The sequence below is a fragment of the Gorilla gorilla genome, chromosome 18, assembly GCF_029281585.2.
Source record: "Gorilla gorilla gorilla isolate KB3781 chromosome 18, NHGRI_mGorGor1-v2.1_pri, whole genome shotgun sequence".
Taxonomy (NCBI): Eukaryota; Metazoa; Chordata; class Mammalia; order Primates; family Hominidae; genus Gorilla; species Gorilla gorilla.
The window spans coordinates 104120084-104378848 of NC_073242.2; the positions used below are offsets into that span (position 1 = coordinate 104120084).

The 258765-nt window shown below is 49.0% G+C and overlaps 6 protein-coding genes, 3 long non-coding RNA genes and 1 other non-coding gene across 51 annotated transcripts; 6 read left to right on the forward strand and 4 right to left on the reverse strand.

The window, feature by feature from the left end:
- Nucleotides 1-19296: 19296 nt before the first annotated feature.
- On the reverse strand, nucleotides 19297-41920 carry LOC115932827 (uncharacterized). Of its 15 annotated transcripts, none has more exons than XR_010131381.1 (6): nucleotides 41597-41920; nucleotides 30428-31120; nucleotides 29240-29380; nucleotides 25387-25449; nucleotides 22428-23105; nucleotides 19297-19609 (listed from the first exon to the last, which is right to left on the reverse strand). XR_010131381.1 is itself a non-coding variant. In XM_055366558.2 (6 exons), exons 3-6 carry the CDS (start codon nucleotides 29363-29365, stop codon nucleotides 19308-19310), a joined length of 963 nt encoding a protein of 320 aa, XP_055222533.1. In that variant the 5' UTR covers nucleotides 29366-29380; nucleotides 30428-31120; nucleotides 41815-41918; the 3' UTR covers nucleotides 19297-19307. The 15 variants fall into 15 exon arrangements, 5 of the variants coding, with proteins under 5 accessions (XP_055222533.1, XP_055222536.1, XP_063555840.1 ...); XR_010131383.1 differs by having other exon boundaries at nucleotides 41815-41918; XR_010131384.1 differs by having other exon boundaries at nucleotides 22428-23108; nucleotides 41815-41918.
- LOC115932828 (serine/threonine-protein phosphatase 2A regulatory subunit B'' subunit beta-like) lies at nucleotides 41632-99024 on the forward strand. Of its 5 annotated transcripts, XM_055366517.2 has the most exons (14): nucleotides 41632-42489; nucleotides 65400-65585; nucleotides 79267-79370; nucleotides 79625-79727; nucleotides 80701-80775; nucleotides 81215-81301; nucleotides 81832-81988; nucleotides 84221-84269; nucleotides 84745-84834; nucleotides 85160-85335; nucleotides 86779-86897; nucleotides 86965-87071; nucleotides 89182-89304; nucleotides 98951-99024. In XM_055366517.2, the coding sequence occupies exons 1-14, from the start codon at nucleotides 41632-41634 to the stop codon at nucleotides 98952-98954; spliced, it is 2238 nt and encodes a 745-aa protein (XP_055222492.1). In that variant the 3' UTR covers nucleotides 98955-99024. The 5 variants fall into 5 exon arrangements, 4 of the variants coding, with proteins under 4 accessions (XP_055222492.1, XP_055222494.1, XP_063555835.1 ...); XM_055366519.2 differs by lacking the exon at nucleotides 89182-89304; XM_063699765.1 differs by lacking the exons at nucleotides 89182-89304; nucleotides 98951-99024 and adding an exon at nucleotides 96847-96898.
- On the forward strand, nucleotides 68367-78387 carry LOC134757449 (uncharacterized). The gene is made up of 2 exons (XR_010131392.1): nucleotides 68367-72011; nucleotides 72817-78387. It is a non-coding gene; the product is annotated as an uncharacterized lncRNA (long non-coding RNA).
- On the forward strand, nucleotides 98959-121307 carry LOC109023634 (putative pyridoxal-dependent decarboxylase domain-containing protein 2). Its single transcript, XM_063699769.1, has 11 exons — nucleotides 98959-99024; nucleotides 99538-99603; nucleotides 102986-103066; nucleotides 105389-105535; nucleotides 107614-107803; nucleotides 110007-110075; nucleotides 110909-110987; nucleotides 117351-117435; nucleotides 118343-118391; nucleotides 118544-118645; nucleotides 120617-121307. The coding sequence occupies exons 1-11, from the start codon at nucleotides 98975-98977 to the stop codon at nucleotides 120776-120778; spliced, it is 1080 nt and encodes a 359-aa protein (XP_063555839.1). The 5' UTR covers nucleotides 98959-98974; the 3' UTR covers nucleotides 120779-121307.
- A 22697-nt stretch (nucleotides 121308-144004) lies between these two features.
- LOC101129998 (serine/threonine-protein kinase SMG1-like) lies at nucleotides 144005-172759 on the forward strand. 2 transcript variants are annotated; one of them, XM_055366546.2, is made up of 12 exons: nucleotides 158822-158959; nucleotides 161390-161614; nucleotides 163897-163998; nucleotides 164718-164987; nucleotides 168470-168600; nucleotides 168755-168913; nucleotides 169623-169741; nucleotides 170213-170300; nucleotides 170390-170491; nucleotides 171111-171208; nucleotides 172115-172314; nucleotides 172704-172759. In XM_055366546.2, exons 2-11 carry the CDS (start codon nucleotides 161405-161407, stop codon nucleotides 172198-172200), a joined length of 1365 nt encoding a protein of 454 aa, XP_055222521.2. In that variant the 5' UTR covers nucleotides 158822-158959; nucleotides 161390-161404; the 3' UTR covers nucleotides 172201-172314; nucleotides 172704-172759. The 2 variants fall into 2 exon arrangements, with proteins under 2 accessions (XP_030862131.1, XP_055222521.2); XM_031006271.3 differs by lacking the exons at nucleotides 163897-163998; nucleotides 164718-164987; nucleotides 168470-168600; ... (5 more) ...; nucleotides 172115-172314; nucleotides 172704-172759 and adding exons at nucleotides 144005-144455; nucleotides 144575-144730; nucleotides 148476-148612; ... (3 more) ...; nucleotides 155971-156043; nucleotides 156966-157063 and having other exon boundaries at nucleotides 158787-158959; nucleotides 161390-161526.
- LOC129527842 (small nucleolar RNA U13) lies at nucleotides 170833-170936 on the forward strand. The gene has a single exon (XR_008672941.1). It is a non-coding gene; the product is annotated as a small nucleolar RNA U13 (small nucleolar RNA).
- A 3383-nt stretch (nucleotides 172760-176142) lies between the features above and the next one.
- On the forward strand, nucleotides 176143-214663 carry LOC129527720 (serine/arginine repetitive matrix protein 2-like). Of its 11 annotated transcripts, none has more exons than XM_055366480.2 (8): nucleotides 176143-188050; nucleotides 188204-188361; nucleotides 195341-195469; nucleotides 199111-199210; nucleotides 199323-199518; nucleotides 203599-203659; nucleotides 203769-203804; nucleotides 205155-214663. In XM_055366480.2, the coding sequence occupies exons 2-8, from the start codon at nucleotides 188242-188244 to the stop codon at nucleotides 214503-214505; spliced, it is 9993 nt and encodes a 3330-aa protein (XP_055222455.2). In that variant the 5' UTR covers nucleotides 176143-188050; nucleotides 188204-188241; the 3' UTR covers nucleotides 214506-214663. The 11 variants fall into 11 exon arrangements, with proteins under 11 accessions (XP_055222455.2, XP_055222461.2, XP_055222456.2 ...); XM_055366486.2 differs by having other exon boundaries at nucleotides 176143-188040; nucleotides 199374-199518; XM_055366481.2 differs by having other exon boundaries at nucleotides 176144-188040.
- Nucleotides 188273-194806, reverse strand: LOC129527736 (uncharacterized). Of its 2 annotated transcripts, none has more exons than XR_008672797.2 (2): nucleotides 193113-194806; nucleotides 188273-188597 (listed from the first exon to the last, which is right to left on the reverse strand). It is a non-coding gene; the product is annotated as an uncharacterized lncRNA (long non-coding RNA). The 2 variants fall into 2 exon arrangements; XR_010131393.1 differs by lacking the exon at nucleotides 193113-194806 and adding an exon at nucleotides 190364-190441.
- LOC129527728 (uncharacterized) lies at nucleotides 202584-217619 on the reverse strand. 2 transcript variants are annotated; one of them, XR_010131391.1, is made up of 5 exons: nucleotides 217482-217619; nucleotides 216980-217097; nucleotides 215606-215710; nucleotides 202764-202957; nucleotides 202584-202670 (listed from the first exon to the last, which is right to left on the reverse strand). It is a non-coding gene; the product is annotated as an uncharacterized lncRNA (long non-coding RNA). The 2 variants fall into 2 exon arrangements; XR_008672780.2 differs by having other exon boundaries at nucleotides 216980-217616.
- A 9067-nt stretch (nucleotides 217620-226686) lies between these two features.
- On the reverse strand, nucleotides 226687-244524 carry LOC129527724 (C-type lectin domain family 18 member A). 11 transcript variants are annotated; one of them, XM_055366524.2, is made up of 13 exons: nucleotides 244439-244524; nucleotides 243685-243914; nucleotides 243044-243135; nucleotides 240601-240840; nucleotides 236112-236209; nucleotides 235570-235691; nucleotides 235305-235412; nucleotides 234686-234778; nucleotides 234201-234307; nucleotides 233438-233567; nucleotides 233069-233165; nucleotides 232084-232175; nucleotides 226687-229229 (listed from the first exon to the last, which is right to left on the reverse strand). In XM_055366524.2, the coding sequence occupies exons 2-13, from the start codon at nucleotides 243806-243808 to the stop codon at nucleotides 229102-229104; spliced, it is 1431 nt and encodes a 476-aa protein (XP_055222499.1). In that variant the 5' UTR covers nucleotides 243809-243914; nucleotides 244439-244524; the 3' UTR covers nucleotides 226687-229101. The 11 variants fall into 11 exon arrangements, 10 of the variants coding, with proteins under 10 accessions (XP_055222499.1, XP_055222500.1, XP_055222501.1 ...); XM_055366525.2 differs by lacking the exons at nucleotides 233438-233567; nucleotides 244439-244524 and adding an exon at nucleotides 233271-233374 and having other exon boundaries at nucleotides 233069-233170; nucleotides 243685-244295; XM_055366526.2 differs by lacking the exon at nucleotides 244439-244524 and having other exon boundaries at nucleotides 233069-233170; nucleotides 243685-244288.
- Between the last annotated feature and the right edge of the window lie 14241 nt (nucleotides 244525-258765).

Genomic DNA, 258765 nt, shown 5'->3' on the forward strand with positions numbered 1-258765 from the left:
AATGTCTGTGTGTATATGTCTGTGTGTGGGTGCGAGTGTGTGTACAGGTGTGTGTGTGCACCTGTGTGTGTGCGGCTGTGTATCTGTGTGTGTATGAATGTTTGCCATACAGATGTGTATGTCTGTGTGTGGGTGTGAGTGTATGTGTACAGGTGTCCGTGCATGGGCCTGTGTATGTGTGTGTGTATGAATGTGTGTGTGTATATAGCTGTGTATGTTTGTGGGTGTGAATGTATGTGTACAGGTGTGTGTGTGCACCTGTGTGTGTGCGGGTGTGTATGAATGTGTATGTGTGTGGGTGTGAATCTATGTGTACAGGCGTGTGTGTGTGCACCTGTGTGTGTGTGTGCAGGTGTGTGTGTGTGGGTATGAATGTATGTCTGTGTGTGGGTGTGAATGTGTGTGTACAGATGTGTGTGTAGGTGAGTATGAATGCATATGTGTGTGTGGGTGTGAATGTATGTGTACAGGCGTCTGTGTGCGCCCGTGTGTGTGTGTGGGTGTGTATGTCTGTCTCTGTGTGCACAGGCCAGGGAAGCTCACACACAAACAGCTGTCTTCTTTGATTCATCTCCGCCCCCACCCTGGTGCGTTGTGCAGAGTTCATTGCACCCCCAAAATACTCAGTGCCCCGGCGTGAACCCTGAGTGGCCCAGCCTGGGCAGGTGCATGTCTCCAACCCGCCTTGTGGAACCCGCCACACTCCTGAAGGAAACGGTCTTCCCAGCTGAGCAGGCTTGAACCTGCTGCCCTAGATCCTGGGTCTTCCTATTGGGCTCCATTCCAGGGTACCTCCTGGGGTCTCTGCACCCTCCTCCAACACCAGCTCTGGAGTGTGTGTGAAGCTCCTAAAAACACCAACCCTCCCAGCACTTTGGGAGGCCGAGGTGGGCGGATCACCTGAGGTCAGGAGTTCGAGACCAGCCTGGCCAACACGGTGAAACCCCGTCTCTACTAAAAATACAAAATTAGCCCGGCGTGGTGGCAGGTGCTTGTAATCCCAGCTATTCCGGAGGCTGAGGCAGGAGAATGACATGGATCCAGGAGGCGGAGGTTGCAGTGAGCTGAGATCACGCCATTGCACTCCAGCCTGGGCAACAGAGTGAGACTCTGTCTCAAAAAAACAAAACAAAACAAAAACGCCAGCCCACCCAGGCAATGCCTGTTGCATACCCAGGACTCTGCATTCCAGGCACCAGAGGCAGGAAGCTTGACCAAGCTGGCCAGGGAAGAAGCAAAGCTGCTCGTGTCGACCTGTCCGTCACTGCGGGAATGCAGGTGCTCAGGTACGCCACCTTTTGTCCCCAGCTTCCTGGCCAGCCGCGGGAACCCCCTGCTGCTCCCTTTCTGGGGGAACAGTGATGGGGACCGGGTGCTTTTGCTCCCCTGAGACTGTGACTGTATTTTGAAGCTGCCGCCAGGATGCCAGCGGCTCCGTCCCAGCAAACAGGCCACATAGCCGGGCGCGGTGTCTCACGCCTGTCATCCCCGCACTTTGGGAGGCCGAGGCGGGCGGATCACGAGGTCAGGAGTTCGAGACCATCCTGGCCAACATGGTGAAACCCCCGTCTCTACTAAAAATACAAAAAATTAGCCGGGCGTGGTGGCAGGTGCCTGTAGTCCCAGCTACTCAGGAGGCTGAGGCAGGAGAATGGCGTGAACCCGGGAGGTGGAGGTTGCAGGGAGCCGAGATCGCGCCACTGCACTCCAGCCTGGGCGACAGAGCGAGACTCCATCCCAAAAAAAAAAAAAAAAAAAAAAAAAAACAGGCCACACGTGTGCACAGTGAGGCTCTCCAAGCCCATCGGTGTCCCAGGAAACGTAACAGCCCCTGAGCTCTGCTCCTCATCCAGGACCCCAGACCGACTTCTCCTCGACAGCCCTGGGACAGACACAACCGCGGCCTCCTCCTCCCCCTCCTCCCCTCTCCGCCTCTTCGGCAGAGGCCCCCACGTCTGCACGATCAGGAACAAATATCATTTCTGATTCAACATCACGTTACCTGCCAGTGCTGTGGTCTTTCCTCATCAGGTTGCACGTACCTCGTATGCTTTGTGGTTAAATTATGTATTAAGGTCAATGTCAAAACACAGCAGCCCCGTAACCTGCAGGGAACTGGCTTTTATTCGTGATCACGGTGAAACGGGGGCCGCCTGTCAGCCAGCCGGGGTGTGCGCCCAGCGTGGGAGCCCCCGTGCCGTGGCGTTCTACAAAGGCGGCCCGTCGTCTCCCAGGACGCACCCTTGATAGATTGACCCAGATAACGCGCCTCTCTTGAAAGGCATCTGCCCTGCCTCTTCCATCTGAAACCTGTCAGCTTCACCTATAGACTCACGTCAGAAATCAAACAGCAGAGGCCGCGTGTGCCTGGGACGCTCCCCGTGTCATGTCCTGACTTGTAGTTTGAGATCTTCTAAAGGAAAACGGTGTCAGAAGAAGGAAGGCTGGGAGGAGTGTGCTGTTCCGTGTTGCTTTATCTTTTTTTACCCCCTTAAAAAAAAAAAAAAGACAAATGCCGGAAACGACGGGCTGCAAACTTTTTTCTAAAAAGTTGCCGCATTCCGAAAGCCGCCGTGGGCCTCATGGTAAATGAAGCACGTCGGGGTGTTGAAGGAGGCAGCTCTGGGACTGGGTGGGGGGTGGCGGGGAGTGGCGGGCCGGGGGGAGCTGTAGGAACCTCCCGGAAACTGGAGGAATTTGTGCAGGACGTATATTGATTGTGACTCTTCGGGGTTTTTTCTTTCCTTTCTTTGGTTTCATTTCCTTCCTCCCTCCCTCCCTCCCTTCCTTCCCTGTCTCTGTCTGTGTCTCTGTCTCTCTGTATCTCTCTGTCTCTCTGTCTCTGCCTCTCTCTGTGTCTCTCTGTCTCTCTCTCCATCTCTCTCTTTGTCTGTCTCTGTCTCTCTCTGTCTCTGTCTGTCTCTGTTTCTCTGTCTCTGTTTCTCTCTGTGTCTCTCTGTCTCTCTCTGTGTCTCTCTGTCTCTGTCTCTCTGTGTGTATCTCTCTGTCTCTCTGTCTCTGTCTCTCTCTCTGTCTCTCTCTTTGTCTCTGTGTGTGTCTCTCTCTGTCTCTATCTCTGTCTCTCTGTATCTCTCTGTCTCTGTCTCTCCGTCTTTGTCTCTGTCTTTCTGTGTCTCTACGTCTCTGTCTGTCTCTGTGTCTCTGTCTCTCTCTGTATCTGTATCTCTCTGTCCCTCTGTCTCTCTCTGTCTCTCCATCTTTGTATCTCTCTGTCTCTGCCTGTCTCTCTTTCTCTGTCTCTGCCTCTCTCTGTGTCTCTTTCTCTGTCTCTTCATCTCTCTTTGTCTCTCTGTCTGTGTCTCTCTCTGTCTCTCTCTCTCTGTATCTCTTTGTCTCTCTCTCTCTTTCTCTTTGTCTCTGTCTCTCTGCCTCTCTCTTTGTCTCTTTCTCTCTCTGTCTCTGTCTCTCTCTCTCTTTCTCTCTGAGCCAGTTCATCCTCCCCTGGTGCCTAGTTTTTAGGGGATTTTGAGCGTAATAAAAACTTATTCCTGGCCGGGCACAGTGGCTCACACCTGTCATCCCAGCACTTTGGGGGGCTGAGGTGGGCAGATCCCCTGAGCTCATGAGTTCAAGACCAGCCTGACCAACATGGAGAAACCCCGTCTCTACTAAAAATACAAAATCACCCAGGCGTGCTGGCAGGTGCCTGTAATCCCAGCTACTCGGGAGGCTGAAGCAGGAGAATTGCTTGAACCCAGGAGGCGGAGGTTGCAGGGAGCCGAGATCGTACCACTGCACTCCAGCCTGGGTGACAGAGCGAGACTCTGTCTCAAAAATAAAACTCTTGGCCGGGTGCGGTGGCTCACGTCTGTCATCCCAGCACTTTGGGAGGCCGAGGCGGGCGGATCGCCTGAGGTCAGGAGTTCGAGACCAGCCTGACCGACATGGTGAAACCCCGTCTCTACTAAAAATATAAAAATTAGCCAGGCGTGGTGGCAGGTTCCTGTAATCCCAGCTACTCAGGAGGCTGAGGCAGGAGAATCGCTTGAACCTGGGAGGCGGAGGTTGCAGTGAGCCGAGATCGCGCCACTGCACTCCAGCCTGGGTGACAGAGCGAGACTCTATCTCCAAAAACAAAAAAAGAGAGAGAGAGAGACAGGGTCTTGCCCTGTCACCCAGGCTGGAGTGCGGTGGTGCAATCACAGCTCACCACCGCGTCCACCTCCCGGGCTCACACCATCCTGCAGTCTGGACGGGTCCCCGGGACACCCCTGTCTTTTCCCACCCCCTCCACCTGCAGGACCCCTCCCCTCCTCTTTGCTCACTTCTCCATTTTCCCAGTGAATTTTCCCCTTTCCTGGGGCCTCACCCACACCCGGGACCTGGGGCCACAGCTCCTGCCCATCCCGGCGCCAGGCACCCATGGCCGGCCGTGAGTTCTGGTCCTTCACTGGCAAGGAGGCACCTCCCAGGACCGGATACAAACCCGTAGGTACAAATCTCATCCGTCCTCAGCTCGGGGAGACCCAGGTGCCTCTCACAGCGCTGACAGCCACGGCCCGTGTCGTGGGCTGGGTCAAGAATAGAAGCTCCTTCCCCCACTGAGAATGACTGAGAATCAGTGGTGTTTTATCCTGAATTTGATATTCAGAGTCGAATGAACTCTTTTTTTTTTTTCTTTCCCCAGCTCAACTCTCATCTATTTATCTTAAGGCAGACGATACGCTGTGATTTTATAAGAAAGCGCTCCCAATCAAAGCGTACCTATCCAGAGGTAATTAATACAAAGATTGCTGAATTAAAGATGTGAGTCTCCGCTCTCGGGCGAGGGGCCCAGGGACCCCGTCTCCCGGGCCCAAATTATGCCAGAGACAGACCAATTAACACCCCGCGTCATCCTCTTTTATGTTAACTTCAATGACAGCTTCTCACCATTTTTAAAGTTATTTTCTTCTTCGCCATCTCTGCACATCAAAGAGCCAGGCCAGAGAGGCCCCCGCAGGTGAGATCAGTGCCAGGAGACCTGGGAGGGGACGACCGCCGCCCAGGAACCCCCACACGGATCACTGTAGGGTCCGCCTCGGGGAGCGAAGACCCTCAGGGAAAGGGCCCTTCTGAGGGGAAATCCTGGTCAGTTTTTTTATTATTATCATTATTATACTTTAAGTTTTAGGGTCCATGTGCACAACGTGCAGGTTTGTTATATACGTATACATGTGCCATGTTGGTATAGCATTAGGTATATCTCCTAATGCTATCCGTCCTCCCTCCACCCCACCCCACAACAGGCCCCGATGTGTGATGTTCCCCACACTGTGTCCATGTGTTCTCATTGTTCAATTCCCACCTATGAGTGAGAACATGCAGTGTTTGGTTTTTAGTCCTTGCTATAGTTTACTGAGAATGATGATTTCCAGTTTCATCCACATCCCTACAAAGGACATGAACTCATCCTTTTTGATGGCTGCATAGTATTCCATGGTGTATATGTGCCACATTTTCTTAATCCAGTCTATCGTTGTTGGACATTTGGGTTGGTTCCAAGTCTTTGTTATTGTGAATAGTGCCGCAATAAACATACGTGTGCATGTGTCTTTATAGCAGCATGATTTATATTCCTTTGGGTATATACTCAGTAATGGGATGGCTGGGTCAAAGGGTATTTCTAGTTCTAGATCCCTGAAGAATCACCACACTGACTTCCACAATGGTTGAACTAGTTTACACTCCCACCAACAGTGTAAAAGTGTTCCTATTTCTCCACATCCTCTCCAGCACCTGTTGTTTCCTGGGGGAGGGGGGAGGGATAGCTTTAGGAGATACACCCAATGTAAATGACGAGTTAGTGGGTGCAGCACACCAACATGGCACATGTATACATATGTAACTAACCTGCACGTTGTGCACATGTACCCTAAATCTTAAAGTATAATAATAAAAAAGAAAAAAGAAAAAAATGCCATTGACAAACCCAACTCCCATCGCGGCTGCCTCCCCACCTCAAAACGGCCGTCTCAAAGCACACAATGAAACCGCCTCTGCCGTCGCCTCTGTCCCCCTCACTAATCGCCAGTTGGGAGAGGTTTCCACGGGGTCCGTCTCCTCGTCTCTTAAAGTCCCTTCATGCAGCTCGGCTGCCAAAAGCTCCCAAGTTTCAGTGTCTTGACCGGTGAACGGGAGAAAACAGAATGGCCCAAGGTGACATCCCAGGTCGGCGGGCAGCTGGTGACATTTCGCCTCAAGCACACTGAGTAAGACTCACAGCCACACCAGGTCACAGAGAGTCTGGAAACGCAGCCCGGGCTGGGCAGTGTATGCTGCTGCTACAATGGAAGAATGGAGGGAAGCTTCCCTCCTTTCCTTCCTTCCTTCCTTCCTTCCTTCCATCCCTCCTTCCTTCCTTCCTTTCATCCTTCCCTCCTTTCCCTTCCTTCCTTCCGTCCCTCCTTCCTTCATTTTGTCCTTCCCTCCCTCCCTCCTTCCCCTTCCTTCCTTCCTTTCATCCTTCCCTCCCTCCCTCCTTCCCCTTCCTTCCTTCCTTCCCTCCTTCCTTTCGTCCTTCCCTCCCTTCCTCCTTCCCCTTCCTTCCTTCCATCCCTCCTTTCCTTCCTTCCTTCCTTCCTTCCTTCCTTCCATCCCTCCTTCCTTCATTTTGTCCTTCCCTCCCTCCCTCCTTCCCCTTCCTTCCTTCCTTCCCTCCTTCCTTCCTTTCGTCCTTCCCTCCCTTCCTCCTTCCCCTTCCTTCCTTCCATCCCTCCTTCCTTCCTTTCTTCCTTTGTTCCCTCCCTCCCTCCCTTCCCTCCTTTCTTTCTTCCTTTGTTCATTGCCTCCTTCTTCCTTCTTCATTGCCTTTGCAGCAATGAAGGAATCATCCCTTGCCATGTGCCAGCCTCCCATATAGATTCTCTCCTTCCTTCTGAGCCCCTGTTGGTGCTTGACTAATCCATGGGTCCACGCCCATGCCAACATCCCAAAGACAGGTGCCAGTGTGCAAGGGTCATAATCAAGCCACTTAAAGAGCTGTTGGGCCGGGCGCGGTGGCTTACGCCTGTCATCCCAGCACTTTGGGAGGCCAAGGCAGGTGGATCACAAGGTCAGGAGATCGAGACCATCCTGGCTAACGCGGTGAAACCCCGTCTCTACTAAAAATACAAAAAAGTATCCAGGCGTGGTGGCGGGCACCTGTAGTCCCAGCTACTGGAGAGGCTGAGGCAGGAGAATGGTGTGAACCCGGGAGGCGGAGCTTGCAGTGAGCCGAGACCACACCACTGCATCCAGCCTGGTGACAGAACGAGACTCCGTCTCAAAAAAAAAAAAAAAAAGATCTGTTGGCTGTCTGAATAAAAGATGGGAAATTAGGCCAGGCACTGTGGCTCACGGCTGTAATTCTAGTACTTTGGGAGGCCAAATCGGGCAGATCACCTGAGGTTGGGAGTTCAAGACCAGCCTGGGCAACATGATGAAACCCCGTCTCTATTAAAAATACAAAAATTAACCGGGGTGGTGGCACGTGCCTGTAATCCCAGCTACTTGGGAGGCTGAGGCAGGAGAATCACTTGAACCCGGGAGGCGGAGGTTGCAGTGAGCTGAGATTGTGGCATTTCACTCCAGCCTGGGCCGCAGAGTGAGAGAGGAAGTGTAATGCCACCACGCCTGGCTAATTTTTTTTTTCTTTTTTTTTTTTTGTATTTTTAGTAGAGACAGGATTTCACCATGTTGGCCAGGCTGGTCTCGAACTCCTGACCTCAGGTGATCCACCTGCCTCAACCTGCCAAAGTGCTGGGATGACAGACATGAGCCACCGCGCCCGACCCAAAGTGATTTTTTTTCATATGGCACATTTAAAGCAGTGGAATTCTGGTTGCCCCACCTTCTGTGGTCTTGGGGAATGTTCCATTTTTACATAATTAGTTATGCATCTCTATGAGCCCATGAAACCACAGCTCCCTCCACTTAAGGGACGTAAAAAATGGAACATTAGACTTCACCAGTATCGCACCCTCGCACAACAAGAGTTAAAGGCCCGTCTGAATCTCACACATGGAGACGCCCTCGGCTTGGAGCTTCAGTTTTACAACATCAGCCACGTTTTCTTTGTCTTGTCCATGGTTGATGGGCCCCTAGATGGATTCCACATCTTCGATATTGTGAATAGGGCTAGAAGGAAGAACAACCATTTTCCTTCACTCACCCCTGGGTCTTAAACCAAAGGATGGAGCCGGGTAGAGAGCTGAAGATTTGAGGTGTCTCTCTTTGCCTCCCACCCAATGTGGTGCACATTCTGCATTGGTTGGGTCCTTTGCGGCCAATGAAGACCCACACTGAGGACGGGGTCCCTCAGTCAGCTGAGACTTGAGCTAAGTACGTGTAATCTTGGTCTTGTGCCTCTGAGCCTCAGAGAAGGTGGTTCTCTGCTCACTCGCGAGAGGGGAACCCTGGGTCCCCCGACTCCAATGTGAATCCCCCGTACAGAGCACCCCCAGGATGACATTCCCCAGGTCCATGGAAGCGTCTAGCATTCAGGCTCACATGCCCCTTGCAGTGGGCACTGAGACGCTGGGCTCCACAGAGAGATGTGTCCTCCCCATCAGCCCTCAACTCCACCTGCCACCCCAAGAGCCCAGAGTCCACCCAGCACCCAACACCCAGAGTCCACTCACCATCCCGACACCCAGACTCCACCCAACACCCAGCCTCCACCTACCACCCAACAGCCAGGCTCCACCCAACACCCCAACACCCAGAGTCCACTCACCACTGCAACACTCCAGACTCTACCCAACACCTCAACACCCAGACTCCACCCAACACCCAGACTCCACCCACCACCCAACACCCAGAGTCCACCCAACCCCCCAACACCCAGAGTCCACTCACCACTGCAACACTCCAGACTCTACCCAACACCTCAACACCCAGCATCCACCTACCACCCAACAGCCAGGCTCCACCCAACACCCCAACGCCCAGAGTCCACTCACCACTGCAACACTCCAGACTCTACTCAACACCTCAACGCCCAGACTCTACCCAACAGCCAGGCTCCACCCAATACCCCAACAGCCAGAGTCCACCCACCACCCAACACCCAGACTCTACCCAACACCCCAACACCCAGAGTCCACCCGCCACCCCAACACCCAGACTCTACCCACCACCCCAACACCCCAGACCCCACCCACAACCCCAACAACCAGACTCCACCCACCACACCAATTCCGACACTCCACCCAACACCCCAGACTCCACCTCCAGGGTCCTGAGCCCAAGGCAGAAGCCGACCCCTTAACCCCTGGGTGAGGGTGACAGCTGTGCTGTCAATGCAGGTTGGCGAGAGTTTGCTCCTGTGTCGTGTGAGGCACTGCCTGCAAAAACAACCATCGCCTGTCTTTAAAAACAGGATTTCACACGGCCAGGCACAGTGGCTGATGCCTGTAATCCTAACACTTTGGGAGGCTGAGGCATGCAGATCACGAGGTCAGGAGTTTGAGACCAGCCTGGCCAACAAGGTGAAACCCTGTCTCTACAAAAAAATACAAAAAAAAATGAGTTGGGTGTGGTGGCAGGTGCCTGTGGTCCTGGCTACTCGGGAAGCTGAGGCGGGTGGATCACCTGAGGTTAGGAGTTCAAGACCAGCCCAGGCAACGTGGAGAAACCCCGTCTGTACAAAAAAATACAAAAAAATACAAAAAAAATGAGTTGGGTGAGGTGGCAGGTGCCTGTGGTCCCGGCTACTTGGGAGGCTGAGGCAGGAGGATCACTTGAGGCCAGGAGCCGGAGGCTGCCCTGAGCTGAGATCATTCCCCCTGTGCTCCAGCCCGGATGACAGAATGAGACCCTGTCTAGAAAAAACAAACCACAAAAAAAATAAACTTTTTGATGAAAACCCCAACAGACCTCCAGAGCCCGTGTGAGGAGGGGTGTCGGCAGGCAAAGCCGGGAATGGGAGTCTTTTGCCCAAGAGGCCGTGGCGGCCGCCTGCTGCGTCTACAGACACGGAAATGTGTCCTTGGCCTTTTCCGCACAGCTTGAGACCCGGGTCCGAGAAGCGGCTTCCTTCCTTGGAATCTTGGAAATGTGGCAGAGAATAGGGGGGATGAGGAGACAGTGCAAAGTGAAACGTGGCTGATTTTCATCTCCTGGGCTAGATGATTGCTCACTCCCGACAGCTTCTGTTTTGTGAGGGGAGCGTCAGAAACACAGTCGAGCAAAGGTTTCACGACGTCGGTTCTGAAGTAGCCGGTTACAGGGTCTGAACGGCACGGCGCTGGGAGCCGGTGGAGGGAAGGGGCTTGATCCCGGTTTGGGATGAATTTAAAGACCTGAGCGCCGGCCCACGAGGCGGCAAGGGGGTCCCGGGGTTCGCAGCCTAGGGACCCACAAGGGTGAAGGCAGTGACGTGTTTCAAAACTCAGCAAAGGGTCCGACAAAGGTCCACCGTTTCCGTAGGTGCCACTGCCATCGTGTGGCCGAAGAGAAAATATGTGATGAAAAACGCAGGGCTGGAGCGGCTGTCCTGTCTCTGGGGTGTCCGTCCTGTCTCTGGGGGTCTCCGTCCTGTCTCTGGGCTGTCCGTGCTGTCTCTGGGGTGTCCGTCCTGTCTCTGAGGTGTCCGTCCTGTCTCTGGGATCTCTGTCCTGTCTCTGGGGTCTCCGTCCTGTCTCTGGGGCGTCCGTGCTGTCTCTGGGGCCTCCGTCCTGTCTCTGGGGTCTCCGTCCTGTCTCTGGGGTGTCCGTGCTGTCTCTGGGGTGTCCGTCCTGTCTCTGGGGTGTCCGTCCTGTCTCTGGGGTGTCCGTGCTGTCTCTGGGGTCTCCGTCCTGTCTCTGGGGTCTCCGTCCTGTCTCTGGGGTGTCCGTCCTGTCTCTGGGGATCTCTGTCCTGTCTCTGGGCTGTGCGTCCTGTCTCCGGTGTGTCCGTCCTGTCTCCGGGGTGTCCGTCCTGTCTCCGGGGTGTCCGTCCTGTCTCCGGGGTGTCCGTGCTGTCTCTGGAGTCTCCGTCCTGTCTCTGGGGTCTCCGTCCTGTCTCTGGGGTGTCCGTCCTGTCTCTGGGGTGTGCGTGCTGTCTCTGGGGTGTCCGTCCTGTCTCTGCGGTGGCCATACTGTCTCTGGGGTGTCCGTGCTGTCTCTGGGGTGTCCGTCCTGTCTCTGGGGTGACCGTGCTGTCTCTGGGGTGTCCGTCCTGTCTCTGGGGTGTCCGTCCTATCTCTGGGGAGACCGTCCTGTCTCTGGGGTGTCCGTCCTGTCTCTGGGGTCTCCGTCCTGTCTCTGGGGTGTCCGTCCTGTGTCTGGAGTCTCCGTCCTGTCTCTGGGGTGTCCGTCCTGTCTCTGGGGTGTCCGTCCTGTCTCTGGGGTCTCCATGCTGTCTCTGGGGTGGCCGTCCTGTCTCTGGGGTGTGCATGCTGTCTCTGGGGTGTCCGTCCTGTCTCTGGAGTCTCCATCCTGTCTCTGGGGTGTCCGTCCTGTCTCTGGGGTCTTCGTGCTGTCTCTGGGGTGTCCGTCCTGTCTCTGAGGTGTCCGTCCTGTCTCTGGGATGTCCGTCCTGTCTCTGGGGTGTGCGTGCTGTCTCTGGGGTGTCCGTCCTGTCTCTGCGGTGGCCATACTGTCTCTGGGGTGTCCGTGCTGTCTCTGGGGTGTCCGTCCTGTCTCTGGGGTGACCGTGCTGTCTCTGGGGTGTCCGTCCTGTCTCTGGGGTGACCGTGCTGTCTCTGGGGTGTCCGTCCTGTCTCTGGGGTGTCCGTCCTATCTCTGGGGAGACCGTCCTGTCTCTGGGGTGTCCGTCCTGTCTCTGGGGTCTCCGTCCTGTCTCTGGGGTGTCCGTCCTGTGTCTGGAGTCTCCGTCCTGTCTCTGGGGTGTCCGTCCTGTCTCTGGGGTGTCCGTCCTGTCTCTGGGGTCTCCATGCTGTCTCTGGGGTGGCCGTCCTGTCTCTGGGGTGTGCATGCTGTCTCTGGGGTGTCCGTCCTGTCTCTGGAGTCTCCATCCTGTCTCTGGGGTGTCCGTCCTGTCTCTGGGGTCTTCGTGCTGTCTCTGGGGTGTCCGTCCTGTCTCTGAGGTGTCCGTCCTGTCTCTGGGATGTCCGTCCTGTCTCTGGGGTGTGCGTGCTGTCTCTGGGGTGTCCGTCCTGTCTCTGCGGTGGCCATACTGTCTCTGGGGTGTCCGTGCTGTCTCTGGGGTGTCCGTCCTGTCTCTGGGGTGACCGTGCTGTCTCTGGGGTGTCCGTCCTGTCTCTGGGGTGTCCGTCCTGTCTCTGGGATGTCCATCCTGTCTCTGGGGTGTGCGTGCTGTCTCTGGGGTGTCTGTCCTGTCTCTGGAGTCTCCGTCCTGTCTCTGGGGTGTCCGTGCTGTCTCTGGGGTGTCCATCCTGTCTCTGGTGTGTCCGTCCTGTCTCTGGGGTGTCCGTGCTGTCTCTGGGGTGTCCGTCCTGTCTCTGGGGTGTCCTTGCTGTCTCTGGGGTGTCCGTCCTGTCTCTGAGGTATCCGTCCTGTCTCTGGGATGTCCGTCCTGTCTCTGGGGTGTGCGTGCTGTCTCTGGGGTGTCCGTCCTGTCTCTGCGGTGGCCATACTGTCTCTGGGGTGTCCGTGCTGTCTCTGGGGTCTCCGTCTTGTCTCTGGGGTGTCCGTCCTGTGTCTGGAGTCTCCGTCCTGTCTCTGGGGTGTCCGTCCTGTCTCTGTAGTCTCCGTCCTGTCTCTGGGGTGTCCGTCCTGTCTCTGTAGTCTCCGTCCTGTCTCTGGGGTGACCGTCCTGTCTCTGGGGTGTCCGTCCTGTCTCTGGGGTGTCCGTCCTGTCTCTGGAGTCTTTGTCCTGTCTCTGGGGTCTCCGTGCTGTCTCTGGGGTGGCCGTCCTGTCACTGCGGTGGCCGTACTGTCACCTGTGTGCCTTTTATGTCACTGGAGTGGCCGTCCTGGTTCCAGTGCTCTGAGGCTTTGCACGGCCTCCTCATGAGCCTGTCTGGGAGGGAAGGACCCCACCCCTGCGATAGTTGTACGTTGCTTGCATGTGAGTCACGACTGTGGAAACTCCGAGATGGACCAGACAGTCTGTGTTTAGGGAACCATTGCTTTTCATGAGGGAAGTGTGCGATCATTATTTTTAAGAGATATTTCACTGAAGTACTATCAGCATGAAAATCATCTTCTAATGGTTTAAACAGACATCTAGATCATATATATTTCTATATGCACAAATACCTCTACACCTATATAAATGCGTATATACATTCAAGGTATGTGTGTGTGGACAGAGGGAGAGAGGAGAAATATTTACTGAAATATCAGCCACGAAAATCATCTTCTAATGGTTTAAATATACATCTAGATCATACATATTTCTATATGCACAAATACCTCTACACCTATATAAATGCATATATACATACAAGCTGTGTGTGTGTGGACAGAGGGCAAGAGGAGAAATATTTACTGAAATATCAGCCATCAAAATCATTTTCTGATGGTTTAAATATACATATTTATCATATATCTATATATGCACAAATACCTCTACACCTATATAAATGCATATATACATACAAGCTGTGTGTGTGTGTGTGTGTGTGTGTAGAGAGCGAGAGATAGGGAGAGAGAAAAGAGATATTCACTGAAATATTAGCAATGAAAATCATCTTCTAATTGTTTACATATACGTATATATCATATATAGCTATATAAGCACAAACACCTCCACACCTGTATAAATGCATATATACATACAAGGTGTCTGTGGAGAGATAGAGAAGGAGAGATATTCAGTGAAATGCCAGTCATGAAAATCATCCTCTAATGGTTTAAATATACATCTAGATCATATATATCTCTATATGCACAAATACCTCTACAGCTATATAAATGCATATAATACATACAAGGTGTGTGTGTGTCTGTGTGTGTGTGTGTGGAGTGAGAGAGAGATAGAAAAGAGATATTCACTGAAATATTAGCAATGGAAATCATGTTCTAATGGTTTAAATATACGTATATATCATATATAGCTATATATGCACAAACACCTCCACACCTGCATAAATGCGTATATACATACAAGGTGTCTGTGGAGAGACAGAGAGAGAAGGAGAGATATTCAGTGAAATATCAGCCATGAAAATCATCTTCTAATGGGTTAAATATACATCTAGATCATATATATCTCTATATGCACAAATACCTCTACACCTATATAAATGCATATATACATACAAGCTGTGTGTGTGTGTGTGTGTGTGTGTGTGTGTGTGTGTGTGTGTGTGTGGAGAGAGAGAGAGTGAGAAGGAGAGACAGAGGCAATTTGGTTGAGAATTATGTCCCCCCCAAAAGACATGTTGGCCAGACGCGGTGGCTCACACCTCTAATCCCAGCACTTTGGGAGACCAGGGCGAGAGGAGGCCTTGAGCCCAGGAGTTCAACACCAGCCTGGGCAAGGTAGCAAAGACGTCATCTCTACAAAACATCAGAAAATTAGCCGGGCACATGCCTGTGGTCTCCGCTGCTCGGGAGGCTGAGGCGGGAGGACGGCTTGAGCCCAAGAGTTGGAGGCTGCGGTGAGCCAAGATCGCACCACTGCACTCCAGCCTGGGTGACAGAGTGAGACCCTGTCTTAAAAATAAATAAATAGAAAAGAAGAGCATGAGGCAGAGGAGAGAGGCAGCTTGCAGCCTGGGACCTGCGTCTACACCGCCAACAGCCTCTAAGGCTCTACGACCGGACAACAGCCTCGGGTCCCGGCTGCCACCATCCCAAGGGCCCCCCTCTCTGTCCTGGGCCGTTTTTGCAGGTTGACGAGTCAGGGTGACGCTTTTCCATGGATCTAAGTTCATGTGAGAAAGCTGTAAACAAATGCTGGAGGGGTGACCTCGAGGGATGCCTGCTGCCATCCCTGCCTCACAGATGGGGAAGCTGAGGTGCAAAGATGGTGAGACACGCCCCCCCCCCCAACGAGGCCACAGAGCTGGCAGGAGGCTCAGCCAGGACACGGTGCAGATGCCAGGCTGTCCAGGAAGAAAGGAAGGAAGAAAGGCAGGGAGGGAAGGAGGGAGGGAGGGAGGAAATTGGAAGGAAGGAGGGAAGGAAAGGAGGGAGGGAGGGAGGAAAGAAGGAAGAAAGGAAGGGAAGAAGGGAAGGAGGAAGGGAGTGAGGGAGGAATGAAGAAAGGAAGGAGGGAAAGAAGGGAGGGAGGGAGGGAGAGAAGGAGGAAAGGAAGGAAGGGAAGAAGGGAGGGACGAAAGAAGGAAGGAAGGAGGGAGGGAGGAAGCGAGGAAGGAAAGAAGGAAGGAGGGAGGAAGGAAGGAATAAAGGAAGGAAACAAGGAAAGAAAGAAGGAGGGAGGAAAGAAGGAAGGAAGGAGGGAGGAAGAGAGGGACAGAGGGAGGGAGGGCGGTGGGGAGGGGGAAGGAAGGAAGGAGGGACAGAAGGAAGGAAGGGAAGGAGGAAGATTCCGTGTGAATTCACGCCGTGAACAAACACTCCCTGAGCCCATCCTCCACGGCCCGTTCTCCATCCTCCACGGCCCGTTCTGCTCCAACCCCGGGATAAACCATGACCTCAGCCAACCAGGCCTTTGGGGGGTCCTGGTGTCCCCTCCCCCAACCCCGGGATAAACCATGACCTCAGCCGACCGGCCTTTGGGGGGTCCTGGTGTCCCCTCCCCCAACCCCGGGATAAACCATGACCTCAGCCGACCAGGCCTTTGGGGGGTCCTGGTGTCCCCTCCCCCTAGAGTGGCTCAGGTGGGTTTCCCTCTGAGGTCAAGCCTGCATCCCGGGGACCCTGCCTCCGTGGGCACCTGGTGGGATGGGCCGTCACCGCCTCCCTGGAGAGCTGAGAATCCAGGGAGACACCCAACGTGAGGACGATGGTGACATCATGATGACAGTGAAGACCAGCCCTGCGGCCACCGCTCCAGCGTTGGAAGCCAGAGACCCCCGCCACCTCCATCCAAGCCTTTCAGACGAGATTGGGTTGACTTGACGCTGTGGCAAGGGGGTGTTTTCCTGGCTGATATGACAACACTTTGCACAGAGCCCCCTCCAGGAATCGCCCCACAACTCCCGAGACCCACCGGCTCGTGCCTTTGGGGGCTCAGGAGAAGAGGGGCCCCCTGCACTCCGTTCACACGTGTGCGATGAGACACACCTGCCCTCCCGCCCCCCGCGTGGCTTCTAAACACGATGCTGCAGCCTCTGAGAGGGTGCACCTGCTAGCGGCACCACCTCTGACCCCACTGGAGTTTTCTCTGCATGCAGATGTGGCTTTCATCTGCCCGGAACCCTCAGTACCGTCCCCAGCGGTCACCTAAGGCTCATCGGATGCACGCGGGAAAGACATAAGCCCCAGAGGTGTTTTCCCTGTTTTCTGGAGCTCATGATCATTTGGTGGCAAGATCTAGAACTTAGGGGGTTTGATTCTAGAATGTCTTCTATTTTTTAATCTTTTTCTTTTATTTTCTATTTATTTATTTATTTATTTATTTATTTATTTATTTATTCCTTTATTCATTTATTTTAGACAGTTTCTTTCTCTCACCCAGGCTGGAGTGCAATGGCACGATCTCGGCTCACTGCAACCTCCGCCTCCCGGGTTCAAGCGATTCTCCTGCCTCAGCCTCTCGAGTAGCTGGGATTACAGGCTCCCACCACCACACCCAGCTAATTTTTTGTATTTTTAGCAGAGAGAGGGTTGCACCATGTTGGCCAGGCTGGTCTCGAACTCTTGACCTCAGGTGATCCACCCGCCTTGTCCTCCCAAAGTGCTGGGATGACAGGCGTGAACCACCGCACCCGGCCCCTCCCAGGTATTTATGCACCCACCGTCGACAGCTCTTGGTTGAGAGAGACTCTGGAGGGTGCGGTTAATTCTGTGGTTCTCCCAACCTACCACTCAGGAGGGCTCCATCACCCAGAGAGGCCCCTAAGCATGCAAAGGAAGCTGGACTCGAGGTCTCCATGCTCTGAGCAAGAAAGAGAGCGGAGACACAGCTGCATACAGACCCCTTCCCTTTGTCCTTGTCATGGAATATCTGAGCTCCCAATCAGCCCTGCAGGCTGCTGGGCAACCCTTCAACCCTCCACCTTGCCATCCTCCTCTCCACCCTAAGCCTGCCTCCCTGTCTTGGTTCTCGGAATACACAGAGGTTTTTCCCAGCTCAGAGTCTTTGCACACGCTGATCCTTCTTCCTGCATTGCTTTTCCCTGCGCACAGCCAGCTCCTCCTTCTTGCTTCTTTTCAGCACTTTTTTTTTTTTTGGAGACGGAGTCTCGCTCTGTCGCCCAGGCTGGAGTGCAGTGGCACGATCTCGGCTCACTGCAAGCTCCGCCTCCCGGGTTCATGCCATTCTCCCGTCTCCGCCTCCCGAGTAGCTGGGACTACAGGCGCCCGCCACCAGGCCCAGCTAATTTTTTGTATTTTTAGCAGAGAGGCGGGTTGCACCTTGTTGGCCAGGCTGGTCTCGAACTCTTGACCTCAGATGATCCACCCGCCTTGGCCTCCCAAAGTGCTGGGATGACTGGTGTGAGCCACCGCACGTGGCCTGCTTGTGATGAGTTCTTTTGGAGAAATGAACTCACAGCGTGTTGAGATGGGGGAAAACACGGGTACCAACTTTGGCTGCTCCTGGAGCTGTCTTTGAAGGGGTAATGATATTTTAAAAATACTGAAGGGGCCAGGTATGGTGGCTCACGCCTGGAATCCCAGCACTTTGGGAGGCCGAGGCAGGTGGATCACCTGAGGTCAGGAGTTCGAGACCAGCCTGACTAACATAGTGAAACCCCATCTCTACTAAAAATACAAAATTAGCCAGGCGTGGTGGCGGGTGCCTGTAATTCCAGCTACTCCGGAGGCTGAGGCAGGAGGATCACTTGAACCCGGGAGGCAGAGGTTGCAGTGAGCCAAGTTCACCCACTGCACTCTAGCCTGGGCAATAAGAGCAAGACTCCATCTCAAAAAAAAAAAAAAAAAGGCAAGGCCAGATGCGCTGGCTCACGCCTGTCATCCCAGCACTTTAAGAGGCTGAGACGGATGGATCACCTGAGGTCAGAAGCTCGAGACCAGCCTGACTAAGATAGTGAAACCCGGTCTCTACTAAAAATACAAAATTACCCAGGCGTGGTGGCACATGCCTGTAATCCCAGCTACTCGGGAGGCTGAGGCAGGAGGATTGCTTCAACCCGGGAGCAGAGGTTGCAGTGAGCCGAGTTCGCCCACTGCACTCCAGCCTAGACAGTAAGAGCAAGACTCTGTCTCAAAAAAAAAAAAAAAATAGGCCAGGTGCGGTAGCTCATGCCTGTCATCCCAGCACTTTGGGAGGCTGAGGCGGGCAGATCATGAGGTCAGGAGTTCAAGACCAGCCTAACTAAGATAGTGAAACCCCGTCTCTACTAAAAATACAAAATTAGCCGGGCGTGGTGGTGCACACATGTAATCCCAGCTACTCGGGAGGCTGAGGCAGGAGGATCGCTTGAACCCGGCAGCAGAAGTTGCAGTGAGCCAAGATTGCACCATTGCACTCCAGCCTGGGCAATGAGAGCAAGACCATCTCAAAAAAAAAAAAAAAAAAGGCCAGACATGGTGGCTCACGCCTGTCATCCCAGCACTTTGGGAGGCTGAGGCGGGTGGATCATGAGGTCGGGAGTTCAAGACCAGCCTAACTAAGATAGTGAAACCCCGTCTCTACTAAAAATACAAAATTACCCAGGCGTGGTGGCAGGTGCCTGTAGTCCCAGCTACTCGGGAGACTGAGGCAGGAGGATGCCTTGAACCCGGAAGCAGAGGTTGCCGTGAGCCAAGATCACACGCCATTGCACTCCAGCCTAGGTAACAAGAGCGAGACTCTGTCTCAAAAAAAAAAAAAAAAAAAAAAAAACTCACCACAAGCAGCAGTTAGATGCTATTTTCTTTGTCTACTCGCTGCTGATCTCTGCAGTAGAGAGGAGGGAACCTCACACACCCCACCACGTACCCAGCACCTGGAACAGCATTCACAGCTCCGTGGACACTCAACAAGCGTTCACTGAAAGCCCCACTCAGCCAGGGCAGGGCCGGGAGGCTGTGACAGAAAGGAGAAAGAAGACGCGCATTTGGGGACAGCTCCCCAGGGGCCCGTCCATCAGCCAGGACCACTTCCAGGCTGTTTTTCTTCCCCGTCTCCGAGGCTGAGCAGGTGATAAATCTTTCACCGAAGCCGGGGCTTTGCAGGACGGAGCCGGCTGCCACCTACATGGTGTGGCTCTAGGGACCCCAGGAACTCCCCACACACCGTCCGCGTCCAGAAATCCCCCTGCCGCACCCCAACCCGGCCGCAGGTGCCTCAAAGTCCTTCCTTTCTTCCTCAGGGTAAGAAATTAACGGCAGCTGTGAAAACACTCATTTTATCTGGGTGGCGAAATACATTAGACAGGGGCCTGCCGTTAACACCTTCGCCCCAACGAGTTTATCCGGATTCCCGTCAGGACCTGGGAGGTCTGGACAGAGAAGGCTCCGGGGTCCCAAGAACCAGGACAGACGGGAGGCGGGAGCAGGTGGGGGCTCTGAGAGTTTGCAGAGTGAAAGTTTTCTCACACGGAGGCTGCTGGTGCAGGACCTCCAGCCAGGAATGCAGGGACGTCCCTTAGATGTTCTCCGACGGCCCCTCACGACACCCTGACGTCCTGGCCTGTGTGCTGGGTCTGCAGCATGAAAACAGTTGTTTTTATTATTATTATTATTATATTATTTTTGAGACAGAGTTTTTGCTCTGTTGCCCAGCCTGGAGTGCAATGGTGCGATCTCGGCTCACTGCAACCTCCGCCTCCCGGGTTCAAGCGATTCTCCTGCCTCAGCCTCCCGAGTAGCTGGGATTGCAGGCACCTGCCACCACCACACCCAGCTAATTTTGTATTTTTAGTACAGACAGGGTTTCTCCATGTTGGTCAGGCTGGTCTCGAGCTCCTGACCTCATGATCCACCCACCTCGGCCTCCCAAACGGCTGGGATGACAGGCGTGAGCCACCATGCCCAGCTAAGTTTGTATTTTTAGTAGAGACAGGCTTTCTCCATGTTGGTCAGGCTGGTCTCGAGCTCCTGACCTCATGATCCACCCACCTCGGCCTCCCAAAGGGCTGGGATGACAGGCGTGCACCACCATGCCCAGCTAAGTTTGTATTTTTAGTAGAGATGGGGTTTCACCGTGTTAGCCAGGATGGTCTCGAGCTCCTGACCTCAAGCGATCCGCCAGCCTCGGCCCCCCAAAGTGCTGGGATGACAGGCGTGAGCCACCGCGCCCGGCCTTGTTTTTATTATTTTTGAGATGGCATCTTGCTCTGTCGCCCAGGCTGGAGTGCGGTGGTGAGATCACAGCTCGCCACAGCCTCCAACTCCTGGGCTAAAGCGATCCTCCCACCTCAGCCTCTTCAGGAGCCGGGGCGACAGGCACCCGTGTCACTACGCCCACTAATTTGTCTTTTATCATTTTTAGAGACACGGTCTCGTTATGTTACCCAAGCTGGGGGACTCAAACTCCTGGCCTCCAGCGACCCCTGTGCCTCGGCCTCCCATAGTGCTGGGATTGCAGGTGTGAGCCACCACGCCTGGCCCAAAACAAAATTTACAGAGCAGGACAAGCGCGGTGGCTCACGCCTGTCATCCCAGCACTTTGGGAGGTGGAGGCGGGCGGATCACTTGAGGTCAGGAGCTTGAGACCAGCCTGGCCGATGTGGTGAAACCTCATGTCTACCTAAAAAAACACAAAAATTAGCCAGGTGTGGTGGCAGGCGTCTGTAGTCCCAGCTACTCAGGAGGCTGAGGCAGGAGAATCGCTTGAACCTGGGAGGTGGAGGTTGCAGTGAGCCGAGATCGTGCCACTGCAGTCCAGCCTGGCTGACAGAGTGAGACTACATCTCAAAAAGAAAAGGAAAAGGAAAAAGAAAGAAGGAAGGAAGGAAAGAAAGGGAAGGAAGGAAGGAAAGAAAGGGAAGGAAGGAAGAAAGGGAGGCAGGGGAGGGAAGGGAGGGAAGGAAAGAAGAGAAGGAAGGAAGGAAAGGAAGGAAGAGAAGGAAAGAAGGGAAGGAAGGAAGGAAGGGAGGGAAGGGAGGGAAGGAAGGGAGGAAAGGAAGGAAGAGAAGGAAGGAAGGGAGGGAAGGGAGGGAAGGAAGGGAAGGAAGGAAAGGAAGGAAGAGAAGGAAGGGAGGGAAGGAAGGGAAGGAAGGAAGGGAAGGAAGGAAGGAAAGGAAGGGAAGGAAGGAAGAGAAGGAAGGAAAGGAAGGAAGGAAGGAAAGGAAGGAAAGGAAGAGAAGGAAGGAAGGGAGGGAAGGAAGGAAAGGAAGGGAAGGAAGGAAAGGAACAAAGGAAAGGAAGGAAGAGAAGGAAGGAAGGAAGGGAGGGAAGGGAGGGAAAGGAAGGAAGGGAGGGAAGGGAGGGAGGGAAGGAAGGGAGGGAAGGGAAGGAAGGGAGGGAAGGGAGGGAGGGAAGGAAGGGAGGGAAGGGAAGGAAGGGAGGAAGGAAGGAAAGGAAGGAAGGGAGGTAGGGGAGGGAAGGGAAGGAAGGAAGGAAGGAAAGAAGAAGGGCTGTTTCCAAAGAGTTTTCCTGGCAAGAGAAATGCCTGTGCCACAATTTAAGTGGACAAAATTCTATCTAGAGAAGCACATTGTGTGAATAAATTGGGATTCCCAATTTATTAAACCTGTGAGTGTGGTCTCTCTTCTCAGGGCCGGTCATAGCGGCTTATAAAAAGAACAGAGAGGCCGGGCGCGGTGGCTCACACCCATAATCCCAGCACTTTGGGAGGCTGAGGCGGGCGGATCACCTGAGGTCAGGAGCTTGAGACCAGCCTGGCCAACACGGTGAAACCCCGTCTCTAGTAAATATACAAAAATTAGCGGGGCTTGGTGGCAGGTGCCTGTAATCTCAGCTATTGGGAGGCTGAGGCAGGAGAATCGCTTGAACCCGGGAGACGGAGGTTGCAGTGAGCTGAGATCACACCATTGCACTCCAGCCTCGGCAACAGAGAGAGACTCATCTCAAAAAATAAAAATAAAAATTCCATGGGGAAATGAGCTAGAATGTGTATCCCCAGCTGTTCTCTAAAGACTGAGGGTATTTGTGCTGTTAGGTGTCTCAAAGTTTTCTCGAATTAATTTATTTTTTTCCTTTATCATCTTCCAGAACTTTCTGCCAGCAGCCTGTGTGCATTTCTTTTGCAAGCAGAAGGCAGCCCTTTTTTTTTATGTTAAAATCAAAGAGCCGGTTTCTTTCTGGCTTTGTCAGGAGGATGCGGTACGGTGACCGGCCCCAGGGCTGCACGGACCCCGTTTTGTGGGGACACACGTGGGCAGAGTGGCTGAGATAGGAGGGGAACAGGTGCCCTCCCTCCTGTGGTGGGCACAGTGCCTCGGGCTGGGGCAGGGAGAAGGCACTGCCACACAACGCCCTGATTATTCTATTCTGTTGCAGAGCCGTGGGCAGGACCCCCTCAGGCAGGTGAGCCCCAGGTGAGCCACCCTGCCTCACCTTGCATGTAGGCCGGGGAGGTGACCCCACCCGCAGGTCACAGACACGGGTGTTCTTACGGGAAGCCAGAGCGTCCTGTGTGGCGAGGTGCCCGGGGAGGCAGTGGTGGGGGGTGGATTGGCAGAAGCAAGTTGTTTTCTGAGACGCAGCCCCTGTGATGTGGGAGCCGGGCAGCCGGGGTTTGCAGACATTTCTCGGTAATATTTGTCCAGAAGCAAGATTGAGCTCTTGGCTGGAGACCGTGAGCCCACTATAGAGAGACCACGGATTCTGGCTGCCGGGAACGTGGCAATTAGCAGGATTTATGGTGTTTGCACGGCTCCCTGGGGTGGGATCCTTTTGGAGGCGGCCCTGGGGAGCACTGTGGGGTCCAGACGGTGTCTCCGGCCCGGCTTCAGAACAAGCCACGTGGCGTCCGGGAGGACCCGTTGTCAGAGGCGAATGAAACACGGTGACTCCATCTTGACTGACGGCTGGAAAATGAGGCTGGAACTTGCTGGCTGCCTTCTCAGAAAGTTCAGCATTCCTCGCCTGGAGACGTTTACGGTTAAGGGAACGAATTACACCGGGCGCGGTGGCTCACGCCTGGAATCCCAGCGCTTTGGGAGGCCGAGGCGGGTGGATCGCTTGAGGTGAGGAGTTCGAGACCAGTCTGACCAACATGGTGAAACTCCATCTCTACTAAAAACACAAAAATTAGCCGGGCGTGGTGGCGGGTGCCTGTAATCACAGCTACTCAGGAGGCTGATGCAGGAGAATGACTTGAACCCAGGAGGTGGAGGTTGCAGTGAGCAGAGATTGCACCACTGCACTCCAGCCTGGGGACAGAGTGAGACTCCATCTCAGAAAAAAAAAAAGGAAGAAATTGATAATGTTTACTGGCACGGTGGCTCATGCCTGTAATCCCAGCACTTTCGGAGGCCGAGGCGGGTGGATCACATGAGGTTGGCAGTTCGAGGCCAGCCTGACCAACACGGAGAAACCCCGTCTCTACTAAAAAAATACAAAATTAGCCGGGTGTGGTGGTGGGCACCTGTCATCCCAGCTACTCGGGAGGCTGAGGCAGGAGAATTCCTTGAACCCGGGAGGAGGAGGTTGAGGTGAGCTGAGATCGCACCACTGCACTCCAGCCTGGGCAACAAGAGCGAAACTCCATCTCAAAAAAAAAAGTATTTACTAAACAGACCCAGACTTGGGAGTGTCCAGGTATCCTAATATCTGGACAACAAAGGCGTATTCCTAATTTTGCTCTAAACATAATACCAATTCTCGGCCGGGCGCAGTGGCTCACGCCTGTAATCCCAGCACTTTGGGAGGCCGAGGCGGGCGGATCAGGAAGTCAGGGGTTCGAGACCAGCCTGGCCAATATGGTAAAACCCATCTCTATTAAAAGTACAACGATTAGCCGGGCGTGATGGCAGGTGCCTGTAGTCCCAGCTACCCAGGATCCTGAGGCAGGAGAATGGCTTGAACTCAGGAGGTGGAGGTTGCAGTGAGCTGAGATCGCGCCATTGCACTCCAGCCTGGGTGACAGAGCGAGACTCCGTCTCAAAAAATAATAACAATAATACTGATTCTTGCAAAGTATAGTAATTAAGAAAATTAATCCTTTATCACAAACCCTTGTAGCAGAGCACGTGTACCCATATAGACAATTCTTTCTTTTTTTTTTTTTTTGAGACAGAGTCTCGCTCTGTCGCCCAGGCTGGAGTGCAGCGGCATGATCTCAGCTCACTGCAACCTCCACCTCCCGGGTTCAAGTGATTCTCCTGCCTCAGTCTCCCGAGTAGCTGGGATTACAGGTGCCCACCACCACGTCCGGCTAATTTTTTGTATTTTTAGTAGAGACGGGGTTTCACCGTGCTGGCCAGGCTGGTCTCAATCTCCTGACCTCATGATCCACCTGCCCTGGCCTCCCAAAGTGCTGGGATGACAGGCGTGAAACACCGCGCCCGGCCCCATTTTACTTTCTAAATAAACTTGCTTTTATTTTGCACTGCAAACTTGCCGTGAATTCTTTCTTGCACGAGATCCAGGAACCCTCTCTTGGGGTCTCAATCCGGAGACCCCAAGATGGCCTTGGCTGCCTGGTGGTCAGGGACTCAGGGGTCCACACGGGCTCTTCTGCGGCAAAAGGGGGATACCAAAGGGACGTCCTCCCTGTCAGCCTCCTGGACAGCTCAGCGTGGGCACCTGGGGAGCCCAGAGCCGCAGCCCCACACCCACCTCCCCGCCCACCAGCTCTCAACATGCTCAGAAGCAGGAGGACGTGAGTTTGAATTTGGCGACGTTATCACCCTCTTGTTCTCCAAGCCCATCATCAGGGCTGGGAGCCGTAGTGCACACCTGTAATCCCAGCACTTTGGGAGGCCGAGATGGGAGGATCGCTGGAGCCCAGAGTTTCAGAGCAGCGTGGGCAACATAGGGAGACCCTATCTCTACAGAAAATACAAAATGAGGCTGGCACGGTGGTGCATGCCTGTGGTCCCAGTACTTGGGAGGCTGAGGCAGGAGGATTGCTTGAGCCCAAGGATTGGAGGCTGCAGTGAGCCAAGATCATGCCACTGCACCCCAGCCTGGGCAACAGACCAAGACCTTGCCTCGAAAAAAAAGAAAAGAAAAACCACATCCTTGAAGGTGCCAGGAGGGACGTTTATTTGGACCTCACGGAACGCTCTCTCGTCTTGGGGATCTGGGGGTGAACGCGGGGGTGGGGGGATGGCTTCAGCGTTCACCTCTGTGCCAGACGCAGCCCCGGGCACACGGTGAACAGTTCCTAGTGGGTTGGTGATGAAGGCCTTTCACCAGGCCCTGTTAGTTCCTCTGCGAAGTCTCCAGGGACCCAGGGGCAGGAACAGGCTTGAAATATTTGTGGGCTTATAAAGGTTTCCACCTGCCCGTAAAACGACGTTTACGAGCCCACCTCCACCTAGCAGTCACGGCCGCCTCCCCTACTCACCCCTCCGGCGGCTCCAAATCCCTGGATTATAGAAAACGGTGTGCGTGATCTCGACTCGGAGATCTGTTAGAAATACACATATTTGGGAAGAGAGGTCAGAAAGGCAGATTTAAGAATAAAGACCTTCCCTGGGGTGGGCGGGGGTGGGGGCGGTGTAAATGAAAGGCGGGATTTGGGCGGGCAGATATATCAAGCCCAGGTGTTCAAGATCACCATGGGCAATAGAGCAAGAGTCTGTCCCTACAAAAAAATTTAAAAATTAGCTGGGAGTGGTGGCACCTGTCTGTAGCCCCAGCTCCTGAGGAAGCTGAGGCGGGAGGATCACCTGAGCCCGGGAGGTTGAGGATGCAGTGAGCTGAGATTGCACCACTGCACTCCAGCCTGGGCCACAGAGCAAGAGCCTGTCCCTACAAAAAAAATTAAATATTGGCCAGGTGTGATGCTGTATGTCTGTAGTCCCAGCTCCTCAGGAGGCTGAAGAGGGAGGAACACCTGAGCCCAGGAGGTGGAGGCTGCAGTGAGCTGAGATTGCACCACTGCACTCCAGCCTCGGCCACAGACCAAGATCCTGTCCCTACAAAAAAAAAATTAAATATTGGCCAGGTGTGATGCTGTATGTCTGTAGTCCCAGCTCCTCAGGAGGCTGAAGAGGGAGGAACACCTGAGCCCAGGAGGTGGAGGCTGCAGTGAGCTGAGACTGTACCACTGCACTCCAGCCTGGGCCACAGAGCAAGAGCCTGTCTCTCAAAACAAGGAAGAGAAAAAGGAGGACACTGAAGGATGCTGATGCCGGGGACAAGCTCAGGAGGACAAGGACAGAACTGAACACTTCCTTCCATGTATGTCTCCTAGAAACGTATGTGCCTATGTCTGCATCTTTCGGATAAACTATTTTTCATCTAAATATGTTCTCTTGCATTAAAAAATAATAATAAACACCGGGTCGGGCGCAGTGGCTCACGCCTGTCATCCCAGAACTTTGGGAGGCCGAGGCGGGCGGATCACGAGGTCAGGAGATCGAGACCATCCGGGCTAACACAGCAAAATCCCATCTCCACTAAAAATGCAAAAAATTAGCCGGGTGTGGTGGCGGGCGCCTGTCATCCCAGCTACTCGGGAAGCTGAGGCAGGAGAATGGCGTAAACCCGGGAGGCAAAGGTTGCAGTGAGCCGAGATCACACCACTGCACTCCAGCCTGGGTGACAGAGCGAGACTCCGTCTCAAAAGCAAACTAACAAACAAAAATGGCTCACACGGTGAATTTTATGTTCTGTACGTGTTATGTACCACGGTAAACAAACAGGAAAACAAGACTCAGAAACCATTCATCAGCCACCATGTGAAAACCAGGCCTCGGGCCGGGCACGGTAGCTCACGCCTGTCATCCCAGGACTTTGGGAGGCTGAGGCGGGCGGATCACAAGGTCAGGAGTTCGAGACCAGCCTGGCCAACATGGTGAAACCCTGTGTCTACTAAAAATACAAAAAATTAGCCAGGCGTGGTGGTGGGCGCCTGTCATCCCAGCTACTCAGAAGGCTGAGGCAGGAGAATCACTTGAACCAGGAGGTGGAGGTTGCAGTGATCCGAGATCACGCCACTGCACTCCAGCCTGGGCGACATAGCGAGACTCCGTCTCAGAAACAAACTAACAAACAAAAATGGCCCACACGGTGAATTTTATGTTCTGTACCTCTTACGTACCACAGTAAACGAACAGGAAAACAAGACTCGGAAAGCATTCATCAGCCACCACGTGAAAACCACCCCTTGATCCATTTTTATAATTAATTTCAGACAGTCAGGTATTTGGTTTAAGAGCTGTGGGAGTCCACACTATCTGGGGTGCTCGGATGCTTAATTGCAAAATAATTAGAGAAAATTGGTGACTGCTTTCATCAGGGTGAAAAGTCTCGCTCTGTCGCCCAGGCTGGAGTGCAGTGGTGCGATCTCGGCTCACTGCAAGCTCCGCTTCCCGGGTTCACGCCATTCTCCTGCCTCAGCCTCCGGAGTAGCTGGGACTACAGGCGCCCACCACCACGCCCAGCTAATTTTTTTTGTATTTTTAGTAGAGACGGGGTTTCACTATGTTAGCCAGGATGGTCTTGATCTCCTGACCTCGTGATCCACCCGCCTGGGCCTCCCAAAGTGCTGGGATGACAGGTGTGAGCCACCGCGCCCGGCCCCAATTTATTTATTTATTTATTTATTTATTTATTTATTTAGACACAGTCTCAGTCTGTCACCGAGGCTGGAGTGCAGTGGTGCGATCTCGGCTCACTGCAACCTCCGCCTCCCGGGTTCAAGCAATTCTCCTGCCTCAGCCTCCCAAGTAGCTGGAATTACAGGCGCCCGCCACCGTGACCAGGTGATTTTTGTATTTTTAGTAGAGACAGGGTTTCACCATGTTGGCCAGGCTGGTCTCAAACTCCTGACCTCAGGTGATCTGCCCACCTCGGCCTCTCAAAGCGCTGGGATGACAGGCGTGAGCCAACGTGCCCGGCCCAAAAGTAGCCGCTTTTAACACTATAACTAAAGCAAGCTGCTTTGGGGCAGATATCAGCAACATTCTTTTTTTTTTTTTTTTTTTTTTTGAGTCAGAGTTTCAGTCTTTGTCACCCAGGATGGAGTGAAACGGTGTGATCTCAGCTCATTGCCACCTCGGCCTTTCGGGTTCAAGTGATTCTCCTGCCTCAGCCTCCTGAGTAGCTGGGATTACAGGCGCATGCCACCATGCCCAGGTGATTTTTGTATTTTTAGTAGAGACGGGGTTTCGCCACGTTGGCCAGGCTGGTCTCGAACTCCTGACCTCAGGTGATCCGCCCGCCTCAGCCTCCCAAAGTGCTGGGATGACAGGCGTGAGCCACCGCGCCCGGCCTAAAAGTAGCTGCTTTTAACACTACAAGGAAAGCCGTGGGCAAGTGTGGTTGTGGGCAAGCAGATTCCCAGATATAAAATCCAGGACCCAGGCTCTTTTCCACAGCTCACCGTGGAGCCCATCGCAATGCCTGGGATCCACCTGGCCACCAGGTCCTTGCACCCCACAGTCACGACAGCTGCCCTGGGTCCCCGGGGCCGTGGAATTCTCCAGATCTGCCAGTCTCGCCTGAATTGGAGTAGCTCTTCCCAGAAAACCTCTGCAAACCCCAGCCGAGGCTCAACAGCCTGGCTGCCACGGGTGCCGAGAACCAGGCATGCCCACGGAGGTGAGAGCAGGTGGGAGACAGAGCTGATGCTTGAATAGGACCCACACGTTCCTCCCACCGAGAGGTCCGAAGGCAGCCACGCGCGGTGACTCACGCCTGTCATCCCAGCACTTCGGGAAGCCGAGGCGGGTGGATCACCTGAGGTCAGGAGTTCAAGCCCAGCCTGGCCAACATGGAGAAACCCCGTCTCTACTAAAAATACAAAAATTAGCTGGGTGTGGTGGCAGGTGACTGTCATCCCAGCTACTCAGGACGCTGAGGCAGGAGAATCGCTTGAACCGGGAGGCGGAGGTTGCAGTGAGCCGAGATCATGCCACCGCACTCCAGCCTGGGTGACAGAGCGAGACTCTGCCTCAAAAAAAATAAAATAAAGTAAAACAAAAATAAAATAAAATGTATTCTGATGTCTGGACACCATGGTTCATACCCATAATCCCAGCAGTTTGGGAGGCTGGGACAGGAGGATCACTTGAGGCCAGGAGTTCAAAACCAGCCTGGGCATATAGGGAGAACCTCTCTCTACAAAAAAACTTAACTGGGGATGGTGTTGTGCACCTATAGTCCAAGTGTCCCAGTCTGTTCTCAGGTTGCTAATAAAGGCATAACCAAGATGGGGTAATTTATAAAGGAAAGAGGTTTAATGGACTCACAGTTCCACATGGCTGGGGAGGCCTCACAATCATGGCGGAAGATGAAGAAGGAGCAAAGTCACATCTGGGAGGCTGAGGAGGGTGGATCACCTGAGGTGAGGAGTTTGAGATCAACGTGGCCAACATGGTGAAACCTCGTTTCTATTAAAAATACAAAAAATTAGCCAGGTGTGGTGGCGGGCGCCTGTAATCCCAGCTACTTGGGAGGCAGAGGTTGCAGTGAGCCGAGATCATGCCATTGCACTCCAGCCTGGGTGACAAGAGCGAGACTCTGTCTCAAAAAAAAAAAAAAAAAAAAATCAGATCTCATGAGACCTATTCACTACCACGAGAACAGTCTGGGGGAAACTGACCCTATGATTCAATTCTCTCCACCTGGCCCTGCCCTTGACATGTGGGGATGATAACCGTTCAAGGTAAACCTTGGGAGGAGACATAGCCAAACCATGTCACCCAGGTACTCGGGAGAAACCGCGTCACCCAGCTACTCAGGAGAAACAGCATCACCCAGCTACTCGGGAGAAATGGCATCACCCAGGTACTCCGGAGAAACAGCGTCACCCAGATACTTGGGAGAAACCACGTCACCCAGCTACTCGGGAGAAACTGCGTCACCCAGCTACTCAGGAGAAACGGTGTCACCCAGCTACTCGGGAGAAACGGCGTCACCAGCTACTCAGGAGAAGCCGCGTCACCCAACTACTTGGGAGAAACGGCGTCACCAGCTACTCGGGAGAAATGGCGTCAGTCAGCTACTCTGGAGAAACGACATCACCAGCTACTCTGGGGAAATAGTGTCACCCAGCTACTCTGGAGAAGCCGCGTCACCCAGGTACTCGGGAGAAACGGCGTCACCCAGCTACTCCAGAGAAACAGCATCCTCCAGCTACTCGGGAGAAGCCACGTTGCCCGGCTACTTGGGGAGCTGAGGAGGGAGGATCCCTTGAGCCTGAGAGTCCAAGGCTACAGGAGCGAGACCCTGTCTCAAAAAAATATATATATATATAAATAAAGCAATAAAATAGACTGTGGTGATGGTGGCACAAGTCTCTGCATGCAGAAAGCCACGGGTTGGAAGAGTTTAAACGGATACATTGTCAGCTGTGTAAATTATCTCTCTATACAGCTCTTTTCTGGAAAACCAGTGAATGTGACGCACTGTATTCATGGCTAAGGGGCCAAACTCACATGACCATTTGCAGAAATGCAGGAAAAGCATTTGAGCAAAGGCAGTGCCTTTTCACGATAAAAATTCAGTCAACCCAGAAGCGGACAGAAAGTTCCTCAAGCCGCTGAAGATCCAGAAGACGGTGCTGGCCGGTGGCCGCGATGAAGGTCGCTCTGGGCGCCGCTGGGTAAAGCGTCAGACGCACTCTGTGTCAGAATACAGTCCAGGAAGGAAGAGCTTCTCCGAGGCGTCAAAAGTCATGCATTGCCCTGGCCTGGGTCAGGAACCATCAGTCTTGTCATCCCAGAGACTCTCCCAGCACCCAGGGAATAAATGAGACATTGGAACAGGCTGCAATCCCACCCCGGTAGATGGGGCCGTTTGATTTCTCTTCCATCTACATGATGCGCATCACATAAAAAGGCAACTGTGTGGCCGGGCGAGTTGGCTCACGCCTGTCATCCCCGCACTTTGGGAGGCCGAGGCGGGAGGATCACTCGAGGTCGGGAGTTCGAGACCAGCCTGGCCAACATGGTGAAACCGCGTCTCCACTAAAAATACAAAAGTAGCCGGGCGTGGTGGCGGGTGCCTGTAATCCCAGCTACTCGGGAGGCTGAGACAGGAGGATCGCTTGAACCCGGGAGGTGGAGTCTGCAGCGAGCCGAGATCACACAGGTGTGCTCCAAGCTGGGCAACAGAAGGAGACCCTGTCTCTAAAATAAAATAAAATAAAATAAATAAAATGAAATAAAATAAAAATAATAATAAATTTAAATAAATTTAAATGCATATCTAAATGAATATATAAATTTAAATTTAAATTTAAATTTAAACAAATTTGATTATTATTATATATTTATTGTATATTATTTATTACTTAAACTTATTAAATAAATTTAAATCGTTTTTTAAATTAAATTATAATTTCCCTCATGACATTTAAATTATATATATTTAAATGAAAATGTCATGAGGGAAATTATAACTATATTTCATTTAAAATACGTTAACAAAGCAAATGTTATCACAGAGCATTTACAACAAAGCACTTTTGGTGACTTTAAAAGCAGATCACACAAACAATATCACAGTGTTTTAGATCAAACGGGGACTACAAATGTCCGTTAAGGGTTTTGTGGGTTTTTTTTTTTTTCGGTACGATGTTAAAACAGATTTTGTCAAGAGTTATTACCTCCTCGAACAAAAAGCACATTGTTGTCTCAGGGAAAAAAGAAAAACACAATTATGCTATTCAGTTTGTGGCTACAAAGATATACTGTCATATAAAGTAATAAAAACGGGGAAAACAACATAAAATAAGAGTTAGACGGATTAAACGACTTCATAGGAACTTGAGGAAAAGGAAGCAAAGTCCCTTTACTGAGAGCGCTTTTAGGGACGCATAATCAATACTAAAGTTTATATATCCTGCCTCAGGACTTGATTTAAAAATTCTTCTATTTATTAAATAAGTTGACGTTGTTTTGAGATGTAATGAAATGGCCGCAGCAGGTGCGGAGGCCGATTTTTGAGGGGGGCAGGTGGAGCACGGCTGGCCTTGTGCAGCCCTCTGCTGAGTGTGCGTGATTTCTACTGCAAATGCTCACTGTCAAGACACGAACCATTCCCGTTTATCTCAAAGAGGACTTATTTAATAACTCCAACATCGTGTCCTTTCCTATAATTCCAGCATTGTGTCCTTTCCTTGAAAGAAAGGACACAAAGAAGTGCAGAGGTGGCTGGGTGCGGTGGCTTATGCCTATAATCCCAGCACTTTGGGAGGCTGAGGTGGGTGAATCACCTGAGGTCAGGAGTTCGAGACCAGCCTGGCCAACAAGGTGAAACCCCCGTCTCTACTAAAAATACAAAAATTAGCCAGGCATGATGGTGCACGCCTGTAATCCCAGCTACTCGGGAGGCTGAGGCAAGAGAACCGCTTGAACTGAGAGGTGGAGGTTGCGGTGAGCCGAGATCACGCCACTGCATTCCAGCCTGGGAGACAGAGAGAGACGCCGTCTCAAAAAATAATAATAATAATAATTAGCCGGGCATGATGGCAGGTGCCTGTAATCCCAGCTACTCGGGAGGCTGAGGCAGGAGAACCGCTTGAACTGGGAGGCGGAGGTTGTGGTGACCTGAGATCGTACCACTGCACTCCAGCTTGGGCAACAGCGCAAGACTCCATCTCAAAAAAAAAAAAAAAAAGAAAAGAAAAAAAAGAAAAGAAAAAAAGAAAAAATAAGTTCAGAGTTTGCAGACGTGAACCCTACATTACCCAAACGTTGTCCTTTCCGGAGAGAAATCGCGTGGCTATGATTTAGGACGATTTCTACTTCCAACCTTTAGGAAAATGACAAAGAGGAAGTTAAATGTCTACGCTGGGGACCCCCCGAGCCTGTCCAGGTTGCACCGTCATGAAGCTGTTCAATTTGCACACAGCACCTGACAGCCCTGGGGTTTTACGCTGACAATGACCGTGCTGTGGTTCCCACCTTCCAGGGTTCAGGAAGGACCTGCCAGCCTTTACGCTTTGCCGCCCCAGCACGCAGGTGGCAACTGTGGCAGAGAAGGGAAAATGGGAGCTCAGGAGGTCTCATAGGGAGAGCAGCGATCCGACTGTGGGTCCCAGGGTGGGCTCTGAATCTCAGCCCCACCTCGTGTGGGGGACAAAGCCCCACTTTCTCCAAGGGGCTTCCTCAGCTGGGAAGTGGGAACCAGGGTGCCCCCCTAAACGAGGCATACTCTTCACTCCAGCATCAGGTTCCTGCCAGGGACTCCAAGTCAGGAGGCCAAGCTCCTGCGCGGCCTGGGTGGCCGCTCACCTGCGCGGACCCTCTTCTGAGTGGGGAGAAAGCTGCTTCCCCCAGTTCTTCCCTGGGCAACCCCCCTGCCAGCTGCAAGGACACACACGCACACACAGAACCACGTGCTCATACAGTCACAGGCTCACGCACTCACACGTACCCTCACACACACAGAGACACAGCCACGTGCTCACAGGATCATACATGCACTCAGCTCATACAATCACACACACTCACATGTACCCTCACACACACAGCCACCCGCTCATATGATCACACACGCGCACACAGAACCACGTGCTCAGTCACAGGCTCAGTCACATGTACCCTCACACACACACAGCCACGTGCTCATAGATCATACATGCACTCAGCTCATACAATCACACACATTCACACGTACCCTCACACACAAATAGCCACGTGCTCAGTCACACGCTCACACACTCACACGTACCCTCACACACACATACAGCCATGTGCTCATAGGATCATACATGCACTCAGCTCAATCACACACACTCACATGTACCCTCACACACACAGCCACCTGCTCATATGATCACACATGCACACACATACCCTCACACACACACAAATAGCCACATGCTCAGTCACACACTCACTCACACATACCCTCATACAGAGCCAAATGCTGAATCACACACACATACCCTCACACACACACACATACTCATACGTTCACACTCACGCACTCACACGTACCCTCACACACATACCCTCATACACACACACACAGCCACGTGCTCATACGATCACACACGCACTCACACGTACCCTCACACAGCCACGTGCTCATTCATGCACTCACACACTCATACATACCCTCACACACATGCGCACACACACAGCCACGTGCTCAATCACACACGCACTCACACGTACCCTCACACACAGCCACGTGCTCATACGATCACACACGCACTCACATGTACCCTCACACACACAGCCACGTGCTCATACATTCATGCACTCACACACTCACACGTACCCTCACACACACACACGTACACACAGCCACGTGCTCAAGCACACAGTACTCACACATACCCACACACACACACAACCACGTGCTCACACAGTACTCACACATACCCTCATACATACACACACACAGCCACGTGCTCATACATTCATGCACTCACACACTCATACGTACCCTCACACACATGCGCACACACACAGCCACGTGCTCAATCACACATGCACTCACACGTACCCTCACACACACACACACAGCCACGTGCTCATATGCTCACACATGCACTCACATGTACCCTCACAGCCACGTGCTCATACGTTCATGCACTCACACACACCCTCACACACATGCACACACACATACAGCCACGTGCTCAATCACACACGCACTCACACGTACCCTCACACACACATAGTCACACATCAAAGCATTTTCATAGATAGCTTGTTTCTAGCTTTTATCATTGGATATTCTATTTTTCCTTACAAGCCTCGATGGACTCAGAAACGTCACTTTGGAGATTCTACAAAAAGAATGTTTCCAAGTTGGTGACTCGAAACATTTAAAGTGATCCTCCCATCTCCTTGTAGCTGGGCCTACAGGCACGTGCCACCATGCCTGGCTAATCTAGTGTATTTTTTTTTTTTTTTTTTTGCAGAGACGGGATCTTGCTGTGTTGTCCAGGCTGGTCTCAAACTCCTGAACTCAAGGAACCTACCCACCTCTACTTCCCAAAGTGCTGGGATGACAGGCTGGAGTCCCAACGCCCTTGTTTCATTTATCGAGGGAACAAACATGTATTAGGAAGCTACCGTGAAGATAGTTCCATGGTGTAATGGTGAACATTCTGGACTCTGAATGTGTGTGTCTGAAAGCTACTGTGTGACAGGTGCCATTCTATTTCCCGGGGTCCCTGTAGTGAGAGAAACAGACCAAGGAGAAACCTTCCTGTCCTCGGCGGCTTACGTTCTGATTGGTGGGGGCTGGGTGGGGCTGTGATGGGTGGGTGAAACCCAGACAGCCAGCAGGCACACAATTCGCTGTCATAATGTCAACATTCTTCTCCATAAAGTCTTTCTTCTGGCCGGGCGCGGTGGCTCACGCCTGTAATCCCAGCACTTTGGGAGGTCGAGGCAGGAGGATTGCTTGAGGCCAAGAGTTTGAGACCAGCCTGGGCAACATAGTCAGACCCCATCTCTAGAAAAAAATAAAAAAATTAGGCGGGCATGGCGGTACACGCCTGCAGTCTCAGCTACTCGGGAGGCTGAGGGTGGAGGATCACTTGAGCCTAGGAGGTCAAGACAGCAGCTATGATCGTACAACCACACTCCAGCCTGGGTAACGGAGTGAGACCCTGTCTTGGAAGGAAGAGAGAAAGAGAGAGGAAGGAAGAGAGAAAGAGAGAGGAAGGAAGAGAGAAAGAGAGAGGAAGGAAGAGAGAAAGAGAGAGGAAGGAAGAGAGAAAGAGATAGAAAGAAAGAGAGAGAAAAAGAAATCTCAGCTCCAAGTATTACCAAGAAAAATAAGAGATGGCACATAGGAAAACCTGTTTCTAACGAGCTCAAGAACGGGCCAAGTTCAATCAGAGATATGCATGACATTTATTATTATCATGAACACCACCAAAATAGATGCAGTTAGGGGGTGATACAAAATGCTGGCCAGGCACGGTGACTCACATCTGTAATCCCAGCACTTTTCGGAGGCCGAGACGGGCAGATCTCCTGAGGTCAGGAGTTCGAGACCAGCCTGGCCAACACGGCAAAACCCAGTCTCTACTAAAAATATAAAAGGTAGCCGGGCGTGGTAGCAGGTGCCTGTAATCCCAGCTACTTGGGAGGCTGAGGCAGGAGAATCGCTTGAACCCGGGAGGTGGCTCCAGCCTGGGCGATAAGAGCAAAAACTACGTCTCAAAAAAAAAAATAAAGAGAGAGAGAGAGAAAAGAAAATGCCATCTGCGTGCTCTTTGCAAACATTTCCTCCCGAAAGTCTCCTAGAATGATAAAAGCAACCACACAGCCTAGCCACCTAGAATCTGGGTCCGCTTGTTCCAGGCTCAGAATCTTTTTCCTTTCAGCCAGTCTCATCTTCAGGGCTGTCAACACCGCGTGCAGGGCCGCAGGATTTATAGGTAATGATATGCTTCTAATTCTCCATTACCTCCAAAGATTTCATCTTCCCCTTTTCTAAATCCTTCTTAGGAGATACTTGTCAGGTTCATCTGGCCCAGCAGCTTCTGACAAGGGGACCCCGCTCATCCCCGTCATCTCTGTGACTTCATGTAAATAGCGGCACGTGGCGGCTGCCTTTGGCCCTCGGCCCCGAATCCATTGCAGAGTCTCACTTCCATTAATTCTTAATTTGTGACCACGCTTCCTTTTTTGTTCTGTGTTTAAATGGAGATGTGATTAGTAAGGTAATAGGAGAAAGCCGGGGTCCTCACGATGCAACGTGCATTTCTGCGCCTTATAGAATATTGGATAGGCGTCATTATTTCTTCCAGCAGCAGAGTGCATTCCGACATCTGATTGCTTGAACCGTGATATTTCCATACGCCATCCATCACCCCAGCCACAGCGGCATGCTGAATATTCAGATTAAATTGGAACTTTTTCCCTATGAATAAGGGATTTCATTCTATCCTATAAGATACACTGTCTCCGGGGAGAGGAAATTGAGTTGAAGGTTGCTGAAAATTGTATTATCCAAATACAGAGTTCTTTTCCTTATCATCAAAACCTGAAACACAGCCGTGGGGAACCGAGAGGTCAGGAGAGAATTCAATTAGAGATGAAAATGGAAAAGGGAGCATTTTTCCACTTATGTTTTATTTTGCCAAGCAGGTGGCAGCGGGCGCTGCTCGGGACAAAAGGGGCGATGTGTGAAGGGTTTTTGGTTTCTGTAAGATGGATGAGGACACAGCCTCAAGGAGTTATGAAGAGGCAGGAAAACCTCTACAGCAAATGTTCCATCCTCTCCTTTGCCGGTTTTGGAGGAGGTATCTGTGAGAGTTCCTGGCCTCTTCCTGCCACAGTTATGGTGGTTTTTTTTTTTTTTTTTGGAGGGAGTCTCGCTCTGTCACCCAGGCTGGAGTACAGCAGCGCGATCTCGGCTCACTGCAACCTCCGCCTCCACCGGGTTCAAGCGATTCTCCTGCCTCAGCTTCCCGAGTAGCTGGGATGACAGGTGCATGCCACCACATCTGGCTAATTTTTGGATTTTTAGTACAGATGGGGCTTCACCATATTGGCCAGGCTGGTCTCGAACTCCTGACCTTGTGATCCGCCCACCTCGGCCTCCCAAAGTGCTGGGATTATAGGAGTGAGCCACCACGCCCGGCCCACAGTTAGGGTCTAAACTGTGCACGCTGCCTGGAGTCCCCACCTCTCCTCACCTGAAATATGCACTCAGAAATGTGTTTCCAAAACCTGCAGAATGCAGACCCACACTACTTTCCTATTTATTTATTCATTTTGAGACAGAGTCTCGCTCTGTCGCCAGGCTGGAGTGCAGGGGCACGATCTCTGTTCACTGCAATCTCCACCTCCCGGGTTCAAGCGATTCTCCTGCCTCAGCCTCCCGAGTTGCTGGGGTTACAGGTGCCTGCCACCACGCCCAGCTAATATTTGTATTTTTAGTAGAGACGGGGTTTTACCACGTTGGCCAGGCTGGTTTCGATCTCTTGACCTCGTGATCCACCCGTGTCGGCCTCCCAAAGTGCTGGGATGACAGATGTGAGCCACTGTGCTCGGCTGGGGTTTTGTTTTTTGTTTTTTGTTTGTTTGTTTGTTTTGTTTGTTTTAAGTCATCGTGCGGAATGCAAGCGGCAGATATAAACTTGATCCCTCTTTGACCTCTCACTGCACGCACCTAGCTGGGAGCTTTGGGTTGGCGCAGGACCAGGGAGATCCTACTTGCCAGGTGCTTCCTCTGAGGCATCTCCAGGTCTGGAGCTCTAGCGTTCGATCAACCACCCAGGTCTGCGGTGCAAAGGCCGACTGAGATCCAGAGCATGTCATACAGTGGGTGAGTTTGCATTTCTGAGCAGCTGCAGGTGGGGCAGAGGCTGCAGAGGCTGTGGCCACACAGGAGACCCGGGCTCAGGTGGATGAAGGAAGGAGCTTCTCTCCCTCTACAACCGCTGTGGCTCCCTCCTTCCTCACCTCCCTGGGAAGCGCTGACCCAGCTCTTTGTTCCTGGACCTACATCCCACAGAGGAGCAGAGTCTTCCGGAATCTTCCTCGCTACTCTTCCCTCCCCATTCTCGCTTTTTATTTTATTTTTATTTATTTTTTCGAGAGGGAGTCTCGCTCTGCTGTCCAGGCTGGAGTGCAATGCTGTGATCTCGGCTCACTGCAACGTCTGTCTCCTGGGTTCAAGCGAGTCTCCTGCCTCAGTCTCCCAAGTAGCTGGAATTATAGGCACCCGCCATCATGCCCAGCTAATTTTTGTATTTTTGTAAAGACGGGGTTTCACCATGTTGGCCAGGCTGGTCTCGAACTCCTGACCTCAGGTGATCCGCCTGCCTCAGCTTCCCAAAGTGCTGGGATGACAGGTGTGAGCCACCACGTCTGGCTAATTTTTGTATTTTTGTAGAGACGGGGTTTCACCATGTTGGCCAGGCTGGTCTCGAACTCCTGACCTCAGGTGATCCGCCCGCCTCAGCTTCCCAAAGTGCTGGGATTACAGGTGTGAGCCACTACGTCTGGCTGCTTTTTAAAATTTAATGTTTTTAGGGACAGAGTCTTTCATTCCTGCCTAGGCTGGAGTGCGGTGGTGAGATGTCGGCTCACTGAAGCCTCAACCTCCCAGGCTCAAACGATCCTCCCACCTCAGCCTCCCAAGTAGCTGGGACCCACAGGCGCACGCCAGGATGCCCAGCTAATTTTTAAATATTCTCTAGAGATGGAGTCTCGCCATGTTGCCCAGGCTGGTCTTGACCTCCTGGGCTTAAACAATCCTCCTGCCTCGGCCTCCCAAAGTGTTGGGATGACAGGTGTGAGCCACCATGCCTGGCTAATTTTTGTATTTTTGTAGAGACGGGGTTTCACCATGTTGGCCAGGCTGGTCTTGAACTCCTGACCTCAGGTGATCCACCGCCTCGGCCTCTCAAAGTGCTGGGATGACAGGCATGAGCCACTGCAATCTCCCGGCCTGCCCTCACCTTTCTCTCCCCAGGACAATTCTGGTGGCCACCCACCACCCCTGCAAGACGGACAGACCCGAACGGGCAGGGCGTCCATCCGGCTGTGGAGCAGCTTGGATAATTGCAGCTGGCCACATCCCAGCAAACTCTGCAACACCTCAGGCCCTGCCAGCCTTGGGGGCCCGACAGCACCTCTTTGTTCTCCCAGAGCAAAGCCTGCACGGAGTGGGCCCCCGGGCCCCAGCACAGACTGAAGGCGCATTCTGTTTCTGCCCTGAGTTGATTTCTGTCCTGTTGGCCCTGGGCCTCACCACACTGTGCCCCAGTAACCTGGCAGAGAAAGGCCTCTTGTGCAGGCATTCAAAGGAAACCCTTTCCCCTCAAAACCGCAGTGATGCTTCCAACAGTGACTCGCAGCTCATCGAAACACCCAGAATGAAAAGCACGTTTGTTCCTTGAAAAGACGTCTGTGTCCGATACACACTCAAACAGAGAATTGTATTAATACATTCACTTCCCTCCAGAAATCACAGCATCGCACACACACACAAACGTTTGCTTCCCAGTTAGGAAAAACAACTTCACAGAATTCCTGCGTGATGGCGCTCTTCTGACAAAGTACACTCGGATTTTTATATCCAATCACGAAACACAAACTGAAATTCAAATCATTATGTACACAACACAAAACTATCATTTATGAGTGATTTCAACCGGGTGCGGTGGCTCACGCCTGTAATCCCAACGCTTTGGGAGGCAGAGACAGAGGCAAAGGCAGGAAGATTGCTTGAGGCCAGGAGTGTGAGACCAGCAAGACCTCGTCTCTATAAACAATAAAATTAAAAATTAGCCGGGCATGGTGGCGCGTGCCTGTTGTCCCAGCTGCTTGGAAGGCTGAGGTGGGAGGATCGCTTGAGCCAGGAGATCAAGGCTGCACTGAGCTAAGATCGCAGCCTGGGTGACGGAGCAAAACCCTGTCTCAAACGAACAAAAAGAGTTATTTAGGCCGGGCATGGTAGCTCATGCCTGTAATCCCAGCACTCTGGGAGGCCGAGGCGGGTGGATCACTTGAGGTCAGGAGTTCGAGACCATCCTGGCTAATACGGTGAAACCCTGTCTCTACCAAAAATACAAAAATTAGCCAGGCGTGGTGGCGGGCGCCTGTAATCCCAGCTACTCGGGAGGCTGAGGCAGGAGGATCCCTTGAACCCGGGAGGCGGAGGTTACAGTGAGCTGAGATCTTGCCATCGCACTCCAGCCTGGGTGACAGAGCGAGACTCCAACTCAAAAAAAATAAATAAAAGTAAAAAAAGAGTTACTTTTTTTTTTTTTTGAGACAAAGTCTGGCTCTGTCGCCCAGGCTGGAGTGCAATGGTGTGATCTCAGCTCACTGCAACCTCCACCTCCTGGGTTCAAGCAATTCTCCCGCCTCAGCCTCCCGAGTAGCTGGGACTACAGGCACACGCCACCATGCCCGGCTAATTTTTGTATTTTTAGTAGAGATGGGGGTTTCACTATGCTGGCCAGGCTGGTCTCGAACTCCTGACTTCGTGATCTGCCCGCTTCAGCCTCCCAAAGTGCTGGGATTACAGACGTGAGCCACCGCGCCCGGCCAATAGTTACTTATTGAGTCTAGCTCGATTTATGCAGCTCAGAAGTAGGAGAACCTGGCTCATAAAAGACCTTGAAATTACTCTCTAATAGGGTGCAACACCAGGTGAAACCCTATTTTGATAAAAAATGAATAAAAATCGGGGCAAGATGTAAAGGAGACAGGTGCATGTGTGCCAGACAGATGATAATGCAGTGTTTTTATGGATACTGTTAAAAGCAGAAACAAAAACAACCATCGGGTAAAGTTATTTAACTAATGTCACCTCCCTGGACGCGGATGATTTTTGCAATTTTCAACGCACTTCACGCTCACCCCTGAACACCAACGTTTAAAGTGGTCCAACTCCTCCAACCTGTTTCTACTGTTTGATAAGCAAAGCTAAAGTAAACGGGGCCCTTTGGGTCCCAGGTAGCCCGCTGTTACTGAAAAGTTTGGTCTTTTCCTCGCGCGCTCCCGCAGGACGCACGCTCGCTCCCGAGCTCGGCGGGCGCGCACCCCGCATGCTCGCTCGTTCCCGGTGCCTCCCACTGCGCAGGCGCACTCCCGTCCCCCAGCCCCACCCGCTCACACACCTCCCAGCCTCCGGCTTGCGCCCCGCGGGCAGCCACTGCGCATGCTCACCCGACCGGCCTCCTGAACTCCGCTCCTCCACCGGTATGCACGGCGCATGCTCCATGCGGAGGTTCCACCCTCCCCTCGCTCTGGCAGGCACGCATTGCGCATGCTCGCATCTCGGCAACTCTAAGACTGCCACGCTGCCATGGGCCGCGCCTCTAAAACTCCTAAACGCAGAAAGAGCTCGGGCGCTACGGCCGCCACAGCCCCTCCCTCGTCCTCACCGCAGCCGCTTGGCCCCACCAAAGCCTCCTGCAAAAGCTCCGAGGGCCGCGGGGCGCGCGTGGCTAGCGGCGGCGTCGCCTCGTGATGACATCGTCGCGATGACGCGGCGCAGTGACGTGAACGCGGGCGCCCTTGTTTGGGAGCGCGGCCGGCGCGCCCGTTTTGAAGCTCCCCTGAGCAGCGCGGGCCGGACCGCCCCGCCTCCTCGGTCCCCGCGCCCCGCGAGTCCGCGCAGTTCCCGAGGTGCGGGCCCTGTTCTCTGCGCCGCGCCCCCTCAGCGGGCCGTGCTCGCATCACCGGGGCGGGGCGGGGCGCGGGCGTCCGGGGGCGCCCCGGGCCCAGCCCCCGCCATGCCGCCCGGCAAAGTGCTGCAGCCGGTCCTGAAGATGAAGGTGGACGAGCTGTTCCTGTACTGGCTCAGCGAGGCCAGCACGCAGCGGATGCTGCAGGACTGCCTGCGCCGGATCAAGGCGCCCGGGCGGGACCAGCCGACCGCGGGGGACGGGGAGCAGCCCGGGGCCTGGCCCACAGCCCCGCTCGCCGCCCCCAGGTCCAGCGGGCTCGAGCCCCCGGGAACCCCCGGGCCGGGCCCTGCGCTGCCCGTGGGCGCCGCCTCCAGCCCCAGGAACGCGCCCCACGCTCGAGGCACCCGTAGATCCGCAGGGACGAAAGTAGTAAGTTACTCTTCCTTCTGCTAACAACTGCGCAGGTGGCTCTGGTCGCATAGCGGACGTGTGGCTGCTCGGTGGAGGCTGGTGGGCGAGCGTCAGACCCCAAAACGGTTTCATATTGAGTCTGTTCCCCGCCCCGACCCCCCCACCCACCACACACATACAGACAAGAAAGTCCCACGTACTGAACATTCCGTCATTGACAGTTGTTAACCTAAAAATCACACAATTTATAAAGGTAGAAAGGCTTCCTATTTTATTTTATTTTATTTTATTTTATTTTAATTTGTTTTAATTTTGAGACAGAGTTTTGCTCTGTTGCCCAGGCTGGAGTGCAATGGTGCGATCTTGGCTCACTGCAACCTCTGCCTCCCAGGTTCAAGCGATTCTCCTGCCTCAGCCTCCCTAGGAGCTGGGACTTAGGGGCACGTGCCACCACGCCTGGCTAATTTTGTATTTTTAGTAGAGACTGGGTTTCCCCCATGTGGGCCAGGCTGGTCTCGAACTCCTGACCTCAAGTGATCCTCCGGCCTCGGCCTCCCAAAGTGCTGGGATTACAGACGTGAGTCACTGCGCCTGGTCCGTTTTTTATTTATTTTACAATTCTTTGGAGACGGTCTTGCTCTGTCTCCTAGGCTGGAGTGCGGTGGCGCAAACACAGCTGGACTTCCTGCCTCAGCCTCCCCAGTAGCTGGGACTACAGGCGTGCAGCATGACGCCAGGCTAATTATTGTTTATTTATTTATTTATTTATTTATTCATTTTTGCAGAGACGAGGTCTTGCTATGTTACCTAGAGTGCTCTGGAATTCCTGGGTCCAAGCAATCCTCCCGCTTCGGCCTCCCAAAATCCCACTGTATTTCTTAGAAGAAACGCCATTTATTTCATAGAAGGTGATTATACACTGCAGGTGAGAAGCGCAGCCTCTGGCTAATGTACCTGTAATCTCAGCTACCCGGGAGGCTGAGGCAGGAGAATCACTGGAACCCAGGAGGCAGAGGCTGCACTCCAGCCTGGGCACCAGAGCAAGACTCCGTCTCCGAAAAAAAAAAAAGAAAAAACTGAAAACAAGCACTTGGAGGGAAGAAAAGATGAGACGGGAATTTATGCTGAGTGGGTTGGCCAAGTGTATATATTCAAGAAGTTATAGGAAGAGCTATGGATATTCACCAAGGGTGTCCTGACGCATGGGTATTGAACAGACATGCATGTTACCTACTCCCAAGTTCACCTTGGAGCGGAGACTTAACATGTAAATGCATTATGGTTAGGCCCCCTAGGTCAAAAGGTGAAGCAACTCTGCAGCCTCTGTCAACTGGCCAGAACCAGTCCGTGGTGAGTAGTTATCAGGATAAAGTGATTGCAATCAGTCTTTTTTTTTTTTTTTTTTTTTTTTGAGACAGATTCTCACTCTCACCCAGGCTGAGATGCAATGGTGCAGTCTCAGCTCACTGCAACCTCCGCCTCCCGGGTTCAAGCGATTCTCCTCCCTCAGCCTCCCGAGTAGCTGGGATTACAGGCGCACACCACCACGCCCAGCTAATTTTTGTATTTTTAGTAGAGGCAGGCTTTCACCTTGTTGGCTAGACTGGTCTCAAACTCCTGACCTCAGGTGATCCACCTGCCTCAGCCTCTCAAAGTGCTGGGATGACAGGCGTGAGCCACCACACCTGGCCTGGAATCAGTCTTTTCCCAGTCAAAGCTGTAGTTACGGCTGGTGGAACAGAGGGGTCTGTTCATCAGATCTGACGGGAAGCTGCAGGTGTTTTAATATTGTTTATATTGGTCAGGCATGGTGGCTCGCACCTGTGATTCCAGCATTTGGGAGTTGGAGGCAGGCAGATCACTTGAGTTCAGGAGTTCGAGACCAGCCTGGGCAACATGGCAAAACCCCGTCTCTGCTAAAAATACACAAATTAGCCAGGCGTGGTGGCGCACCTGCAGTCTCAGCTACTCAGGAGGCTGAGGCAGGAGAAATGCTTGAAGCTGGGAGTGGGAGATTACTGTGAGCTGAGATTGCACCACTGCTCACCAGCCTGAGCAACAGAGGAAGGCCCTGTCTCAAAAAAAAAAAAATTATATATATATATATAGAGAGAGAGAGAGAGTGTCTTCTTGCGTGCGCGAGCTTGAGGCCAAGATAAGCAATAGAGAAAAAGAAAAACATCCTTTATTTACTTCTTGAATCTCAAAAACGAGTTTCTGCAGAGGTCTCTAGTGAATAACCTAAAAGGACATTTAGCTGTTGGAGAAAAAGAAATGCCTTGGCAGTTGGAACTGTAGTTTATTCTTTAAGTGTAGGCGGTGTGTGACTTAACCCTCACCTCAGGTGGCCCTTGGTCTTGTTTGCCACAGAGTCTGTTCTGTCAGTCTTACGATGTTGATTTTAACCTTTTTGCTGGTTGGTTGTGTTTAAGCTGCCAAAGCAGGAGGGGTATAATAAGGTGTGTCCAAACTCCCATCTAATCATGGCTGGGAACTTAGTTGTTTTTTTGTTTTTTTGTGTTTTTTTGAGACCGACTTTCGCTCTTGTTGCCCAGGCTGGAGTGCAATGGTGCCATCTCAGGTCACTGCAACCTCCACCTCCCAGGTTCGAGTGATTCTCCTGCCTCACCCTCCTGAGTAGCTGAGATTACAGGCACCCACCACCACGCCTCGGTAATTTTGTATTTTTTAGTAGAGACGGGGTTTCTCCATGTTGCCAGGCTGGTCTCGAACTCCCGACCTCAGGTGATCCGCCTGCCTTGGCCTCCCAAAAAAATAAGATTACAGGTGTGAGCCACTGCGCCAGCCTGAACTTAGTTTTTAAGGTTTCTCTTGGGGCCAGGCCCAGTAGCTGACGCCTGTAATCCCAGCACTTTGGGAGGCTGAAGTGGGCGGATCACTTGAGGTTACGAGTTCAAGACCAGCCTGGCCAACATGGTGAAACCCCATTTCTACTAAAAATACAAAAACTAGCCGGGCATGGTGGCGGGCGCCTGTAAGCCCAGCTACTCGGGAGGCTGAGGCACGAGAACTGCTTGAACCGGGGAGGCAGAGGTTGCAGTGAGCCAAGATCTCGCCACTGTACTCCAGCTGGGGCAATAGAGTGAGACTCTGTCTCAAAAAAAAAAAAAATAAGGTTTCTCTTGGCCAAGAATGGGGGGTCTGTTTAGTCGGTTGTGAGCCTTCAGGTTTTACTTTTAATTTACACAGTTAATAGTCCCGAGTTGGTCTCACTGTTAAGAGTTTGTTTCGAGTTCTCTAGGTTGGTTTCTGTTACCCACTTCTCGGCAATCTCTTCTGCTCAGTTTAGTTAATGAGCCTAAGGGTTTTATTCTTGCTTTATCTGGTAGTAAATCTCCAGTAATTACAAGCGCACAACAGTGTATTTTTTTTTTTTTTTTTTTGAGACGGAGTCTCGCTCTGTCACCAAGCTGAAGTGCAGTGGTGCGATCTTGGCTCACTGCAAGCTCCGCCTCCCGGATTCACGCCATTCTCCTGCCTCAGCCTCCCGAGTAGCTGGGACTACAGGCGCCTGCCACCGTGCCCGGCTAATTTTTTTTGTATTTTTAGTGGAGACAGGGTTTCACCGTGTTAGCCAGGACGGTCTCAATCTCCTGACCTCGTGATCCGCCTGTCTCGGCCTCCCAAAGTTTTGGGATTACAGGTGTGAGCCACCGTGCCTGCCGACAGCCGTGTATTTTTAAAAATCCTTTCTGTCGTTTTATACTATGCAGTTTAAAGCGATAAAACATTGCTCCAGATGTTATAGAAACACGTATGGCTGGTGTGTCTGGTGTCCCAAGAATACTACGGGAGCCTGAAATATTCAGAATGTTCCGTTGGAACTTGTTTATACCATTTGAAATTTTTCAGCTGAACACCGGCCTTCCATCAGCAGCACTAATAAGCATGTCACAAAGTGATATTTATGTAGCACCACAGTTTTCCAGCCAAAATGGACCAGCCTCTCTACTTGCTGAGTGAGAGGTGGGTGGCAATCTGAGGTGATGTCCGACGTCTTCTGATGGATCTAGAACGTTTTCCAAAAGTACGTGTCGATGAAAATGTGAACTAGAGCTGGAGGCAGCTTGGAGACCGTCTGGCTCAGGCCCTCCAGATCCCGATCCAGGAGAGGACTCAGGGCCCCAGGACGCATCTCTTGAGCTCCGGCCCAGTCCACTTTCCCAGTGAGTTGCAAAACCTGAAGCACCTTAAGAACTCTTGCCCAAATCCCTCATTTACTGAGGAGGTTGTATGTGAGAGGAGGGCCAGGACTCAAGAAGCGTGTGCTAGTAATGATGGTTCCCCTCCATGGCTTGCTTTCTCCGTGGGATCGCTAATGAGCTGCCATTTTGTCCTTAAACGTGTTGAATGACAGCCAGACGCTAAGGTAAATGCTTGAATTGTGTGACTTTGCAAGAATTCTCCTAGGGCTGGGACTATTGTGACTTTGCATGAATTCTCCTAGGGCTGGGACTATTGTGACTTTGCATGAATTCTCCTAGGGCTGGGAGTATTGTGACTTTGCATGAATTCTCCTAGGGCTGGGAATATTGACGGAAGGTCAGGTCTGTGCAAACGAGGCCATTTGGGTGCATGTGAGAGGATGATATATTCTGTAAATCAGGCAAGAAGCCTCTAACAAGTGGAAATTAAGTTCCAAAGGTGTTCAAAGCAGGGAGACATCATTTCTCTCCTGGAGAAAGTTTTGAGGAGGAAGTGAGTAGTGGAACTTGAGAAATGCACTGAGTTTATTGGGTATGGGGGGTGGGACCAAGGGAGGCCATTCTGGGAGGGATGACGGGCAGAGTGTGAAAATGAGACCAGGCTCAGTCGCTCACGCCTGTAATCCCAGCACTTTGGGAGGCTGAGGTGGACGGATCACCTGAGGTCAGGAGTTCGAGATCAACCTGGCCAACATGGTGAAACCCCATCTCTACTAAAAATACAAAAATTAGCTGGGTGTGGTGGTGGGCACTTGTAATCCCAGCTACTCTGGAGGCTGAGGCAGGAGAATCACTTGAACCTGGGAGGCAGAGATTGCAGTGAGCTGAAATTGTGCCACTGCACTCCAGCCTGGGTGACAAGAGTGAGACACTCTGTCTCAAAAAAAAAAAAAAAAAAAAAAAAAAAACGAGATGTTCAGGTCACGTTGAGCGACTGGAGTGGTCTGACCGGAGAAGCAGAAGGAAGGACGCGTGTGGACCGTGGCGTGGCGGCCGGGGTGTGCAGGGTGCAGGATTCTGCACTTAGGAGATGGCAAGAATTTTCAAAAAGCAGTGACTGACCTTGTTTGGGACTAAAAGTTTGCCTTAAACATGTCTACGTGTTTGGAACCTATGGCTTACTTCAGCTGAATCTCAAGAAGTGAATAACTTAGAAGGATGTGTCTGTTCATTGGGACAAAAAAGATGAGCTTGGGCTGGGCACGGTGGCTCATGCCTGTGATCCCAGCACTTTGGGAGGCCGAGGCAGGCGGATCACAAGGTCAGGAGATAGAGACCATCTTGGCTAACACAGTGAAACCCTTTCTCTACTAAAGATACAGAAAATTAGCCGGGCGTGGTGGCGGGTGCCTGTAGTCCCAGCTACTCCGGAGGCTGAGGCAGGAGAATGGCGTGAACCTGGGTGGCAGAGCTTGCAGTGAGCTGAGATCGCGCCACTGCACTCCAGCCTGGGTGACAGAGCAAGACTCTGTCTCAAAAAAAAAAAAAAAAAAAAAGAGCTTGTTCCTGTCCATCCCATATACAGAATACACAAGGCCACGTTAACAGTGAAGGATGCAGTTCCATGCTACAAACTCTGGCTGGGGAGGGGCGATGCTGGGGTCAGAGGAAGAGATTTTCATAAATAAAGCAACTTTTTCTCACCCACACATGTAGAGAATGGAGTATGAGCTGTCAGGAGGGTTCATGCTAGGTCCATTGAACTCCCCAGCCAAGGGTGAAAGGAACGGCATGCCCATTGTGAAAACATCACGTGGTGCATCCCAAGCAGACGTAACCAGTGCTGCCATGGCTGTTTTACGTTACCTACGCCTTCATCGTTACTGAACAGAGAGATTGCATTCTGTGTTGCAGTGGCTCCTTCCCGTCTTTGGGGAAGAGAAACTGGTACAAATTAGAAAATGTGAGCATTGGCCGGGTGCAGTGGCTCAATCCCAGCACTTTGGGAGGCCGAGGAGGGAGGATCACTTGAGGCCAGGAGTTTGAGCCCAGCCTGGGCAACATAGCGAGACTCCCCCATCTCTATAAAATAGTAAAATCAGCCAGGCATATTGGTTCATGCCTGAAGTCTCAGCTGCTTGTGAGGCTGAGGCAGGAAGATCCCAGGAGTTCGAGGCTGCAGTGAGCTGTGTTTGTGCCAGTGCACTCCCGCTGGGGCAACAAAGTGAGACCCTGTCTCTAAAAAAAAAAAAGAAAAAGAAAAAAAGAAAACGCCAGTATCGATGGGCTGATGCTGCAAGCCAGGGTGCTTCTGCTAGGGGGGACCCTAAATGCATCTTTAAAGTAAGTTCTTACAAGGGGAAGTAAGAACCTCATGTGGATGAGCTGCTTTTTTTTTTTTAGATGGAGTTTCGCTCTTGTCGCCCAGGCTGCAGTGCAATGACGCGATTTCGGCTCACTACAACCTCCACCTCCTGCAGTTCAAGTGAGTCTCCTGCCTCAGCCTCCTGAGTAGCTGGGATTACAGGCACCTGCCACCATGACCGGCTAATTTTGTATTTTTAGTAGAGATGGGGTTTCACTATGTTGGTCAGGCTGGTCTTGAACTCCTGACCTCAGGTGATCCACCCGCCCCAGCCTCCCAGAGTGCTGGGATGACAGAGGAGGGCAACCACACCCGGCCAGTACTGCACGATTTTGATTGCATTCCCCTGCGGCCTGGTGACGCCGAGGAATTTTCAGGTGCTTATTTGCCATTCATGTGGTTCCCACTGTCAAGTGTCTGTTCAGGTCGTGTGTTTGCGTTTTAAATTGGGTTATGTTTTCACTGAGTTGCGAGAGCTCTTTACATACAACTGTTGGCAAGTCCTTGGTAAGACAATGTGGTGTGTGCCTATGTCTCTGGAGTCCGGCTTGCTTTTTGTTTTCTTCAGTGTCTTTCAAAGAGAAAAGTGTTTAGTTTTTCAACTTTTTTCTTTTATGACTCTTATTTTTTGTGTCTTATTACAAAATGTTTGCATACCTCAAGGTGTCAAAGATTTTCTCCTATATTTATCTTGAGAAAGCAGTGTGGTTTTAGGTTTGCGTTTCGGCCTGTGATCCAGTTCAGGTCAGTTTTTCTGCGTGGTATGAGGTGAGGTATCTGGATGACCCCAGCACCGTATATTGAACAGTCTTTTCTCCCCCCGTGGAATTGTGTTGTTGAAAGTCAGTTGAGTACGTACGTCTCTTTTATTATTATTTCCATCCCGTTGCTGTATGTGCATCCCCTCACCTTCATGGCACTTTCCAGATTAGTGTAACTTTCTAGCAAATTTTGAAAGCAGATACTGTGAGTCCAAGCCTGTTCTTTAAAAATTGCTTTCCAGCAAGAAAAGCCTGTTGGAATTTTGATTGGGATTGCTTTGAATCTGTGGATCAATTTAGGATAATTGATACCTTAACAGTATTTTCCAATCCACAAGCAAAGGACTTTCCATTCATTTAGGTTTTGTTCAGCAACGTTGTGTACTTCCCCGGGTACACCTCTTGCACCTCCTTGATTAAGTTTCTATCTGTTTATTTAGTTCTTCTCTAATTTCTGGAAGCTACTCAGTTTTGGTATCCACCTAACCTGTGATTTTTATCAGACCGGGTGCCAGCATTCTAGAACATTAGAACAGGGTATTTGGAGATAAACATGGGCGTGCGTGTGCATCACACACACAGGTGCATACACACATACATAGGTGCATACACACATAGGTGCATACACAGGTACATACACACACATAGGTCCATACACACAGGTACATACACACATAGGTGCATACACACACACAGGTCCATACACACACACATAGGTGCATACACACAGGTGCATACACACGCATACACACATACATAGGTGCATACACACAGGTACATACACACATAGGTGCATACACATACATAGGTCCATACACACACATACATAGGTGCATACACACAGGTGCATACATAGGTGCATACACACATAGGTGCATACACACACACACAGGTCCATACACACACACAGGTGCATACACACACATACACAGGTGCATACACACACATACACACATAGGCGCATACACACATACATAGATGCATACACACACACAGGTGCATGTACATACAGGTGTGCTTATCTTAACGTTTCATTAGAAGTTCTTAACAAACATGTTGTAAGACAAAAGCACCCAGAACCCTCAGGGCAGGAGCTCAGGGTTTCTGAAGGTTTCGTGCGGGAGCCCTGAGCTTGCCCAGGAACTGTAGCTTTTGTACAGGTGCGTGCCTGTCTGCGTTCAGTTCTCACTGCCTTCGTAACAACGACCTATTCACGTTTTCATAGTGGGCACCGATGAGAGTCTCGTTGTGAGGAGGAAGGAAGGTGTCCAGAACCCTTCTTGGAACCTCCGAGAATCTGCAACCATGGAAACTGTGTAAAGAGCTTCATCCCTCCCTCCCCTTCTGTTGACAGAGAGAACCATGCCGTTTCCTGAGATGAGGTGGACGGGTTTTGAATCCGCTGGAGCCTGTCCTCTCAGGGCCTTTGAAACAGGGAGGAAGCTGTGCTCTGCAGACGGCGCCTGCAGGGTGAGGACAGGATTCTGGGCCATCTTCCTGTCTCATGGGCTTGCCTGTTACTAGCTATGCTTTTAGCTTTGGATGTTCAGAAAAACATTTTTTCACAAAGGGCAGGTCGCCTTCGTAAGCCTTTCAAATCTAGGATTTCAGAAAAGCCATTATGTTTGCTCATGGAAGACACATTTTTATCCTAAAACAAGCTGTCTGAACAAATGTATGTTTAGTGAGAATGAAAAGTGAAGAGATTTTTATGAAAATTTGCATAAAGGTCTTCTGGGCATTTTAGGAGCCTTTAGAGGTTGATGGTACGATTGTGTCCCGACGGGAGAAGGACGGTAGAGATTCGGGTGCCGTGAGGGGCTTCATCGGCCCAGATGGCAATGTTGTCTCTTCAGAGTAGGAATTTGGGGGGAACAGGCTGAAAACAGGCCTCGCAGATTCCGTGCTGGCCTGTGGTGCAAAAACAATGCTATGATGGCCCCGTCCCTGTACACAGTAGAGTATAGACAGCCCCATGGCGGCCCCACTGGGTGTGGACGGCCCGTCCCTGTACACAATAGTGTATAAACAGCCCCGTGGTGGTCCTGTCAAGTGTGGACGGCCCCGTCCCTGTACACGGTAGTGGATAGACAGCCCCGTGGGGGCTCCGTCGAGTGTGAACAGCCCTGTCCCTCCCCCATCCGGTGTAGACAGCCCTGTGGCTGCATTGGGGGCGGGTGGTGCGGGTTCTGCATCGGGACAGGACGTAGGGGCTCCAGGGAGGCAGTGGGGCTGCATCCAGAGGTGGTTTGAGGGCTCCAGGTCAGAGTCTTTAAATCTCTGTGTGTGTGTGCACTTCAGGATTTTGAGGCTGTTTTCCAAAAGTCTTTTTTTTTTTTTTTTTTTTCCTTTTTGAGATGAAGTCTCGCTCTTGTCCCCCAGGCTGCAGTGCAGTGGCGCGATCTTGGCTCACTGCAACCTCTGCCTTCCGAGTTCAAGCGATTCTTCTCCCTCAGCCTCCCAAGTAGCTGGGATTACAGGCACCTGCCACCATGCGCAGCTAATTTTGTATTTTTAGTAGAGACAGGGTTTCACCATGTTGGCCTGGCTGGTCTGGAACTCCTGACCTCATGATCTGCCTGCCTTGACCTCCCAAAGTGCTGGGATTACAGGCATGAGCCACTGTGCCTGGCTGTGTTCCAAAAGTCTTGTACGGAAAGAGGAAACCTGGCAGTAAAGTCCACAGGGGTGTGTGTCACCCGCCGTGGCAGGACAGGGTGTGTGTCACCCAGCGTTGCAGGACAGGGCGTGTGTCACCCGGCGTGGCAGGACAGGGCGTGTTGCCTGAGTGTGAGGATCGCGCCTCCGTTGGCTCGCTTCCCGTGCATTTTGGGTTTGATCTTTGACTTTCGGAGGGAGATCACAGGAGGTTGGCTCCCAATCTGGTTCCCCTAGCTGCGTTTGGGAGGCCGTCCGTGTGTAGTGCTGATCTGAACTGAAGGGGCGGCACCTCTGCCCTGTGAGTTTGCGCCCCGCATCGTGGGTGACTGGGCGGCACCTCTGTCCTGTGAGTTTGCGTCCCGCATCGTGGGTGACGGGACGGCACCTCTGCCCTGTGAGTTTGCGCCCCGCATCGTGGGTGACTGGGCGGCACCTCTGTCCTGTGAGTTTGCGCCCCGCATCGTGGGTTACTGGGCGGCACCTCTGCCCTGTGAGTTTGCATCCTGCATCGTGGGTGACTGGGCGGCACCTCTGCCCTGTGAGTTTGTGCCCCGCATGTGGGTGACTGGGCGGCACCTCTGCCCTGTGAGTTTGCGCCCCGCATGTGGGTGACTGGATGACACCTCTGCCCTGTGAGTTTGCGCCCCGCATCGTGGGTTACTGGGTGCACTTGTTTAAATCGTCTCCTGGTGGTTTGAGCACATTCCCTCTGGTGCTGTCTTAAAGCTTCCGTTTGGAGACTTACAGGGGGTCAGAGGCCGACTTCTGAATCCTCCAGGACAGTAAGGAAGTGAGAAGGATGGAGGGATCCGGGGATGGCTGGAGAAGGGAAGGAGGTGGAAGAGAAGGAAGTGGAGAGGGGCGTACCCCTAAGAAGAGTTGGAAGGGGCCTTGCGGGTGGGGGGCTGTGGTGGGCGTCAGAGGTGGTGTGGAAGGTTGCAGGAGAAGAAAGGGCCAGTCTGAGATGGCTGCAGACTGCTGGTTCCAAGTCTAGGACACTCGGAAAAAGGAAAACGATGGAGACAGGAAACAGATCGGGGCTTGCGGGGGTTGGGTGCGTCAGTGCCACACAGACATTTTTCATGGCAGGGAAACTCCTCTGCGTGACCCCACAGTGGTAGATCCGTGTCATCCTGCGTTTTTCCAGACTCAACAGAGCGTGCGGCAGCGGGAGAGCCCAGTGCACGCTGTTGACTTGGGGTGATAGTGACCCGTCCAAGGAGGTTCATTGACTGTAACAGATGCAGGCGGTCACGCAGGACCTTCCTGATCGGGGACCCGGGAGGCTTTCTGCTGACAGCGTTCAGCCTGGCAGGGATGTGGCCAGTTTCTGACCCTCAGCCCGAAGGTATCCTGTCTCCTTCCCGGTGGGATCAAGGTGCAGGCCCCCGGGATGTCAGCTCATCCTCATTTAAAGTTGCCCGTCCCCCTTTTCCACCGCCCTTCTTTTCTTGTTCTAAATACGATTGCAAACAAGCGCAGTTATCACAGTGAGCAGTGGCAGAGAAGACGAGATCCTGGATGCCCACTGCAGCTTAGCTGTATTCTAGAAACTCCTGAAGTTTGGGGAGGGGCGGAGATGCCGGCGCGCTTTGATGCCGGGCTGCCGGGATGTCTGGGCTGCGGTGCGTGTTTGTGGAGGTGCAGCTGCACCTGGCGTGCCCTGTGCTCTGGAGGGGCAAGCCGGAGCCGGCACCGAGCCTGCAGCCAGCTCTGGTGTTGTCGTGGGGGGGGGACCTCACTTCTCGCGGGGAGCGCCTTCGCCTGGGTCCCAGAGGCCGTCCCCAGGCTCTCCTCTCGGGGACCTGTTGATGCCCGCTCCGCCCAGATTCTCCTCTCGGGGACCTGTTGATGCGCGCTCCGCCCAGGCTCTCCTCTCGGGGACCTGTTGATGCGCGCTCCGCCCAGGCTCTCCTCTCGGGGACCTGTTGATGCGCGCTCCGCCCAGGCTCTCCTCTCGGGGACCTGTCGATGCGCGCTCCAGGGCGAGCCACGTGACGGCTGCCGCGGTGCAGAAAGCGCCCGCTTGCCCGGCCGGACGGCCCAGCCGAACGGGGAGAGGAGAGAAGAGGACCGGAGGGAGCGGAGGGCAGTGCGGGGAGCGGAGAAGGAGGAGAGGAGAGCAGCGCCGGGAGCAGCCGGGTCTGCACAGTCGCGGGTCGGGAGAGGCGGCCGCCCCCACCCCCGGCGCCATGCGCCCTCCTCAGCCTGAGGAATGCGCGCGGCGCGGGCCCCGGCCCCAGAGCGCCTGGCGGGCGACGCATGGAGCGCGCTGAGCCCGGGCCACGCCTGCAGCGCCCCGCCGGCCCTGGCCCTGCCCCAAGAGCGCGGCGCCCGGCCCGGCCCGCGGAGAGCCCTGCGCGCCGACGGCATGCGACTCCGCGAGCGCTCGCTGCGCCAGGAGCTGGCCTCGCTGGCCCGCGGCTGCGACTTCGTGCTGCCCTCTCGGTTCAAGAAGCGGCTGAAGGCCTTCCAGCAGGTCAGCCCCGCGCGCCCCGCGGCTGCCCGACACCGGGCGAGGCCTCCCGGCCCGGCGAGCCCTGCCCTCCCGGCCCCGCGTGGGCCCCCGCTCGCCGCTGCTGGCCGTGCACCCGTTGTTGCGTGGCGGGGCCCAAACGCCAGATTTTCAGGGCCAGTTGTGGGCGCAGGGGACCCGCTCGGGCCGCACGCCGCCGAAAACCGGGTGCTGCTCTGTGGGAAGCGGTGCCAAGCTTGTTAGGAAAACCAGGCTTTGAAAAGAGCACTCGCTCCTTTCCCGGGAGTTTTGGCGGTGAGTGCGCGCCTTGCTGTGATCAACCAAGGGGGGTGAGCCGTCAGCGCCTGGGAGTGTTCCCTGCAGACAGATTTTTAATTTAAATATACCTTGCATTGCTGGTAATAAACATCGGGAAACTCCTTCACCCTTCGTAAAGGCGTCGGGTGGGTGAAACTTTCCCGGCGTTATTGCAATACCCAGCATTCCTTCCCACTGGCTAACTTAAGAGTCGGTTGAGATATCACTCACATACCGGACTATTTATGCAGCGCGGTTTTATTCAGTAACTCAGTGGCTTTGAAATTTATTTATTTTTATTTATATTTATTTATTTGAGACGAAGCCTCTCTGTTTCCCAGGCTGGAGTGCAGCGTCGGTTCACTGCAACCTCCACCTCCTGGGTTCAAGTGATTCTCCTGCCTCAGCCTCCCGAGTAGCTGGGATTACAGGCATGCACCACGACGCCCGGCTAATTTTTGCATTTTTAGTAGGGACGGGGTTTCACCATGTTGGCCAGGCTGGTCTTGAACTCCTGACCTCAGGTGATCGCCCACCTGGGCCTTCCAGAGTGCTGGGAGTAGGGGCGTGAGCCTCCGCCCCAGCTGGCTTTGAAATTTAATCTCGGTTCTCATAAGTGCTCAGGGAAGTAAAATTTGTGTCTGTACCCCGTGTATATTGTATGGGTTAGTTTTACGAGTACCATGTGATTTAAACGTGTAAGAGTCTTCCTGTGACAATCCCGGTATAATTTGAGAATTTAGGGTTTGGCTGCGGCCGAATCTGATCCGAATCTCATCCAGACAGGGTGTGCGTGGCGGGCGCCTCACACCCACGTGGCACATCAGACGCGCTTTTCAAACTCAGTTCCAAGAGTCTGGAACTAGTGGCCTAACATCAAGCTGAACCAAGGCATCCTGCTTGAAGGGGGAGGAAGACCCACTTCTTTCTTTTGATATTTTAATTGAAATATTTTCCGTAAGATCTCACATCAAGTTTTGCACTCCTTCGGAGTTTTTGACCTCTGTCTTCCAGCTTTTGACATTTTGCCTGTAAGTGGGTAAGGGCGAGGCTGGTGTCTTTAAAATTCTCTTAACCTGCGAAGAGTGAGATCAGCCTCGTGCGGGATTTGCTCTAGATGGTGGGAGCTGCTGGGTGGTGCGGGCTCGCTGGTCGCGGAGTCAGTGAGGTGATTAGCTCGCACGTGGCTGGATGAGGAAGCCCTTCAGCCCTGCAGTGGGGCCCTGGCTCTTCTGTGGGGGGCTGTGGTGACGATGCACCTGTGAGGACTGTTTATTTTTAAAAAGTCAGTTTCTGGTAAATCATGAATTCCGTTTACAGAAGTTTGCTTCATTTTACAGAAAATAGGTTTCCACGTTTTTAGGGAGTGAGGACAGACGTGTGAAATGCGTGTTGTCTGAGGGGTGGTGGAGGAATTACAGGCGTATTTTGGGGTATTTGTGGGGGTGGTGTTGGGGGAGAAGGGGACGTTTCCTGGCTGCTTTCACTCCGCGCATGAGCGTGGGCTCTGTCTGTTGGGTCCACCCCACTTGGACACACCCTCAGGGTTGTCAGGGAGCACCCATGTTGGAGCCACTGGACGTGTTGGGGTGCCGCACCTCCGCCTTCGGACGCTCCCGGCCGGGCAGCACGGTACTGTTTTCAGGGGTCCTCTGACGGGCACAGCCTTCCGCGGCCAACGTTGGCCGCACCCACGAGCCCCTGGCGGGTGCTCCTGAGCTTGATCTTCTGACTGCGACATCCTGCCTGGGCTTCTGTTCCCACTAACCCCCTGGCGGGTGCTGCCTGCCCAGGTGGTGAACCCAAGCTCCTCCTCCTGCCTGCCACTGCCTACTTCTCTGTCACCGGCATCCTTGACAAACCAAACTCGGGGGATGGGGGTGTTCAGCGACCGCCGGCCTTGGGAACGGAACAGCATGCGTTCACGCCGTGGGTCCGGGGAGGCTCCCGTGTGACGATGGCGTGTTACACGTACTCTCACCGTGGGTCCGGGGAGGCTCCCGTGTGACGATAGTGTGTTAAACGTACTCTCACCGTGGGTCTGGGGAGGCTCCCGTGTGACGATGGCGTGTTACACGTACTCTCACCGTGGGTCCGGGGAGGCTCCCGTGTGACGATGGCGTTACACGTACTCTCACCGTGGGTGCGGGGAGGCTCCCGTGTGACGATGGCGTGTTACACGTACTCTCACCGTGGGTCCGGGGAGGCTCCCGTGTGACGGTGGCGTGTTACACGGCTCATGCTCTCACTGTAGGACCCAGCATGTACCTGGAGTGGGGCCGTGCAGCTGCTTGGCTGAGCTCTTCTTGCTGGAGCCACTGCCTGCGCCTCCTGCCCAGGGATTCTCGGGCCTTCTGTCCCCGGGCAACAGCAGGACAGCTCAGACCTTGTTCCCAGCCCAGGACAGCTGTGCTGCCTAGCCTGGCCCTCCCCGCCTGGGGAGTGACTCTCCCGCTCCCCACACACTGACTCAGCACACAGACACCCCTTTTCACCTGTCCTGGTCACACAGACACTGTCCAGCGTCCCCACGGGGTCCTTCAGGTGGACGCACAGACCCTGCACAGCACCACGCATGGCTGAAAGCGCCGTCCCCTACGCGGCAGCCCCACTGTACTTGGAACTGACTTCAGTATGGTGACAGCCTGGGCTCTGGGCGTCCCTGACGCACCTCCTGCTCTCACCGCCAGGGCACGTGCCGTTCCCCTCCCAAGGCCAGTGGTCACCAAAACCCTTGCAGCCTTTGGTTTGGCCAGGACGCTGCCCAGGATGCCACTCCCTGGTCAGTGGCAGGGAGAAGGCAGGGCTTGGGTTCCCCACCTGGCAGGGAGCTGCAGCAGGGGGGGTTAACGGGAAACAGAAGCCCGGGTGGGAATGTCCACACAGAAGACCAAGCTCAGGAGCATCCGCCAGGGGCTTGTGGACGCAGGGAGGGTGCCGGATCCTCCCCTCGCTGTGTTGCGCGGCATCCACCGTCACCCATTGGCTGGTGGACAGAATGATCCCCACGTTCCCCAGCCCAGCCTTCCGAGCTCTGTGGAGACTCACACCTCGCTGCAGCCGTGGGTGCAGGCGCCAGTGCCTGGGCTGCAGGTGTGGGTGCAGGCCCCAGCCGACGTCTCTCAGTGTCCGTTGAGGCCCGGTTGCTCGGCTGCAGTCATGTGTCTGAGTGAATGTTAGCCCACGTGAGCTCTGGCCAACTCAGACACCTGGACCTGCTGCGTTTCTGTGTTGACCCCTCCACACCAGTTCTCCCTCTTTGCTAGAGAGGGGATTTTTAAACCCACACGCGGTGCCTCTCATCTCCGTGTTCGGCTCCTCTGTGTACACACCGACCTTTTTGACTCCTGTGTTTAGCCGTCCAGCGTGTGGTTTGCAGGTGTAGCTGGCAGCCCTCTACCAGCCCTCTCGGAGGGTCCCTGGGAGTCGAGTGCTGGGCCGAGAAGAATGCTCAGAGCTTGCAGCAGGCCCTGCCTTCCGGGGGGTGGCCATCATCTGGGTGGGCGAGGGGCTCAGCTGGAATCCATGAGTGTGGGTCCCGGCGGAACCCCCCCGTCCCTGATTCCATACCACAGCCTCCCGTGTTTCCGCCTCCTGCTGCAGGGCGGGGGCTCCTGGGGGCACGGCTGTGCGTTGCAGCCTGTACTAAGCGTGCCTTCCGCCAGCCCCCTGCTGCTCCGGCACCTCCTCTGTGGCTTTGATCGTGGTGTCCAGTCCTGCTGCCATTGGGGCGAGGGTCATTTCTGCTGGTCACCGTGCCCTGCCTGCTGTGCGCACCCTCTGCACATGCGGGGGTCTGCGCGAGGCTGGTGTCACGAGAGGATGTGTCACGGTGCACGTGGCCCGTGTTCTTGGGGTACACTCACCTGCACCCATCAAGCGCACGCACTTCTACGCAAAGGCAGGCAGCCTCAGTGTTAGGCTCAGCCTTTGTTTTTGGTCGTATATGGACGTGTTTTGCAAAACTGTGGGTGTACTCTGGAAGGGCGACACATGTATCTGTGACTTCTGGAATTGTGATGAGTCAGGGAGCTGCCTTCTCGGTGCCCTCAACAGAAATAGCTTGTTGGGAGGCAGGGTGTTGCCTTTATCAGTGCGCTTTGGGTGACGGGCGCTTTACGAAGTACTTTTTAAAGTACACGTGCTGAGGAGGATTTAAAGTAGATGACCTGGCCGCCACAGGCCCCTCTGGTTTGTCTGAACTTTTTAATGAACAGGCGGCTGGCTTTAGAATTCTTCCACACACACGCAGCTGTTTTTGCTCCTTCTGTGTTTACCGTAGATGCCCGGCCTCACCGGCTACATTCGGGGCAGGGCAGCAGTCCCTGTGATTCCTTCAGAATCCCCTGAGACCTGCTGCTCGGCCCGAGAGGTGGCCAGTTCCCAAGTGAGCTGTGTGTGTTGAAAAGAATGTGTGCTCTGCAGCTGTGCTGGGGCCGAGTCTATTTCTGTCCATGAGATTAAACTTGTAAATCTCCCATGCCCGCATGGGGTGGTTGTGTTGTTTGTTCCGTCTCTCGTCTATTAGTGCCCGGGGTGGGTGGGCCCAGCTTCCCCCCGTCGGTGCCCAGGGTGGGTGGTCCCGGCCTTCCCCCCGTCAGTGCCCAGGGTGAGTGCACTCGGCCGTACCCGTGTCGGTGCCCAGGGTGGGTGGTCCCGGCCTTCCCCGTGTCAGTGCCCGGGGTGGGTGGACTCGGCCGTCCCCGTGTCGGTGCCCAGGGTGGGTGGTCCCGGCCTTCCCCGCGTCAGTGCCCAGGGTGAGTGGACTCGGCCGTCCCCGCGTCGGTGCCCAGAGTGGGTGGTCCCGGCCTTCGCCGTGTCAGTGCCCGGGGTGGGTGGACTCGGCCGTCCCCGTGTCAGTGCCCGGGGTGGGTGGTCCCGGCCTTCCCCGTGTCAGTGCCCGGGGTGGGTGGTCCCGGCCTTCCCCGTGTCGGTGCCCAGGGTGAGTGGTCCCGGCCTTCCCCGTGTCGGTGCCCGGGGTGGGTGGTCCCGGCCTTCCCCGTGTCGGTGCCCGGGGTGGGTGGACTTGGCCGTCCCCGTGTCGGTGCCCAGGGTGGGTGGTCCCGGCCTTCCCCGTGTCAGTGCCCAGGGTGAGTGGACTCGGCCGTCCCCGCGTCGGTGCCCAGAGTGGGTGGTCCCGGCCTTCGCCGTGTCAGTGCCTGGGGTGGGTGGACTCGGCCTTCCCCGTGTCGGTGCCCGGGGTGTGTGGTCCCGGCCTTCCCCGTGTCAGTGCCCGGGGTGGATGGTCCCGGCCTTCCCCGTGTCAGTGCCCGGGGTGGGTGATCCCGGCCTTCTCCGTGTCTGTGCCCGGGGTGGGTGGGCTCCGCCTTTCCTGGCGGGCTGAGTTTGTGTCCAGTGGTGTTTACTTGATCAGTGCGGAGGCTGCGTTGTCAGACATGGATAAAGTTAGCATCATCCTGTCTTCCCCTGACTGACTTCTTCAGCGTTCCTTGGTGGCCTGTCTGTCTCCAGGTCTGTCCATCACCTTGTGTCACTTCATGGATGTTAATACAGCGACACCAGCTTTCTCTACTGTCTGCCTGCTCTTTTTGCATCTCAAAAAAAAAATGTGTAGCCTCTGGGTCCTTAAGTCACATATATCTCCCATGTCTTTCTGTCCTCTGTGTCTCCCGTGTATGTGAATGCTGTTTTCTTTCTGCAGTCAGACCTTTGTCTTGTAACTAGAGCACTCGGTGCATTGAGGTCGATGTTGCCTGCTCATCCGTGTGATGGACTGTGACCGTCTCATCCTGCACCTCTGTCTCCCGCTCTTTTTCAGCTCAGTCGCCTTTTCTCTCGTTTGGAGTACACGCTTTCTACTAGCTCACTGTTTATCCTACACATGTCAACGGCTGGCGGGGCACGGGGCCTCACACCTGTGATCCCAGCGCCTTGGGAGGCTGAGGCAGGAGAATCGCTGGAGGCCAGGAGTTGAAGACCAGCCAGCACAACATAGCGAGACCCCCTCTCTTTAAAGAAAAAAAAAAAAAGGAACGTCGACTAAATTTTTCAAAGCTGAATATTAATCAGTATCTTTTCCTCCAACTCACAAACCATCTCACACTCATCCAGTCACCATGTCACTGACAGGCTGTTGTATTGAGTTTTTTTTTTAAATTGAACATACGTTGTTTTCACTGATTTATGTTTTTTAAATTGAACATACATTGTTATCACTGATTTATGTGGTCAGCTGCCGGGGTTTTCCCACTCATTACCGCTGACCTGCTCTTCATCCCTTTCAATTCCAACCTTCCCTTTGGGAGCTCTTGGCTTCTCCCAGCTGCGTTTCCTCAGCTTTTGCCCCATAGAGTGTCTGTTAATGGGGTGCATGCTCTCTGTAAATTTGGGGCTAAAAATGTCCAAGTATTCGTCTCACTCTTTTTTTTTTTTTTTTTTTTGAGACAGAGTCTCACTCTGTCACCCAGGCTGGAGTACAGTGGTGCGACCTCAGCTCACCGCACCCTCCGCCTCCCGGGTTTAAGCGATTCTCCCGCCTCAGCCTCTCAAGTAGCTGGGATTACAGGCACCCGCCACCATGCCTGGTTAATTTTTTTTATTGTTTTGCTTTGAGACAGAGTCTCACTCTGTCGCCCAGGCTGGAGTGCAGTAGTGCGATCTCAGCTCACTGTAATCTCTGCCTCCTGTGTTGAAGCGATTCTCCTGCCTCAGCCTCCCAAGTAGCTGGGAGTACAGGCATGTGCCACCACACCCGGCTAATTTTTTTGATACTCTTTTTGTTTTTTGTTTTCTGTTTTTTTTTGTTTTTTTTTTTTTAGTGGAGATGAAATTTTGCCATGTTGCCCAGGCTGGTCTTGAACTCCTCAGCTCAGACAGTCTGCCCCCCTCAGCCTCCTTTCAAAGCACCAGGATTGCAGGCATGAGCCACTGCGCCCGGCCGGTTTGAGGGTTTTCGCATCATCCTGGTGAAGTGAGTTTGGTTTGCAAACCTGCAGGAGAGTCCGCTGTAGCCGTCAGTTCTCGGGGGAGAACTCCCCCCTGCCCAGCTCGTACCTGCAGCTCCAGGTGAAGGCTACAACTTTCATTCCTGGGGCCGGAGGCGCGCTGGGGATTTACTTGGAGCTCATTTCCCACTGAAGGTGACGCGTTCTGGGAGCTTCCCCGGAGGACCCTGTGTTTTGCCTCTTCTTCCTCAGAGTTCTGCGAGGCTGTGAGAGATTTCGGGTGAGCCCACTCAGCCCACGCTTCTGAAGGCAGAGCCTGTTCAGGCTCCACGACCTTCCCCGGGTTCCTCCTTCCAGGCAGCTGTGGCCTCAGGTGTCCTCCTTTCCTGCCAGCCTGTGGGCGCCGTCTAGAAGACGTTTGTCAACTATTCTGTCCAGGGTTCTTGGCAGTTTTCAGCAGGAAGGTTGGTTTGTGTACCCAGATCATTTGCTATATTGCCAAACACAGGAGCCCGAGAGCTCACTGCAGAATATTCGCGGGGTCAGTTCCGTACCCCAAATAGCAGAGCTGTGTGAACCCAGCATGATGAAGGGGGAAGAGCCGCAGGCTCCACAGTGGGACCCCCGCAGCGAGAGACGGGAAGGCGCCGCTGCGGGAATGCGTTGTGGGCTCGGGGAGATGCACTGCGGGATCGCGGGCTCGGGGAGATGCACTGCGGGATCGCGGGCTCGAGGAGATGCACTGCGGGATCGTGGGCACGGGGAGATGCATTGTGGGATCGCGGGCTCGGGGAGATGCACTGTGGGATCGTGGGCTCGGGGAGATGCACTGTGGGATGGTGGGCTCGGGGAGATGCAGGGACTTCCTGCCCCAGGACACAGAGGTCACGTTCTGAATCACAGGGAAGGGGTGTGCCCTTCAGGTAAAGCTGTGCTGAAGGAGCACTCAGTCGGCACCTCCTGCGGGGAGCCTGCTCTGCCCCAGGTTACGGAGGCGGCCTCTGTTCCTCCTACATGGGGATCAGAGAAAAACAACTGAGTCTTACCTTGGGTGAGGGTCCTGTAGGGACAGCAGGGTGGGGACAGTTGGGGCGCTGTCGGTGGGACCCTTGTGACCTAGGGTGAGGGTCCTGTGGGAGTAGCAGGGTGGGGACAGTTGGGGTGCTGACTGTGGGACCCTTGTGACCTGCGGTGAGGATCCTGTGGCAGTAGCAGGGTGGGGACAGTTGGGGCGCTGACTGTGGCACCCTTGTGACCTGCGGTGAGGGTCCTGTGGGAATGGCAGGGTGGGCTGTTTTCTCTGTGAGGACACTGGAGCTTGGACCCAGTCCTGGATGGACCCAGTCCTGGATTGATCCAGGCAGTCAGGATTGTGGGTGCAAAGGCCCTGAGCTGTGGTCCATTGGTATGGGGACTTCCTCCCTGGACCCCTCCTCCATGGCAGTTGGTTGAGGAGGACACAGCCCCATCCCCTGAGTAGTTGATGGAGGAGGAGGACGCAGCCCCATTCCCTAGGTAGTTGGTTGAGGAGGACACAGCCCTGTCCCCTGAGTAGTTGATGGGGGAGGACGCAGCCTCGTCCCCTGGGTAGTTGATGGAGGAGGACACAGCCCCGTCCCCTGAGTAGTTGATAGGGGAGGACGCAGCCCCGTCCTCTGAGTAGTTGATGGGGAAGGACACAGCCCCGTTCCCAGGGTAGTTAATGGAGGAGGACACAGCCCCGTCCCCTGAGTAGTTGATAGGGGAGGACGCAGCCTCGTCCCCTGGGTAGTGGGTGGAGGAGGACGCAGCCCCATCCCCTGAGTAGTTGGTCGAGGAGTACACAGCCCTGTCCCCTGAGTAGTTGATAGGGGAGGACGCAGCCCCGTTCCCTGGGTAGTTGATGGAGGAGGAGGAGGACACAGCCCCGTCCCCTAGGTAGTTGATGGGGGAGGAGGAGGAGGACACAGCCCCGTCCCCTGGGTAGTTGATGGAGGAGGACACAGCCCCGTCCCCTGGGTAGTTGATGGAGGAGGACACAGCCCTGTCCCCTGGGTAGTTGATGGAGGAGGAGGAGGACGCAGCCCCGTCCCCTGGGTAGTTGATGGAGGAGGAGGAGGACGCAGCCCCGTCCCCTGGGTAGTTGATGGAGGAGGAGGAGGACGCAGCCCCGTCGCCTGGGTAGTTGATGGAGGAGGACACAGCCCCGTCCCCTGGGTAGTTGATGGAGGAGGACACAGCCCCGTCCCCTGGGTAGTTGATGGGGGAGGAGGACACAGCCCTGTCCCCTGGGTAGTTGATGGAGGAGGAGGAGGACGCAGCCCCGTCCCCTGGGTAGTTGATGGGGGAGGAGGACGCAGCCCTGTCCCCTGGGTAGTTGATGGAGGAGGACGCAACCCTGTCCCCTGAGTAGTTGATGGGAAAGGACACAGCCCCGTTCCCTGGGTAGTTGGAAGAGGAGGAGGACGCAGTCCCGTCCCTTCAGTAGTTGATGGTGGGGGAGGACGCAGCACCGTCCCTTGGGCAGTTGATGGAGGAGGACGCAGTACGGTTGCTGATGCCATTAACTGTTTCAGACGGTGTTTTAACATCACAGGATGAGATCAAATGTCCAACTCGCAGGTTGTGTAGAGATGCAAGCAGGAGACTCTTGAATGAGTGTTCTGGGGCCTGCGGATATACTGGGTGAGGGGACTGCTGGTGCTGAGTGGGGCCAAGAGCCCGTGGGCGTGGGCTGTGCACCGGGTGAGGGGCTGAGGCGTGTCCACAGCAGTACCTGGTGGACGACCCCTTCTCCTGGCTATGTGGTTGCCTGCCCTGCCTCTGCCTCTCAGAATGTGAGTCGCCCGGGCTCCAGGGACAGGGTTGCCTGTGGACGGCACCTGTGCCTCTCCACATCTGAGCTCTCAGGCGTCTGGGGTGCGTGGCTGCCCTTTTCCCCAGGTCCCTGCCAGGTGTGGTGGGGTCAGTGGTGTGGCTCATGGGAATCAGGAGTGGGTCCTGGCTGGGCTCTCAGGCACCTGGGGCACGTAGCTGCCCTTGTCCCCAGGGCCCTGCTCGGTGTGGTGGGGGCTCAGTGGCACAGAGCAGCCACCCAGAGTGGGGTCCATGGCAGCATGGTGTGGCCTCCTGGGTGAAGGTGTGCCCTGCAGTGGAGTACGTGTGTGGTCCCCCGCAGGGATTGCAGTGTGTCCTCTCCCGGCTGGGATCAGGTGGCCTCAGCACCGTCGGCCCTAGAGAGGCCCCGTGTGTTGTCCGGGTGAAGAAGGCGTTCAGTGCTCCCAGGTTCTAACTGAGCGCTGTCTGTCGACTCTTCAGGTTCAGACGCGGAAAGAAGAGCCTCTGCCCCCGGCCACGAGCCAAAGCATTCCGACCTTCTACTTCCCCAGAGGACACCCGCAGGACTCCGTCAACGTGGATGCCGTCATCAGCAAGATCGAGAGCACCTTCGCCCGGTTCCCCCACGAGAGGGCCACCATGGACGACATGGGCCTGGTGCACAAGGTGCGTGTCACGCATGGGACGTGAAGCAGCCGAGGTGGTACTGCGGGCATGTGAGGGTGAGGCGGAGTGGCTGAGGCGGGTGCGTGTCACAAGCGTGAGTGAGGCGGAGCGGCCGAGGCGGGTGCGTGTCACACAAGCGTGAGTGAGGCGGAGCGGCCGAGGCGGGTGCGTGTCACACGAGCGTGAGTGAGGCGGCGCGGCGGAGGAGGGTGCGTGTCACAGGAGCGTGAGTGAGGCGGCGCGGCCGAGGCGGGTGCGTGTCACAGGAGCGTGAGTGAAGCGGAGCGGCTGAGGAGGGTGCATGTCACACGTGTGCGGAAGCGGCCCAGGTTTTCTCTGAGGTTATAGTTGTGGTCTGAGGTTTGCTATCTGGTTGCTGCTGTGTGAATTCTTAATCATCTGAAACCCGAGTGGGAATTCCGTCTGCATTCTCATCCTGAGGCTGTGAAGAGCGCAGGCCCGCCCTGTGCCACCCTCCCCTTCTCTCCCCTCCGGGGCCAGTGGCGCCAGCTCTCGTGGCTCTCGGAGGCCGTTCTGCACCCTCCTGGCCATGCCCATTTCTGCCCAAGGAGCGGCCATCCCAGGCTGGGCAGCTGTGGACCCCTGTCTCCTGGCAGCAGCCCCATGGGCCCATTTCTAGACTCACTCTGAGTGCTGCGGCGCTGCGTGCATCATTCGCCGCCTGCTTTCCTTCTCAGCTGCATGCTTTCCAGGCTGACTGCGTGAACGCCCGCAGATGGAGCACACTCAGTTTAGTGTCTGTGCGTTACCAAGGCAAGGCCTACACCAGATGCGTGTCTGGACCCCTGGTGGGCGGTTGTGTTTCCAGGGACCTGTGCCCGCATCTCCAGCCTCCTACCCTCCACGTGGAGTCGCTGGGCAGCGGATGCTCCCACTCCTCCGGGTCAGAGCCCCAGAGCCTCGGTGCACGGTACATGTGAGCCCCTCATGGTGAGACCCCTGCCCCCCGGCCCTCTCCAGCTCTGCAGCTGTGAAGGGGGTCCTCGGGAGTGAGCAGGTTTTTGTTTTTTGGGTTTGCTTGTTTGAGACAAAGTCTTGCTCTGTCGCCCAGGCTGGAGTGCAGTGGTGTAATCTCGGCTCACTGCAACCTGCACCTTCTGGGTTCAAGTGATTCTCCTGCCGCAGCCTCCCAAGTAGCTGGGACTGTAGGCATGCACCACCATGCCTGGCTAATTTTTATATTTTTAGTAGAGATGGGGTTTCACCATATTGGCCAGGCTGGTCTTGAACTCCTGACTTCAAGTGATCCGCCTGCCTCGGCCTCCCAAAGTGCTGGGATTACAGGCGTGAGCCCCTGCACCTGGCCGGTTTTTGTTTTTTTAACTTATTAATACAGTCTATTAAATGAGTTGGTTTTCGGATGTTAAACCAACCTTGCTTCCTGGCATAAATTCCACATGGTCGCTGTGTCTCATCTTTTTTATATGTTGCTGGATTCCAATAATTTTGCAACTGGATTCACAGAGAAGACAGTGCTTGGTAGTTTTCTTGTGAGTCCTTTGTCTGGTTTTGGTTTTAGGGCAATACGGGTCTGAAAGAACACATTAAGAAGTGTCCCCGCCCTTTTTCTATTAGGGATTGTGTTTTTAAAGTATTTTTAAAAGTTTTTTATAAATATGTAAAAACCTCCATGGTTACAAAGTGAACACTACTAACAAACCAGACACATTCAGATAAGTCCAGGTTCTGTCCCTGTCTGTGCTGTTTCTACCCCGGAGGTAATAGTTTCCATAGCTTTGGTTTATCCTCTTATTGTTATTTTAGCTTTTAATATGAGCAATTATGTACAAATATGTGTATGACTATGAACATACATACTTCTTGCATTTCTTAGAGAAAAATTAGCATGCTGTTGTACACTTGCATATTTGTTTTTGCTAAGTCACTCGGTATTTGTAGAGGTGTCCCTGTCTTGTACGGCAGTGTGGGGCCATGAAAGGACCAGATAAGTCACAACCATGCAAAACCATCTTCCAGTAAAAATTAGGATCATTCTATAATCATTTTTGTTGAAATATTAGAAACTTTCTTATAGTCGGTTGCAAACATGTAGTGAATGAAAAGAACTAATATTTACCTAGTATGCTGTAATTTAAAACACCAGAAACATTAAGAATTGTTTTATCTCTCAGTAAAAACTTGCCAAAAGTAGTTACAGCAGTGCCATCTCCTTGTCCCGTGTGGAGTTAGCACCTGCTCCGTGCCCTGGCAGACTCTCTCGACTTTACACGCCTTGCTCAGCTTCCGCGTTTTATCCTTGGTGCTCTTGAAGTTGTGGGGTATCTCTGAGAGTTCCTTCACTGGGAGGTCTCTTTGCTGGCATTCCGTCTGCTGGGACACCTTCATCCTTTTCAGTACAGCCTTCGTTGTGTGGAGAACTCACCCTCGCGGAGTGTGCCCGGCCCCACCCACACGGTCTCTGCACGCCTTGGGCTGGGTCAGTCACCTCTTTTGCAGCTCACGTGCTGCGTCCGCTTCGGGTCCTACAAAGCCACTCGCGCAACACAGTGAGGTTCCTGCATGGGACCCATGTATTCCACTGAGTGCTTCCCCGCCACGGCGCCCCCCCCCCCCCGCGCCCCCACGCGGTGCTTCCCCGCCAGGGTGCCCATCCCCACGATGCTTCCCCGCCACAGCGCCCCTCCCCACGCGGTGCTTCATCCCGACGGTGCTTCTCCCCCACGGCGCCCCCTCCCTCCGTGGTGCCGCCCCCCACAGCGGCGCCCCCCCCCCCCCCAACCCCGCGGTGCTTCCCCGCCTCGGCACCTGGTTCTCACGTGCGCGCTTCATGTCGTTTTCCTTCCAGGACTCAGTTCTCGGTGTCACCTCGCTACCACGCACCGCGGCACTGGCCTTGGTGGCCGTCTAAGGTAGTGAGGCTTTAAGACTTGAAAGAACTTGGTCCGTTGGCTGGATGTCACGTTTGGTGGTAAAAAGCAAGTTTTCTCGTTGTCTTTGATGCCCCAGAGAAGCAGGGTGACCTGGGTGTGACCCAGCAGGGCAGGGGAGAGTTCTGAGACTGAAGTTGTGTCGCTTGCAGTGTCTGCACCGCTGGGAGTCCGAGAGACACCTCCACAGGCCCCACTGTCCATGCACGCACCGACGCGGCCCTGCAGGCAGAGAGCATGGTGCTCGGGCACCCACGGTGACTGTGGGCAGAGGCCAGCAGGGTGTGCACTGTCGCGACTTAATCCACCTGCGCTGTGGCGGCAGAACGCTGTGAGCGTCCAGCATGTGTGGGGGCCGCAGGCAAACTTCAGCTTCCCCGAAAGGCTGCTGAGCCTGTCTCGGTGGCGCCCAGCTCACCGCCATGTGCGGATGTCCGTCCACGTCTCCATCGTGTGCCTTTGGGATGGTTTTCTGTGAGCCGGGCCCCCGGCCCAGGGGACGAACAAGTAGGGGTGGCATCATCACGCTTCCCTGCGTGAGGCCCGCGCCGTTTCGAATTCTCCGTCGCGTGAGTGAGTGAGTGAGGGCCTGGAGTCACAGCCCACGGCGTGTTGTCAGGCGGGTGGACTTTGGCCGGCGGCTGCTTGAGAACTCACATCTGAGGGGACTTTGAGTTTGATGAGGGGGGTTCCCCCGTGGATCTTAGCCGTGGCCGTGCAGCGAGGTCCGTGTGTGCCTTCTCCTGGCCCGGTTGTTCCTGTCTATGTGAGTCAGGGCTGATCTCATACATCATTTCCTCCCTTTCATCATTTTCACTCCTCTGTGTTTTCTCTGAAGCCATTTGAGAAAGAATCATCAGCTCCTTCCCCTCCACCAAACTCCACCCCCTAGGCTGCCCCCACAGGAAAACACACTTTTCTCTTTGTTAATTTCCTTTAAACGTTGTTGGCTAATTCAAGGTTTTCATTTATTGAAACTATTTTGATGATTTACATTTTTTCTAAAACAATTTTTTGCATAGCTTAGAAATTTCTTGCTCCTAAAGCTTTTGTCTTGTATGATTTACAAAATCTTGATCGTATCTGCATCATATATAGACACTTTCTTGACAGAATCATTTATTTCTGGTTCCTTTCTTGATCCGTCATGCTACACAGTAACGTATATCTCTTTCAGTAAGCAGCTGTCAGTGTTACAGATTATTTCAGTTCTTTCCCTCATGAATTTCTACGGTCATCTTTTTTTACATACATTTCCTTCTGTCATTTTTTTTAGTTTATTGAATAGTTTTTTGTTTTGTCAGCTGTATTGTCATATAATTACACACACTAAGATTCACCAATTTTAAGTGTACAATTTGATCCGTTTTGGTAAAGCACACACCTTTTGTGCCTCATCAGTCCCCCTCTTTTCTCCCTGGCCCAGGCCAGCCGCAGATGTGCTTCCGGTCGCTGTAGCTTTGCCTCTCTTAGAATTTCACATGAGGACTCTTGGAGCATTTTGTCTGTGGTTTCTCACTTCTTCCTGGCAGCATCTTTATTTTAAATTTTATTTTGAATGGACAAGTAATATTTGCGTATACAGGGTACAGCAAGATGTTTCGCTATGTGTGTGTTGAGGAATGATTAAGTCCTGTGGTGTGGATACTGTGGGGCTATAGCTGTGTGGCTGGCCAAGGTGTGGATACCGTGGGGCTCGCTGTGTGGCTGGCGGGGTGTGGATACTGTGGAGCTCGCGTGTGGCTGGCCGGGGCGTGGTGTCTGTGGGGTTCACTGTGTGTCTGGCAGGGTGTGGTTACTGTGGGGCTCGCCGTGTGGCTGGCTGGGGCGTGGTGTCTGTGGGGTTCACTGTGTGTCTGGCGGGGTGTGGTTACCATGGAGTTCACTGTGTGTCTGGCGGGGTGTGGTTACTGTGGGGCTGGTGGGGTGTGGATACTGTGGCGCTCACGTGTGGCTGGCCAGGGCGTGGATACTGTGGGGCTCACTATGTGTCCCTGGCCGAATGGGCAGTTTGTTCTTTCTATCACTGAGTAGCTTCTGCTGTGTGTGTGCTCCATCTCTCCCCTGTTCCGGGGTCGATAGACGTCTGGTTGCTTTGGTTTTTGCCTGTTGTGAGTAAAGCTGCTGTGTGTCTGTGCACTGATTTACGCAGACATGCTTGCGTTTTCCTGAGGTGATTAATACCACAGAGGTGAGCTCTGCCTCATCTGGTGGCCACATGTTTAGTTTTGTAAGAAGCTGTAAAACTGCTTCCAGGGCCCAGGAGTGGTGGCTCACTCCACTAATCCCAGCACTTCGGGAGGCTGAGGTAGGCAGATCACCTGAGGTCAGGAGTTCGAGGCCAGCCTGGCCAACATGATGAAACCCCATCTCTACTAAAAATACAAAAATTAGCCAGGTATGGTGGCGGGCGCCTGTCATTCCAGCTACTCGGGAGGCTGAGACAGGAAAATCGCTTGAACCCAGGAGGTGGAGGTTGCAGTGAGCCAAGATCGCACCACTGCACTCCAGCCTGGGCAACTAAGCAAGACTGTGTCTCTAGGCAAAAAAAAAACAAAAAAAAAAAAAACGTGCTTCCGGGGTGGCCCTGAGTGACGCATTTCCAGGCAGCAGCGTTGACCCCTGCGGGCACGTGGCCACACGCTTTGCCTTTAGCCGTTCTGCGTGTGTGCAGGCGTCCCGTCCTGGCTGCACTCCTCATTTCCCTGATGTACGTGTTGACCACCTTACGTGTTTCTTTCTCATCAGTTTGCCTTTTTTTCATTTTGGGGCAGCTGTGTTGAGATATAACTGATGTGGGATGCATGGTGCGTGTGGAAGGTGCAGTTCAATGAGCTTTGACGTCCGTACCCACCCGTGAAACTATCCACAGCACCAAGACAATAGGTGTCCCTGCATCCTTGCGCTTGAGCGGGCACGTGCGCTGGACTTTTCTCTGCTGCTTTCTGACGCACACCTGCCCTCATCCCACGCTACCTCAGGCCTCCTTTCTGTCAATATAGATTAGCCGGAATTTTCTGGAATTTTATGTGAACAGAATCGGACAGCAGGCACTTTTTTTATTATGGGAAAATTCACATAACAGAATTCACCACCATAACCATTTGGAGCACAGAGCTCGGAGATGTTTGTTGCATATACAGCACGGTGTTCCATGTGCGTGTGTGGAGGGTCGGATCGCGTGGTGTTCCCTGTGCATGTGCAGTTCCACTTCCGGCTTTCTGGGGAACCTGCACGCTGTCTTCCCGAGTGGCTGCACCGTTGTTCGTTCCCACTGTGTGAATTTTAGAACCGGCCCCTCCATTGCTACGACAGCCTGCTGGGATTGCGTCGGCATCCTGTTGACTCTAGATGAACTCGGAAGAATCTCAACCATATTGAGGCTTCCGTCTCATGAACGCGGTCCAGCTCTCCCTTATTTCAGGCATCTTTCACTTCTTTCAGTACGCCTCGTAGTTTGGTCTTGTTCACGGTTCATCACATTGATACCCAAGCATTTCCTGTTTCTAATGACACTGTACGTGGTATTTTTTTACTTTAATATGATTGTCAATTGTGAATGTTGAGAAGCACTGTTAGTTTTTATATGTGGACTTTGCATTTTCTGACCAAGTTTAACTCAGTCATCAGCTCTACCAGCTCAACCTTTAAGTCCGGCAGAGTCTCTAACGCACGGTCAGGTCATCTTCAGGTGAGCACAGTTCAGCCTTTCTCTTCTCGTCTGCATCTGTGTCTCCTCCCTGACTTTCTGTACACAGGCTCGGCCCGCCAGTGCAGTGCTGGAGAGCTGTGGAGAGCACGCCCCTTCCCGCCTCGGGCTCAAGTCGTCCCTGACGCAGCGGCCCTGCCTGGCGTCCTTCATCAGACTCAGGAGGCCCCTTCCCTTTTGGTTTCTTGTTTGCTGGGAGCTCTTGTTTTTTTTTTTGAGACAGGTTCTCATTCTGCCCCCGGGCTGGAGTGCAGTGGCATGATCTCAGCTCACTGCAGCCTCGACGTCCTGGGCTCCAGTGATCCACCCACCTCAGCCCTCCCGAGTAGCCGTGACTGCTGGCACCCGCCATCACACCTGGCTGATTTTTTCTTTTTTGGTAGAGACAGGGTTCTGCTACGTTGCCCAGGCTGGTCTGGAACTCCTGGGCTGGAAGGATCCTCTTGCCTCAGCCTCTCAAAGTGCTGGGATGATGACAGGCATGAGCCACCACGCCTGGCCTCAGTTTACTTTTTAAAATTATAAAAGTGCCTTGAAGTTTGTCCGGGATGCTAGGTGTGTATTTCTGCGTGTATTGAGGGGGCAGTGAGGTTTTCCTTTGGTCCTCTAAAAGGTGAATGGACCTGACTGAGTCTGAGTGTGAAGGCAGCCCCGGTCCTTGGGTGAGCCCCCGGTCCCTGTTCCACCGCAGCGTGTCACGCTTCTTCTGTGCATCAGCTGTGCATTGCCCGGCCACGCAGGGGTAGCGTCTGCGGTCATGAAGGACTGGTCTTGACCTGACTGACGTCTCAGCGTGAAGGCAGCCCCAGTGTTTGGGTGAGCCCCCGGTGTTTGGGTGAGCCCCCTGTGTTTGGGTGAGCCCCTGGTCCCTGGGTGAGCCCCCGGTCTTTGGGCGAGCCCCTGGTCCCTGGATGAGCCCCGGTCTTTGGGTGAGCCCCCTGTGTTTGGGTGAGCCCCAGTCTTTGGGTGAGCCCCCTGTGTTTGGGTGAGCCCCTGGTGTTTGGGTGAGCCCCAGTCTTTGGGTGAGCCCCTGGTCCCTGGGTGAGCCCCGGTCTTTGGGTGAGCCCCCGGTGTTTGGGTGAGCCCCTGGTCCCTGGGTGAGCCCCCAGTGTTTGGGCGAGCCCCCGGTCCCTGGGTGAGCCCTCAGTCCCTGGGTGAGCCCCCGGTCTTTGGGCGAGCCCCTGGTCCCTGGGTGAGCCCCAGTCTTTGGGTGAGCCCCCAGCCCCCGATCCCGGGTCCACCACACGGTGTCACACTTCTCCTATGTGTTGGGTCCACATTGCCAGGCCTTGCAAGGGGTTGCATCTGCACTCGGAAGGACTGGCCTGCGGTCTCCTTTTCTTGTGATAGCTTGGTCTGGTTTAGCATCGGGGGGATGCTGGCCTCGGAGAGTTGCTTGGAAAATGTCCTTTAGAATTCACTTTTCTGGAGCCATTTGTTTAGAATGGGTGTTATTTTTATTTGAATGTTTGGTAGAACTCATCAGTGAAGCCATTTGGGACAGTTTTCTCTGTGGGAAGGTTTTTAACGACAGCATGAATTGTTTCAGTAAACACAGGCTGTCTGTATCATCTTTTCTCTTTTTTTTTTTTGGAGACAGAGTCTTGCTCTGTCACCCAAGCTGGAGTGCAATGGCACCATCTCACCTCACTGCAACCTCCACCTCCTGGGTTCAAGCAATTCTCCTGCCTCAGCCTCCCGAGTAGCTGGGATTACAGGCATGCGCCATCACGCCCGGCTAATTTGTGTATTTTTAGGAGAAACGGGGTTTCACCATGTTGGCCATGCTGGTCTCGAACTCTTGACCTCAGGTGATCCACCCGCCTTGGCGTCTCAAAGTGCTGGGATGACAGGCGTGAGCCACCGCGCCCGGCCACTGCCACCCACTTTTAGACCGTCGGATCTCACAAGAACTCAGGATTACGAGAGCAGCAAGGGGGCTGTCCACCCTCATCACCCAGTCACCCCCCAGCAGAGCCCTGCTCCAACACTCAGGATCACAGTTCCCCCTAAGACTTGGGTGGGGACTCCGAGCCAAAGCCCACCACTGGTTCATGTGACCCTGAAGACTCCTCCGGCTCCGCGATGTCACTCGCTCACGTAGCTCGGCAGCGTTTTCACACATCTTTACGTGTCTGCAGATTGTCCTCTTGTCCCGTCACCCGCCGAGAAACGCGTGCTGAACTTGCCGGCCGTGGTTGTGGCGTCCTCCTTTGTCCTCTCACACCCGTCGGTCGGTGTCGGCGTGCCCTGTGCGAGTGTAGACGCTCAGGACTTTGTCCGCCTCGTGAGTCCCCCGCTCAGCAGCACCATCACGTGGGCCTTGGGGCCGGTGGTGTTTCCTGCTCAGGGAGCTACTCTGAGGTCAGCAGAGCCATAATGGAATAGGGTTCAGCAGTACACGGGCAGACGATCCACACAGAGCAAGGTGTGTGAGTCCCACACGCGTGTGCTGAGCGAGGGAAGCCAGGTCTAAAAGTCCGCAGATGGCCGGGTCCCGTTGCCGTGTCCTGGAAAAGGTGAACCGGAGCCACAGGGAGGAGGCCTGGGGGCCGTCGCCGTAGCAGACTGCGGAGGGCCGGAAGGGACTGTCAGGGCTGGCGGCCTCGTTCCCTGTCCTGGCCGTGCGGGTGGGCATGCCGCTGCGTTGCCGGGCCCCACAAGGAGTCGGTCTTTCTGTGTGTCGATCACGAAAAGACTTTTAAAAGTCAGATCAGGGTGTCTGATGTTTTATTCCCTTTCTGATAAGGATTTTGTAACATTCAGGTAAAACTGCTTTCCTTTGTATCGTTTGCATTTTAGAGTTGATTATCTCCATTTACTTTAGGATTATTTTAAATTATGAGCTAATTCATTTGGAGGTAATTTTCGGGTTTGGTGTGGTGGGGGGACTGTGTGCCCAGCACTCTCCCGCTCAGTTCTCATCCCCCAGACGCCGGGGGTGCAGCTGTCTCTGGTTGCAGTGTCATCCCTGTAGTCCCAGCACTTTGAGAGGCCAAGGCGGGAGGATGGCTTGCGGCCAAGGGTTCCAGACCAGCCTCGGCAACATAGTGAGACTTCACTGTAGAAATTTTAAAAATTACCCAGGCATGATAGCGCACACCTGTGGTCCCAGCTACTTGGGAGGCTAAGGTGGGAGGATTGCTTGAGCCCGTGAAGTTGAGACTGCACTGAGCTGTGATCACACACTGCACTCCAGCCTGGGCAACAGCAAGACCGTGTCTCGAAAAACAAGTAAAATAAAAAATGGATCACACTGTGATCACACACTGTACTCCAGCCTGTAGGTCTGGACACATTAGACGCTAGCCTGTAGGGCTGGATAGATTTGATGCTCCATCCCTGCCACTGGGTCATTACGGTGTGTCTTGCACACGGTGAGGAGCACAGATGTGAAGGCTCACACATCCCCCCATCCCTGGGTGTTGAGCGCTTGGGGTTTGAAACCTGCACAGCCTGTGAGCCAGAATGGTCTCATGAGGTCAAAAGCGTGGGACTAGCACCAGCCCGAGGGCCCGGTGCTGCACCCAGCTCGTTCCCTCCCACCGCACCGGGACGCCCTTCCAGGTGGCCAGGGCCGAGCTCCGTCGGGAGCCGGCACGTGCCTGTGCGTCCTGCAGGGCCTGGCCCCTCCAGCTGCACAGGTGCGCCAGCCGGAGAGCGTCCTTTCCCATAGCTGCACTGCAATCCCCGCTGTGGCGCGCAGCCCCCTCCGCAGTCCCCCACGCCCTCCGTGGTCACTCCCGCCCTGCACCTGTCAGGACGACTCTGCCACAGTTTATTCCTCTAGTCCCTGCTCTCACGTCCGGCTCCTCTCGCCTGGGGCACCGTGAACCAAGCAGCCGACATCCCCATCCGTGCAGGCTCTCACGGGCACAGGCCCTCTTCCCACTGGTGTGCTTCTGGGAGGACGGATGCCCTGGCCGGGCCATGGGGCTTTATGCTCAGCCGCCCCGTGGGCCGCTTTCCCGGCAGTTGCGCGGCGTCCCAGTTCCCCCAGCAACGCGGAGGACACCCAGCTGCCTGGCAGCCTCGCGGGGTCTGGCGTCTTCAGTCCTTTTTGTCTCTGCCGCGCGTGTCATGTTCTTGTTGCCACCTCTCCATGCCCCGTGAACCCTGCCCTCACCAGCGCCAGTGCTGGGCGCTTCCCCTTGTCTACGGCCGCCGTGTACCCCTCTCCGGAGGGCAGCGCATGTCCAGACTCGGTCGTGTTCGGGCCTGTTTCTCACTGATGCTTAAAATTCTGCCTCTGAGTCCCTCGTCAGAATCTCGCCTTGCAGAGACATTTCTCCCTCTGTGTCATGTCCTGTCGTGGTGTTCCCCGTGCTGGTAGCTGACCCTGAGTCCTGCGCTGGGGCGGTGCAGCAGGCCGCTCTCTTCCTTCAGGGAGTGCACGTGTGTCCCATGAAAGAAACCTTGGCCACGGCAGAGCCGTGCAGCGTCACTCGTTTCCTTCCAGGAGGGCCGCTGTTTGGCCTTTCACCCTTCGGGCTGGGATCCCCTGGTATTCAGTTTGTGTGAAGTGTGTTTGCCTGTGGATATTCCACGGGGCTCTGTCCCAACTCACTTCCTTCCCTTGCTCTCTTAGGCCACCGGTGCCTGACGGAGACTGACTGAGTCTTCATTACTCTGACTTTACAGGAAGGGTTGAAACCGGGCGGTAGGACTTATATCCACCAACTTGGTCCCCCTGTGAGTTCTTTTGTGTTCCCTGGTAAGTTTTCACATGAGCCTGTCCGTGTATACTACAAACCCCAAAACAACAGGCCCTCGGTGCATGTGGATGGGGATTGCTGGACTTTGGGTGGGGATCGCGTGGACTCTGGGTCAACAGAGTCGTCTGGAGGAAATTGCAGTCTGTGAACTCAGCAGTGAGGTCCACCTCACCACGTTGAGGTTGTCTTTAATTTCACCCAGCCGTGCCCTGCAGTTTGCTTTGTAGACACTGTGTGTGATTTTTGTTCCATTTTTTCGTAGGTTGATTTTTCATGCTCTTGATAGATGGCATTATTGAAGATTTTATTTTCTAGTTGTTTGTTGCCAGTATATTGAAATAATTTATTTTTGCATATTGTCCTTGGATGCAGCAACTTTGCTGAAGATACTTATTAATTCCCGTATTTGGTAAGCATTTGGATTGTCTACACAGTGTGTTGCTTGTGAATTATGACGGTTCTGCCTCTTTCTGCCTGTCGGCGTATCTTTCAGCCTTTCCCTTGCCTGCTGCCCTGGCTCGGCCGTCCAGGCGGCCTTGGTGGTGACACTGTCTTCTTGTTCCCAGCACAGGGAGGAAGTGTTCGTGTGTCATCGCTGTCTGAGCAGCTGGGGTGTTTCGTAGAGGCCCTTTGTCTGAGCATTCAGGCTGCTGTCACGAAACACCATAGCCCGGGCAGCTCGTCACCAGCAAGACATTTACTGTTCACAGGTCTGCAGGCTGGAAGATCTCGGTGTGGCAGAGTGGTGCCTGGTTCATCGACGGCGCCTTCCCGCTGCGTCCTCACGGGGTGGAAGGGGTGAGGGAGCTCTCTGGGGTCCCTTAGAAGGGGACTCATCGCATTCATGAGGCCCCACCTCCCAACACCATCGCCTCGGGGGAGAGGATTTCAACACGTGGATCTTGGGGACCCAGGCATTCAGGCCATAGCACCCTTTATGAGAGTAAGAGTGTCCCTCCTGATTCTGGTTTCCTGGTCTATTATTATTATGATTTTTCAGTTATTGCCGAGTTGGACTTGCTACTGTGTGTTCTGTGTGGGATTTCTGCCTCTGCTCTCCAGTGATAACTGGCCTGTGACTTCCTGTGTCCCTGACCGCGTCCAGGCTGTGCCAGCCTCGGAACAGGCACTGGGAAACGCCCCTCGTTTTTCTTCTCCAGGGGAATGCATGTGTGATTTCTTCCTTCAATGTTTGGTCGACTCATGGGAGCAGCCTTTGGGGGCTGGAATTTTCTTGGTGGAACAGTTTTAAATTATGGACACAATTTCTTGCAGAAACAGCTCTTTCAGATTTTCTATTGTAGTTTATTTTTTGACTTGTTCATCAGGGAGTCTGTTTCACCAGTCATCTGACTTATAGGCATAAAGTGATTCATGAGCATCCACTATCTGATGTTTGTAGGATCTGTAGTTACAGCTGACATGGCTAATCTGTATTTGCTCTCTTTTTTTTTTTTTTTTTTTTTTTTTGAGACAGAGTCTCTCTCTGTCACCCAGGCTGGAGTGCAGTGGTGTGATCGTGGCTCACTGCAACCTCCACCTCCCAGGATCAAGTGATTCTCCTGCCTCAGCCTCCCGAGTAGCTGGGATTACAGGCGTCTGCCACCATGCCAGGCTAATTTTTGTGTTTTTAGTAGAGACAGGGTTTCACCATGTTGGCCAGGCTGGTCTCCAACTCCTGACCTCAGGTGATCCACCCCCCTTGGCCTCCTAAAGTGCTGGGATTACAGCCATGAGCCACCGAGTCTAGCCAGGGTTAATTAATTTTTAAGAAATCTTTCAAATCATTGAGTTTTGATTTTGTTGATTTTCTGTTACTATTTACTTTTCGTTGCATCTCTGCCATGTATTTGTTCCTTTGGGGTAGAAGTGTAGACGATCGATTTTAAACTTTCCTTCCTCACGCGTGTATTTAAGGCTGTGAACCTGCCATGGGTCGCTGCTGTAGGTGCGTCCCACACATTCCATGAGATGTTTCTGTCGCCGTCCGATTCACCGCGTTGCCTGGCTGACGGGGCCATTTATTCCCATACTTACTGGTTCTTAGTACGTGCCGCTTGATTTCCAGACGCTGGGGATGCAGCCGCCTCTGGTTACAGTGCCCACGCGTGGTCTGTGGTCAGGGGAGACTGCGTGCCCGGCACTCCCACGCTCAGCTCTCGTGACTGTTTGAAGGCTGGAGCGAAAGCCACGTTGAGTTTGCAGACGCCCGGACAGGCCTCGCTGAGCGTGCTGTGTCTTTCTGCAGCAGAGGGTCTCTGGGCAGCGTCGGTCAGGCGCGAGGTACGCAGCAGGAGCGCCGGCGTCCAGGCCCCGCTGACTGCCCACTCCTGCCCTCTCTGCCCCAGGCCTGCAGCTGCCCCCTCTACTGGAAGGGGCCACTCTTCTATGGCGCCGGCGGGGAGCGCACGGGCTCCGTGTCCGTCCACAAGTTCGTCACCATGTGGAGAAAGTGAGTCCTGGGCTGGGCAGGGGGCTGTGTCGGGAGGGCGGAGGTGTCCCCAGGTCCCCGTGGTGCCAGGACGGGTGCCCCCTGAGGCTGCCGCAGTGAGAGGAGAAACCCTTATATGGGCACAGGCCTGGCCGTCGTGTGCGGCCACCTGCCACGCACCACGTGGAACACCACACACATGTTCCCACCCTGCGTCTGTGGGGTCGAAAGCCACCCCCCTGTGAGGGTGGTGCCCAGTCATCCTGTCCTTCCAGAATCCTCCAGAACTGCCACGATGACACGGCCAAGTTCGTCCATCTGCTCATGAGCCCCAGCTGCAACTACCTGGTGCAGGAGGACTTTGTCCCCTTCTTGCAGGTGAGAGCCTGCGTCTGTACCACAGGCCTTATCCCTCACGGGAGGGCTGGCGTCTACACCATATGCCTTATCCTTTACAGGAGGGCCCACGTCTACACCGCACACCTCATGGGAGGGCCCGCGTCTACAGCGCATGCCTCACGGGAGGGCCGGCGTCTACACCGCACGCCTCACGGGAGGGCCCGCGTCTACACCGCATGCCTCACGGGAGGGCCCGCGTCTACACCGCATGCCTCACGGGAGGGCCGGCGTCTAGACCACACGCCTCATCCCTCACGGGAGGGTCCGCGTCTACACCGCACACCTCGTGGGAGGGCCCGCGTCTACACCACATGCCTCATCACTCATGGGAGGGCTGGCGTCTACACCATACGCCTTATCCCTCACGGGAGGGCCCGCGTCTACACCGCATGCCTCACGGGAGGGCCCGCGTCTACACCATACGCCTCATCCGTCACGGGAGGGCCGGTGTCTACACCGCACACCTCATGGGAGGGCCCGCGTCTACACCGCATGCCTCACGGGAGGGCCGGCGTCTACACCACAGGCCTCATCCCTCACGGGAGGGCCCGCGTTTATACCGCACACCTCATGGGAGGGCCCGCGTCTACACCACATGCCTCATCACTCACGGGAGGGCGGGCGTCTACACCATACGCCTCATCCCTCATGGGAGGGCCCGCGTCTACACCGCACACCTCATGGGAGGGCCCGCGTCTACACCGCATGCCTCACGGGAGGGCCGGCGTCTACACCACAGGCCTCATCCCTCACGGGAGGGCCCGCGTTTATACCGCACACCTCATGGGAGGGCCCGCGTCTACACCACATGCCTCATCCCTCACGGGAGGGCCGGCGTCTACACCGCACACCTCATCGCTCACGGGAGGGTCCGCGTCTGCAGCGTCCACACCGCACACCTCACGGGAGGGCCGGCGTCTACACCGCGCGCCTCGTGTCTTCCCACCCGCAGGACGTGGTGAACACGCACCCGGGGCTGTCGTTCCTGAAGGAGGCGTCCGAGTTCCACTCGCGCTACATCACCACGGTGGGTCCCCAGCGGAGAGGCCATCGGTTCCAGCGCGGGGCGCGGGTGTTTCTGCAGCGGCCGCCGCGGGGCTTCTGCGGAGCGGGGCGGGCGGGGCCCGGGGGTCCTGAGCTTTCGGAGGAGGCGGCCGCGCCCTGGGAGGGTCTCCGCCCGCCCAGGAGCCCGGTGTTGGGGGGACTCTGGTTTTCGGGGTGGCCGCGCCCCTTTCCCACCTGTCCTGGACCCGTGTAGCTCCGGGGCGTCCCCGGCCAGACCCTCCCCGCTTTCCGCGGCCTGGGGTGGCGCCTCCCGCAGGGCCCTTCCCGCTGCCCCCGCCTGTGCCCTGGCGGGCCCGGTGCGGCTGAGACCAAGGCCGCGCCCCTCTCCTGGCTCCCGGTCTCCGTGTGGGGCGGGGCTCCTGGGGGTCTGCGCACCCACCGCACTGACGGCGCCCCCGCAGGTCATCCAGCGGATCTTCTACGCCGTGAACCGGTCCTGGTCCGGCAGGATCACCTGCGCCGAGCTGCGGAGGAGCTCCTTCCTGCAGGTGCGGAGCGGCCCCCTGCCCCCTGCCCCCTGCCCCCTGCCACCTGCCACCTGCCTTGTCCCTACCTCTCCTACCTCCAGTCCCTTCCCTCCCCCCTCTTCCACCCCCCCTCCTTCCCCCTCCCCCCCACTCCCACCCCCACCCCCACCTCCACCTCCACCTCCACCGCGCTCCCAGCCCACCCCCAGGCCTGTGAGCACTGGAACCGCGCCGCCTGCGGTTGGGGGTCCACGGTTGATCTAGGAGGCGGGTGGGGCCGTACTGGGCACCACCCTGAGGGGGAGCCGAGCCCTGACTCCCCCAGAGCTGACCCCCACCCCCACGCCCGCCTAGGGAGCCACCCCCATGCTGGAACTCCCCCCACCGCAGAGTTGCCCCCACTCGGAGCGCCCCCGGCCCCAACTGCCCAGTCCCCCCGACCCACGGAGCGGCCCCGCCCCGCCCAGCCTTCCCTGCCCCGCCCGCAGCCGGGCGGACTTGGGGCGTCCCCGCAGAGGCCCCGCGCTCAGGCCGCCTGGGTCCTTTGGCAGAATGTGGCGCTGCTGGAGGAGGAGGCGGACATCAACCAGCTGACCGAATTCTTCTCGTACGAGCATTTCTATGTCATCTACTGCAAGTTCTGGGAGCTGGACACGGACCACGACCTGCTCATCGATGCGGACGACCTGGCGCGGCACAATGACCACGGTGCGCGGGGGCACAGGGGCGGGCGGGCCGCGGGGACACCGAGCACACCCTTCTCTCAGGGCCTGCGGGTCTGCAGCTGCCTCTCCTTCCGCACTCCCCGCTGTGTGTCTGCAGCTGCCTCTCCTTCCCCACTCGCCGCTCTGTGTCTGCAGCTGCCTCTCCTTCCCCAGTCGCTGGCCCGTGTCTGGGTCCCCGCGTGCGCCTCTGCCCGAGGCCTCTGCCTGCGGCCTCTGCCTGCGGGCGTCTACAGGGTCAGTGTGGCCGTTGGTCCTGAAGCTCCTGGCCCGAGGGCCAGCAGCGCTGTGGGGCTTCCTTGTTAACACCCGAGCAAGGGCGGGCAGACCACACGCCTTCCCTCAGGAGCTCCAGGTTGCAGCCCCCAACGCCTGGAGCAGTTTCCATCCAATCCCGGACTAGGTGGAGTCCCAGGCTTAGAGGTCGTTCAAATACCGCCGCGGGAGCTGGTGCCGCCCAGGTGTCCTCACAGCAGCCACCTCCCGGCCCTTCTAAGAGTCATCCACACTTGCAGGAACTCAAAGCGGCCTGTGGCCTGTGGGGCTGGAGTTTTCTAAAGGATTCCTTTAAGTGTGCTTTTTTTTTTTTTTTTTTTTTTTTTTTTGAGACGGAGTCTTGCTTTGTCGCCCAGGCTGGAGTGCAGTGGCGCGATCTCGGCTCACTGCAAGCTCCACCTCCCGGGTTCACGCCATTCTCCTGCCTCAGCCTCCCGAGTAGCTGGGACTACAGGCGCCCACTACCACGCCCGGCTAATTTTTTGTATTTTTAGTAGAGACGGGGTTTCACCGTGTTAGCCAGGATGGTCTCGATCTCCTGATCTCGTGATCCGCCCGCCTCGGTCTCCCAAAGTGCTGGGATTACAGGCGTGAGCCACCGCGCCCGGCCTAAGTGTGCTTTTTACCTCAAAAAAAGCATATGACCAAGACTGTTTCCGAATTACGGTGGCATCTGTTGTGTGTGGTCGACTCATATATGCCTGGTTCCCCGAATGTGAGCTGCACCCGTCTGCGTCTCCCGGGGCTGGTCGTGGGTCACGTGGCTGCAGTAGATCCCTGCGTCGGACATGCACCTGAGCAGACGTAGCATTCCCTGGATTTGTCCTGCGCTCAGTTCAGGGAGCCACCTGCGCCCTGGGCCCCTACCTAGCCACGATGAGAGCACAGCTCCACAGCGCCGGCCCGTGTGGCCTGAGCCAGCACCTGCACAGCTGGGAATCGGCCCAGAACCAGGCGCTCACTGTCCCTGTGAACCCCCGGCGCGGCCCCAGCTTTCCGCGTTCCTCTGGAGCTCACTCTCGGTCCCAGGGCAGGATGCCGTGTGCGGCCGGGCTGCGCTGTTTCTCCCGCACTGCGGCCTGAAGAGGGGGGCACCTTGGCTCGTGCGTCCCAGGGACACCGGTGACCGCAGGGATGGCCGCCCAGGCTGCGGGACCTTCTCGTGGCGGCCCGAGCTGACGGCGACGGTGCTTTCACTCCCGCCTCTCGTTAGTGAGGTCTCCCTCCCGCCTCCTGTTGGTGAGGTTTCACTCCCGCCTCCTGTTGGTGAGGTTTCACTCCCGCCTCTCGTTAGTGAGGTCTCCCTCCCGCCTCTCGTTGGTGAGGTTTCACTCCCGCCTCTCGTTGGTGAGGTCTCCCTCCCGTCTCCTGTTGGTGAGGTCTCCCTCCCGCCTCCTGTTGCTGAGGTAGCACTCCCGCCTCCTGTTGCTGAGGTCTCCCTCCCGCCTCCTGTTGCTGAGGTAGCACTCCCGCCTCCTGTTGCTGAGGTTTCACTCCGGCCTCCTGTTGCTGAGGTCTCACTGTCGCCTCCTGTTGCTGAGGTTTCCCTCCCGCCTCCTGTTAGTGAGGTTTCACTCCCGCCTCTCGTTAGTGAAGCTTTGGTTGAAACGTGTTTGTTTCCATGATCACACTCCAGGTCTCTCTCTCCGTCTGAAAGCTGAACCTTTGAGGCCTGAATATTCTGCTCTTTACAAGTCGGTCTTGGAGCCGCGGTCAGCTTTGCGCTCTGTGGATTTCACACTGGACTTGGCTCTGCTTGACGGGAAAGCGTGGCGGGCACCCAGGAGGGGCCGTGCAGGGGCATCGGGGCCCCGGGGCTCTCCCAGACCCAGGCCTCCTCTCAGCTTTTCGGTCCCCACCGCATCCAGTCTCGGCTCTGGGGGGTGGTGACGTTGGGGCCGAGGCACGGTGCGGGCTGCCCATCAACCCCATTCCTTTCCAGCCATTTCTACCAAGATGATCGACAGGATCTTCTCAGGAGCAGTCACACAGTACGTACGGCTCAGGCGCCTGACGGCAGCCATTGCCCCTGTGAGGACCCGGGTCCCTCTCCTCATCGTTGCCTGACATGAGCTTTTCGTGTCCCCACAGCGAGTGGCTGTCACCCCAGGCCCTGAGGAGGGGGGCACGTGTCTCTGTCACGTGAAACCCTAGTGGGGGGGTGGCACAAGACTCTGTCACGTGAGGTCTGAGGAAGGGGGTGGCCCAGGCCCCAGGTCGGGGGTTCTTGTCGGGCGCTGGGCCTGAGTGAGCAGTAACGAAGGTGCACTCCTGACCCCACCTGGATCTGGGGGAAACCCTCTGGCCATGGGGCCTCCACCTCCTCCCTGGAGGGGCAGGAGGAGGGGCAGGAGGACGGCCGGGCCCGGGGGGCTCCCCTCACCAAGGCGCGTGGGCAGGGGCTCCGTTTCTGTGAAGCTCTCCCTGACATGCATCATCGTCTCTCCATCCTGGCTTTGGATCTAGAGGCAGAAAAGTGCAGAAGGAAGGGAAGATCAGCTATGCCGTCTTTGTCTGGTTTTTGATCTCTGAGGAAGACAAAAAAACACCGACCAGGTGGGTTCCTGCTGCGGCGTGCGTTTGTCCCGGTGGAGGGGCCGGGAGCCGCCCATGTGACATGTGTCCCCAGGCGGATGCCTGCACGCCTGCTGGGGGCTGCACGGCACAGGGGGACGCGTGCACGCCCGGTGGGGGCTGCAGGGGACAGGGACGCGTGTGCGCCCTGTGGGGGCTGCAGGGGACGGGGACGCGTGCGTGCCCGGTGGGGGCTGCAAGGCACAGGGGGAACGTGTGCGCGCCCGGTGGGGGGCTGCCCCAGGGGCTGCAGGTCACGGGCTGGGAGGGCCCAGGGCAGGGGCTGACAGAGTTCGCTGTGCCGCAGCATCGAGTACTGGTTCCGCTGCATGGACCTGGACGGGGACGGCGCCCTGTCCATGTTCGAGCTTGAGTACTTCTACGAGGAGCAGTGCCGAAGGCTGGACAGCATGGCCATCGAGGCCCTGCCCTTCCAGGACTGCCTCTGCCAGATGCTGGACCTGGTCAAGCCGAGGACTGAAGGTGATGCCCCGTGAGGGCACGGCCCAGGGTGAGGGGACGGACGGGCGAGAGGACGGCCCAGGGTGAAGGGACGGACGGGCGAGAGGACAGCCCAGGGTGAAGGGACAGACGGGCGAGAGGACGGCCCAGGGTGAAGGGACGGACGGGAGGGAGGACGGCCCAGGGTGAGGGGACGGACGGGAGGGAGGATGGCCCAGGGAGAGGGGACGGACAGGAGGGAGGACGGCCCAGGGTGAGGGACGGACGGGAGGGAGGACAGCCCAGGGTGAAGGGACGTCCCTGTGAGGCGCTGTCCCTGCTGCGAGGGGACACTGGGAAAGGGCCGCAAGAACCTCCTATTCGGGGCGTCAACACCCCCCGAGGGTGACCTGGAGAACCTAGGGCCGGAGCTCACTGGGGATGTCAGCACTGGGCTGAGGGAGCAGTTACCACGTTCGTGCTGTTGTCGCACAAGGCGGTCCTCCGCTCTCACCCCCCCCCGTCTCCTCCCCTCTCACCCCCACCCCCCCCGTCTCCTCCCCTATCACCCCCACCCCCCGTCTCCTCCCCTCTCACCCCCACCCCCCATCTCCTCCCCTCTCACCCCCACCAACCCCGTCTCCTCCCCTCTCACCCCCACCAACCCCGTCTCCTCCCCTCTCACCCCCACCAACCCCGTCTCCTCCCCTCTCACCCCCACCCCCCGTCTCCTCCTCTCTCACCCCCACCCCCCCTGCCTCCTCCCCTCTCACCCCCCCGGCTCCTCCCCTCTCACCCCCCCCCGGCTCCTCCCCTCTCACCCCCTGCCTCCTCCGCCTCCTCCCCTCTCACCCCCCCCGGCTCCTCCCCTCTCACCCCCACCCCGGCTCCTCCCCTCTCACCCCCACCCCGCTTCTCTTCTCAGCCCTGTTCCCTCCGCACCATCGACCCAGCTCCTCCCACCCACCCCCGTGCCCTCTAAGGCAAAGGGGAGCCCCACCGTCCATGCCGCCTGGCTTTCTTCTGCATCTCAGAATTCAGCTCTGGGACTTTCACTTTGGAGATGGCTCTGAGGCCCGGGCACCGCCCTGCAGCCCTGCCCCTCCCTGGCCGTGGGGCTCCTCCTGCTGCTCAGTGTCCCCGGGACACACTCTGGCCTCTGCCTGCACGGGGAGCTCCGTTCTCTGTAATTTCAGATCCAGGGGCGCCCCTGCTGGCCACGCCTCCCTGCGCCACGTCCCAGTCCACGCGTCCTTGGGGCATCAGTGGCCCCTAGCCGCCTCCGCGTCACGGCCTCCCACGCCTCAGTCCCCACCCAGAACCAGGACACTCGTGTGTCCGCCTTTCACGTCAAACACGTGGCGTGAGAGCCTGGAGCTTCGTGCCGCGTCCTTAAGCACGTGTGACAGGATGCACGCACCCCACACTCAGGCCCCGAAGGTGAGGCCGGGCTCACGCGCCTTGGACGCACTCCCCTCCTCGCAGGGAAGATCACGCTGCAGGACCTGAAGCGCTGCGAGCTGGCCAACGTCGTCTTCGACACCTTCTTCAACATCGAGAAGTACCTCGACCACGAGCAGAAACAGCAGATCTCCCTGCGCAGGGTGAGTGCAGCGGGCACGCGCGCTGGGCCGTGCCACGCCATGTGCGTAACCCGTGTGCTTCCTCCAGGACGGTGACAGCGGCGGCCCCGAGCTCTCGGACTGGGAGAAGTATGCGGCCGAGGAGTACGACATCCTGGTGGCCGAGGAGACCGCGGGAGAGCCCTGGGAGGACGGGTGAGTGGGGGAACGGGTGAGTGGGGGGATGGGTGTGTGTGCAGCCGGGGGATGTGGGGCCAGTCAGGTGGGGTGCGCGGACACGGCGGTGGGGGTGAGACCTGACACGGGGCCGGTGAGGTAAGGACAGCCGACGACGGGGCCGGGCCTCGGTGCAGTCTCCCTGCGGCACCCCGTTTACCGCAGCTCAGTGGCGGGACCCGGGAGTCCCCCGCCCGTTGTCCCCCGCGTGGGGTTCTGTGATCCTGGGCGCGAGGCTTCACACATCAGGCCCAGCACGGGGAGGCCGAGTCAAGACGTGTTTCGCCAACGACGTCTGTCCTTATCCCACGGCTGGCACCTGCTGGGCAGGCTGCAGGGCCCGTGGCCATTCCAGCCCCCACTTCGGCCTTCCAGCCTCGGAGGCCCCGAGAGGCCATGGGCTGGTTGCTTTCTCACGGAGTGTGAGGGTTCTTCGTGTCTTCAGGATACAAACCCTTTATTTGCGAAGTGTTCACCTTTTTCCTAGTTTGTGATGTAGGTTTTCACCCCCTCTTCACGTGGTGTCTCAGAGATGTTCTGAATTTGGAGGAGGAGACACTGACTGGTTATTTTTCAGCGGTGTTTTTGGTGTCATATCTAAGAATTCATTCCTGAATCCGAAGCCACAAAGATTTTCCTCTGCGATGTTTTGCGTTTTGGTCTGGGGTCCGCTTGAGTAACCTTCCCTGTGGGGTGTGAAGCTCGGATTGAGGTTCCCCTTGTGGTATGTGGGTGTCCGGGTGTCCGACTGTCCCAACACCAGCTTTGCAGGCCGCAGCGTTGCCTCGGCGTCGTGACTGTGCCGTGTGCGGGCTCTGTTCCGGAACCTTCCTCCGTCCCACTGCTGCACGCGTCTGTCCGTTCCCGCGGCAGAGCTGGCTGCGGTGAGAAGCCTCCGACTTGGGCGCCGTGGGGAACTGTCGGGGCCATTCTGGTGTTGGGCTGCCTGTGTGTGAATCTTAGACTCAGCCCGTCCTTGCTCGGCCATCCTGTGGGAACGTGTGTTGGACTGTGACGTGGTGGTGAGCGCTGGTCCCGTGACCACGTGGACCGTGGCCCCCACCAGCCTCCCGTGGTGCACGCTGGAGCGATGTGGTCACTTTTGCCATCCTGTGCTGAGCTTCTCACTGCTTCTGTCCCGCGCTACGTTGGCTATTCTGGTTTCTTTGCCTTTGTATGAAAACACATAAGAATAAGCTCCTTCTGGCTGGGCGCGGTGGCTCACGCCTGTCATCCCAGCACTTTGGGAGGCCAAGGCGGGTGGATCACGAGGTCAGGAGATCGAGACCATCCTGGCTAACACGGTGAAACCCCGTCTCTACTAAAAATACAAAAAATTAGCTGTGCGTGATGACAGGCACCTGTAGTCCCAGCTACTTGGGAGGCTGAGGCAGGAGAATGACGTGAACCCGGAAGGCGGAGCTTGCGGTGAGCTGAGATCGCGCCACCGTACTCCACCCTGGGCGACAGAACGAGACTCTGTCTCAAAAAAAAAAAAAAAAAAAAAAAAAGCCAGGGATGGTGGCACACGCCTGTAATCCCAGCTACTGGGGAGGTGGAGGTTGCAGTGAGCCAAGATCGCGCCACTGCACTCCAGCCTGGGCAACGAGAGCGAAACTCCATTTCCAAAACAAAAACAAAAAATCTGAACTTTTGAGTGAGATCTCACTGAGTGAATGGATCCCTGTGGGCCCAGCTGCCGTCTTCATAGCCGCGGGAGGCCCAGTCCACAGGCGCCATCCGTGTCTCTCGGCAGGATTTTTGTAGCTTTCCGTGTACGCTTGATGTGAATGTTGTGAGACTTCTGGGTGTTTCCTGATGGTTTCCTGTTGTCAACGGTGCTTTTAAGGTTCCCGTTTCCAGTTGTTCGTTGGTAGCATATAGAATTTATTGACCTTGTGTTTTGCATCTTTATGAAACACACTTACTAGATCTCAAAGCTCTCTGTCGGCTCTTTGGGGTTTTCTGCGTGGACAGCCCATGTCTGTCAGTGGGTCCGTTTGTCGTCTTCCTTTTCACCCCTCTGTGTACGTTACTTCCTTTTCACCTCTCTGTGTATGTTACTTCCTTTCTCTTGCCCGCTGCACAGCCTGGAACCCGCAGGGTGTTGTGGTGGATGTCAGGGCAGACCACGGCCAGCCTTGAGTGAGTCCTGCTGGTTTGTGTGCCGTCCTCGTTCCCAGTCCTGGGGGACGTCTCCCCTCACACAGCGGTAAGCACGCTCATTGGCGAGGATGTTCTCCCTGTTCCTGGTCTGCGGAGGCTTTCTCACAGTGGGGGCCGAATTTCTCAGATGCTTTCGCTCCGTGGTTCCTCTGTGTGTCCACACAGCGAGTTACACCGAGTCATTTTCAGCCAGCCTCGTGTTCCCAGGATAGATCTTGCCGAGTCGTATGTTATACTCACATATTACTGGATTCTCTTTGCAGAGATTATCTGTAGTTTTTTTTTTTTTTTTTTTTTTTTGAGACAGGGTCTTGCTCTGTCACCCAGGCTAGAGGGCAGTGGCGTGATCTCAGCTCACTGCAGCCTCAACCTCCTGGGCTCAAGCGGTCCTCCACCCTCGGCCCCCTGAGCACCTGGGACTACAGGACTGTGCCTCCATGCCCAGCTAATTTTTTGGTTTTTTAGAGACGGAGTCTTGCCATGTTGCCCGGGCTGGTCTCAAACTCTGGGGCTCACGTGATCCTCCCACCTCGGCCTCCCAAAGTGCTGGGATTGCAGGCGTGAGCCACCGCGCCCGGCCAGCGGCTTTTCTCGGTCTGGCTTTGGTATCAGAGTAATGCTGGCTCACGGAATGGGGGGCAGTATTCTCTCCCTTAGTTTCTGGAACAGTTTGTATAGAGGACCTGTTACTTCTTCCCTAAATGTCTGGTAGAATTCACCAGTGACCCCGAGTGGGCCTGGTTTTCTTGTTTTTTTTTTTTTGTTGTTGTTGTTGTTGTTTTTTGAATGGTTCTTCTTAGGAAAGGAGAATTAAATCATACCTATCATGCAACTGTGTTAGATAAAATTGTAGCAAAAATATTGAACCCACTTCATTTATACAACAGAATTAACTGTACTTGAAATATAATTTATGAATTTGTAGAGAGGTAAAACTGTGTCTAAATTCTCAGCAATTAGTATCTATCAGAAAATGTGCACGTAGATATACCCACTCTGTAAATGCTTTGTTGCACTTTTTTTGGTTTTGGGATTTTTGTTTGAGACAGAGTCTTGTTCTGCTGCCCAGGCTAGAGTGCAGTGGCGCATTCTTGGCTAACTGCATTCTCCACCTCCCAGGTTCAGGTGATTCTTGTGCCTCAGCCTCCTGAGTAGCTGGGACTACAGGCGCACACCGCCACGCCCAGCTAATATTTGTATTTTTAGTAGAGACGGGGTTTCACCATGTTGGCCAGGCTGGTCTCAGACTCTTGACGTCGGGTGATCTGCCCCGCTTTGGCCTCCCAAAGTGCTGGTTTTACAGGTGTGAGCCACCATGCCTGGCCATGCTTTCACCCTTAAAAATGCTTGGGTTTAAGAGTTGGTGGAAAAAGGAAAAAAAAAAAAAAATGCCCTGATCTGGATGATGAGTTTACGGCCATCTAGTTGAGACTGCTGTAAAGTAGAAATTTTCCCTGTAAAGAGTCACTTTCTTCCCAGGTGAAAACATTAATCAAGCAAGGATAATCTTTAAAATTAAACCTTAGTTCTAAATATGATTTTTGAGTACAAGCTTTTTTAAAGTGTTGAGTTGCTTCATTTACTTACTTGATAAAATTGAGAAGCAGTATTGCCCAGTGGTTAAGAGCACTGGTCCTAGAATTTTACTTAGTTTTAAGTTCTGGCTCTAAAATGTACTATGATTTGGGGCTTGTGAGGAAGTAATGTGTGTAGAGGCGTTAATTATTAGCACAATGCCTGGAATATAGTAAGCAACCCAGTAAGTATTAGTAATTATAAGGATCATAAATCTGATTGAATACTTACTCTGTGTCTGACCCTGCACTCAGTGCTAAGGGATTCAGAAATTATTTGACATTCTTCCCAGGAACTTGACATAGAATACTGTTTTTCCTTTGTTTTTTGTTTTTGTTTTTTGAGATGGAATTTTGCTGTCGCCTAGGCTGGAGTGCAGTGGTACCATCTCTGCTCACTGCAGCCTCCGCCTCCCAGGTTCAAGCAGTTCTCCTGCCTCAGTCTCCTGAATAGCTGGGATTACAGGCACCCCCCACCACGCCTGGCTAATTTCTGTATTTTTAGTAGAGACGGGGTTTTGCTATGTTGGCCAGGCTGGTCTCAAGCACCTGGCCTCAGGTGATCCGCCAACCTTGGCCTCCCAAAGTGCTGGGATTACAGGTGTGAGCCACTGCGCCTGGCCTGTTTTTTTTTTCTGCCAACATTATCAGTTTCCTATGTACTAACTAATAGACATCTTTATACATCTTTATACAATTTAATTCTTCATTTAGGTTTGTGTCTGGCTGTTGCCCTGGTGTTGTTTATTAATGTTGATCATACAGCTATTTTGACATTGCCCACAGCTATTGAGGATAAGAAATGTGATGAAGGAAGTGGTAGCTGCCCTCAGTAGAAGCTTATGAAGACGCTGTTTTTAGTTTTAAGGGATCAGTTAATCTACAACTTTTCATAGAGCATTCATTGGTTTAGATCTTAATATTATCCTGAAACTGGATAATACTTTATATTTTGAATTATCCAATTAATGCAACAAACACGTGAGGGTCTATGGCATTGGAGTCATTGTTCACATTTATTCACCCAAACTTAACTATCAGTGATGCTTTTCCTACCCACCCACTCCCCCCTGGGCTTACTCCCTGAAGAGCAAGAACGATTTATTTATTTTTATTTAATTTTTTGAGACAGTCTTGCTCTGGCGCCAAGGCTGAAGTGCAGTGTCGCAATTTCAGCTCACTGCAGCCTCTACCTTCTGGGTTCAAGCGATTCTCCTGCCTCAGCCTTCCAAGTACCTAGGACTACAGGCATACGTGACCATGCCCAGCTAATTTTTGTATTTTTAGTAGAGACGGGATTTTGCCATGTTGGCCAAGCTGGTCTCGAACTCCTGGGCCTCAGGTGATCCGTCCACCTCGGCCTCCCAACGTGCTGGGATTATAGGCGTGAGCCACTGCGCCCGGCCAGCAAGAACAATTTAAACATAAGCCAGTTTACATTTACGTAAACTGCGTGTGCACTCCAGAGTCAGAGATTCACCTGGGGATTGCGAATCTGCATTTCCCTCCTGCCTTTCAGTTTAAGCAGCTTGTCATTACATGGGATTTTAGTGTTTATAAATGCATGTTCACACAATGCGGCTTCTAAACTATTTTGTGTGTATATATATGTATTATATATGTATTTAGATATGTGTGTGTGTGTGTGTGTATTTGTTGTTGTCGAGACAGGTTCTCACTCTGTTGACCAGGCTGGAGTGCAGTGGTGTGATCATGGCTCACCACCAGAGCCTCAACCTCCCAGGCTCAAGTGATCATCCCACCTAAACCTCCCAAGTAGTTGGGACTACAGGCATGCACCACCACGCCTGGCTGATTTTTGTATTTTTTGCAGATATGGGGTTTTGTCATATTGCCTAAGCTGTATTTTGTCTATTTTTTTTTTTTTTTTTTTTTTTGAGACAAGTTGTTGCTCTGTCACCCAGGCAGTGGCACAATCTTGTCTCACTGTAACCTTGACCTCCTGGGCTCAAGCAGTCCTCTTGCCTCAGCCTCCTGAGTAGCTGAGAGCACAGGCATGCACTACCATGCCCAGCTTACTTTTTTTGTATTTTTTTGTAGAGACGAGGTTTTGCCATGTTGCCCAGGCTCATCTCAAACTCCCGGACTCAACTGATCCTCCTGGCTTGACCTCTCAAAGTGCTGGGATTACAGGCATGAGCCACCACACCTGGCATATTTTATCTATTCTTAACGGAAATATTCATTATAATTCTGTTGAAAGAAATAGCTGTGTTGCACTTAGAGAACAGTATGTTGATATCCACTCTGACATGCCTTCCTAAGGGATTTTCAGGTTAATGTGACAATTGGAGAATTGAGCTAACTTTAGACCCGTGGTCTAAAGAGAAGTCAAAATTAGTAGGAGTCTGAATCCTTGCCTTCAAGAAGCTTGTAATCTAATTGGAGAGCACGTTTATACTGGAAAGCACATCTATAAAACAATTCACAGTAAAGGGTGTAAGGAATCATGAGGATAAATGGCAGCCGCAACAACTGCAAGCATTCTGTCCCATTGTCCCCATAAATACAACCAACATCGTTAAGCAACAAATCTAGATTTTTTGGTTTAGGAAAAAAGGCATCAGTATCATTAGAGGGGATGGGAAAGAGCAAAAGTGGCTTTATCTGTAAAGGCTTCCTGGAATTATTGACTTGTAACTGAATAGGTGCTAGGCGAGAGATAGATAAAAGTCATGAGGATGTTTCAGACAGGATGGTCGTTGGGAGCATGAAGGTGTGAATCAAGCCAAACTGTTTATCTTATCATTTGGCTAGGTGGTAGGGGACACATGGGAGTGTCACAGCAGTGAGGATCGTCAGGAGCATCACCAGCTGACTCAGGGGTGAAGATAAATTCTCTTGACCATCATATTCCTCATTCTCCTCACTGTCAGCACTGAGGCCTTTTTCGAGTGCTTTCTGAGCCTTCTCATAGTTAAAGTGGTGAATTTTATTGAAAACACTTGTTTTAAAATTTGTCTATTTTATCTAAAAATTTGGTCGTGGCTAAATGATTACCTTGTAAGCCCTTGTGGGAGCCAGTGTGATATAATAGAGGTCAGAAACAAGAGTCAGGGACCCCAGGTTTTGGCACCTCATTGTCATTTATCAGCTCCATGACCATAGGCAAATCGCTTAACCTCTCTGCATCTTAGTTTCCTCACCTCCAAAATGTTAGACCAGAATCAGACGTTTTTATGCTATACTTTTTTTTTTTTTTTTTTTTTTTTGAGACAGGGTTTTACTCTGTTCCAGGCTGGAGTGCAGTGACACAATCATAGCTTACTGTAGCCTCAAACTCCCAGGCTCAAGTGATCCTCCTACCTCTGCCTCCCAAGTAGCTAGGACTACAGGGGCGCACCACCACACCCAGCTAATTTATTTCTCACTATGTTGCCCAAGCTGATCTGAAACTCCTGGCCTCAAGTGATTCTTCTGCCTTGGCCTTCAAAAGAATTTTTTTTCTTCTTTTCAATGACACTTTTTTTTTTAATTTTTAAAAAAAATTTTTTAAAAGTATACTTTTTAAGTTTTAGGGTACGTGTGCACAACGTGCAGGTTTGTTACATATGTATACATGTGCCATGTTGGTGTGCCACACCCATTAACTCTTCATTTAGCGTTAGGTATATCTCCTAATGCTATCCCTCCTCCCTCCCCCCATCCCACAACAAGCAACAGTGTATGATGTTCCCCTTCCTGTGTCCATTTAGTCTCATTGTTCAATTCCCACCTATGAGTAAGAACATGCGGTGTTTGTTGTTTTGTCCTTGAGACAGTTTGCTGAGAATGATGGTTTCAAGCTTCATCCATGTCCCTACAGAGGACATGAACTCACCATTTTTTGTGGCTGCATAGTATTCCATGGTGTATATGTGCCACATTTTCTTAATCCAGTCTATCATTGATGGACATTTGGGTTGGTTCCAAGTCTTTGCTATTGTGAATAGTGCCACAATAAACATACGTGTGCTTGTGTCTTTATAGCGGCATGATTTATAATCCTTTGGGTATATACCCAGTAATGGGATGGCTGGATCAAATGGTATTTCTAGTTCTAGATCCCTGAGGAATCGCCACACTGACTTCCACAATGGTTGAACTAGTTTAGAGTCCCGCCAACAGTGTAAAAGTGTTCCTATTTCTCCACATCCTCTCCAGTACCTGTTGTTTCCTGACCTTTTAATGATTGCCATTCTAACTGGTGTGAGATGGTATCTCATTGTGGTTTTGATTTGCATTCTCTGATGGCCAGTAATGATGAGCATTTTTTCATGTGTCTTTTGGCTGCATAAATGTCTTCTTTTGAGAAGTGTCTGTTCATATCCTTCGCCCACTTTTTGATGGGGTTGTTTGTTTTTTTTCTTGTAAATGTGTTTGAGTTCTTTGTAGATTCTGGATATTAGCCCTTTGTCAGGTGAGTAGATTGCAAAAATTTTCTCCCATTCTGTAGGTTGCCTGTTCACTCTGATGGTGGTTTCTTTTGCTGTGCAGAAGCTCTTTAGTTTAATGAGATCCCATTTGTCAATTTTGGCTTTTGTTGCCATTGCTTTTGGTGTTTTAGACATGAAGTCCTTGCCCATGCCTGTGTCCTGAATGGTAAGGCCTAAGTTTTCTTCTAGGGTTTTTATGGTTTTAGGTCTAATGTTTAAGTCTTTAATCCATCTTGAATTAATTTTTGTATAAGATGTAAGGAAGGGATCCAGTTTCAGCTTTCTACATATGGCTAGCCAGTTTTCCCAGCACCATTTATTAAATAGGGAATCCTTTCCCCATTTCTTGTTTTTGTCAGGTTTGTCAAAGATCAGATAGTTGTAATATGCGGCATTGTTTCTGAGGGCTCTATTCTGTTCCATTGGTCTATATCTCTGTATTGGTACCGGTACCATGCTGTTTTGGTTACTGTAGCCTTGTAGTATAGTTTGAAGCCAGGTAGCATGATGCCTCCAGCTTTGTTTTTCTGGCTTAGGAGTGACTTGGCAATGCGGGCTCTTTTTTGGTTCCATATGAACTTTAAAGTAGTTTTTTCCAATTCTGTGAAGAAAGTCGTTGGTAGCTTGATGGGGATGGCATTGAATCTATATTGGGGATGGCATTGAATCTATAAATTACCTTGGGCAGTGTGGCCGTTTTCACAATATTAATTCTTCCTACCCATGAGCATGGAAAGTTCTTCCATTTGTTTGTATCCTCTTTTATTTCATTGAGCAGTGGTTTGTAGTTTTCCTTGAAGAGGCCCTTCACATCCCTTGTAAGCTGGATTCCTAGGTATTTTATTCTCTTTGAAGCAATTGTGAATGGGAGTTCACTCATGATTTGGCTCTCCGTTTGTCTGTTATTGGTGTATAAGAATGCTTGTGATTTTTGTACATTGATTCTGTATCCTGAGACTTTGCTGAAGTTGCCTATCAGTTTAAGGAGATTTTGGGCTGAGACGATGGGGTTTTCTAGATATACAATCATGTCATCTGCAAACGAACAATTTGACTTCCTCTTTTCCTAATTGAATACCCTTTATTTCCTTCTCCTGCCTCATTGCCCTGGCCAGAACTTCCAACACTGTGTTGAATAGGAGTGGTGAGAGAGGGCATCCCTGTCTTGTGCCAGTTTTCAAAGGGAATGCTTCCAGTTTTTGCCCATTCAGTATGATATTGGCTGTGGGTTTGTCATAAATAGCTCTTATTATTTTGAGATACGGTCCATCAATACCCAATTTATTGAGAGTTTTTAGCATGAAGGGTTGTTGAATTTTGTCAAAGGCCTTTCTGCATCTATTGATATAATCGTATGCTTTTTGTTGTTGGTTCTGTTTATATGCTGGATTACATTTGTTGATTTGCATATGTTGAACCAGCCTTGCATCCCAGGGATGAAGCCCACTTGATGATGGTGGATAAGCTTTTTCGTGTGCTGCTGGATTCGGTTTGCCAGTGTTTTATTGAGGATTTTTGCATCGATGTTCATCACGGATATTGGTCTAAAATTCTCTTTTTTTGTTGTGTCTCTGCCAGGCTTTGGTATCAGAATAATGCTGGCCTCATAAAATGAGTTAGGAAGGATTTCCTCTTTTTCTATTGATTGGAATAGTTTCAGAAGGAATGGTACCAGCTCCTCCTTTTACCTCTGGTAGAATTCGGCTGTGAATCCATCTGGTCCTGGACTTTTTTTGGTTGGTAAGCTCTTAATTATTGCCACAATTTCAGAGCCTGTTATTGGTCTATTCAGAGATTCAGCTTCTTCCTGGTTTAGTCTTGGGAGGGTGTATGTGTCGAGGAATTTATCCATTTCTTCTAGATTTTCTAGTTTATTTGCGTAGAGATGTTTATAGTATTCTTTGATGGTAGTTTGTATTTCTGTGGGGTCGGTGGTGATATCCCCTTTATCATTCAATGAAACTTTTTACAAATAAAAACTTTACTCAAAACCCTGTTATACAAAACAGAGCTGATCTGCTAGGGAGTTAGAAGCCCCAACTGCTTACCTAACCCTTCCTTCTCAGAGTCCTCCCAGGGACCTTAAGGCTCAGGAGAACACAGCTGGAAAATCCCTGGACTAGATCCCTTAGGTCCCTTCTAGAATGTAACAATTTCTGAATCTTATGTTGATAAATGGAGTGGAATTTCTTAAAAACAATTTTGAGGAGGCAATGCAGTTTTAAATACGTACGTATTGTATGCCATGCTGTAAGATATTGCTAGATATACAGTGAGCAATAGGAAAAGGTAAACACAGCTCTTCCTTTAAGCAGCACACTTAGAAGAGTAAGAGGGGAACAAAAGAGCTATAACTTATATATGATATTATATGTAATATAATATATAATTTATTGTTATAACACAACTCATACTACATAGAGATTGAAGTCAACAAGAATTTTCTCCCTAAAAATAACTACAGAGATTAAGAATAGAGAAAGGAAAATGAATGTGTATGTTTTAATTCTGCAAAAAGTTCGGGCACAGTGGCTCAGCCTGTAATCCCAGCAGAAGGATAACTTGAGCTCAGGAGTTTGAGACCAGCCTGTGCGGCATAATGAGACCTTGTATCTACAAAAAAATTTTGAAAATTAGCCAGGCATGGTGGCGAGCACTTGTATTCCCAGGTACTCAGGAGGCTGAGGTGGGAGGATCACTTGATCCCTGGAGGTCAAGGCTGCAGTGAGCCACGATCAAACCACTGTACCCCAGTCTGTGTAACAGAGTGACTGTCTCAAAAATAATATTTGTCAAAATAGCGTGTCTTTGTATCACTGCCACATGGCTTGTCTGAAGCGAAGCTGACTCACTTTGTTATCATAAGTGATCTTACCAAAGACCAAGTTGTCCAGTTGCCTTGGAGTGTAGGTCATGCGTTGCCAGTACCCTGGGGCTGTGTACAATGGCCAGGCTGAGGGGACCTTGTGGTTACCCCCATGGGACTTGTAACTTGTCAAGTGGGAAGGTGGTACCAAGTGAAGAAGGGTAGGGTCCTTGGTTTTGGCCTCACGTGGTTCTTCCCAGAATGAATGGTGAAAAAATTATAATTCTGCAGAAAAATGTAAATTCTATTTTGTTTACTTTTTGGATGGGAGATAGGTGTACACATGGCACTAAAATTCAAAAGGAACTTAAGGAGGCCAGGCACGGTGGCTCACACCTGCAGTCCCAGCACTTTGGGAAGCTAAGGCGGGCAGATCACTTGAGGTCAAGAGTTCGAGACTAGCATGGCCAACATGGTGGAAGCCCCCGTCTCTACTAAAAATATAAAAATTAGCTGGGCATGGTGGTGTGTGCCTGTAATCCCAGCTACTTGGGAGGCTGAGGCAAGAGAATCACTTGAACCCAGGAGGCAGAGGTTGCAGTGAGCAAGGTCGTGCCATTGCACTCTAGTCTGGGCAACAGAGTAAGACTCCATCTCAAAAAATAAAAATAAAAACAGCAGCTTCCTCTAGGAAGTGGGGCTGGAAGACTTTTACTTTTTCTGTTATACTTTTGTACTATTGCAGGTTTTAAAATCATGTATTTCACAGTAAATCCAGAAGAAATTATGCACTTAATTTTTCTGGGTGAATTGTGTTGTAGAGGTAATAGAGGATTATTAAAATTTCTTTCTTTCTTTTTTTTTTTTTTTCCCCAGATAGCAGACCCCACGTTAGCTGAAATGGGAAAAAACTTGAAGGAGGCAGTGAAGATGCTAGAGGACAGTCAGAGGTGAGTAGGACAGAGGTGACCCTGTTCAACGAGTTCAGCCTGCTGTGAAGCCAGTGGCTCTGGGTTCTTTCTGTTAAAGGTGCCTCTTGGCTTCACAGTGTCACACACAGCTTCAGCTGACTTGAAAATTGGTGTTTGTCTTGGGTAAAAGGTGCCTTGTAATTAAAGGATTTTGAAATTGAGAGGAAAGACTTATACTATTTAATTCTGTCTATTAAGAGTTTCATTTACTTAATATATTGATTTGACTCTATAAATACTTACTATATATTCAGGTCATATAGAGCACCAAGTAAACAAGAAGTGGGTGGAACTTTTTTGTTGCATATTCTTGTCTTTTCCAGAAATTCAAACGATACCTGAAACTGGAGGCAGGGAGATGTGATAAATCTGTTTGAAATCCTGCCTCAGTCACTGGGAGGTTATAGGCAACATGGTCATGTTTGCATGTTCAGGCGTTAGAAATTTGGTATGATGAAACAAATGAACAGCTTTTTCTTTTCTTTAAATTAGAAGAACAGAAGAGGAAAATGGAAAGAAGCTCATATCCAGAGATATTCCAGGCCCACTCCAGGGCAGGTAGGTGGCGCTGAGGATCCATACCTTTAGTTAAGGTGTAAATTTTTGTTTGTTTGTTTCTGGGACGGAGTCGTGCTCTGTTGCCCAGGATGGAGTGCAGTGGCGCAGTCTGGGCTCACTGCAACCTCCGCCTCCCGGGTTCAAGCAGTTCTTTCTTGTGCCTCAGCCTCCCGAGTAGCTGGGATTACAGGCATGCACCACCATATCTGGCTAATTTTTGTATTTTCAGTAGAGACGGGATTTTGCCATGTTGACCAGGCTGGTTTCTAACTCCTGACCTTGACCTCAGGTGATCTGCCCACCTCGGCCTCCCAAAGTGCTGGGATTACAGGTGTGAGCCACTGTGCCCGGCCCACATTTTTCTTAAACCAGTGTCTTATCATCATTGATTTATGGTTTTAGTTTTAATGAACACATAGCAAATTTAAATAGACATATGCAGTATAACATTAGAAAACTGAAGTGTCGTTGGCTGGTTGGTGATATTGCCGCACCTGCTGGCTTCTCTCCCTCTCCCATTTGGAATTTAATAGAGGCTGAGTACAGTGGGTCACACCTTTAATCCCAGCACTTTGGGAGGCCAAGGACGGAGGATCACTTGAGCCCAGGAGTTCAAGGTTACAGCGATCTTTGATTGTACCACTGCGCTCCAGCCTGAGTGATAGAGACACTTTCTAATTTTGAGACAGAGTCTCGCTCTGTCGCCAGGCTGGAGTGCAGTGGTGTGATCTTGGCTCACTGCATCCTTTGCCTCCCGGGTTCAAGTGATTCTCCTGCCTCAGCCTCCCGAGTGGCTGGGATTATAGGCACCCACCACCACGCCCAGCTAATTTTTGTATTTTTAGTAGAGACGGGGTTTCACCATGTTGGCCAGGACGGTCTCCATCTCCTGACCTCAGGTGATCTGCCTGCCTTAGCCTCTCAAAGTGCTGGGACTACAGGCATAAGCCACCGCACCTGGCCACAAATTTTTTAGAAAACCAACAATTTAATACAACCTCATGACTCAAAAGTGATACATGGAGCTAGGCACCGTGGCGCACACCTGTAGTCCCAGCTGCTTGGGAGCCTGAGGCAGGAGGATGGCTTGAGTCAAGGAGTTCGAGGCCACCCTGAACAACATGGCGAGACCCTATCAAATAAAATAAAAGTGATATACAAATTCATCATTATAACTGGTGTGTCATACTTAGTTCACTCTTGAAACCTGTCATGTATTTTGTAGACTGAGTTTTATTCTAAGCGGTATTTTAATTTGATAAGATTTATTGTTTTCATAATGTAAATGAAAGGAAAATGTCAAATTACTTATTTTTTGGCAACTGAAGCAAATCTGTCATGTTTGAGTAGCAGGAAAAATAGCAAAAAAGTAAGTAGCTGACTAAAATTTTCACAAGACATTAGCAGTTAATCTGGGATTAGTATCCCAGCCCAGCTTCCCTGAGACAAACTTATTTTTTTTTCCTGTTATAACCAGGAAACTGCACGTAAGTAAACAGTACAACTCCCTTAAATATCCTTTGACCTGAATATAGATTCAACCAGGTTGCAAAAGAAAAGTATGGAGGAAGGATCACAGTGTGCCAATAACACGCCGAGATACTAATACTTTAAAACAGTCACTCCTATTCGTTGCATGAATAATGCTGATGTGAAGCTAGGTGTGAAGTGCATTCTCAGCTCAGAACAGGAGTCAGGTCCTATAAAATCTCCTCATTCCAGCCCTGCTGATGGAAACCAAAGGTTTTAAGGTTTAGTCTCCTAATTCCACGGAAGTTTTCCCAGGAGAGATACTCCCAGCAGCATCTGTAATTCTCAGCCTTAAGCCACTGACTAGGAGGATTCACACTTAGGAGTGCTATCACCCAGCATTCAAGACTAGTAACATGCCAGGCACAGCTAAGTGCCATACCTTCACTGTCTGAAGCCTCCCAAATCCATAACGTCCGGCTTGGCAAGTTGGAATAGCTTGCTCGAGGTCATGTGGCAGGCAGCCATTGTGCCTCAAGGGCCCCTGCCTGCTCTGATGTCTACAGTGTCCAAGGCCCAGAGCCCCTCTCACTTGAAGGGCAGCACCTTGGGGACAATTGGTTTGGGGACATTGTTTTGATGGCGCTTCCTTTTTTGAAAGAGGAAACATCTTTTTAGTCTATTCTCATTAACAGACGAATAGCTTTACGTTATTCCTGTTGCAAGTTGCCTTGCCATTGCTTGCTACTTCAGCCATTCGAATTCTTTTCATAACTTTCCATCTCCTCATGTAATGAGCATTTCATAGCAACATATCTTGGATAGAAGTGAAATGTTTTTATACTCTAAGCAGATCTCAAGGTTCCCAGCTTGGGGAAGAGCTGGTAATAAATGAAGCTTGCATTGTTAGAGGCTGTTAGTCCAAACGGACAAGATCCCTATGGAGGAAAATTAGATATACCAGTGCTATTGGAGTGTTCTGTGACTGTCTAGCATTATAATATACTAAGGATGATTATATATTGTATTTTATATAATATATTTTATATATATTTTATATTTTATATAATGTATAGTATATAATACACTTATATATTATAAGTACATATTATAAGGACTTTTGGCTCTTATTACATGCTTATTAAATATTCTCTGTCTTGTACTCCAAGATTCAAATGAAATGTATAGAAATGTTGCTAGAGCAAGACTGGTGGCTGGGCAAGGTGGCTCAGGCCTGTAATCCCAGCACTTTTGGAGGCTGAGGCAGGAGGATTGCTTGAGCTTGGTGGTTTGAGACCAGGCTGGGCAACATGGCAAAACCCTGTTTCTACCAAAAATAAAAAAACGGCTGGGCGTGGTGGCTCATGCCTGTAACCCCAGCACTTTGGGAGGCCGAGGAGGGTGGATCACTTGAAGCCAGGAGTTGAAGACCAGTCTGGCCAACATGGTGAAACCCCATCTCTACTAAAAATACAAAAATTAGCCGAGCGTGGTGGCGCACGCTTGTAATCTCAGCTACTCAGGAGGCTGAGGCAGGAGGATCGCTTACACCTGGGAGGCAGAGGTTGCGGTGAGCCCGGATTATGCCACTTCCCACCACCTTGGGTGACAAAGTGAGACCCTGTCTCAAAAAAATAAATAAAAATAAAAAGACTGGTGACATTTATTAAAATGAAAGTCATAATTAGGTAGAAGATTTATTTAACCACAAGTAAGTTTATATCAGAATTCAGTTTATAATTTGAGCTTTGTTTTTTAAAAAGCATAAACTATATACCACATTCTTTCTCTTATAGTTGCTTAAGAAAAAAAAAAAACTTGAAGCAACGCCAGTTGAATGAGGGAAGGAGCGGGAGAGTGGCGGGGGATGTGTGCTGTTCCCATCAGCCCATCAACTCTTTTCATTCTGCAGTGGACAAGATATGGTGAGCATCCTCCAGTTAGTTCAGAATCTGATGCATGGAGATGAAGATGAGGAGCCCCAGAGCCCCAGGTAATGAACCTGGCAGCTTCTCTTTTCAAGTGCATGTGTTCTTGATTTCGTAGTGATTGCGCTCTGACAAGTTGCTCAAATAAGAAGCTATATTTCATTGAGTTATATATGATACTAAAGTAATCCTTTTTATTTTCAGAAAGACGTTTATATTAATATATATTTTGTGAAATGAAGGCATTTATTGAAATTAGATCCCATAGTTTTTATGGTATCATGCCTTAGAGAGGCGCTGGCAGAAGGACTGAAGAGTGAGTGTCGCATGTCTTTCTGCTGCTGTGCTTCTGCTTCCTAAGAATTGCTGTACTTGTATTCATTAGGTATTTAGTTAGTTTTCTCTTTAATTATTTTAAATTTGATGTTTTGAAATAAGTAAAATTGTTCTCTTGGTTCAAAATTCAGACAATAAAGAACGATATACAAAGGGAATTTTCCTTCCTACCTCTATCTCCCTACCGTGTTTTCTTCTCTAGAGACAGACATTACCAGTTTCTTGTGTATTCTTCCAGAGAGATTTTATATGTATTATACACCAGCAAAATGTCTATGCCCACCCTCTCTAATACATAATTACTATGCATATGCTGTGCATCTTGCATTTTTTCACTTATGTCTTGGAGTTCACTGCATATTAATGCACAGGAACTTTCTCCTTTGTCAGAGCTATGTGTTTTACTTTGAACAGATGAACCATATTTTATTGGTCCCCTGTCATGTTGCACTGTTACAAACATTGCTGCAGCAAACAACTTTCGACATGTGTCACTTCTCATAGAAGCAGGTGTCTGGAGGACAAAGTCCTGAAAGTGGAGTTGCTGTCTCAGACAGTGTGTGCTTTTGTAATTTTGATAGATCCTGCCAAATTTCCCTCCATGGAGTTGCGGCATTTAGCAGTCCCACCAGCAATGTATGAGAGTACTTTGTTTCCACACTATTCACCTGCAAAGGCGTTATCAGACTGAAGGATCATTGATAAGTGATATTCCGATGAGAAATCTGATAAGTGAGAAATGGTGTTTCAGCATAATTCGAATTTGCAGGTTTTTAAAATTATGAACCAAGTGACGTGTCTTTTTGTATGTTTTAAGACCCATTTATATTTCTAGGAACTGTCTGTTGCCCATGATCCTATTAGGTTATTTGTCTTTTTCTTATTATTCACAGTTAACAATTGTAAACTTAGTCCTTCTTTTTTACAGTTATTCTTTATAAGGGAAATTAGTTTTAATTCTATACAAAACATTTTATATAATCAATTTTAATTATATATAAAATAATACCTAGTCCCCCATGAATTTGCTGTATTATTGCAATAAATAATTCTTATTTGATGCATAGGCCTGAGATTTAATTCTTTTTTTTTTTTTTTTGAGATGGAGTCTTACTCTGTTGCCCAGGCTGGAGTGCAGTGGTGCCATTTCGGCTCACTTCAAGCTCCGCCTCCCGGGTTCACTCCATTCTCCTGCCTCAGCCTCCTGAGTAGCTGGGATTACAGGTGCCCACCACCAGGCCCAGCTAATTTTTTGTATTTTTAGTAGAGATGGGGTTTCACCATGTTATCCAGGATGGTCTCAATCTCCTGACCTCGTGATCCGCCCGCCTCGGCCTCCCAAAGTGCTGGGATTACAGGCATGAGCCACTGCGCCTGGCCAGGATTTAGTTCTTTAAAAAATGCTTTCAGCTGATTTTACCTTAGCTCTACCCTCCACAATTCTTAAGGCTGGTATTTAATTTTTAAAATACTTTAATAGGAAATTATTTTAAAACAGTTTGTAGGTACTCAATTTAAAAAGGGCTATTTATCTCCTGGAACTCAAATTATAAAAATATTTTTCTGGCCAGGAGTGGTGGCTCATGCCTGTAATCCCAGCACTTTGGGAGGCCGAGGCAGGTGAGTCACCTGAAGTCAGGAGTTCAAGAGCAGCCTGGCCAACATGGTGAAACCCCGTCTCTACTAAAAATACAAAAAATTAGCCGGGCTTGGTGGTTGGCGCCTGTAATTCCAGCTACTCGGGAGGCTGAGACAGGAGAATCACGTGAACCCAGGAGGTGGAGGTTGTAGTGAGCTGAGATCGCACCACTGCACCCCAGCCTGGGCATCAAGAGGGAGACTCCATCTCAGAAAAAATATATATATTTTTTCTCCATCTCAAAAAATAGAAAAACTTCTCACCAAACTATCACTACTGTTTAGGCATTGATTTGCCTTCTGGGCCATTAAGTAGATTTCGAGTCTGACAGATGTTTCTGTGGAATTCTGTGTCTCTAAGTTCTATGTCCTTTTTTATGGTTTGACTCTAATACTTTAAGTTTGCTTAACAGAATCCAAAATATTGGAGAACAAGGTCATATGGCTTTGTTGGGACATAGTCTGGGAGCTTATATTTCAACTCTGGACAAAGAGAAGCTGAGAAAACTTACAACTAGGATACTTTCAGATACCACCTTATGGCTATGCAGAATTTTCAGGTAAAGACATGATGAGTTTCCAGTGAAGACTTTTATGAGTCGGGTGTAGACTGAAAGATCTTTTTTCTGGAGCTGTACTACTTGGGTTCAGATTTCCTTCTCCTTGAAAGGGGTGTTTAACCTCTCAATGCCTGTTTCATCATCTGTTAGATGGGGATAGTATTAATACCTGTTTCATAGAAGCATTGTGAGGATTAAATGAGCTAATGGACTAATACATGTGAAGGGTGGAGAATAGAAGCACATATGTGTTTGATAGGGTCAGCAGTTATTTATTTGTGGGGTATCTAATTGGCACATGTCAGTAGAAGATAGAGCAATGATCTAGATTCAAATACAGTTGTCCCTTATCCTTGGGTGTCCTTGGGGGATTGGTTCTTGACCTCCCATCCTCACCCTATGGATAAAAAAATTCATGGATGCTCAAATCCCTTATATAAAATAGCACAGTATTTTCATGTAACTGAGGCACATCTTCCCATATACTTTAATCTCTTGATTACATATAATACCTAATACGATGTAAATGCTGTGTAAATAGTTGTTACAGTGTATTGTTTAGGGAATAATGACAAGGAAAAAAGTCTGTAGATATTCAGTACAGAGGCACCCGTCTTTTTAAATTTCTGAAGATTTTTTACTCGTGCTTGGTTTAATCCACAGATGCAGAACCCACAGGTTCAGAGGGCCAGCTGTGCTTTGAAAATATTAGCTTGCGTTTTATTAGAAAGAAAACTCTGAGGCCAGGCGCGGTGGCTCACGCCTGTAATCCCAGCACTTTGGGAGGCTGAGGTGGGCGGATCACAAGGTGAGGAGATCGAGACCATTCTGGCTAACATGGTGAAACCCTGTCTCTACTAAAAATACAAAAAGATTAGCCGGGCGTGGAAGTGAGCACCTGTAGTCCCAGCTCCTCTGGAGGCTGAGGCACTGCACTCCAGCCTGGGCGACAGAGCGAGACTCTGTCTCAAAAAAAAAAAAAAAAAAAAAAAAAAAAAGAAAAGAAAACTCTGTCATAAGGAAGATGAATATGTGCTATGAAACTGAAATTTGTTTTATTCTGTGATAATCCTGGCAGTACTAAGGAATTACAACAGATGAAGGATTCAGTAGGAGACGTAGGACTAGTGGCATTGGGTTTATGCTGTTACTTTTATGGAGAAGGAATGTTTGCCTAACTTGAGACATTTGTCTTGAGAGACCCTCACTTTCAGTGTTGGGAAAGAACTTGGCCAAGCAGGAGTATAAGTTTGCCCAACTTTATTAAAGGAGCAGTGTTCTGTTGTTCTAGTAAAAATCTGCTGCCTGTAATTGAAATTGTCCCTCCTCCTCTAGGAGATGGAGCCTCAGCAGATTATAGTAAAACCAAAAGCTAGCCTGACTAGCTTTTTTATTTTTTTCGGATGGAGTCTTACTCTGTCGCCCAGGCTGGAGTGCAGTGGCACAATCTCGGCTCACTGCACCCTCCACCTCCTGGGTTCAAGCGATTCTCCTGCCTCAGTCTCCCGAGTAGCTGGGACTACAGGCACTCACCACCACACCTGGCAATTAGTAGAGACAGTTGTTTCACCATGTTAGCTAGGCTAGGCTCAAAACTCCTGACGTCAGGTGATCCACCCGCCTTGGCCTCCCAAAGTGCTGAGATTACAGGCGTGAGCCACCACACCCAGCCTCTGACTAGCATTTTTGACAGTTTTATTTTCTTTGGATGTTTTAGGGCTGAAACTCTGCTATGAACTATGCCTGTGTTATCCAGTGCTGGCCTTAGTTCATAATAAGCCAGAACCATGATCTTCAGGCTTTTTGTATTTGAGAATTCCTGGTCTCTACTTGTTTTCATAGTTTCTGCTCTTTATGGAATTGGGTATGGATGGAGGGTTATTGTCTCGCTGCTTGGTAACCTCAGCTGTAATGAGGTGTCAGCCATCTACGATGAGGATGTTTCACATTCCTGTCCTCTCTGCCTGATAAAAGTGACAATTCCTAGCTTGAGAAAAGAATTGTCTCCATGATTGTAAGGTTGACTTATACAATCCTTAACTAGAAATAAGAGCATATTAATATGTATCTCTTAACAGATATGAAAATGGGTGTGCTTATTTCCACAAAGAGGAAAGAGAAGGACTTGCAAAAATATGTAGGCTTGCCATTCATTCTCGATATGAAGACTTCGTAGTGGATGGCTTCAGTGTGTTATATAACAAGAAGCCTGTCATATATCTTAGTGCTGCTGCTAGACCTGGCCTGGGCCAATACCTTTGTAATCAGGTAATGTGGTATCAGGTGGCTATTTTAAAGAAATAATGTCTTATTTTGTTCTGAAAGTTTTAAAGTTGACCCGTTTGTCTAGTTGCTGTTCTTGTTGAGTGAAAAGAAAGATGGTCTTATATGCTTTTGTCATATTTGTAAAAATTACTGAATTTAGAAATAAGGAATATGTGATAGATTACCCAAGGGCATCCACAGTCAACATTTTCTCTTTTTTCCCAGACTTTAATCGAAGGGGGTGTGTTTGTGTTTATATGGTTGTATCTGGCTCTTTTCACTTACTGTTAAAACAGGAATATATCATTTTAATAATAATTTTTCAAAGTATAGTTTATTTTTAATGCCTTCATGGTATTTCTTCAAGTGAATATATAGTAATTAACTGTTGCCTTTTTGGACAACTAAGAGTATTTGCATTCTCTTGCTTTCTGTGACCATTTTCAGGTAATGTTCTTTGTGTAGTGCTGTTAAGGACTTCTCTGTGCATAAAGCTCTTCCTGTATTTTATTTAGGGTTATGGTCCTCAGATGGATTTTCAGAGTCAGTCTAGAATTGCTGGATCAAAGAGCATGACTATTTTTTGTTTGTTTTTTTTTGTTTGTTTGTTTGTTTTTGAGACAGAGTCTTGCTCTGTCGCCCAGGCTGGAGTGCAGTGGCGTGATCTCGGCTCACTGCAAGCTCCACCTCCCGGATTCATGCCATTCTCCTGCCTCAGCCTCCCAAGTAGCTAGGACTACAGGTGCCCGCCACCACGCCCAGCTAATTTTTTTGTATTTTTTTTAGTAGAGATGGGTTTCACCGTGTTAGCCAGGATGGTGTCGATCTCCTGACCTCATGATCTGCCCACCTCAGCCTCCCAAAGTGCTGGGATTACAGGCGTGAGCCACCGTGCCCAGCCGAGCATGACTATTTTTAAAGTTCATGGTGCTTCTAGCCCAACTGGGAGGACTACATCGAGATAAGACACTGTTAACTGTCTTTGCCAAGAACGTTTAAAAGCAAAACCGTAGGGTTGGAGGGTTGCTCTTCTGTAAGCTGCAGGAGTCCCAGGGGGATGTATGGGAGACACTTAGTGACTTTTAAATTGATTCTGAGCTGTGATCACTGGTGTTAAGAAATTATGTTCTCTTCTTGAGGGGTGTACAAAATGGGGAGTTTAATAATAATCCTCTGAAACGTGAAATGAATTACTTAGTGTCTACTGCAAGCCAGGCTCTTGCGGACATGAGGCTGTTTGGGGACAACAGTCTAACCTTCAAAAGATGTGTAAGAGTGTTGTGTTGGGAATGGCAGCTGGCAGAGCAGCATATATAAGATGGTTATGTTCACATTTTTTAAAGTGTGTGTATCCTTTATACCTATGTTTTTGTACCTAGAAAAATATGTAAATTTATACCTAGAAAATATCTGAAAGGTTATGTATTAAACTGTTAATGGGGTGGATTGGTGGCTTATAGGGTAGGGGGCTAGGCATTTTCACTTTTAATACCTGTATTTTTTTTTGAGGATTTGTTTTACTTGGGTGTCACATTCGTAATTTTTAATCCTTTAAGGAGAAAATGTGCTTATTAAATTTTTGGTCTCTGAATGCTCCCAAGTCTTAGTCATACAGAACAGTATGCTGCAACTGTTTACAATTCCTAAAACTGTAAACTCCTCAAGGACTTGGAGGCTAAACATGAAGAATATAAAATTAAGTTGACAATCACTGTCTCTGTGCATAACACTGACTTCACTTCTCTTGAGAAATGTGCATCTGCTAATCCATATTTATTACTTTTTAGGGGTGGGTGAACCCATAAATAAGATACTGCTCTTTGAATGCCTTTAGCTGGTGTTATTTACCAGTAATGCTTGGAGAAAGAATCTAAAATTACCCCCACTAAAATGCTGACGACCCAATTGTTTCTGTGTTTGTCAAAGTGTTTCTGGTATATTCTAGAATATACCAAAGATAATTACTTGAATCATTTAGAAAATTTTACATTATATCCTCTTATAAGGCACTTGGAAATTCACCCTTTTTTTTTTTCAGCTTGGCTTTCTAAATGTACTTTAACATCAATTTATAATATTAAGAGTTCCTAAGGAGAGAGATTTCTTAGAAGAATAATCGTGGCTTGTCTTAGAGCCACAGCCTTTCACAATCTGAAGTGAATGGTGCAGAGAGCTTTCTTGTCAAGTCGTATGTTTCTTCCTGCAGCTCGGCTTGCCCTTCCCCTGCTTGTGCCATGTACCCTGTAACACTATGTTTGGATTCCAGCATCAGATGGTGAGTTCTACTTTTGGTTTGTAAAATCATGTGGGATTGTGTTTGGAAACTGCCTTTCAAGTGAAGTTCTTTTTGCTGGCCTCCAGATAATTAGTAACTTACTGATGTATTGCTTGGACCCTTGCATCGTGTAATATATGCTTCTGTTAATATGTGAATGTCCATGAAGGTTGGTTGGTATATAGGTCAGGAGCACCTGGCTTTTAAGGAGTCTTGTAATTACTGTATCGCCTGCTTTAAGTAGAAACATGGCAGCTCAATTAAGCACCAGAAATTTCTTCTGAAGCTCCTACTTTTAATGAGTTAGCACTGTTGCCTGGATTTATGAATGGGCAGATTTTGAAAATGAGGTTCTTCATTGTCATCGTGGAATTGAGTTCTGCTTATTTTCAGACATGCAGGTGATAAATCTCTCCTTAATGATTCCAGAAGGAAAAGGAAGGGATGGAGTTTAGAGTTTTTTATTTCTTTTGTCAAGGTAGTTTTATTTTCTAGTTCAGGTACATCAGTGAGTAATAGTAGAGATACATTCTTGGCTGTTTTAGGAGAGTTAAGAGAACATTTCATTTAAATGTAAATGTTTAAAATCAAAGAAATGTTCCTGCATATGTACAGTTTTTACCTTTAATCTTGTTTAACTGATTTTTCTAGTCTTCAAGGAAAACTATTTGATTTTCACATCTATGATGAGAGAAAACAGAAAAATTGTCAAGAGTAAGAATTGATTTGACATTACTTTTGAGAGTTATCTGCTTCTTTTGCAAGTCATAATTTTTCATTTTATAGCTTTTATACTAGGCACCTCATTTTTCAATGATTTGTTTTGGTTCCAGGATGTTGCCTTCCTGGAGAAACTGATTAAAGATGATATAGAGCGAGGAAGACTGCCCCTGTTGCTTGTCGCAAATGCAGGTAGGTAGCATGATGCTGAATCTACCATTTTGAATATATAGGAGCGAGGCTACGTCCTCAGCCTATAAAAGATAAAGTCTTAAGAAATGTGTGTGTACCGCATGTTTAAGATAGTCCATATCCACATTGTAGCAAAAACTGTAATAGTAAGGTTGGCTCGGTAGATTTTTCTTTAATCGTTGGTTTGTTTTGGAAGTTATTTTATGTGTGTGTATACTTTTTCATTTAGATTGTAAATGCTTCTCTATCTTCTCCTTCATGTACTTCTTTTCCCTGTTCTAAACTGAATTTTATTTTATTTTTTTGAGACAGAGTCTCACTCTGTTGCCCAGGCTGGAGTGCAGTAGCACAATCTCACCTCACTGCAATCTCTGCCTCCCAGGTTCAAGTGTTTCTCCTGTCTCAACCTCCTGAATTGCTGGGATTACAGGTGTGTGCCACCACATCTGGCTAATTTCTTGTATTTTTAGTAGAGACAGGGTTTCAGTATGTTGGCCAGGCTGGTCTCGAACTCCTGACCTCAGGTGATCCGCCTGCCTCAGCCTCCCAAATTGCTGGGATTACAGGCATGAGCCACTGTACCTGGCCTGAATTTTTAAATGACGCATTTAAGCCAGGTGTGGTGGCACATGCCTATAGTCGCCCTACTCAGGAGACAAGCCAGATGTTGGCTTAAGCCCAGAAGTTCAATACCAGCCTGGGTAACATAGCAAGACCCCATCTCAATAAATAAAAATAATTGTACTGACATTGTAAGATCGTTGTAAAAATTAAACAAGAAAATTCATAAAATGTCACACTTAAATATCTACCTTATAGGCGGCAGAGCAACTACCACTTGCTGCTCCACTTATCTCATTCAGCATCATACTTGAAATCTAAGACAGTGCAATAAGGCAAAAAAAAATAACGGACAGATTAGAAAGGAAGAAATAAAACTTTGTTTGCAGGCATGATTATATAGATAGAAAACTAAAGAAAAGCTACTGGAACTAATGATCAAATCTAAACCATTTTCTGGATTTTTATATACTAGCAAAGAAGAATTGGAAATTGAATTTTAAATGTCATTTATAATAGGATCAAAAAAGATGAAAAGTTTATGGATCAATTTAACAAAATATATGCAAGATCTGTACATTGAAAACTAAGAATGTTACTGAGAGAAATTCAAGAAGACCCAAGAACGATATGCCATACACATGGGTTGGAAGACTAAGTATTAAGTCAGTTCTTCCCAAACTAATCTGTAGATTCAACTCGATCCCTCTTAAAATCTCAACAGGCTACAATTTCTTATAGAACTTGATGAGCTAATTCTAAAGTTTATATAGAAATACAAGGGATCTAGGAACAGCCCAAAGAATTTTGAAAAAGAACAAAATTGGAAGACTTACCTTGTCATACTTCAAGACTTCTGTAAAGCAGCAAGTAAGATTGTGTGAGATTAACCAAATAAAATAGAGAATTCAGAAATAGACTCATGTGAAGTATATGGACACTTCAGGTTTTTACAGATGCCTGAGTAATTCGAGGGAGAAAGGACAATCTTTTTCGATCAGTGGTCTTAGAGCTTGGATATCCATATGGAAAAAAACTGAATCTTAACCCTTATCTTATTCTCCGTATATATAAATATTAACTATAAATGGTTCATCAACCTAAGCATATATCTAAGACAATAAAATGTCTCGAAGAAAATACAGGAGATCTTTGTGACCTTAGGTTACGTTTCTTAGGATACAAAATATGTGAACCATAAATTGTACTTTATCAAAAATTAAAAGCATTAGCTGTTTGAAAGCCCCTATTAAGAAGATGAAAGGCAAGTTACAGACTGGGAGAAATATTTGCAAAACGTTTTTTTCTTATTTCTTTTTTTTTTTTTTTGTCTTTTTGTATTTTTCTTTTTTATGTTTTTGAGATGGAGTTTTGCTGTGCCGCCCAGGCTGGAGTGCAGTGGTGCGACCTTGGCTCACTGCAACCTCTGCCTCCCAGGTTCAAGCGATCCGCCTGCCTCAGCCTCCTGAGTAGCTGGGATTACAGGCGCACGCCACCATGCCAGGCTAATTTTTATATTTTTAGTAGAGACGAGATTTCGCCATGTTGGCCAGGCTGGTCTCAAACTCCTGACCTCAGGTGGTCCACCTGCCTTGGCCTCCCAAAGTGATGGGATTACAGGCGTGAGCCACCACACCCAGCCAGCCACTGTCCCAGGCCTGTCTTCTTTTAAAATTTCTTTTTCATTCTTTTCCCCAGAAGCTACAAAACATTTGTTTGACAAAGAACTTGTATCTAAAATATATAAAGAACTGCTACAACTCAATAAGGACACGAGCAATACAATTTTTTTTTTTTTTTTTTTTTTTTGAGATGGAGTCTTATTCTGTTGCCCAGACTAGAGTGCAGTGGTGCGATCTTGGCTCACTGCAACCTCTGCCTCCCGGGTTCCAGTGATTCTTCTGCCTTAGCCTCCCGAGTATCTGGGATTACAGGCATGCGCCACCACACCTAGCTAGTTTTTTTGTATTTTTAGTAGAGATGGAGTTTCACCATGTTGGCCAGGCTGGTCTTGAACTCCTGACCTTAGGTGATCTGCCTGCCTTGGTCTCCCAAAGTGCCGGGATTACAGGTGTGAGCTACTGTGCCCGGCCCACAGTACAGTTTTTTAATGAACAACAGATGTGAGCAGATACTTCATCAAAGAAAATGAAAATGTATAGCACTTGAAAAGATGTTTAACATCATTAGTCATGAGTGAAATGCAAATTAAGATCACCGTGAGACATTACTACATGTCTGTTAGAATAGAGAAATTACAGGTGGCTCACACTTGTAATCCCAACACTTGGGAAGGCTGAGACGGCGAGATCAATTGCCCTCAGGTGTTCGAGACCAGCCTGGGCAACATGGCGAAACCCCTAGGAAATCTCTACAAAAAATACTAAACATTAGCCAGGTGTGGTGGTGTGTACCTGTAGTCCCAGCTACTCCAGAGGCTTTGGTGGGAGGTTGGCTTGAACCCAGGAGAGAGAGGTTGCAGTGAGCCAAGATTGTGCTACCATACCCCAGCCTGGGTGACAGAGCGAGATCCTTTCTTAAAAAAAAAAAAAAAAAAAATCTTCAAAATACTATGTCAGGCCAGGCACAGTGACTCAAGCCTGTAATCCCAGCACTTTGGGAGGCCGAGGCGGGCAGATCACGAGGTCAGGAGATCAAGACATCCTGGCTAACATGGTGAAACCCCATTTCCACTAAAAATACAAAAAAATAGCTGGGTGTGGTGGTGGGCACCTGTAGTCCCAGCTGCTTGGGAGGCTGAGGCAGGAGAATGGCGTGAACTCGGGAAGCGGAGGTTGCAGTGAGGTGAGATCGCACCACTGCACTCCAGCCTTGGTGACAGAGTGAGACTCTGTCTCTATAAAAAATAAATAAATAAAATTTGCCAGGCGTGGTGGTGGGCACCTGTAGTCCCAGCTACTCGGGAGGCTGAGGCAGGAGAATGGCGTGAACCCGAGAGGCGGAGCTTGCAATGAGCCGAGATTGTGCCACTGCACTTCAGCCTGGGCGACAGAGTGAGACCCTATCTCAGAAAAAAAAAAAAAAAAAAGGCAAAAAACTACAGTGACAGAAGCAGATCAGGATTTTCCAGGGCCAGTGAGGAGTCAGGGAAAGGGTAATTATATTGGGGTTGATGGGATTTGGGGGTTGATGGAAGTATTCTGAATCTTGATTGTGTTGATGGTTACATGCTCTATATATTTGTCAAAACTCATTGGACCGTATACTTACATGAGTGAGTTTTGTTTCATGTAAATCATACTACAGTAGGCCGAGCATGGCAGCTCATGCCTGTAGTCCCAGCACTTTGGGAGGCTGAGGCAGGCAGATCACAAGGTCAGGAGTTCAAGACCAGCCTGACCAATGTGGTAAAACCCCATCTCTACTAAAAATGCAAAAATTAGCCAGGTGTGGTGGTGTGTACTTGTAGTCCCAGCTACTTGGGAGGCTGAGGCAGGAGAATCGCTTGAACCTGGGAGGTGGAGGTTGCAGTGAGCCAAGATCGCACCACCGCACTGTAGCCTGGGCGACAGAAAGGGACTCTGTCTCAAAAAAAAAAAAAAAAAAAAAATCATACTACAATAAAACTGCTTATTTAGGCCGGGTGCGGTGCCTCATGCCTGTAATTCCAGCACTTTGAGAGGCCAAGGCGGGAAGATCACCTGGGGTCAGGAGTTCAAGACCAGCCTGGCCAAAATGGCGAAACCCTGTCTCTACTAAAAATATAAAAATTAGCTGGTTGTGGTGGCAGGCACTTGTAATCCCAGCTACTTAGGAGGCCGAGGCGGGAGAATAGCTTGAACCCAGGAGGCTGAGATTGCAGTGAGCCGAGATTGCGCTGCTGCACTCCGGCCTGGGCAACAGGGTGAGATCCTGTCTCAAAAAAAAAAAAAGACAAAATAGAAAAACCACATAAATATTCACTTTATTGCCAACAGAAAAACCATCACTTCCTGCCTTGTTTAAAAACACAAATTCACCCGTATTCAGTCACATGATAAACTGGAGGGGCTGCAGTTTGCATGTGACTGAGTGACTTGCCAGTGTGATTATGTTGCAGATGTCAGAAGACACATGTCAAGGGTTAGTCACCAGACGTTGCCAAGAAATATGAAAAGAATCTGAATGCGGTCCGGGCACTAACACAGCAGTACGCTTTTATTTTGCTGGAAGAGCCTGTGGCACAGCCCGTGCATTGACATTTGATCTTGTTTCAGCTAAACTAAATGTGTCTGTTAAGATTTTTTTTTTTTTTTCAATTTGAGGTAGATTTAGGTATGAGGGGAAAAAGTTTTCAGCCCTTTTCCTGGCATAGACCTTACAAAAGAACTACTTTCTTTAGCTTTGTTTGTTGAGGCCATTGGTGAGGGTTTGAAATCTTTTTGGTTGGCTTGCTGCTAACTGGAAATTTGGGACGGTTGGGGGAATGCCTGACTCCACGTTTTAACTAAGCTCTCTCTGAAAAGGGATCTCCCCAGCAAAATCTGTAGTGCAATCAATTACCAAGGGAGCGGCTGAAAGTGCTTAATATGCTTAAGCTGGCTTCAGAATGCATGTTCTGTTTTACAAAGAACCTGGGTGGAAACAAAACAAATTCATCTCTATGTTTTGTTTGTTTGTTTTTTGAGCTGGAGTCTCGCTTTGTTGCCCAGGCTGGAGTGCAGTGGCACGATCTCGGCTCACTGCAAGCTCTGCCTCCCGGGTTCACGCCATTCTCCCACCTCAGCCCCCCGAGTACCTGGGACTATAGGCACCCACCACTACACCCAGCTGATTTTGTTTTTGTATTTTTAGTAGAGACGGGATTTCACCGTGTTAGCCAGGATGGTCTCGATCTCCTGACCTTGTGATCCACCCGCCTGGGCCTCCCAGAGTGCTGGGATTACAGGTGTGAGCCACTGTGCCCAGCCCACCTATATGATTTTTATAAAGGGCATATCTAAATCAAAATAATCCAGGAAGTGACAATAAAATAAAAAGGTGGAAAAGTTTATCTTGGACAAATGCTGATAAAATGAAAGTACCATAGCCATATTAGTGTGGGATAAAATCGACTTCATATTGATGAAAGATGTAATCTCCTAAAAGAAATAACAGTTATACTTGCTGGGCACGGTGGCTCATGCTTATAATCCCAGCACTTTGGAAGGCCGAGGCAGGTGGATCACGAGGTCAGGAGTTCGAGACCAGCCTGGCCAATGTAGTGAAACCCCGTCTCTACTAAAAATACAAAAAAATTAGCCGGGCGTGGTGGCTGGCGCCTGTAATCCCACCTACTTGGGAGGCTGAGGCGAGGAGAATTGCTTGAACCTGGGAGGTGGAGGTTGCAGAGTTGAGATCCTGCCACTGCACTCTAGCCTGGGCGACAGTGTGAGACTCCATCTCAAAAAAAAAAAAAAAAACAGTTATGAATGCTTGTGAACATAACTTTAAAATATATAAAGGAAAGCTAAAGGAAAAGTCTGATGTAACACAAGTATATATTGACAAACCACAATCTTGGTGGGAGATTTGAATATATTTCTCATGAGTCAGCAGATCAAGTAGATAGAAAATAAGTATATAAAAGATTTCAATGACACAATTAGATACATGCAATAGAGATTACATACTCTTCAAAGCTTGTAATAAGTCAGCTCACAAACACTGATTTTAAGTCCTTCCACAAAGAAAATCTCAATAAAATAGGGATATAATAAGTCACTTCCCTCCTAGGGCGATAATGTGTATAGAAGTGTTTAAGGTGTATAAAGCCTTAGAAAACATTTGTTCCTTTTAATGCCCTGATCTGTTTTATCCTAGGAACGGCAGCAGTAGGACACACAGACAAGATTGGGAGATTGGAAGAACTCTGTGAGCAGTATGGCATATGGCTTCATGTGGAGGGGTAAGCCGGCGGTGAGGCTGGTGGCTCCATTCGGGCCTGCACAGAGTCCTCATGAGGACTCGACATCCAGGCTCTCACTTTGGTGACATTTATCACGAAGGGCTCTTCGGGTCACAGATCACAAAATAACCCAAATTGGCTTAAGCCCAAAGAGATCTTACTGGCTCACATAACTACAAAGAGCAGTGTTATGACTGCCTCAGGCACAACATCAACCAGGATCCAGTGTGTTACTCCCACCTCTGCTCCCCCAGTCACAGGCACTGGGCTTGGTTTCCTCTACCTGTGGACAGATTTTCCTGTTACAGTACAAAGTAGCTGCAGAAACTCCAGCCTTCTTTCCAGCTTCGTGGTCAGCTGGAAGTCCTAACAGAAGTCTCATATTGAACCAGCCACTGTGGCCAGGGAGAAGTAATCCTCTGATAGTTCAGGTTCTTTGCCCTCCTCTGGAGCAGATAGTGGTGTCTCCTCCCCACAAAGCTCATGTTCTGCTGGAAGAAATGGAGGTGGCGCCCCGGAAGGCTATTGTAGGGCCATTAAGAGAAGCAGGGGGAACGGACGTGGGCAGCCAGAGTAGCCCATATCCACCACATCATACAGGGAGGTTTCTTTTTGATCCCTAAGTAAAGAATGATAAAACTGGAAAATAAGATCCATGAAAGAGAATAATACTCCCATTATATTAAATGAGCGGGGATAGTTCCTGAGACACATTTTTATTAAAGTGCATTTTCAGGATTTTCCTTCATATGTATAAAGCACATCTTCTGTTGCTGTTATGAAAGCTAATAACATTAAAAATATACTTAAGTGTCAACTTGCAACAGCACAGCCTTTATTTTTTTAAGTACATGGTGAGTAAGCAACATTAAATAGTCAGTTCTTAGACTGGTGTTTTTTCTTCCAGTGTGAATCTGGCAACATTGGCTCTGGGTTATGTCTCGTCATCAGTGCTGGTATGTTGTTGATTTACTGAATATTGGTGTTTTTAAGAATGAATTTAAAATCACTCAATCCCTCATGGCTCTTCACAGTTTTTATGAATGGAGGAGGGTGTTAGGTTTGTGTATTCTGATAATCTAACAAAGAGTTGTTCTTGTTTTGGTAGGCTGCAGCCAAATGTGGTAGCATGACGATGACTCCTGGCCCGTGGCTGGGTTTGCCAGCTGTTCCTGCGGTGACACTGTATAAACACGATGACCCTGCCTTGGTAAGTTTCCCCGCACTGGGGAGGGAGTGGGTGTGGCTAATACACATTATTGGCTTATGGGGGCAAAATCCAGAAAAATACAGGAAAAAGTGAAAAATACCCATAATTTCACTTCTATTTCATTTTTTTAAAGAGAAACTTGTAAGGTGAGACTTTTTTTAATGACATTTTATGATTGTATAATATTCTGTCACAATTTAATTATTCTCCATTTATGAACTTATAGGATGTTTTCAGTGTTTTGTTACTGAAATAATGAAGCAGTGAACGTCTTTCTGTGTTTCTAATTACTTCCTTAGAATAGGTTCCCAGATGTTGAATGACTGAGTGGGGGAGTTTTAAGCCTCCTGATCCACATTGTCCAATAGATTGTAACTTTTGTTTTTTGTTTTTGTTTTTTTTTTTTGATATGGAGTCTCGCTCTGTCACCCAGGCTGGAGTGCAGTGGTGAGATGATCTTGGCTCACTGCAACCTCCACTTCCTGGGTTCAAGTGATTCTCTTGCCTCAGCCTCCCAAGTAGCTGGGATTACAGGCATGCGCCACCACGCCCGGCTTATTTTGTATTTTTAGTAGAGGCAGTGTTTCACCACGTTGGTCATGTTGAACTCCCGATCTCAGGTGATCTGCCTGCCTCGGCCTCCCAAAGTGCTGGGATTACAGGCATGAGCCATCGCACCTGGCCACATTTTTTTTTTTTTTTAATCGTAGTTGTGGGCCAGGCGTGGTGGCTCATGCCTGTAATCCCAGCACTTTGGAAGGTTGAGGCAGGCAGATCGCTTGAGCCTAGGAGTTTGAGACCAGCCTGGGCAACATGGTGAAACCTCATCTCTATAAAAAACAACAACAACAAAGAATTAGCTAGGCATGGTGGTGTGAGCCTGTAGTCTCAGCTACTCATGAGGCTAATGTGGGAGGGCTGATTGAGCCCTGGAGATCAAGGCTGCAGTGAGCTATGATCACACCACTGCACTGCAGTCTGGGCGACAGAATGAAAACGAATCACTGCTCACTGCTCAAAGCAGAAATCACTGCTCACTGCAGCCTTGACTTCCTGGGCTCTGGGAATCCTCCCGCCTTAGCCTCCTGAGTAGCTGGGACCACAGGTGCATACCACCACACTTGGCTAATTTATTTATTTTTCCTCTCTCTCTCTCTCTCTTTTTTTTTTTTTTTTTTTTTTTTTGAGACAGAGCTTTACTTTGTTGCCCAGGCTGGAGTATAGTGGCACAATCTCAGCTCACTTGCAGCCTCCACCTCCTGGTTCAAGTGATTCTCCTGTCTCAGCCTCCCAAGTAGCTGGGAATACAGGTGCATGCCACTATGCCCAGCTAATTTTTGTGTTTTTAGTGGAGATGGGATTTCACCATGTTGGCCAGGCTGGTCTTGAACTGCTGACCTCAGGTGATCCACCCGCTTCGGCCTCCCAAAGTGCTGGGATTACAGGCGTGAGCCACCACGCCTGGCCTCCTCTCTCTTTTTCTGAAACAGAGTCTCGCTCCATTGCCCAGGTTGGAGTGCAGTGGAACCATAGCTCACTGCAGCCTCCACCTCCCAGGCTCAATAAGTCCTCCTACCTCACCCTCCCAATAGCTGGGACCACAGGTGCATGTTACCACCCCCAGCTACTTTATTTTTTTTTGTTTTCTGTAGAGACGGGGTTTTGCCATGCTGCCTGGGCTGGTCTTGAATACCTAGGCTCAAGTGATCCTTCCTCCTTGGCCTCCCAAAGTGCCAGGATTACAGGTGTGACCCACCATGCTTGGCATGCTAATTTTTTATTTTTACTTTTTTGTAGAGATGGGCCCTCCCCATGTTGCCCATGCTGGTATCACACTCCTACTCCATTATGAAATAAGTCATTCCTTATGAAACACTTAGTAATTGTATCTTTAAGTTGAACCTTCCCCTCACCCCAACTTTTTTTTTTTTTTTTTTTTTTTTGAGACGGAGTTTTGCTCTTGTTGTCCAGGCTGGAGCGCAATGGTGCAATCTCGGCTCACTGCATCCTCCGCCTCCCAGGTACAAGCTGTTTTCCTATCTCAGCCTCCCAAGTAGATCAGATTACAGGCATGTGCCACCACACCCGGCTAATTTTTTTATATTTAGTAGAGATGGGGTTTCACCATGTTAGGCTGGTCATGAACTCCTGACCTCAGGTGATCCACCTGCCTCGGCCTCCCAAAGTGCTGGGATTACAGGTGTGTGCCACTGCACTCTGCCTTTCTTTTAAAGACATAGTTTCACTCTGTCTCCCAGGCTGGAGTGCAGTGGCACGATCTTGGCTCAGTACAACCTCCACCTCCTGGGTTCAAGTGATTCGTGTGCCTCTGCCTCCCGAGTAGCTGGGACTACAGGCGCATGTCACCAGGCCCGGCTAATTTTTGTATTAGAGGCAGGGTTTCGCCATGTTGGCCAGGCTGGTCTCGAACTCCTGACCTCAAGTTCCCACCTTGGCTTCTCAAAGTGCTGGGGTTACAGGAGTAAGACACCGTGCCTGGACCCCCCAACCCATTTTGTTTTGATTCCTTTATAAATTAGTATAATGGAAGGTGTTTTTGTTTGTTTGTTTTTTATAACAGGTAATGAAATACTCTAATTCAGTAAATATTGATGCTTCTAGGGAGATGTGTGTGTGTATGTGTGTCTGTGTGTGTATGTATATATATATATATATTTTTTTTTTTTTTTTTTAAGATGGAGTGTCGCTCTGTCGCCCAGGCTGGAGTGCAGTGGTGCAATCTCGGCTCACTGCCAGCTCCACCTCCTGGGTTCACGCCATTCTCCTGCCTCAGCCTCCCGAGTAGCTGGGATTGCAGGTGCCCGCCACCACGCCTAGCTAATTTTTTGTATTTTTTGTAGAGATGGGGTTTCACCGTGTTAGCCAGGATGGTCTCGATCTCCTGACCTCGTGATCCACCCGCCTCGGCCTCCCAAAGTGCTGGGATTACAGGCGTGAGCCACCGCGCCCAGCCATAAATTTTTTTTTTTTTTTTTGAGATGGAGTCTCACTGTGTTGCCCAGGCTGAAATGCACTGGTGCAATCTTGGCTTACTGCAACCTCGGCCTCCTGGGTTCAAGCGATTCTCCTGCCTCAGCCTCCTGAGTAGCTGGGATTACAGGCATGCGCCACTACTCCTGGGTAATTTTTGCATTTTTAGTAGAGACGGGGTTTCACCATGTCGACCAGGCTGGTCTCGAACTTCTGACCTCAAGTGATCTGCCTGTCTTGGCCTCCCAAAGTGCTGGGATTACAGGCACAAGCTACTGTACTGGGCCACGGCCAGGATTTTTATGACTCGTAAAACCACTGTCTTCAAGGAGGCTATAAGTTATTGTGGGAGAAAAGTAAAGGGCTTTGTAAAGGGGAGAGCATGTGGATTTTGTGATGTAATTCTCAGTATACCTTCCTTCCTTCCTTCCTTTCTTTTTTTTTCAGACAGTCTTGCTCTGTCACTTAGGCTGGAGTGCAGTGGCATGATTGACAGGGTTTCACCAGGTTGGCCAGGCTGGTCTTAAACTCCTAACCTCAGGTGATCTGCCTGTCTTGACCTCCCAAAGTGCTGGGGTTACAGGCCACCATGGTGAAACCCCGTCTCTACTAAAAATACAAAAATTAGCTGGATGCAGTGGTGGGTGCCTGTAATCCCAGCTACTTGGGAGGCTGAGGCAGGAGAATCGCTTGAACCCATGAGGTGGAGGTTGCAGTGAGCCAAGATCATGCCATTGCACTCCAATTTGGGTGACAGAGCGAGACTGTCTCAAAAACAAAAACAAAAACCTGGAGGGTCAGAGGAGGGAAATGGGGTGATGGAATTGGTCTGTACAATTTTCACTGTGAATTTGGGGGAGAATCCCCCCCCAAAATAGAAGAAAATTAGGATAAGGCCAGGTGCAAATTGTCAGTGTGTAGAGGAATTGGGTACTTACGAGGAGTAATACAAATAATAGGTGAAGCTGAAGCACTGGGTTGGGAACCCTATTGTAGACCTTTAATCATAGTTCAGGTGTTTTTTTGTTTGTTTGTTTGTTTTTGGAGACAGAGTTTTTGCTCTTGTTGCCCAGGCTGGAGCACAGTGGTGCCATTTTGGCTCACTGCAACCTCCGCCTCCCGGGTTCAAGCAGTTCTCCTTCCTCAGCCTCCCAGGTAGCTCTAGGGATTACAGGCATGCACCACCACACCCGGCTAATTTTTTGTATTTACTAGAGACGGGGTTTCACCATGTTGGTCAGGCTTGTCTTGAACTCATGACCTCAGGTGATCCACCCATCTCGGCCTCCCAAAGTGCTGAGATTACAGGCGTGAGCCACCACCCTGGCCCAGTTTAAGTGTATTTGGAGTGACTTTAGGGAATCATTGAAATTTTACCTGCCAGAAAGTGGCACAATTTAGGAAGATTAAATCTAGTTGCTTCTTGAAAAAGTGTGTGGGCTGGCCGTGGTGGCTCATGCCTGTAATCCCAGCAGTTTGGGAGGCTGAGGTGAGTGGATCTCCTGAGGTCGGGAGTTCGAGACTAGCCTGACCAACATGGAGAAACCCCGTCTCTACTAAAAATACAAAATTAGCCAAGTGTGGTGTTGCATGCCTGTATTCCCAGCTACTCGGGAGGCTGAGGCAGGAGAATTGCTGGAACCTAGGAGGCCGAGGTTGTGGTGAGCTGAGATTGCACCGTTGCACTCCAGCCTGGGCAACAAGAGCAAGACTCCGTCTAAAAAGAAAAAAAAGGAGTGTGTGTGTTAGAGTGCGTGCACACACGTGCAAGAGAGATCCCAGCAGTGGGAGGCAGTTAATTGGAACAATATAGAGAAGGGGCTGCTAAGGACCTGAGTATTATGTTTATATTTAACAGTTTAAATTAAGATAAGGCTGTGTATGGTGGCTCACACCTGTAATCCCAGCACTTTGGGAGGCCAAGGTGGGTGGATCACCTGAGGTCGGGAGAGACCAGCCTGACCAATCTGGAGAAACCCCGTGTCTACTAAAAATACAAAAATTAGCCGGGCGTGGTGGCATATGCCTGTAATCCCAGCTACTTGGGAGGCTGAGGCAGGAGAATCACTTGAACCCGGGAGACGGAGGTTGTGGTGAGCTGAGATCGGGCCATTGCACTCCAGCCTGGGCAACAGGAGCGAAACTGTGTCTCAAAAAATAAATAAATTAATTAATTAATTAAGGTAAAAGTGTTCAGCTCAATATGTGAGAATTTCCATAAGCAAAAGCCCCTCATTTGTTATCTGGTGTTGATTGAGGATGATTACTAAAGTGATACTTTTTATCTGCTCAATCTTCATGTTAGACACATGTATGGAATGTCATATAAGTGTCATACAAAATGGAGTGTGGTCCATGGTGTCTTTTGGGAACATTGAATTGTTAAATTCTTTAGGATTTTCTGCCTTTGTTACCTGGCTCTTGTTCCTTATCCTAATCACCTAAAACAAATCCCTGAGGCTCCTTTCATTGGACCACCCTTGATGATTTAGAGGAGCTGTTGTTTGTTAATCTTTTCACATCGTCATCATTTTGGTTACCTGTCTTTGACTATCTTGAAGTTTTTCAGAGCCCATTTTATTTTTGGAACTATAAAATGAAACATACTTCCCCTTGTATAGAGGCCTAACAGTAAAGAGTACAGAAATTTTGTGGTTTCATATGTATAGGAAATGCTCCCTTATTCTGTGTTTTTGTTTTTTGTTTTTTTTTAATGTAGAGTATAACTTAACTAAATTCTTGTGGAGTTCGCTCATGTAGAGATACTTGGTTTTATAATGTTCTTCTTTTCCATCTTGTATTAATCGAGTGTACTTTTCCTTTTTAAATTGAATTATCTTTTGAATTCTATTGTGGTGCTTCTTTGAGATAAAATTTATGTATGTATAGGTGGTGGTTTGTTTTTTTTTTTTTCTTTTTTTCTTTTGAGATGAAGTCTCGCTCTTATCCCCCAGGCTGGAGTGCAGTGGTGCGATCACGGCTCACTGCAACCTCTGCCTCCTGGGTTTAAGTGATTCTCCTGCCTCAGCCCCCCGAGTAGCTGTGATTACAGATGCCTGTCACCACGCCTGGCTAGTTTTTGTACTTTTAGTAGAGATGGGGTTTCACCATGTTGGCCAGGCTGGTCTCGAACTCCTGACCTCAGGTGACCCATCCGCCTCAGCCTCCCAAAGTGCTGGGATTACAGGCATGAGCCACCACGCCCGGCCTGTATAGGTCTTAAATTCAGTAAATTTTGACAAATGTATACACCTGTGTAACCATGACCTCAGTCAAGGTACAGATATGCAGTGACTTTTTCACTATCACACCCATCCCTGCCACTTTTTTTTCATATCCTTACCACTATCTGGAATTTTTACGTGTGCCATCTCCAGTAAAATACAACCTGCATATGTGCATGGATCTGGTAAAATTGTTACTTTTGCTATCCCCTTCTTTCCTACTAAGTGCATCAATAAATAGCATCCACTCTATATTTGTGTATTTCCTCAAGTAAATACATGAAAATGAGATCCTGCAAGTTTGTGTTTTTATATTAAGTGTTAACTCCAGAGATTACAACACTGTTCTTGTAAGATGTGTTTTTGGGGAAAGCATTCCTCTTATGGCAGCCCTGTTAGCCTGAGGCAGGGCTTAAACAAACTGATTGAGCAGGCTCAAAAGGACAGTATCGTAATGGACTGGAGTGGCCAGTTCTTTTTACAGAAGAAAGAATACGGTAATTTGGCCACGCGCAGTGGCTCATACCTGTAATCTCAGCACTTTGGGAGGCCGAGGTGGGCAGATCATGAGGTCAAGGGATCAAGACCATCCTGGCCAACGTGGTGAAACCCCATCTCGACTAAAAAATATACACAAATTAGCTGGGCATGGTGGCACACGGCTGTAGTCCCAGCTATTCAGGAGGCTGAGGCAGGAGAATTGCTTGAACTTGGGAGGTGGAGGTTGCAGTGAGTGGAGATGATGCCATTGCACTCCAGCCTGGGCAACAAGAGGAAAAAAACCTCCGTCTCAGGAAAAAAAAAAAAAAAAAAAAAGAATATGGTAATTTAAGATCCATCTTGAAAAATACCTTGCGCACATATTTAAAGTCTTTTTACACATTGATTTATCTTGAGTCTATTGTATCTGTCTACATTATTTAAGCAATGTAATCACTAAAAATTTAAGCACTGGGTTGAGCCTTCTGGCATCCCATTAGAATGCCTGGGGAAACACACTTCTTGCCAATTGCATGCCTGCTGATTGGGGAATGAAACGCAAATATTCCAGAATCAACAGATTTCTTTATTTTATTTTATTTGTCACCCAGGCTGGAGTGCAGTGGTGAGATCTTGGCTCACTGCAAACTCTGCCGCCCGGGTTCAAGTGATTCTCCTACCTCAGCCTTCTGAGTAGCTGGGATTACAGGCAACTGCCACCATGCCTGGCTAATTTTTGTAGTTTTTAGTAGAGATGGGGTTTCACCATCTTGGCCAGGCTGGTCTTGAACTCCTGACCTTAGGTGAGGAGGAAATCCCATTTTGTAAATCCCAAAGTGCTGGGATAACAGGTGTGAGCCACCATACCTGGCCTAGAATCAACAGATTTCTGAACATACCGAATTACTTCTTTCATATTAATTTTCAGACCTTTTCAAAAAAGGAATTGGATACCCTGTTGATATTCATATTCATATTATTATTTTGGTATTCATATAATATGTGTAGGACTTTATAGTTATTTAAAAACCTGTTATAGACTTTTTTGTTTATTATTTAAAACTTTTTTCAGAGGGACTTGTTGCTTTTTTTTTTTTTTTTTTTTTTTTTTTTTGAGATGGAGTTTTGCTCTTGTTGCCCAGGCTGGAGTGCAAGGGCACGATCTAGGCTCACGCAACCTCTACCTCCTGGGTTCAAGTGATTCTCCTGCCTCGGCCTCCTGAGTAGCTGGGATTACGGGCATGTGCCACTCGCCTGGCTAATTTTTTGTATTTTTAGTAGAGACAGGGTTTCACCCTGTTAGCCAGGATGTTCTTCATCTCTGGACCTCAGGTGATCCCCCCTGCCTTGGCTTCCCAAAGTGCTGGGATTACAGGTGTAAGCCACCTCGCCCAGCCTCAGAGGGATTTCTGGTACCAGAATTATAGATTGTTTTTGTTACCGAACTTCCTAAGTTATGCTCATTCTTTGTTTATCAAGGGGAGACACTAGATTTTTTTTTATTACCCTTTTTATCATCATAGAGAACTTTAGTAGTCTACAAGAATATTATTAGAGGCTTAGCAGTGGCCTCACTGCACATACATGTATATGTCTTTGGGAACCTACAGGTTTTTAAGAAGTCGTTAAACTTAATATTTACTAGATATTTGTTTTTGGATGGCATCTAATATATTAATAGCCCAGAAAAGAGGCGCCACTAATGAATATGTCTTGGATTACATAGTGACATATATTAGCTTTCGTCCACATTTGATAACATTGCTATTATTTTCTTTTTTTTTTTTTTTACTGAAGCTCTTTGAATTTAAAGTTTTCTCTCATTTAAATTTATTAATTGAAAACGTACGTTTACTCTGTTCCCTTCAGCATTTCAACCTGATGTTAAAAGATGTGTATGTGTGATATGTGTGTTTGAAATTTTAACTTTCATCTTGGAGTATTTAATAATTCTCTGAAGCAGTGCATGACTCTTGCTCTTCAGCCTCTTGAGGGTGTCCCTGGTTTATATTCCTGATGATACAAACCCTGGAATTTCTTGTCTGAAGTGTTAACACTTTATTTCCAGGTCCTAATTTGATTTGAATAGTGGAAGTTCAGATTCAGTGCATTAATGACAGATTCTATGTTGACTTCTTCAGATTTGCCAGACAGAAAAACCTACTTATGTGAGGAACTCATTAGGCTTTTTGACTATCCTCTTTGTATAATGAGACCCTTTTCTCATTAGATGAGTAAAAAGATCCAGAGATGATCACCAGTATCCCCCAGAATTCATATATATTTAATTGAAAAGAAAACAAATCCTGGGATTCTTTCCTAAAAAGGTTGATTACATTTCTTGCCTGTCTGTACGTTCTTTGTATAAACGTGAAGAAAAATAAAAATACAGGTTTTCCAGCACTGGGACTATGAAATTTGAGATTTAACATTTATTCATTAGTCAGATTTAAAGGAATCTACCTTAAGTCATAGTTTATATTGTTTTTGAAGGACCTGAGTAAGGATTCTATTAAAAATGATTAATTCTGTCATTATTTGAAATATTGATAGGATTTTAATATGTTCCTTTTTTGAAAATACTAAAATTATAAATTAACTTACACTTAATAGCAAATAGGTCGTAAGTATGTGGTAATCAATTTATTGACTAAAAATTTTGTAAAAGATGCCTTTTATTTAAAGTGGCCTATTGTATAGTTACTATAATGCTAGTGCTCTCTACATTTTCATTGTAATCTTACTGAGGAAGTAAAAATTAATCATTATTGTTCTCCCCACTCTAATATTAATTCAGAAATCATAATTGTACACATAGGGTACAACGTAATGTTTATATATGTGTGTGTAATGTAGTATGATTAAATCATGCTAATTAACATACTATCACCTTACTTTGCTTACTTATATTTTGTGGTGAGGCATTTGAAATTTACTCTTAATTGTTTGAAATACATTATTATTATTGCTATTGTTATCTCTGTCTTCTCTTTGCAAATAAATACATCATTATTTACTATGGCCACCCTGTTGTGCTAAGATTTCAAAAACTATTCTCCTATGTGAAATTTGTTCCCTTTTTCAAAAAAAAAAAAAATCCACCCGCTGTCTTAGCATTGGTGAAGTTAAAAATAGAACCAGTGTGTTTTATATTCCTAAGTGTCTTTATTTTTAAGAATGTATTTTTTTTTTTTTTTTTTTGAGACGGCGTCTTGCTCTGTTGCCCAGGCTGGAGTGCAGTTGGCACCATCTTGCACCTCCCGGTACAATCTCCACCTCCCGGGTTCAAGCGATTCTCCTGCCTCAGCCTCCCATGTAGCTGGGATTACAGGTGCGTGCCAACACGCCTGGCTAATTTTTGTATTTTTGGTAGAGACGGGTTTCACCGTGTTGGCCAGGCTGGTCTCAAACTCCTGACCTCAGATGATACGTCCGCCTCAGCCTCCCAAAGTTCTGGGATTACGGATGTGAGCCACCATGCCCAGCTAGAATGTGTGTATTTTTAAAAGTTGATCCTTCGCAGATATTTATCTTAGGAGAGGCTGGTGTCATGAAAAAAGCTATGGACTAAGAATGGGAAGACAAAGATCTTTTGTATTGGCACTACCAGCTGTGTCCCTCTGAGGGGGTGATTTTTGCCTTTTGAAGACATTGGGAGGGTTAAAGTTCAGGAAATTATTTTTAAAACTGTTTCAGTGAATATTTAGAAAAATATTAGTGGAGATAGAATTAATTGCTCTGCAGTGGAGTGGCTCTCTTTCTACATTTTCTTTTTTTTCTTTTCTTTTTTTTTTTTTTTTTTTTTTTTTTTTTGAGATGGAGTCTCGCTCTGTCCCCCAGGCTTGGAGGGCAATGGTGTGATCTCAGCTCACTGCAACCTCCGCCACCCGGGTTCAAGCGGTTATCCTGCCTCAGCCTCCTGAGTAGATGGGATTACAGGCATGTGCCACCACACCCAGGTAATTTTTTTTTTGTATTTTTAGTAGAGGTGGGGTTTCACCTTGTTGGCCAGGCTGGTCTTGAACTCCTGACCTTGTGATCCATTCACCTCTGTCTCCCAAAGTGCTGGGATTACAGGTCTGAGCCACCGTGCCTGCCCTCTTTCTACATTTTCTAGTGTACTCCCATTAGGCTGTAAACGTATTTCAAGTTGAACAATAAGAAATTTCAGCATAGCTGTGCATCGTCATTTTTTCTCCATATCTTGTATTCACACCTTAAGAATTTGTTACTAGTTGAAATGATAAGCCAGCAAACATAATCTAATCTTTGTGACTGTTTGCATAGATTGGAGGGCAAGTACAATGTAAGTGGAATGTATATAGAGAAAGGATAGGTTAAAAGGTAGCTTATAGCTTGCTTACCTTTTACTACACAGTTGGAATTTAAAAACTGATTCTTATAAGAACACCAGTTGAACAATGAGTTGCTTTTTTCCCTCTGTTGTAGTGTGTATGGGTGTGTATATACATATTTTTATTTTAATTTTTTTTTTAATGGGAGGAGGGAGGATGCCAGAAACATTTAAAGGTTGTACTCTGCCAATGTGATAGTTTTAAGTACTTGAGGGGGTGGAGAAGAACCACACGCATCTTCTAAACAAAGATGGGAAATATCATATCATTATAAGAATGTATATACAGTATTAAGCAATTGCAAGATTTTGGGCCAGACATGGTGGTGCTTTGGGAGACCAAGGCAGGGAGGTGGGTGGATCACTTGAGCCCAGGAGTTGGAGACCAGCCTGGGTAACATAGTGAGACCTCGTTTCTACAAAAAATTAAAAAATTGGCTGGGCATGGTGGCTTACACCTGTAATCCCAGCGCTTTGGGAGGCCGAGGCTGTCAGATCACCGAGATCGGGAATTCGAGACCAGCCTGACCAACCTGGTGAAAGTCCGTCTCTACTAAAAATATAAAAATTAGTTGGGCATGGTGGTGCATGCCTGTAATCCCAGCTATTTGGGAGGCTGAGGTAGGAGGGTTGCTTGAACCCTGGAGGCAGAGGTTGCAGTGAGCCAAGATCACACCACTGCACTCCAGCCTGGGCGACAGAGCAAGACTCTGTCTCAAAAAAAAAAATAAAAATAAAAAAATAAAGCTGTACATGGTGTCATGAGTTTCTAGTCCCACCTACTTGGGAGGCTGAGGTGGGAGGATTGCTTTAGCCCAGGAGGTCGAGGCTACTGTGAGCTATGATTGTGCCACTGTCTCAAAGAAAAAAAAAAAAGATTCTGGTACTATTTGAAATTGTAGTACTGTAAATCTATAATAAATGATTGCTGTCTCTTAAGGAACTTAGTATCTGGAAACATTGTTTCTTTTTTTCTTGTAAAAGGGAATTATAAAAGTTAGTTCTTTTAAATCACTTATGTCAATCTGATTAAAGTGTGTTTAGTATAAAATGTAACAGAAGAAAAAGATAGGGTTTGTATAGACTGTGGGTTTAAAGTGGCTTAAGTGATGATTTTGAAGTTTCCTAGGTGTCTTATACTTAAGGCTAAATACAAAGACCTCAGTAAATTTCTGGCTACTGCTGAGCATGGTGGGAGCATCGTTTCCTGTTCTTACTAGTATGTTTCAGCAGCTATCAAAAGCTGTCTTCATTTAATACATTTTCCTACAGTTAAAATAATAGTGTGATTATCTTGAAAGGCGTCTTCCTTTTTCAGTATTTGATTTGTGAGACCATATCTTCTGGAATTACTTGAGACCTCTAATTAAATTGACTTTTAAATTTTTTTATTTCATTTTCTTTTAGAGTTGGAGGTCTTGCTATGTTGTCTGGACTGGCCTAGGATGATGACGATTTTTTTCTTTAGAGACACAGTCTGACTGTGTTGCCCAGGCTGGTCTCAAACTCCTGGGCTCAAGTATCCTCCTGTTTCAGCCTCCTGAGTAGCTGGGATTACAGGTGTGAGCTACTGCAGCCAGCTTGGCCTAGGATTATTTTTATTTTTATTTTATTTTATTTTTTCCTTTTTTTGAGATGAAATTTCGCTCTTGTTGCCCAGGCTGGAGTGCAATGGCGCCATGTCGGCTCACCACAACCTCCGCCTCCCAGGTTCAAGTGATTCTCCTGCCTCACCCTCTGGAGTAGCTGGGATTACAGGCATGCACCACCACACCTGGCTAATTCTGTAGTTTTAGTAGAGACAGGGTTTCTCCATGTTGGTCAGGCTGATCTTGAACTCTTGGCCTCAAGCGATCCACCTGCCTTGGCCTCCTAAAGTGCTGGGATTACAGGTGTGAGCCACCGCGCCTGGCCAGGATTATTTTTAAAGAGAAGATTTAACATATGCAATTGTTAGAAAATCTTATAAACATGTTATTCCCTGGGAATGTGCTTCAACCTGTTGGCTAAAGGAACTTTATCAGAATAACTACAGTTATTATCTATTTTCAGGAGTTGAAAAAAATGGTTGCATACATTTCTTTTTTTTTTTTTTTTTTGAGGCAGAGTCTCGCTGTGTCACCCAGGTTGGAGTGCAGTGGCGCAATCTCAGCTCACTGCGTGCTCCACCTCCCGCGCTCACGCCATTCTCCTGCCTCAGCCTCCCGAGTAGCTGGGACTTCAGGCACCTGCCACCACGCCCGGCTAATTTTTTGTAGTTTTAGTAGAGACGGGGTTTCACTGTGTTAGCCAGGATGGTCTCGATCTCCTGATCTTATGATCCTCCCGCCTTGGCCTCCCAAAGTGCTGGGATTACAGGCGTGAGCCACCGTGCCTGGCCCATTCATTTCTTATATTGGTAAACATCACTTCACCTTTACCTTGATTATAAAGTCCCAGTCTACTTTTGAGATTGTTTAGATTTCTGCAGTGTGTAACTCTTTTTTTTTTTTTTTTTTTTTTTTTTTTGAGACAGAGTCTTGCTCTGTCACCTAGGCTGGTGTGCAGTGGTGCAATGTAACTCTTAGTGATTCTTAATCTTGGTTGGAATGGGCTATGTTTGGCCTTTTTTTTTTTTTTTTTTGGAGACTGAGTCTCACTCTGTTCTCCAGGCCGGAGTGCAGTGGCGAGCTCTCAGCTCACTGCAACCTCCGCCTCTGGGTAAGCAATTCTCCTGCCTCAGCCTCCCGAGTAGCTGGGATTACAGATGTGCACCACCACGCCTGCCTAATTTTTTTGTATTTTTAGTAGAGACTGGGTTTCACCATGTTGGCCAGGCTGATCTTGAACTCCTGAACTCAGGTAATCTGCCTGCCTCGGACTCCCAAACAGCTGGGATTACAGGTGTGATCAGCTGTGCCTGGCCTATGTTTGGCATTTAACTGGTGGGGGAGGGATGCATATCTTTGTACATTTTCAGCCTTTTTTGTCCTTCATCTGTTAAAGAGGTCATAGAGTAAGACATTTCCTTTCAATCTTGGCAGTTTCCCAGGCCAAATGATATGTTTCTAGGGTACTTCCAGGACTTAACTGACAAAAGGGGAAGATAAGCGATGCAATTGAGAGCTGAAGTAGGGTCTCTCTCTCTTTTTTTGTTTTTTTTTTTTTTTTGAGTCTCGTTCTGTCGCCCAGGTGGGAATGCAGTGGCGTGATCTCGGCTCACTACAACCTCCGGCTCACTACAACCTCCGTCTCCCGGGTTCAAATGATTCTCCTGCCTCAGCCTCCTGAGTAGCTGGGACTACAGGTGCCACACCACCAGGCCTGGCTAAGTTTTTGTGTATTTTTAGTAGAGACAGGGTTTCACCATGTTGGTCAGGCTGGTCTCGAACTCCTGACCTCATGATCCGCCCGCCTTGGCCTCCCAAAGTGCTGGGATTACAGGCCAGAGCCACTGTGCCTGGCGAAGCAGCGTCTCTTTTTAAGGTTGTAAGGTAGCTTGGGTTAGAAATAAAGGCAGAGAGCCACTCCATACCTGTAGTTCTAGCTACTGGGGAGGCTAAGACCAGAGGAATCTCTTGAGCCCAGGAGTTCAAGGCTGCAGTGAGCTGTAATCACACACTGCACTACAACGTGGGCAACATAGAGTGAGACCTAATTAAAAAATAAATAAAATAAATAAATAAATGCAAGGAGAAAGTCATGAACTTGGTGCATTTAGGTTTACAATTAGTTGGCATAAACAATTTTTTTTTTTGAGTTGGAGTTTCTCTCTTGTTGCCCAGGCTGGAGTGCAGTGGCGCAGTCTCGGCTCACTGAAACCTCTGCCTCCTGGGTTCAAGTGATTCTCCTGCCTCAGCCTCCCGAGTAGCTGGGATTACAGGTACCCGCCACCACGGCCAGCTAATTTTTGTATTTTTAATAGATGGGGTTTCGCCGTATATTGGCCAGGCTGATCTTGAACTCCTGACCTCAAGTGATCCGTCTGCCTCAGCCTCCCAAAATGCTGGGATTACAGGCATGAGCCACTATGCCAGCCAAGAATTTTTTAAAAAGGAGTTTCATTCAGCCCACCTCATTCCTCTGCAGGGCACCTGTGTGCAGGGCAAAACTGCTCAACCCTACTCAGCAGCCCTGTGAAAGCTGCTGAAAGGATGATCAGATTGAGGCCTGAACTGTATCTTGGATTTAGCAGCCTGGAGGTCATAATGGATTTTGCCAAGAGTGATGGGGCAGAAATTGGACCAGTGTGTGTTAAGGAGCTACAAGAAGTGAAGAAATGGGAGAGGGGAATCTAGACAACTTTAGTTTGGCTGCAGCAAGTAAAGGCAGATTGTTTGATGGAGGGACATGTGGGATTGATGGAGTTTTTCCTTTTTATATGTTTTTGTATTTTTAAATGGGATACATTAGAAAGTGTTGCATGTTTATGGGGGGGGATTTAGTTCAGTGGGAAAAGTATTTGCAAAGTTACAGTAAGGTGGAAGTAGATGGAATCCTCAGTAAGGTCTAGAATCGGATGCAGGTATTTTATGGTATCTTTCCCACCCCACCCCGAGACGGAGTTTTGCTCTTATTATTGCCCAGGCTCTGGAGTGCAGTGGTGCAGTCTTGGCTCACTGCAACCTCCACCTCCCGGGTTCAAGCGATTCTCCTGCCTCAGTCTCCCGTGTAGCTGAGATTACAGGCGCACACCACCACGCCCAGCTAATTTTTGTATTTTTAGTAGAGATGAGGTTTCACCATTTTGGCCAGGCTGGTGTCCAACTCCTGACATCAAGTGATCCACCTGCCTTGGCCTCCCAAAGTGCAGGGATTACAGGCGTGAGCCACCGTGCCCAGCTGGTACCTTTTTTCTTGTTGGTGAAGTAGAATGTGTGTATGGGGAGGGGAGGTGATAGGATATTTTGGAATTTGAAGAGAATGGGAATGTCTGGATAGTGCATGTATAGAATGGGAAGTAAACACTGGAGGACCTGGGAGTGTGGTGCTTATTGATGGATCGTTGGGTTTATCCAGGATTGGGGTTTTGCCAGATGGGTGTGATGAGAATCTTAAGAGTTAAGGGTATAGGCAAGAGTGTTGTTGAAATGATACACAATGAAATCTAAGCTGGTTAAAGAAGTGAAGAAGGGGCCGGGCACGTTGGCTCACGCCTGTAATTCCAACACTTTGGGAGGCCGAGGCGGGTGGATCCCTTGAGGTCAGGAGTTCGAGACCAGCCTGGCCAACATGGTGAAACCCCTTCTCTACTAAAAATACAAAAATTAGCCGGGTGTGGTAGCAGGGGCCTGTAATCTCAGCTACTTGGGAGGCTGAGGCAGGAGAATCGCTTGAACCTGGAGGTGGAGGTTGCAGTGAGCCAGTATTGCACCACTATACTCCAGCCTGGGCAACAAAGTCAGAGTCTGTCTCAAAAAAAAAAAAAAAAAAAAATGAAGTGAAGAAGGAGGAGAATACTTGGATTGGGATAAAGTAGAAGGAGTCACTGGAATTAAAGTTAACTAAAAAACTCATAAACTTTAGAGTGGTATTGAGAAATTGTAAGGTGAACTGAAAAAGGCTCATGGGATTTTAGAGCCAAGAAGGCCTTGAGTGGCAGTTCCTACCTTAGTAGGAATAGCTTCAGTGGTGTGTTGCAGGTGGAACCCAGATTAAAGTGGGTTAAAAAGTAAATGAAGGCAAGGAAGATAAATTTTTCAACAGGTTTGTCTGTGAAGAGTCCAGGCTATTAGATTGATAGAGGGAGAAAGGCAGTTAAAGGGTTTTTTTGTTTTTTGGTTTTTTTGAGTCAGAGTCTCACACTGTTGCCCGGTCTGGAGTGCAGTGGCGCGACCTCGGCTCACTGCAACCTCCGCCTCCGGGGTTCAAGTAGTTCTCCTGCCTCAGCCTCCCAACTAGCTGGGATTACAGGCGCCCACCACCACACCCGGCTAATTTTTTGTATTTTTAGTAGAGACGGGGTTTCACTATGTTGCCCAGGCTGGTCTCAAACTCCTCACCTCATGATCTGCCTGCCTCACCCTCCCAAAGTGCTGGGATTACAGGCGTGAGCCACCGTGCCCGGCCTTATTTTCTTAATTTTAAAATTTATTTTATTATTATTATTATTATTATTATTATTATTATTTTTGAGATGGAGTCTCTCTGCCGCCCAGGCTGGAGCGCAATGGTGCAATCTCGGCTCACTGCAACCTCTGCCTCCCGGATTCGAGCGATTCTCCTGCCTCAGCCTCCTGAGTAGCTGGGATTGCAGGCGTCCGCCACCACGCCTGGCTGATATTTGTATTTTTAGTAGAGACGGGGTTTCACTACATTGGCCAGGCTGGTCTTGAACTCCTGACCTCATGATCCACCCACCTTGGCCTCCCAAAGTGCTGGGATTACCAGCGTGAGCCACCGCACCCGGCCTTTAGTTTTTTTTTTGAGACAGAGTCTCGCTCTGTCACCAGGCTGGAGTGTAGTGGCACGATCTCGGCTCACTGCAAGCTCTGCCTCCCGGGTTCAAATGATTCCCCTGCCTCAGCCTCCCAAGTAGATGGGACTACAGGTGCGTGCCACCACGCGCAGGTAATTTTATTTTTCTATTTTAGTAGAGACGGGGTTTCACCGTGTTGGCCAGGGTGGTCTCAATCTCCTGACCTTATGATCTGCCTGCCTTCGCCTCCCAAAGTGCTGGGATTACAGACGTGAGCCACCGTGCCCGGCCATTTTTTGTTTTTGTTTTTGTTTTTTTTAAAGTAAGACTTTGGAGAGTGCTCATATGTTGATGATGTGATAAGCAGTAGTAAAATGGGAGATTTTGCAACGTACAGAAGAAACAGGCCGGGTGCAGTGGCTCCAGCCTGTAATCCCAGCACTTTGGGGAGGCCAAGGTGGGTGGATCACAAGGTCAGGAGATCGAGACCATCCTGGCTAACATGGTGAAACCCCATCTCTACTAAAAATACAAAAAATTAGCCGGGCGTGGTGGTGGGCGCCTGTAGTCCCAGCTACTCGGGAGGCTGAGGCAGGAGAATGGCGTGAATCCGGGAGGCAGTGAGTCGAGATCACGCCACTGCACTTCAGCCTGGGCGACAGAGCGAGACTACATCTCAAAAAAAAAAAAAGACAAGACATACTTGGAAAATGGGGGGAATAGACAGATCCAGATGATTTCTATGGATAGGAGGTTTATTTGTTCCATTATGCGAAGATGATGGGAAGAAAAGCTGTATGTGCAGATGCAGGTGAATTTGTGGATATATTAGAAGGAAGATGACAGGCAGTGATGGAGCGTTGAAGAGCTCAAACATTAGACAGTACTGGGTCTGAGTTCTGACTCTGCCTTTTACAAGCTGTGCAACCTTAGGCCAGTTATGAAACCTTAGTTATCAAGTTATAACTAATAGGATTGTGTTGAACACGAAATGACATGATAAACATATGTAAACTGCTTGGATCAGTTGCCCACTAGCTCTTGTTAGGAGCTAAAATGTTAGCTCTTGCTGAGGGTGCTGTCAAATGGCTTCTATTTCTCATGGAGCAGAAATCTATAAGGTCATCCACTGGTAGTGGTGGGAGAAGGAAGAAGGTGCAGAAAGTTTTACAGATGTTTTGGAAAAGAAAGAAACCTGGTGAGGGAAATGTGGGCAGCATCAGAGGCCCACTTGAAGTCAGAGAAAAGGAGCATTGGGGCATGGAGGTGAGGGGGTACTTTCTTCAGCTTTTCTCTGAAGACAATTGTGCATGTGAAACAAGGGTTAAAATCAGATCTATTGCCCTCCTGGATTTATTGGCTTCGTTTGCTCTTTCTGGCTAATTTGATTGGAGTTCTGAAAATAGAGAATATTAGAGGTTCCTTGGAAGGTAAATAAGCAACACTGAAGTCAAATCTTTATCATGTTTGCTAGAAATGTTATTAAAAAACAAAATTTATGGCCGGGTGCAGTGGCTTATGCCTGTAATCCCAACCCTTTGGGAGGCTGAGGTGAGTGGATCACTTGAGCTCAGGAGTGCGAGACCAGCTTGGGCAACATTTTGGGAATGTTGTAGAGAATGGGACAAAAAAATACAAAAGTTGCTGGGCATGGTGGAGTAAGCCTGTGGTCTCAACTACTTGGGAGGCTGATGTGGGAGGTTTGCTTGAGCTCGGATTGCACCACTGCACTCTAGCCTGGGCGACAGTGTGAGACCCTTTTTCAAAACAAACAAGCAACTTTTTTTGAGCTACAGTATATTTAATGGTTTTAAATATGAGTGCAGAGTTAGAGGGAGTCCAGTCCATAAGATGACCCTTGCTTCTAATACTAGTTGCCAGTTTGGGGGTTCCCAAGACCACTCTCTTTTTTTTTTTTTGAGACAGGGCCTCTCTCTGTCACCCAGGTGAGAGTGCAGTGGCATGATCACGGCTCACTGCGCCCTGAACTCCTCCCTCCCAGGTTCAGGCAGTCCTCCTACCTCAGCCACCTGAGTTGCTGGATCTATGGGCACACACCACCTCGCCTGGCTAGTTTTTCTATATTTTTTAGAGACAGTTTCACCATATTGCCAGGCTGGTCTCAAACTCCTGAGCTCAAGTGATCCGCCTGCCTGGGCCTCCCGAAGTGCTGGGATTACAGGCTTGAGTCACTGTGCCTGCCCAAGACCACTCTTAGGTTGGATGATTTGCCAGGAGGACTCACTAGAACTCATTGAAAGCTCTCATACCCGTGGTTAGAGTTTATTGCAGTTTAGGGATTCAGATTAGAACGAGCCAGGGGTAGAGGTGCATAGGGCAGAGTTCGGGGAAGTTCCAAATGTTGGAGTTTCGAATTGTCCTGTCCCTGTTGAGTTGTGAAAAATGACACCGTCCTGGTGGCACTGGTGTGCGACCATACTCATGGATTATTGCCAACCAGGGAAGCTCACTCTATTTTTTATGTCCAACGTTTTTACTGGGGTTCCATGGTTGCATGCCCATGTGGCTAACGTTAGTCTCCAGCCCCACTGGAGGCCAAGCTGATCCATGTGACTCAAAGCCCCCACCATAAGCCACATTATTAGACTCTGCTGTGGCCTAAAGCCCCCAGATGAACAAGGACACTTTCCCCCACCGCCGCCCCCCCCCCCCCCTTTTTTTGGAAATAGTCTTGCTCTGTTGCCCAGGCTGGAGTGCAGTGGCAGGATCTCAGCTCACTGAAACCTCAGCCTCCTGAGTAGCTGGGATTATTACAGGTGCCCGTCACCATGCCTGGCTAATTTTTGTATTTTTAGTAGAGACAGGGTTTCACCATGCTGGCCAGGCTGGTCTCAAAATCCTGACCTCAAGCGATCTGCCCGCCTTGGCCTCCCAAAGTGCTGGGATTACAGGTGTGAGCCACTGCTCCTGGCCAGGACCCTCTTATTAGGTATGACATTTCAGGAGTTTAGAGATTACCTTCCAGAATTCACAGGTAAAAGCCAGACCTCTCCTTGGTGAAGATAGAATTCTTCACAATTTTACAATAGTTAAGTATATCTTATCAGTCTATATTGGCTGTTTAGTTGACAGACAGTTAAAAATTGGTGACGGTCCAGATGTGGTCACTCATGCTTCTAATCCTAGCATTTTGGGAGGCTGAGGTGGGAGGATTGCTTGAGTCCAGGAATTTGAGAGCAGCCTGAGCAACATAATCAGACACCTGTCTCCAAAAAACATAAAAATAAAAAATCAGCTAAATGGAGTGGCATGCACCTGTGGTCCCAGCTGTTTGAGAGGCTGAACCCATGAGGTCGAGGCTGCACCCATGAGGTCGAGGCTGCAGTGAGCTATGGTCATGCCAGTGCACTCCAGCCTGGGTGACAGAGTGAGACCCTGTCTCAAAAAAGGAAACAAATCACCCATAAATGGATAATGAAGATTTGGTTATTATAGACACTTAATACTTAGGTAGCTAAGCTAGTTTTACCAATAAATTATATTAATTTAATATTTCAGTATTGCAAAACTGATGCATACTCATTTACAATTTTGACATGGAATGGTTCTGTTTTATTAAATTTGAACTTAAAGTTCTCTGCAAGAAGAGACTTGTATAATAAATTCCCTGAGCCTCTCAGATTAATATTTTAGCCATAGACTCATATTTAGAGCAGTGTTGCTAATGTAATGATACAAGGCCCAGGGTTATTCATAGTTTCACCCTTTCTCTTATTCCTCATTAAAGCATGTTTGAATCCAGGTAAGAGGCATTACAGGGGAAAACCTTGAATTTATTTTTGAAGGGTAAATCATTTCCAAGTGGTATTAACCATTAGTATGGAAAGCAACATATCCTATAACAGCTCTGTGACAGTGAGACTATCTTTGCTGCTTTAGAGAATAAGTACATTCCTACTTCATTGGCTTTAGTGCAAATCTCATTTCCTGGTTTATATCCATTGCAAATTAGATCTCACCATGAGAGCAAAATCCCTTAATAAACCTAGGTAAAAGCAATTTGAAGTAATATGATGCTTACTCCAGTGACACCACTAGGTGTGGTGTTTGCATCAAGTCATTTTGGGGTGCTTTATGGAAATGCTTCCTAGTAGGGAAGTCCCTGACTTCACATTTTCCAGAGATGACGCTCTCTCTTTTTCTCTAATACTTACAAGAATGGACTGCAAGGCTACATTTAGTCAGGCGATACCATCCCCAGCACATGGTGGATTGTTGGTGTGAGGTCTAAGGATTCCGGTCATTTGAAACGAATGGCCTCCTAGATTTGTGGCATTTTTCTGTGTATTGAGAATAGGTAACTAAAATAAGTGGTAACTATATTTGCATGTGATTTGTATGTTATAGTTAACATTTAAATTCTCTTATGTACTAAAATTTTTTTGGTTGCCACATTAAGCCTCTTTATCCTGTAAGGCACAGAGTGTCTTTCCACCTCAATTTTTGCTTTAATGTATGAACCCTAATGGGACCATAGTTCAACTAAAGGCACCTAACTCATGAATGATATTTGCTCCATGTTTGAACAACAAATGTTTTAACCCACTGTCTTCACTAATATTGTAACTACTGTCTTACAGATTGACTTGATGCAAAACATCACAAAGGCTCCATATTATACAGTATGCGATTTTTGAGGTATGAGCTTTAGAAACTTACCTCTCATGTGGCATGTACATCAGGCTTTAACTTCAGTTTGATCGTTTTGGGGAAATTTATGCATTTCTTTTTTTTTCTCTCCATGATATTTTTAGAATATTAAAGGGGCTGTAGAGGTATTTTTGGATCCTTGCTAGGATTCTTAGACTTAACAGATAGATTTTCTTTTTTCACTAAATTGAGACACTAATTCTGGCAGATGATATCCCTTTCAGCTCTTCTAACTAGCTAGCCTAGCATTTATGCCTGCTTCTTGAAGTTCAAATCTGCAGTTTCTATTGTGTGGCTTTGATTGCCTCATTTGAAGTGCTCATTTCCGTTCTTTAACAGTTCTCTATTTATTGGACTGGGATGATCTTGTTGGTGCTAACAGCCTGACATTGACATTTTTTGAAACCTAAGCAGTCAAGATTGTATAAAAATAGAAATTTCGTATAAATGCTAAACCATTTTGTGCTTTTAGGTTCAGAATGCTTACAACCTGAGTTCTGGTTGGGGATGCTTTGATCAATTTGTATTAAAATAATTTGGCAACTAGGGAGTTTTCAGGTATTTCTGAGATGGTGGCTCTATTCCAGTTTTTTTTTGTTATATTTCTGAAAACACAGATTTTTTTTGGGAAAAAAAATCTCAGTGTTCATAACTTAGGGGATTTAGAAACCTTATTTCTAACCAATGGGGAAGCTGCTCCTGGTTTTACAGTTGGGGAAGCTGCTCCTGGTTTTACAGTTTAGTTTGAAATCAGATGCTTCCTAGTTGGAAACACATTGTTGGTAGCAACAGATTACCTGCTTTCTTCAGTGAAGTATTTAAGTTGCTCTATATTGACTGTAAAAACTTGTTTTGATTATATTCATATACTCATGAACTGTTTGTACATTGTCTTTTAGACTGGAAACTTTGAGTTTATTTTGTATTATGGTCATAAGAACTTTTAACATACCCTGCAAACCAAGTGTTTCTTTTATATTATAATTCATTATCTTATTTTAGCCTCACAATAACCTTACATGTTAGATAGGTGTCATCCTCATTTTATGCAAGAGACAACCAAGGCTTGGAGATCAAGTAATTTGTGCAAAGGCACACATACTTTTCAGTGCTGGAGCTGGGATTTGAGCCCAGATCTTTTTTTAACTTGTATTCTCTGCTGCCTTATGGTACTACTGTGTCACCAGAAAATGATACAAACATTTAACTCTTAATAGTAAAGGTAGTGTAGGAGATAAGTAAACATGATGAAAACAGGAAGTGAAGATATGTTTAAATATTGGCAGACTTCAGTTATCTTTGTGTTTCTGAATTAGTCAAGTGCTTATTTTATTCGCTCATCTAATAAGAGCTTACTGTGGCGTACATATAAAGTTCAAACCCTGTCAGAAAAGATTATAAGCTCTCTTATGTTTCAGTCTCCTTTCAGAAAGTAATGATATGCTATGATTTATATAGACGCATGTTAAATGTGCTATTTTTAGGTACCTAAGGAATGTCTTTTCATTAGTTTAAAAAAGTTATGGTCCATTGAGTTAATATTTTAATGCTTATAGACTTAGTATACTCAGAAAATATTCTCATACATTTTTCTTGAAATTCCATAGATTTTATTTTGCCTTATGTTTGAAGTACTTAGCTTTATGAATAAATGAACTCTGAATATTAGAAGATACTCCTTATGGAGCCTTAGTCATTTTAGTATGCTAGGTTTTGAATTTCATGAAGTTTCAGATTGAGATCCTTTATAAGTAATGACTTGTACCAGTTAGATATCCAAGTTTAATTGGACCTATTGTCTGCATTCTGTATTAACAGTGATTGCAGTAAGTGCAGATCAAGGTGTCCAACTGATTGAGCTCATGCAAAGTTTTATGTTTAGTATTTTTGGGAGCAAGGAAAGACTAATAAACTCTAAACGAAATATATACAGTATACAAACACTGCTGTCACTTTTACACCATAGAGGGAGGGGCAAAGCGTAGAGGAATAGGTTAGTTTCTGGCCTTGCCAGTGTCCTAAACTTTTCTAAAAGATTCAGGTTCTAAAAGGTTGAGAAAGCATTTTTAGTAATATCATAGAAGTGATTTTCTTTTTCTTTTTTTTTTTTTTTTTCCTCAAAGTTGTTCCTCTCAGGAGAAAATCAGTAGGGGAAGAACTTACTTGGATTTTTCATATGCTATAACAGATTATTTTGTTGTCTTCTTTCTTGATAGTTGATGATTGATGGCTGAAAGAGTAACACTCATGAGAAGTCTTGTAACTCAGCTCTGTTTTACTTATGAGGCAGTTGAGGCGTAGAGCAGATACTTAGATGAGGACACACTTTTACCCTTGGCTGTACCCTACTTGTTTACTAATAAGCATCAGGTATTATTCTAAACAGTACCTGAATTTTAAATAGATTACGAACTACAACTTTCCGATATAACTTTATTGCATTTCTGATACCTTTTATTTTCTTAAAATGTCTTCTTTTTTACTTTTTAAAATTTTGATTGCTACTCTTTACAATTAAGGCATCTTCAATGGGGTCTTCAATACTACAGTACCTAATCAGTACTTAGAAAATAACTTGGTAAGACATTGCCCGTCCCTGACATGCTGCCAGTGTTTTTTATTTTTATGACAGGAAAGGCTGAAATGTTTTGACTGATTAACCCTCTCCATGGGGGAGAATTTAGAAAGAATTATTCTTATTATCAAGTCATGTGAGGAGAACACTGGACCAGAGTAACCAATTGTCCTGTTTTGCCTGGGACAGGAGACTTTCAATGCTAAAACCAGCAAAGTCACCCTAATCCCAGTAGTTATTCATATTTCTGAATGGGTCTTTAGAACAGTAGAAGAGACTGAAAAGTTGGCATTTCATCCATTGAGAATCTCTTCCCAGTGAAAGACTTCTTATTAGACGGCTGAGTGCTTACATATAATATATAGTACATATTACACTAAATACAACAGTAATGGTTAAATGTAAAATTTGGGAGAAGAGAGGCTTGTTTAAAGAAAGATTTATTTATGTTATTTAAAGTTCTAATCTTAAACTTTTCTCTTTTCATAGAACTGATAGTACATCAGCCGACCCAGGTAATTTAAAATATTCTTCATCCAGAGATAGAGGTGGTTCTTCCTCTTACGGACTGCAACCTTCAAATTCAGCTGTGGTGTCTTGGCAAAGGCACGATGATACCAGAGTCCACGCTGACATACAGAATGACGAAAAGGGTATATATATTTTCTTATTGCTACAAGCATGTTTTTTGAACCTACCTATCCCACCTTCCTGCCTTTTTACACCCCCAACTTTCTCGCTTTCTTCTAATATATTTAAAATATGAATAACAAATGCAGTGTTATTTCTGAAAACTTCATAGGACGTTTATCCACTTTATTATTTTTAAAATTTAAAATTTTTCCATACATAATTCATCAATGCAGTTTTCTTACAAAAAAGATACAATACTATTTTTGTTTTTATTTTCAAAAATATTTAGCTAAGGTTGAAGTTCCTCTTGGCTACTGTCTCTCAACTTCAAGAAAGTTTTAAAACAAGGTGCAAAATTTGATTTAATTTAGTTTTCATTTCTTTGCTTATTTTCCAATGAAGGGATCAAAATAAAATTAATTTAACTTCAAAGGTGTATTAAAAGAAATCAGAATGATTTTCAAGGCAGACAGTACCGGAAAAAGGTAGGAGAAGCAAAGGCTGGTTGAGCTGCAGATTGAGTAATAAGATCCTGAGCTATCAGGAAATTGACTGAATGAAACGAACAATCATATTTAAATGACGTACACATGGCTGTTTGTAGGTGGCTACAGTGTCAATGGAGGATCTGGGGAAAATACTTATGGTCGGAAGTCGTTGGGGCAAGAGCTGAGGGTTAACAATGTGACCAGCCGTGAGTTCACCAGTGTTCAGCATGGCAGTTGTGCTTTAGCCACCAAAGACATGAGGAAATCACAGGGTAAGGCTGGGAAAACGGGGACCAATCACATACACCTTCCAAAGACTTGTATCTCCTCTTATTCTGGATGCCTCTTACTAATGCCTTGCAAAAGCATAAGTTGATTAGTCTACTGTGCAGGTAAAAATTGTTTACATACTTTTCCTGTGGATTGTTAATTTCCCACTAGAAAGGCTATAGTACATTTTAAAAGAGAATTCTCTTAAAACAAGATTAGAAGACTGGGTAAGTAAGATCTTACAGGAAAGGTTTACCCAATTATCGTGGATATTGAATGTATAGTGCATAGTAGGCTCTTACTACAGCAAGTCCTTGAACTCTTGGGCCTGTGGAGGATATAGATATATATATAGAGGGGGTACTTTTCTGTCTTTTTTTTTTTTTTTTTTCCTCTTTTAAGTTCAGGGTACATGTGCAGGATGTACAGGTTTGTCATGTAGGTAAACGTGTGCCATGGTAGTTTGCTGCACAGATCATCCCATCATCTAGGTATTAAACCCAGTATCCATTAAGCTATTCTTGCTGATGCTCTCCTTCCACCCGCCCCCTAGAGTGGGTACTTTTCTGGTTTTTTTGTTGTTGTTGTTTTCAATATATTTTTTTGAGACAGAGTCTTGCTCTGTCACCCAGGCTGGAGTGCAGTGCCGCAATCTCTGCTCACTGCAACCTCCGCCTCCCAGGTTCAAGTGATTCTCGTGCCTCAGCCTCCCAAGTAGCTGGGATTACAGGTGCATGCCACCACACCCAGCTGATTTTTGCATTTTTAGTGGAGACAGGGTTTCACCATGTTGGCCAGGCTGGTCTCGAACTCCTGACCTCAAGTGATCACACGTGCTCATTACAGGCGTGAGCCACCAGGCCCTGCCTAGAGTGGGCACTTTTCTAAAGTTAAATACACTGATAGCATTTCTGCCTTATGATGTAGCCTCACCGTATAGGTGAGTGCCTTGGAAGTTCAGAGGATTGGCCGGGTGCAGCGGCTCACGCCTGTAATCCCAGCACTTTGGGAGGCCGAGACCGGCAGATCACGAGGTCAGGAGATCGAGACCATCCTGGCTAACACGGTGAAACCCTGTCTCTACTGAAAATACAAAAAATTAGCTGGGCACGGTGGCGGGCGCCTGTAGTCCCAGCTACTCGGGAGGCTGAGGCAGGAGAATGGTGTGAACCTGGGAGGCAGAGCTTGCAGTGAGCTGAGTGCGCCACTGCACTCCAGCCTGGGCGACAGAGCGAGACTCCGTCTCAAAAAAACAACAACAAAAAAGAAAGTTCAGAGGATTAGAGGTAATGATAATTTTTTTCCTTAAAGAGAAATTTATCGGTAAAGCTGAGTTACGGCCTTTGTCAGATGTAATTACTTTTTGGACATTTAGTTTTTGACTTTTTTTTTTTTTTATACTGTGTGTGTGCTTCGTGTATCTTGGTGAAAATCTTTGTGCCTGTAGCTTTTATTGTTGGTATATAACTTTTAAAAAACTGATTTCTTTTTATGTTTTCACAAGTGGAGTGAATTCAAAGGCTGTGTATGCTGTTTGTTAAAATAGAGTGTTTGAAGCCTTAGACTTATGATATTATAGAAGCTAAACAGTGACTCTAAAGTAGTTCAGTAAAGAATTCCTCTTCTTCAAAGGCTCAGGGTCATGTAGTTTGCTAGTGACAGAATTGTAAGTAGAGCCTAATTTCCCAGCTGGTAACTTGATGACATTTTTGGTATCTGTCCTTATTGAAATACTCTATGGGCTAGGGATTTGTAAAAATCCTATTCTTCTCTCAGACATTGTAGTTTCTTTTTTTTTTTTTTTTTTAACTTAAATTCAGGATACAAGTGCAGATTTGTTACACTGGTAAACTTGTGTCATGAGGGTTTGTAGTATAGATTATTTTATCACCCAGGTATTAAGCCTGGTACCCATTGTTTGTTTCTCTTGATCCTCTCCCTCGTCCCACCCCCCACCCTCCAAAAGGATCCAGTGTGTGTTGTTCCCCTTGTAGTTATTTATTTATTTATTTATGAGATGGAGTATCTCCCTGTCACCCAGGCTGGAGTGCAATGGCGCGATCTCAGGTCACTGCAGCCTCCACCTCCCAGATTAAAGTGATTCTCCTGCCTCAGCCTCCCGAGTAGCTGGGATTACAGGAGCGTGCCACCACGCCCGGCTAATTTTTTGTATCTTTAGTAGAGACGAGGTTCCACCATGTTGGCCAGGCAGGTCTCAAACTCCTGACCCCGTGATCTGCCCTCCTCGGCCTCCCAAAGTGCTGGGATTACAGGTGTGAGCCACCATGCTCAGCCTTCTGGTTTCTTTTATTATCAATTTTTTCTCATACCTTAGAAATGAAACTGTCAGACCCTTTGTGATTTGTTGTTTACGTATGTATTGGCTAATTATGGTAAATAGCACAGTTGAAAATGTTTTGCAAAAATTGAGTTTTTTGTTTTGTTTTTTGAGACAGTCTCGCTCTGTCACCCAGGCTGGAATGCGCTAGTGTGATTTCACTGCAACCTTTGCTTCCCAGGCTAAAGCGATCCTCCCACCTCAGCCTCCTGAGTAGCTGGGATTACAGGCATGTGCCACTGTGCCCAGCTAATGTTTGTATTTTTCATAGAGATGGGGTTGTACCATGTTGCCAAGGCTGGTCTCGAACTCCTGGGCTGAAGTGATCTGCCTGCCTTGGCCTTCCAAAGTGCTGGGTAATTACAGGCAAGAGCCACCTCGCCCAGCAAAAATCTAGTTTTTAAAGGCATCGTTAATATACTAATAATATTCACTACTGTTTGCTTGTTCTTGTGATTAAAAAATAAGGGGAGAAAAGTTGTGGTTTGCTACCTTTCTAGTGGAGGCATGCCTTGCATGTGGTAGATGATAATTAGACATTTGTTGAACTAAATGTGTGATTATGGCTCCCCAAAACTTCATCCCAGGGAAATGATGATAATGTGAATAAGAGGCTTTCCTCCAGTGGGATACCTAGATGATAAGTAGAAGCCTATGTCCTGTTTTTACTCGATTGAGACTTTATCCATACCCCTTGGAAGTTGTTTAATTTACCTACACCCAGGCTCTTTACCGTAAGCATGTTGAAAACAGTTTGGAATGGACCCAAAGAGAGTTGTTACTAAGGCCTTTCTTTTTTCTCTCCCAGCCAGTCCTCTGGAATGAGGTGTTCAGTTGGCCTAGGGTTATTCATTTCTCGTTTCCTTCGGCAAATATTTTTTTGAGGGTCTGTTATGTGCCAGGCACTCTGCTGGGATTTGGAATATAGAGTTGAACAAAAGAGCGATAGGACCTATATTCCCTGAGCTTTTATTGACCAGTGGACTGTGACTTTTGATGTAATTTTATTTTTGAGAGAGGGTCTTGCTCTGTCACCCAGGCTGGAGTGCAATGGGGTGATCTCGGCTCACTGCAACCTCCGCCTCACGGGCTCCAGTGATTCTCCTGCCTCAGCCTCCCGAGTAGCTGGGACTACAGGTGCACACCACCTTGGCTGGCTAGTTTATGTAATTTTTTGTGTGTCTGTGGAGACAGGGTTTCACCATGTTGCCCAGGCTGGTCTCAAACTCCTGAACTCATGTGATCTACCCGCCTTCCAAAGTACTGGGATTACAGGCATGAGCCACCATAATAATTTAATTATTATTTAAATAATTTTTAATTTTAAAAATTTAAAAATTATTTTAAAATTTAAAAATTCCTTTGCTTATTTATACTCACTGGACAACAAAATGTTTATATATTCACAGAGAGATCGATGTCTTATTGTGATGAGTCTCGACTGTCAAATCTTCTTCGGAGGATCACCCGGGAAAACGACCGAGACCGGAGACTGGCTACTGTAAAGCAGTTGAAAGAATTTATTCAGCAACCAGAAAATAAGCTGGTAAGTATAGTATGTTTGGAAATATGAGGATTTTTGTGTTTCCATAATAAACTAGGTAATGCTACCTTGAGTAGTTTAAGAATGGGGAAAGTCTGTATTATGATGATCAAGAACTTAATGCTCTCTAATGTGTAATTTCTTTTTCTTCTTAAAGACAAGATCTTGCTCTGTCGCCCAGGCTGGAGTGCAGTGGCACAATCATAGCTCACTGCAGTCTCAAACTCCTGGATTCAAACTATCCTCCCGCTGTGGCCTCCTGAGTAGCTGGGACTTCAGGCATGTGCCACTACACCTGGCTGAGGTGGAAGAATCACTTGAGCCCAGGAATTCAGGGTTGTAGTGAGATATGATCACACCTCTGCATGTCAACCTGGGTGACAGAGGGAGTCCTTGTCTCTTAAAACAACAACAGAAATGTAACAAAGTATAGGAAGGGTTAAATTTTTTTCTTCACTTTCTTTACACCAATTAAGAACTTGATATGGGCCAGGTGTGGTGGCTCATGCATGTAATCCCAGCATTTTGGGAGGCCAAGGTGGGCGGATCACCTCAGTTCAGGAGTTCCATACCAGCCTGCCCAACATAGTGAAGCCCCATCTCTACTAAAAATACAAAATTAGCTGGGCGTGGTGGCACATGACCGTAATTCCAGCTACATGGGAGGCTGTGGCAGGAGAATCGCTTGAACCCAGGAGACGGAGGTTGCAGTGAGCTGAGATCACGCCATTGCACTCCAGCCTGGGCGAAAAGAGTGAAACTCCATCTTAAAAAAAAAAAAAGAACTTGACAATGAGCAGGAGAAAATTAATGAAAATAGTCTAGTGAGGCAGATGACACTTGGATCAAAGCAAGTTTCTCCTCCTTCCAAATTTTATTATGAGTAGTTTCAAATATATAGCAAGTTGAAAGAATTTGACATTGAATCTGTTAAACCCATCATCTAATTTTTGTCGTTAACATTTTACCCTAAATACTGCCTTGTCACATATCTCTCCATCTATCCCTCCGTCAGTCAATTTTTCAAATGGATTTCAAAGTAAATAAAACAAGCTTTTTGAGTTTATTTTTTTGTTGATGATCACAGCTCTGTGTTTCCAGTGGGTGAATTTCTTTCATAGGCTGAAAGGAAACATGACATTCCTGATACATGCTCATTGGGGAGTGGGAATAATAAAGAAAGTAAAGTACTGTTGAATTAGAATTTGGAGGGGAAGACAAGTAAAAAAGTACACAATGCTATTCTTAAAAGTATAGGAATTTGAAGTTTTTATAAATGTGTTTTCTTTTCAAGGTACTAGTTAAACAATTGGATAATATCTTGGCTGCTGTACATGATGTGCTTAATGAAAGGTAAGTAACTAATAATGGTCCGGTTTAAATGACTTTAAAATATATTTTTAGAAATTACTTAACAATACACAAGAAGACAAACCCACTGGCTTTGTTTATGAACACTTATTGACATTTCAGTGGGTCTTGTCATCTTTATCTGCATTAATTATGTGTTAATTACGGTTGAATACAAATGGAATCCACTTGAAAAGAATATTTATTTTTTGAGCCGGAGTCTCACCCTGTCGCCCAGGCTAGAGTGCAGTGGTGCGATCTCAGCTCACTGCAACCTCCACCTCCCGGGTTCAAGTGATTCTCCTGCCTCAGCCTCCCGAGTAGCTGGGACTACAGGCGTGCACCACAACTGCCAGCTAATTTTTGTATTTTTAGTAGAGACAGGGTTTCACCATGTTGGCCAGGCTGGTCTGGAACTCCTGACCTCAGGTGATCCACCCACCTTAGCCTTCCAAAGTGTTGGGATTACAGGCATGAGCCATTGTGCCTGGCTGGAATATTTTATTTTTTTAATTTGCTAGTCTCACTGGATAACTGAGTCTTGACTTATGGAATGGCATAAACTCTTGATGCAGGCATGAAGAATAAAATTAGTTTTTGTAAACTAGAGAATTTGAAACTGCTTAGAGAATAGAGGTAAAAAGGAATTTCCTTCTTTGGGTAAGAGTGGATCCAAACCATATATTCTCTGGCTATTAGAGTCTCCAGAGGTGTGTGGTCATTTTTTGTTATGGTGATTCCCAAAGATTTGCAGTGTTGGCAAGTACCCAAAATTTATCTCAGCTGGTCATAAACCTTAGTGCCTTTTGATGGTTTTGTTTTATAGAGTTACTTATTAAAGTTCTATGTAAATCATTCCTGTTATCCTTTTAAGTTTCTGTATTTAACTATTACCATTTTTTATTTTATAGTCATTACATATTGGATATTATGTAGAATGTAGTTATGTATAGAGTGTTTTATCTAATTATTTGTTGCTGCCCTTTTCTGAGAGTTATTTAATACAGTTTGAGATGGAATTTAGCATTTTTGGGCCTTCCTTCGCTGTTTGTAAATAATTGATTTTGTAAAAAGAATGTAATGTCAGACAGATACTTGAGGGCAATGCAGGCTAGACAGAATGTAGTATTTAGAGTGGAGAAAATTTCAACCTTTTATGTAGTTTGAATAGAAATTTAAAAAACCACTTAAGACATTCTTTTGTAAGATGTATTACTCGTGTCATCATAGAAAACTTAAGCCTTTTGTGTGTGTTTTTTGTTTGCATTAAAATAAACACAGTAGCAAATTGCTTCAGGAGTTGAGACAGGAGGGAGCTTGCTGTCTTGGCCTTCTTTGTGCTTCTCTGAGCTATGAGGCTGAGAAGATCTTCAAGTGGATTTTTAGCAAATTTAGCTCATCTGCAAAAGATGAAGTTAAACTCCTCTACTTATGTGCCACCTACAAAGCACTAGAGACTGTAGGAGAAAAGAAAGCCTTTTCATCTGTAATGCAGGTAAGAATGAAGGGGGAAAAAATGCATGATGTACTTTGGAAGAAAATTGTCCCTTTAACGCATGTCCTTGGAGGGGAGCTTGAAGAAGGGAAACATAGAATAGGGGTTATCTACTGATAGGAAATATGTTTTAAAAATTCCTCTTTCGGCCGGGCGCGGTGGCTCACGCCTGTAATCCCAGCACTTTGGGAGGCCGAGGCGGGCGGATCACGAGGTCAGGAGATCGAGACCATCCTGGCTAACACAGTGAAACCCCGTCTCTACTAAAAATACAAAAAATTAGCCGGGCGTGGTGGCGGGCACCTGTAGTCCCAGCTACGCGGGAGGCTGAGGCAGGAGAATGGCGTGAACCCGGGAGGCGGAGCTTGCAGTGAGCCGAGATCGCGCCATTGCACTCCAGCCTGGGCGACAGAGCGAGACTCCGTCTCAAAACAAAAAAAAACAAAAAAAATATTCCTCTTTCTCAGTTTGAGTAAAGGATACACTGTTCAAGGATCAGTGCTACATACATATATGCATACATGTGGAGAGAGAGGGAGAGATTTCTTATAAAAAATTGGCTTACACGCCGGGCGTGGTGGCTCATGCCTGTAATCCCAGCACTTTGGGAGGCTGAGGCAGGCGGATCATGAGGTCAGGAGATCGAGACCATCCTGGTTAACATAGTGAAACCCCATCTCTACTAAAAATACAAAAAAAATTAGCCGGGCGTGGTGGCGGGCACCTGTAGTCGCAGCTATTTGGGAGACTGAGGCAGGAGAATGCCGTGAACCTGGGAGGCGGAGCTTGCAGTGAGTCGAGATCGCACCACTGCACTCCAGCCTGGGCGACAGAGCGAGACTCTGTCTCAAAAAAAAAAAAAAAAAAAGATACACGTTGAAGTTAGATTTGAAATAAGTTAGTTTTAAGATTTTTTTCCTCAGCCAAGGGCGGTGGCTCACGCCTGTAATCCCAGTACTTTGGGAGGCCGAGGCGGGCACATCATGAGGCCAAGAGATCGAAACCATCCTGGCCAACATGGTGAAACCCCGTCTCTACTAACAATGCAAAAATTAGCCGGGCGTGGTGGCACGCGCCTGTAGTCCCAGCTACTCAGGAGGCTGAGGCAGGAGAATCGCTTGAACCCGGGAGGCCAAGGTTGCAGTGAGCCGAGATCGCACCATTGCCTGGGAGACAGAGCCAGACTCTGTCTCAAAAAAAAAAAAAAAAAAAAGATTTTTTTCCTCTTTGGTTTTTAGAAATGTTTTTTTTGAGATTGCTTAGGACCAGAATGATTTGCAAAGTTGAAAATAGGAACTCCACTAGTAATGCCGGATAGAAGAGTGCTTCACATTTGTAGAGGGAGACAAGAACTAAATATCACAACTTCTTTCTGAGCCTTTTGGTTTGCTAACGTGCTCCAAATTCTTATTCCAAATGGTATAAGATAATTATGTGTAAATGAATACCAGCTCTACTTAGTTTTATTTCATATTTGTGTATCTGAATATATTAAAATATCATTTTTTTTTTTTTTTGATGCAGAGTCTTGCTCTGTTGTCCAGCCTGGAGTGCAGTGGCATAATCTCGGCTCACTGCAACCTCTGCCTCCCAGGTTCAAGTGATTCTCCTGCCTCAGCCTCCCGAGTAGCTGGTATTGCAGGAGGGTGCCATTAGCCTGGCTAATTTTTGTATTTTTAGTAGAGATAGGGTTTCATTGTGTTGGCCATGCTGGTCTTGAACTCCTGACCTCAAGTGATCCTCCTGCCTCGGCCTCCCAAAGTACTGTGATCAGTGTCATGAGCCACCACACCTGGCCTAAAAGATCATTGATTTAGTTTTGAGTAAGATTTTAAGTGATTAAATTATGGTATTGTTGTGTTTGGAATATCTGATATTAGGGGTTTTTTTTTTTTTTTTTTTTTTTTACAGTTTTTGATATGCTTTATTTTGGGTATGTAGTTTAAAAAATATAAAGGATATGAAGAATGTTCTTTTTTTTTTTTAAATTAAAAATGTATTTTTAACTGGGCATGGTGGCTCACTCCTGTAACCCCAGCACTGTGGGAGGCTGAGGCTGGTGAATTGCCTGAGTCCAGGAGTTTGAGACCAGCCTGGGCAACATGGTGAAACCCTGTTTCTATCAAAAAAAAAAAAAAAAAGGAAAAAAAAATAAGTCGGGCATGGTGGCATGCACCTGTAATCCCAGCTACTTGGAGGCTGAGGCAGGAGGATCGCTTGTGCCCGGGAGGTTGAAGCTACAGTGAGCTATGGTCAAGCTACTGCACTCCATTATAGGCAACCCTGTCTCAAAAAAGCAAAACAAAATGAAACATTTTCCCCCTTGATTATAGAGGTTTGAGAAAAATTTGAGGGAAGATTCAGAAAATTACCTGTAACTGAACAGAATGCTACCAGCTTGGGCTTATTCTGCATGCATAATTATGAACATTTTCCCAGCTCTTGTGAAAATTCTCACATTCATAGAAAGATAGATGCACCAGTAAAATAAATACCTGTAAATACGATAATAATTTCATAATATATGCTTCACCTAGATTTACCAGTTACTAATATTTTGCCACAGTTTTATTTTCTCACACACTTTTGTTGAGCATCTGAAAACCATACACATGATGACAGTTCACCCTATAATGTTTTAGTATGCATCTCCCAAGAATAAGGTTTTTCTTCTGTATAACAAGAATGTTGTAATCATACCTAAGAAAATGAATTTTATTACATATGTGTTCTATATTCAGATTTCTGTAATTACCCCAAGATGTCTTTTAAATGATTTTTAGCCTTGATAGTCTGTGCCTGTGTAGATTATAACATTGGTTATTGCAAAATAATGGTTTTCTTTTTCTCTTTTTTTTTTTTTTTTGAGACGTAATCTTGCTCTATTGTCCAAGCTGGAGGGCAGTGGCACGATCTCAGCTCACTGCAACCTCCGCCTCCCAGGTTCAAGCAATTCTCTTGCTTCATCCTCCTGAGTAGCTGGGATTACAGGCATGTGCCACTGTGCTCTGCTAATTTTTATATTTTTAGTAGAGACGGAGTTTCATCATGCTGGCCAGGCTGGTCTTGAACTCCTGACCTCAGGTGATCCACCTGCCTCGTCCTCCCAAAGTGCTGGGGTTACAGGTGTGAGCCACTGCACCCAGCCTAAAATGATGGTTTTCTGATTCTAGCATTTCTTTTATAAGATTGCTATGTAAAGCACAGCTTTTCCTTTTTTAGGGAAAAATGTTTTTTAACAGCTGCAAAATAAATATTCTTTCAATGGAATGACAAATAGTTATTTATTATTTTATTTTTGCCATATATTTATTTTAAAAAGTTATGTATAATGGTAACCTGAGCCTGCATGTTATTCATGTGTGGTGCCATGCTGATCTTCCTTAATTTTAATATGAAGCAAGTACTAATATACTAAAGCATAAATTATATAAAATTTGCTTTATATTTTGGATTGCAAAGTAATTGTTGTACTTTATAGAAAAGTTTCCCAAATCCATTTTACTTTTTTGTATTTGAAATTTAATCACAGGTAGAATCTTAAAGAGAGCATTTATAGGGATATTGTAAACAGATGTTATTAAGGATTAATGTTAACTGATGTCAAAGGACTAATATTAACAAACATTGAAGCAGAGAAAACAGTATTTGTTTTTAGCTTAACAGCTTAGTGGAGCGAAATATTTTCCATTTATTTATTTATTTATTTATTTATTTATTTATTTATTTTGAGATGGAGTCTGGCTGTATTGTCCAGGCTGGAGTGCAGCAGTGCAATCTCAGCTCACTGCAACCTCTGCCTCCTGGGTTCAAGCGATTCTTGTGTCTCAGCCTCCCAAGCAGTTGGGATTTACAAGTCAATTCTTTTTTTTTTTAACTAAAACTACAGAACCTATTTTTCTTGGTCTCATACTCAGTTTTTTATGTAGTCACTTAGTAAATAATGAACCTAATTTGCTTGTTTTCTCCCTATTTTGTTGAATGTTCACGGTTTGTAACTTTTATTTTTAAGCTTGTAATGACCAGCCTGCAGTCAATTCTTGAAAATGTGGATACACCAGAATTGCTTTGCAAATGTGTTAAGTGCATTCTTTTGGTGGCTCAATGTTACCCTCATATTTTCAGCACTAATTTTAGGGTGAGTTCCTCATTCCGCTGTTCAGGTCATGGGGTGAGGGGGATGGTTGTGTGTGTGAGGAACTGAGGAATCAGATGGAACACAATGCCTCTGCTCCTTTGAGTATAATCAGTGATATTTGAGGTTCCAGGGTTAAATGCCGCATTTTTCTTTCTGACGTTCGTACCTTAAAATATTCGAAGAAAATAAACTATTTCATTGTTGTCAGAAATGTAGTTCTTTTATTTTCCTGCCCCTCTCCCCTTTCTAAGTTTCTAGAATGTCAAGTAGGTAGAACATAGATGCTCTTTTTAGGATCTTTTGCTGTGGAATGGTCCACAGGTGAATGGCAGTAATATCTTAAAATGATTGGCCCCCTCTCTCTTTGTTTCCATCAAGGATACAGTTGGTATATTAGTTGGATGGCATAGAGATCATACTCAGAAACCTTCGCTCACGCAGCAGGTGTCTGGTAAGTCTTGCAGCCTATACCAGTTATTTAAATACTGTCGGGGAGGAGCAGTGGTCCCCCAGTGACCATCTATCAATACCATTTCTTTAATAATGCAAGAAAACTAATTCAGAGAAATGTTTTATTGTAAATGAACATGACTTGTTAGCTAAATATATATTTTCAGAGGAAATTACTAGTAGGTGGGTAGAGTAAGTACAGACAGGACTTACCCAAGTTATTTGTAGTTTGTACTGGTAGGAAAGTATATGGTAAGAATATATTGCAGTGGCAATACCCTGAAGTGGACAATGGAAGATCCAAGTTATTTGTCACATTTTATTGTTTTTCTGGTTATTTTTTTAAAAAAGGAAATATAGGGTTAATTTGGAGAATTGTCATAAATGAGAAATGGTTTTGTTTCCCTTTTTTTTGGAGTTAAGTGAATGACTAGCGTGGCTCATTTGCACATTTCAGCTTGTTTCAAGTGTCATAGTTTCTCGTAACTTACTTGGTGTAATAAACTTTTGAAAATAAGATATTCAGGTGATGGTGGTCTGTTTCATTTTCACTGAGGAGATGAGTATACACCTTTAATGGTTAGATGTGGCCCTGGGATTAGCCAGGCCAATGGTAGATTGTGGCATTTTAGTCTTAAGTCATGTGTAGTGACAATATAGATATGAAATTTACTGAAAAAGTAAGGAAATAACATTTACATGTTAATTTCTGCAGAAATTAAAGAGGTATTAATTAAAGAGGTATTGGTTAATCGTGATCAGCATGTTTAGCAGTCTTAATTTTTTGATATAGGACATGTTTTAGGGTATGCTGCTTGAAAACCAGATACTTTTTAAAAGAAGCCTCTTATATTTTTTTAATTTGGATTTTTTGGTGTTTTTTCTCCCCCCTACCCTTTCACAATTTCTTATGCAATTCCAAGGGTGGTTGCAGAGTTTGGAGCCATTTTGGGTAGCTGATCTTGCATTTTCTACGACTCTTCTTGGTCAGTTTCTAGAAGACATGGAAGCATATGCTGAGGTGAGTATATAGAAAGCTGTTTCTTAAAATTTTGGTTAAGAAAAAATCTTAAATTGTGCTAGATTTATTTTAAAATGGCTCAGACCTCCTGACATTTAAGCAGAAATTACAAGCCCATTGCAATATTTTGAAAAAAATTTTTTTTTTAAGACAGAGTCTCGCTCTGTCACTCAGGCTGGAGTGCAATGGCACGATCTCAGCTCACTGCAACCTCCACCTCCTGGGTTCAAATGATTCTCCTGCCTCAGCCTCCTGAGTAGCTGGAATTACAGGTGCCCGCCACTACGCCCAGCTAATTTTTGTATTTTTGGTAGAGACGGGGTTTCACCATGTTGGCCAGGCTGGTCTCAAACTCCTGACCACTGGTGATCCAGCCGCGTCGGCCTCCCAAAGTGCTGGGATTATAGGCATGAGCCCCCGTGCCCAGTCAGTATTTTAAACATTTATTTCAGATGTGTTTTAAGTTACCAGGAGAATTACTGGAGAGACTAAAAGAAACGTTGCAAGCTTCGTATTTCGCAAAGCTTTACATACTCTTGGTAGCTGGTATTTTTCTAAAGACATTTTTTGTTATTTATTTTTATTTTTTGTTCCCAGTCTTCAGAGTCTTAAAGCAAATTGATGTTGTGTTATAAAAAAACACAAAACACCAAAAGCTCCTAAAGATTTTCCTCTTACATATGTACAGGAGATCTTGAATCGTACTTTGGAGAACAAGCCTTGGCTTCAGCCACCTTTTGTGGCTGTACGAATATAGCATAGCAGCTTTAAGGGCGCTGCTGAAGCCTCTGTTACTGGTACTTGGCTTTTCTGGCCCCACTGTCATGGCTTAACTCTGTGCCATCTCTTATCTGAATCTCTTTGTGTTTCTCCCCTATTCAGATCAACCAGTCAAGGCTCCCATAAAGATTTTGGCCTCATCTTGTTTTTTTCATCTTTGCTGCTTGTAGTCAACAGGAATTCAGTACCTTTAGCTGTACTGATGTGTTTACTCTTTCCTAGAAAAGCAAGGAAATGTTTTGCTTCTGCATTGTTTTTTCTTTGCCCCCACACCTAGAATGTCTTTTTTCACAGCCCACGTTTAAAGCTGATCTACCTCTCATAAGCCACACATTCTAGTTTGTAGAGATGCTTCCCCTTGTTATCCTTAAGATCTCATTCTCTTCTGTTATTTTGGTGCTTAATTTTAGGTAGATGTATACATTGGTTCTAGTATCCTAGTTTTTGCGAATCTTGTCCTTTTCATATATCGTACTTCTTCAGTTACACATCTGTAGACCAGGTCTTGTAATCTCCCTTTGCTCTTCATGTGCATGCTCTTGGTTTGGAGGACTCACTGTTGAGCTGAGTGGCTCAAAGAATACCTAGAATGAGATTTTTAGCCAAAAACTAATTCAGGAGTGGCAAAAGCTTCCGTCTTCATTTATACCTACATATAACTAGAGCATATGTGCTAGAATTTATTTTTCCCCAACAGCTTTCTGAGTTGATTTAAGAGATTATTTCCTTAATTTGTTGTCTATTGGGTTTAATGTTGGCTTTTTGAAATAATTAGGTAAAACCCATTTTTATATTCAGAGTCATGAATATTCTCATGGGCCACAGTTCTCTTTCTAAAAACCTAAAAATCTATTCTAAAATGAATTGATTGAAATATTTTAGAGTTGTTTTTTTTTTTTAAACAATGTACTACTTATTAAGAATGCTGTGAATTCACATCTAGGACCTCAGCCATGTGGCCTCTGGGGAATCAGTGGATGAAGACGTGCCTCCTCCATCAGTGTCATTACCAAAGCTGGCTGCGCTTCTCCGGGTATTTAGTACTGTGGTGAGGAGCATTGGGGAACGCCTCAGCCCAATTCGGGTCCTCCAATTACTGAGGCATACGTAACAGATGTAAGTGCTTTTGGGCATTTGAAGTGTCATTCAAAAATAAAATTGTTTTACATTGTAAATGATTCTCTTTACCAGGTGAACTGTTATTAATCCTTCATTTGTTTAGCATGTATGTATGTATGTATGTATATATGTATATATTGTCTGACTGCTTTCTTAAATAACCAGAAAAGCAGGGAATCCTGTTATATCTCATCCTCCTTTCATCCAACTCCCCTACCCTCCCATGACAAAAGGCCACTCTGAATTTTTAAATCTTATTCTTTCATTTTTAAATAATATTTCTTATAATTTTACTTTTAAATTATTGGGTTTCCTTTTAGTTTTTCAACATATTACGAATAGCACACTGTAGGAGAAGCCTCAGAAAGTAATCTTCTCTGAGCATAAGATGGAACTCATATGAAAACTTGTGTATCTTTATATTCTTTGATAGCCTGATATCAAAGAACATAAACAAATTAAAAATGAGGTAGCTAGATTGCCACACTTGAACAGCCTCAGACATTAGCTGCACTGTATATAGCACATCCAATGAGGGTTCAGTGGAAGACACAAGAAATGACCCCCAGGCATTGTGCTCTGCTTTGAATAAGGAGAAAGAAGCATGTGTGATACAGTCATAAAAAATTTAATCTAACTGATGAAAATTTTACCGTTAGGATAAAACTTGCTTTTAGGAGCATATACTTTTGCTGAACATGTTGCTAAATAAAATAGGATATTGATTATATAGTAAGTTGTGTGCTTGAGCAGAAATGTCAGAACTTAAATGAAACCAGCATATCGGTATTTTAAACCAATATGGTTTCAAAATGGTTTAATATCTTTGCTTCATTTTTAATGTCTAAAAGGTGGTTGTTTGAAGATTGTACAGAGTTGAAATAAAAAGCCGTTAATTCAGACATAAAATAAAAGGGACATAATTTATAGGATAGGTGTATATTGATTTATGAGGATCTTTTAGGCCTTTGAGAATGGTAGAATGGTGAGGTTTTTATTTTTTTTATTTATTTTTGGAGCTGGAACCTCACTCTGTCACCCAGGCTGGAGTGTAGTAGTGCAATCATAGCTCACTGTAGTCTTGAACTCTTGGGCCCAGGTGAACTTCCCACCTCACTCAGCCCTACAAGCGGGTGTCACCATACCCAGCTTTTTTTTTTCTTTTTAAAGTGGGGTGGTGCCATCACGACTCAGTGCAGCCTCTATCTCTTGGGTTCAAGTTATCCTCCCAGCATAGCTCCTGCTAATTTTTTATTTTTGTAGAGATGGGGTCTCAGTGTTTCCCAGGCTGGTCTTGAACTTTTGGCCTCAAGCAGTCTTCCCACCTCAGCCTCCCAAAGTGTTGGGATTATAGACCTGAGCCACTGTGCATGCATGGCCAAGAATGCTTCCCCCTCTGCCCTCTCCCCCCAACTCTGTTTTTTTTTTTTTTTTTGGAGACATGGTCTCTGTTGCCCAGGCTGGAGTGCAGTGGCACGATCTTGGCTCACTGCAGCCTTGACCTCCCAGGCTTAAGTGATCCTCCCACCTCAGCCTCTCAAGTAGTTGGTGGGACTACTGGTGTGAGCCACCACGCCCAACTAATTTAAAAACAAATTTGGTAGAGATGAGGTGTTGTTATGTTGACATGGCTGGTCTTAAACTCCTGGACTCAAGAGAACCTTCCAGCTAATCCTCTCAAAGTGCTAGGATGATAGATGTGAGTCACTATGCCCAACCTCCAAGGATACTTTTAATGAAAACCATGGGTAGACTAAATAAAATCCTGTATGTATTGGTTGTTAAATATTACAGAAATATTTTTTAACATTTGCTCTGTTTTCTCCCCTATTTTATTAGAAATTTAGTACACAATTATTGGCCATTATAGTTAAGTGGGGGATTTTGTTTGTGTGTGTATTGGAAATCATATGATTTTTGAAGATACTATGTGGTAAGCATGAGAGTGCTTATCTTTCAAAAGAGACCATCAGTAGATAGAAACTTTAATAAGCTTAAAGTGACTCGTATGTTCAGTTTTGAAAGATTGATTCCCAAAAGCCCAAGAGCTAGCTTGTAGTATGTGTGGGCTGGCTATTCCCATGCTGTCGATACCATTACTGTCGTGGTGTATTTCATGATAAAGATTCTGAGCTTCAGCCATTTAGTGACATTGGGAGAAACGAAGTTGGGTATGTGGGAAATAGAGGATGGCAGATTCCATTTCCTGTCATAGTAGCACTTTAGGATTTTTTAGCCAAGATCATGTTTACATATTGTAGTAAAGGTATCATTATTATTCAGCTACTGAGAATTAGAATATTAAGAGACTGCTGGCAAGGCAAGCAGTTAATTTTCAGTTGAAATTGCATTAAATAAAAAGTATTTTCTTGCTTTGTGGAAGCACGTGAATTTTTTTAAAAAGCTGCTTGTTTTCCCCATTTACAGATTCTGTACAGAGTAATGAGATGTGTGACGGCTGCAAACCAGGTGTTTTTTTCTGAGGCTGTGTTGACAGCTGCTAATGAGTGTGTTGGTGTTTTGCTCGGCAGCTTGGATCCTAGCATGACTATACATGGTGACATGGTCATTACATATGGATTAGACCAACTGGAGAATTGCCAGACTCGTGGTACCGATTATATCATCTCAGTCTTGAATTTACTCATGCTGGTATGTGAATTATTCTTTTCCTTTTTAATGTGTTGGTTTATTCAGGCCCTTAAATGGATATGTAGGAAATTAAGGGCTTTGTCTGGGTATGGTGGCTCATGCTTGTAATCCCAGCGCTTTGGGGGGCCAAAGCAGAAGGATTGCTTGCATCCAGGAATTCTGGCACAGCTTGGGCAATGTAGTGAGACCCCATCTGTACAAAAAGTCAAAAATTAGCTTGGTGTAGTGGTGTGCACCTGCAGTCCTAGCTACTCGGGAGGCTGAGGGAGGAGGATCGATTAAGCCCAGGAACTTGAGGTTGAAGTGAGCTCTGATTGTGCCACTGCACTCAGCCAAGGTGACAAAAAAGGCCCTGTCTTCAAAAAAGAAAAAACAAGGGCTTTGCTTTATTATATTATTTTTTTAGAGTACATTCATCAGTCTTATAATCTATGCTTTCATTTTAGTGTCTATTTACTTTTATTTTTAATGCAAATTTTTTTTTGAGACAGGGTCTCACTCTGTTGCAGAGGATGAAGTGCAGTGGCATGATTTTGGCTCACTGTAGCCTTGACCTCTTGGGTTCAGGTGATCCTCCCACCTCAGCCCCCCAGGTAGCTAGGACTACAGGCATGCACCACCACACCTGGCTAATTTTTTATATTATTTTGTAGAGATGGAGTTTTGCCATGTTGCCCAGGCTGGTCTTGAATTCTTGGGCTCAAGCAATCCACCTGCCTTGGCCTCCCAAAGTACTGGGATTATAGGCATGAGCCACTCTGCCAGGCCTCTATTTTTAGTGGTTGATAGCTAGTCTCAGTGTAGCTTTACTCGTTTTTTCTGAGGAAACATTGCTCTACGCACCAGATTCTTTGTTTTTTGCTTTTCTTTTCTTTCTTTCTTTCTTTCTTTTTTTTTTTTTTTTGGTCACAGGATCTTGCTGTATTCCCCTGGCTGGAGTGCAGCGGTACAATCAGAGCTCACTGCAGCCTCAAACTCCTGGGCTCAAGTGATCCTCCCACTCAGCCTCCCGACTATCTGGGACTACAGATGCATGCCACCATGCCTGGCTAACCTTTGTATTTTTTGGAGAGAAGGGGTCTCACTGCATTTTCTAGGCTGGACTTAAATTCTTGGTCTCAAGTAATCCTCCTGCCTTGCCCTCCCAAAGTGCTGGGATTACAGGTGTGAGCAATCATGCCTGGCCTCCTTTAATTTCTTTTTTTTTTTTTTTTTTTTTTGAGACGGAGTCTCGCTCTTTTGCCCAGGCTGGAGTGCAGTGGCACAATTGTATTTTTAGTAGAGACGGGGTTTCACCATGTTAGCCAGGATGGTCTTGATCTCCTGACCTCGTGATCTGCCTGCCTTGGCCTCCCAAAGTGCTGGGATTACAGGCGTGAGCCACCACGCCCGGCCGGCCTCCTTTAATTTCTTAACCATAAATATCCTCCCCCCACTTTTATTATGGACATTCTGAAGCACATAAAAATAGGGAGCATAGTATAATAAATTTGTACATATTTAACACTCAGCTTCTATAATTAGAAACAAACGGCCCATCTGGTTTCATCTAGGCCTCTTTGTTATCCTTTCATCTCCAACTGGCTTGTTTTAAAGCAAATTCTAAATGACATTCTGCTGAGCATTTCTGCCAGAATTACACCTCTCTTTGCTAATGTGAAAAAATGCCCATGATAACTGTAAAATAAGTGTGTCCTATTTAGGTGTCTAAACACTTTAATGTCACAGTATTAAGGCCTTAAAATATAGCTTAGATATATTTTTCTAAATTAAAAGACTTTTATTTTTTAGATATACAGAAAATTGAGCAGAAAACAATGAGTTCCCATATACCTTCTTCATCCCAACAGTTTCCCCCTCATTAACATATTGTGTTAGTGTGGTACATTTATTACAAAGGAGTGAATATTGATATTATTAACTAATTTTATAGTTTACTTTGTGTTATGTATTCTATGGACTTTAACATGTGTAATGACATGTTTCCCCTATTACCAGTATCATACAGGATAGTTTCACTTCCCTAAAAATCTTTTATGTTCTACCCACTCCTTCCTCATTCCCTGTCCCCACTCCTCCCTCCCTCCATCTTAAGCCCATGGCAACCCCTGATCTTTTTACTGTCTCCATCGTTTTGCCTTTTCCAGAATGCCATGCAGTTGGAGTCATATAGTATGTAGCCTTTTCAATTGGCTTCCTTCACTTACCAGTGTGCCTTTAAGGTTTCTGCATGTCTTTTTGTAATTTGAGAAGCTCATTTTTTAAAAATTTTATTCTTTTAGATTGTTGAACAGATAAATACAAAACTGCCATCATCATTTGTAGAAAAACTGTTTATACCATCATCTAAAGTACTATTCTTGTGTTATCATAAAGAAAAAGAGGTAAGTAATACATTGATAATGAATTTTGACAACTTGAGTCACTGAAGAGTTGGACCTAATGTTGCTTACCAGGCTATATAAGTGAAATTGAGTGAAATGTGAAATGTTTGATTTAGAATATAGTGATTGTATTTGTTCTTTTAAATTTATATTTCTTGATAATCATACTGAATACTTTCATGAATGATGTGCCAGATACTCTTTTCAGACTATGCATCTTTTGCTGTTATTAAATTTATTAAATTTTCATAAGGGTAAAACAAGTTGACACATTTATGAAGTTATAAATTAAGAAGTACTGTATATTTTGTAAACAAAAATGACTGGCTTTTCAACCACCCCCTAGTCAAATCCACCACAGACTTTCCTGGTAGATTTAAGAAACCCAGTCTTAAACTGCTGTTTCCATATGTCTTTTGATGTTGATTATTTAAAAAAAAAAAAAAAACGGCCATTTTGGAAATTTCATATTGACAGTTTTCATTTATAGTACTCTTTATTTGTGATAAAACTTAATAGATTTGAAATAGCATACTGATCTGTGTCAGTTTTCTGATTGGTTTTTAAAAAATTAAAATATTAAGTGCTACGGACAGTGAATTGATCAATTTTAAATTTATTTGTATCATCAGCACTAATACAGATAGTGATTTATTTTCCATATAATTTTAGAAGATTTATTTTCCATTTATCACTTCCTTGAATTTTTTGTTTTTCAGGTTGTTGCTGTAGCCCATGCTGTTTATCAAGCAATGCTCAGCTTGAAGAATATTCCTGTTTTGGAGACTGCCTATAAGTTAATATTGGGAGAAATGACTTGTGCCCTAAACGACCTCCTGCACAGTCTGCAACTTCCTGAGGCCTGTTCTGAAATAAAACATGAGGCTTTTAAGAATCATGTGTTCAATGTAGACAATGCAAAATTTGTAGTTAAATTTGACCTCAGTGCCCTGACTACAATTGGAAATGCCAAAAACTCACTAATAGGGGTGAGTCTTTAATTGTAATGACTTTGTTTTATCCACAGTTAAGCCTTTTCTCATTACATATTTATGTATTTCACTGTCATGTCAACATGTCTGCAGAATCACTGTATGTAGCAAACAGCCATATTTAAGACATGCCTGGATAAATAAAATTGGTAGGAATGTTTTCTTGCCATTATATTTAACTTTTCTTCTTTTTCCTTGACAAATCTTGATAAGTTTTTTTATATTAGTTTTATTTTCTAGAAAATGTTTTATGAATTTCTCCTATTTGCTCTAGCATGCTTATAGAAAATGTCAGTGTTTCTTACAGCTCAGATTTGTATAGTTGTTTTAAAATGTGGTCTCTTTCTTCTTCCCCTGGTACTTTTTTCTTTCTGTCTACTGAAGTTAGTTCTTATACATGGTCTTATATTTTGGCTGTCTCTTTTTCCCTAGAAACATTCATACAGGTTGAATATTCCTTATCTGAAATACTTGGGACTGGAAGTGTTTTTGATTTTGGATTTTGGAATACTTTTTTTTTTTTTGGAGATAGTGTTTTACTCTTGTTGCCCAGGCTGGAGTGCAATGGTGTGATCTTGGCTCGCTGCAACCTCCGCCTCCCAGGTACAAGCGATTCTCCTGTTTCAGCCTCCCAAGTAGCTTGGATTACAGGCATGCGCCACCACGCCTGGCTAATTTTTTTGTATTTAGTAGAGATGGGTTTTCACCATGTTAGCCAGGCTGGTTGTGAACTCCTGACCTCAGGTGATCCACCTGCCTTGGCCTCCCAAAATGCTGGGATTACAGGTGGGCACCACCATGCCCAGCCGGATTTTGGAATATTTTCATAACACTTACTGGTGAGCATCCCTAATCTGAAAATCCTAAATCTAAAATGCTCCAAAATTTGAAACTTTTTGAGCACCAGTATGATACCCCAAGTGGAAAATCCCACACCCGACCTCATGTGATGAGTCCAAACTGTTGTATGCACAAAATTATTTAAAATATTGCATAAAATGACCTTCAGGCTATGAATAGAAGGTGTCTATGAAACATAAGTGAATTTCGTGTTTAGACTTGGGTCCCATCCCCCACATATCTCATTTTATATATATGCAGGTATTCTCAAATCCAAACATATACAAAGTCTGAAACACTTCTGGTCCCAAGCATTTTGAATAAGGGATACTCAACCTGTAGTCTTTCTTTTGCAGGGGGGAAACAAATGTTTCTTGTTTTTTTTTTTTTTTTTTGGAGACAGAGTCATGCTGTTGTCACCTGGGCTGGAGTGCAGTGGTGCAATCTCGGCTCACTGCCACATCTGCCTCCCGGGTTCCAGCAATTCTCCTGCCTCAGCCTCCCGAGTAGCTGAGATTACAGACACCTGCCACTATGACGGGCTAATTTTTGTATTTTTAGTGGAGACTTGGTTTCACCATGTTGGCCAGGCTGGTCTCAAACTCCTGACCTCAGGTGATCCACCCGCCTCAGCCTCCCAAAGTGCTGGAATTACAGGCATGAGCCATCGCGCCCAGCCTGTGTGTGTTTTTTTTTAAGTAGTTCGACGTGGCCCTGCTCTTGATTTGTATTTATTGTTTATGGTTTATGTATTTCTTCTTCCTATTGGACCACACAGAGTTGAAAAACATTATTTTTAATAGAAAATAATAGGTGTAGGCTGGGCACGGTTGCTGACACCTATAAACCCAGCACTCTGGGAAGCCAAGTCGGGCTGATCACTTGTGGTCAGGAGTTTGAGACCAGCCTGGCCAACATGGTGAAAGCTCGCCTCTACTAAAAATAGAAAAATTAGCCAGGGGTGGTGGTGCACACCTGTAATCCTAGCTACTTTGGAGGTTGAGGTAGGAGAATTGCTTAAACCCAGGAAGTGGAGGTTGCAGTGAGCTGAGATCACACCACCGCACTCCAGCCTGGGCTACAGAACCAGATTCTGTCTCAAAAGAAAAAAAAAAAAGAGAGAAACAAAGAAAGAAAGTAATGGATGTAATTAGGGAATAAAGTTTTTAGGAGGAAGAAGGTAAAATTTGATGTTTGCGCTTCAATGTGCTCCATGTTGTTTGATTGGATTGCCTTGTATAATTCCATAGCTGCTTCGCTTATTACCAGTTACAGCTTGTGTTTGAAGTCACAATAAACTCTTCTTCAAACATGAAAGCTTGATTTTTGAGGAAAATTATTCACATTATTTACAGATTCAAAGATGTTTATGTCCTGTACTCTAGAAATAAGGAGAAAGTGGGTGGGGATGGGGCAGTCAGGTGGAATGGAGTGTCTTGGCAGTGTAAAGGAAAAAGATGGATGGAAAAGGTGTAGAGTGGCAGGGTGTGCCTCTGTTTCCTTATTGAACAGGGCACCTTGCCATTTGCAGTATATGGAAAATTGAGGAAATACAGTCTACTTCCGCAAAAGGCACATACAAAGGGCTCTGTTTAGACCAGAGATCAGCAAACTATGGTCCGTGGGCCAAATACAGCCCAGCACCTGTTTTTTGTTTGTTATTTTAAGTGTATAATTCACTGATTTTTAGTATATTCACAGAAGTGTACAACCATCACAACACTAGTGCCTGTTTTTGTAAAGAAAGTTCTCGTTGGGCTAGGCGCAGTGGTTCACGCCTGTAATCCCTCGGGAGACTGAGACAGGCAGATCACCCGAGCTCAGGAGTTCAAGACCAGCCTGGCCAACATGGTGAAACCCTATCTCTACTAAAAAAATACAAAAGTTAGCAGGGCGTGGTGATGGGCACCTGTAATCCCAGCTACTTGGGAGACTGAGGCAGGGAGAATTGCTTGAACCCCGGAGGCAGAGGTTGCAGTGAGCTGAGATCGCCCCATTGCACTCCAGCCTGGGCAACAGAGCGAGAGACTCCGACTCAAGAAAGTTTTCTTGGAACACAGGTACTCTCATTCCTGTGTTTTGTATGTGGCTGGTGTTTTGTTTTGTTTTGAGAGAGAGAGTCTTAACTTTGTCATCTAGGCTGGAGTGCATTGGTATGATCTCGGGTCACTGCAACCTCTGCCTCCCAGGTTCAAGCGATTCTCCTGCCTCAGCCTCCTGAGTAGCTGGGATTACAAGTGTGCGCCACCATGCCCAGCTAATTTTTGTAATTTTAGTAGAGATGGGGTCCCCCTGTGTTGCCCAGGCTGGTTTCAAACTCCTGGGCTCAAGTGATCTGCCCACCTTAGCCTCCCAAAATGCTAGGATTACAGGTGTGAGCCACAACACCTGACCTGTGGCTGTTTTCTTACTGTAGCGATAGATGAGGAGTTGCTGCATTGCATAGAGATGCTATATTGCACGCAAAGGCTTTACTGACTTCACAAAAGAGTATTTGTCCCAGGTGTAGTGTACTAGATCCCTTCCAATCTAATTTTAATTTAAAAATGTCCAAATACCCCTGTTTTGAAGGATAAACTCTGTATGCTTGTGCTTATTTTGGAGAAGCCATAAACTTACTTTGTTTTGTACATGATCAGATGTGGGCGCTATCTCCAACTGTCTTTGCACTTCTGAGTAAGAATCTGATGATTGTGCACAGTGACCTGGCTCTTCACTTCCCTGCCATTCAGTATGCTGTGCTCTACACATTGTATTCTCATTGTACCAGGTACTGTATTCACAAATTTTTCTTAAGAAAAGAACCCCACAAAACATTTTATTTTTTTAATGGGTAGATTTTAAAGATGTATGTTGATTTAACTTTGGACTTGCTTGCTTTCTTTGATTAAAGATGAAAAGATAATCTATGCTTTGTCTTTCAGGCATGATCACTTTATCTCTAGTAGCCTCAGTTCTTCCTCTCCTTTGTTTGATGGAGCTGTGATTAGCACTGTAACTACGGCCACAAAGCAACATTTCTCAATTATATTAAATCTTCTGGGAATATTACTTAAGAAAGATAACCTTAACCAGGACACGAGGTAACAGATATTATATAGTATTAACTATTCCTAACTTTGTTAATTTGCCTTTATAATTTGAGAATAAGAAATGTGGATTACAAAAAATTTTTAAAAATGTGGATTATAGAGGTGAGGTAGAGCAGCTTCTTTATTGTCAAACACCTTATAATTTGGTTTTATTATTTAATCTAGGCTTTCTTATTCTTTCTGAAGAGAAATACATGAAAAACCTCAATCCCTCACCCCCAGTGTTTCATTGAAGAATATATATAGATTTTTAATATTCTATGCTTTTTTTTTTTTTTTTGAGACGGAGTTTTGCTCCCTGCAACCTCTGCTTCCCAGGTCAAGCAATTCTCCTGCCTCAGCCTCCCAAGTAGCCGTGATTACAGGTGCCCGCCACCACACCCAGCTAATTTTTGTATTTTTAGTAGAGATGGTGTTTCACCATGTTGTTGGCCAGGCTGGTCTTGAACTCCTGACCTCAGGTAAGCCACCACGCCCGGCCTCTTTGCTATTATCATGCTGTGTTGGGAGGTTTTCTTAAAAGGCACACAACAATTTTGACAGTAATTTCTATAGTTTCATTTTTTATTTTTATTTTTTATTGTTTGAGATGTTTGAAAAACCAAGAGAAAACCAATGTAAGAAGACTAGGCTTTTAACTTTTTTTGTTTTTGTTCTTGTTTTTTTTAATGTACAGTCAACTGTATATTTTGTGTTTCAGGAAACTGTTAATGACTTGGGCTTTGGAAGTAGCTGTTTTAATGAAGAAGTCCGAAACATATGCACCTTTATTCTGTCTTCCGTCTTTCCATAAATTTTGCAAAGGCCTTTTAGCCAACAGTAAGACTCTGTTTTTTTTTTTCTATTTTGTTTATCAGTCCTTAAAAGGGTCTTTGGTAATGGGAGATGGTCATCAATCGAGCTCTTTTCCTGACCTGAAGATGTGTAATCCTCATTTTAATGACAGATATACAGTCTTGATTTTTTTTCATTCTTAGTATTAGAAAAATGTTTTGAAGTGATTGTCACATTTTTAAGCTTACGTGAATGTTTATAGTTTGCATATACTTTTACATTTTCTCTCAGAAAAAGGTTTGTGTGATGACCCATCAGTTACATTACGTCGGTTTTGTTGAATGTGTCATTTTTCCAAATGTGACAGTCAATGAGGATTCTGGACAAGAACAGTGCCTAGTCTGTGGTAGGCACTCACTCTTTGTTGAATGAATGAATGGATTCAGATAATTATGACAAACTGGGATATAATTTCTTTTGGCCAGCTGAAAGTAACTGTCTTTTAATGTTTAATAGCTCTCGTTGAAGATGTGAATATCTGTCTGCAGGCATGCAGCAGTCTACACGCTCTGTCCTCTTCCTTGCCAGATGATCTTTTACAGAGGTATGAAATTAAGATCATGTCTTTTGACATTAACCCTAATAACCTGGAAATGTTAACACACCTGCTTTGTCTATTTCGTTCTTTCATAGATGTGTTGATGTTTGCCGTGTTCAACTAGTGCACCGTGGAACTCGTATTCGACAAGCATTTGGAAAACTGTTGAAATCAATTCCTTTAGATGTTGTCCTAAGGTATAACAGTTGTTTTGGAGCAAAGACATTCTGTGATATTTACAGCCTCTACTGGTTGTCTACTTTAGGAGAAGACAGATCACCTGTTAGAGCATTAATGACACATCTTTTATGGCCCTGCTTGCCAGTGATTGAAGTGATGTCAAATAATCAAATTTTGCAAGTCTGCAAGAAAATTAAAAATTTTTAATGAGCTTTATAGGCTCACAATAATTAGTATAGAATAACTCATGTAGTGCCAAAATATGTTTCTTAGTAGCTCAGATATTTGAAAAACTAAACAGTAATCTTTCATTGTTTTTGATCAAGTTGATTTGGGAGCTTTTAAGAGCCTAAACTTGATCCTTTTGTAATACATAAGCATAATGATTGGGTTTTTATGTTCACATGTTTGATATGCCTCCCTCAAATCCTCTTATGATGTCGGCACATTACCCATCTGAGGTGAATAAAAAAAGGATCTAAAGTTGTAATCACATCTCTGTATCCATTTGAAAGTCTCAATTTTACTATATTTTCACCTCCAGTGAGTTAATAAGTAAATAATCCACCTACAGTATGTGCTAACCTTTTAAGCTAAAATATTTTGCATAACAACAACTTTATTTTCTGTCTACAGCAATAACAATCACATAGAAATTCAAGAAATTTGCCGGGCGTGGTGGCTCAAGCCTGTAATCCCAGCACTTTGGGAGGCCGAGGCGGGCGGATCACAAGGTCAGGAGATCGAGACCATCCTGGCTAACACGGTGAAACCCCGTCTCTACTAAAAATATAAAAAAATTAGCTGGGCGTGGTGGCGGGCGCCTGTAGTCCCAGCTGCTCGGGAGGCTGAGGCAGGAGAATGGCATGAACCTGGGAGGCGGAGCTTACAGTGAGCTGAGATCGCGCCACTGCACTCCAGCCTGGGCGACAGAGCAAGACTCCATCTCAAAAAAAAAAAAAAAGAAATTCAAGAAATTTCTTCAGCATTAAGAAGTCACATGAGTAAAGCACCAAGTAATATATTCCACCCCCAAGATTTCTCTGATGTTATTAGTTTTATTTTGTATGGGAACTCTCATAGAACAGGGTAAGGCATTTCTTTGACTATTTTATCTGGGAAAGATAATTTTAAGATTCCCTTGACTTTACATGCAATTTTGAAGAGAAAATATGTTTGGGGGTGGCAGAGTATCAAGTAACATTCTTCTCATATGGGTTATTTCAGTTTTCATCAGTAGGAAAATTGCTTTGAAGATAGCATCTGTAGAAACAAAAATGGGCTTTGAAATTGAGTAATGAAATGTGGTTAACAGTTAACTGATGTGATGTCATTAACACTTTGGGGAGTGGGGTCGGGGTGGAGATATTCTAGAGGTGCTTAGTTGCATTGAATGAGTTTCATTCCTGACTGGCATGAGCCATTTACCCTAATCATCCTTCCACACTGTACCTCATCCTGTTAACTATAAAAGACCTCAAAATGAGAGGGGGGGACATAATGCTTCTCAATTTCATAGGTTTTGCCTTTTTTTGGAGTAGGGAAAATTACAGTTCCTTATTCCCATTCCCCTTGCATTTTTTTTTCATTATTAAAATGAAGTTGTCATTGTCTTTTAAATATGAAACTACTTTTCCCAGGAAGGACAGTTGGTTGGAAAGACTGTTCTATAGCTGCCAGAGACTGGATAAGCGTGACCAGTCAACAATTCCACGCAATCTCCTGAAGACAGATGCTATCCTTTGGCAGTGGGCCATATGGGAAGCTGCACAATTCACTGTTCTTTCTAAGCTGAGAACTCCACTGGGCAGAGCTCAAGACACCTTCCAGACAATTGAAGGTAACTCGCTCAAGCTTTGTGATGTGAATACTTTCAAAGCCTTATTAAGAAATAATGGATTTTTAAATCTTTGTTAAAGATTTGAGAGTATATGATTTTTTTTGAAAAAAAAGTCAATAATTTTCAGGTATGTTTGTTAGAATAAGCTTTCATTGAATAATTGCATTGGAAATATGTTTGTTTTTTTTCCAAAACTTATGGGAGTTGTGTGGAAAATATATATATATTTTTTCCCCTAAAATGAAAGATCTTTCATGTTTGGATTTTTTGTTTTTAAATGATGGGTAGACAGAGGATACTTGATAAATGTGAATTTGTCGTAAAAAACTCACACTTATTCTAGGAACTTTAAGATTTTTAAAAATTCAGAATGTTGTCTTTGCTTTCAGGTATCATTCGAAGTCTCGCAGCTCACACATTAAACCCTGATCAGGATGTTAGTCAGTGGACAACTGCAGACAATGATGAAGGCCATGGTAACAACCAGCTTAGACTTGTTCTTCTTCTGCAGTATCTGGAAAATCTGGAGAAATTAATGTATAATGCATATGAGGGATGTGCTAATGCATTAACTTCACCTCCCAAGGTTGGTTTCCATGAGATAGTGTTGTTTTATAGCAGTTTAATGGTCACAGCTGGCAGTATGTGCAGAGCTGAAATCACAATAGACTTGTGTGTTTGGTTTATATATAGGTGAGACATCCTTACCTACAAATTGAACCAGTCCTGAGCTTTTCTTTCTCTTATCGTAAAGGTCATTAGAACTTTTTTCTATACCAGTCGCCAAACTTGTCAGGACTGGCTAACGCGGATTCGACTCTCCATCATGAGGGTAGGATTGTTGGCAGGCCAGCCTGCAGTGACAGTGAGACATGGCTTTGACTTGCTTACAGAGATGAAAACAACCAGCCTATCTCAGGTAAAGTGGTGTGTTTGAAGTTCATTTGAAGTCTGTTAATAAGAAAAACATGGTTTAATTCCTTTGGTATGATTTAATCTATGGATAAAATAAGTTAAAGCTTGGATTCATTTTCAAAGGTTTTGATCCTGTATTTTGTAAAAGCAACAACTGCCAGAGTTACCTATTTTATTCGTGTTAAAACAGTGTTAGAAGTTAAAATAATGTTCATGCTTTTGTTCATGTTAAAACAATATTCATGTTAGAACACGTTAAAACTATATTTCTTACGTGCAAAGTTTAGAACTTTAAAGGTAATTCTGAAAATTTGTTTATGGGGGAAATTATTTATTTATTTATTTATTTTTTTGAGACAGTTTCACCGTGTCGCCCAGGCTGGAGTGCAGTTGTGCGATCTCGGCTCACTGTAAGCTCCGCCTCTCGGGTTCAAGCCTCTTCTTGCCTCAGTCCCTGGGATTACAGGCAGCCACCACCATACCCGGCTAAGTTTTGTATTTTTAGTAGAGACAGAGTTTCACCATGTTGGCCAGGCTGGTCTCGAACTCCTGACCACAAGTGATCCACCCACCTCGGCCTTCCAAAGTGCTGGGATTACAGGCATGAGCCACTGCACCTGGCCAGGAGAAATTGTTTTTATAACATATGACAAATGCTTGAGTAATTCCTGGCTTGAAAGTGGGCTCACAATAAATAACTGGAATCCAAAAATAACAAAATGTTTAGCAATTGAGGTAATGTCAAGCAGTATTCAAACACATGAAGTTAATCATTCTTTAATTCCTGTTTATTTATATTTAATTTTTGCTTTCTTTTTACTCCATGTGTTATTCCTACAGAGGTCACAGGTTAAATGTTTGGGTAACTTTGGGGTGGGGGTACAAACATCCATGTGCTGCTAAGGTTCTGTTAGTCACCCTTTGTGGCTATTTTATATGTAACATTTTAAAGAATTCTGAGCTAAATAATGTGAAAATTGTGAAAATAATTGTTAAATACATTTGGCTTTAAGCAGGCACAGACTGTGATCAGTTGTAAATTTTATAGGGATTTATGTTTTAATGGTATTGGGTGACTAACTTTTCTGAATGCGTTTTCAGGGGAATGAATTGGAAGTAACCATTATGATGGTGGTAGAAGCACTATGTGAACTTCATTGTCCTGAAGCTATACAGGGAATTGCTGTCTGGTCATCATCTATTGTTGGAAAAAATCTTCTGTGGATTAACTCAGTGGCTCAGCAGGCTGAAGGGAGGTAGGTTGGAGGGAAGGAAATGGGTGATAGAATTACTTTATGTTTAAATTCTTTGTATTACTCACTGACATTGTAGCCAAATCTTAAAACAGCTTTGTTTGCTTTCAGCATTGAAGCTTGCTATAAATCACTTCACCAGGAGGCATCTTCAGTTTGTTCTTTAGTTAGCAGCAATACTTGAGTGCCTTTCTTATTTAAGAATTAGTGGCAAATCACACTGTAAAACAAGACCTGTCAGTTGTTTTATAAATGCTTTTGAACTTGATCCCTAGTTGAGCTCCTTCCCCCTCAGAGTCTGATACAAATTACCCTTTATTGTCAGAGTATTTGCTCATTAGTCCTGTGAACTCTACATTCAGACTCATTGCTTCCTCCAGGTAGAGGAGCTTGTACCATAATATTCTATGTCCATTTATGTTAGTTTAATGAAATCTTGTGAATTTAGGAAAATAAAAGAACTGCTCATACTTCCATATCTTTGTAGTAACTTCTGTTGTGTGTCCTTTTGTAGTCCCATATTTCCATATCCATATGCTTTGTCATTCTTTTTTCTCTCATGTCGTTTTCTCCATTCTTCACCAAAACAGCAGCGTACATAGGCACATGGTTTTATGATCTGTTTTTCCCACTCAATATTTAAAAAAAAAAAATTTGCCATGTTAGGTAGGTTGGGTTCGGTGGCTTACATCTGTATTCCCAGCACTTTGGGAGGCCGAGGCAGGTGGATCACCTCAGGTCAGGAGTTTGAGACTAGCCTAACATGGTGAAACCCCGTCTCTACTAAAAATACAAAAAATATTAGTGGAGTGTGGTGGCACATGCCTGTAATCCCAGCACTTTGGGAGGCCGTGCTGGGCAGATCACGAGGTCAGGAAATTGAGACCATCCTGGCTAACGTGGTGAAATCCTGTCTCTACTAAAAACACAAAAAATTAGCCAGGTATGGTGGCATGCCCCTGTAGTCCCAGCTACTCGGGAGGCTGAGGCAGGAGAATCGCTTGAACCAGGGAGGTGGAGGTTGCAGTGAGCTGAGATTGCGCCACTGCACTCCAGCCTGGGTGACAGAGACTCTGTCTCAAAAAAAAAAAAAAAGAAAAATTAGATGGGTGTGGTGGCATGTGCCTGTAATCCCAGCTACTGGGGAGCCTGAGGCAGGAGAATCTCTTGAACCTGGGAGGCAGAGGTTACAGTGAGCCGAGATTGCACCACTGCAGTCTGCCTGGGTGACAGAGCTAGACTCTGTCTCAAAAACAGAAAAACAAAAAAACAACTTTCCAGTGGCTTCTCACTGTTCTGAGAATAAACTCCAGGCTCTTCCATTGCAACCAACATGATCTGGTGATTCGACCCCAGCCCCTCTTTCCAGGCCCTCATCACCTTGATCCTCTCTTAACCTATCCTGCTCCAGCTGCACTGGCTGCCTTCCTATTCCTCCAGCATACCAAGATTGTTTCTGCCACAGGGCCTTTGCATCTGCTGTTCTCTTCGCCTGGACTCCTCTTGGTTCTTTTTTTTTTTTTTCTTTGAGATGGAGTCTCACTCTGTCGCCCAGGCTGAAGTGCAGTGGCGCGATCTCGGCTCACTGCAAGCTCCGTCTCCCAGGTTCATGCCATTCTCCTGCCTCAGCCTCCCGAGTAGCTGGGACTACAGGCATCTGCCACCACGCCCGGCTAATTTTTTTGTATTTTTAGTAGAGACAGGGTTTCACCGTCTTAGCCAGGATGGTCTCGATCTCCTTGCCTCGTGATCCGCCCGCCTGGGCCTCCCAAAGTGCTGGGATTACAGGTGTGAGCCACCGTGCCTGGCCATAGAGCAGTCTCTTCCTTTTCCTGTTGGGTCTCTGCTCAAATGTCATGTCAGAGAGGCAGATCTCTGGGGCGGTCTATCTGAGGGAATGCACCCATCTCCCTTCCTCTGACCAGTCAGTTACCTTGCTTATTCTTTCAAAGCTCTTACCACCACCTGAAGTCATCTATCTGGTTTGGTTATTTTATTGTTTAGTAGCAGTCTTTATTTTATTATTATTATTTTTTTTTTGATGGAGTCTCACTCTGTTGCCCAGGCTGGAGTGCAGTAGCATGATCTCGGCTCACCACAACCTCTGCCTCCCAGGTTCAAGCGATTCTCCTGCCTTAGCTTCCTGAGTAGCTATGACTACAGGCACATGCCACCATGCCCAGCTGATTTTTGTACTTTTAGTAGAAACGGGGTTTCACTATGTTGGCTGGTCTTGAACTCCTGACATCAAGTGATCCGCCCACCTCGGCCTCCCAAAGTACTGGGATTACAGGCATGAGCCACCACGCCAGGCTGGTAGCAGTCTTTCCTAGAATGTGGATGCCTTGGAAAACAGGAGCTTTGCCTTGTTTCCCTAGAACCTAGAATGGCATCTGGCACACAGCAGATGCTACATCTATTGTAAATGAATGAATGAAAGAAGTGTCCTTGCAGCCACACTGGCAGCCGTAACATAGTGGTTATAAATCTAGACTCTGGAGTCTCAAGTGCAAATGTCATTGGCCTCTCCTCCAGCCTCCTCAAGGGGCACTCAATGAAAGAACCTGGAAGCGCCCTGATATGACTGTGGTTGGACTGACATGACTGCCAGATGGTGGGACTTGGTCTGGAGCAGAGACTGCTTGGAATGGTAGAGGCAAAACTCAGCCCCTGGAGCTGCGCTTGTGGTGGAGCTGGACCCTGATTTTAGCTGGACCTTGTTTTTAGAGACAGGGTTTCCTTCTGCAGTCTCAAACTCCTAGCCTTGATTGATCCTCCTGCCTTGGCCTCCCAAAGTGCTGGGACTACAGGTGCATGCAACCACACCTGGCTAATTTTCTTTTCTTCTTTCTTTCTTTCTTTTTTTTTTGATGGAGTCTTGTTCTGTTGCCCAGGCTGGAGTGCAACGGTGCGATCTCGGCTCACTGCAACCTCTGCCTCCTGGGTTCAATCCATTCTCCTGCCTCAGCCTCCCAAAGTGCTGGGATTACAAGCATGCAACACCACACCCAGCCTGAAACCCAGATTTTTGATATGAAATCAAAGTCTTCAAACCTTGTAGGTGTCATAAAAAGCACGCTGAGGACCACTAGTTTGCAACTGCCAATCTAAAATATCATAGACATTATATCACTTTTACCACGAAAAAAAAAGTATGTGAGGCAGAAAATGGAAGCAACCGTGCCTAATTTATTGTTGAATACTTTTTCCGTATACCAAGAGCTTTCTTTGCACTAGCATCTGAAACTATATCCAGAATGACATTGGTTTTCATAAAAGTGTTGATCCTCACACCTCTTTATAGTCTTGCACCTAGCACAGTGGAGTGAAACACTTTAAATAGCACTTGTTCCTTGAGTATATATGGAAAAAAGTGAAGTATTGATAAGTGTTCAGCTAATATGAGCAGCATCTCAGGAGTCTCCAATTCTTGAATTACCAGGGAGTATTTTTACCATTTTCCCCCAGTGAAAGGCCTATTTTGAGAGACTTACCCTCCAAAATGAATGTATTAAGTCATGTTCCTTTTTTTTTTTTTTTTTTTTTTTTTGAGACAGGGCCTTGCTCTGTTGCCCGGGCTGGAGTGCAGTAGCATGATAGTTACAGGAAAGGGGTCCCAATCTAGACCCCAAGAGAGGGTTCTTGGATCTTGTGCAAGAAAGAATTCAGGGTGATGCCACAGTGTGAAGTGAAAGCAAGTTTATTAAGAAAGTAAAGGAGGAGGGGCACGGTGGCTCACTCGTGTAATCCCAGCACTTTGGGAGGCCGAGACAGGTGGATCACGAGGTCAGGAGATCAAGACCATCCTGGTTAACACGGTGAAACCTTGTCTCTACTAAAAATACAAAAAAATTAGCCAAGTGTGGTGGCGGGCGCCTGTAGTCCCACCTACTCTGGAGGCTGAGGCAGGAGAATGGGATGAACCCGGGAGGCGAAGCTTGCAGTAAGCCGAGATCGTGCCACTGCACTCCAGCCTGGGTGACAGAGGGAGACTCCATCTCAAAAAAAAAAAAGAGAAGGTAAAGGAATAAAAGAATGGCTACCCCATAGACAGAGCAGCCGTGAGGGCTGCTGGTTGCTCATTTTTATGGTTATTTCTTGATGATATGCTAAACAAGGGGTGGATTTTTCATGCCTCCTCTTTTTAGACCATATAGGGTAACTTCTTGATGTTGCCATGGCATTTGTAAACTGTCATGGTGCTGGTAGGAGTGTAGCAGGGAGGATGATGGGAGGTCAGTCTTGTCTCTGTTTTGGTTTTGGTGGGTTTTGGCCAGCTCCTTCACTGCAACCTGTTTTATCAGCAAGGTCTTTATGACTGGTATTTTGTGCTGACCTTCTGTGTCATCCTGTGACTTAGAATGCCTTAACCATCAGGGAATGCAGCCCAGTAGTTTCAGCCTCATTTTTCCCGGCTCCTATTTAAGATGGAGTTGCTCTGGTTCACACACCTCTGACATGATCACTGCTCACTGCGGCTTCCACCTCCCGGGTTCAAGAGATCCTCCTGCCTCATCCTCCCAAGGTGCTGGGACTACAGGTGTGTGCCACCATGCTCAGCTAATTTTTGTATTTTTTGTAGAGACGGTGTTTTTCCATGTTGCCCAGGCTGGTCTCAACCTCCTGGGCTCAAGCAATCCTTCTGTCTCAGCCTCCCAAAGTACTGGGATTACAGGCATGTCCCACCATGCCCAGACTAATATTTACTTTTAGTCAGACTAAGATAGGGTTACTACTTGAGTTGCTATGGCTCCAGCTGAAAGAAAGCCTGTGCAGTCATATCACGCGTAAACATTTGCTTTATGCTAAAAATATGGTGGACCTGGCATTACAGCTATTACAAATCTCCTAAGTTGTCTCGGGTAGTGTATTAGTTACTTTTCATACTGCTATGAAGAAATACTCGAACCTGGGTAATTTATAAAGAAAAAGAGGTTTAATGTACTCACAGTTCCACAAGGCTGGGGAGGCCTCAGAATCGTGGCGGAAGGCAAAGAAGGAGCAAAAAGGTATGTCTTACATGGCAGCAGGCAAGAGAGCACGTGCAGGGAAACTGCCCTTTATAAAACCATCAGATTTAGTGAGATGTATTCACTATCACGAGAACAGTATGGGAAAAACCTGCCCCCATGATTCGATTACCTCCTACCGTGTCCCTCCCACGACACATGGGGATTATGGGAACTACAATTCAAGATGAAATTTCGGTGGGGACGCAGCCAAACCATATCGGGTAGCAACAACCTAGGGTCAGTTTTGCAGGTGGTAAAGCCATTTACCAAGATAGTTGTAGGTAAAGAAGGGCAGATTTATTAGAGAAATTATGAAAATATGTTGCAATGGGCAGCTCAGCAGAGAAGGGGCTACCTGCAAAGAGGCAAGGGCTGGAGGAAAGTTTTATAGGGTCCTGCTGAAGGGTGCTATGTGTGGAATGAGGTCATTGTGCCCACAGGTTGTTTGTGATTAGCTGTCTCTTAACAATTGTTCATACAATAATTGTTCATTATTGTTCTCAACTTGGGGCTCTCCCCAACCTGGGGACCCTTCCTTATTGTTGCTTACTTATCAGGACTCCACATAAGGGTGTGGAAACTTCATTCATTCATATCTTCAACGCAAATTGTAGGTAGCCTGTTTTTTAAAACATTTATTCAACAAATATTTAGTCCAAGCCACTATTACTTATTATCTTCTCTACTATTTTATGGACTTTTAACTATCTCTGACACTATTCACTATTCTTCCACATTTTCTATTATTTATACCTATGGTAAAATTTGCCAGTTTGACCATACAACTAATACTCACAGGGAATATATAGAGTCTAGAAGAAAATATACAGGTCCTTAAAGGCTGCCCTGCCAACAAAACCATAATGCAGGAACAAACATCACAACTATGCCAAATAATCAATCCTACAATGTCCAAAATTTTACTTTAAAACTGGAATTTCCAGACTTCCTTTCTGCATTAACCAGTTTAACTAGACAGTAATGAAATATTCCTCCTACTTTATGCTGTGATAGTTTGTTTATTTATTTATTTATTTATTTATTTATTTATTTATTTATTTGAGACAGAGTTTCGCTCTTGTTGCCCAGGCTGGAGTGCAGTGGCACGATCTCAGCTCACCACAACCTCCACCTCCCAGGTTCAAGCGATTCTCCTGCCTCAGCCTCCCGAGTAGCTGGGATTACAGGCATGTACCACCACGCCCGGGTAATTTTGTATTTTTAGTAGAGGCGGGGGTTTCTCCATGTTGGTCAGGCTGGTCTAGAACTCCTGACCTCAGGTGATACCCCTGCCTCAGCCTCCCAATGTGCTGGGATTACAGGTGTGAAGCCACCGCGCCCGGCTGCTGTGATAGTTGAGATGTAAACCAAAAATAAAATTCTAAGTCACCCAATCCAACTGAATGGACCCTTCCTGTTGACCAAGGACATTCCAAAGTAAACTGAAAAGACCAGCTTAGGCCATGATGGGAAGGGGAGGTGTCAACATGCCTCATTCTACCTTCCTCCCTCTGGAATCCAGACACAACTGACCAGCATTAACATTAAAACAGAGATCTTAAGCTGGGCACAGTGGCTCATGCCTGTAATCCCAGCACTTTGGGAGGCCAAGGTGGGATCACCTGAGGTCAGAAGTTCAAGACCAGCCTGGCCAGTATGGTGAAGCCATGTCTCTACTAAAAATACAAAATTAGCCGGACATTGTGGTGCACGTCTGTCATCCCAGCAAGGCAGGAGAATCACTTGAACCCAGGAAGCAGAGGTTGCAGTGAGCCAGGATCATGCCATTGCACTCCAGCCTGGTCAACAGAGCGAGACTCCGCCTCATTAAAAAAAAAAAAAAAAATTAGCCGGGTGTGGTGGCGGGCACATGTAGTCCCAGCTACTAGGGAGGCTGAGGCAGGAGAATGGTGTGAACCAGGGAGGCGGAGCTTGCAGTGAGCCGAGATTGTGCCACTGCACTCCAGCCTGTACAGAAATGCATTTCATAATGCATTTTAATTGCATTAGCAGTGATTTAATTTTTTTAGATGCTAAAACTTATGGGTGAAAGTGGATTAAATGTAGCCAAATGCAACATCAAAATCTTCAGGCACAAAAACCCATTAACTTTTTCATACTCTCAGAAGATGAACCTAATTTCAAATGAAAGCTGCCTGCAGAATATATTAAGCGTATTCTAGATATAATTCATTTTGGCAAACATACTGTAGAAATTCACATAACATTTTACTGTACTAAAAGTAAATTGCCCATGTAACAAAAAATATCTTTTTAGAGCTTCAAATGAATTTTAAAGGATGACTGATGGTCCTTGGAAAAGAAACAGTAAACTAATAAGGTTTGTAGCAATGATGTATGAGTTAGAAATTGCAGTTCCAGATGATCTCTTTATTAAAGAGACGATCTACACTTAATTTGGTCAACTGTTATGAACATAGTTCATGTTAAGTCCCCATTTAAATACAACCTGAAATACCAAAGTTAATTTTCTTTTCTTTCTTTTTTTTTTTTAGACAGAGTCTTGCTCAGTTGCCCTTCCTGGAGTGCAGTGGCGTGATCTCGGCTCACTGCAACCTCCACCTCCTGGGCTTGAGCGATCCTACTGCCTCAGCCCCCCAAGTAGCTGGGAGGACAGGCGCAAGCCACGGCACTCAGCTAATTTTTGTATTTTTCATAGAGATAGGGTTTCACCATGTTGCCCAATTTGGTCTCGAACTCCTGAGCTCAAGTGATCCGCCCGCCTTGGCCTCCCAGAGTGCTGGGATTACTTACAGGCATGAGCCACCGTGCCTGGCCAGAAAATTTTAAACACACACAAACTCTCAAGTGGCCTAATTCCCTCTCACCAAACCAATCACAATACAGATAAAAGAGAATAACTTGTATTCATTTTTGTACAAACAAAAAAGATATAAATTGTGAATGATGCATGATTTTTAATTACAAGTAAACTGGGCAAATGCTTCTGCATTATTTAAAGCTAAAAGGTGATCAGTGGAAACTTTCCTCTGTTAGTACTCTAATACTTTTTATATTTATCGGCCCACTACAACCTGTGCCTCCCAGGTTCAAGCGATTCTCCTGTCTCAGCCACCTGAGTAGCCGAGACCACAGGCACGCACTACCATGTCCGGCTAATTTTGTATTTTTAATAGAGACAGGGTTTCACCGTGTTGGCCATGCTGGTCTTGAACTCCTGACCTCAACCGATCCGCCTGCCTTGGCCTCCCAAAGTTCTGGGATTACAAGCGTGAGCCACCGCGCCCAGCCTTATTATAATTGTTACTATTTAAATCTCTTTTGCTCTCTCCTTCAAGAGAGACCTCATCCCATTCAGTTGCATCCATTTATTTATTCATCTTCTGCCTCCTGGGCTCGAGAGATCCTCCAGCGTGAGTCTCCCAAGTAGCTGGGACTACAGGCTCACACCACCATGCTTGGCTAAATTTTGTAGGTTTTGGAGAGACAGGCTCTTGCCACGTTGCCTAGGCTGGTCTCAAACTCCTGGGCTCAGATGATCCACCTGCCTTCGCCTCCCAAAGCACTGGGACATGAGCTACCACGCCCAGCCGCAAGTACTTTTACACAAAATGCAAACACTGTTCTTCCATCATAAAAGTGATACCACAGCTTCTGTGAAGTTTTGCCAGGCAGTACTCATAATTACCTTGGGTAAACTTTTTGATGTTAAACTGTATCTTCTTATTACGAGTTTTTCCATTGTATTAACTGCTTTTACAACAACACAAATAACAAGTTATTTTACAAACCATTTAGAAATTTCTGTACTATGCTGCCAATAATGTAAAATATATTAATGCCTATTACATTCAGATAAATTATACACTTGGAAACCACATACTTATGACTTACAGAAGCTTACATAAACAAATTATAGAAATTATATGCTCAATTTTTAGGTATATACTCTTAAATTAAGCTTAAGTATACATTCTCAAGATAAATTAACAGTTCAGGGCTTCACAACTTGAAATCTGTGGAAGATGACATTGGAGACAACAGAACTCTGGTGGAATTCTTAGATGGAATTTGCTGAAACTTTTTTTTTTTTTTTTTTTTTTTTTGAGATGGAGTATCGCTCTGTCGCCCAGGCTGGAGTGCAGTGGCGCAATCTCAGCTCACTGCAAGCTCTGCCTCCCGGGTTCACGCCATTCTTCTGCCTCAGCCTCCCGAGTAGCTGGGACTACAGGCGCCCACCACCACGTGCAGCTAATTTTTTATATTTTTAGTAGAGATGGGGTTTTACTATGTTAGCCAGGATGGTCTCGATCTCCTGACCTTGTGATCCACCCGCCTTGGCCTCCCAAAGTGAAACTTTTCTTTAAAATAGAGATGGGATCTTGCTGTATTGCCCAGGCTGGTCTCAGACTCCTTGCCTTAAGCAGTCCTCCCACCTCAGCCTCCTAAAGTGCTGGGATTACAAGCGTGAAGCATTACATCCAAGTGAAACTTCTTGAGATAGTTACATAATGTTTAAATCTGCTGGTGTAGAAGTTAATAAAGTGTAGAACTGAATAAATATTAAATATTAGATCAAGTTTCTCATGTTTACCTTAACGTATAAAGATTTATGTTAAAGCACTGATTTTCACAAAATAACATCAGTGTGAAATTGGAAAAGAAGCCAAATATTTTATTTCATGTATGTGGGAAATGAGGTGCTTTAGTCAACTGAATCTGCCCAAAACTAAAAAGCATTAATTAAAAAGTACTTAACTCAGAAATTGTAAAAATAGGAGACATCAATGAAATACATTCTACACAGAATACGCCAACCATACACTACTCTTTCTTGATAATAAAAAATGTATTTACTGAGCCAGTTGTGGTGGCTCACCCCTATAATCCCAGCACCTTGGAAGGCCAATGAGAGGGGATCAGTTGAGGCCAGGAGTTTGAGACCAGCCTGGCCAACATGGCGAAATGCCGTCTCTACTAAGAATACCAAAATGAGCCGGGCACGGTGGCACGCACCTGTAATCCCAGGTACTCCGAAGGATGAGGCAGGATAATTGTTTGAACTCAGGAGGTGGAGGTTGCAGTGAGCCGAAATCATGCCACTGCACTCCAGCCTGGGTGACAGAGTGAGTCTCTGTCTCAAAAAAAAAAAATAATAAGGAAAAGAAAAAAAGTCAGTTGCAGTGGCTCACACCTGTAATCCCAGCACTTTGGATGCCGAGGCAGGCGGATTACGAGGTCAAGAGATCGAGACCATCCTGGCCAACATGGTGAAACCTCCTCTCTACTAAAAATGCAAAAATTACGCTGGGCACGGTGGCTCACACCTGTAATCCCAGCACTTTGGGAGGCCGAGGCGCGGAGATCACGAGATCAGGAGATTGAGACCATCCTGGCTAACACAGTGAAACCCTGTCTCTACTAAAAATACAAAAAATTAGCTGGACGTGGTGGCAGGCACCTGTAGTCCCAGCTACTTGGGAGGCTGAGGCAGGAGAATGGCGTGAACCCGGGAGGCGGGGCTTGCAGTGAGCCGAGATCCCACCACTGCACTCCAGCTTAGGCGACAGAGCCAGACTGTGTCTCAAAAACAGGAAAGAAAACAAAAGAAAATTTGGACTATTGCCAATTACAAATATTTTTAGAGAAGAATTCAAAACAGTAACTGTGGATGATGGAAACAATAGTTATGATAAAAGTCTGATGAAACTTCCCAGTTCACAAGGAAATTTAATTATGTGCAGCATTTTAAGACAGTAATCAGAATCATGACTGACAGCATCATATCAGGGCCACCAGACTTTTATAAATTTCATACAATCTTCAGAAATAATAACTTTTTTTTTTTTTTTTTAGATAGATTCTACCTCTGTCACCCAGGCGGGAGTGCAGTGGCATGATCTCGGCTCACTGCAATCTCCGCCTCCTGGGTTCAAGCAATTCTCCTGTCTCAGCCTCCCGAGTAGGTGAGACTACAGGCATGTGCCACCAGGCATGGCTAATTTTTGTATTTTTAGTGGAGACAGGGTTTCACTCTATTAGGCTGGTCTGGAACTCCCGACCTCAGGTGATCCACCTGCCTTCGTCTCCCAGAGTGCTGGGATTACAGGCATGAGTGACGGTGCCCAGCCATTCATGACATGTTTATACAGATATAACTTTAGCAAATATTTAGCATAACTATCAAAATTACAAATCATATTAAATTTGTATAAATGTATGCAATTTTTGGAACACGTATATCAACAACATACCCATAAATATAACTGAGATGAGATCTAATGTCACCTCACTTGACAGTGCCCTCCCATGCAGTATCACCACATTTGACAATGCCTGCCCATTTAATCTACCAAATAAATCGAATCACTTAATACCTCTACAAGATGAGAGATACATTCTTTAGACTCCCCAAGGGATGCAGCTGAAAAAATCCCAAAGTTAGTTTTAAGCCAAAAAGACTTGATTTAGGATTTTGACACTGGAGAAACCCATCGAAGATGTCAAGTTTGAAAACACTTGATCAAAACAGAATCACAGGTCACTATTAAAAGAGTATTAATTTAACCAGAGACTTCCAAAGCAATACAGAAACTTACATGGATATAAAAACCTTAACCCTTTTGAAGGTCAGATTTGCTAAGTGATCAAAAGGGGTACTTGAATTGAATCGACACAGGAAGAGTGTGTACAGGGTTATGAGTGTAGGCAGATGGTTACTTTGGTCATATCTCCATTTGCCACCTGATTACACATGAGAATGGCATCTTTACTCACCAGAAAGCCAGTATTATGGGAGGTGTAGGAGGCATTCTTGGACCTGAGACAAGAACATTGTTGTGTAGAAATTTCATTGACTGTGTTAAAATTATTCTCCATGGGCTGGAGAACACATAACGTGGCGTTTAGAATGAGACGGGCATTGATTGGATGCAAGGTCTCCACACTTACTAGCTGTGTGACATTGGACAGAGTGCTTCATCATTCTGAGACTCAGTTTTTAAAAGATAAACAACTAACTACCTTGCAAGCTTGCTAGCAGGTTTAAGTGTAATAATGTGTGGGAATGACTGCACCGTGACTAACACGTAGTGACAGCTTAATTAATGTTAACCCTTATCATTATCATATAAGAATGTGAGTTACATAAGAGAGGAATCCTGTCAGTTCATTCTCTGCTGTGTCCCCAAGACCATGAATCATGGCTGGCACGTAGTAGGCATTTAATAATATTTGTTCAACAAGTATTTGGCAGTCTTGGAGGGCAGAAAAGGAGGTGGGGAAGATTTTTAAATAACATTTTTTAAAAAGTCACATTGTCCTGCAATACCAATTTTTCTTGCATATTTAGGAAATTGAGGGTTTTTTCCTAAAACATGCGGACATATGGGAAATAGGATGCAACATTTGCACTAATGTTTCAGACACAGTTAGAGGTTTCCAAGAGATTTTGCGCTGGGGAGGCTGCTTGCTACAAGCTCCCAAAGCTCTGGGAGGACATAGTATTCATTCGTCCCTCAGCAGAAGCGGTGAGGCAAGAAGCTCTGGGGAGCACCCAGCCTTGGACTTTTAGCATAGTGTGTCAGGTCTTCATAGTTTGGGCCCAGGGCACAGAGAAGTCACAGCTCTCCGGCATCCTGTGACCTTTACCCTCTTTTCCAAGGGAAAATGTGGCCCTCCAAAGCAAGAAACTTGAGGGCATAGGTCCCCCCAGCTCTGGCATCTGCCCAGAGCCCGAGAAGCAAGGAACAATGATCCTCCAGCTACCTCAAAGGGCTGGTACAGGTGGCCACTGCCCTGGCATCACCCAGCTGTGTTCGGCAGCCTGAACCCCATCTGTGGGGATGTGAGGAGGAAAATACAAAAGTCCTTAGGTGAACACTGAGAAGGCAGATGCAGCAGAAGCCTCCAGGCCGGAACTACCCAGTCTTGGACCTATGCTGGAGATAGAGCATAGCTGGCGATCATGTGTCCTTACACTGTAAGGTCACCTGGTTGCACTATGGCCTCATCTGTGGCTCTGAAAATGAAGATTTGGAAGGAGATCATCACAGCTAATGTTTAACAAGTCCCTCCTGTGTGCCAAATCATTCACCCCTCACAACAACCGAATGAGCTAAGGATTCTCGTTATATATAGTTTATGGAGAAGGAAGTGCAGACATAAAGAGGTGAATTATCTTACCCAGATCACACAGCTGATAAGTGGTGGAGGCAGAATAGAATCTAAACAGTGTGGCTCCGGAGCCCACATGCATTGATTCGACAAGTGTTTATTGAGCACCTGCCACGGACAAGGCCTTGTGTGATTAAATAGGGTTATAATTAGTAATATAAAAATGAGAAATCACTAATGCTTTTTAGACTTAACATTTTCTTTTTTTGTAGGTTTCAGGCACAGAACTGTATATCCAATAATAGTGAAATGGATCCCACTAATTATGACCGAAATGATGATACATTTAAATGACTTGGATGTTTTATAGGTATGATCTCGTGAAACCTTGAGAGAAACTGAATGACGAATGAAACTTTTGTTCCTGTTTCACACAGAAGAAAACTGAGGTTAAAAGGGGTAAAGTAATTTTGCATGGCATGAAGTAGAAATTCAAAGTACAGGAATTTGAACTTGGTTCTGTCCTTTTCTGAAGCCCTTGACCGCTATAGACTCAAACATCGCCTTGTTTTTCCACTCATTCAACACTTTTTTTTTTTAATTGTCTAATAGGTTGGCACTCATGATGAGCCCCTGTTCTCATTCTGCAAATGGTGAAGCTCTCTATTGTCCTGACCCCACAGTTCCTGTCCCATGACCAGGGCCAGCTCACCAAGGAGCTGCAGCAGCACGTAAAGTCAGTGACATGCCCATGCGAGTACCTGAGGAAGGTGAGTGAGTGCAGACAGATGGGGCCTGGTGCCCTTGAGCAGTTCCCGGGTCTCAGCTGCCACACATCTCATAGCGGGTGATGCTGGGGGAAGCTTACGCAGTCGCAGTACTGGCTTCTTCCTCTTTTTCTTTCCATACAAGTGGCTTAGGGATGGGGTAGAGTAGTTGACTTATTTGGATGAAAACCACTATCTTCTGTCAGAAACTCAAAAGGAACCATTGCTGGCATGGTAACCTAAAGAAAAACAACCAGACAGGTGCCCAACGACACTTAAAAAGGTTATTTATTATCTTGCCAAGTTTAGGCTGGGCATGGTAACTCATGCCTGTAATCCCAGCATTTTGGGAGGCTGAGGCTGGTGGATCACCAGAGGCCAGGACTTCGAGACCAGCCTGACCAATATGGCAAAACCTCGTCCCTACTAAAAATACAAAAATTAGCCGGGCATGGTGGTGTGAGCCTGTAGTCCCAGCTACTCAGGAGGCTGAGACAGGAGAATTGCTGAGATTCAGGAGGTGGAAGTTTTAGTGGGCCGAGATCACGCCATTGCACTCCAGAGTGTGCGACAGAGCGAGACTCTGTCAAAAAAAAAAAAAAAAATTATGCTGCAAAATTTGAAAAGGAAATTCAAATCAACAGCTTCTAAACTACTTTTTAACGTGACTCATAATAAGAAATACATTCTACAGTACATATATATGTTCTATAATTTTGAATAAAAGAATTAACCACATCATATTTATTTTACAACATGTAATACGTATTTTTTATTCTTCTTCATTTGTTTTGAATGCTCTGTGCAGTCTACAAAAAGTCCAATAGTAATAATTAAATTATTCATTAAGTTGAACATTATCTTGTCTTTTAAAATGATAATCTCAAAACTGATCTTTTATTTTTGAGATTTATATAGATACACACACACAGACACACACACACAGACATATATATATATATATATATATATTTTTTTTTTTTTTTTTTTTTTTGAGACAGAGTTTCACTCTGTCCCCCAGACTGGAGTGCAATGGCACACTCTTGGCTCACTGCAACCTCCGTCTCCCGGGTTCAAGCAATTCCTCTGCCTCAACCTCTGAGTAGCTGGGACTACAGGTGTGCGCCACCATGCCCAGCTAATTTTGTACTCTTAGTAGAGATGGGGTTTCACCATATTGGCCAGGCTCGTGTCAACTCCTAACCTCGTGATCCGCCTGCCTCAGCCTCCCAAAGTGCTGGGATTACAGGCGTGAGCCACCATGCCCAGCCAAATCTAGGGCTGGAACATGGCTGCAGCATATAAAAAGAATTGAATTCCATACTTTTGTTAACCCTGTTTTTTGTTTGTTTGTAGTTGCTGTTTTTGAGACAGAGTCTCGCTCTGTCACCTAGGCTGGAGTGCAGTGGTGCAATCTCGGCTCACTGCAAACTCTGCCTCCCGGGTTCAAACTATTTTCCTGCCTCAGCCTCCCAAGTAGGTGGGACTACAGGCGCCCACCACCACACCCGGCTAATTTTTGTATTTTATTAGAGACAGGGTTTCACCATATTGGCCAGGCTGGTCTGGAACTCCTGACCTGTGATCCGCCCACCTCGGCCTCCCAAAGTGGTGGGATTACAGGCGTGAGCCGCCACACCCAGCCCCTGTTTTGCTTTTGTTTTGCTTGCTTCTCAGGGTTGTTTTTCTATTTATGGTAAAGGCATTGGCTTTCCATTTGTAGCATCAATAGAATATTTCCTGTTTACAGTAACCTTATGTCATGGTAAATGGTAAAGGGATTTAAAGCAGTGGTTTTCAGCTGCCAGAGGCCTGAGTTTGGGCACACTGTGTGTGATCGGGCAGAAGGCCTGTGGGAAGTTTAGCCGAGGACAGGGCCAGGAAAGGTGATGGACAGTGGGGGTCCGTCCTGGTCACCAGGCCCCTGGGTCCTGCCCACCTGCTTGGAGCTCCCCACCCATCACACATGATGCTGCCAAGCCCTCTGGGTATTGTGAGCAAATACCTTAGGAGAGAAGCTGATGAACTTTGTTTCTTGAAATGCACAGATTCCTTGGATGTCCCTGAGAGGTCAATCATGAAAGTCAACTTGGTTTTCTCCCCCTCATTTGGGTTCAGAATTTAAAGTCCACACACACAGGCAGTAAGATGATATAGATGAGGACATCATCACTCGGTTTCGGATGTTAAAATGTCTAGGTGGGTTAGGGGTGATTTGAGATCACACAACCTTGTGCCACAAAGTGGAATTCCCAGGCCAGAGGGAGACATTTTATTGCCATGTTATGATCTTATCATTGAGTTTAAAGGCAATCTTGTTTCATTTTGGATTCTTTCTTATGTTTATATCTTATAAGGGCACTTTGAATTTCCAAGCAAATAATAATTTTGAATTAGCTTTTAATCATTGACTTCTAGCACAGTTATATGATCAGAAACATGCTGTGTGATTTGATTGCTCTCAAATATATTGAGATTTGCTGGAACAAAATAAGTCAGGTTAATTTTTGTAAATGTACCATGCATGCTTAAAATGAATGTATCTACATTTGTTCCTGAGATACAGGTTGATGGACGGATGGCTACATGGATGTGATGGAGATGGTTTACTATCGGGACCTTCCACATCCTGCTGATGTTTTGTTGCTTAGGATATGAATGGCTGAGCGGAGGCTGTAAAACCTGGCACTCTACTTGGGTATGAGGTTCTTCCTGCCATCCTGCCATCATTTGTTTTTTATGTTTTGTCGCCAAAAGTGACCTTGAGGAACCCTGGGAGCTCAGGAAGGAAGGAGCGCCCAGAAGCAGGGACAGGGAGCTGGTTGGGGAGGACCAGAAATCAGGTTTGTGAAGGTTCCAGAGAGGACCTGTCCTTGGGAGGAGCGTGGGGGACTGAGATGGGGGAGGGGTCATTGGAATGATGCGGGCGTTACTTGGAGTGTCCATTGTGAGGCACCACCGGGGGGTCATCAGGGATTGGTGGAGAGGGAGTATAAAGCCCCAAGGTTGCTAAGGGAGGGCCCAGACCGAAGAAGGTTTGGTGGAAAGCAGAACCTTTGTCTCCCTCTAATTGCTCCTAAGCCTCATGCTCCCTTGCCCCGCGTGTCCTGTTGCTTCCCTGATCTTCTCCGTGACCTGTAGCTAAACCTTCCACCAGCGCTTGAGAACTTAATTTGAACCGGATCCTTTCCCAGACCCCTTTCTTCTCCTCCTCCTCCTCCTCCTCCACCTCCTCCAGGTGCCCAACAGCCCCCTTCTCCTCCTTTCCCTTCCCTTACTTCCCCCCTTCCCCTCCCCTTCCCCTTCCCCTCCCCTCCCCCTCCCCTCCCCCTCCCCAACTCAGATCCAGCCTGGTCTCCGTCCCCTTCCCTCACCCCTGCCCTAAGCCACCTCCACCTCTGTCCTGGCCGCCTCAGGGCGCCCTGAAAGGACCAGGACATGCGGGTGCGGTGGCGGTGCTTTTGGCTCCTCTTCTGGCTCCTGCTGGGATTTATCAGCCATCAGCCCACCCCTGTGAGTAGACGCTGGACCCGCGGGGTTTCTTCCTTTTTACTGGGCTGTGTCACGCGGCATGAAATTACACAGCTCAGGCCTGTAATCCCAGCACTTTAGGGGGCCGAGGTGGGCAGATCACTTGAGTCCAGGAGTTGAAGACTAGCCAGGGCATCATAGCAAAACCCCATCTCTACAAAAAATTCCAAAAAAGATTAGTCGGGCTTGGTGGTGCGTACCTGTTATCCCAGTTACTGGAGAGGCTGAGGTGGGGGGATCGCTTGGGCCCAGGAGCTGGACGTTGCAGTGAGCCGAGATGGCCCTGCTGCACTCTTGTCTCTAACAAACAAAATGGACCAAAACAAAGTGAAATGTCATTTGATTTGTGTCATCTGGTTTGATGACTTTTTTTTTTTTTTTTTTTTCTTAGACAGAGTCTCACTCTATCGCCCAGGCTGGAGTGCAGTGGCAAGATCTCGGCTCACTGCAACCTCTGCTTCCGGGGTTCAAGCAATTGTCCTGCCTCAGCCTCCTGAGTAGCTCAGATTACAACGCCTGGCTAATTTTTGTATTTTTAGTAGAGACGGGGTTTCACCATGTTCGCCAGGATAGTCTCCATCTCTTGACCTCGTGATCCGCCTGCCTCAGCCTCCCAGTGCTGGGATTACAGGCTTGAGCCACCGCGCCTGGCCAAAATATATAACCTTAAGTGTAAGTTTACTAACTTTGGAAAGTTCATACACCAGCATAAACCAACCCCCTTTCAAGATCTACATTATTTTATTTATTTATTTTTTTTTTTGAGACAGTTTCTCCCTTGTTGCCCAGGCTGGAGTGCAATGGGGCAATATCAGCTCACCGCAACCTCTGCTTCCCAGGTTCGAGCGATTCTCCTGCCTCAGCCTCCCGAGTGGCTGGGATTACAGACATGTGCCACCACTCCCAGCTGATTTTGTATTTTTAGTAGAGATAGGGTTTCTCCATGTTGGTCAGGCTGGTTTTGAACTCCCTACCTCAGGTGATCCGCCCACCTCGGCCTCCCAAAGCGTTGGGATTACAGGCGTGAACCACCGTGCCCAGCCAAGATCTACACTATTATGTCACCCCAGAAAGTGAACTCTCACTCTTCCCAGCCAGTCTCTTTCTTATCATAGGTTAGCTTGCTTATTCTGGAATTTCGCATATACAGATGCATGCCATGCCATAGGTACTCTTTTGTGTCTGCTTTGTTCTGCTCAACACCATGTTACTGAAATCATTACCATTGTTGTATGGTTCTCTAACTCCATCATTTCCATTTCGGACTCAGCATATGCTGAGTTCAACCTGTTGAAGGGCTATCTCTGTTTAATTCACCATCTGAAAGAAACATTTAAAATTGAGATGTTTTCAAGAATATATAGTTAAATCCTGAGGAATCGATGTAGAAATGTTATCACAAGCTGTCTGAACTTACTCAGGGGAAGTCTTCGTCTTCACTCACATAAGAGTCTAATGGAATTAATATCAACAATCTTAGAGAAATCCCACACTATTCATGCCATTTTCATGATCTCCACCTTGGTAATTTTTTTTTTTTTTTTTGAGACAGAGTCTCGCTCTGTCACCCAGGCTGAAGTGCAGTGGTGCGATCTCAGCTCACTGCAACCTCTGCCTCCCGGGTTCAAGTGATTCTTCTGCCTCAGCCTCCCAAGTAGCTGGAACTATAGGCGCGTGCCACCATGCCCTGCTAATTTTTTGTATTTTTAGTAGAGATGGGTTTCAGCGTGTTAGCTAGGATGGTCTCAATCTCCTGATCTCGTGGTCCACCCACCTCGGCTTCCCAAAGTGCTGGGATTGCAGGCGTGAGCCACCACGCCCAGCCCACCTTGTTAATTTTTAAGCACTAAAATTTGATACTTATTTGTGAATGAAGTAATCTCTTCATTGTATTTTTTTTTTTTTTACTTATGCTGAGCTTTAAATGACAAAGATTCATATAATCCAAGAGAGAAGTATTATTTAGAGGGATTCTTTTGCCATGTGATATATAATAAATGCATCCAATGTTATACATCAATTTAAAAAACAAGTAAATAACTTTAAAGAAAAGATAACTACTGGCCAGGTGCAGTGGCTCACACTTGTATTCCCAGCACTTTGGGAGGCCGAGGCAGGTGGATCATGAGGTCAGGAGTTGGAGACCAGCCTGGCCAAGATGGTGAAACCCTGTTTCTACTAAAAATACAAAAATTAGCCGAGCGTGGTGGCAGGCGCCTGTAATCCCAGTTACTCAGTAGCTGAGGCAGGAGAATCGCTTGAATCCGGGAGGCGGAGGTTGCAGTGAGCTGAGATCATGCCACTGCAATCTAGCCTGGGTGACAGAGCAAGACTTTGTCTCAAAACAAAAAGAAAAGAAAAGATAATTACTTTATACTTAGCTTGTCTTACCCATGAGTGACGGGCTGCATGTGGCCCAGGACAGTTTTGAATGCAGTTCAACACAAATTTGTAAACTTTCTTAAAACATTAGGAGATTTTGGCCAGGTACAGTGGCTCATGCCTGTAATCCCAGCACTTTGGGAGGCTGAGGCGGGCAGATTACCTGAGGTCAGGAGTTCGAGACCACCCTGACCAACATGGCAAAACCCCATCTCCACAAAAAATACAAAAATTTGCTGAGTGCACTGTCAGGCACCTGTACTCCCAGCTACTCAGGAGGCTGAGGCAGGAGAATCACTTGAACCTGAGAGGCAGAGGTTGCAGTGAGCCGAGAGAGCACACCACTGCACTCCAGCCTGGGTGACAGAGTGAGACCCCATCTCAAAAACAACAAACAAAAACAAAAACAAAAAAATGGCCGGGCACGGTGGCTCACACCTGTAATCCCAGCACTTTGGGAGGCCAAGGCAGGCAGATCGCCTGTCAGGAGTTCAAGGCCAGACTGGCCAACATGGTGAAACCTCATCTCTACTAAAAATACAAAAATTAGTCGGGCATGGTGGCAGAGACCTGTAATCTCAGCTACTTGGGAGGCTGAGGCAGGAGAATGGCTTGAGCCCAGGAGCTGGAGGTTGCAGTGAGCCGAGATTGCACCACTGCACTCTAGCCTGGGTGACTGAGTGGAGCGGAACTCTGTCTCAAAAAAAAAAAAAAAAAAAAAAGTTTTTTTTTTTTAGATCATCAGCTATTGTTAGTGTATGTTATGTGTGGCTCAAGACAACTTTGCTTCTTTTAATATAGGCAGGGAAGTCAAAAGATTGGATATCCCTGCTTTATACCGAGAAAGACAACACCCCACATTTGCAATGCCTAAAAACACTACCAGCCATCTGAAAAACATGAGACTTCTAACTTCTGTTCTTTTTTGTAGCAGTGGAATCCCACGGTGATATCTGAGGGATGTGGTTACCTTTTGGAGGAGGTTGACGGTTTCTAAGGATGATTCTTTCTGAGTGAAATATTGTCGGTGTCATTGACCTTTTCATTATTTCAACTATTATTATTCCAGGTTATCAATACTCTGGCTGACCATCATCATCGTGGGACTGACTTTGATGAAAGTCCTTGGTTACATATCATTATTGAGTTTCCGAGAAGTTATGAAGTTGTCATTACCCTCTGGACAGTGTACCTTTGGGTGAGTATACTAACTTTCTGTAGAGGTATACTTGTAATCACAAATAAGAATAAATTATGTAAAACAATTCACGTTTCTGGACTTCATTATGAATATGTGGTTTTATCCAAAAAATCAGGGAAATGACTTATTAGCACAAGAATTATGAAAATATCTGCCATTTACATTATGAAAATTAAATAGGTCAGTGTTTGTTTAATAGAATGTCAAGAGAGCTTTTGGTCAAAAATAAGTTTTTTTAATCTTTGTGCTATTTGTCACAAATGGAGTATGAGGTTTCGTCACTTAAATAGGAAATTCTTTCTAAACTCTTCTGCTTTATAGTTCTATCATATGGGTGGAAGGAAAGTTTCCAGTCTCCTCTGTGAAGATTCACTGCAGAAATGAGCTGACAACAGACAGCTTAACAGGAAAAGAAAAACATAGAACAGGCATAAACATGGGAACCAGCTGAAAAATGAGACTGCTAGAAGGGCTGGATGGTTGATGCTTAAAGAGCACCCTCTTCTGAGGGGAGAGGGAGATAGATGGAGATGTAGGCCGTTTAGAGGGGCAGCAAATGATTTTTAGGGGAAATGAAAGAGCCCAAGGAACAAACAATTGGCCTGAGACAAAGTTCCTCTGAGGTCATAGGGACGAGGTGACAAACTGCCGGAAGGTGAAGGGCAGAACTGCACTGCGTCTCATGATGCAGAGAAAGCCCCAGAGAATCTCTTAGAACTGCCCTCCAAGAGAATCAATGAAAAGTGTGTCTGGGCAGGGTAATTTTGAATGACATCATTCAAAGTGCATGTTCCCACTTGCAACTGGAGAGAGATCAGTATGTCAAAAGTCTGTACTTGGTAAGAATTTGGCTGCTAAGTTGTGCCATAATTTGTCTTTTGAGCCTTTTTTCCTTTGGGTAAGTTGAGCTCTACATTTTGTCTTGCCATTCATGACAGTAAAAATGTGGTTGTCTGGGGGCTGAACCTCCTTCTGAACAATGATCCAAGATAAAAGTACTAATACCACAATGCTTTTTTATATTCAAGGGAAGAGGAAGTATGTTTCAGTTTTACCACCTAGATAATTACACGTCATTTGGCACTGCCTTTCAAGATATGTAGAAAACAGAAAATATGTGAGTTATGAAGATATCTAGGCACATTTAACATTCTCTATGCCACTTAGTCCTGAACAGAGAATTTTCGGTATAAATTGGAGGAAGCTTTTTTTTTTTTTTTTTTCTTTTCTCACCCCCAAGACGAGTCTCCCTCTGTTGCCCAGGCTGGAGTATAATGGTGTGACCTCGGCTCACTGCAACCTCCACCTCCTGGCTTCAAGTGATTCCCCTGCCTCAGCCTCTCAAGTAGCTGGGATTACAGGTGCCCACCACCATGCCCAGCTAATTTTTTATTTTTAGTAGAGTCGGGGTTTTACCATGTTGGCCAGGCTAGTCTCAAAACCCGACCTCAAATGATCCACCCGCCTCAGCCTCCCAAAGTGCTGGGATTACAAGCGTGAGCCACCACTTGAGCCAGGGGAAGTTTTTAAATTTACCACTTTTTAACAGTTCCATTTAGGAAAGTTCAGTTGAGCTGTTGGACTTGGACAACTTCGCACCTCTCATCTTTGTCGTTGTCATCTAGTCATCTATACCATTACCTCCTAGGCAGGGACATCATGGGTGCCATGAAGCATTCATGCGTGATGGCATTTCTTTGCTTCTCATTTCTTCATGTGTTTGACATTTCTCCTAGCTCCAAACTGGGCCAGCTACCTTTCCTGTGAAATCTAGCAGTAGCTGTGGGATTGACGTGGTTGCTGTTTTCATCTTTTTAGATTACCCATTGCTTCTCTCGAAATCCTAGTACATGATTTTTTTTTTTATCCTATGTGCAGAAATCAGGAAACAACAAATTCTACAAAGAATTTGAAAGATATTATTTCAGGCCAGGTGTGGTGGCTCATGCCTGTAATCCCAGCACTTTGGGAGGCTGAGGCAGATGGATCACTTGAGGTCAGGAGTTCAAGACCAGATGGGCCAACATGGTGAAACCCCATCTCTACTAAAAAGACAAAAATTAGGCAGGCATGGTAGCAGGCACCTGTAATCCCAGCTACTTGGGAGGCCGAGGCACAAGAATCGCTTGAATCTGGGAGGTGGAGTGTGCCGTGAGCCAAGGTAGCACCACTGCACTTCAGCATGGTTGAGAGTGACACTCCGTCTCAAGAAAAAAGTCATTTCAATGACTACCTCAGGAGATTCATAGGTATCTGACCCACATCTGAGATGGGATTTGCATTGCATTTTAGCTATGATGAGAACAAATATTTAATATCTTCAAAGATTAAAAGCATACTGTGATAATATGGAAATTTTGGTGGGAATTCAGTCATTAGTGAGGATGTTTTGCGTTAAGTTCAAACCAGCCTCAATGAAGCTGATGTGAGGGAAGGGAAAGTGAACTCTGAGTAGAGCAGGGACAGAAGGAAGATGCTCCAGTGCAGATCAGGAAGGAGCAGGGGGTGAAATGTTACAAATTCTAGAACTCAGAGAGCTGAAGGTAATTACTTCCTTTTCAAGTTCTGAAACATGTTAACCTGTGGTAAAATACTTATGATAATTACCATCTAACCGTGTTGAAGTGTGCAGTTCCGTTGTGTGAAGTATATTCATGTCATTTTTTTTTTTTTTTTTTTGAGACGGAGTCTCACTCTGTCACCAGGCTGGAGTGCAGTGGTGGGATCTTGGCTCACTGCAACCTCTGCCTCCTGAGTTGAAGCAGTTCTCCTGCCTCAGCCTCCCGAGTAGCTGGGACTACAGGCGTGCATCACCATGCTCAGCTAATTTTTGTATTTTTAGTAGAGACGGGGTTTCACCATGTTGCCCAGGATGGTCTCCATCTCTTGACTTTGTGATTCACCCACCTCAGCCTCCCAAAGTGCTGGGATTACAGGCGTGAGCTACCGCACCTGGCCTATTTTTTTTTTTTTTTTTTTTTTTTTTTGAGACAGAGTTTCAATTTTGTTGCCCAGGTTGGAGTGCAATGGCACAATCTCAGCTCACCACAACCTTTTCCTGCTGGGTTCAAGTGATTCTCCTGCCTCAGCCTCCCGACTAGCTGGGATCACAGGCATGCACCACCATGCCTGGCTAATTTTGTATTTTTAGCAGAGACAGCGTTTCTCCATGTTGGTGAGGCTGGTCTCAAACTCCCGACCTCAGGTGATCCGCCTGCCTCGGCCTCCCAGAGTGCTGGGATTACAGGAGTGAGCCACCGTGCCAGCCTCATGTCATTCTGTGTGTGTGTGTGTGTGTGTGTGTGTGTGTGTGTGTGTGTGTGTGTGTGTGTGTGTGACAGAGTCTCATTCTGTCGCTCAGGCTGGAGTGCAGTGGTGTGATCTTGGCTCACTGCAACCTCCGCCTCCCAGCTTCAAACGGTTCTCTGCCTCAGCCTCCCGAGTAGCTCGGATTACAGGCGCCCCTGCCATGCCCGGCTAATTTTTGTATTTTTAGTAGAGACGGGGTGTCACCATCTTGGCCAGGCTGGTCTTGAACTCCTGACCCCGTGATCCACCTGCCTCGGCCTCCCAAAGTACTGGGATTATACGCATGAGCCACCGTGCCCAGCCGTCATTCTTATATTATTATTTCCTAGTTGTCTTTCCTGAAGACTATCTTCCAGTCTGAAAATGGACATGATGGATCCACGGATGTACAGCAGAGAGCCTGGAGGTCCAACCGCCGTAGACAGGAAGGTATGGCTCTGTTGGAGTCCCCATAGTGTGGAAATGAGTTTGCCCTGGAAAGGGAAAGAACAGCTTCTTGCCCTCAGGTTTCTCACCTTCTCCTCTCCTCACTCTCACCAAGGGCTGAGGTCCATTTGTATGCACACAAAGAAAAGAGTTTCTTCCTTTCCAGGAATTAAAATTGGCCTGGAAGACATCTGTCCTTTACGGAAACAGGTGGAAACAAAAGTTCAAGCTAAAATCCGTAAGACGAAGGTCATAAAGAAAGTCAACCATCATTACAAAATCAATGGAAAGAGGAAGACCGCCAAAAAACAGTAAGATGTGCCTTGACACAAATACTGTTGTATGAACCATGTGCCAATCAAAGTAGACAACTGTAAAGTCCTTGAGAATATTTTCTACAATATTTGTGGCAAATTCAGTGGGTTCAAAATTGAGTTTGTCCTTTCTGCTTCATTAGTTTAAGCTGTATAATTCCTTTCCCTTCCTACATTCTTGTTTGTCATTTTTTCGGGGGAAGAGGAGTTGCTAGTACTGGCATTGGTTTTCCTTTCTCTCTCTTTTTTTTTTTTTTTTTTTTTTTTTTTTTTTCCCCTGAGATGGAGCTTTGCTGTTGTTGCCCAGGCTGTAGTGCAATGGCACAATCTCAGCTCACTGCCTTTTGGGTTCAAGCGATTCTCCTGCCTCAGCCTCCCGAGTAGCTGGGATTACAGGTGCCCACCACCACACCCAGCTTATTTTTGTATTTTTACTAGAGATGGGGTTTCACCATGTTGTCCAGGCTGGTCTCGAACTTCTGACCTCAGGTAATCCACCTGCCTCAGCCTCCCAAAGTGCTGGGATTAGAGGCGTGAGCCACCACAGCCAGCCTTTTTTTTTTTTTTAATTTTGAGATAGAGTCTCGCTCTGTCGCCCAGGCTGGAGTGCTATGGTGCAATCTTGGCTCACTGCAACCTCTGCCTCCCAGTTTGAAGCAATTCTGCCTCAGCTTCCCGAGTAGCTTGGATTACAGGTGTGTGCCACCACATTTGGCCAATTTTTTTTTTTGAGACAGAGTCTCACACTGTCACCCAGGCTAGAGTGCAGTGGCATGATCTTGGCTCGCTGCAACCTCCACCTCCCAGGTTCAAGCGATTCTTATCCCTCAGCCTCTTGAGCAGCTGGGACTACAGGCATATGCCACCATGCCCGGATAATTTTTGTATTTTTAGTAGAGGCGGGGTTTCACCATATTGGCCAAGCTGGTCTAGAACTCCTGACATCATGATCCGCACACCTCGGCCTCCCAATGTGCTGGGATTACAGGCATGAGCCACCGTGCCCAGCCCAATATTTGTAATTTTAGTAGAGATAGAGGTTCACCATGTTGGCCAGGCTAGTCTTGAACTCCTGACCTCAGGTGATCTGCCTACCTCAGCCTCCCAGTGTGAGCCACCACACCCAGCCTGGATTGTTGAATTCAATGCTTGGGTCACCTCCAGATTCATTTTCACAGTCTTTCATGTTTTGGTCATATTACATTGTATTTTGCTGCCATATGACTGATCTTTTTTTGTTAAATGTGAGATACTTGTTAAAAAATATTTAGCAATGAATTGAGGCCTAGTAGCATGTTATCTTGCTGCAGAAGAGATGGGAGTCTACTTCTGGGGGATGGTCAGGGGTCCTCCATACAGGCTGCAATTGAGGTCGTCGGTGCAGGCTCAGTCCCTACAAAGGCCAGGGTATTTCCTGTCCACCTCTATTCTGATGCATGACTCTTCTGGGTCTCAACCAGAGCCAGTGGACTTCAGTATGGGTCACTTTCATTGGCAGACCCTCAATCCACTTGTTTTCCTTCTAATCCCACGCATGTGTGCAAAAGCTGCTGTGCTTCTTTGCATCTCAGTAGTTCCTTCTGGAATTCAGCAATGAAACTCAGGGAAATGGGTTCCAAATGCGAGGCTGACTTTCGTCCTGGGTTTCCTTCTTCTCCATCTTCACCTCATGTCTGTTTACTGCCATGTTAGCAATTTGATGTATTCAATCATGGGTTTTATATTCTGTTTGGTGTCCCCCATTGTTCTCATCGGAGATCAGAAGCTTCAGATGCACTTATGTCAACTCAAGAGTAGAATGCTTCCTTAGCTTCCCTCCAGAGTCAGGTTTTGTGTTTCTAGTTCCCAAGTGCACAGCAGGAGTAGTGATGTTCTCACTGGCTTCTCATTTGCATTAAACTGTGAGCTTCTTTAGCGTGGGGACAGGACCCTGCTCCCATTGCATTCTCAGCACCTCACCACACACTCCTTGTTGGAGGCCACTCCAGACAGCATGTGCTGAAGGATGCCCTGTGGTCAGAAACAAGTTCATTAACTTTCTCTTTGAAGTGTTTTCGTCCCTGTTTCCTAGCGTTCTGGGAATTTTACACATGCTTCCTATAAAACCAAGTATCAGGTGAGATCCTTAGGATCAGGACCATGAATCAAGTGGTGTGAGGGCAACACAGCAAACTTACCCTTTTTAGGCCGTTTCCTTTTTCTGCCCTCAATCTCTGTGAACTGAACCTTGTTAAAGTCAGTCAACACCAGGGTGGATGGTTTGCCGTTGTCACCTATTTTCAGGACATAACACCCTGACTTAGGAGCCATTCCAATCATTTGTAATTCAATAGATGCGCCCAGCATTCAGATTGCCTTTTCTCTCAACCAGGATCTTTAAAGTCGATGACAAGAGTTCCAGTCCTGAATCATGGCAGAGTGCAGTAGTGAACTGCGGGGTTAATGACACCATATTCTGGAAGGACCTCTCTATGGCTGATGGTCTCAGTTCCGGCATCAGCCTCTGACTGAGAATCAGGTCTCACACAGGAGGAGTCAGATGAGGAGCAATCCTCTGCTTCCGATGGAGTTAGTTGTGATGAATTGGTGAGGTCTGGTTTTTCACAGTGAACTAAAATGAGCTTTCGCTGTGTCAAGCACAAGACTGACCCCAGAAACACACATAGTGCACCTCATAGAAGCTTTTAATAGTCTTTATATTTACTAAAGAATAGGACTAACCATGGAACTATGAAGATGAGCTGGAAATGACAGGTGACTTGCCAGCAGGCCAGAGTGTGACTTTTTTTTTGTCCCTCAGTGGGAGGTGTCCATTCTCCCTTCGGTTGTGAGAATCAGTTGGTTCATTTGTGGAAAGGTTGCAGGGGGGATCTTTGAATCACAGCCTTCAGATGCCAGAAGGGCAGAGGGAATCCCACACGGGCTGGTGGATCATGTGTGTGCATTTCTCTCCCTTCTAATCTGAGGAAACTAAGCATGAAGGAATGTGAGCATGCAGAAAAGGAGAGGTAGGTATCAGAGGCAGAGGAAAATGGGAAATTGGATATGAAAGAAATACACACCTACAAGTGAGTTCAGAAACTGAACCCCACCGTCTTGGGAAACGCCCATTGGAGTGTTGTTTTTAACCTCTGTACAATGTTTAGACCCTGTAAATGCAGAAATAGAAACAAATGGTCAGAAGACATATCGTGAGAGAGAGAGAGTTCACAAAACAGAAAACAAAGTACCTTAATATTTACCAGTGACCAAAAGATGTGAAGCAGCAAAAGGTCTCCTGACCCCATTGCCAGCTAGACTGTGTGGAAACTCGGTTCATACCAGCTATTCTAGGGGTGGGGTGAGTTGTTGTCATCCTTAGGAAAGTGTGTTGTTGTAGGATCAGCCGCATCCTTCAAAAGGACTATGCCTGTTTATAAGCCCAGCTGTTTCTGCCCTGTGAAACACGGTAAGGATATTAATACAAAGAGAATACAGCTTTATGATAAAAGATGCTCAATGAAGGATGAATTAGGGATACACTGAGAATGGGGAAGGAAACTATCATCTCAGAAGTCAGCAGGCAGTAAGCAAGAGGAGGAATCAATATAGCAACAGTTTGGATCAGACTGTACAGTTTTTTTGTTTTTGTTTTTGTTTTTCTGAGATGGAATCTCGCTGTGTCACCCAGGCTGTAGTGCAATGACGTGATCTTGGCTCACTGCAACCTCCGCCTCCCAGGTTCAAGTGATTCCCCTGCCTCAGCCTCCCGAGTAGCTGGGATTACAGGTGCCTGCCACCACGCCTGGCTAATTTTTTGTATTTTTAGTAGAGAAGGGTTTTCACCATATTAGCTACAATGGTCTCAATCTCCTGACCTCATGATCCATCCGCCTCGCCCTCCCAGAGTGCTGGGATTACAGGCGTCAGCCACCGTGACCGCCTCAGACTGTACTCTTATAGCCATCTGAAATACGTTTTCTAGGTAGAGATAGATTGTGTAAGGGTACAGTTGTGAGGATAACAGAAACATGGCAGATTATTTAAAATCATCCTGAAAGTGGTGCTTTATCTGATGAAAGTGATTGTAATCCATAGGAAGATGTTTCAACGTGCGCAAGAGTTGCGGCGGCGGGCAGAGGACTACCACAAATGCAAAGTAAGGAGCTTCCTCCCCGCAGTTGCAGGATAGTTCAGTGCTGATGCAGATGATGCCACGGCCCTTAGACTCTCTCAACATTCAATTTCTCATGTGTTGGCTTTTTCAGATCCCCCCTTCTGCAAGAAAGCCTCTTTGCAACTGGGTAAGTTTGCTTGTTTTCCTTGCTTTTGGACATAGTCTGCCAGGTCAGGACATGGATACATTTTTCTCCCTACAGCTCTGTGCTCAAGCCCTGCAGAGGGAGATGGCAGAGAGAAAGGCTGCCTACAAGCATCACAGTCCCATCCCTGTTGGTAATCATGTTGTGCAAAAACACTTTCATACCCACCCAGTGGGGCCCCTGATCTAATATTCTAAGTGTCAGAGGTCCCGTATTTGTAATAGCAAGTGGGCCCTGACTGTAAATTAGTGAAGAGTGAATGTAACTTATTACCCACAGGGACAATTCCAAATGAAGGCCTTAAATGATGCTCAGCTAAGCTGGTTCTTGTGTGGCCTCTGTACCATCAAAAGCTGCCGAGTCCTATGATTACACGTGATGGGACTTGTACACTTGAAGTGAAACACAGTTTTAAAACTTGCTTTGTTTAGAATTCCCACCTCATTTTTCCATGGACAAAAGTATTCTTCATGTCCTAGTGCACTTACAATTTGGTATTACCTGGGAGTGAAAAGAAATATTATAGCCATGCCTAACTGACTTCTTGAGAGAAGATTGTTCTGTCAGAAAACCCTCTCCCAGTTCCCCTGCAGCTCTTCAGGAATCCACATCTCTCCAGAGCTCTTTGTTCTCATGGGTGGCACCTCCAGAGTGAAGAAGATCCTTTGTCAAGAAGGGAAACAGAGGGGAAATGAGAGGGTCCTGCAGGCAGAGCTGGAATCAACTTCCACTCTGCCTCTTGCAAGCTGTGTGACCCTGGGCACAATTTCTCCTTCCTCTGGAAACCTCTGTTTTCTTAGATTTGGAGCAGGGTGGTCACACTGACCTTGCAGAGTTCTGAGAATCAGAGACAGAACATAAAAGGCCTGGGAAACATTCTCCAAAAAGAAGCTGCAACATGTGTGGACAATGGGCTTTTCATGCCTCTCTTACTGTCTGTTGACCTGGTGCAAGAAACATGCTCTGGTGATGGCTGTGAGGGAGGAATGAGGATAGACATAGACACTCTTGTGTCTCAAACATGCTTCTTTATTACTCTGTTATGACTCTGTCTTCCCTGGGGCAGGACCCCAGCCTGCCTACATTTGCAGACAGACACAGTGGCATGTGGAGACAACAGTGTGTCCCAATGACTTTTCTTTACCCCCCAGCTGTCGGCAGTACTCAGTGGAAGGGTGATATTATGACGCTGATACTGCTATTTTGAAACCTGGAGGATGGAAGGGTGCAAAAATCTATCACCAGCAACAGAAGGTGCAGACTGTGTTGGTGGCGGTAATTTTGTCCATCAAATGGATATGTGTGAAAACATTCCCTCCTTTGTCCCTACAGGTCAGAATGGCGGCAGCGGAGCATCGTCATTCTTCAGGATTGCCCCACTGGCCCTACCTCACAGTTGAAACTTTAAAAAGCAGGATGGGCCACCAGCCACCTCCTCCAACTCAACAACATTCTATAACTGATAACTCCCTGAGCCTCAAGACACCTTCCGAGTGTCCGCTCACTCCTCTTCCACCCTCACCTCCACCGTCAGCTCCACCCTCAGCGGATGATAATCTCAAGACACCTCCCTTAGCTACTCAGGAGGCTGAGGCAGAAAAAACACCCAAACCCGAGAGGCGGAGGACCGCTGACGTGCAACCAACACCCGAGAGGCCTAGGGCCGCTGACGTGCAACCATCACCGAAACCCGAGAGGCCGAGGGCCGCTGAGATGGAACCATCATCACCCGAACCCGAGAGGCCGAGGGTCGCTGACGTGGAACCACCACCGAAACCCGAGAGGCAGAGGGCCGCTGACGTGCAACCATCACCGAAACCCGAGAGGCCGAGGGCCGCTGACGTGCAACCAACACCGAAACCCGAGAGGCCGAGGGCCGCTAACGTGCAACCACCACCGAAACCCGAGAGGCGGAGGGCCGCTGACGTGGAACCATCATCACCCGAACCCGAGAGGCCGAGGGTCGCTGACGTGGAACCACCACCGAAACCCGAGAGGCCGAGGGCCGCTGACGTGCAACCATCACCGAGAGGCGGAGGGCCGCTGACGTGCAACCAACACCGAAACCCGAGAGGCGGAGGGTCACTGACATGCAACCATCGCCGAAACCCGAGAGGCGGAGGGCCGCTGATATGCAACCATCGCAGTAACCCGAGAGGCCAAGGGCCCCTGACTTGCAACCATCATCACCCGAACCCAAGAGGCGGAGGGTCGCTGACGTGGAGGCACCACCGAAACCCGAGAGGCCGAGGGCCACTGACATGGAACTGTCATCACCCGAACCCAAGAGGCAGAGGGCCGCTGACGTGGAACCACCACCGAAACCCGAGAGGCCTAGGGCCACTGACATGCAACCATCACCGAAACCCAAGAGGCGGAGGGCCGCTGACGTGCAACCAACACCGAAACCCGAGAGGCCGAGGGCCGCTGACATGGAACCATCATCACCCAAACCCAAGAGGCGGAGGGTCGCTGATGTGGAACCACCACCGAAACCCGAGAGGCAGGGGGCCGCTGACGTGCAACCATCGCCGAAACCCGAGAGGCCGAGCGCCCCTGACGTGCAACCATCATCACCCGAACCCAAGAGGCGGAGGGTCGCTGACGTGGAACCACCACCGAAACCCGAGAGTCCGAGGGCCGCTGACGTGCAACCATCACCGAAACCCGAGAGTCCGAGGGCCGCTGACGTGGAACCATCATCACCCGAACCCCGAGAGGCGGAGGGCCGCTGATGTGCAACCAACACCGAAACCCGAGAGGCCGAGGGCCGCTGACGTGCAACCACCACCGAAACTCGAGAGGCGGAGGGCCGCTGACGTGGAACCATCATCACCCGAACCCGAGAGGCCGAGGGTCGCTGACGTGGAACCACCACCGAAACCCGAGAGGCCGAGGGCCGCTGACGTGCAACCATCACTGAAACCCGAGAGGCCGAGGGCCGCTGACATGCAACCATCACCGAAACCCGAGAGGCCGAGGGCCGCTGACGTGGAACCATCATCACCTGAACCCGAGAGGCCGAGGGCCGCTGATGTGCAACCATCACCGAAACCCGAGAGGCAGAGGGCCGCTGACATGGAACCATCACCGAAACCCGAGAGGCCGAGGGCTGCTGACATGGAACCATCATCACCCGAACCCGAGAGGCCGAGGGTCGGTGACGTGGAACCACCACCGAAACCCGAGAGGCAGAGGGCCGCTGACGTGCAACCATCACCAAAACCCGAGAGGCCGAGGGCCGCTGACGTGCAACCACCACCGAAACCCGAGAGGCGGAGGGCCGCTGACGTGGAACCATCATCACCCGAACCCGAGAGGCCGAGGGCCGCTGACGTGCAACCACCACCGAAACCCGAGAGGCGGAGGGCCGCTGACGTGCAACCATCACCGAAACCCGAGAGGCCGAGGGCCGCTGACGTGCAACCATCGCCGAAACCCGAGAGGCCGAGGGCCGCTGACGTGGAACCATCATCACCCGAACCCGAGAGGCCGAGGGTCACTGACGTGGAACCACCACCGAAACCCGAGAGGCCGAGGGCCGCTGACGTGCAACCATCACCGAAACCCGAGAGGCCGAGGGCCGCTGACGTGCAACCATCACCGAAACACGAGAGGCGGAGGGCCGCTGACGTGGAACCATCATCACCTGAACCCGAGAGGCCGAGGGCTGTTGACGTGCAACCATCGCCGAAACCCGAGAGGCCGAGGGCCACTGACGTGGAACCATCATCACCCGAACCCGAGAGGCCGAGGGTCGCTGACGTGGAACCACCACCGAAACCCGAGAGGCAGAGGGCCGCTGACGTGCAACCATCACCGAAACCCGAGAGGCGGAGGGCCGCTGACATGGAACCATCATCACCCGAACCCGAGAGGCCGAGGGTCGGTGACGTGGAACCATCACCGAAACCACCACCGAAACCTGAGAGGCAGAGGGCCGCTGACGTGCAACCATCACCGAAACCCGAGAGGCCGAGGGCCGCTGACGTGCAACCATCACCGAAACCCGAGAGGCTGAGGGCCGCTGACGTGCAACCACCACCGAAACCCGAGAGGCGGAGGGCCGCTGACATGCAACCACCACCGAAACCCGAGAGGCCGAGGGCCGCTGACGTGCAACCATCACCGAAACCCGAGAGGCCGAGGGCCGCTGACATGGAACCATCATCACCCGAACCCGAGAGGCCGAGGGTCGCTGACGTGGAACCACCACCGAAACCCGAGAGGCAGAGGGCCGCTGACGTGCAACCATCACTGAAACCCGAGAGGCCGAGGGCCGCTGACGTGCAACCACCGCCGAAACCCGAGAGGCCGAGGGCCGCTGACGTGCAACCATCACCCAAACCCGAGAGGCCGAGGGCCGCTGACATGGAACCATCATCACCCGAACCCGAGAGGCCGAGGGTCGCTGACGTGCAACCATCACCGAAACCCGAGAGGCGGAGGACCGCTGACTTGCAACCATCACTGAAACCCGAGAGGCCGAGGGCCGCTGACGTGCAACCAACACCGAAACCCGAGAGGCCGAGGGCCGCTGACGTGCAACCATCGCCGAAACCCGAGAGGCCAAGGGCTGTTGACGTGCAACCATCGCCGAAACCCGAGAGGCCGAGGGCCACTGACGTGGAACCATCATCACCCGAACCCGAGAGGCCGAGGGTCGCTGACGTGGAACCACCACCGAAACCCGAGAGGCAGAGGGCCGCTGACGTGCAACCATCACCGAAACCCGAGAGGCGGAGGGCCGCTGACATGGAACCATCATCACCCGAACCCGAGAGGCCGAGGGTCGGTGACGTGGAACCATCACCGAAACCACCACCGAAACCTGAGAGGCAGAGGGCCGCTGACGTGCAACCATCACCGAAACCCGAGAGGCCGAGGGCCGCTGACGTGCAACCAACACCGAAACCCGAGAGGCCGAGGGCCGCTGACGTGCAACCATCGCCGAATCCCGAGAGGCAGAGGGCCGCTGACGTGCAACCACCACCGAAACCCGAGAGGCCGAAGGCCGCTGACGTGCAACCATCGCCGAAACCCAAGAGGCCGAGGGCCACTGACGTGCAACCATCATCACCTGAACCCAAGAGGCGGAGGGCCACTGACATGGAACCACCACCGAAACCCGAGAGGCGGAGGGCAGCTGACGTGCAACCATCACCGAAACCCGAGAGGCCGAGGGCCGCTGATGTGCAACCATCGCCGAAACCCGAGAGGCCGAGGGCCGCTGACGTGCAACCACCACCGAAACCCGAGAGGCCGAGGGCCGCTGACGTGCAACCATCACCGAAACCTGAGAGGCCGAGGGCCGCTGACATGGAACCATCATCACCCAAACCCGAGAGGCCGAGGGTCGCTGACGTGCAACCATCACCGAAACCCGAGAGGCGGAGGACCGCTGACGTGCAACCATCACTGAAACCCGAGAGGCCGAGGGCCGCTGACGTGCAACCATCGCCGAAACCCGAGAGGCCAAGGGTTGTTGACGTGCAACCATCGCCGAAACCCGAGAGGCCGAGGGCCACTGACGTGGAACCATCATCACCCGAACCCGAGAGGCCGAGGGTCGCTGACGTGGAACCACCACCGAAACCACCACCGAAACCCGAGAGGCAGAGGGCCGCTGACGTGCAACCATCACTGAAACCCGAGAGGCCGAGGGCCGCTGACGTGCAACCATCGCCGAAACCCGAGAGGCCGAGGGCCGCTGACGTGCAACCATCACCGAAACCTGAGAGGCCGAGGGCCGCTGACATGGAACCATCATCACCCGAACCCGAGAGGCCAAGGGTCGCTGACGTGCAACCATCACCGAAACCCGAGAGGCGGAGGACCGCTGACGTGCAACCATCACTGAAACCCGAGAGGCCGAGGGCCGCTGACGTGCAACCAACACCGAAACCCGAGAGGCCGAGGGCCGCTGACGTGCAGCCATCGCCGAAACCCGAGAGGCCAAGGGTTGTTGACGTGCAACCATCGCCGAAACCCGAGAGGCCGAGGGCCACTGACGTGGAACCATCATCACCCGAACCCGAGAGGCCGAGGGTCGGTGACGTGGAACCACCACCGAAACCACCACCAAAACCTGAGAGGCAGAGGGCCGCTGACGTGCAACCATCACTGAAACCCGAGAGGCAGAGGGCCGCTGACATGCAACCACCACCGAAACCCGAGAGGCCAAGGGCGGCTGACGTGCAACCACCACCGAAACCCGAGAGGCGGAGGGCCGCTGACGTGGAACCATCATCACCCGAACCCGAGAGGCCGAGGGTCGCTGACGTGGAACCACCACCGAAACCCGAGAGGCCGAGGGCCGCTGACGTGCAACCATCACCGAGAGGCGGAGGGCCGCTGACGTGCAACCAACACCGAAACCCGAGAGGCGGAGGGTCACTGACATGCAACCATCGCCGAAACCCGAGAGGCGGAGGGCCGCTGACATGCAACCATCGCAGTAACCCGAGAGGCCAAGGGCCCCTGACTTGCAACCATCATCACCCGAACCCAAGAGGCGGAGGGTCGCTGACGTGGAAGCACCACCGAAACCCGAGGGGCCGAGGGCCACTGACATGGAACTGTCATCACCCGAACCCAAGAGGCAGAGGGCCGCTGACGTGGAACCACCACCGAAACCCGAGAGGCCTAGGGCCACTGACATGCAACCATCACCGAAACCCAAGAGGCGGAGGGCCGCTGACGTGCAACCAACACCGAAACCCGAGAGGCGGAGGGTCACTGACATGCAACCATCGCCGAAACCCGAGAGGCGGAGGGCCGCTGATGTGCAACCATCGCAGTAACCCGAGAGGCCAAGGGCCCCTGACTTGCAACCATCATCACCCGAACCCAAGAGGCGGAGGGTCGCTGACGTGGAAGCACCACCGAAACCCGAGAGGCCGAGGGCCACTGACATGGAACTGTCATCACCCGAACCCAAGAGGCAGAGGGCCGCTGACGTGGAACCACCACCGAAACCCGAGAGGCCTAGGGCCACTGACATGCAACCATCACCGAAACCCAAGAGGCGGAGGGCCGCTGACGTCCAACCAACACCGAAACCCGAGAGGCAGGGGGCCGCTGACGTGCAACCATCGCCGAAACCCGAGAGGCCGAGCGCCCCTGACGTGCAACCATCATCACCCGAACCCAAGAGGCGGAGGGTCGCTGACGTGGAACCACCACCGAAACCCGAGAGTCCGAGGGCCGCTGACGTGCAACCATCACCGAAACCCGAGAGTCCGAGGGCTGCTGACGTGGAACCATCATCACCCGAACCCCAAGAGGCAGAGGGCCGCTGACGTGCAACCAACACCGAAACCCGAGAGGCCGAGGGCCGCTGACGTGCAACCACCACCGAAACCCGAGAGGCGGAGGGCCGCTGACGTGCAACCATCACGGAAACCCGAGAGGCCGAGGGCCGCTGACATGGAACCATCATCACCCGAACCCGAGAGGCCGAGGGCCGCTGACGTGCAACCATCACCGAAACCCGCAAGGCCAAGGGCCGCTGACATGCAACCATCACCGAAACCCGAGAGGCCGAGGGCCGCTGACGTGCAACCATCACCGAAACCCGAGAGGCCGAGGGCCGCTGACGTGCAACCATCACCGAAACCTGAGAGGCCGAGGGCCGCTGACATGGAACCATCATCACCCGAACCCGAGAGGCCGAGGGCCGCTGACGTGGAACCATCATCACCCGAACCCAAGAGGCGGAGGGTCACTGACGTGGAACCACCACCGAAACCCGAGAGGCCGAGGGCCGCTGACGTGCAACCAACACCGAAACCCGAGAGGCGGAGGGCCGCTGACGTGGAACCATCATCACCCGAACCCAAGAGGCGGAGGGTCGCTGACGAACCACCACCGAAACCCGAGAGGCCGAGGGCCGCTGACGTGCAACCATCACCGAAACCCGAGAGGCCGAGGGCCGCTGACGTGCAACCGTCACCGAGAGGCGGAGGGCCGCTGACGTGCAACCAACACCGAAACCCGAGAGGTGAAGGGCTGCTGACGTGCAACCATCGCCGAAACCCGAGAGGTGGAGGGCCGCTGACGTGCAACCAACACCGAAACCTGAGAGGCCAAGGGCCGCTGACATGGAACCATCATCACCCGAACCCAAGAGGCAGAGGGCCGCTGACTTGGAACCACCACCGAAACCCGAGAGGCGGAGGGTCGCTGACATGCAATCATCGCCGAAACCCGAGAGGCGGAGGGCCGCTGACGTGCAACCATCGCCGAAACCCGAGAGGCCGAGGGCCCCTGACTTGCAACCATCATCACCCGAACCCAAGAGGCGGAGGGTCGCTGACGTGGAAGCACCACCGAAACCCGAGAGGCCGAGGGCCACTGACATGGAACCGTCATCACCCAAACCCAAGAGGCAGAGGGCCGCTGACATGGAACCACCACCGAAACCCGAGAGGCGGAGGGTCGCTGACGTGCAACCACCGTCAAAACCCGAGAGGTGGAGGGCCGCTGACGTGCAACCAACACCGGAACCCGAGAGGCCGAGGGCCGCTGACATGGAACCATCATCACCCGAACCCAAGAGGCGGAGGGTCGCTGACGTGGAACCACCACCGAAACCCGAGAGGCAGAGGGCCGCTGACGTGCAACCATCGCCGAAACCCGAGAGGCCGAGGGCCCCTGACATGCAACCATCATCACCCGAACCCAAGAGGCGGAGGGTCGCTGACGTGGAACCACCACCGAAACCCGAGAGGCCGAGGGCCGCTGACGTGCAACCATCACCAAAACCCGAGAGTCCGAGGGCCGCTGACGTGGAACCATCATCACCCGAACCCCGAGAGGCGGAGGGCCGCTGACGTGCAACCAACTCCGAAACCCGAGAGGCCGAGGGCCGCTGACGTGCAACCATCGCCGAAACCCGAGGGGCCGAGGGCCGCTGACATGGAACCATCATCACCCGAACCCAAGAGGCGGAGGGTCGCTGACGTGGAACCACCACCGAAACCCAAGGGGCCGAGGGCCGCTGACGTGCACCCGCCGAAACCCGAGAGGCGGAGGGCCGCTGACGTGCAACCAACACCGAAACCCGAGAGGCCAAGGGCCCCTGACATGGAACCACCATGCAAACCCAGGAGGCCGAGGGCCGCTGACGTGGAACCATCATCACCCGAACCCAAGAGGCGGAGGGTCGCTGACGTGCAACCACCGCCGAAACCCGAGAGGCCGAGAGCCGCTGACGTGCAACCATCACCGAGAGGCCGAGGGCTGCTGACGTGCAACCAACACCGAAACCCGAGAGGCGGAGCGCCGCTGACGTGCAACCACCGCCAAAACCCGAGAGGCGGAGGGCCGTTGACGTGGAACCGTCATCACCCGAACCCAAGAGGCAGAGGGCCGCTGACGTGGAACCACCACCGAAACCCAAGAGGCCGAGGGCCGCTGATGTGCAACCACCGCCGAAACCCGAGAGGCGGAGGGCCGCTGACGTGCAGCCAACACCCGAGAGGCCTAGGGCCACTGACGTGCAACCATCACCGAAACCCAAGAGGCGAAGGGCTGCTGACGTGCAACCAACACCGAAACCCGAGAGGCCGAGGGCCGCTGACGTGCAACCATCACCGAAACCCGAGAGGCGGAGGGGCGCTGACGTGCAACCACCACCGAAACCCGAGAGGCCAAGGGCCCCTGACGTGCAACCATAATCACCCGAACCCAAGAGGCGGAGGGTCGCTGACGTGGAACCACCACCGAAACACGAGAGGCCGTGGGCCACTGACATGGAACCATCATCACCCGAACCCAAGAGGAAGATGGCCGCTGACGTGGAACCACCACCGAAACCCGAGAGGCGGAGGGCCGCTGACGTGCAACCACCGCCGAAACCCGAGAGGCCGAGGGCCACTGACATGGAACCATCATCACCCGAATCCCGAGAGGCAGAGGGTCGCTGACGTGGAACCACCACCGAAACCCGAGAGGCCGAGGGCCGCTGACGTGCAACCATTGCCGAAACCCGAGAGGCGGAGGGCCGCTGACGTGCAACCACCACCGAAACCCGAGAGGCCGAGGGCCGCTGACGTGCAACCACCACCGAAACCCAAGAGGCCGAGGGCCGCTGACGTGCAACCACCACTGAAACCCGAGAGGCCGAGGGCCGCTGACGTGGAACCATCATCACCCGAACCCAAGAGGCGGAGGGTCGCTGACATGGAACCACCACCGAAACCCGAGAGGCCAAGGGCCCCTGACATGGAACCACCATGCAAACTCAGGAGGCCGAGGGTCGCTGACGTGGAACCATCATCACCCGAACCCAAGAGGCGGAGGGTCGCTGACGTGCAACCACCGCCGAAACCCGAGAGGCCGAGGGCCGCTGACGTGCAACCATCACCGAGAGGCGGAGGGCCGCTGACGTGCAACCATCACCGAAACCCCAGAGGCCGAGGGCCGCTGACGTGCAACCAACACCGAAACCCGAGAGGCGGAGGGCCACTGACGTGCAACCACCGCCGAAACCCGAGAGGCGGAGGGCCGCTGACGTGCAACCACCGCCGAAACCCGAGAGGCGGAGGGCCGCTGACGTGCAACCACCGCCGAAACCCGAGAGGCCCAGGGCCGCTGACGTACAACCACCGCCGAAACCCGAGAGGCCGAGGGCCGCTGACGTGCAACCATCATCACCCGAACCCAAGAGGCGGAGTTTGAGTTAGCTTGGAACAGGCTATTGCAGTCAAGCCTGAGCAATAAGAATAAAACTGAGTAGAACAAAATAAAAAAATAAAAAAACAAAACCTACACTCCAAAAACGAACTAACAAAGAATAAATAAATAATATAAAAATAAAATAAAAACTGCAGTCCTTATGTTATTGCTTTGTTTCGATATCTGGTATGATTGCCTGAGGGACCTGAGGTTTTTAATCATGGGGGTTTTAATCTTTAGAAGTGGTTGGTTATGTAAAATATTATTATTATTTTTTTTTTGAGACTGGATTTTGCTGTGTCACCCAGGCTGGAGTGCAGTGGCTTGATCACAGCTCACTGCAGCCTCAATCTCCTGGGCTTCAAGCAATCCTCCTGCCTCAGCCTCCCAAGTAGCTTGGATCACAGATGTGTGCCACCACGCCTGGCCAATGTTAAAAAATCCTTTAACTTTTTTGTAGAGATGCACTCCTGGACTCAAGCGATCCTCCTACTTGTCCCGACCACCAGCCTCTTTCTGATAAACATTTACACTGTTTATTATCTGATGCCATTTCTATCTTCTTCCTTGTCATCCAGACATCAAAGAATTAGGTTTCTTCAGGGTTTTCTTTTTCAAGTGCTCAGTGTTAAAGATCACTCACATTAGGGCCAGACACCACGGCTCATGCCTGTAATCCCAGCACTTTGGGAGGCCGAGGCGGGCAGAGCACTTGAGGTGGGTAGTTTGAGACCAGCCCGGCCAACTTGGTGAAACCCCACCTCTACTGAAAAAAATACAAAAATGAGCTGGGCGTGATGGTGCATGCCTGTAGTCCCAGCCACTTGGGAGGCTGAGGCATGAGAATCGCTTGAACCCAGGAGGCAGAGGTTGTAGTGAGCCAAGATCACATCAGCACACTCTAGCCTGGGTGACAGAGCGAGACTCTGACTCAAAAAATAAATAAATAAAATAAATATCACTTACATTAGATATACCCAAGGGGTGGTCTATAGAGAGTTGGAAGCAGTGGTTATTGCAACAGGGGCACGGAAGTCATCTGGCTATGCCAGGATGCCCAGGGGATACTCGGGGTGGGTGGCATGGTGGTGCTGGGGACTCACCGCACAGGACACTGATTGACGCACTGCCAGGAGTAGCGCTCTGTCTTGGGGCTGCAGCCGGCCTCCTCAGCTCGAGTGTAACAACAGTCGTGGCCATGGCAGCACCTGCGGATGTCACATGGGCAGGACAGCAGGTGGGTGAAGCTCTCTCCTGGCCCTCCTCTGCTGCCAGGACCATGGGTGACTGAAGACCCCCAGGGAGGCACAGCATCCTCTTATCTAAGATTTTTTTTTTTTTTTTTTTTTAAGAGACAGGGTCTTTCTCTGTCGCCCAGGCTGGAGTGCAGAGGCACAATCATAGCTCACGGCAGCCTTGAACTCCTGGGCTCAAGCGATCCTCCCACTTCAGTGTCCCAAGTAGCTGAGACTACAGGCACACGCCAGCATGCCCGGCTGGTTTTTTAATTTGTATTTCCTTTGAGACAGCGTATCTCTCTGTTGCTCAGGCTGGAGTGCAATGGCTCAATCAGCTCACTTTAGCCTTGAACTCCCGGGCTCAAGTGATACTGCCACCTCAACCTCCCAAGTATGCTACTACAGGAACACAAACTCCTTTTTTAAATTTTTTGTGGATATGGGGGTCTCACTATGTTGCCTAGGCTGGTCTCGAACTCCCAGGCTCAAGCAGTCCTCCTACCTCAGCCTCCCCAAATGCTGGGATTACAGGTGGGAGCTACTGTACGCCTGGCCTTATCTAAGCTGTTTCCCTGAAAATGCCCGTCTTGGGTAATGATTCCATTGGCCCCACCATGCCCTGTCCTGCTTTCCTGGCTGTGCCCGAGCTTGGTCCCTGCCTGCCTGCCTGCCTCACTCTCTGGGTCTCGAGCTCCTGTGACACGTGACTCCTCTCTCTTCCTGGAGTGATCCAAGCCCTGCCACTTCCTGACTTTGCCCACATTGTACCCTCTGCCTGGGGCAACTTCATGTCTGCCCATTGTCCCTTAGGCCTCAGCCCAGGCACAAGCCCCTGCCTGCGGAGGTCATCCAGGCCTCACCAGGCTACACCCTCTCATAAAATTGGATTTCCTCCATTCAGGGCAGGTTTATAATGAAACCCTCCTCAGAGGCCAGCTGCGGTGACACCCATCTGTAATCCCAGCACTTTGGGAGGCTGAGGTGGGAGGATCACTTGAGGCCAGGGGGTCGAGACCAGCCTGGGCAACATAAGAGAGACTCTTGTCTCTCTTGTCTCTATAACAAATTTAAAAATTAGCTCCCCAGGCCAGGCTCAGTGGCTCCTGCCTGTAATCCCAACACTTTGAGAGGCCGAGGCAGGTGGATCACGAGGTCAGGAGCTCGAGAGCAGCCTGACCAACATGGCGAAACCCTGTGTCTACTAAAAATACAAAATTAGCCAGGCATGCTGGCACGCACCTGTAATCCCAGCAACTCGGGAGGCTGAGGCAGGAGAATCGCTTGAACCCAGGAGGTGGAGGTTGCGGTGAGCCAAGATCACGCCATTGCAGTCCAGCCTGAGCAACAGAGCAAGACTCTGTCTCGAGAAAATAAAAACACACAAAAAATTAACTCGCCATGATGGCACATGCCTATAGTCCTAGCTACTTGGGAGGCTGAGGTGGGAGGATTCCCTTCAGCCCAGGAGTTTGAGGCTGCAGTGAGCCACTATGATTGTGCCACTGCACTCTAACCTGGGCAAAAGCGAGACCCCAGGCTAGAGTGCATGATTTTGGGTCACTGCAACCTCCACCTCCCAGGTTCGAGTGATTCTCCTGCCTCAGCTTCTTGAGTAGCTGGGACTACAGGCATGTGCCACCACGCCTGGGTAATTTTTGTATTTTTAGTAGAGACAGAGTTTAGTAGAGACCATGGTGAAACCCCATCTCTACAAAAAACAGCTGGGCATGGTAGTGCACACCTGTAATTCCAGCTACTTGGGAGGCTGAGGCACGAGAATCATTTGCATCTTGGAGGCAGAGTTTGCAGTGAGCTGAGATCGCACCACTGCACTCCAGCCGGGATGACAGAGCAAGACCCTGTCTCAAAAAAAAAAAAGAAAAAGGAACAAACAACAGCAACAACAACAAAAAAACCTCTGTGTCAATCACAGCCTTCGAGCTAGGGGAGAGGCGGCCGAATTCTGCCCTCTGCTAACGAGCTATAGCTTTGTGGAAATGGGTGAGTGCTGTGCCCTTGTGAGCCTCAGGGCCCCATCTGTAAAATGGGTATAACTGTCATGCCCGTCTTTAAGAACAGCCTTGGGGGTAAATGAATGGAAGTCATGGAAAGATCTCAGCCCACAACCTTCCACAGAACAGGCGCTTCTCACACAGTAAGTAGCAGGAGTGCAGAGGCTGCAGGCATGAATCCAGCCAGACTGCCTGGGTTCAAGTCCCAGCTCCCACGTCTTGGTAACTAAGTGGCCTCAGACAAGTTACTTAGTATTTCTTTTTTCTTTTTTTTTTTTCAGACGGAGTTTTGCTCTGTCACCCAGGCTGGAGTGCAGTGGTGTGATCTCGGCTCACTGCAACCTCTGCCTCCCGGGTTCAAGCAATTCTCCTCCCTCAGCCTCCTGAGTAGCTGGAATTACAGGCACCTGCCACCACACCCAGCTAATTTTTGTATTTTTAGTAGAGACGGGGTTTCACCATGTTGGCCAGGATGGTCTCGAACTCCTGACCTCGTGATCTGCCTGCCTCAGCCTCCCAAAGTACTGGGATTACAGGCATGAGCCACCGCACCTGGACACGTTACTGAATATTTCTGTGCCTTGGTTTCTTCATCTGTGAAATGGGATTGTTGTGAGAATGCAACGGGATTCCCAGGGCAGTTCCTAGTGCATAGTCTGGCTGCCTTTGTGTGTGTGTGTGTGTGTGTGTGTGTGTGTGTGTGTGCGCGTGTGCATGTGTGTGTGTGTTTAATATAGAGACACGCTATCACCCTCCTGTCTCCACCACATCTCAGATGGGAAGGGAGAGTGTCCTGGATTAGCCACAGGCCAAGCATGGGTCATCCCTTCATCTGCATAGGGCGCCAGTTCACATTAGCCTTTTATGAGCCACAGACCAAATCCTTCATCCAGATAAGGGGTAGCCAATAGAACCTCAAAAGCAGTACTTAAAACCCAGGAGGCTGGGTGCCATGGCTCGTGCCTGTAATCCCAGCACTTTGGGAGGCCGAGGTGGGCCGATTAACGAGGTCAGGAGTTCAAGACCAGCCTGTCCAACATGGTGAAACCCCATCTCTACAAAAAATATGAAAATTAGCCGGGCGTGGTGGGTGCTTACCTGTAATCCCAGCTACTTGGGAGGCTGAGGCCAGAGAATCACTTGAACTCAGGAGGCGGAGATTGCAGTGAGCCAAGATCATGCCACTGTGCTCCAGCCTGGGTAAGAGACTTCTCAAAAATAATAATAATAAAAAAAAACACAAAAACAAACTAACAAAACACCTAGGAAACTTTGTAACCAGGCTCTTGAGCCGCTTGCTTAGGCCCACTCCCGCCCTGCAGAGTGCTTTATCTGTTTCATAAATTCCTGCTTTCACTGCTTCCTTCCCATGTTTCATTGCTATGTTACTTTGTGGGTTTTGTTCAATTCTTTGTTCAAAATGCCAAGGACCTCGACCGCTCACACTCACAGCCCTGCTTCCCGGAACAGGCCTGGCTGAGTTCCAGCTATGCAGGGAAGCCCAACTGTGGGAGGCGGGGGACCCTGGACTCCCTCTCATGATCTGGACAGAGATGGGGTCTGGGGGTACACCTGGTCTCAGACCAGCCCCAGATTCTTTTGTGACCTGAAGGCAGCTGGCTGGTCATTGGAACTGGCAGAGGCCCTCCAACGATTCAGGGAGGGAGCCTCTGAAGCAATCTTTAGAGTGACATCTGGGACACAGTGAGGAACCCCCTGGCTGCTGAACGAGGGGTGTCGGTGAGCCAGGACCGCTGGGCACCAAGGGCCTGAATCCAGACTCCTCTGCCCCAGGACTCGTGGTATGCTGTGACTGCAGGGACAGGCAGGACCCCATCCCCTTCTCCCCAAATGCAGTCACACCCAGACGGGCCCACTTGCAAGGGTCCTGAGCTTCATTTATGCTCTGCTGTCCTCATCTTGAAATTTTTAGCACATGCCTGTAATCCTACCACTTTGGGAGGCCGAGGCAGGTAGATCGCCTGAGGTCAGGAGTTCGAGACCAGCCAGGTGGAGAAACCCTGTCTCTACTAAAAATACAAAAATTACCCAGACGTGGTGGCGCACGCCTGTAACCCCACCTACTCGGGAGGCTGAGGCAGGAGAATCACTTGAACCCGGGAGGCAGAGGTTGCACTGAGCCAAGATCGTGCCATTGCACTCCCGCCGGGGTAACAGAGTGAGACTCCATCTCAAAAAAAAAAAAAAAAATTCTTAGTAACTTCTGAATAAGGGCCCCACATTTTCATTCTGCACCAGGCCCCACAAATGATGTAGCCGGCCCTGCACACCCGCCTTGCTCACCAGTTGCCCAAAGTGGCTGACCTGGAAGGATCCTTCATACTCTGAAGCCCACGGTGCTTATGTCTTGGGAACTGCATCCTTTACTCTGAACAAACGGCGGCCAGGTAGAAGAGGCTGTAGACAGGCCCAGAAGAACCTCACAGCCTCTATCTTTCCCTTCCATCTGGTAGGTTGGGCTGCCCGAGCTTCCCCTGCACAGGGCGCCCCGCAGGAAACTTGTTTCAGACACAGCTGTGTATATTCTCCCAGTGAGGTGACAAAGTCAGGAGGAAGGAAACCTCGGGTCGGGCTGGAGAACTCTTTGCTGAGCTTGTTCACTGCTCCTGGCATCCCCACTATGCAGAAGAAAAGGGGACTCCCCAAGCAGTGGGATCCCCCGCTTCCCAGCCCAGGCTCTGTCTGCCTTGGCAGAGGCTGGGCTGGCTGAGCACCTGTGGGCAGCCACGCACCTCAGGATGTTGCGCTACAGCCTGACCCTATAGAAAGCCAAGTGCAAACGCTGCTCATGAACCTCCACTCCCAAGAATCAGGCTGCTTGGCCTTGTCTCTGCTGTGGCCCCACCACTCGAGCCCTTCCTGCCAGGCTTGGAACCTCCATGGCCATTTAGGGACAACATCTAAGCTACCTTTGCAACCTTGGCCTTAGAATGGGCTGTTGCACAGGGAGCTCAGCAAATGTTCCTCCAAGTGCCTCAGGCCCCGATTCCCTCTCATCATCCCTAGAATAGCTTTTCCTTTTGAGATGCTCAGGACAGGCAGACACAGGCCTCCTGTTCCCAAGAAGCAGAGAAGGGGACATGGGGCTGCAGGGCCAACACAGGGAGAGTCTTCCTGAGTCCTCCTCCTGCCAGCTGGTCTTTGCAGCTGCGGCCAGCCCTGGAGGCAGGAGACACAGCCCCAGGGTTCTGCGGCAGCGCCTGCCCCCATTCCTCCAAGACGGCGTTCTGGGTGCTCTGAGCAAAACTGGATGCTGGCAGGAAGCAGCTCAGCCCTGGCCTTCGCGGGAAGGGCAGGCACCCTCTCCTGACCTGGGGCTTCCCAGGCCCTCCTTTGGCACGTACTGAACTGTTTGCGGAACCATCTATGCCACCTCCCTCTTCCCTCCCAGGCTGAGACAGGACAGAGCCGCTCTTTGGAGCTCCTTGTCCCTGTGCAAGGCCAGGGAAGCAGAGGGCAGGGGAGGGGATGGCAGGACCAGCGCTGCTTCGGCTTCGCAGCCTCCACCTCCAAAACCAGACAGAGCAGGAAAATCAGACTCCAGGCCTGGGAGGGCAATGAGTCCAAACGCCTTCCCCTTCCTGGCTGTCACCCAGAAGTCCTCCAAGATGCCAGAGCAAGGGCTTTTCATCTTTACTTTCCTCCTGAAACCTGAGACCCCATGAAATCAACAAGGAGCAAGTGAGTACTTCCCAGAGGAAGCTTTACCTCTCAGCTGCTTCTCAGGGAATATCTACCCCAACGCTGAACTCCTGAAGATTTCAGTTAAATGCAACCCTCAGCCTGATCCCACGGGGAGCCCCAGGGTGTGAACTGCACATCTGAGATTGTCTTTGTTTTTTTGAGATGGAGTTTCACTCTGTTGCTGAGGCTGGGGTGCAGCGGAGCAATCTTGGTTCACTGCAGCCTCCGCCTCCCGGGTTCAAGGATTCTCCTGCCTCACCCTCCTGAGTAGCTGGGACTCCGGGCACACACCACCCCAACCTGGCTAATTTTTGTATGTTTAGTAGAGACGGAGTTTAACCATGTTATCCAGGCTGGTCTCAAACTCCTGACCTCAAGTGATCCACCCACCTCGGCCTCCCAAAGTGCTGGGATTACAGGCATGAGCCACTGCTACCAGCCTGAGATTGTCCTGTCACCTACAACACCTGGCCCACCCTGAAAGTCACAAAAGTCACATCTCCCCCTTCTCATTCCAGTCTAAGGATAAACAGCCGCAGCACTTCTCAGAGAAATTTGGACAGTGGAGGACACTTTCCAAAGTCCTTTCACATCGTGTACAGGAGCCCTGTGACCTAAGAAGAGCAAATGTCTTTACCCCGTTTCTCAGATGAGTAAACAGAGGCCCAGGGAGACAAAGTTAACTTGCACAAGGCCATGAAGCATTTTGCCAGAAGTGGGGATGTAATCAATCCACGCACGATTCCCAGGCATGGAATCTTTCCAGTACCCTAGTGCTCACCCACACTCTCCGCCAGAACTCTTTTTTTTTTTTTTTTTTTTTTTTTTTGAGACTGTCTCGCTCTGTCACCCAGGCTGGAGTGTAGTGGCGTGATCTCGGCTCACTGCAAGCTCCACCTCCCAGATTCACGCCATTCTCCTGCCTCAGCCTCCCGAGTAGCTGGGACTACAGGCACCCGCCTCCACGCCCAGCTAATTTTTTGTATTTTTAGTAGAGACAGGGTTTCACCGTGTTAGCCAGGATGGTCTCGATCTCCTGACCTCATGATCCGCCTACCTCGGCCTCCCGAAGTGCTGGGATTACAGGCATGAGCCACTGCACCTGGCCGACCTGTTTCATTCTGCTTTCTTCCCATCTGGCTACTGACCTCCCCTGTCCTGGTGTCATCTGCTGTCATTCATGATGACCCTGCTCATTAGCTGCCCTACCCATGCTCCACGCACTCAGCTGTGGCGGTGCAGGAGGAAGTCCACCTGGGGAGTCCACTCCTGAGCCAGGAGTCCAGAGCAAGCATCTCCTGCCCGCTTCCAGGTGCTTGGCCCCGTGATGGTTCATTCATTTATTCTCCAGACCCCTACTGAGCACCTGCCTCATGCCCAGCCCTGAGCAGACAGCAGTGAGCAGGTTCCCACCCTCACTCTCTGGTGTAGAGCTGTCCTCTCTGGTAGCAAGTGCTGAGAGAGGGGCCCAAAACCAATGGTACCTCCACCAGGTGATCTGGCCGTGGGAAGCACAGGGGTGGCGTCACCTGACTTCCCAGCCCTCCTTGAAGCTGACTCTTGCCTTTAAACCCATGGAGCTTTCTTTCTCTTTTTCTTGTTCTTTCTCTTTCTTTCTCTTTTTCTTTTTTCATTTTCTTTTTCTTTCTTTCCCTTTTTCTTTTTGTCTTTTTTCTTTGTCTTTCAAGAAATTGAGGCCAGGCATGGTGACTCACGCCTGTAATCCTAGCACTTTGGGAGGCCGAGGTGGGTGGATCACCTGAGGTCAGGAGTTCAAGACCAGCCTCACCAACATGGAGAAACTTCATCTCTACTAAAGAAAAAACAACAACAACAAACACAACTAGCATGGTGGGAGATCACATCATTGCACTCCAGCTTGGATGACAGAGTGCGACTCCTCAAAAAAAAAAAAAAAAAAAAAAAAAAGCCCGCCGGGCACAGTGGCTCATGCCTGTAATCCCAGCACTTTGGGAGGCCGAGGTGGGTGGATCACCTGAGGTCAGGAGGTCGAAACCAGCCCGACCAATGTGATGAAACCCCATCTCTACTAAAAATACAAAAACTAGCCAGGTATGGTGGCACGTACCTGTAGTCCCAGCTACTCGGGAGGCTGAGACAGGAGAATCGCTTGAACAAGGAGGCGGAGGTTGCAGTGAGCTGAGACGGTGCTATTGCACTCCAGCCTGGGCAACATGAGTGAAACTCCATCTCCCAAAAACAAACAAACAAAACAAAAAAAAAGCCACGTGATCTGAGACTCAGCCTACAAGTGCTGGCTTTGTCAGTCCCATGTTCTGACCAGGGCCTCATTGACCATTGCGTTCCATGCTGGGTGAAGCTAGTAGAGAGCGGCCTTGTGCGAAGGCAAGGACATCTGTGATGTCATCTAACTTCTTGAAACAGTGTATCGGCCATGAGGCAGGAGAGGGAGATCTCATTCCTCTCTCAAGGTGTTCTCCATGCGGCCCTGGACACATCTGTTAACTGTTCTGTAAGACGCGGGTATTGATAGCACCTGCTTTGTGAGATGATTTTGAGGATTAAATGAGAAGAGGAGGTTGGGCACCACGGCTCACACCTGTAATCCCAGCGCTTTGGGAGGCCGAGGTGGGTGGATCACCTGACGTCAGGAATTCAAGACCAGCCTGGCCAATATGATGAAAGCCAGTCTCTACTAAAAATAACTTCTTTGCCCAGTTACCTTCCTTTTTGGGGGGATGGGGGTGGGGAGACAGCTCCTCACTCTGTCACCCAGGTGGGAGTTTAATGACGTGATCACTGCACCCTCGGACTCCTGGGCTCAAGCAATCCTCCTACCTCATTCTTCCAAAGAGCTGGGATTACAGGCACGAGCCACTGTGCCTGGCCCAATGTCTTTATTTTTTATTTATTTTTTTAATTTTTTTTTTTTTGAGCCACAGTTCCGCTCTTGTTGCCCAGGCTAGAGTGCAATGGCGCGATCTTGGCTCACCACAACCTCCGCCTCCCAGGTTTAAGTGATTCTCATGCCTCAGCCTCCCCAATAGCTGGGATTACAGGCATGCGCAACCATGCCTGGCTAATTTTTGTATTTTTAGTAGAGACAGGGTTTCTCCGTGTTGGTCAGGCTGGTCTTGAACTCCCGACCTCAGGTGACCCACCCACCTCGGACTCCCAAAGTGCTGGAATTACAGGCGTGAGCCACCATACCCGGCCTCAGTTTCTTTATTCTTGTCCTTCCATCGACGTGGCGCCTATTTTTTTTTTTTTTTTTTGAGACTAGTCTTGGTCTGTCACCCAGCGGGGAGTGCAATGGTGAGATCTCAGCTCACTACAACCTCCACCTCCCGGGTTCAAGCGATTCTCCTACCTCAGTCTCCTGAGTAGCTGGGATTACAGGCGTGTGCCACCACACCTAATTTTTGGTATATTTAGTAGAGACAGTGTTTCACCGTGTTGGCCAGGCTAATCTCAAACTTCTGACCTCAGGTGATCCACCCGCCTCGGCCTCCTGAAGTGCTGGGATTACAGGCATGAGCCATTTTCTTTCTGCCCAGATATTTTTTTCGTATTTTTTGGCTAGACGGGGTCTCACCCTGTTGCCCAGGCTGATCTCAAACTCCCGTCCTCAAGCGATCCTCTTGTCTTGGCCTCCCAAAGTGCTGCCATTACAGGCATGAGCCACTGCACCTGGCCTTCGCTTTGAATTAAAGTGGCAGGCAGGAAGAAGCATCATCTCAAAAATTGATGGTGACAGCGGCAGCGACTACATCTAGCTTGCACAGGTGGCAGCTTCTGTCCCACTTCGGTGGTGCCAATTGTAGCTTCTGTGCCAGCAGAGGCTGTGGGGTCTTCACCTGGCCAGCTTTGCCCAATGGCCTCTTCCCAATTTGATTTTCTGACCCTTTCAGAGCTCCTAGGAACTAGCCAGTACCTCTGACAAAGTCCCTTTCTGCTTCAAGTTGCCAGAATTAGTTTCTGTTGGTTAAAACTAAGAACCTTGATTCTCACAAAAATTGGACCAGGACTGGACAGAGCAAGAAGCCTCAAAGGAAACAGGAGCAATTGAAGGCTGGAAAGTGGCCAGAGGACAGTGAAAATCCAGCCGGTATTATGGGACAGGACACCAGCAGCCCCATGACACGCCCTGGCAAGACAGCTAATCCCATTGTCCCCGGGAACAAAGTACCCATCAAAGGCAAGGCTTTGGGGGACCTAATGGCTCCTGCCATAGAAGAGAATAAAGATTACACTGAAGTCAAGATCTGCTGGGCAGGGCGGTCATGTTAACAGTGCCACATAGCTTAAATGAAAAGACAAGCTCAGAATCCAAATTCTTGGCTCAAGGTAGGGTTAGAAAACCCGAGTGTGCCTGGCCAAAATGGCGAAACCCCGTCTCTACTAAAAATACAGAAATTAGCCAGGTGTGGTGGCGGGTGCCTGTAATCCCAGGTACTTGGGAGGCTGAGGCAGGAGAATTGCTTATATCCAGGAGGCGGAGGTTACAGTGAGCTGAGATCACACCACTGCACTCCAGCCTGGGCGACAGAGTGAGACTTTGTCTCAAAAAAAAAAAAAAAAAAAAAACACCAAAACTCAAATGTGTTATTTTGCAGCTGAGAGAGCAGAAAAAACTGAAAACTTGATCCAATGGTTACAGAATGACCAAGGGGACCCACACCTTAAAAGGCCTTTATTTGGGAAAGAGTGAAATGTGGAGACCAGAGGCTATGAAAATTAGGCTGTGTGGAAAGATAGGGAAGCCTTAGGTACCTAGCCCCTCCCCTCCCCACCACCCTTGCCAGCCAAAGCTTCCTCTTTGTCACCCTGAAGATCCTAGTAGCAGGAACTCCCTTGCGGGCAGTTAGGTGTTCTATGTAGCTGAGGTATGGCCTGCAGCGACGGGTGAGTCTGTTTCTACACTGCTATAAAGAAACATCCAAAGTTGGGTGCGGTGGCTCATGCCTGTAATCCCAGCACTTTGGGAGGCTGAGGTGGGCGGATCACCTGAGGCTTGGAGCACGAGACCAGCCTGACCAACAATGAAACCCCCTCTCTACTAAAAATACAAAACTAGCTGGGTGTGGTGGTTCACGCCTGTAATCCCAGCTACTTGGGAGGCTGAGGCAGGAGAATAGCTTCAACCCGAGAGGCAGAGGTTGCAAAGAGCCGAGATCACGCCATTGCACTCCAACCTGGGCAACAAGAGCAAATCTCCATCTCAAAAAAACAAACACCGAGACTGGGTAACTTATAAAGAAGTTTAATTGACTCACAGTTCCACACGGCTGGGGAGGCTTCAGGAAACTTACAACCATGGAGGTAGGGGAAAGCAGACACCTTCTCCACAGGACAGTTACGAGGATCTAAGCACGAGAAAGAGGAACTGCCACGCTTTGAAACCATCAGATCTCGTGAGAACTCACTCACTGTCACGAGCACAGCATGGGGGAAACTGCCCCCATGATGCAAGTACCTTCACCTGGTCCATCCCTCAACCCGTGGGGATTGTAATTCGAGATGAGATCTGGGTGGGGACACAAAGCCTAACCATATGGGTGGGACGGATGGCAGTTATTTCCAGGGTGGGCTGTAGCCTCTTCCTCCAACCTACATCTCCTGTTTCCCAAGCTGGTAACCTGGATGCCCTGGGTGACCTAAGAAGCCATGTGCTAAAGATGTCAGGACCTCAGTCGGCCAGGGTTCCCCCTTCCCCATTTCAGTTGAGGGAGGAAGAGCCTTTCAAGAGCGAGAGCTAGCCAGCAGCTAGCATTTCCCTATGTAACACACCCTGTAATGACCCTGCCCCCGAAGGAATCTCCTTATAAGCCCTACCCCTCATTTTCTCCAGAATTAAATAACAAGTCACATCCCCGCAGGCCCCAGGGGCCAAATCTAGGAGGGTACTGAATCATCAAAAAACTCCACAGGGGAAGATACTGAATCACCAAAAGAAACTAAAGATTTTGCTAATTGATATTGGCTTACTCACAGTACATGGTTGGCTAAAAAATTTTTTTAATTGATATTGGCAAAAATCTGGGAAGCTGATCTGAGAATGAATTCTGAGGGTGCAGGACGGGCGAGGGAGGAAGGGGATGCTAGATAGGGATGAATGTACCGATATGGAGGATTCCACAGGGACAGCTTGAGAAGCTGGGATTACAGGCGTGAGCCACAGCGATAATGTAGTACTTTCAATGCTGAAATCAGGACAGTGCCAGGCAAATTCGGACAATTGGTCAACCTAGCTGTTAAGTAACTAACTTGCTCTAAATCACAGTTATTAAGCGGCAGGGCCTGTATTCAAATGCAGGTGGGCTGACTTCAGATTCAAATTGTTTGCTTTTGCCAGTGGTTCTCAATCTTGAGCATGCAAACCTGGAGGCCTTGTTAAAATTCAGATAGCCCCATCTTCAGGGTCTCCAATTCAGTAGGTTGGGGCGGCCGAGAATTTGCCTAACCAGCTCCCTGGTGATGCTGAGGCTGCTGGACTGGGAAGACTGGGAACCAACTGAGAAGACCTTTGTATTTGGCTTTCTCACCTCCAGATAAGGACTTTTTAACTTTTATTTTGTGAGACAAGGTCTCAATCTCTCACTCACGCTGAAATACAGCTTATGATCATGGTTCACTGCAACCTCAAACTCTTGGGCTCAAGCAATCCCCTGCCTCAGCAATATGAATAAACATATTGGAGGCCAGGTGTGAGACTCCACCTCAAAAAAAAAAGTAAAGGAATAGGGCTGGGCACGGTGGCTCACGCCTATAATCCCAGCACTTTGGGAGGCCAAGGCGGGCAGATCATCTGAGGACAGGAGTTCGAGACCACCCTGGCCATCGTGGTGAAACCCCGTCTCTATTAAAATTACAAAAAAAAAAAAGCCGGCATGGTGGTAGGCACCTGAAGTCCCAGCCACTCGAAAGCTGAGGCAGGAGAATCGCTTGAACCCAGGAGAAGGAGATTGCAGTGAGCCGAGATCACGCCACTGCACTCCAGCCTGAGCAAGAGCAAGACTCCCTCTCAAAAAAAAAAAGTAAAGAAATAAAACAACGGCTACTCCATAGAGCAGCCCCGAGGGCTGCTGGTTGCTCATTTTTATGGTTATTTATTGATTATATGCTAAAGAAGGGGTGGATTATTCATGCCTCCCCTTTTTAGACCATATAGGGTAACATTCTGGTGTTGCCACGGCATTTGTAAGCTGTCTTGGCGCTGGTGGGAGTGTAGCAGTGAGGACGACCAGAGGTCATTCGCATCACCATCTTGGTTTTGGTGGGTTTTGGCCGCGGCTTCTTTACTGCTTGTGCCGACCCCTCATCTCATCCTGTGACTTAGAATGCCTCAACCGCCTGGGAACACAGCCCAGTAGGTCTCAGCCTCATTTTACCAAGCGCCTACTCAAGATGGAGTTGCTCTGGTTCAAAGGCCTCTAACAGAGAAGCTAAACACAGGTGGGGGCTTTCAAAGAAGCAGATCCAATGCCCACTGCCCTTCCTCACTCCCCTAATAGATGTAGGGCACCATGGACTTTTACAGACTGAGGGACATACTCTGGATGAGAATAGTTTACCCTATCAAGGAAAAGTAAGTTCCCCAGATGAAACGCCACAGATAACAGGCATACTGTAAGTCAGGCTTTGTACGTTTTCCAAAACTCACTACAGGGATCCCCTTTGAGGTGCAGAATCTTGTATCACAATAATCACGATTCCTTTGCCAAGGCCTTTTGATGTCATGGTCCGTGTTTTTCTCCGGATCGTTGGGCATGCGGAGGCAGAAGGAGAGCCTGGCAGAGTGAATGACAAACGCAAGGGAGGCTGCAGAGGGCAGGGAGTGAGGGCGGCCCAGGGCCCAGCCCGGCGGGAGCCGCGGAAGAGAAGGACCAGCCAGCCAAGGGCGGGCGGCTCCAGAGGAGGCCCGGGACTCCCCAGTTTCCCAGCCTCTTCCACCCCACGCGGATCCCTGCCCTGACGCTGATTCAGGGGGTCAAAGCCTCGGGCGGGGCGGACCGCGGCGGTGACTGGAGGCGCCCCAGTTTCTCTGGGTGTGGCCTGCGGACCCCCTCGAGAGCAGGTCGTCCCGCACCAGTGTCTGCCCCCGGCCCCCAGGGACACCTGCACCCGCCCCACTCACGACGGCGCGTCAGGTCCCCAACCAGGCGTGGGGCGGGGTGGGAAGGTCTCGGCTCGGCCGCCCCGCCTGTGCTGTCCCCACCGCCCCCCGGCCTCGGGCAGCGCGCGCCCGGGTCACCCGCCTCCCGCGGGCATGCGCAGGGCGGCCCCTCCGGGCGCTGCGGCCGCGGCCCGGCCAAGGGGCGGGTCCCGGGTCCGGGAGGAAGAGGCGCGGCTGCTGGCTGACCCGGGAACCAGACCGAGCTGGAGAGCGGGCCCTCCGGTCTCCCACCGGGCAGGAAGGCCTGGCGCTCGCAGGCGACCTTGCGCCAGTGCCCGGGCAGGGATCAGGGGGCTCAGCGCCTTCGCGGGAGGTAGAGAGAGCTGGGGGCATCTGTGTGATCACCCCGCGTAGGTCCGCGCTGAGCCAGGACACAGAACAACTGCCCGCGCCCGGTTAGACAGGCGAAGCCCTGGGAAGCAGTGGGAGAGGGAAAGACTGGGCCGGCGCGGGGCCGCATATGCCTGTAACCCCAGCACTTTGGGAGGCCCAGGATGGCGGATCGCTTGAGCACAGGAGTTCGAGACCAGCCTGAGCAACATGGTGCAACCCCGTCCCTACAAAAAACACAAAAAATAGCGGGGCGTGGTGGTGCGGACCTGTGGTTCCAGCTACTTGAGAGGCTGAGGCAGGAGGATCGCTTGAGCCTGGGAGTTGGAGGCTGCAGTGAACCCTGATTGCACCCCTGCACTCCAGCCTGTAGGACAAAGCGAGGCTCTGTCTCAAAAAAAAAAAAAATAGGGCCGGGCGCGGTGGCTCACGCCTGTAATCCCAGCACTTTGGGAGGCCGAGGCGGGTGGATCACGAGGTCGGGAGATCGATACCATCCTGGGTAACACGGTGAAACCCCTTCTCTACTAAAAATACAAAAAAAAAAAATTAGCCGGGCGTGGTGGCGGGCGTCTGTAGTCCCAGCTACTCGGGAGGCTGAGGCAGGAGAATGGCGTGAACCTGGGAGGCGGAGCTTGCAGTGAGCCGAGATCGTGCCACTGCACTCCAGCCTGGGCGACAGAGCGAGACTCCGTCTCAAAAAAAAAAAAAAAAGAAAAGAAAAATAAATAAATAAATGACAGCCAGACTCACTGGGTTTGACTCCCACCTGTATGATCTTATGCAAGTTACTCAATCTCTCTGCCTTCATTTCTTCCGCTGTAAACTGGGATAGTGATAACCCCTTGTGGGTGATGTCTGAGGAGCTGGGTGAGGGAGCGGGACTGCACAGGCTCTGACTACCATTGGCCCTGGTGCGATGACACCCCGCCGGTGGGGGCAACACACACGCGTCGTCTCCCAGACATTCAGAGCAACTTCTATTAATACCCTGCCTGCCTGGGCCCCAGCCATGAGAACTGCCCCTCACTGAGGCAGAGTCTGGTCTTCCTCTTCTTGGGGAGACCCAGAACTTCCAGAGAGTGTCCTGGACCATGAAGGTGACCAGGAAAGGGAATAGGTGGGTGGAGGCCGCTGCAGTGAAGCCTCAGGCCCCCTCTGGTCTCTCCAGGGTCATCCTGGATCATCTGAATTTCCCTTTGACATGAGCATGCACAGGTTCAGCTGATTCATAATTTAATACCCTGTGGGGTTCATGCCACAGGGAAGCTCCGCTGCCCCACAGGGTCTGAGCCAGGTGGAAGAGAGCAGCCTTTTTGGACCACTGGCGGGGTCCTCTCCTTCGGCATCTAATTGAAGCCCATCTTCCCAATCAAAAGCAGGCGAAGGGCCCCAGCTTCTTCTAACACTCACTCCCTGGCCCTCACTGGCCTCCCTGCCTCTCTCTGCCCAACTTCTGGCATTGTGCAAGGTCTGAGACCTCTTTGGACATGAGGCATGTGGTCTTAACCTGGCCCTTGTTCCAGACAGGTGGGCAGACAGGTAACCAGAGCCGGTGCTCCCAGGGCAGGCGAGGGAGCCATGTGGTCAGGCCTCAGGACCCTGGGCCCCACCGGGAGATGTGCTCCTGGGCTGGAAGGAAGCAGAAGAGAGCAGGGCTCAATGGCAGCCCAGGCAGTCCCAAGATGGCAGCCCTGCTGCACTCGGTCTGGAAGTGCCCATGGCTGTGGTCCCTGTGGCGCTCCAGGCCTTCCTAGCAGAGGCTGCTGGGAGCTGGTGCCATGCTAGGTTTTGCCTCTGCCTCCACCACAGTTCATGGGGCTCCCAGGAACACCAACAAACCCAACAGGTTCCCAGGCAGCAGCTTTCATGACAGGAGAGGGTCCTTGGAGAAATCCCCTGCAGAGCTGTAGCTCTAGTCCTTCCTGCATGGCCTTGCTGTATGAAGCTGGGCCCATCGTTGCCCCTCTGGGCTCAGGAGCCCACAGGTACAAGGCCATCAACAGGGCATCCTCTATGGCCCCGTGTGCCCAGACCCACTCTGAACCTGCCACCTAGATACCCTTGCAGGCTGGACCGGGTCAGCAGCACCCCCAGAGTCAGGGATCAGAGAAGGGGAGCCTCAGGAAGTCCCTCACCAAACTGGCAGATGTAACGGTTTCGGGTTTTGCAGCGCTGGTCGTTCCAGTTGAAGGCAGCTGAAGCCTGCAGCTCCACGCAGTTGCCAAACCTGCAGGCCAGGGTGTGGTGCTCAGGAGGCAAGAGTGAAGTCAGGGATCCGGGAGAGGCCTAAGCCCACCACCCATCAGGACCCTGCATCTCAGCGGCTCCAGTGCCCCCACCTGCCGATGGGGCTGCTGGGAGACAGGCCCGTCCCCAAGCCCCCAGCCCTGATCCACTTCTCAGGGAAGCCCCTTCCTGGGGTAACAGCTCTGCCTACCCCATGGCAGCACTCAGCCACACCAGCCTGTGGGGATGGTGGGGACTGGAATAGACAGCCCACTTGAGAGGTACACCTGGGAACCCAACAAGGCCCAGACTTCCTCCAGGCAACAGGCCAGGGGCACAGGCCGGCTGTTGGCAAGGAGGGCTGGCTGAAATCGCTGGAGCCCTTGGTGGCCTCGCAGCTGGACCACCTCCACCCTGGCCCTGGGCATTGCTGGGCTTTGAAGAGCAGGGTGGGGCCACGTGACCAGAGGGTTCTTGCTACAGGATGGCTGGTGGGTCTGCAGGTGCAGGGTTGTATTGTGAATGAGTGCAGGTGGGTGACAGCTAAGGAATGCTGGCATCAGTGTAACTGATGCAGGCAGAGGGCATGCAGAGGGAGGGGTGAGTGGATGAGAATTGGAGGGATGGAGTCACAGCCAGGGGACACTGGGGATGGACAGATGGATGGAGGCTTCCTGGGTCCCTCTCTCCCCCACGTGACGTGCCTTCTGGCTTGCATCTCCCTCACCCCACCACCGGCCCACACCAGCTGTGCCCACAACTCTCTGGCACCTGGGCAGGCACCAGGGAAGGATCAGACCCTCAAAGGGCCCAGCCAGGCAGCGGGATGGGGGGCTCCACCAGGCAGGCCCAAGTGAGAAGGAGGCCCAGGGGAGGGAGGCACCCCACACTTACCCGTGGTTGTCAGGCTGCCCAAAGCCAAAACTGGTGAAGGCCTGGTGCTCCCCTGTGGCCCAGCGGAAGGAGTCCTTGGCGGTCTTGTAGGTGAGCCCTGGGCTGGGGTAGTCAAGGTTGGCCCACTCAGACCCTGGAGTCTGCTGCCAGCTGCCTTTCTGGCCCCTCTTCCCAGCGCTGGCAGCCCCCATGTGCTCCCTACCTGGGCCCTCCCCGGGAAAGGAGGTGAGCAGCTGGCCCCGCTCTGGGCTCCAGGCCCTCAACACACCCTTGCCATCTGCTGGCAGCCGCCATGGCCCAGGGTTCCTGCAGCAGGGTGGGGCATCACAACCCCTTACTCGCCATACCCCCAATCAGCTGGGCACTCACCGATCCAGAAGTTCGTGGTCTCGAAGTCACTGTCAATCACCTCGTTGGTGGTCTCCAGGCGGCCCAGATAGAAGGCGAGGATGTCCTGTACTTTCTGGCTCTTGATCTGGGCCAGCACCCCGCCTTTCCTCTGTAACCCCACCCTGGGTCACACAGGCAAGGCTCCCAGAGCCCAGGCTGCCCCTTCCTGCCACCCCTGCCCATGGCCTAAGATGCCACGTGTGTGTGCTGGCCGGGCTATCATCACCCCCAGCCCGCACAGCCTCCCTTCCAAGAGCAGGGGTCCCTTCTGCTCCCGTCTGCTTCTCTTCTCCCTGTGCACAGGGGCGCGACCAGCAGCCCACGAGCCCAGGCAAGGTCTGGCCCCTGAGGAGGTTCTGTTTCACCTGCACAGTGTCTTAAATATATCCAAATTGATTGCCAACCCCAGTAATTAATTGTGGTTTCGAGAGTTGCCAGTGGAAGTCTGGGTTGCTGGTTTTCTTGAACAACCCCGAGCTCTGGCCACCCTGACCTTGCATTCCTGCAAGGAAACCAGTGGCTGGAACTCCCTTAGATGGAGGTTGGTCTTGACCTTGGCCCCTCAGGTCAATAAGTGACCTCCTGGCTTCTATGAGCCTTGGGGTCCATGACCCCTGCTTTACGCTGATGAATAGGGTGAGGTCAGAGACATTGAAGGAACCACTCTCACTCCAGGGTCCCTGCATTAAGACCCTCACTTGAGGCCCTAGGGGGTTCCTAGGAAGCTAGGGGTGACTGTCACCTGACATTTCATCCTGGCTCTGTAATAGGTGTCTGCCTCTGAAGACACCATGAAGCAGTCTCCGTCGATCCTCAGGTCACAGGTGTGGAAGGGAAAATGCACCTTGGCTGGGGTAGGGGAGCCTGAGTTTGTGTGTGGACTTCAGAATCCCTGCCCTTTCCCCTGCCCTGCCGGGGAGCTAAGCTCAGGGTACCCCTTCCTCTGGCCACCTGCTCCAAAAGAGTGGGTGGGAGGGTCAGGAGTGAGCTGGTAAGTTGGAATATTGAGCTTGCTCTCTCTCAAAAGAAAAAAAAATCCATGGTTTATAGCATTTGCCAATTTCTTTGGTGTAAATATCCATGCTGTGGCCAGTTTCAAGATCTCAATGTGTTGTCACTGAATGAGTTGGAAAGAGAGACACACAGCGGGCTCCTGGGAGCTGATGCCCCATTGAAGGGGGGTCTTGAGAGGAGCTGGCTCTTTGGGGGCCCTGGGGCAGGACTCACTGGCACACTGGGCTCCCCCGTAGCCGATGTCACAGACGCACGAGCACTCCTCCTCCCGGAACCGGCCGTGCACACACTGCAGGCTGCACCTCACTGCCAGGGCAGGGCAGTGGGGCAGAGGCTCAGCCCCCAGCCTTCTGGACCCCACACTGCCCCCCAAAGGCCTCGAACATCCAGGGAATGCCAACCACAGCAAGAATACCCCTCCCAGAGAGAGAACCCACCAAGGCTTCCGATTGCTGGCACGCCTGGTGTCTTTGGTTTGGTCCCCATTGCAGAGTGAGGCATATTGGAGTTTGGGAGGTGACCTGCCCATGGTCACAGAGTGGGTTAGGGTAGAGGGGCAGTAGGGCAAGAATCCACTTCTGGGTCCTAATTCTGTCCTCCTCCCAGAGCCTAAGGGGCTGAACCTGATTTCACTTTGAATCTCCTGCACAGCTCAGGGTCTGGCAAACAGCTAGTGCTCAGTGAATGCTTGTTGAAAGAATGTATGCAGTGGGCAGACTCAGGGAGTACACAGTCAGCACCTCTGACACCCTTGAGACTCTCAGGAAGTGTAGCAGCCCTAGGGCCTGCCACGAGAGCAGGGCTGGGCACACCCAGGCTCCAGTGCCCTCACCTTGGCAGTATCTGCCCGTGTAGCCAGGGGGACAGTGGCAGTGGCAGGTGCTGATGTTGAGACGTCCATGGTTCTGGCAGCTCATGCGACAAGGATTCCTGGGGACCTCTGGTCAGAGGAGGAGGGGACTCTGAGAAAAGGGTCTCCTCCCAGCAGGCCGGGCAGGAGCCTCCCTGGGTGCTAAGGGCCAGGACTTCTGGGACAGCCCAGTAGGATGCTACCACCCCCACCCCAGGGTCAGCAGACTGAGCCCTCATGCACTCACCACAGAGCCCCCCTGCATGGTCCCAGGCTTTGAAGCAGCCTGAGACACTGGCTGTGCAGAGCGAACACCAGGCACCCTTCTTATAGGGGACGATTGTCTTCCCGTTGACCTCCCAGTTGCCTCTGTGAGAACGAGCAGGCACCACAGGGTGTGGGAGGGCCTGGCCTTGGGCAAGGCAGTGGCAGGGCCCTGCTGCCTGCCCCCCTGGCCCCTTCAGCTCCTGCGGCCAGGCCAGGGAGTCAGGGAGCTGGGTGAGATAGGGAGATTCCCTGGGAGAGAAGAGATGGCCTCCAAACCAATCCTGGACAAACTCCCTGATACCAGAACCAGTATCCAGGAAGGGACATCCGCAGAGCAGCACCTTCTGCATGGCCAGAATCTTTAGCACCCTCTGCCTTTCCTCTCCTCCCCTCTCCCACCAAGGGTGCAGAGCAAGGCATCAGGGACTTTACTTTCGGGTGGATGGGTGGGAATCTCACCCTCGGTGAAAGCACCCCTCCCTGTCTCCCAGACATCCCAGCAGAGGGTGTAGCAGGGCTTACCCGGGGGAGTAGGCACAGACAAAGGCTTCTATCGCTGCCTGGCCTGCAGAGCACAGGTGCCGCCCACAGCCCAGCTGGCTTGAGGTGGCCCACACGAGCTACAGGAGACACAGGGGATCAGAAACCCTATTGTGAACCACCCCTGGGGAGGGGGACACAGCTTTCACTATCATCCAGGTGAACAGAGGGCTCCCTTACCTCCTCGAGGGCTCAGGAGCAGCAGCTGTCCTGGGCAGGGGTAGAAACATGGGTGGGAATAGTTCAGGAAGGCTTATTTATTTATTTATTTATTTATTTATTTATTTTTGAGATGGAGTTTTGCTCTTGTTGCCCAGGCTGGAGTGCAATGGCCCGATCTTGGCTCACCACAACCTCTACCTCCTGGGTTCATGTGATTCTCCTGCCTCAGCCTCCCGAGTAGCTAGGATTACAGGCGACTGCCACCATGCCTGGTTAATTTTTTTGTATTTTTAATAGAGATAGGGCTTCTCCATGTTGGTCAGGCTGGTCTTGAACTCCTGACCTCAGGTGAACTGCTTGCCTCGGCCTCCCAAAGTGCTGGGATTATAGGTGTGAGCCACCGTGCCCGGCCTAGGAAGGCTTTCTTAGTTGAGAGGGGGATGGAGAGGGGAGGTATCTGAAATGAGGGGAGATTGTTGATGGGTGGAGGGGAGTAGCCAAAAAAAGACTGGAACATCAAGGGCCTTGTGACTGCATGGTGACCACAACCATTCATTTCTTGCACTAGGCCACTCCTTTAAATGTGACTCTGCAGCTTTTTGCAGCAAAGAGAGGTGTCTCTTTCCTTGCTCCTTGAATCTGGCTGGCTCTGTAACTGGTTTGGCCACCAGAATGCCACAGAAGTGATATACTGAGCCGATTTTGAACCTAGGCCTTAAGAGACCTTGCCATTTCCACTCATTCTCATAGAACCATGCTCAGTCACCACATGAACAAACTCAGTATAGCCTGGTGGAGTCTGGAAGGCCTCATGGAACAGAGATGAACCATTAGAGGCCTTTTTGCACAGCCAGCTCCCAGCCGGCCCCCTAGTTGATTGCAGGTGTATGAGTGGGCCCAGCCAAGACCAGAAAACCTCCCTGCTGAGCCCAACCCAAGTGGCTGACCTGCAGAATCGTAAGCTGCTAAATTTTGGGGTAGTATGTCATGCAATAAAAGCTAATGGATACAGGTCTGCAAACCAGTTTAAAGTCTTAGAATCAGCAACAGCTTGGAAATAGCACAAATGGTCAATATATAAGAAGAGTGAAACAAACTCTCCAGTAGAGACTGTAAATGACATGTACAAGACTGGCTTGAAGCAGGCAGATGTGAACATGTGATCATATACATGTATCCAACACTTAAAGAATATGTATCATTTTTAGGAATGCATGGGACTTTTGCAAACCACAAAGGAGGACCACACATTAGACCACTAAGCAAGTTTCAACAAATAGCAAAGAATCAGCACATCCTACAGGCCACATTCTATGAATTCAATGCAATGAAATTTAAAGTAAATAATTTACAAGTAAATAGAGAAGATAACATAGTTTAGAAACTTAAAGATACACTTCCAAATCTAAAACAACATCATGGCCAGGTGTGGTGGTTCACATCTGTAATCCCAGCACTTTGGGAGGCTGAGTTGGGTGGATCATGTGAGTTCAGAAGTTCAAGATCAGCCTGGCCAACATGGCAAAACCCCGTCTCTATTACAAATACAAAAAATTAGCCAGGCATGGTGGCACACACCTGCAGTCCCAGCTACTCTGGACCTGAGGTGAGAAGATCACCTGAACCCAGGAAATTGAGGCTGCAGTGAGCTGAGATTGCACCACTGCACTCCAGCCTGGGTGACAGAGCCAGACCCTGTCTCAAAACAAACAAAAACAACATCATGATTGGAAATAGAAAAAACATCAAAACTTATTGGATGCAGCTGAAATCGTTTAAAGGGAAATTTATAGCTTTAAATGTATATAGTAGAAACAAAAAAAGATTTAAAATTAATGATCTAAACATTCACATCAAGAAAATTAGAAACAATAATAGAGGCTGGGCATGGTGGCTCAAGCCTGTAATCCCAACAGTTTGGGAGGCCAAGGCAGGTGGATTACCTGACGTCAGGAGTACTAAAAATACAAAAATTAGCCAGGTGTGGTGGCAGGCGCCTGTAATCCCAGCTACTCAGGAGGCTGACGCAGGAGAATCTCTTGAACTGGGGAGGCGGAGGTTGTAGTGAGCTGTGATCGCACCACTGCACTCTGGCCTGGGCAACAGAGCAAGACTCTGAATCAAAAAAACAAAAACAAAAACAAAACAAACAAAAAACAACCACCAACAACAAAACAGAGTTAGGTTTTTCACACCTTTGAGTCTGACAAAACTTAAGGAGCCAAGGCTGGGCACAGTGGCTCACACCTGTAATCCCAGCACTCTGGGAGGCCGAGGCAGGCGGATCATGAGGTCAGGAGATCAAGACCACCCTGGCTAATACGGCGAAACCCTGTCTCTACTAAACAAAATACAAAAAAATAGCCGGGTGTGGTGGCGTGTGCCTGCAGTCCCAGCTACTAGGGAGGATGAGGCAGGAGAATGGTGTGAACCCAGGAGGCGGAGCTTGCAGTGAGCCGAGATCGCACCACTGCACAGTAGTAGCCTGCGCGACAGAGCAAGACTCCGTCTCAAAAAAAAAAAAAAAAATTAAGGAGCCAGAAGATCTTCGGGAAGTGGGAACTGGTTTGCTGGTCTGCACAGTTGGTGTAAGCACTTTGGCAACACCTAGTTGTAGGGGCACATGTTCTTTTTTTTTCTGAGCCAGGGTTTTACTCCTGCTGCCCAGGCTGGAGTGCAATGGCACAATCTCAGCTCACTGCAATCTTCACCTCCCAGGCTCGAGCAATTCTCCTACCTCAGCCTCCCAAGTAGCTGGAACTACAGGTGCACACCATCACACCTGGGTAATTTATGTGTTTTTTTTGTAGAGGCAGGTTTTTGCCATGTGGCCCAGGCTGGTCTCGAACTCCCGGGCTCAGGCAATCCTGCCACCTTGGCCTCCCAAAGTGCTGGGATTACAGGCGTGAGCCACCGCACCTAGCCTTGTGTAATATTTAAACATGCACAACCCACTTGCACAGGTAGGAGAGGTATTAAATATTTCCTGCGATTTTGCTTGTGTTTTTCAGCGCATCTGAAGAGCGCCAGGTGGGTGTAGAAGACCCTCAACAAATATTTGTTGAATGAAGAGAAAAAATGGAAACTTGCTTGGCAGTGATGCTCCTGAACTTTGGGAAGATTCCCTGCAGGGAGGGACAGCGGGAAAAGGGGAGGAGCAGGGCTTTAGTTTAGTAGCATCTTCTAAACCTAGGTAGTGGGTAAGAGTGGGGCCGTTTTAAATTTATGTTTGAGGCTGGGTGCGGTGTCTCACACGTGTAATCCCAGCACTTTGGGAGGCCCAGGCAGGTGGATCATTTGAGGTCAGGAGTTTGAGACCCAGCCTGGCCAACATGGTGAAACCCTATCTCTACTAAAAATACAAAAATTAGTGGGGTGTGGTGGCTCGTGCCTGTAGTCCCAGCTACTTGGGAGGCTGAGGCAGGACAGTCACTTGAATCTGGGAGGCAGAGGTTCTAGTGAACCGAGATCAAGCCATTGCACTCCATCCTGGGTGACAGAACAAGACTTCGTCTCAAATAAATAAATAAATACATTTATGTTTGAAATTATTTATATTTCAGATTGAAAAAAAGTGGCTTAGGCCAGGCATGGTGGCTCACGCCTGTAATCCCAGCACTTTGGGAGGCTGAGGCAGGCAGATCATTTGAGGTCAGGAGTTCGAGACCAGCCTGGCCAACATGGTGAAACCCTGTCTCTACTAAAAATACAAAAAAATGAGCTGGGTGTAGTGGCGCACACCTGTAATCCCAGCTACTTGTGAGGCTGAGGCACAAGAATCGCTTGAATCTAGGAGATGGAGGTTGCAGTGAGCTGAGATCACGCCACTGCACTCCAGCCTGGGGTGACAGAGTGAGACCATGTCTCCAAAAAAAGAAAAAATGTGGCGGGGCACAGTGGCTCATGCCTGTAATCCCAGCACTTTGGGAGGCTGAGGTGGGTGGATCACTTGAGGCCAGGAGTTCAAGACCAACCTGGCCAACATGGTAAAACCCCATCTCTACTAAAAGTATAAAGCCATTAGCCAGGCCTGGTGGCACATGCCTGTAGTCCCAGCTAGTCAGGAGGCTGAAGTACAAGAATCACTTGAACCCAGGAGGCGGAGGTTGCAGTGAGCCGAGATCACGCCACTGCACTCTAGCCTGGGCAACAGAGCAAGACTCCGTATCAAAAAAAAAAAAGTAAAATTAAAGCAATTGGAGGAAAAGGAATCCCAACATTTAGGACAAACTGTAGCCTCTTCTGAGATGGCCCAGTGGAAGTCTGTATCTGGGAGCTGGCACACTGGCCTCACCTGCAGCACACTCACCTGCGTGTAGTGGGTGCAGGTGGCGTTGTGAGCACACTCTCCTGCCGTGTGGCTGTACCGCTGCCCCTCTGCAAACCATAGGCTGACCACTTCGACAAAGGACGCCAAGCCTGCGGGCAGCAGCTGCACGTTCCAGCCCACTTGCAGGGTGCGCCACGGGCCGGACGCCAGGCTTGGGGTTGGGGTTCCACAGAGGGCTGCCCTGGCTTGAGCCAGTTGGGCCAGGCTGTCACTCCAGTCCTGGGGGCAGCACAAACAGACATCTGTGGGAGGCCTTTGACTGCTGGGCCAGGCCTCAAAGATTCAACTCCCCTGCCATCTCTGAGCATCCACCGGGTGCCAGGTCAGGCGGCAAAGAGAGCACTGGATGAGGAGTCCTGCTGGAGGAAGCACTGGTGTTGTCTGATGTCCCTCCAGGAGGAGCCCAGCTCCTCTCATGACTGAGCCTCCATCTCCAAATCCTGTCGTGGGCATCCTTCAGCCCTGCCCAGGCAGTGGGACCCACTCCTGCTGTCTTTCTCCCATCTGGTCATGTGAGCAGTGCCCACGCGTTGCAGACTGGTTCTGTGTTTGGGCCCTGGCCATTGTCAGAAAGGCTCAACTGCTCCCACCCGGCCATGCTGCCCTCCTGTGATGCAAAAAGCCCTACAGCCATGCCTCTCTGCCCTAGTCTCCTGCCCCCAGGAGCCTGGCCTCATATGCTCCCCACCACGCACAGGTGACCCCGCCCCCTCCCTCTTCTTTTTTTTTTTTTTGAGACAGAGTCTCACCCTGTCGCCCAGGCTGGAGTGCAGTGGAGAAATCTCGGCTTACTGCAACCTCCGCCTCCCAGGTTCAAGCAATTCTCCTGCCTCAGCCTCCCAAGCAGCTGGGATTATAGCCATGTGACACCACGCCTGGCTAATTTTTGTATTTTTAGTAGAGACGGGGTTTCACCATGTTGGCCATTGCTGGTCTCAAACTGCTGACCTTAGGTGATCTGCTTGTGTCAGCCTCCCAGAGTGCTGGGATTACAGGTGTGAGCCACCGTGCCCAGCCCCCTCCCTCTTCTTAAACAAGGGGCCTGGCAATCACCACCCCTGGGTGACTTGGTGCAGTCCCCTGATCTCCCGAGACTCCCTGAGCTCATCTGTAAACGGAGCAGGGAGGTGCCTGCAGGATAGGACTCACAAGCACAGAGTGGATGCAGGGAGGGGGGCCCCTCAGGGCTGCACCCCAAGCCAACTTCATCCTGCACTAATGTCCATCGGGGTTTTACCTCTGATGAAGGCTGGGGCCAGGAGCTGGGGGCTCCCCGGGTCCCTCAGCAGCCCTCCACCCCCACAAGACCTTCAGTCTCCACTGTGTCCAAAGAAGGGGTGCCATGGAGCCCTAGAGGCCCGGAGGGTGCTCGGGGCCGGGCCACGAGGGAGGCTGAGCCATGGAGCTCCATTTGCACCTTTGTGGAAATGAAGTTTTCTAGGACTTTGACAAAAGGGCCCTGGAAAGGGTGCCAGCTGCCAGCCAACGACCACCACAGCCCCTCCTGGGGTCCCAGGCAGGAGTACCCAACCACGGAGGTCACAGCTGGGAGCACCCCTGGTTGCCCAGGGTCTGATCCTGAGGAGAGGCAGAGCCACTCAGGGCTGGGAATGGGGGAGAAGCGACCCCCCGCATTTAGCCACCCCACCCCCACCTCCTGGGAAACTGACCCTAGAGTGCTCAAGGTCGCCACCGTGGCCGCCTGCCTTGGAGGAGTTCATGGGAAGCAGCCATGGGGAACCCTCCCGCCCCCACCACCCTGCCCTGGCTCCCTGGGCTGCTAACATGGGCTGGGGCTGCTGGGGTCCCAGACAATGGGGGGCAGCATTTCTGAGCCTCCAGATGACAGTCCCAACCCCTCAGCCCCAGCCGGGCTGGTGGGGAACTCTATACCCCCGACCCCCGGCCCCTGCTGAAAATGTGGAAAATGTGGACGAGTGAGTGAGCAGAGAACATGGGCAAGGCCAGTCCTAGTGGCTCCGATAAGCTCAGGAGGAGGCGCTGGGTCCTTGCCGCACAGAAGCCCCTCCCCAGCCCAGCACGACCTTCTCCCTCCCTGGCCCGGCCGCCCATCCTGCAGGGCTCCTCGTGAAGCTCCCCTTCCCTGGAGGAGGGGATCCGGCTCCTCCTGTGGCTCCTGGTCTCTGTGGCAACAAGATGCCAGGGAATGCCCAAGGTCCTGCCCTTCAGGCGAGTGGGAGCCAAGGGGCCCGACCTCCTGAACTGAGGGTGGGGGGTTAAGAAACTGCAGAGACCCCCAGCAACCAGGGCCTCCGTCCCTCAGGGGCAAGGTGGCTGGCTGTGCCTGCCCACCCTGGTCAAGTGGAAGGGCACCTGGACAGGCGTGGCCTCCTGAGCTGCCCTCTGGGGTCCGCGCCTCCGGCCACCCCCCTGGCAGAGCCCAGCTGGGTCGGGTACTCACCAGCCTCCGCATGTCAGCCGCAGGGGGCTGGACCCAGCTGCGCAGGCGGTTGTGCAGGGAGAGGAGCAAGAAACTCTCCTTCCTGTTCAGGGCTGGGGTGGAGAGAGAAGGTCAGGCAGCCTGAGGATGGGGGGACCTGAACCCAACACACGGCAAAATAAGCATGTGTCCCCGCCCTTGGAAAACAAGATGGGAGAGGAGTGTGGTGGGTGCAGGGGACGTGGGGCATAGCAATGGAGCGAGGCTGAGAGAGAGACCAGGTACAGCAGGCGTGGGCTGAGTGCTGGGGTTGGGGTGGTGGGAGGGAACAGCGGTGGGGGCTGGGTGTAGGGGGGCCAGCCCTGGCTCCCAGCAGGCCCCTGTCTGGGGCTCCTCTGGGCCACTGAGTTTCTCCAGGCCCCAGCCACAGCGTTCCTCGGGCGTTCCTCCTTGACCCCAGCCCTGGCCCTCCTTCCTCCTCCTTCCTCCCCAGTCCAGCATCCACCCCTCACTGCCCACGGGCTGTCCCAGGGCTTCCTCATTAAACCACCCGCACGGCCTGGGGCTCAGGCCTGGGACCGGGCTTCCAGAAGTCTCCTAGCACCCACTCCTCAGAGCTCGTAATGGTGCCTCCACCTACCTCCTCACCAGGTGTCCCTTACCTCCGGCCATCGGAGCCTGCTCCTGCAGCTGAGGTGGCCACACCTCTGCCCAGGTGGTGCCAAGGAGGGCCAGGAGCACAGCCAGGAGATGCCCCCAGCCAGGGGAGGTCTCTGGATGCAGCATGGGTCTGTTGGGCCCGTCAGGCGCTCCGTGCACAGCCTGGCTCAGCCACCCGGCTTGCTTCTCAGGCTGGATGGAGCTATTCACAATCTCCAGGAGTCAGGCCGGGCTGGTGGACAAAAGAGGGAGGCTGGTGAGTGAGTAATCAGTGTGTCCAAACAGCCTCCTGTTGGCGCTGGCATGAAAAGAGACAACTCCGGGGGATGCCTGCCTGCTCCGGCCTCGGCCTGGCCAGCCCACCCCCGACAGCAGGCAGAGTGGCGTGCACTGACCCGCGGCCCCTGCTAATCATTGTGGGATTATTAGCACCCTTGGGGAGCCCCCAGAGACCCCGCTGATTGGCCCGCGGACATTCCAGTGCTGCAGATTAGTGACCGATGGCCGTGTCCTGGCTGGGACAGTGTCCTCCGAGCCCACTGATGGCTTCCGCTCCCCAGCCCCGGGCCCTGGGAGGAGGACCTCGGCTATGGTCCTTCTGGTGAGCAGGAACTGGGCAAGACCCCAGGGGAGTTCTTTCCTTTCTTGGGAAGCTCGTCCCAACCCCCCAGCCATGAATTAAACATAGGCAAGAGGTAACCGCACACCAGAGGGGTGCAATCTGTGGGCTCAAAGGGGGGTGGGCTGAGGCTGCACCTGCACGGGGAAAAGGGTGCCTTAGGAAAGTCTGTCTGGGCAGGGTCAGGGGCTGGGCCCAGCCCCGGTGCCCACCACCCTCACCCACGTGACTACAGGCCAGGGGGGAGTGAGGCAGGAGGAGTCAAAGCAGGCGGGGACCAGAGCACGTGATGCCCTGGGCTGACTCCAGTCCTGCTGGGATCACGTCCGCCTCTAGAAAAACAGGCGGCGTAGCAGATGGGCAGCACGTTGCCATGATGTGCCATGGCCCGGCCGTGGCTGGCGTGATCCCACCAGAGTGAGCTGGAGCAGATCTGTACCATGGGCCAAGTTTCTCAGAAAATACATCGCTTCCTGCGGGCTGCAGCCTAATGCCCACGTTTCTCTCGGGGCAGACCAAAGGTTATTCAACCAGGGCAAAGGACAGCCTTGCAAACCAACTACGTCCTCCTTCTGGAGTTTGTGTGACCCCTGGCCCCTGAGCCCACACCCTCTCAGAGCAGGGTTCCAACTTCGTGGAAGCTCTGCTGAGATGCAGGGTAGGGTTGGCTTTCCTGGGGAAACACCAGTGGAATGTGGCTATCGTCATGGGTGCCAGGGATGGGGATGAGGCCAGGCATACAGGCCAGGAAGGCGGTCTGGAACTGCGTGTCCCCCACAATACCTAGGGGCTCAGGAGTTTCTTCTCCCTCAAACAGAAACCCAGCACCCTCAGGGTCACTGCGTGTGGGTCCTAGCAATGCTTAATAGCTACCTGTTTTTTGATGTATTTTTATTTTTATTTTTTAGACAGTTTCACTCTGCCACTCAGGTTGGAGTGTTATAATCTCAGCTCACTGCAGCCTTGACCTCTTGGGCCCAAGTGATCCTCCCACCTCAGCCTCCCAAGTAGCTGGGACCAGGTGTGTGCCACCATGCCTGGCTAATTATTATTTTTTTTTTTGGTAGAGACAGGATTTCATCGTCTTGCCCAGGCTGGCCTCCAACTCCTGGGCTCAAGGGATCTTCCCACCTTGGCCTCCCAAGGTGCTGGGGTTGCAGGCATGAGCCACCACACCTGGCCAAGCCACCTGTGTTTATGGAGCTCACAAAGCCTGTTTGCATGTGTGAGTTCAAGTTATTGCCACAAGAACCTGGTGCGGTAGCAGATGGGATGCCCGTTGTGTAGATGAGGAAATGGGCTTAGTGTGTCTAAGGGGCTTGTCCAAGGTCACTCAGCGAGTGCATGGAGCATCCCAGTTAATCCAAGGTTTCTGCCTTCCCATTCCCAACGCTTTAATTCACATCCTGATCTTTCCCAGTGCAGTTTCCACAGCTCTGCTATGCCGGGTGATAAAAGACCCACTTCCTACAATTGGGCTTCCATGGCAAACACGGCCAGTTGACCCATATAGTATGATGCCAGGCACTTGGGACAGGCGGGAGAAAAAGATATTTTGGGGATTAGGGTGGAGCAACTTTTGAAGGGTCCCATGGCCCTGGCTCACTGCAAGAAGAGTCCCAGGCCGGGTGTGATGGCTCATGCCTGTAATCCCAGAACTTTGGGAGGCCAAGGCAGCCAGATCACTTAAGGTCAGGAGCTCGAGACCAGCCTGGCCAACATGGTGAAATCCTGTCTCTACTAAAAATACAAAAATTAGCTGGGCAGGGTGGTGGGTGCCTGTAGTCCCAGCTACTCGGTAGGCTGAGGCAGGAGAATTGCTTGAATCTGGGAGGCGGAGGTTGCAGTGAACCAAGATGGCACCACTGCACGCCATCCTGGGCAACAGACCGAGACTCTATCCCACCCCCGACCCCTCAAAAAAAAAAAAAAGAGTCCCAGGAGAGCAAGGTTCAAGGGCCAGAAGAGAAGCTGAGTGGATAAAAGATTAATGAGATACTGGAAGACCTAGGCTGGAACCGACACGCTGTGTGACCCAGAGGATGGCACTCCCACTCCTGAAACTCAGTATCCAATGGTGTAGAGCTGGGATGACCTCTCTGCTGGGCCCCTAACCAGGGCATTGCAACTTGGTTTCCATGGTACTCCCTCCTGGGTTCAGACTTTTTAGTGGAGCCTGCTCGGTGGCTGGGGTGGGTTTGGAGAATGGGCAGCCTCATTCTTGCAAGGCAGCTTTCCCCAGGTGAGGCTACTACAGGGTTTACATCCACCACCCAGATTGTAGGATTCACATTTTGCTATATTTTCTTTATCACCTGTGTCTCTATCTATCCCACCCCTCTCCAGCTCATGCATAGCTGATACCTCTTCTCCCAGTCTGCATTTGAAGGTTATAGCGTTCGAGTCATTTTGTCTCTTCCTGAAGCAGCTCCTTTCTTTAAAGCCTTGAAATCTTGTTGATGGTCTCAAAAAAAAAAAAAAAAAAAATTTAACTCTAGGAGAGTTGTGGCCACATTTTCTTTTAAAAATTACATGTCCAGGCCAGGCGTAGTAGCTCACTCACACCTATAATCCCAGCACTTTGGGAGGCCAAGCTGGGTGGACTGCTTGATCTCAGGAGTTTGAGACCAGCCTGGGCAGCATGGTGAAACCCTGTCTCTAAAAAAAATACAAAAAATTAGCTGGGCGTGGTAGCACGTGTCCATAGTCCCACCTACCTGGGAGGCTGAGGTGGGAGGATAGCCTGAGCCAGGGATATCAAGGCTGCAGTGAGCTGTAATCGTGCCACTACACACCAGCCTGGGTAACAGACCAAGATTGTCTCAAGAAAAAAAAAAATTAGGCCATGTGCAGTGGCTCATGCCTGTAGTACCAGCACTTTGGGAGGCCAAGGTGGGCGGATCACCTGAGGTCAGGAGTTTGAGACCAGCCTGGCCAACATGGCAAAATCCCGTCTCTACTAAAAATACAAAAATTAGCTGGGTATGGTGGCACACACCTGTAATCCCAGCTACTTGGGAGGCTGAGGCATGAGAATCACTTGAGCCCAGGAGACAGAGGTTGCAGTGAGCTGAGATCACACCACTGCACTCCAGCCTGGGCAACAGAATGAGACTCTGTCTAAAAAAAAAATCAGTCTATTTGATTTTTAAATTTTTCTTCAGACGAAGTCTGGCTCTGTTGCCCAGCTGGAATGCAGTGGCACAATTTTGGTTCACTGTGACCTCTGCTTCTGGGGCTTTGACCTCCACATCCCTGGCTCAAGCCATCCTCCTACCTCAAACTCCTGAGTAGCTGGACTGTGGGTGTGCGCCACCATGCCAGGTAATTTTTGTATTTTTAGTAGAGATGGGGCTTCACCATGTTGCCCAGGCTGGTCTCAAAGCTCAAGTCATCTGCTGGGATTATAGGCGTGAGCCACCACAACCAGCCCCAAATTAGTATGTTGAAGTCCTACCTCCATTACCTCCGTGTCACTGTATTTAGAGACAGGGTCTTTAAAGAGGTAATTAAAGTTAAATGAGGTCACTGGGGTGGGTCCTGATCCAGTCTGACTGGCCTCGTTATAAGAAGAGACACAGAGGGAAGATCCTGTGAAGACACAGGGAGAAGGCGGCTGTAGACAAGCCAAGGAGAGAGGTCCTCAGAGGGAACCAACCCCCCGGCACCTTGATCCTGGCCTTTATGCCTCCAGAACTCTGAGAAAATACAATTCTGTTTTTTAAGCCACCCAGTGTGTGGTACCTTGTATGGCAGTAGTAGCAAACGAATACAGCCCTTATGCAAAACATACAGCTAATATCACACTTAACAGTGAGACCAAAGACTTTCCTCCCTAAGATCAAAACAAGGCAAGGATGTCTTTTCTCACCGGTCCCACTAAACATTGTACTATTGAATGCGCAATTTGTGCAATAAGTTAAGAAAAAGACATTAAAGGCATCCACACTGAAAAGAAAGAAGTAAAACTATCTTCATTTGCAGATGACATAATTCTACCGTAGAAAATCCGAAGGAATGTATAAAAAAAAAAAAAACCCTACTAGAATAAAGGTCTCAGAATACAAAATTAACATACCAAAATCCACTGCATTTCTACAAATTGGCAATAAATAATCGGCAAATGAAATTGAGGAAACAGTTCCACACATGGCCAGGCACAGTGGCTGACATCTGTAATCCCAGCACTTTCCGAGACCGAGGCAGATGGATTGCTTGAGGTCAGGAGTTCAAGACCAGCCTGGCCAACATGGTGAAACCTCATCTCTACTAAAAATACAAAAAATTAGCCAGGCGTGGTGGTGGGCAACTGTAATCCCAGCTACTCTACTCAGGAGGCTGAGGCAGGAGAATTGCTTGAACCCGGGAGGTGGAGGTTACAGTGAGCCGAGATTGCGCCACTGCACTCCAGACTGGGCGACAGAGTGACTCATTCCCAAAAAAAAAAAAAAAAAAAAAAAAAAAAAAAATCCATACACATAAAAGTATAAAACAACATTGCTGAGAGAAACTAAAGATCTAAAAAAATGCATAGACATTTCACATTCATGGAATAGAAGACTCAATATTGTTTTGTTGTTTGTTTTTTGAGACTGAGTCTTGCTCTGTCGTCCAGGCTGGAGTGCAGTGGCTTGATCTCTTCCTACTGCAACCTCCACCTCCTGGGTTCAAGTGATTCTCCTGCCTAAGCCTCCCGTGTAGCTGAGATTACAAGCACCTGCCACCATGTCCAGCTACTTTCTTTTTTTTTCTTTTCATTTCTTTTCTTTTCTTTTTTTTTTTTTGAGACAGAGTCTCACTCTGTCACTGAGGCTGGAGTGCAGTGGTGCGATCTGGTCTCACTGCAACTTCCACCCCTTCGGTTTAAGTGATTTTCCTGCCTCAGCCTCCCAAATAGCTTAGATCACAGGCACCCGCCACCACACCCGGCTAATTTTTGTATTTTTAGTAGAGACAGGGTTTCACCATGTTGGCCAGGCAGGTCTTGAACTCCTGACCTCAAGTGAGCCACCCACCTTGGCCTCCCAAAGTGCTGAAATTACAGGCATGAGCCACTGCACCTGGCCAATTTTTGTATTTTTAGTAGAGACAGATTTCACCATGTTGGCCAGGGGAAGACTCAATATTGTTAAGATAGATGGTAATTCTCCCCAAATTTGTCTATTAATTCAATGCAATGCCCATCAAACTTCCAAAAGATTTTTGTTGTTGTTGTGTTTATTTTAAAGCAATTGAGAGGCCAGGTTTGGTGGCATGTGCCTGTAATCCCAGCTATTTGGGAGACTGAGGCAAGAGGATCCCTTGAGCCCTGGAGTTTGAGACCAGCCTGGGCAATATAGCAAGATCCATCTCAAAAAAAATTTGAAAACTGGATCTTAAAATTTGCATGGAAAGGCAAAGGAATTAGAATAACCAAAACACATTTGAAAAAGAATAAAACTGGAGAATGTATACTACCTGATTTCAAAACTTGCTATGAAACTTCTAGTAATCACATCTATAAGATATGGAAAAAGGACAAGACATATAGATCAAGGGAACAGAATGAACAATACAGGAAAAAACTCTTACATTTATGGCCAATTTATTTTGTTTTATTTGAGGGTCTCACTTTGTCACCCAGGCTGGAGTGCAGTGGTACTATAATTGCTGAGTAGCCTCGAATTCCTGGGCTCAAGCCATCCTCATGCCTCAGCCTCCTGAGCAGGTAGGACGATAGGCACGTGCCACCATACCCAGCTACTTTTTTTTTTTTTTTCCAGACAGGGTCTCACTCTGTCACCCAGGCTGGAGTACAGTGGTGTGCTCACGGCTCCGGGGTTCAGGTGATCCTCCCACTTCAGCGTCCCAGGTAGTTGGGACTATGGGCATGCACCACCATGCCCGGCAAATTTTTTGTATTTTTGGTAGAGACGGGGTCTTGCCATGTTGTCTAGGCTGGTCTAAAACTCCTGGGCTCAAGCGATCCTCCTGCCTTGGCCTCCCAAAGCACTGGCATTACAGTTGTGAGCCACCGTGCCCGGCCCTATTCTTTTTCTTTCTTTTTTTGGGACGGAGTATCGCTCTGTCGCCCAGGCTGGAGTGCAGTGGCGCCATCTCGGCTCACTGCAAGCTCCGCCTCCCGGGTTTACACCATTCTCCTGCCTCAGCTTCCCGAGTAGCCAGGACTACAGGCACCCACCACCACACCAGGCTAATTTTTTGTATCTTTAGTAGAGATGGGGTTTCACTGTGTGAGCCAGGATGGTCTTGATCTGACCTTGTGATCCACCTGCCTTGGCCTCCCAAAGTGCTGGGATTACAATCATGAGCCACCGTGCCTGGCCCTTCTTTTTCTTTTTTTTAGATAGGGGTCTCACTATGTTGCCCAGGCTGGAGTGCAGTGGCTATTCATAGGTGCAATCATAGTGCACTGCAATCTCCAACTCCTGGTCAGCCGCTACTTCTTAAAATGTTTCTCTGTCTGGTTCATGTTTCAAAGTCTGGTTCATGACTCTGCTGCACTTCAGTTTCAAAAGCTGGTAGCAAAGGAAAGAACATGCCAAGAGCTGAGGTTCTGCTGTGATGAGACCACCCAAGCCCCCCGTATCTATACCAAGGGATCTGTTGCCCAGGCTGGAGTGCAGTGGTGCGGTCTTGGCTCACTGCAACCTCTGCCTCCCAGGTTCAAGCAATTCTCCTGCTTCAGCCTCTCAAGGAGCTGGGATTATAGATATGCACTACCACACCCGGCTAATTTTTGTATTTTTAGTAGAGATGGCATTTCACCATGTTGGCCAGACTGGTTTTGAACTCCTGACCTCAAGTGATCTGCCCGCCTTGGCCTTCCAAAGTGCTGGGATTACAGGCATGAGCCACCGCACCCTGCCCGGATGACTTACTTAGCTCTTCAAGGCTTACGGAAGTTGGTACCTTGTGGAACTAGGCTGGGGAGGTCTGGATGCCAGATGTTCTTCTGAGGTTGCTGTTCTTGTAATTGCTGTATTCAAATATATCACCCAGTTGAGATGAAATGCCTAGAGCACAGCTGCGGAGTGGGACCAGCTGGGCAGAGGAGGGAATGAAGTACAAACATCCAGCAATGTTCAGCGCCCTGAAGCAGCTGGGAAGCGCAGGCGTTCAAATCACCAGAGGCATGGCTATATCAGCTCACATATCATGCACACAGATGCATGTCCTAGGCGTGGAAACAAAGCTCCCCAGACCATGGTTAACTCACCGCATGCACCTGGAGTTCCATCTGCACCAAGGCACCAGTGGTTACTTTTAGAAATAAACAAGTCACAATGAACACAGTTAAAAGATGTCAGCACTAGTGGCACTTGGGGACTCCAGCCCAGCTCCTGTCACAAGCAACTGGCCACCAGGTCTGGACCCACATCCTTTGCTCTTGGCCTACTGAGGTCATTCAGTTCTGCTCATCTCCCACAACCTGGAAACCCAAGGGGGCAGGCTGTGCAGTTCATCCTGGAAGAATAATAGAAGAGCAGCTGTCGTGCATGGAAAGATCGTGCAATGGGTCAAGTATTTAATTAATTATTTTTTGAGACAGGGCCTTGATCTGTCACCCAGGCTGGAGTGCAGTGGCGCGATCATGGCTCATTGCAGTCTTGAACTTCTGGGCTGAAGCGATCCTTTCACCTCAGCCTCCCGGGTAACTAGGACTATAGGCACGTACCACTCTACCTGGCTAATTTTTTGATTTTTGGTAGAGACGGGGTCTCCCGAAGTTGCCCAGGCTTGTCTTGAACTCCTGGGCTCAAGCGATCCTCCTGCCTCAGCCTCCCAAAGTGCTGGGATTACAGGCGTGAGCCACTGCGCCCAACCCGTTAATTTATTTTTTGAGATAGGGCCTTGATCTGTCACCCAGGCTGGAGTGCAGTGGCACGATCACGGCTCATTGCAGTCTTGAACTTCTGGGCTGAAGCGATCCTTTCACCTCAGCCTCCCGGGTAGCTGGTACTACAGGCACGCACCACTATACCTGGCTAATTTTTTTATTTTTGGTAGAGACGGGGGTCTCCCTAAGTTGCCCAGGCTGGTCTTGAACTCCTGGGCTCAAGCGATCCTCCCACCTTGCCCTCCCAGTGTTGGGATTACAGGCGTGAACCACCATGCCAGTCTGGGTCAAGTATTTTATATTCATTACTTGAGTTTCATAACAACCCTATAAAGTAGGCATCACTGTCCATTTTAAAACAAGTAAACAGAGGCCTAGGAAAGGTAACCACCCAAGGTCATATACACCAAGGAACAGGCAATGCTGGCATTCAGACCCAGGCCAGTAAACCCAAAGCCCCATGCCCTTGACCCACCACAACAATCTGGGATTCTGAGGGGCTTGAGTCAGGTGACACCCCAGATCTAAGCATCTGAAGGTCCCTAACTGTGGAGCCTTTCATGAGAACAAGCCACTGGAGGGTAAGCACACGTCGCTCTTCTCAAGGGAGGGTGTACTAAAGGAGCCTCATCTCACTCCCCCTGTGCCATGGAGGCCACACCAGGTGAGCACCCTTGGGAGGGAGACGCATAGCCTGACTGGGGTGCTAATGGGTCCTGGCACTGGGTTCTCCACATGAACAGTTGTGTGAATCCAGAAGGCTCAGATCACGTGCCACAGCGCCACCTACTGGCCTGCGAACAACAACATCAGGAGATCGATTCCACTGGCTTTTCTTTGTTGCTCTGTGTGATTTCTTTACATATTCTGGATACACTGTCAGATGTATGTATTAGTCTCTCTACATATAGAGAGGAATTATATAAGGAATTGACTCACGTGATTGTGCAGACCGGCAAGTCTGAAATTTGCAGGGCAGGCTGGAAACTCAGGGAAGAGTTGATGTTGCTGTTCGTCTTGAGTTGAAGGCAATCTGGAAGCCAAAATCTTTCTTCCTGGGGGAACTTTAGTCTTTTCTCTTAAGGTCTTCAACTGATTGGGTGAGGCCCACCCATATTATGGAGGGCTTTACTGCTTTACTCAAAGTCTACTGACTTAAAAGTTAATCACATCCAAAAAGTATCTTCACAATAATATCTAGGTTGATGTTTGCCAAACATCTGGGCACCAAAGCCTAGCGAAGTTGACACATAAAATCAGCCAGCACAGCATCCACTTACTTGCTTGTAAAATGGGCAGTGACACACCTTTTTTTGAGACTCAACTAATGCACATAAAATATGCGGCCTGTTGTAAAAATCTTCCCATACATGACAACTGCTTTTTACCTTCTTTTTTTTTGAGATGAAGTCTCCCTCTTGTCACCCAGGCTGGAGTGCAATGGTGCGATTTCAGCTCATTGCAACCTACACCTCCTGGGTTGAAGCAGTACTCCTGCCTCAGCCTCCCAAGTAGCTGGGATTACAGGTGCCTGCCACCACGCCTGGCTGAATTTTTTTATTTTTAGTACAGACGGAGTTTCACTATGTTGGCCAGGCTGATCTTGAACTCCCAGTCTCAGGTGATCCACCCATCTTGGCCTCCCAAAGTGCTGGGATTACAGGTGTGAGCCACTGCACCCAGCCTACTTTTTAAATTACTCTTGCAAGACAAACTGCATGGCCTATCCCCTTGGATTTCCAGGTTGTGGCAGATGACTAGAGATGAGCAAAATGAAATGACCCAAGGAGGCCCAGAAACATTCAGCTCGAGAAGCAAATAACCCAGGCCCAGGTGTGTTGGTCAGTTGCTTGTGATGAACACTGGGCTGGAGTCCACAAGTGCCATTGGCACTGATGTCTTCTAACCGAGCTCCTTGTGTCTGTTTACTAATTATGTGGGCTTAGTGTAGACTTCCTCTAGGATGCAGCCTGGGAGTTGGTGCAATGGTCTGATTGCAGGGAGCTATCTTTGCATGCCCAGGACATGCCCCTGTGTGCATATCCTATGTGAGCAGCTCTCCTCCTGGCCCCTGGGGATATTGGCTAGCATGGGCCCTATGCTTTCCAGCATCTTCCAGGCCCTGAATGTAGCTCGAAGTTTGTGCTTCATTTCCTCCTCAGACTGGCTGGCCCACTCTGCTGCTGTGCTCCAGAACCTCTCCACTGTGTGACCAGTTTGAACACCCAACCTCTGCACCTATCATCTGGGTTAGAACCTTTCAGCAGCCTCACAGGAAAGCTTTGTGCCCAGTCTTCCCCAGCCCATCTGCACGGGGACCAACTGCTGCCAGCCTTGCAGAGCAAAGGTGGCCAGGACGGTTGGCCACAGAAAAGGGTGCAGACCTGGGGAAAGCTGGCTAGAGTCTCATCCAGAGAGGAGAGCCCATACTTGTGACCCATTCCACATTCTCCTTTACCGGGCAGTTTTTTGTTGTTGTTGTTGTTTTTTTAAAACAGGATCTCACTCTATCTCCCAGGCTGGAGTGCAGTGACACAATCACAGCTCACTGTAGCCTCGACTCCTGGGCTGGAGTGACCCTCCTGTTGACAGCTATTGTGAGGCCTCAGTTCTTGTCTTCTTCATTTAAAAGAATTTAAACAAGAGACACACAGCAAAAGAAGTGCAGCATAGAGTCATTTATTGTAAAGAAAAAAGAGTACTTTGAAAGTTAAGTATATATAGGCTGGGCATGGTGGCTCACGCCTGTAATCCCAGCACTTTGGGAGGCCAAGGCGAGCGGATCACAAGGTCAGGAGTTCGAGACCAGCCTGGCCAATATGGTGAAATGCCATCTCTACTAAAAATACAAAAATTAGCCTGGCATGGTGGCAAGCGCCTGTAGTCCCAGCTACTTGGGAGGCTGAGGCAGAAGTATTGCTTGAACACAGGAGGCGGAGGTTGCAGTCAGCCGAGATCGTGCCACTGCACTCCTGCGTGGCCAACAGAGCGAGACTGCATCTCAAAAAAAAAAAAAAAAGTTAAGTACAGAATAGACAGTGCCCTGAGAGACAGCATTCGTAAGGATGAGACAGCAACGACTGGCGCTAGGGAGGCTCCCTTTCCGGAAGTCTTTCATGATTATTCGTAAGGGGGTGGGAAGAGGCGTTACTAGTAGGCATGGTCTGGGTGGCCTTCTTGGTGCACATGTGCAGTAGTTGTACATGCTTGTTTATACATCGCATGTCTCTTTAGCATCTTTTTTTTTTTTTGAGACAGAATCTCACTCTGTCGCCGAGGCTGGAGTGCAGTAGTGCGATCTCAGCTCACTGCAACCTCCACTTCCCAAGTTCAAGCAATTCTCCTGCCTCAGCTTCCTGAGTAGCTGGGATTACAAGCACGTGCCACTACCCCTGGCTAATTTTTGTACTTTTAGCAGAGCCAGGCTGGTCTCGAACTCCAACCTCAAGTGGCCTGCCCTCCTCGGCCTCCCAAAGTGCTGGGATTACAGGTGTGAGCCACTGCACCTGGCATCTTTAGCATCTTAAATCTCCACCCAGGGGTGTATTTTTTACTATTAAAATGAGCAATGTGTCGGTTTGAGGACAGGTGAAATCAAAATGTGCATGCTCTCTACAGGGGCAATCGCCTACTGAAAACAGCTTTGCTTGAATGAGCTCGATTACAATGTGAATGCTGAGGCTTATTGTGTTGATTGTACAGTCACCACGCTTGCTACGTTCCCAGAACATGGTCATTTCCTTAACTACCTATCCTGCCTCACTCCCACCCCAGCCTCTTGAGTAGCTGACACTACAGGTGTGCAACACCACACCTGGCTAATTTCTTTTCTTTTCTTTTCTTTTTTTTTAGACAGTCTTGCTCTTTTGCCCAGGCTGGAGTGCAGTGGTGCAATCTTGGTTCACTGCAACCTCTGCCTCCCGGGTTCATGTGATTCTCCTGCCTCAGCCCCCCGAGTAGCTGGGATTACAGGCATGCACCACTATGCCCAGCTAATTTTTGTATTTTCAGTAGAGACAGGGTTTCACCATGTTGGCCAGGCTGGTCTCGAACTCTTGACCTCAGGTGATCCACTGGCCTTGGCCTCCCAAAGTGCTGGGATTACAGGCATGAGCCACTGTGCCTGGCTCCTTTTCATTTTTTGTAGAGACAAGATCTCACTATGTTGCTCAGGCTGGTCTTGAACTCCTGGCTTCAAGCCATCCTCCCAAAGTGCTAGGATTATAGGCGTGAGCCACTGCACCCAGCCACCACCTGGCAGCTTTTAAGCCAAAGCTTAGTGGAATCATGGGAGGGAGAAATCCTAGTGTCAGCAAGTGAGGAGGACTCAGGCAAGGAAAAGCAGACCTGGCTCTCCTCTCCAGGTCCACTTAGTGCCAGAGCTCTGTGCCTCACAACACACTGCTTGTTCCAGGCTCCGCTTTTTCTTCTCAAAATGCTTTATAAATGTCTGGTCCCCATCCTCTTTGGAGTAAGGGTTAACGTTATTCTTCAGGTAATAAAATAAGGCACAGACTCTCTTCATATGATCCAGTACAACACCTCATCCCAGATGTGAAATCCTCTTTGCCTAGCCAGGCCATGCTTTCCTCCTCCAGGCAGGCTTCCAGATCTCCAGCTGCAGCTACTCATCCAGTCACGAGCCAAGAGAACCAGAGAGGCAGACAGGGTGCAGCCTGCAGCCTTCTGCAACCTCCAGCCCCAGAACCCCTCAGCACCAGTTTATAAATGAAAGAGGTTTAATTGACTCACAGTTCTGCATGGCTGGGGAGGCCTCAGGAAACTTACAATCATGGTGGAAGGGGAAGCAGGCACATCTTACATGGTGGCAGGCAAAAGACGGCAAGAGCAGGGAAAACTGCTTTATAAAACCATCAGATCTTGTGAGAACTCACTCATATCACAAGAACAGCATGGGGGAAACCGCCCCCATGATCCAATGATTTCCCTTCCCTTCCTTACAGTTCCCTCCCTCGACACCTGGGGATTACAATTAGAGATGAGATTTGGATGGGGACACAGAGAGAAACCATGACAGGGGCTCTCCAGAGAAGCAGCCCAGCCTTGGGCAACTTAGTTCTCCCATCTGACCATCCAACCCAATAAGGCTGCTGACTCACATAGGACCAGGTTAGTGTTTTTCTTAAAGGCACTACCTTTTTGTGGCTGATCTTTAGAATTTATTTTTATTATTATTTTTTTGAGATGGAGTCTCACTTTGTTGCCCAGGCTGGAGTGCAGTGGCGTAATCTCGGCTCACCACAACCTCTGCCTCCCGGGTTCAAGCAATTCTCCTGCCTCAGCTTCATGAGTAGCTGGGACTACAGGTGCATGCCACCACGCCCGGCTAATTTTTTGCAGTTTTAATAGAGATGGGGTTTCACCGTGTTAGCCAGGATCTTCTCTATCTCCTGACCTCGTGATCCCCCTGCCTCAGCCTCCCAAAGTGCTGGGATTACAGGCGTGAGCCACTGTGCCTGGCCGCTAGAATTTAATTTTTATCAGATATATAGATACTAGTTTGAAGTCAAGTAATACTACAAAGCTTATAATGATGAACAGCAGCTCCCTGACTCACCACACCCTTGCAATTCTCAATCCACAGGAGTATTAACTCCCAACTCTTAGAGCTCTTTCTTATGGTAATTAACTATTAATTCATGCTCATACTGTTATTTTATTGGTTTTCAGGTTTCAGATATTCTCTACTGACTAGGAAGATGATTTTGCTTTCAGACCACACATACACTCATCGCCTCTCTTGCCACCCATCCTTTAAATTTGATTGTTTTTTCCTTCTGGGGTTAAATCAATATTCATTGTTTACATTAATTATGCAAATATCACTACCTGAGGCATACCACATACTATAATTACATTTCTGTTAGTTTTCCTTTAACTGAAAATGTCTTAATTTCACCTTCATTCTTGAATGAAATATTTGGTGGATATAGAATTTTGAGCTGACAGTTCTTTTCTTTCAACCCCTAATGATGTTCTTCTGGCCTCTATGATTTCTGATGAGAAGTCCAAGTCATTCAAATCCTTGTCTACCTTAAATTTGTTGTTTTCTCTGTTTTCAAGATTTTCTCAGTTTGCTTTTTTTTTTTTTTTTTTTTTTGAGACAGAGTCTCGCTCTGTCACCCAGGCTGGAATGCAGTGCTGCGATCTTGGCTCACTGCAACCTCTGCCTCGCGGGCTCAAGCAATTCTCTGGCCTCAGCCTCCCTAGTAGCTAGGATTACAGGCACCTGCCACCATGCCTGGCTAAGTTTTGTATTTTTAGTAGAGACAGGGTTTCACCATCTTGGCCAGGATGGTCTTGAGCTCCTGACCTCAGGTGATCCACCAGCCTCGGTCTCCCAAAGTGCTGGGATTACAGGTGTGAGCCACTGCACCTGGCCTCTAATCCCATTTTTAAAATATTTTAGTGGGTTTCAGGATGGAACAGGGATAAACATACGTATTCAATCTTCCATGCTTAGCTGGAAGTCCTCAGCTTTTATGTTCTGAAACACACAAACACTACCAAATGACCTAACTAAAAAAGCGAGGGATGAGAGAATGGGAATGTGTAGATTGCTCTTGAATGTGACTGTGATGTGAAGTACTGCTGCTATTTTTT

Coding starts and splice junctions, on each gene's coding strand:
- LOC129527724 (XM_055366524.2), bottom strand. CDS start 243,808: ATGCTGCATCCAGAGACCTCCCCTGGCTGGGGGCATCTCCTGGCTGTG. Junction 243,136..243,684: donor GCAGGCTCCGATGGCCGGAG/GTAAGGGACACC, acceptor TCTCCACCCCAG/CCCTGAACAGGAAGGAGAGT. Junction 233,166..233,437: donor GACCACGAACTTCTGGATCG/GTGAGTGCCCAG, acceptor ACCCCAGCCCAG/GGCTCACCTACAAGACCGCC.
- LOC115932828 (XM_055366517.2), top strand. CDS start 41,632: ATGCACGGCGCATGCTCCATGCGGAGGTTCCACCCTCCCCTCGCTCTG. Junction 84,270..84,744: donor TTCTCAGGAGCAGTCACACA/GTACGTACGGCT, acceptor CTTTGGATCTAG/AGGCAGAAAAGTGCAGAAGG. Junction 84,835..85,159: donor GACAAAAAAACACCGACCAG/GTGGGTTCCTGC, acceptor GCTGTGCCGCAG/CATCGAGTACTGGTTCCGCT.
- LOC129527720 (XM_055366480.2), top strand. CDS start 188,242: ATGGTGAAGCTCTCTATTGTCCTGACCCCACAGTTCCTGTCCCATGAC. Junction 188,362..195,340: donor CATGCGAGTACCTGAGGAAG/GTGAGTGAGTGC, acceptor TTATTATTCCAG/GTTATCAATACTCTGGCTGA. Junction 203,805..205,154: donor GAAAGCCTCTTTGCAACTGG/GTAAGTTTGCTT, acceptor TTGTCCCTACAG/GTCAGAATGGCGGCAGCGGA.
- LOC101129998 (XM_055366546.2), top strand. CDS start 161,405: ATGAGATGTGTGACGGCTGCAAACCAGGTGTTTTTTTCTGAGGCTGTG. Junction 161,615..163,896: donor TCTTGAATTTACTCATGCTG/GTATGTGAATTA, acceptor TTATTCTTTTAG/ATTGTTGAACAGATAAATAC. Junction 164,988..168,469: donor CCAAAAACTCACTAATAGGG/GTGAGTCTTTAA, acceptor GTACATGATCAG/ATGTGGGCGCTATCTCCAAC.
- LOC115932827 (XM_055366558.2), bottom strand. CDS start 29,365: ATGTTGGCCACGTTGATCTCAAACTCCTCACCTCAGGTGATCCACCCT. Junction 22,959..25,386: donor GATTTGGAGCCGCCGGAGGG/GTGAGTAGGGGA, acceptor AAACGTCTCCAG/GCGAGGAATGCTGAACTTTC. Junction 19,610..22,486: donor ACAGGACGCTCTGGCTTCCC/GTAAGAACACCC, acceptor TTCATGCTGCAG/ACCCAGCACACAGGCCAGGA.
- LOC109023634 (XM_063699769.1), top strand. CDS start 98,975: ATGGGAAAAAACTTGAAGGAGGCAGTGAAGATGCTAGAGGACAGTCAG. Junction 99,025..99,537: donor ATGCTAGAGGACAGTCAGAG/GTGAGTAGGACA, acceptor TCTTTAAATTAG/AAGAACAGAAGAGGAAAATG. Junction 118,392..118,543: donor ATGTCTCGTCATCAGTGCTG/GTATGTTGTTGA, acceptor TTGTTTTGGTAG/GCTGCAGCCAAATGTGGTAG.